This window comes from Papio anubis, chromosome 8 (assembly GCF_008728515.1).
Source record: "Papio anubis isolate 15944 chromosome 8, Panubis1.0, whole genome shotgun sequence".
NCBI lineage: Eukaryota > Metazoa > Chordata > Mammalia > Primates > Cercopithecidae > Papio > Papio anubis.
In genome coordinates, this window is record NC_044983.1 from 90,386,773 (window position 1) to 90,675,130 (window position 288,358).

The window sequence follows — 288,358 nt, forward strand, 5'->3', positions numbered from 1 at the left end:
AAGTGCCCCTTGGTTGACACTCTTCTTCCCTTCAGCCAATCCTAGTCTTTCCCATGTTGTGAATTGTTTGGTGTGTCAATTAATAATTGTCAAATCCAGTGGCCATTTCTCAGTTTCTGTCCTCCTTGAGGTACCTAAGATCTATTCCCAAGATTCTCTCTTCCTTTGGTGTTCACGACACAAACATTCTTTTGGTTCGCTCATAATTCTGTGATCCTTTACCATCTTCTCTGGCTTCTCTTTCTTTTCTTGCCTTAAAAAACAGGCCTAATAATGGGCAATATTTGCTGAATGCCAGTGATGTACAAGAAAAACAGAACCCCAAACCACAAGGAGTTTAAGGTCTTAGGGGTGTGGCGGATTGTTTGCAAAGGCGGTTGAGAGAATTCCTCCTGCCTCTGTAAGTGTATTAGTTTGCTAAGGTTGCTGTGACAAAATACCACAAACTGCATAACTTAAACAACAGAAACCTATTTGCTCACAATCCTGGAGGTTAGAAGTCCAAGATCAAGGTGTTTGAAGGGCTGGTTTCTTCTGGAGCCTCTTTTCTGAGGATTAGAGACGGCCATCCTCTCCTTTGTCTTCACATCGTCTTCCCTCTGTACCTGTCAGCAACCTCATCTCCTCTTCTTATAAGGATACCAGTCATGTTGGATTATGCCCACTCTAACAGGCTCATTTTGAACCTATTTACCTCTTCAAAGACCCTATCTCCAAATACAGTCACATCCGTAGGCACCAAAAGTTAGGACTTCAACATATGTGTTGGGAGGAACAATTCTGCCCATTCCTTAAGCATGCCCTTTACAGTATGATTTTGCTGTCTTTCCCAGTAAGGGGTTTAATCTCTTTCTTCACTTCCTAAGCTAGGTTGGCCTTGTGACTTGATGTGACCAATAGAATGTGGCAGAAGTGATGTTGAACAACTTTCAAGTCTAGACTTGCAGTTTCTACTTATGCTTTCTTGAAACACTGCCCTGAGACCACCATGTAGGGATGGATGTTGCTATAACCTCCTGGGGGATAAGTGGGCATGGAGAAGGAGAGCTAATGCATCCCAGCCATCAATCAGCACTGACTGCCAATCATTTGAGTGAGGTCAGCTTGGACCATCCAGCTGTTCTTGCCATCATCTGACTGCAATTACATGAGTAAGCCCAGGTAAGACAAGCTGAAGAAGTGCCCATCCAGCCCACAAAAATAATGAGAAAGAATACACAGTAGTTGTTTTTAGCCACCAAAACATGATTATTGTTATAAATCACTATTTTTACATACAACAGTCGTTGATATTGGAGGAGATAGAGAAATTATATAAATAACTATCAACACATTAAGTTTCATAAAAGGAAAAATACATGTTGAGGCAAATAGTGGGAGCCAAATTCATGTGGGAAGGGGAGAAGGTCTTCTGGGAAAGGGATGTTTAAGTTGAGATGTTTATGATGAGTAGGAGTAGTGAGGCAAATTTGGGAGAGTAAAGGGTAGGAGGAGAAAGTGTAGGTCAGATTCTATTCAAATACTCACTCTTTCCCCTGCCCTGTGCTCCATGGGAAGAATATGTTTCCCTGCCCCATTTATGTTGGGCTTGGCCGTGTGGTTTTCTTGAGCCAGTGGTTCATGGTTAGAAATGACCAATGTGTGGGTCTACTGGCCTCTGGGAGCTTCCAGTCATTCAGGGCCTTGAAAGCCATGTTAAAAATGATGGCCTGGGCATGGTGGCTCACACCTGTAACCCCAGCACTTTGGGAGGCTGAGGTGAGCGGATCACCTGAAGTCAGGAGTTTGAGACCAACCTGGCCAACACGGTGAAACCCCATCTCTTCTAAAAATACAAAAATTAGCTGGGCATGGTGGCTGGCGCCTGTAATCCCAGCTACTAGGGAGGCTGAGGCAGGAGAATCGCTTCAACCTGGGAGGCAGAAGTTGCAGTGAGCCGAGATTACGTCAAGAGTGCAACTCCATCTTGAAAAAAAAAAAAAAAGATAGACTTCGGTGGCTCATGCCTGTAATTCCAGCACTTTGGAAGCCAAGGTGGAATGATTGCTTGAGGTCAGGAGTTCAAGAGCAGCCTGGACAACACAGTGAGACTCTGTCTCTAGAAAAATTAACAAATTAGCTAGGCATGATGGCATGTACCTGTAGTCCTAGCTACTAGGGAGGCCAAGGCAGGAGGATCACTTGAGCTCAGGAAATTGAAGTTACAGTGGGCTATCATGATGCCACTGCACCCCAGCCTGGGTGGAGACCCTGTCTCAAAAAACCAAACCAAACAAACCAAACAAGACAAGACAAAAAACCACTATGGACCCTTATTCTGTGTAAAATGATGCAGCTGCTATGGAAACCAGCATGAAGCTTCCTCAAAAAAGTTAAAAAGTAGTACAATTCCACTTCTGGGTATATATCCAAAAGGATTCAAAGCAGGATCTCAAAGAGATCCATGTTCATTGCAGCATTATTCATAATAGCCAAGAGGTGGAAACAATCCAATTGTCCATTGACAGGTGAATGGATAAACAAAATGTGAGCTATATATACAGTGGAATATTATGCAGCCTTTAAAAGGAGAACCTGTCACATGCTACAAAACAGATGAACCTCAAGAATATTGTGCTAAGTGATAAAAATTAATAAAAGTACAAATACTGTGGCTCCACTCATATGAGGTATCTAAAGGAGTTAGAATGATAGAAACAGAAAGTAGAAAGGTAGTTGCTAAGGGCTGGGAGGAAGGAGGGGCAATTAGTGTTTAATGGGCAAAGAGTTTTGTTTTGCAAAATGAAAAAATTCTAAAGATCTCTTGCACAATAACATGCATATACTTAACGTTCCTGAATTACACACTTTAAAATGGTTAGTGTTAAGTGTTTGTAACCACAATTAAAAATAAAATTTGAGCCAGGCATGGTGGCTTGCACCTGTAATCCTAGCTACTTGAGAGGCTGAGGCAGGAGGATTGCTTGAGGCCAGAAATTTGAGCCCCCATCTTTAAAAATAAAATAAAACTTGAAAAAAAAAAAATGGCCAACTTTATTCTAAAAGCACTGAGAAACCAATTCAGGGTTTTAAACAGGGCAGTGACTTGCTCAGTATATCCTTGCCTTCAATAACTCATCCACCATTCCAGTTTCAGTTACCAAGTCTACTCTCAAATTTGGCTGGCCCTGACTTCCCTCAGTGTTCCAGGCTACATTGCTTACTCCCTTTTTTTGAAACGGAGTCTCGCTCTGTCGCCCAGGCTGGAGTGCTCACTGCAACCTCCACCTCCTGGGTTCAAGCAATTCTCCTGTCTCAGCCTCCCAAGTAGCTGGGACTACAGGTGCATGCCACCATGCCCAGATAATTTTTGTACTTTTAGTAGAGACAGGGTTTCACCATATTGGTCAGGTTGGTCTCAAACTCCTGACCTCTGGTGATCCATCCACCTCGGCCTCCCAAAGTGCTGGATTACAGGCGTGAGCCACTGCACCCGGCCACTTATTCCCTTTAAGCTGTTTCTTCCTAGATAGTCAAAATAGTGCATGACATTAATGTATCACGTTAAGTTAAACTCACCCTGGGTCAGGCACTGTGGATTCAATATAGCAATCCCAAGCCTCCAGTGTCTCCTGACAGACACAACAACCAGCTTAGTACAATGAATTAAATGCTACTCTATTTTTCCGGAAATGCCCTCTCTCCTTCCGCCCCTTCTATGCCCAGGAACGAGGTCAAGAATCACACATCTTCTCTAAGATACTTTCCTTATACCCTCAAAATTAATCACGCCCTCCGTAACTTATACCTGAGTCTCTTATTGCTGTTGGGTTGTCTATAACGACATTTTCATGTATTTAACTGACACATAAGTATTAAAATGGGACATCTGAATGAGAATTCTTCATTTCTCTTTGTTACCTAGGGGATAATCATTATTGCCTCTTATCTAAATAGAATTAGATAATTGGATAGTTGATCTTGCAGTGATGGAGCCTGGGTTCCACTGACCTGGGCTGGTAAATACAATGTCTGCTCACCGTGCAGAGAAAGTAGAAAGGCTGTTTGGGTTGAATTGTGCCCCCACCACCGCCCCCCAATTCATAAGTAGAAGTCTTAACCACCAGTACCTCATGATGTGGCTGGATTTGGAGATAGGGTCTTCATAGAGGTAAGTAAGCTAAAATGACATCATTAGGGTGGGTCCTCATCTAACATGGCTGCGTCATTCTAAGAAGAGAGTAGGACACCAACAGGTACAGAAGGAAGAACACGTGAAGACGCAGGGAGAAGATGGTTCCCCGAAAGCCAAGGAGAGAGTCCTCAGGAAAAACCAGCACCTTGATCTTGGACCTCCAGCCTCCAGAACTGTGAGAAAATAAATTTCTGTTGTTTAAGCCCCAGTAGCTGGTGTTTTGTTATGGCAGCCTGAGCTGACTACTACAAAGGGTTATGTCACTTGCCACCATAAGTCAAGGAAAGAGGTGATTTTGGAAAAGAACTTATGTTCAGAAAATATGAAATGGAAAGGTCTCATCTCAGGGTCCTCCTGTTTGGAGTTTATCCCTCATTCTGTGGAGAGGAATGTGACAGATGCGGTAGAATGGGGAGAGCAACCTGTGTTTTCCGGCTGGCTTGTGAAGCCACGGTGCAGGCAATGGCCTGGGGCCAACCTCACCCTGCCAGGATTTCAGCAGGCACTTAAGCAAGAATAAAGACACACACACACACACACACACACACACACACACACACACAGAATATAAGAGACAGACTTTGAGTATTTAATGTAAAAAGGAAAAATGATTTTTTCTTCCACTAGCAGATATGCTTAGAACATCACGATGATGTCCCTAAAGTAGCCATGAACATATTTTTGACTCAGTATCATTTCAGTGACTTTAATAGAGGATATTTTACTGGGTTTTAAAAAGTCTGAAGATCTCCACAGCCATTCTTGTTCCAACATGTAGGAATAGCTGGCTCTCAATTAGCTGTCTTGTTAAAAGGAATCACAGGGCTACCTATTATTAGTGTATATTATTTTTCTCAATGCTTTAGATAATTTGGCATTTATTTACTGTTGCCATAGGAACCCAGGTCTGTAATAAGGGTTCTTTCAGTTCTGACAATTAGGCTTATAGAAAAGAATATTTTAATGAGGTGAGGAATTTGGAGAGCCTAGCCAGAGGTCTGGCGGAAGAACGTTGTTCTCTAAACAGTTACAAAATTAGCTTAGATTGTCCTTTGTTACAATTGCCTTCTTTGACAGCTACTGAGTGTTCATTAGTCAGACCTCCCTGAAGATCTGCGGTTTTCCATAAAGATTGAGGTTTTCTTATTCCTTAGAAAATGATATGCTGTTCAATCCCATCTCCCTCTTACACCTGGGCTGCTCTTGAGTTAGAGGGAATGCAGCTTCTCCTTGCTGTCAATCAGAGAAAGACTAGATTTACCTTAAGCTTCACAGAAAATACCCTTTTTAAAAAATTACTTGAGAAAAACAATTATGCCTTTCTATATTAAGGAATATTTGGAAGGCATAAATCTTGTCTTTCTTATATTCTTTGCATATAAAATATTTTGGAGGAATATTTATTAATTAATTTTAATGACAGATGACCCGTGCACAAAGCACAAAAATCAAGAGGCATTCAGTGAAATATTAGTCTCCCTTCTATCCTTGTCCCCAGAGGACAACCATTGTTACCCGTTTCCTTTGTATTCTTCTAAAGTTATTCTCTGCAATCAAATGCACACACACACACACACAATGACAGCATGTTAAGGATACTGTATGGTAACTTTTTTTCCCCACCTACTACTGAGAGTTGGGTGCCATTCTATTTCATTACGTAAAGAGCTGCCTTGTTCTTTATAAGAGCTTTTCCCTGTAATTATTTAGCAATCATGTATTGAGTGCTACAGACATGGTGTGGGGCCCTAGCAACATCAAGGTGAGGACCACAGAGCCCCTGCTCTCAGAAGCCCACATGAGTAGAAGAGGCAGACACCTTTGGAAGCGGCTGCTGCCCAGTGCACAGTGCTATGAGTAAGTCAAGTGGAAGGGGAGGTGGATGCACACAGGAGGGAGTCTGGCTTTGTTCAGATGCTGCTTGAGCAGCATCTTGAAGGGTAAACCAGGGACTTGCAGGTAGAAAAGGAAGGCAAGTTTATTCCTGGTAAAGGAAGCAATAAATGCCAAGTCTTATAGATTATAAAACAGCATGGTGTTTTGGGGAATTGAAGGTTTAGTTGGGTTTGTTATGGTTGGCGAGCAGGGTGTGTGTGTGTGTGTGTGTGTGTGTGTGTGTGTGTATGTGTGAAATTAGATCAGCGGTTTTCAGACTTCTTGACCACAATCCAGTTAAGAAATATATTTTACACCGCCACACAATGTATATGTGTGTTTGTGTGTGTGTAAAACAGACACAAAATGTCATAAAACAATACCCTTATTAAATGTACTCCAGTATTTTTCTACTAAATTCCATTCTACTTTTTTTTTTGGAGACAGAGTCTCACTCTGTCACCAGGCTGGAGTGCAGTGGCACGATCTTGGCTCACTGCAACCTCCACCTCCCTGGTTCAAGCGATTCTCCTGCCTCAGCTTCCCGAGTAGCTGGGACTACAGGTGTGTGCCACCACGCCCAGCTAATTTTTGTATTTTTAGTAGAGATGGGGTTTCATCATGTTGGCCAGGATGGTCTCGATCTCTTGACCTCGTGATCTGCCCACCTTGGCCTCCTAAAGTGTTGGGATTACAGGCATGAGCCACCGCGCCTGGCTTCTTTTTTTTTTTTTTTTTTTTTTTTTTTTGAGATGGAATCTTGCTCTGTTACCCAGGCTGGAGTGCAGTGGTGCCATCTTGGCTCACTGCAACCTCCACCTCCTGGGTTCGAGCAATTCTCCCGCCTCAGCCTCCCAAGTAGCTGGGTTTACAGGTGCATGCCATCATACCCAGCTAATTTTTATATTTTCAGTAGAGACAGGGTTTTGCCATATTGGCCAGGCTGGTCTCGAACTCCTGACTCCTTAGGTGATCCACCTGCCTCGGTCTCCCAAAGTGCTGGGATTACAGGCGTGAGCCACCACACTGGGCCCATTCTACTTATTTTTTAAAATGCTAGTCATAACTTTCTACCTTGATTTTGCAAACTACTAATAGGCACTATCTGTGAGTTGAAAAATTTTGGACTACATTGTGTCTACAGACACTAATATTCTATAACCTAGTCAGCCTCTCGCTGATTTATATGACCATGACCACTTTTTGAATTAGAGGATACTGACAGGAATCAAGAAGCTTATTTGGGGGCCAGATGTGGTGGCTCATACCTGTAATCCCAGCACTTTGACAGGCCGATGGGGGAGGATCACTTGAGGCCAGGCATTGGAGATCAACCTGGACAACATAGTGAGACCTGGCTCTCTCTCTCTCTCTCTCTCTCTATATATATATATATTTGTTTTTTGTTTTTTTTTTTTAAAGAAGCTTAGCTGGGCATGGTAATACTAGAACTTTGAGAGGCTGAGGTAGATGGATCACTTAAGCTCAGGAATTCAAGACCAGCCTGGGCAACATGCCGAAACCCTGTCTCTACAAAAAATACAATAATTAGCTGGGTGTGGTGGTGCATACCTATAGTCCCAGCTACTCTGGAGGCTAAGGCAGGAGAATCACTTGAGTCTGGGAGGCAGAGGTTGCAATGACCCGAGACTGTACCATTGCACTCCAGCCTGGGTGACGGGAATGAAACCCTGTATCACGAGGTCAGGAGATCAAGACCATCCTGGCCAACACGGTGAAACCCCGTCTCTACTAAAAATATAAAAAATTAGCCAGGCATGGTGGCGGGCGCCTGTAGTCCCAGCTACTCGGGAGGCTGAGGCAGGAGAATGGCGTGAATCTGGGAGGCGGAGCTTGCAGTGAGCCGAGATCGCGTCACTGCACCTCCAGCCTGGGCGACAGAGCAAGATCCCATCCCAATAAAAAAAAATAATAAAAATAAAAAATAAAATAAAAAATGAAAGCTTATTTGAACATTCATTCAGAAATACTTATTCAGCAGCTACAATGTCTTAGACACTATGATACATGCTAGAGATACAGTGGGAAGGGAAAACGAAACTTGGCCCCTACCCTCATAGAACCAAAAATTAGTGTCCTGAATGAATTATTTGCAATAATTAAAAATGCATATTCTAATCTTTTTATTAGAATCAGATGAGATATGCAAAAATGCATATTTTAATCTAAAAGTAAAATATGCTTACTGTAAAAAAATTTCAAACTATGTAAAAAAGTGTAACATGGTAAGCAAAAAAAAAAAACCAACAATTCAGGCTGGGTGTGGTGGCTCATACCTGTAATCTCAGCACTTTGAGAGGCTGAGGCAGTCAGATCGCTTGAGGTGAGGAGCTGGAGACCAGCCTGACCAACATGGTGAAACCCTGTCACTACTAAAATTACAAAAATTGTTCAGGGGTGGAGGCACACATCTGTACTCCCAGCTACTTAGGGAGGCTGAGGCACAAGAATGGCTTGAACCCATGAGGCAGAGGTTGCAACAAGCCAAGATTGCGCCACTGCACTCCAGCTTGGGCAACAGAGTGAGGCCCTGTCTCCAAATTGCTTCCCCTTTACTTTTTGTTTTTTTTTTTTTGAGACGGAGTCTTGCTCTGTCTCCCAGGGTGGAGTACAGTGACACAATCATGGCTCACCGTAGTCTTGATTTCCCAGGCCCAAGTGATCTTCCCATCTCAGCCTCCAGAGTAACTAGGACTCCAGGAGCACCACCATGTGTGGCTAATTTTTAAAAACTTTTTAGTAGGGTCGAGGTCTCGCTATGTTGCCCAGGTTGGTCTTGAACTCCTGAACTCAAGTGATCCTCCCCACTTGGCCTCCCATAGTGCTGGGATTACAGGAGTGAGCCACTGTGCCTGGCCCTCCTTATCTTTTTGTGGATAAAGTTCTGTATTTATTTTATTAGAACAGAAGGACTGAATTTCTGTTTGAATTTCTACCCCTGGGAAATCTTTTGGAGGAGTGTGACTCTGCTTCCCAGAGCTTCATCATCCCCACCTCGAGACAGTTAGTTGAATCCAGGAGAGTTGAGCACCAGGCCCTGAACCTTTGGTGCCTCACCTTGACAATGCTATATTTCAATGACATTCTGCTTGGAGGCCAACAAATTGGCCTGTCCATATGTTAATTGCAACAGGAAAGCTTCCAGGTGACTGAGGATATTGAACAATGCCATTACTGCTAAGATGATATCATCACTTTTGGTATTTTTTGCCCAGGTATTTTTTGCCTGAATCCCCCCAAGATTATCCAAAAACTAGACTAAGATTTCTGGATTCTTGCATAAACTTCTGCTTCAATGTGGCTGTCCAGGGCTGGACTCTTAAACCTCTGAAGCAGGCTAAAGAGGAAATAGTGTGGGGAAGTTGGATACAATCATGCATTGGAGGAAAACATTTGGTTTGAGTCATTCACAGATATTCCCAGAGCATCTATAGATTGCAGATTTCTATGTGAGGAGCCTTGGGGTCCTCAAAGTTGAACAAAGTTCTCCACCATATTTAACAGAGAGCTAGAACAGCTAGAACATTGTAAGCTTCATGGAACATTCTTTGGAGAAGCAGAACATTTTACAGCCATTGTGTTCACCCAGGATTAGACACACAGAGGATCAAATTAACCTGCACTTATTTAGTTGGAAAGAAGTTTGAAGACAATGAAAAAAAAGATTTAGTGACTTTTATGGTAGTTGTTAAATTATGTTCAGTGGAATGCTGCCTCTGACTTTATTTATGAGTGGTTTTATATTTCCAGAATATTTGGTTCCTGATCTACTTATAAAATGTTTCTGATCTTGTTCCCCATTCTTTGGACACTTCCTGATAAAAATATCTTTTGCTGTCAATCTAGAGCTTTGTTTCTCCATAAAGAATATATGTTACTTTCTTTCTTCTCTATTATTCATTTTCTATTCAGGCCAAGGCAAGTCACAACATTATTTGTTGAACACATGCTATGAGCCCTCAAGAGCAGAAATGAGTCTCACCTGTCTGTTTTTTTCCTCTGTACAAAAACTAACACATACAAGTCCAATTTAGAACAGTTAACTTTTAGTGAACACCTACTATGCAGACTTAAGCCTTGCATCCAACTTATGTATCATCTGATAGGGAGAGAGGCCCAAGAACACAATTAAAATAAGAAGCAGAATCTATAAAGTGCTACCAGGAATCACAGACATTTGAGTGATCTTGTTTGAGGGTTCAGTAAAACTTTCTTTAGTAAATGAAATTTGAATTGGATCTAGATGACTGTTAAGATTTCAACCGTTACTTAACATTATTGAGTACCTGTTATGCTAGGTGCTGGGATGCAAAGTCTCTGCAACCGTAGAGTACTTAGAGACTAGTAGGGAATACAACACATGTATTTGTCGAGACCCTGCTGCCTTAAGCATAAAAAGCACCTGGTTGGCACATACAATTGACAAGTCCAGGAGGGAAGGTGGTGTCAGGCATAAGTGGATCCGGGAACTCAAATAATGTGATTGTTGCTTAGGTCTCCTCTCTTTTCTCCCTTTACAATTGGACTTCCTCTATGTGGTAGTGGTTTGAAGGCATTGTGTGGAAATTGGCCACAGACAACTTCTGGCTTACATCATCTCAGCTGTTAGAACCAAAGAAAGAGAGATCTTTTCACCTTCCATGTATAGGACCCTGAGAAGAGATGCTTGTAGGCCTGGCTTGGGTCATGTGCCTACAGTTATAGCCAGAGGGCCCTGGAGTCGTATTCAGAAGCCATAGTAGATCCACAGTGAATGAAGGAGGGGCAATTCTCTAACTACAGGGTGCACCTGATACCAAAGGAAGGCGGGGCCGTGGAGGAAGAGATGTTGGGCAGATGAGCAGAAGAGTCCCTCTGAAGGAAAACAAAAAATTACAATAAAATATGACAAAGGCTCTAATAGAGATATGTATTAAGTGCCATCAGAACACTGATAAAGGAGTGACTTATGTCATGGAGAGGGCGTTCCTGGGATAGCAAAATATATAAGTAAGGACACAGAGACAGGAAAGCAGTGGAGCTATTTGTGGTCCAATCTGGCTCAGCACTGAGTAGGTATACTGAGAGGAGCAAAAGGAGACAGAGGAGAATTTAGAGACAAGTCTAAAATGCTATTTCAGGGCCCTACTGGGTAGGACTTGTCATAACAGAAACTCAGCCACATTTTTTCTTCTTTCTCTTACCCTTCACCGCTGTATGTCTGGCTTCACTACCATCTTTCCATTGGCGAGTTCTGGCTAAGGAGTTCTTGTTCACCTTTCTTAACATCCTTAGCTCCTTTCTCCTGCAAAATTCTTTTCCCTGGGCTTCCTCAATGCCACACTTTCTTGCTTCCTTCCAAACTCTCTAGCTACTGAGTTTTTTATTGTGGTAAAATACATAGAACATAAAATTTGTGATTTTAACCATTTTTAGTGTGCAATTCACTGGCATTAATTACATTCATGCTGTCTAAATTGGGATAATTAGTGCTTTATTGGGTTTCTTCCAGTGGTCTCCTCCAAGCTGTAACCTCCAGAAAGGAAAGAAGGAGCTCTGTTCTGCTTGCCACTGTAGCCACTGTGCCTGTCACAGGCTACACGTTCCGTGTGTATTTGTTGAGGAACGAGTAGAGAGAGTGTTGGTTGTTTTCCATCTACGTTGCCTGATCCATTCCCTGACTTCTCTGCCTGAGGAGGCTGACCTCTGCAGACCTGGCTTCCTGGCTGGGGGACTTCTGATTGAGTTTGAGCAGAGGAGGATGCCAGCTGATCAGATGGCAAGAGCAGAGAGAAGCTGAGTTTCTGAGCTGCCTCCCTTCATGACTATAGCTCCTAAGGGCACCAGCTTTTGCACGTCTCCAGCTCGCTATGGGCTCCAGGAGCACTTTGGCCCTTGGCATGGCCATGGTTTCCCACTGCTAGTATTTTCTGGGTGTCTCACTATTACTTTTTTTTTTTTTGAGACAGGGTCTTGCTCTGTCACCCAAGCTGGACTGCAGTGGCCCAATCACAGCTCACTGTAGCCTCAACCTCCTGGGCTCAAGCCTCCCACCTCAGCCTACCAAATAACTGGGACTACAGGTGCATGACACCATGCCCAGCTAATTTTTTATATTTTGTAGAAATGGAGTCTTGCTGTGTTGCCCAGGCTGGTCTTTCACTCCTGGGCTGAAGCAATCCTCCTGGCTTGGCCTCCCAAAGTGCAGGGATTACAGGTGTGAGCCACCACACCCGGCCCACTTTTTTGAATTCTTAACTCTACCCACAAGTCTGTAATTAGTTCTTCTGTGATCCTGACTAATAACAGAGACAAACGAAGGTAGTGAGGGCTTGCACCAGGGAAAAACAGTCAGAAAAGAGAAGTGAGGATAGATGTATAATAAGTGAACCTTACAAGATTTAGCAACTGATTCCCCACATGATCTGTCTCTTCTGTGAGGGCAGGAATTGTATTTCATTCATTCTTTATCCTCAATAGCTAGTTCTTAGTAGGTACTCAATAAATATTGCTGAAATGATTTATTGGAAGGGTCAAAGATAATTCTGAGGTTCAAGTCTGTAGGCTCAAGTAAGAGGGGAGTCAGGTTAATGTGCAAGTAGTGATTAAAGTTGGTAACAATGACACAGAATGACAGTATAGAAATAGCAGGATTTTGGCCGGGCTTGGTGGCTCACGCCTGTAATCCCAGCACTTTGGGAGGCCGAGGCGGGCGGATCACGAGGTAAGGAGATCAAGACCATCCTGGCTAACACAGTGAAACCCGTCTCTACTAAAAATACAAAAAAAAATTAGCGGGGTATGGTGGCGGGCGCCTGTAGTCCCAGCTACTCGGGAGGCTGAGGCAGGAGAATGGCATGAACCCGGGAGGCGGAGCTTGCAGTGAGCCGAGATAGTGCCACTGCACGCCAGCCTGGGCGACAGAGCAAGACTCCATCTCTAAAATAAATAAATAGATAAATAATAAATAAATAAGTAAATAAATAGCAGGATTTTTAGGGTCAGATTGATCTAAAATCCCAACTTTCCCATCCAATCTTGAGTAAATAACTTGACACTTTTCTTTGAAGTCAGTTTCCTTCTTCGTAAATGGGAGAAAAAATCTCCAACTCATAGCGTTGCTGTCAGGAGTAACCGAGATGATATAAGCCGAACATACAGTCACTCTGAGAGAGACCCCCACCAAGCTAGGTATCTTGAGATGTGACACAGAGACCGAAAGGCATCAGGAACTGTTCATAAGGGTTTCTTTGAAGTACATTTCTTTTTTTTTTTTTTTTTTTTTTTTTGAGACGGAGTCTCGCTCTGTCGCCCAGGCTGGAGTGCAGTGGCGCGATCTCGGCTCACTGCAAGCTCCGCCTCCCGGGTTCACGCCATTCTCCTGCCTCAGCCTCCCGAGTAGCTGGGACTACAGGCGCCCACAACCGCGCCCGGCTAATTTTTTGTATTTTTAGTAGAGACGGGGTTTCACCGTGGTCTCGATCTCCTGACCTTGTGATCCGCCCGCCTCGGCCTCCCAAAGTGCTGGGATTACAGGCATGAGCCACCGCGCCCGGCCTGAAGTACATTTCTTATTACCATGACACAAGCCATTGGTTACCTGTGTCTCTTACACCCCTTCCTGGAATACCACAGCAGATTTTTTTATCTTCCTTCAACCCTCCATTTTGTGGAATCCTAGAAATTTACAACTTGTGCCATCATTATTCAACAGATTGGATTTTACTTTAGAACTCTGAGCTCCTCAGGGGAGGACTGGTCTTTTAAAATATATATATATACACACATAATATATTAATATAATATATAACATAAATATATTAAATAAATAATATATTTATTATTTATTATTTTTATTATTAGGAGCCCGCATCCTTTTGTTGTGCCTTTGTTTTAAGCACTTGAATGAGACTGTTAGGAATACATTAACTCTGTAGCAGAGATGCAATTCAGACTTAAGCTCTCTTCCACCTTTGGTGCCCTTTGTGTCTTTTCTCCCCTATCCTTCTCTAAATGCCTTTAATTAGACCAATTCCTTTTGGTCTCAAAGATAGAATGTCTCCACCCCAGCTGGACAGCTGGCTTCATATTTTAGTCTGTTAAGAGGGACCAAAATGGTTTTGCTGAGTAACTATGCATGCTTCCCTAAGAGGCAATGCCATTCCAGGAACCGGGCAGAAGAGAGGAAGAACTTCCCTTTCAAGACATTTTTAATTCAAATGATGACCTCTATTGACCTACACCCAGAATTAATTTTCCCTTCTAACTCGTGAGAGTTGACTTTCCTATTGTTTCTGTTGTCGCTCCTTTCTCTTTAAGATATCTCTGTAAGGCTGGGCAAGGTGGCTCACGCCTGTAATCCCAGCACTTTGGGAGGCCAAGGTGGGCAGATCACTTGAGGTCAGGAGTTCAAGACCAGCCTGGCCAACATGGTGAAACCCCCGTCTCTACTAAAAATGTAAAAATTAGGCTGGGCGCGGTGGCTCAAGCCTGTAATCCCAGCACTTTGGGAGGCCGAGGTGGGCGGATCACGAGGTCAGGAGATCGAGACCATCCTGGCTAACACGGTGAAACCCCGTCTCTACTAAAAAATACAAAAAACTAGCCGGGCGACGTGGCAGGCGCCTGTAGTCCCAGCTACTCGGGAGGCTGAGGCAGGAGAATGGCGTGAACCCGGGAAGTGGAGCTTGCAGTAAGCTGAGATCCGGCCACTGCACTCCAACCTGGGCGGCAGAGTGAGACTCTGTCTCAAAAATAAATAAATAAATAAATAAATAAATAAAAATGTAAAAATTAGCCGGGCGTGATGGTGGGTGCCTGTAATCCCCACTACTCAGGACGCTGAGGCAGTAGAATTGCTTGAACCTGGGAGGTGGAGGTAGCAGTGAGCCGAGATCATGCCACTGCACTCCAGTCTAGGCAACAAGAGCAAGACTCCATCTCAAAAAAAACAAAAAAAAGAAAAGAAAAGAAAAAAGAAAAAAAGACATCTCTGTAAGACTTATCTTTCAAAGAATCTCTGTGTATCAGGTTTTATTTTCAGACTCCAGGACTTGGTGTCCAAGAACACTTGTTCATCATCATGTAGTTTACTCTGGTTGAACATTTACAATGTCACAGAGATGCTATTGTTGTAAATTTACCAAGGCAAGCTAGTAACTTCAGATAAAGAAAGCATGCTTCAGGCCACGCACAGTGGTTCAAACCTGTAACCCCAGCACTTTGGGAGGCTGAGGCAGGTGGATTGCTTGAGCTAACTAGTTCGAGAACAGCCTGGCAACATGGCGAAACTCCGTCTCTACAAAAAATACCAAAACTAGCTGGGTGTGGTGGTGCACGCCTGCATTCCCAGCTACTCAGGAGGCTGAGGTGGGAGGATGGCTTGAGCCCAGGAGGTGGAGGAGGTTGCAGTGAACCGAGATCATGCCACTGCACTCCATCCTGGGTAACAGAACCAGACTTGTCTCAAAAAAAAAAGCATGCTTTAAAGGTGCAATATTGTATATTTTAAGTATGCATTAACATGTTGGGAGAGTAAGACCGAAAGACTTCTTGGAGTCCATACAATCTAATATAAAGGCAACAAAAAGCATACACTGAGTTTTCGTTTCAAACATACAACTTATTCTTAACTTATCATTTCCTTCTTTCCAGGTTTCTTATACTGTAGTTCCTTTGGCTTATACAAAAACGCTCCTGCTACCTCATGGAAATATTTGCACTCTAACCAGTTGATTTCAGAGCTTCTCAGAGGCTGAGAGAGACCCAAGCTGCCTTCTTTTTTATGAGGCTCCTTGTATATTAACATTTTTTTAAATGATAAAATAAGGTTTTAAAAATTGTGATGTTTCAAGTGTTTACATTTTAACAAACTAATGCCTGTAAAACAAACAAACAAAAATTTACAGCACAACATAGTTGTGCCAATAAGAAGATAGTTAAAATATTTACTTTCAAAAACCCATGGGCCAGGCACCATGACTCATGCTCATAATCCCAATACTTTGGGAGACCAAGGCAGGAAGAGCTCTTGAGCTCAGGAGTCAAGACTAGCCTGGGAAACATAGTGACACCCCATTTCTACAAAAAATACAAAAATTAGTGGAGCATAGTGGTGCATGCCTGTAGTCCCAGCTACTTGGGAGGCTGAGGTAGGAGGATCACTTGAGCCTGGGAAGTTGAGGCTATAGTGAGCCATGACCACGCCACTGCACTCCAGCCTGGGCAACAGTGTGAGGCTCTGTTTTTTTGTTGTTGTTTTTTTTTTTTTAAATCTGTGGTATACTAAAGATCATGTAGTTTAGTCATGGATCTCAATTTTATGTATTTATTTATTTAAGTCAGGGTCTCCTCTGTTGCCCAGGCTGGAGTAGTTTGATCTAGGCTCACTGCAAACTCTGCCTCCTAGGCTCGAGCCATTCTCCCACCTCAGCCTCCCAAGTAGCTGGCACTACAGGCACACACCACCACGCACAGCTAATTTTTGAATTTTTAGTAGAGACGGGGTCTCACTATGTTGCCCAGGCTGACTTCGAGCTCCTGAGCTCAAGCAATCCTCCTGCCTTGGCCTCTCAAAATGCTGGGATTACAGGCATAAGCCACTGCACCCAGCCTTGGATCTCAATTTTAAACTTGGAAGGAGAGTGTCTTCTTTCAATTCTACCAAAGTATCTTTGTGTAACTTCCCCTGGAGACAGTGTTAAAAGCCTAAATCCTAAAAGGCCAGGCCAGATGGCTTTCAGCTCTGTGCTCACTTATCCTCCTCCTCTCCCTTACCACAAGCCAAGAATATTTAGTTGATTTGGGGAAAGCACATTATTATTTAATAATATGTAATGAATTAAAGATGATCATCATCAACTCTTACCCATTTCAACTGTATAAAGAAAAACTCTGAATAATCCCAGCTTGGGTAAGTGCAGCAAAGGGCAGAGTCTAAGATCAGTCTCTCCCCGAAATGGTAAAGCCTAGCTTTTCCTTAGCTAATTTTTATTCGTGTCGGTTTGATATGTCTTGTTTAGGTCACAAGCTCCTTACAAAGGAATTCTATCCAGAGCTAGTACTAAAAACAGTAATTAATATTATTAGTTAATACCCATTTAAACTGTTTTTTTGAGATGGAGTTTTTGCTCTTGTTGCCCAAGTTGGAGTGCAGTGGCACAATCTTGACTCACTGCAACCTCCGCCTCCTGGGTTCAAACGATTCTTCTGACTCAGCCTCTCGAGTTGCTAGGATTACAAGTACATCCCACTATGCCCAGGTAATTTCTTTGTATTTTTAGTAGAGACAGAGTTTCACGATGTTGGCCAGGCTGGTCTTGAACTCCTGACCTCAGGTGATCTGCCCGCCTCAGCCTCCCAAAGTGCTGGGATTACAGGCATGAACCACTGTGCCTGGCTAAACTATTTGTTTTAATATTTAAACTGAAAAACAATTTTCACTGACATTTCATTTCATGTACATTTCATTACAATTTTGTAATACATTTACAAATTTGTATTTGTAGATATGGGCTGGGCACAGTGGCTCACGCCTATAGTCATAGCACTTTGGGAGGCTGAAGTGGGAGGATCAGTTGAGACCTGGAGTTTGAGACCAGCCTGAGCAATATAGGGAGATCCCATCTCTACAAAAAAAGAAAAAAAAATTAGCCTGGCTTGGTGGCACATGCCTGTAGTTCCAGCTACTTGGGAGGCTAAGATGGGAGGATCGCTTGTGCTCAGGGGGTTGAGGCTGCAGTGAGCCATGATCACACCACTGCATTCCAGCCTGGGCCACAGAGCAAGACCCTATCTCTAAAAGAATAAAAAACAAAAAAATAAAAAAAATTTATAGATGTGGAAATATCCTGAACTCCACACTTGTGAACACAGACACTGCCACTGTCAGCCAGCACATAATACATATATACATCCATACGTAAGCAAATATCACTCACTCACATAATTGCCTTTGATTTGAAAATACCGTTTCAACTTTAGTCACAGAAGAGATGCTTAGCCATCTGCATATAATTTGTAGCTGAAACTACCCTTTTGTGTAGACAAATTGGCTGTTCCATGGTGTTGATAGAAACCAGATATAGTTGTATTTAGATCCTCAGCTATCTGGGTCAGTGGGTTATGGGAGAGAGGGTGGATGTCACTGAAGAGATTCCCATAACAGCAACAGAGAAAGGTTTAGGGGCCATGGTCTTCCTAAGAGGCTGAGAAATCTCACATAACCTCATCTGCTCCAGGCCAGCCCGGACAGAAAGTAGATTAATGAAGGTTAAGCAGTCTGGATAGAAAGTTGAGCTTCTCCTTTTTGTAAAGGAGAAAAAGCCAAGCAGAGATGTAATTTCAGCAGAGATCTCGAAAGAGGGCAGAGAAAGGAGTATTTAGAGAATAAAGGGAATTTACAAATATATTCCTCTATTGATCACACAAAATACTCGTTTGAATGTCAATTTCCTCCTTCATATGTTTAAAAGTTTATTAAAGAAGTAATGATTATTGTTTCTTTTAACAGTTACACATTTTTAAAGTATCTTTTCTTCTTAACAAAATATAGAATGCCCTCCCCCAAGTACACTGTATCAAATTAATGTGATTGCAAAATTCCCCAGCACAGAGTTTGGGAAGGTCAAGTGCCAAGTGGCCCCATGTGAGGGATGCTGCTTTTCTGAAAACAAACACAAAAAGCTTAGTTGTGCTTTTTTTTTTTTTTTTTTTTTTTTTTGAGATGGAGTTTCACTCTGTCACCTGGGCTGGAGTGCAGTGGCTCCATCTCAGCTCACTGTAACCTCTGCCTCCCGAGTTCAAGCAATTCTCCTGCCTCAGCCTTACCAGTAGCTGGGAGTACAGGAGTGTGCTGCCATGCCTGGCTAATTTTTGTAGTTTTACTAGAGATGGGGTTTTGCCATGTTGGCCAACCTGGTCTCGAACTCCTGACCTCAAGTGGAGGAGGCCTCAGACTCCCAAAGTACTGGGATTACAGGTGTGAGCCACTGCACCTGGCCCAGACCACGATTTTCAAGGGCCCTATGGACATGTGCTGTTAGGCTTTAATCAGAATAAATGTCAAGATCTTTTCTAATTTTAAAATTGGAATCTATTGTTCATAAAAGTTAGAAAGTGCTGTAGCAATATTTATGGGTTTTTTTTCCTTTTCTTTCTCTTTAAGAGCAAAAAAGAAAAGGATTATGTTCCTGAGAGAATTTGTGATTGTTCATTAAGACAAAGTCAGTCATCAACTAAGTTAAATAGTGACTATGCTGCAGAAAACAACTGGCAGCTATTCAGTTTTAATTTCCACACTTGAATATGATAAATAGTTCCTTTCAGACTCTTAAAAAAAAATCCCACTAGTGTTAAACTTCAGCAGTTTCAAATGAGAGGTCTCTAGTGGTGCTAGTTGGGCTCTCTGGGAAGCAGATGCTGAGACAGGGTAGGGGTGGAAAAGATTTCGTGGGGAAGTAAAGTCTGCCAAGACAAAGGGGAAGGAAGCAGGCTTGGGCAGGAGGAGCCAGCGGACCCAATCAGACTTGACGAAGACTGTGGCAAAGCCAGGAGAGCCCTGAGCACAGATAGTACATTAAGAGTCTTCTGTGCGGCGGAAATGTCTATGCCCTTGTCTACTGCCTGCCTCCATCACTGCTACGGGCCACCCATCACCAGCCACGCTGCTTCCAGCTGGGCTCCATGTGTCGTGGGAGTATCAGAGAAGCACCAGGGCCTTCAGTGACACGTGCTAGCCACATTTTTACTACATTTCTGGAGGAGTCGCTACCTTTCATTCTCAAAAATCTTCAAGTCTTATCCATTTCCCTGCCCCTCACCTTCTCCCTTTCCCAAAGAGACAAGTCTAGGTTCCTCTCACTTTGTTATGCAGAGCAATTTAGCACAATCGAAATAATCCTTCTTTCCCAGTGGACAGTCATCTTCAAAGAGTATTTTCCCTGGATATGAACATGTCAGTCCCTTAATCTGATAAAATGGTTGTGGGAAATTCTTTACGTGGCACTTCCCCCTTTTATTTCAGAGGGAAATAACTGGGCATGGTGAGAACAGAGAGTGACATTTGAGAGCTGAAGATGAGAATGTTATTGCCCTAGATGCAGGGGGTGCCCTCCTGGGGTACACTCTTTTGACCTCTCACCTTCTAAGCTCACTTCTGGGGCTTAACGTTTTACACAGATCAGATTTGGGTTTAGGGTGGTATAGAAGGGAGTGGTATAGAAGCTAAAGAGTTACTTCATTCAATATTCATGACTTAACTCCTAAAATAGAATATTAGAGATTCAGACACCACCCCTTGCCTCTAGTTGACATTTCATAAGTGTTGATAGGGATGTTTAATTAATAATTAATTCTGTACAAAGAAGAAATTTTACTCTATAAACTCAGAAGTATAAGAAGTATCTTATATTTCTGAGTATTTGTTTAAAACCAAATGGGCATGCCTGTCTCTTTCCTGTACTGAAATTCTGGAGCCTTATGGATATGCATCATTATGAAGACTGTCTTTTCCATAGGATAGGTTCCTAAACATGGAATTTTCAGGTCAAAGGGTAAGTGTATTTTGAATTTGAATATATAGTTCCACATACTGACTCATCCTCAAAAGTGTGTTTCTGATTACCTACACATCACTGGCCTGAAAGTCATCAATCTTTTCAACTGCAGATAGGTAAAAATTCCATTTTGTTTTTATTTTAATTTGCATTTCCCTGGCTACTGGCAAGATTGAGCACTGTTTTATATGCTTATAGCATGTGTACTTCCTTTGATCCACTGGATCATTTGTCTTCTTACTGCTTTGTAAAACCCTTATGTAAGTAAGGGCTCTTAACTCTTTTCTGTGTGTATATGCTCATTTAATTTACCATTTGTCTTTTGATTATCTGTAGGCTAGCAGGGACACAGTCCCCTGCCCCTCAGCTCATATTCCAGTTAGAGGATCAGAGGAAAGACAGATAACCTGATAAAGTTACACACAGATAATACATCTCAATAAATGTCAGATGGGGCACTTCTAATATTTGAAGGCTAAATTTGTTTTCTCATTAAAAGTACCTTTAGGCTGGTTACAGTGGCTCATGCCTGTAATCCCAGCACTTTGGGAGGCAACAGCAAGACTCTGTCTCTACAATAAATAAATAAATAAATAAATAAGCCAGGTATGGTGGTACATGCCTGTGGTCCCAGCTACTTGGGAGGTGGGAAAATCGCTTGAGCACAAGAGGTAGAGGCTGCAATGAGTTATGATCGCACCACTGCATTCCTGCCTGGGCAACAGAGTAAGACACTGTCTCAAAAAAACAACAAAAAACCCCCTTTTTAATGGGTAATAAAAATAATGTAACTCCATAGAAGGTTACTGGCATACTTTCATTATTAAGTGAGAGAAAAGATCAGTACTTTTAGTTTTGCCAGAGTTTGACCTCTTTTAACCTCATTCAACTTCTATCTCTTCTCGCATGTCCCTTATCAACCTACCACTCCCAAATTCCATTCTTCCTCAGAATGTTTCTTTCTACTCTTCTCTTTTCAAAAGATTGGTACTTGTAAGTTTGTGATAGAGATGTTGTTTCTTTTTCTTCTTCTCCTTTTTTTTTCTAGAGACAGGGTCTTGCTCTCCAACCCAAACTATAGTGTAGTGAGCTACCATCATAGCTCACTGCAGCCTCAAACTCCTGGGCTCAAATGATCCCCCGACTTCAGCCTCCTGAGTAGCTAGGAAGTACAGGTGCACACCACCACACCTGGCTAATGTTTTAAAATTATTTTTTGTGAGACAGGGGGCTGCTATGCTGTCCAGGCTAGTCTTAAACTCGTAGCCTCAAGGGATCCTCCCACCATGGCCTCCCAAAGTTCTGGGATTGCAGGTGTGAGCTACTGCACCCAGATGGAGATTTTGCATTGATCACCACTGTGCCTTCAAACTCTAAATAGATACATAAATGACATCTGAGAAGTCTTACTTTCTTCAAATAGTTGATTATGCAAAAAGAAGTTTCAAATTTTAGTATCTTAAAATCGGAGAGCCTATTTCCCTGTTTCGTATTCACTCACTTAACAGATATTGATTGCATACTTCCATATACTAGGCACTGTTTTAAGTGCTGTGGGTGTAACATGACATCCATGTGTTCATGGAACTTACATCCTAGTCTGGGGGAAGAGTGACATTAAGCTAGTAAAAACATAAGTATATAATATATCAGATGGTGATATATACTGCAAAGAAAAAAATAGGGCAGCATAAGTGGGGGGTTACAAGATGAATTGTGTTCCCCCCACCAAATTCCAACCTCCAGTACTGGGAATGTGATATTATTTGGAAAGAGGTTCTTTGAAGATGATCAGGTCAAAACGAGAGCACTAGGATGGACCCTAATCTCAGATGACTAGTGTCCTTATACAATAGGGAAATCTGGACACAGACATGCACACAGGGAGAATGCCATGTAAAGAAAAAGGCAGAGATCAGGGCAATGCTTCTGCAAGCCAAGGAACACTGAAGACTGTCACCAAACCACCAGAAGCTAGCAGCGAGGCACAGCACAGATTCTTCCTCGTAGCCTGCTGAACAAAACAACTCAGCTGACAACCTGATCTCAGACTTCTCACCACCAGAACTGTGAGACAACAAATTTCTGTTGTTCAAGACACTCAGTTTGTGGTGCTTTATTATTGTAGCCCTAGGGGACTAATACAGAGAGGGAAAGGAAGATTTTAGATGGGGGGTGAGGAAAGTTGACATGTGAACACATACCTGAACTGGGTCAAACAGTTCACTGTGAGTCGCATACATTAGGTAGAGGGAACAGCACATGCGAAGGAAGGCCCTCTGGTGGGAGCATGCTTGGCGTGTGTAAGGAACACTAAGTCAGGATACCTGATGTATAATGAACAAAGTGGGGGGAAAAGGGAGGGGACAGGCTAGACCATGTTGGGACCTGTGGCCATGTGTGGACATCTGGCCTTTTCTCTGGTAAGATGAGAAGGTACTGGAGGGTTGTGAGCAGAGAAGTGACACCCCCATTGTCACAAGTAGAGAATTCAGTTTTCGGTTAAGCAGAAAATAAGTTCCAAGTTCCTGGTTTATGGTTTTGCTTGTGCATCTGAGTTAGCCAGGACTCTTGGGTTGCAAGTGACAAAGATCCAACTCAAACTCTCCCAAGCAAGGGAAAGAATTTACTAGCTCACATAACCAACAACAAGCCTATGAATACTTTAGGCACAGCTAGAATTTGGGGATCAACCCATATTGTCAAGAATCTGTCTCCTTTTATTCTTCTTCAGCTCTGCTTTTTCTCTGTTGACTTCATTTGCAGGCAGGCTCTTACAGTATTGCAGCAAAAGAACCCCCACCAGCTCTAGAGTTTCATGCTTCTCAGTGTAGGAAATATCAGGCAATGTTCTGTCTTCCTCACCATCTATATAATCCCCCTCAAAGTGCTGGTTGACTTCCTCAGGTCATGTGCCAACACCTGCAGTAATCAATGATAATTTCTAGAGATAATACTCCAATTGGCTGGCCTGGATCATGTCTACTACTGTGGAAAGAGAGCAGACCCACAGGTTGGACTGTCTGGGTGGATGAGCATTTACCGAAAGAAAAGAGTTCTGTCAGGGTGGTGTTGCACAGCTCCAGACTCTAATCCATTTTATAGTCCATCTGTTTGGGACCTCCTGGAGTTGTGCAGTGTACAACCTGAGAGACCATACACAGGGGTTCTTGGTTCTATAACTAAATAAGGAGGAAAGGAAGCTGGGCAGCCCAAACAGCAGGCATCCCCTACTGTATCTAATTACAAAGTTAATCATTTGTAACTTTAAGAAAGGACTTTTTAAAGAAAAGACTATTTATGACAAGGTATTGGCTGGACTTCTGGCTTCCTGGAACAAAATATGACATAAAATTCAAATCTACAGTAGATATGTAAATACATTTGTTTTAATTTACCCAGGGAACAATACCTAATAGTTCTAACTGAGGCACACTTTTAAACTTAGGACAAGCAGATAATTCACCTTTGACAGCAATAGTATAAATGGAGTTATAATTCATAAATGCAATGGTTCTTCCTTCTAAGAACTTTAAGCATTCGCTTATTTGATAACCATTAATATTGATAGGTACTGTGTTGGAAATTGCAAATATAGTAGAAGAACCAAACAAACTTGGTTCCCTTCCTCAAGAGTGAGATGGACATTTGGCAATGAACATACAATACATACTTATATTTATTTATTTATTTATTTTATTTTTTTGTTGAGACGGAGTCTCGCTCTGTCGCCCAGGCTGGAGTGCAGTGGCCGGATCTCAGCTCACTGCAAGCTCCACCTCCTGGGTTTACACCATTCTCCTGCCTCAGCCTCCCAAGTAGCTGGGACTACAGGCGCCCGCCACCTCGCCCGGCTAGTTTTATGTATTTTTTTAGTAGAGACGGGGTTTCACTGTGTTAGCCAGGATGGTCTCGATCTCCTGACCTTGTGATCCGCCCATCTCAGCCTCCCAAAGTGCTGGGATTACAGGCTTGAGCCACCGCGCCCGGCCTACAATACATACTTTTATATAGTGGTAAGTATCAAGAAGGAAAAGAACTGGGTTCGATCAGAAAAATTAGTAGGAAGTGGGGAGCTGATTTAGACTGGGATCAGGGACTTACCTCAACTTGTGACATTTAAGAAGAGTGGTGAGGGATAAATAGAAATTAGCCAGATCAAGAGTGAGAAAGAGAGGAAGAATATCCCAGGCAGAGGAACTGACACAGGCAAAGGCTTTAAAGAGCTTAAGATATCACCAGACATTCCTGGCCAGGCCCACTGTTATCCCAGATGCTTACCATTTCCATTGTTTATTGACGTCCATAATATTTCAAGTGAACTAAATCATATACATCCTCTTTTCATCATTACCTGGTAGACTGAATGTTTAGATTCTCCCCTGTGATTGTGCCTTACATATATTAGTGTATTAATATATGAAGATCACAAAGTGATAAAAGTGTTCAAAAGGTAGAATTTATTAAAGGATGATTATATACTTATTTCTTGTTGACAATATGTCTTCAATTGCTTTGCAATCTTTTAACATTTCTGTTTTTATAACTTCATGGTAAGAAAAAGAGGATGAAATGAGTTAGAAAGAGCTGGAGACACCAAGTGTAGACAGGAATTTCACATTTAAAGTTAATTCTTGGAAGTTCCCTTCTGGCATCTGCTAAGTGAAGGATGGAGACCTGGGTCCTAACTACTGGTGAGCAGTTAAAACTTGAACATTTGGCCAGGCGCGATGGCTCATGCCTGTAATCCTAGCACTTTGGGAGGCTGAGGCGAGCATATCACAAGGTCAAGAGATCGAGAGCATCCTGGCCAACATGGTGAAACTCTGTCTCTACTAAAAATACAAAAATCAGCTGGGCATGGTGGTGCATGCCTGTAGTCCCAGCTACTTGGGAGGCTGAGGCAGGAGAATCACTTGAACCCGGGAGGTGGAGGTTGCAGTGAGCTGAGATTGTGCCATTGCACACCAGCCTGGCGACAGAGCCAGACTCCATCTCAAAAACACGAAAAACAAAAAACAAAACTTGAACGTCATGGTCCAAGTCCTTCATCAATCAGAGTCCCGACAGGAGACAGAAGAAAATAATTTGGGGTGCTTTATATACAAAGGGACTATTTTCACAGGTCTATGTATGCAGGCATCTGGTGCTTCCTCCTCCTCCTCCTCTTCCTCTTCCTCTTCTTCTTCTTCTTTTTTTTTTTTTGAGACAAGGTCTTGCTCTGTTGCCCAGGCTGGAGTGCAGCAGCACAATCATGGCTCACTGTGGCCTCAAGCTTCTGGGCTCAAGTAATTCTCTTGCCTCAGCCTCCCGAGTAGGTAGGACCACAGGTGTACACCGCCATGCCCAGCTAATTTTTGTGTTTGTGTGTGTGGACACGGGTTTCACCATGTTTCCAGGCTGGCCTCAAACTCCTCAGCTCAGTTGATCTGCCTGCCGTGGCCTCCCAAAGTGCTGGGACTACAGGTGTGTGCCACCACGCCCCACCCATCTGGTGCTTCTTAATGAGCTGTAGGCACAATGGGATGAGGAGACTGAAGTGAGGGGTCATACAGAGGCATGTGGAGTCATGTAGAGTCATGGAGACAACCTTATAGGAAGGGAACAAGGGGATTAAGCAACCTGACTTTCCTTTCCTTCATCTCTCCCTCCCTGTCTTTGATTCTATATGAACGCAACTAGAAGCCAGAAGTCACGAGCATCTATCCATGTGGTCCATACAGGTCAGCCCTCCAGGTAGAAAGTAGGATAAAGAGGAAGAGTAAATCTGACTTAAAGAGGCAAACTTATTTTGCCATAAATGTCCACAGACCTTCTACCAACCCTTAGGTGTTTAACTAGCCAGTAGCTGGTTGTCTAGTTCGATCCAGTTTTTCCTGATAATATTTCATAGTTCATAGAGGCTGGGTGTGTATTAGAAAATAACAAAAGGGTTTATCTGCTGATTCCTAGGATACCCTACAAATTGGATAGGTAGTGTCAACTCCTGCTTTTCTAGTTTCAGAGTTATTTACTGTGGGTTTTTTTTTGTTGTTATTCTGACATCTAGCTAGTCAACTCCGAAAAATGTACAATCCAACAGACTTCTACAATCATGTGCCTTGGAACAAGTCCCTAATTAAATGATGACATCCTTTCAAGAAAGACATTTTGTCATACTGCTATCACCTCCACTGCTTATCTTGGTTTTTCAGTATTACAGAAGTTTCCAAACATGAAGAATATGGAAAATAAGATAATGTATATTCATATGTCTGCCATCCTGATTTAGACAATTTCAATAATTTGACATGTTTGCTTCAGAATTTTTTTTTTCTGAGACAGAGGGTCACTCTGTCACCCAGGCTGGGTGCAGTGATCATGGCTCATTGCTGTCTTAACCTCCAGGGCTTGAAAGATCCTCCCAACTCGGCCTTTGAGTATCTGGGACCCCAGGTATGCATCACCATGCTTTGCTTTTTTTTTTTGTACAGATGGGGTCTCCCTGTGTTGCCCAGGCTGGTCTTGAACTCCTGGGTTCAAGCAATCCTCCCGCCTTAGCCTCCCCCAGTGCTGTGATTACAGGTGTGAGCTACCACACCTGGCCTGCTTTAGAATTTTTTTTTTTTTTTTTTAGAATTTTTAAATAAATAAAATATCACCAATACAGTGAGGGTTTCTTTTTACCTCCCATTACCTCCTATTCATTCATTCATTCATTCATCCATTAACTTTCATGTCAGAAAAATGTTTGAGCAACTACTCACTAGACTATAAAGTCAGGGGATAAATACAAATAAGCTTAAGTCTTGTTCCCTTTCCTCAAGGTGCTCCCAATCTGTTTTGTGGGGACAGACAGGAAAACATCTGAGAAGACAGGTGGGGATGGGAAGAAAGGGTTTGCAACCCAGACATTGGGATAAAAACACAAGCATAAAGATGCCCATTAAACACAAATTGTATTGAACTGATTGAACTGATCTTGGTACATTAGTGGACAGCAACCCAATGCAGGTGCCAAAAGAGAAATGAGAAAGAGAAGGAACAGGACAAGATGAAGAAAGAAGAAATTACATCATATGCCTTTAGGCTCCTAACCACTTCCCCCTACAATACACACAATGGGTGATGGGGTGATGTTCACAGATATGCTATATTCCCTGGGTACTTGACTTAGGGGCTATGGCATAGACAAGATATTTGTGGTTTCTGGTACATAGCTGTAACTCCACCCTTTTCTCTCCCATGTTGAAAATGACATTATCCCCAGGATAACCTGAAGTCATCTCTAATATATATATATATATATATATATGGTTTTGTTTTGTTTTGTTTTGTTTTGTTTTGTTTTTAGAGACAGAGTCTCGCTCTGAGGCCCTGGCTGGAGTGTGATGGCATGATCTTGGATCATTACAACCTCCACCTCCCAGGTTCAAGTAGTTCTCCTGCCTCAGCCTTCTAAGTAGCTGGGACTATAGGTGTGCACCACCATGCCCAGTTAATTTTTGTATTTTTAGTAGAGACGGGGTTCTGCCGTGTTGGCCAGGCTGGTCTCAAACTCCTGGCCTCAAGTGATCTGCCTGCCTTGGCCTCCCAAAGTGCTGGGATTACAGGCATGAGCCACTGCACCCCTCCTCATCTCTAATATATACACAAAGCAAATGATAGTATTTTCAAACTTTAGTTATTTATTCTAATTAGAAACAACTTGTGCAGAAACAACCCACCATACCCATGTGACAACTATGACAAGTCTTGTCTGTGTCTTATGTAGGGGTCATCAATCTTCCTCTTCCTACCTGTGATTTCGTGTGCATTAAATCTCTGGAACATTTAGCAGGTATGCCCCAGAATGGCTGATGGTCCATTAGGTGTGAACAGAGAAAAAAAACCCTAAAGAAATGACAGCTTTGGTATTGAAAAATTGGCAATATAAGATCATAGTGGAAACCAAAGAGTGAAACGAATAAAACTGCAATTGCATAACATAGTGACCACTTTGCCTCTTCTTGTTTCTGAGAGAATAGTGTGTAGGTATCCTTTTAGCAAATGAAAAATCTGCCACCTAATAGGTATTTGACATTGGCTAATTTTGTTCGTTTCTAGTGCCCCTTCCATACTAAGTGTGTAACTAGTACTAAATGCTCAAAAACCGTTGAATTGATAGATGACTTTCTTTCAAATCCAAAATTGTACAATTCTATATTTTTTTAAAAAATGGTAATTGAGGGCCGGGCAGCATGGAGGCTCATGCCTGTAATCCCAGTACTTTGGGAGGCCGAGGCGGGAGGATCGCCTGAGATCAGGAGTTTGAGACCAGCCTGGCCAACATGGTGAAACCCCATCTCTACTAAAAATACAAAAATTAGCTGGGTGTGGTGGTGGGTGCCTGTAATCCCAGCTACTTGGGAGGCTGAGGCAGGAGAATTGCTTGAACCTGGGAGGCAGAGGTTGCAGTGAGCTGAGATCACGCCATTGCACTCCAGCCTGGGTGACAAGAGTGAAGCTCCATCTCCAAAAAACAAAGGTAATTGAGGATAAGGAAACTACCCAAAAAGCATGATGCATTCAAGTTTCTCTTTTTCATAGCTGACGATAGGTTCCTTAAAATCAGATAACTGTAAGGCTTGACTATTAAACGAATAGTGGAAACCCTTCACAAGGGGGAATATTCCTTTCAATTTTGTATTTTCTTCATATTCTGCCCTTCTTAAACTTGCTGAGTCTGATTTGCTCTTTCAGTCGCTAAGACTGCAAGCCTATATGGTGCCTTGTTGTAAATGAGAAGGTCCCCATCTGGGCTGAGGCAGCCCTGCAGGCACATGCCTCTCTGTGTGAAGAGAAAGGCTGCCCTTCCTCTGAGCAGAGACAATCCCACACCAGCCCACACCAGCCCCTCTTGCTCCCTCAGCCAGGCATGTTTGTGCAGTGCACACACTGCATAACCTGGTATCTTCTTTCCGGTGCCAAAACACTTGGTCTTCAGAACAATACACTAAACACCTCCCAATGCCAGGCACTTGGCCAGGCACTGGAGATAAAAAGAGGAGTAAGAAACATATACCTTTGGCAGTCTGGGAAGAGGGCCATATAAACAGATCACCACAATAAGCCCTGGCAAAGTGATCAAACACGAACACAAATTGTTATAGGATCAAAACTGAGGGAACAACTCTTTTTTTCTTGGATGGGGTTATGGTCAAGGAAAATTCAGAAAGGAAGAGGCATTTAAATAGGTGTTCGTGGGATGAGTAGAAGTTCATGAAATGGGAAAAGGGCATTAGAACTTTTGTGGTGACAATGACAAACTTCGAGCTCTCCTCCTATAACCCCAAATCTCAGGAACGCCTTGAGTTGCAGCTTTGATTTAGGTCTTGAATCACACCATTTTTGTTGGGTTTGTCTTTCTACATGTCTTTCTGCCTTTGAAGTGATCCAGACAAGCTTAGCAGTGGGGTTTGTAAAAACAGTGTAATAAACAGCGCTCATTTGCCAGGACTGTCCTCTGTGTAGCTCTCTTGGGAGTCTGTAGAGGCAGCCATAGGTGGCTGGTTAAAGGCTAGGGATTTGGGATTATCACCAAATGGCCTCCTTGAAGATACAGCACACAAGCACATTCCAGAAAGAGGGAACAGCATAATCCCACAATATTTTGTTTGCCAAATGGAAATATCTTTAGTGACAAATATTTAACTTAGCACCAGGTGTGACCTTCAGTTATGTAATAGAATTGTGGATCAGCTAGGATGAAATTTCTTATTTCCCTAGAATGTTTTGTCCAGAAACACTATCCCAAGGCAACAGACTGTATTTCCAACTCTTGTGAGCCTTTTCCCTTCTTGGCACGTGCTACTGGTTGCTAGATGAATCAAGAGGCAGTATGTGCATAGAACAGCTCCTCACAAGTCACAGCCATTCTCAGAAAAAAATTCAGTATGCGTCCTTTTGGCAGGAAGTCAGAGACATGTTCTCTGGACCATTAAGAGACAGCAGTCATATGCCAGCATCGAACTGATTGCACGGGGCAGGGGTGGGGAATGACTTATTCTTTCCCTAGTGTAGGCACTCTGATCTTGCTTTGATGTTTTGAAATAATGGTGTCCTCTGAACCTGTTTGTGGAGTTCAAGACAGACTAGAAGTTTCATTGGGCACTATTCTACGCAGTAACAACATCATCAACAACAACAAACTCACTATGTTTTTACTGATTAGCTCCAACTGTCCATTTCAGGCCACACACTGATTAGCCTGGTTCTCCTTTGATGAGGTGGTGCTGAGAGGCAGCACCAGCCTTCAGGAACCTGCCCCAGGGCCCTCATTGCAGCAATCCAATAAAGAAGAAATCACGCAGGAGTACCTCCCTGATTATTATGACCCTCCAGTCCTCCTTCTGAATCACACCACAGACTAGGTAATGAAAAACCCAGCCCACATTAGTACCCAGGAAGGAGTCATCAGAGAGAACACGAGACAAACTCAAGAACACTTTGTAAACTCAAAAGAACAGAGCAGGTCAAAGAATAAAGATCAAGAGCAGCAGCAAAGAGTTGAAGAAGTGTCACCCTGTATTTAGGGGACCTGCTAAAAAGAGTCATGTATCAACAAAGAGCATCCAGGAAGGTATCATGCATCAAACTATCCTCATTCACCCTTAAAGCCTTCACATTCCTCAGCTCAGGAAAAGATTCCCCATTCCCCAGTTGCTTATGTCAAAAATTTAGAAACCATCATTTATTTCTCCCTTTTATTTCCTTCCTCCCCCATCAATCAACCAACCAATCAATCAATCAATCAGCAAGCCAACCTCTAAGTTATATACTGATCCATCTACCTCTTTATATCTCCACTGCCATCATCCCAGTCCAAGCCTCAAGAATCTCTTGCCTGGACAACCTGAATAGCCTACCTGCTAGTTTCTCCATATTCACGTTGGCTCCCCAATACCCCTAATTCTGTATGGGAAAGGTCTTTGTAAACATAAACAAACAATAGATATTAACAAAGAAAAAGTTCTATAGATTTGACAACATAAAAAGCTGAAAATTTTGGAAGTCAAGGCCGGGTGCAGTGGCTCACGCCTGTAATCCCAGCACTTTGGGAGGCCGAGGCGGGCAGATCGCGAGGTCAGGAGATCGAGACCATCCTGGCTAACACTGTGAAACCCCATCTTTACTAAAATACAAAAAATTAGCCGGGCGTGGTGGCGGGCGCCTGTAGTCCCAGCTACTCAGGAGGCTGAGGCAGGAGAATGGCGTGAACCTGGGAGGCGGAGGTTGCAGTGAGCTGAGATTGCGCCACTGCACTCCAGCCTGGGCAACAGAGCGAGACACCATCTCAAAAAAAAAAAAAAAGAAAAGAAAAAAAAAAAGTCCAAAACATCACCACATATATTTCTTACCAGTAGGAACAAGGGGCAAGGGAAGAGAGAACTTTTACTTTTTATTATACATGCTTCTGTATTATTTAATTTATTAATCGACTATGTGCATCTTTTAAAATAAAAATACATACAATGAAACATTGTTATAAACAATTAAAAATAAGCGCACTGATTATTTGACACAAATATGACAAGAGACTTAATAGCCTTAATATACAGAAGCTCATACAGATCAAAAGGAAAAGACCATTAAAATAAAAATGGGTAAGAAAAAATTTATACTTTGAAATAAATGACTAAGTTTTTAACTTTAAAAAATGGGTAAAGATGTTAACAAAATGCTCAAAACTGAGTACAAACATGTAATAAATAAAAAATGTCTCATTAATAGTCAAATAAGTACAAATTAAAAGTGATATATCTAGTGACAAGTTTAAACTAGTGAAAGAAAAGAAAGAAGAAAAGTGAGATACCACTTTTTGCCTATTAGAGTAGCAAGGCTATTTTTAAAAATTTAATAAATCTAGTATTTTATCCACAGTTTGTGGGAGTATATAATTTATTTGGTAAGAAATTTGTCAATGCCAGATATCTCAAAGATGCACAGTTTTGATTAGTGATTCTATTTCTAGGAATATATTATAAGGTAATAATCACAGATATGAGCAAAAATTTAACCATAATTGTAACAGTAAGAAATATATATTTGGTCTCTACCCCTGGTTCCTAACCCAGAGCTCCTAAAAGCCTTATAATTTCCTGACTGATAGGGGTGAGAGAAGCATCTTTTGTTATAAATGTGTTATATTTGTTCTTTGACCTTCATCTATATCCTTTATAATAAACCAGTAAATATATATATGTGTTTCCCTGATATCTGGGAGCCATCATAGCAAATTATCAAACCTGAGGAGGAAGGTCCTGCAAATTCCTGATTTGTAGCCAAGTCAAACAAAAGCATGGGTAATCTGAGGACTCACTAATTGCTACTGGTGTCCAAAGTAGGGGGCAGCCTTGTGAGGCTGAGCTCTGAACCTGTGGATTCTGTCCTAACTGTGTAGTCCTGAAAATGCTTGGTGTGGAAGATCTATACATTTAGTGTCAGAAGTGTTGCATAAGTATAGAAAAATTGTTTTTCTTTTTTAATAGTGGTTCATCTAAATTTATTTAACTGTGGAAAATACAAGGATTGAATAAGGGCATAGTTAATGTGTTATATATATCAATAAGATTAACTATAATGCTGTAATAAAAAATGTTGATGAAGTTTCAATATAATAAAAATACCAGTTTTCCTAGGTATAAATTTAACATAGCTGTAATAAAACTACCTTCAGAATTCTTTTAATCGAAAAGCTGATCCTAAAAGTCGAATGGGAAAATAAACAAGAATGGCCAGGAAGACCGGGGAAGAGAAAAAGAGTAATGAAGAAGGACTAGCCCTATTAGATATCTATGAAAACATATTGTAAAGACGCAATAGTTAAAAGAGCTTACTACTAGAACGTTAATAGACAAATGGAACACTATAGACACAAAATATATGCATGAGTTTATTCTGTGAAAAAGGAAGCATCTCAAATCAAAGGAGGAAAAGGTGGAATACTGAATAAATGATAGTAAGACAACTACTAGATATAAAGAAAAAAGTTGGATCCATATCTTCCTAATATTTACCCCTCCAAAAACAAAAAAATGAAAGAAATGTAAAAAAGTGAAATCTACAGGTACTACAAGAGAAACCAGAAGGACTAGAAGAAGGCAAGGGATTCTTTTAACACATTTTAAATGTGGAAGGCCTTTCCAAAGACTGTGCAAAATCCAGAAGCCATAAAAGTAAATATTGTAAATTTGACTACATAAAAATATATTGCAAAATTTCTGCATGGCAAAGATTCCACAAGCAAAGACAAAACTAAACCAAACTGGGGAAAATAATAATGATCTATATTACAGACAAAGGACTAATCTCCCTCATGTGTCACGGCAGCTAGCTTCCCACAGAGTTAGTGATGAGAGAGAGCGAGAGAGAGAACCCAAGATGAAATATGGAAGGTGCAGACCTGTTATAACCTGATCTCAGGAGTGATATTGGGTTTTTCTTTCGAATTTTTCTGATTTGTTTCCCCGTGGTATCATTTATCTTGTTTCTTGTCTTTTTCTTAGAAACTTTAAAATTAGATTTAGAAGCTTAATTAACTTGATGTTAAGCCTTTTTGCCAAGAATATTTCATATGTAGTATATTGAATTTTATGTTTCCTTTTATTAGTGAAGCAACTTTCTCAGAAGCACCACAGTAGACTTGTTCTCAAGTCTGATTGGCCAGATCAGGGAAATATGCACTGTCCTGAACCAATCACTGGTGATGAAAGGACCTGCCACCGGGGTTCTGCTACTACACAGGATGAAGAGAGGTAATCTCAGAGAGTAAAAACCAAAGTTGCATGAATTGGTTAGAGTTCTTAGGTCCAGAGAACAAGGTGCTTTCCCTTGGGTTTAAACAGAAACATTAACTTAGAGTCACAAAGGCAAGTGGCCAGAGTTGCGGCAGAAAGGTAAACTGAGGCCACATCATGGAGGGACTGCATACAACACACAGTAAATGCTGCCAAGTAGGGAAACGCCATGATCAGATGGACATTTTAGAAAGAACCAGTCTGGCCACAGCAAGAAAAGTCTAGGCAAATCTGGAGGCAAGAGGTGTCACTGGGATTCAAGTGTAGGCAACTGCTGGCTGGGATCAGCTAGTTGGTAGCAGCTAGACCCACCTCTAATATTTGAAGGGCCTGAAGGTAAGAGTACCAAAGGAGGCCAACATACCATGCGAACAAATATTCAAAGTTAATCCCACCGCTATGGGAGGCTGAGGTGGGTGGATCACGAGCTCAGGAGATCGAGACCATCCTGGCCAACATGGTGAAACCTCATCTCTACTAAAAATACAAAAATTAGCTGGATGTGGTGGCGTGTGCCTGTAGTCCCAGCTACTCTGGAGGCTAAGGCGGGAGAATCGCATGAACCCGGGAGGTGGAGGTTGCAGTGAGCCAAGATCTCCCCACTGCACTCCAGCCTGGAGAGGGTGAGACTCTGTCTCAAAAAAAAAAAAAAGTTATAAATCAAGCTAGTAAACTGTCAAAAGCTCTGTTTTCCTGCCTTGATAAATACATCTTCCTAAGGACCTGAAAGGTCAGGTTTACGTTGAGAAGTTTGACTCCTTGGAGTTCCATGCTGGACCTTGGAGCCCCAGAAAAACAGGCTCTGGTCTACGGCCTTCCTCACTTCCCTTCCCTGTCCAAATAAGACTGTGGAATAACACAGATATTTGGAATGTTTGGATCTTACCTGACTACTTACTATTTATGTGAACTGAGGCACTTCAGCTTCCACAATTTTTAAGTGACAGCCATTGGGGATAAAGCAGGAAACAAAATAATGGCTCTGCCCACATGGAACCCAGAGGATAGTGGGAGAAAAAAGAGAGCAAACAGGTGAGCTATAGGTAGTGGTTGATAATGGCCTACTGTGTGGCTTCTCTCAGAGATGTGTGTGCTTTTCTCCTGGAGGTGTTAGGTGGCCAGTAGTTCCCAAACAGGGCGACATTTCCAGAGGCCTTTGGGGGCGTGTGGGCGTTTGGTGGTCACCAAGCCTGGGCATTCACGTATGGCAAACTTTCAGCAACGAGCGGGACAGCGCTATTGCGCCCAAAGTGCCAAGGGCGCAGCTGTTGAGAAACGATGCAAGGTGTTCTGTCCTCATGGTGGATTTAGGGTATAGGGGAGGTGGGGCGTGATTCTGACAGCTACTTCTTTCACCAGCAGCACCCATCCCTTCTTGTAGGTGCTCTGAGGTCGCTTGTGGATACACGTCGGGGAAGGAGAAGAGTCCAGGAGGGGTCGGACGGACTTGGGCGGGTCTTTCCTGGAACGAGGGTCAAAGAGTCGCAGCGGCGGCCCAGATGCAGAGGACCACAGCGACACCTGGCTCTTCTTCAAGCGGCGTCCGGAGGCGGCCTTCCAGCGACTCAAAGGAGCTTAAGGGGACCTGCAGGGGCGTGGCGGGGGCGTAGCTGCGCGCCGACTGCGTGAGGTCGAAGGGCACGCAGTGCCGGCGTCATGGCGGCCTCCGTGCAAGGCTCTGCCTGGGGACCGTTGCGGCTTGGCATCCCCGGCCTGTGCTGCCGCCGGCCGCCTCTGGGTCTGTATGCGCGCGTGCGGCGGCTGCCCGGGCCGGAGGTGTCTGGGCGGAGCGTGGCTGCGGCCAGCGGACCGGGCACCTGGGGCACTGACCACTACTGCCTGGAGCTGCTGCGGTGAGCGAACGCGACCTTCCCAGGGAGGGCGGGGGTGGTCGGGAAGCGGGGTCCCGGGGTGGGAGCGGCTGCGCCTCGCGTCCGACCTGACGTTTGAGAGAGCGGACCGGCGCCTTCCTCGTGCCTTTCTGGGTGTGCGTTCTAGTGGGCGCCGCGTGTGGGTGTACGGAGGCAGCGAGCCCACAGGAACATTCACATGGGTAACAAAATTATGGCAAAATTCTTTCGACTGCCCACGCTTGTCGCCTTATCCGAACCTTAATTTTAACCGAATTCAGCGTTTTTGCATGAATAACCTTTTTTATTCACAGAACGTCTATTAATTTTAATGACAACGGTAGCCAACTTTGAGTTCTGTGTGCCTGGCATTATGCAAAGTAGATTACGAGTAATTAGTCTTCGTTACAAGTTGCAACGGACAAATGTAGACCTATCATTTAAGGTTGTGAGTAATAAAGAATTTAGAACAATGCCTGGCATATAGTAAGGGCACAGTGAGTGGAAGTCATTATTACCTCATTTAACATACAAGGAAACGGGGTTTTTATAGTGAGTAGATAATTTGCCAGAGGTTCACAAGAATAGCCTCATAAAGTCAGAACCCTGAAGTGTTTTGTTTGTTGGGCGGCGCGCTAGGAAGGCCTGGCACTTGGGTGTCGTTCCTTAATCATTTGTGGAGGTGGGTTGGATAAATCAGGTCACCTGGTTCATGCGGCAGGGGCCCCTGGGAATCTAGGCCTGACTGCTGACACCAGTGGCTTAAGCCCCGATGCCCTTCTGCATCTCATTTGAAAGAGTGGGGTAAGGTCTCGAAGTACTTGGTCTCAAGGACTTATCAAAAGTACTCGAATAACTGAACTACCTTGAAGTTCATTATGCAAATAAAACCTTTTTTAAAAAAATTCCATTTTAGAGAAAAGTAGCATAACACAACAAAATACATGCATTTCAGTGTTTTGTTTATAATCACTTTTTAAAAATTGTGGGCCAGCCGCAGTGGCTCACGCCTGTAATCTCCGCACTTTAGGAGGCTGAGATAGGCGGATTGCTTGAGCCTAGCTGTCTGAGACCAGGCTGGCCAACATGGTGAACCCCCATCCCTACAAAAAAATACAAAAATTAGCTGGGCCTTGTGTCCCGCGCTTGTGGTCCCAGCTTCTCCAGAGGCTGACCTGGGAGGATCGCTTCAGCCTGGGAGGTGGAGGTTGCAGTGAGCCAAGATCGCTCCACTGCACTCTAGCCTGGAAGACAGTGTCAAAACAAGATTTTCTTGCGAAAATCTCAAGCCTAATTTACATAGGCTTCTCTGACTTTGACTTTGAGGAGGATAAACGCAGAGCCTCAGGCTGTAGTGAGAAGGTGAGGAGGTACTACTGGTGGAGCTGAAGTGCAGTAATGTTCTTTACTGCAGTCTCACCAGAGAATCACTTCCTTTGTGCCTCAGGGGCACAGGTCCATGGTACTAATGCACAACAATCCTAATACCCCATGTGCTTGTTTCTCATACATCTGTCTCTCTTGACTAAATTCAAGTCAGTACCCATCTTCAGTGTCTGGAACAGTGCCTGGCACATAGTAGGCACTGCATAAATGTTAGAATGAATGAGAGGTTATTGGCCCTATTGCCACATAAAGCTCTTATATATACATCCATAATATGGCATTTCTCATTGTCTGGGACAGCTCTCAGGTAACTGGATCTTGGTTAGATGCTTAGGACATCCTTGTATATCCATAGTTCAATAATTCATATTTATAACAATGATCTAAGTGATGAAGAAATGGCTAATCAGTATATCCTGTTTAATGTGTTGAAGGAGGTAATATTGTTTAGAAAAATTTCCATTCAAAATTAAAAAATAAACTTGTTAATAGGGCAAATCCTTAGCTGTGTGGAAGATTTATTTTCCAAATGTTGCTACGGTTCTATTATATCTTCATTTCATTTTTCATTTCCCTCTAAGAAGCTTGAAGTACTTCACATACTGCTTATTTTTAGGAGATAACTTTGATAGGTTAATAAGCTTCATTTAGAAATTGGGAAATAGGAGCCATTGGTGTCATTTCTATTAATAATCAGTTGGTGATGGAAGTTAAGATTGTAGTTTGATTCCCATTCAGTGTTTTTCTCACTGTTTCATGTTAACTTCAAGTGTTTTATTTTATTTTATTTTATTTTTGAGATGGAGTCTCGCTCTGTTGCCCAGGCTGGCGTGCAGTGGCCGGATCTCAGCTCACTGCAAGCTCCGCCTCCCGGGTTTAAGCCATTCTCCTGCCTCAGCCTCCCGAGTAGCTGGGACTACAGGCGCCTGCCACCTCGCCCGGCTAGTTTTTTGTACTTTTTAAGTAGAGACGGGTTTCACCGTGTTAGCCGGGATAGTCTCGATCTCCTGACCTCGTGATCCGCCTGTCTTGGCCTCCCAAAGTGCTGGGATTACAGGCTTGAGCCACCGCGCCCGGCCAACTTCGGCCAACTTCAAGTGTTTTAAACACTTCTGAAGTTCAGAGACTTTTTATGTTAAAATACAATTTTAAAATGTCAATTATAGAGCTGCTTTACCTTCGCTGTCCTTAGAAACTTTTGGGGAACCATTTTGTAGGTGAAACTGCTTAGGGTGAGATCTTTTTAGTAGTACTCTTGAGATAGCAAGGTTACTGTTTGTGACCTCTTCGTTTGGTTTATGTGGCAATTGGGGGAGATTGTCAAGGGAATGACTAGAAGCAGTTTAAGTTCTCTGTTAGGGACCTGACAAAATGTGAACCAGTTGAAAAGTGGAAACAATGTGAATTTTAGTACCTAAACTCTATGGGGTGAGACCCAGGTTAGACTCATATTAAATATTGTTTTGTAAGAAGGTTCCAGTGTGTTAAAGTAGGTAAGTAGTCTGGTAAGTACCTTATATTTAAGTCATCTTTCCTGGAGTGAATATGGTAAGGTCTATATGTTCGTAACATTTTATTTTGAAGTAATTGTAAATTTACATAAAAATTACAGAAATAGTACACAGAGATCCAATATACTCTTTAGCAGATTCCCTCATTTTTAACACTCTGAAACATTTAAGGATAAGATGCAGACATGATACTCCGTTATCTGCCCTTAATACTTTGGTCTATATGTCATAAGTACAAGGATGCTGTCCCGTAGAATCACCGTACAGCCATCAAAATCAGGAAATTAATATTGATCCAATATTACCATTTAATCCACAGGCCCCATTCAAGTTTTGCTGATTATCTTATTAGGTTTTTCATACATCCAAAATCATGTACTCCATTTAGTTATATCTCTCTAGTCTTCTCCAATCTGGAACAATTCTTTAAGTCTTAGCTTTCATGAGCTTGATATTTTTTTTGAAGAGAATAGGCCAGTTCCTTTGTAGAAATCTCCTTTGATTTGGGTTTTTAATATTTTCTCATGACATGCATTTTCGGCAGGAATATCACAGAAGGGACACTCAGCTTTTCTCTCCATATCGTATCAGGAAGCACATGACATTGATTTGTCCTATTACTATGATGTTAACCTGTGGTTGCAAAGGTGACTTCCAGATTTTTTTTTTGTAAACTTAATTAAAAATGTTAATTATAAGCAAGAAATGCACACTTTGTGGAGAGATACTTCAGTACTATGTAAATATTCTGTTTCCATCAAACTTTTACCCCTTTAACATTTTCGGGCATTTATTGATGATTTTTATCTGAATCAGTTAATACCATGATAGTTATCAAATGGTGATTTTTAAAAATTCCATCATGTCTTCTAAATTTAATAGTAGTCATTGTATTGGTTGTCAGGTTTTTCCTTCTCTTCCTATTTATTAATTTTTATTGGTACAGGCTCATAGAGTCCTGTTTCAAATTGTTACTATTATTTATTTATTTATTTATTTATTTTACAGACAGAATCTCCTGTAGACTGGAGTGCAGTGGCATGATCATAGCTCATTGTAACCTTGAACTCCTGGGCTCAAGTAATCCTCCCACCTCAGCTTCCTAAGTAGCTAGGACCACAGGCCCATGCCACCATGCCTAGCTAATTTTTTTATTTTTTAAGTGTTTTGTAAAGACAGCGTCTCACTATGTTGTCCAAGCTGGTCTTGAACTCCTGGCCTCAAGGCATCCTCCCTGCTCTGCCTCCCAGAGTGCCAGATTATGGGCATGAGCCACCATGCCTGGCCCTATCATTATTTTTTGATCCTGAAATTGCTCTGGACTTGGCCAGTGAGAGCTCTGTTAAGCTAGTTTCTGTGTTCTTTTGAGAAGTTTCCTCCATTCTTTAAACATTTCTTTACTTACTGCTCAAGAAGATGTTTCAGACTTACCTTGTATTTTCCCTGCCCTAGGAATGAAGTCAGTCATTCCTTCCAGGCGCCTGTGTTAGTCTGTTTTGCATTACTATAAAGGAATATCTGAGACTTGGTAATTTATAAAGAAAAGAGGTTTCTTTGACTCATGGTTCTGCAGGCTGTACAAGAAGCATGCACAGTGTCTGCTCAGCTTCTGGCGAGGCCTCAGGAAGCTTTTACTTGCGGCAGAAGATGAAGGGGAGCAGGCGTATCACATGGCAAGAGAGGAAGCAAAAGAGAGAAGGGAGGAGGTGCCAGGCTCTTTTAAACAACCAGCTCTAGCATGAACTAATAGAGAACTCACTTATTCCCAAGGAGATGGCACCAAGCCATTCACAAGGGATCCACCCCTGTAACCCAAATACCTCCCACCAGGCCCCACCTCTAACGTTGTGGGGGTCACATTTCAATATGAGATTTGGAGGAGACAAATATCCAAATATCAGAGCCCTAGTTTCTTTCAGTGGAGAATGGTTTCAGAAACCAAGATCTGGGTGCTAGGTGTGTTCACCAATACTGGAAATATGGGGTGGAGGCTGGGGGTATTGTTATTTCTAGGCTCTTTCAGCAGGTGTTGCAAGGAAACGTATGTGTGCACACAGTCCTCCATGAATTTCTATGTCTTATCTCTGCCTTTCTATGTATCTATGTGTCTTAAAAACCATACATTCACCCCAATATTTGCTGGAACTATTTTAACTTGATTTGTACTTTTGAAGCTCATTTGAATTCTTACTAAAACAAAAGTGATTCTGAAACAGTTAAAATTATAAGTACTACATAAGTCAAAGTAAATTAATAGAGATTAGGTGGCATTGGGGTACATTTTTCATAATTTTTAAGGAACAGATATAAAAAATAAGACATGTCAGGCCCTTTCTGAACTGAAGCCTCACATTGTTGTTGTTTTTTTGAGATAGAGTCTTGCTCTGTCACCCAGGCTGGAGTACAGTGGTACAATCTGGGCTCACTGCAACCTCCGCCTCCTGGGCTCAAGCAGTTCTCGGGCCTCAGCCTCTCAAGTAGCTGGGATTAGAGGCACATGCCACCATGCCCAACTAATTTTTGTATTTTCAGTAGAGATGAGGTTTCACCAGGCTAGCCTTGAACTCCTGGCTTCAAGTGATCCGCCCGCCTTGGCCTCCCAAAGTGCTGGGATTGCAGGCACGAACCCCTGCGCCCAACCTGAAGCCTTTTTGTTTTCAGTTAATTTTGGTCAGTATTTTTATGTGCAACTTGGAAAGTGAAGAGTAACTGTCTTTTTTTTCTGTCTGTTACAGGAAACGGGATTATGAAGGTTATTTATGCTCCCTGCTGCTCCCTGCAGAATCCCGAAGCTCTGTTTTTGCACTGAGGGCTTTTAATGTGGAACTGGCTCAGGCTGGTATTAAGATACCTTAAAATATTAATTGGAAAATGGTGATATAATGTGTTTAATGCTGAACAATAAAGAAATATAGTTGTAATTTATATGTTAGATGTGTTTAAGGTCTCTGCTAGTGATTTCTTTTCCCTGCTAACTGTTTAGGCTTAATAATTCAATACCAAAAATAAAACTATCTAATGAACTTAATGGTTCTATAAATGCCATTCTGGAATTTTTTATTTCTCTTCCTGAGGATATTATAAAACTGTGCCATTAACGTTGCACATTTGTCTGTTAATTAAATAGGTTAGTCAGAGAATTACTGCTTATTCTTTCCAACAATTGCATAATTTACATGTATATAGCAGTTTTTCAAAGCACTTTTTAAATTGAGGTTTTAGCTTTAATGTGAGTAGGGAATGAAAGCAATTGTAGCAAACCAGGACCTTAGATCATATTAATTCACTTTTGTCTAAGAATTCCAAAGGAAGGAGAGATCCTTTTTTCTTCTTTAGAATGGAAAGAATATGTACAAATACAAAATAAATTGAAATAGTGGATGGAGATGAGAGAGTGAAAACTGAAACAGCCTTAATCTTCTTAGTCATAAATTGAGAGGTCAGATATTGGGAGTGAGGGAGCAGGAGAGGGTTCAGAGTCTTAAAGAGAGTAGCAAATTTTGACACAGATTCGCAGGGAATATAGTAGGAAGTGAACAAGGAACAAATAAAAGGATGTGAATATGGCACCGAGGCACAACTGAGATTCACAACTATGAGTCTGCAGAAAGTCTAATAGACTGGCTCTTTTTTCCTCTGGTATCTTCCTGGAAGTCATGGGTTATGATTTTTCACCTCATGCTTTTTCAAGTGTAAACTGTACATCAGCATGTTAAATCAGTCACCGTTTAGCCATAAATAGTTCCCACCTTGGTCTTTATTATCCTTTTTAAATGATTAAAATTTAATTTTTTAATTTTTAATTTTACAGACAGGTCACCCAGGCTGGAGTGCAGTGGCATGATCACAGCTTATTGTAACCTTGAACTCCTGAGCTTTAAGCGATCCTCCCACCTCAGCCTACCAAGTAGCTGGAACTGTAGATGTGCCACTATACCTGGCTAATTAAAAACAGTTTTTTTTTTTTTTTTTCTTTTTTTCAGAGACAGAGTCTTGCTATTTTGTCCAGGCTGGTCTCAAATTCTTGGCCTCAAGTGATTCTCCTGCCTCAGCCTCCCAAAGTGCTGGCTGGGATTACAGGCATAAGCCACTGCACCCAGTCAATACAATTTTATTTTTAATAAACCCCCAGAGGTCCTTCTGAATTCTGTCACTTTGTACTTCTTTATACACTTTGTACATCTTGCTACTTCTTTGCACACAGAGTCTTGTTTATTCATTCATTCAACAAGTGTTGACTGAATGCAGGCACTTTATATAGACTGTATTCAATGCTATATGCACATGACATGAAACAGGGTCTGCACTCAATGAACAAATAAATCATTGTGTAACGTGTCAGATGGAGAGAAATAAAGCAGGATAAGGAGGCTGTGAAGGCTGGGTACACCAGGGGTTCCTGTTTTATGTAGGATGGTTAGGAGAAACCTCACAGGCAAGGTGGCATTGGAGCAGAGATTTGAAGGAGGTGAGGGAGTGAGCTGTACAGATATGTGGACAGAGAGTTTTCTAGGCAGAAGGAACAGCAAGTGCAGTCTCTGAGGTGCAAGTGTGCCTGCTCAAAGAACAGAAGAAGGCAGGTGGTCCAGCAGAGCAGGGCAGGGTGCGTGGGAGGAGATTCAGTTAGGGGCACCTGGGTCAGAAAGGTAAGGTCTTGGAGACACCATTAAAATCACTATGACTGAGTGAGATGGGAAGCCACTGGAGGGTTCTGAGCAGAGAGCCATCACCTCTTGGTTATATTTTGAAAGGATTACTCTTGCTGCTGTACTGTATGCCACTGGGATCTGAACACTAAACATTGCTAAGAAACCCACCCACCACCAGAGTATTTGGAAGTAATTTCACATATGGAAAAGTAAGAGTAGTACAAACAATACTCAGACCCTGTTGTGAATATTTTGTCCCATTTGCATTATCATTGTATCCTCATATGTGTATATGTACATTTCTCTTTTTATGAATCATTTTAGAGTAACTTGACTATACCATGACCCTTATCCCTATAAACTTGAGTGTGTATCTCATAAGAATAAGGATAATCCTTACATAACCACAGGACACTTACGAGAAAATAAACTTAACATTGATGCAATACTTTTATTTGATCTACCATCTGGTTTTCAGTTTTGTCAATTGACCCAGTAAGGTCCTTTATGGCATTTTTTTCCCCTTCTCTATGGGATCTAATCTAGGATCACGTATTACATTTAGTTTTCTGTCTCTTTAGCCTCCTTTATTCTGGAACATTTCCATAGCCTTTCTTTGCGTTTTGTGACATTGACATATTTTAAATAATATTGCTTCTTTTAAGAATTAAAATGGTTCTCATTTGGGGTTTATTTTTCATCAGGATCATATTAAACTTACGGATTCCTAGAGTAATGTTACGTAAGTGGTCTGTGTCCTCTTTAGAGTCACAAGGAGGCATGAAATATCTATCTGACTCCCAGCAGTAATGTTAATTTTAGTCACTGAGTCAAGATGTTAATCCTTTTTCCCTTGCTACTAATAAGCAGCCTGTGAGGAGACCTTTTAAGACCATATTCCTCATCCAAACTTACCTCCTAGATTTAGCTTGTGTTGGTGATTCTTGCCTCAACCTAAGAAGGCCATTCTTTTTTTTTTTTTTTTTTTGGACGGAGTTTTGCTCTTGTCGCCAAGGCTGGAGTGCAGTGGTGTGATCTTGGCTCACTGCAACCTCTGCCTCCCGGATTCAAGCGATTCTCCTGCCTCAGCCTCCTGAGTAGTTGGGATTACAGGCACCCACTACCACGCCCAGCTAATTTTTTGTATTTTTAGTAGAGACAGGGTTTCATCATTTTGGCCAGGTTGGTCTTGAACTCCTGACCTCAGGTGATCCACCCACCTCGGCCTCCCAAAGTGTAGGGTTTATAGATGTGAGTCACTGCGTCCGGCCAGAAGGCCATTCTTAGTAGTGAGTGAGGGAGACAATCTAATAATCTTCTTTTTTTAAAAAAAGATTAAAGAATGAATAAATGAATTTATTTGAAAGTACATGCGTAAAATTCTCTCTTCGTTGTCTTCTATAGGTTTTAAAAAATGTAGTCATGTATTTGCCACCATAGTCATAATATAGAACAGTTACATTAACTCAAAAAATTCCCTCAAATATACTGATTTTTTAGAGAGTAGAATGCATTTGCTAAAGTTTTTAAACCCTATTTGTAGGTTAAAGACTCAGTCTCTGAGAAAACAATTGGACTGATGCGAATACAGTTTTGGAAAAAAACTGTGGAAGATATATACTGTGACAAACCACCACATCAGCCTGTGGCCATTGAACTATGGAAGGTAAAAAAAATTACTACTTTTGATTTGTAAGAATATTATTCGAGTCTACTTTTTGATGGATACAATTTGGGTACTGGTGATTATAGTGGAATCTATTCTGAAAATATTCTTAGGCTTATGTATTCAGAGCTGTTATAGTTTTGGCACAGAAATTTAAAATCACCCACTAATAATTTACAAAGGTCTTTTGTGTATTCGTTTATTAAAGGAAAAAGGAAGAATTAGTCTCTATATAATAACTTGTATTTTCCACATTTCCATATTTGCCTGCAGAATTTAAATCCTGCACATTTTGATGCAATAGCAAGTAAAATTTTCTGTTCTCTCTGCCTAACAGCAGCTCCTTATACCAGTGTTTTAATCCAGGTTCTGGGCTGTAGAACACGTGTTAATCTTTTGTGATTGGAGACTTACTCTCAGTGTTGTCCAGATACAAATCTAAAACTTGCCTTGTCTAGTTTGATAGAATTACCTATCCATTGTTGAGTTTTAGGTGTTAGAGAATGGAAACCTATGGGCTAGAGTATTATTTGTATAGCTAAATGTATGTCGTAAATGGTTTTATAATAAAGCAGCTGTATGGATCCCTCACTCATAAGCAGCCACACATGGCTTAGAAATGTTCTAAACTATGAGAGGAGGAAGGGAATTAGGTACCTTTCATCTCCGATCTGTGTCCCTGTTGTAATGCAATGATTGCCAAAAGAGGGTTTCTGTAACAGGAGCCACCCACAGACCTGACAGTGGTACACCTCTTCTCAGGTCTGCGCACCAGCAGAGGCAGGCCCAGTTTCTGGGCCCCAGATTGACTTCACAGAGCCCCAGTAAAGATGGAAAGCCAGACCCCTACAACTAGGGATTGAGAAGAAAAAGTGGATGGGAAGCTGTGAGTATTAGATTAGTTCTTTACCTCTGTTCATCCCACTTCAAGAAGCTCAACCTAGGTGACTCACTAAAAAGTTATCCTAAAATCCAGAAACCCTTTCTATTTATTATTTTACATGTAAACCGGAGTATAGTGGAGGTGGAGGTTTATGTTAAGACTTGCATAAAAGGTTCTAGCCTTTGTCAGGAAATATGTGGAAGATTAGAGAGTCCTTTGATGCAAATTTATCTTTCCTTGGCTTCTCTTAAAAAACCAGAAGATACATCTGAATTACAAAATGTTTACATGTGTGCCAATTTAGGGTTGGTAAATTGTCCAATTTTAATAGGTGCTTGAATTTTGATGGTTAATGTTGGCTGGCTTTCTGATGTGACCAGTGTTGATGCTAAATGTGAATATCTGAAAGATGCAGGTCTTGTTCAGTGCAGTTGTCCTTGTTGCATGTTCTCTCTCCTTCCCCATCCTGCTGGAGCATATGGGGCATATTGGGTATTTGAAGTGTTGGGTTCTTGGGATTAAATAGATGGAACAATGACAATGTGTTATCCAGAGAGCACTTTTCTGTTGCACTGTTTCATTGTTATTTTTAGGGTACAAGATAGTTGAGTATTTATAATTTCTTATCCATTCTGTATGGGTTCCCCATTTCTCTGTGTATGAATTTTAGCTGCAGTTTGAATTTATGTTTGTAACCAAGTTCTTTATTCTATTTGGCTTCAGTTTCCAGAGTTCAAACTTCATTCAGCAGATTTCTAACTTCTTTAAAGTATTTACTTTTTTACCTTGGTCTCTGATTTCCTTCAGAATCAGAGCTGTATTTTATAATCAAGAATCTACAGCCATTATAGCGTCAGCCTTGAGTAAATGGGAGTTGGGCGTTTTCATTTATTAAATATTTATTGAGTACTTTTACATGCTAGGAATGGTGCTTGAAGGTCTACAAAATCAAACATGCCCATCAGCCCAGACAAGTGTAAAATAAAACAAGAGCAGGAATCCGTAATGACTGATTGGCTGATTCCTGGGATTTGGAAGAGGGGCCTATGGGGAGAGTCCTGCCATGTAGTAGTAGTAGTGCCGAGAACACTTAGGAACTAACGCCATGTAACCCTTTTAGCTTCTGTTAGATTCCTGCCAGGCAAAGTGGGCTCTGTTCTCCATACATACACCTTTGTCATGTAATACATATTGATGAGCATGCTGGCCTTTACATTTAGTATCAGTGACATCTGGGAGTCTTAGTTGAAGTGTAGCATGTCCCTAGATTTTATGTTTCACTACTATATTTATTTATTGTGAAAATATGTTATGCTTAATGTTGACATGGCAGAAAAAAAACATTTTAAAAACTTACTTGGAAATTATTCCAAACTTTCAGAAAGTTATGAAATTCAAAGCAGGACAAACACCTCCATATCCTTTACCCAGATTCAGCAGGCTGGAGTGCAGTGGTGCAAACATGGCTCACTGCAGCCTCAACTTCCTGGGCTCAGGCGATCCTCTTGCCTCAGCCTCCTGAATAGCTGGGACCACAGGCATGTGCCTCCACACCTGGCTAATTTAAATAATTTTTTTCTAGAGATGAGGTCTCACTATGTTGCCTCTCCTGGCCTCCTGGGCTCCGGCCATCCTCCCACCTTGGCCTCCCAAAGTGTTGAGATTACAGGTGTGAGCCACTGTGCCTGGCCCACTTATTGTTAATATTTTGTCCCATTTGTTTAATCATTTTTCCTCACTCACATATGCAGTTTCTCGTTCCTCTCCTCCTTCTCCTATTCCCCTATATGTGTATTCACATTCATAATTTTTTTGTGATAAATTTTATTTGATTGTAAGTTATATACATCATAATCCTAACCTAAAAAATTTGGTGAATATTTTCTTTTTTTCCTTTTTTTTTTTTTTTTTTTTTTTTTTTGTGAGACGGAGTCTCGCTCTGTAGCCCAGGCTGGAGTGCAGTGGCCGGATCTCAGCTCACTGCAAGCTCCGCCTCCCGGGTTCACGCCATTCTCCGGCCTCAGCCTCCCGAGTAGCTGGGACTACAGGTGCCCACCACCTCGCCCGGCTAGTTTTTTGTATTTCTTAGTAGAGACGGGGTTTCACCGTGTTAGCCAGGATGGTCTCGATCTCCTGACCTCGTGATCCGCCCATCTCGGACTCCCAAAGTGCTGGGATTACAGGCTTGACTTTTTTTTTTTTTTTTTTTTTGAGACAGGGTCTCACTCTGTCACCCAGGCTGAAATACAGTGGCACAGTCTTGGCTCACTGTAGCTTTGATCTCCCGGGCCTGAGTAGCTGGGGCTACAGACACATGCTACCACACCCAGCTGATGTTTTTTTGAATTTTTAGTACAGATGAGGTCTCACTTTGTTGCCGAGGCTGGTTTTGAACTCCTGAGCTGAAGTGATCCACTCACCTTGGCCTCCCAAAGTGCTGGGATTACAAGCGTGAGCGAACTGTCTGATTCAGTCTTTACCATGCCTGGCCTCGGTAAATAATTTCTTTTTTTCTTGTTTGAGATGGAGCTTTGCTCTGTCACCAGACTGGAATGCAGTGGTGTGATCTCAGCTCACTGCAACCTCTGCTTCCTGGGTTCAAGCAATTCTCCTGCCTCAGCCTCCTGAGTAGCTGGGATTACAGGTGTGTGCCACAACTCCCAGCTAATTTTTGTATTTTTAGTAGAGACGGGGGTTGGCCAGGATGCTCTCAATCCCTTGACTTCATGATCCGCCTGCCTCGGCCTCCCAAAGTGCTGGGATTACAGGTGTAAGCTACGTACCTGTCCTATTTTTTGTGTTTTTTTGAGACAGGGTGTCGCTCTGTTGCCCAGGCTGGAGTGGAATGTCGTGATCTCGGCTCACTGCAACTTTCACCTGCTGGGCTCAAGCCATCCTCCTATCTCAGCCTTCCAAGTAGCTGGGACTACAGGCACCCGCCACCATGCCTGGCTAATTTTTTGTTGTTGTTGTAGAAATGGGGTTTCATGGCCACGTGCAGTGGCTCACACCTGTAATCCCAGCACTTTGGGAGGCCAAGGCGGGTGGATCACGAGGTCAAGAGATTGAGACCATCCAGGCCAACATGGTGAAACCCCGTCTCTACTAAAAATACAAAAAATTAGCCAGGCGCGGTGGTGGGCACCTGTAGTCCCAGCTATTTGGGAGGCTGAGGCAGGAGAATGGCAGGAACCCGGGAGGCGGAGCTTGCAGTGAGCCAAGATCGCGCCACTGCACTCCAGCCAGGGGGACAGAGCGAGACTCCGTCTCAAAAAAAAAAAAAACAGAAATTAGCTGGGCATAGTGGAGTACACCTGTAGTCCCAGCTACTTGGGAGGCTAAGGCAGAAGAATTGCTTGAACTGGGGAGGTGGAGGTTGCAGTGAGCTGAGATCGTGCCATTGCACTCCAGTCTGGCGACAGAGCAAGACTCCATCTCAAAAAATAAATAAATAAAAGGGGTTTCACCGTGTTGCCCAGGCTGGTCTCAAACTCCTGAGCTCAAACTATCCTCCCACCTTGTCCTCCCAAAGTGCTGGTATTACAGGTATTAGCCACTGCGCCTGGCCTAATATTTTCTAAGAATAATGATACATATAATAAGGACAGTTATTTTTTTAATTTCTATTTTTTTTCCTAGAGATAGGATCTCGCTGTGTTGCCCAGGCTGGAGTGCAGTGGGGTGATCATAGCTCACTGCAACCTTGAATTCCTGGGCTTTATCCTCCTCCTTCAACCTCCTGAGTAGCGGGAACTACAAGCACATACCAGCATGCTCAGCGAATTTTTAAATGTTTTGTAGAGATGAGGTTGCTATGTTGCCCAGGCTGGTCTTGAACTCCTGAACTCAAGTGGTCCTCCTGCCTTGGCCTCCCAAAGTGTTGGGATTATAGGCGTGAGTCACTGTGCACGGCCAGAACAGTTACTGGCTTTAGTAAATTTAAATTTGATAGAACAATTTTATTTAATTTTCCATTCATATTCTAATTTTGTCAGATGACCTAATAATGTCCACAATATCATTTTCCCTTCCAGTGGAGGATCTGATCTTGGGTCAAGTACTTAACTGTCATGTCTCTATAGTTTCTTTTAATCTGAAACATTTCCACGGCCTTTTTTTTAGCCTTTTGTGACACTGATATTTTTGAAGAGTATCCCCCCACCTCATCTTTTTAAAATAGAACACTAATTTTTGATTTGTCTGATGTTTTGTCATGATTAGATTGAAGTTATGGATTCTTAGCTGGCAGCATACTTCATAGGTGGTACGTCCTTCTCAGAGTATCACATGTAGGGGCACACTTCATCCACTTGTCCTTTATGGCATTGTTAATTTTTATTACTTAGTCACAATTTTGCCTGGTTTTCCCACTGTAATTCCACTTGCAGTAATCAACAGTTTTTGAGGAGAGACTTTAAGACTGTAAATATCCTCCTTCTCATCAAAATTTCTCCCTAAACTTAGTAGCCATTAATGCTTCTTGTCTGATTCAGTCTTTACTCTTATGGTTGCAAAATGATAACTTCTCAACCTCAGCACTTGGTCCACATTTACCAGTTGGCACTTAGCATTCTGCTATAAGAATGAGCTCTTATTTTCCTTTATTTATTTGTTTATTAATTATTGGTGTCGACACATGATTTCTTGTTTTTTACAGTTTATAATTCACTCATGTACTGATTTGGGTGTTCAGGTTGTTCCAGCTTTGGACAGGGGGAACTCGTTCACAGTGGCTGCTATGTCCTTGTGACACGCTTCCATCATTTTTTGGAGCACTTTCTTATTTTCTGACACAATAAGATATTCTAGGATCCTCTTGAATCTCTCCCTTGCCTCACCTTTGGAATCACCCATTTCTCGAGAGCCCTGATTCCTTTTAGGAGAATTGTAGTAGAGACAAGTGTCTGAGCACTAGGTGAGCTCTTTCCTACTGGAGTGTCTTTACTTGCTAAGGTAACAATTTACCATGTGGATTATTTTTGTTGGAATTTTAGTTACTGTGTTTTTGGAGGAGTGGTTACTTTTGCTAAATAGAATCTTTACCCTGTGGAAAAAAATTTGCGTGTAATGAGTAAGCATAGAAGTCAGGGTGGCTAGGCACAGTGGCTCATGCCTATAATCCCAACACTTTGGAAGGTTGAGGCGGGAGGATAATTTGAACCTGGGAGTTCAAGACCAGCACCATAGTGAGACGCTGTCTCTACAATTTAAAAAAATAAAATGTCGGGGTATATCACATAATAGAGAAGTTCAGTATTTGATGCTTAATTCTTGTTTTGTTTTTGTTTGAAAGTGGAATTGTTAAATTATTAGCAGTATAGGAAAAAAAGACAAGTTAGTAGAAAAATATTAGAAATATAATCTTGTAAATGTTTTGAAATATTTTCTAGGGACGTTTTCTTTTTCCTTGATATTTCTTTAACATAGCTGTCTATCTGGTGATGAGTTATTACAAATGTTTCCTTACTTAGTTTTGTATTTGGTTTGTTTATTTTATTCAGTTCTACAGAAGTCATTTCTAGTACTTTCTGAAAACTTATAATACTCTTTGTCTTTTAGGCTGTTAAAAGACATAATCTGACTAAAAGATGGCTTATGAAAATCATTGATGAAAGAGTAAGTCGAAATTGTTCAAGTTTTAAGCTTTTTCTTCCTGTTTAATTATTTTATTTTATTTTTTTCTTTCTTTCTTTCTTCCTGTTTAATTCTTAAGCTAATTCTTCAGGAAGTAAATATTTTGATTGTGTATTAATATTTTAGAGGATGGAAAATTTTAGAGAACCATGTCATTTTATTCATACTTTACCCTTGCATGCTACTCACATCAACCCCCCATACCCTCACATTGAGACAGGCACCCAGGCAGAGGCATGTGTATGCACAACCACACTCCACAATTTTGTTTTTAAAAGGAAATTTTCATACTTACATAAAAGTAGAGAGAATACTTTGCATGTGTAGAATATCTGGTGACATGTTAAAGAAAATCCCAGACATCTTATCATCTGATTTATAAATGCATATGTATCTTAAAAAGATAAAGACAAAAAATAACCATAATATGATTATCATACCTTAAAAATTACTAATTATTCCTTAATATCATCAGATACTTGACTAGTCATGCACATACCTTTATGTATACCCCAGTACTTGGACCTGTGTCTAAATAGTAGAGGGCATAAAGAAAGTCTGACAGTTCCAGTGAATGGAATCCTGTACTAAATTCTTAGAACTTAGTTCTAGGTCCAGCCAAGTCAGTGAATTGCTGTGTGACATGGCCTAACATGTGTGACCTTTCTGATGCATTGTTAGGTCAGTGTTCCCCTTGGCCTGATATTAATTACATGCTGTTGTCATGGAAATGTAAGTTTACTTAGTTTATTTAGATACAGTTTGCTAGCTATAGGCTGTATCAATAATCAGAAGAAGCCAAAAAGAGATATTAGCTAAGAAGACCTATTTTCAGGTGTCATCTTTTCTGTTTTTACAAGGTAAAGAAAATTAGAGAACCCAAGACAGAGACACCATTTTAGTTTAATGAAAAATAACACTTGGCTTTTGAAGGGGGGATATTTAAAAGTAAAGAACTGTGAGCAAACATTGATCTGTAGATTCAATGCAATTTTTATCAAAATTCCAGCTTTCTTTTTTGCAGAAATTGACAAACTGGTCCTAAAATTCATATGGAAATGCAAGGGACCCAGAATAGCCAGAATAATCTTAGCAAAGAAGAACAAAGTTAGAGGGCTCACATTTCCTGATTTCAGAACTTAACTACAAAGCTACAGTAATCACATTGTGTGTTACTGATATAGGGTAGACATATAGATCAATGGAATAGAAATGAGAGTCCAGATATAAACCCATATATTTATAGTCAGTTGAGTGACAAGGGTGTCAAGACATTTCACTTGGGAAAGAACAGTCTTTGCAACAAATGATGCTGGGACAATTGGATACCTTTTGCAAAATAATAAGTTTTGACCCCTGCCTCACACCATATACAAAAATGAACTCAAACTAGATTAAAAGACCTAGATGTAAGAGCTAAAACTGAAACTCTTAGGGGAAAGCATAGGTGTAAATCTTAGTGATTTGTAGGTTAGGCAGTAGTTTCTTTTTTTTTCTTTTTTTTTTTTTGAGATGGAGTCTCGCTCTGTTGCCAGGCTGGAGTGCAGTGATACCATCTCAGCTCACTGCAATCTCCACCTCCTGGGTTCAAGCAATTCCCCTGCCTCAGCCTTCTGAGTAGCTGGGACTACTACTCAGCTTTGTGTGTGTGTTTTAGTAGAGATAGGGTTTCACCATGTTGGCCAGGATGGTCTTGATCTCCTGACCTTGTGATCTACCCGCCTCAGCCTCCCAAAGTGCTGGGATTACAGGTGTGAGCCACTGCGCCTAGCTAGGCAATGGTTTTTTAGATGTGATACCAAAGGCACAAGCAAGAAAAGAAAAAATAGATAAATTGTACTAAAAGAAAAAAATATTTGCCAGTTATATATCTGATAAGGGACAATGATCTAAAATATGCAAGAAACTTACAACTCAACAATAAAAAAATCTCAATTTAAAAATGGGGAAAGACTTTGAGTAGACATTTCTGCAAATAAGGTATACAAATGACCAATAAGCATCTGAAAAGGTGTTTCACATCTTTTCATTAGAGAAATGCTTATTAAAACAAAGAAACATCACTTCACAGCTGTTGGGATGGCTGTGATAAAAAAAGATGCACGTTAACAAATATTGGTGAAAACAGGGAGATGTTAAAACCTTTCATACATTGCTGGCGGGAATGTGAAATGGTGCAGCTGCTTTGGAAAAATAGTTTGCCTACTTTTTCTTCAAAGAGTTGAACATAGGAGTTACCATAGAGCCAGAAATTCTATCCCTAGATTTATACCCAAGAGAAATGAAAACATACGTCCACCCAGAACTTGTATATGAATGTTCGTGGCAACATTATTCATGATAGCCCAAAAGTAGAAAGAACTCATAGTCTGTTAATTAGTTGTTAAACAAAATATTGTATATCCATACAATAGAATATTATTAATAATTTATTCAACTAAAAAAAATGAAGTACCAGTAGATGAAGAAAACATTATGCTAATTAAAAGAAGCCAGGCACAAAAAGCTACATATTATACAATTCCATTTTTATGAAGTGCCCAGAATAGACAAATCTATGAAGACAAAAAGTAGATTAGTGGTTTGCCAGGGCTGAGGGGAGGGGGAAATGGGAAGTGTCTGCTTAATGGATGCAAGTTTTCTTTTGGGGGTCATTAAAATATTCTGGAATTAGATAATAGTGATAGCCGCACAACTTTGTGTACATACTAAAAACCACTGAATTGTATTATTTGAAGGGATAAATTTTATGGTATGTTAGTTATGTCTGAATTTAACAAACCATAAAGGATGCATTTTTTTTTTTTTTTCTGGAATCATTGCTGGTGTCATTTTCTTTTCTTTTTCCTTTCTTTCTTTCTTTCTTTTTTTTTTTTTTTGGAGATGGAGTCTCACTCTTGTTGCCCAGGCTGGAGTGCAATGGCATGATCTCGGCTCCCTGCAACCTCTGCCTCCCAGGTTCAAGAGATTCTCCTGCCTCAGCTTCCCGAGTAGCTGGGATTACAGGCACCCGCCACAATGCCCAGCTGACTTCTTTTGTATTTTTGGTAGAGACAGGGTTTTACCATGTTGGCCAGGCTGGTCTTGAACTCCTGACCTCAAGTGATCTACCCACCTTGGCCTCCCAAAGTACTGGGATTACAGGCATGAGCCACCCCGCCCGGCCTCTTTTTTTTAAAACCCTGCATGTGGCATTTGATGCTGGTGTTAGTTTCTTCTGATTTTAAAGAGGGTGAAATAGGGTATAATATTTTGCCCTAATAATAATCTTCGTAAATGTATTATTATAAAAGTGGCTAAGTGTTCTTGCTATTAGATTCTCATTTTTCTGTTTCTTGCATATAGTGTATTTAGGGAATCAACCCTGTTATTTTATTGAGCATGGTTTCTTTTTGGGGGATGGGGTAGGCACTGGTTTCTGTTTTCTTTTTCTAGGTACCTTTTCCTCATTGACTGTGTAGATTCACGAGTCACATATGTGGGTTCCTGTCCCCACCATTTATTTATTAACTGTGTGTCCTTGGACATGTTAATGGATCCATGCCTCAGTTTCTTCATTTGTAAAATGGGGAAAGTATGAATTCCTTATCTCTTGGTGGGGGGATTGTTCGGGTTAAGAAGATAATGTCTAAAGTGCTTACATAAGAGCTCAGTAAAGTCAGTTTATTTTGATAACTTGGGCTTCAGATGAAATTAAAAAACAATGCCATGTCCATGGTGATTTGTACATTGATATTATTCCTGATGTCTTATTTTGAGGTGGTGGATTTGAAAGTATTGAATATGTAGAACTTTAATATTGTAATGTTTTATCTTATTGTGTACTAAATAACATATACTAAATATTTTTATTCATTATTATTCAGTTCTTTGGGGCAAAAAAAACAGCACCTTTTCTTTATAAAATACTGACAGTTCAACAGACTTTATTTGCATTTTATTTGATGTAGGAAAAAAATCTAGATGATAAAGCATATCGTAATATCAAGGAACTGGAAAATTATGCTGAAAACACACAGAGCTCTCTTCTTTACTTAACACTAGAAATATTGGGTAAGTTGTTTTTCTGTTTCATACTTCTTTTTTCCAGTAAAATACCTTTGAGATTTCACGTTTTCATAATTTGGCAGTCTGACCAGTTTAGCACTGAAGTCTTCCTTTGTACTATCTGTAAAGGAACAGTTTTTGTGGTGGTGGTTGTTAGCAAGAAGAGGAATTTATATCTCTTTCTTTGTAATGCAGAGTAATCCAAGACTCAGGCTCTCACACAGCTACTTTCCTCATGGGAATGTTGAAATTAATACTCTGGTAATTGCAGGTGGCTTTACTTTTTTACTGTAGCATCTCCTACAGTTTGGAAGGCCTATAACCTGATTCTTCCTTTCCTGTTAATAATACTTATTCATGGAAAAAGAAAAGTAGAAGAAGTAAAACACACTTACTTTATTTTATTTTATTTTGAGACGTAGTCTCGCTCTGTCCCCAGGCTGGAGTGCAGTGGCGTAATCTCGGCTCACTGCAACTTCCGCCTCCCAGATTCAAGTGATTCTCCTGCATCAGCCTCCCGAGTAGCTGGGACTACAGGTGCGTGCCACCACACCCAGCTAAATTTTGTACTTTTAGTATAGACAAGGCCAGAATGGTATCGATCTCTTGACCTCATGATCTGCCTGCCTCAGCCTCCCAAAGTGCTGGGATTACAGGCATGAGCCACTGTGCCCGGCCTAAAACTGCATTTATAAAAGTTTTTGAGATTTTTCTTTCTCTGCTTTTTTAAAAACAAAAGTTTGATGGTAGGATTTCTTCTCTGACTTTGTTGCCAGTTAGTGAGGTCTTACTGAAATGAGGAAATTATTTGGGCCAAGGACAATACCATCTTATTTGAAGAAGGTAATATATATCTTTATACCTCCCTAAAAGAATAATACAAGTCCCCATTGCATCTCCCAGGCCTGTTCTGGCCCACAGCTCTGGTGACATGTTTACCGTCACAATGAAAGGAGGGAGCAAAGAGCAGAATGTTTGTTAAGCATAGTCTTAAAATGAGGTCATATGGAAATTGCACAGAGGAGAAGAAATGGAAGACTTGTAAAGTTTTTCCATGATAGCTGATTAAAATTCTAAATGTGTTCTTAGTGTGCTGTAGTCTGAGGAAAACTCTCGTTTAAAAGTTGAGATTGAGATTTAGATATCTGCTAGTGGTAAATGGTCAACTTGTTTTTGTGCCCAGTTTTTCACTCATAAATCCTGTTTTTTTCAGATAAAACATAGGATATATGTCTATTTTTACATGTTTAGCTGATTTCTCTGTGCTAGTTCTATTGATTTATTATGCACTTAGAATAGAGCAGCCCTGTATAATTTCTGAAATCGTAGGTATAAAGGACGTTCATGCAGATCATGCTGCAAGTCATATTGGAAAAGCGCAAGGCATTGTCACTTGCTTGAGAGCAACACCATATCATGGGAGCAGAAGAAAGGTGTTCCTTCCCATGGATATCTGTATGCTGGTAAGGTTGTAATTTGTACCTTTGAATATTTACCTCAGGAATATGGGGAAGGAAGTTATCTTTTGCTTTTTTGCTTAGTCTATTCAAGTAATTGCTTTGAAAGAAATGCTTATTGCTTACTAAAAATGCTCTTCCTCTTTTTATCCCAGAGTTATCAAGTCAGAATTGTGTCCATCAGGCATTTTAGGTCTCTAGAGGAGCTTTGAGTAGGAATGTCTAGAGAACCTCTTTTGGTATAGCTTCATGATGCCTTCCTCCCTTCCAAGCAACTGCAGTAAATATTCCTAGTGTTCACCTTAGCCTGTTCCTTATTTAATTTTATTGGAGTAAGTAATCCATTTTAAATATCTGTTTATGAGACCTTTGTTTTCTTTCTTTTTTTTTTTTTTTTTTAAACAGGGTCTTGCTCTGTCGCCCAGGCTGGAGTGCAGTGGCGTGATCTCAGCTCACTGCAACCTCCGCCTCCTGGGTTCAAGTGATTCTTCTGCCTCAGCCGCTCAAGTAGCTGGGACTACAGGCACATGCCACCACACCCAGCTAATTTTTTGCATTTTTAGTGGGGATGGGGTTTCACCGTGTTAGCCAGGATGGTCTTGATCTCCTGACCTTGTGATTCGCCCGCCTCGGTCTCCCAAAGTGCTGGGATTACAGGCATGAGCCACTGCACCTGGCGAGAACTTTGTTTTCTATATGAGATTCATTATTATCTGTTCTTTCAAACTTTTTGTATGTTTGTTTTCTTGCTTGTATATTTTCGTTTTACCTACAACTTGTTAATTAACATCTTGTTGTGGCCAGGCGCAGTGACTGATGCCTGTAATCCCAGCACTTTGGGAGACTCGCTTGAGTCCAGGAGGTTGAGACCAGCCTGGGCAATATAGGGAAACCCCATCTCTACCAAAAATACAAAAATTAGCTGGATGTGTTGGTGCACACCTGTAGTCCCAGCTATTCAGGTGGCTAAGGTGGGAGAATCCCTTGAGCCTGGGAGATTGAGGCTATAATGAGCCATGATTGTACCACTGCACTCCAGCCTGGGTGACAGATTAAGACCCTGTCTCAAAAAACAAAAAATCTTGTTGCATGTTCCAAGTATCACTCTCTCATTCTTGTTTTTTTCTCTCTCTCCACACATGCACACACACGCACGCGCACACACACATTTTTAAAGACAAAATAGGCATTAAACTGTACGTACTGTTCTGTCATGTGTTCTCTTGTGCTAAGTTAGTTTTAATTGTCAATTTAATTTTTCTTTCCTAGGTGAACTGTTGGAAGGAAGTGCTTTTAGATTCCTAATATAATGTATATTTCCCCACACAGCATGGTGTTTCACAAGAGGACTTTCTACGGAGGAACCGAGATAAAAACGTGAGAGATGTAATATATGACATTGCCAGTCAGGCACATTTGCACCTAAAGCATGTAAGTCGGCTTTTTTTTTTTTTTTTCTTTTTTTGCCAAATCATTTAGGGAATAATCGTATCTAGATGTGGCTATTCTTAGAACATGGTTGTGGTATTCCTAACTTGGCCGTCTTTATTCCAGTTTTCATTGGTTTCCCAGTAGATTTATCTCAGAGTCTGTTGTAAACTTTTCTCACTTAAAAAAGTCCCTTCCCCCACCTCACAGCATATGAATGCGTTCTCTACTGAGTAAATCAAGCCCGAGCTTTCTCATGTGGGCTCCTCTGTGCTCCATCCACTTCTCTCTTGGAAGACAGGGTGTCTTTCTGCCTCCCAAGGCCGAAGCCTCTCTTCCTGCTTCCAGGGGCTGCACCCTCAGCCACTCCCAGCTGGTGTTTTCAGTTTGCTTCTCTGATAGGTGGCCTCTTTTATCTTCTGGTTTGTTGCTGCTGCCTTCTGAATTTACAGGCAGCCTGTAGATCCTTCTGTTGGTATTTTTCTCTCCTAGGTGAACTGTTGGAAGGAAGTGGTCCGCATTCACTTGGCACTGCCCATCATGCTGTGATTTGGTTCCTATCCTGCCCATTCTAATAAACAATCACAAGTTTGGCAACTCTCCTTATTGCCAAATTCAATGGTCACTTACAATTTGTTTTTGTGAACTCTTCTTCTTTTTTTGACACCATAGACTTCTTTTTCTCTGTGTCACTTTCTGACTTTTCTTCCATTGATTCTCGGACTTGGCTCCTGGACTGGTTCCTGATTTCTCCTGCCTGTCACTTTAGTTGTTCCCTAAGAGTTAGTTCTTCATCTCTCAAACTTTTCCAGGACTTTTGTTTGGAATTTGACACTGTTGACTGTGCTCCTCTTTCTTGAAATTGTCTGTCATTCATCTCCATGGTGTTGTTCCTTTCTGGTTCTCCCTGAAGTGTTTCTTGATTTCAGTGGCTCTTGAAGACTTGGTGGAAACTTTCTATTTCCTTAGCTCCCATAATGCTAATTTTTCCTAGTACTTCTTGTGAACCTTTTTTTTTTTTTTTTTCTTAGGCTTCAGTAGATTCTACAGAGTTGGACACGTACCTGCATACCACAGGGCTTTTGCACTTGCTGTTTTTCCTGCTTCTTCCCCTGTACCCCACCTCCACTCCAGTTAGTGCTCAAATGTCACCCTATCAGAAAAGTCTTCCCTGGCCATCTTACCTAAAATAACATCTTCCTTTTCCATCACCCTCAGTCTCCTTACCTGGCTTAGCGCTTTTCACTACCTGACATTAAAAGTTTGCTTATTGCCTCCCACTTCATTGGAATGTAAGTGACTTTGTTTGATTCTATTGTATATTCTTCAGCATCTAAAGTACCTGGTACATTATGAGCACTCAGTAAATATTTGTGAAATATTAAATATGTAAGTAATCAGATTGTAAGCTCTTTGAGGGCAAAGACTATCTTCAGCTTCTTTTTAATTTCATGATTTCATGAATATCTAAGACAGTTCTCAGCCCTGACAGAGGTATAGATAAAATACATGGAACTTTAGATGAGAAATTACTTAGGACTAACTAGCAGAGTTTTGGGTAAGATCTGAGCACACTGCAGAATCATGAAAGGCAGGAAAGCTTTGTGTGGAACCTGAGCAGTCCCAGTCAATGGACACATAAGGCACCTGAGAAATACCGATTCCCAGGCATCACTCCCTGGAGATTGGGGTAGTAAATCTGGGATGGGGCCAGGAATTAAAATTTCTAAATTTCTAATTAAACAGCCAGGTTTGAACACCACTGGTGTATAGGTTATCTGAAATGTGGTCCTGGAAGATAGGTTTGGAATGGCGGATTGAAGAAAGATTATGGAGTTGTAGAGGCTTTTGAGAGACATTAGAGTATTGTGGATGAGAGTGCAAACTCTGGAACCAGAAGCCTGACTTTAAATCCTAATTCTGCCATTTACTAATCATGTAATCTTAACCTCTTTGTGCTTCAGTTTCCTCATCTGTAGTAGAGGATCATTTTAGCACCCAGCTTAAAGGGTTATTTGGATAAATGAGTTAACATATATGAAGAGTTTATAACGTAGTGCGGCATATTGTACATGAAATATGTTAGTTTTCATCATCATCATCAAATAAAGCAGTGATATTAGTGTTGCGGAGTAGGAAACCCTGCTAGCAGTGTTTGACACAAGAGAATTTAGAAGTTGGGTGATCAGTTAGGAGACTTAGGAGAGAGAGAAAGAGTATGATTTAGAGACAGTAGATGTTTATATATGTGTATGTACATTTATATATATATGTATACATATGTGCCCACACATAACAAGTAGAATCAACTAGGCTTGATAACTAATTGGATTGTGGCAAGATCATATAGAGGGAAAGTTGAAGGTTGCATGAAGAATTCAAGTATGGCACTTTGATGGTGCCATTCAAAAGCTACAATGACAGCAGAAACTAATGCTATGTTTGGTGTGGATCATTAGACTTTGGACTAGCTGCTGGACATAATTGAATTTGAGGGGATTAGAGAGAGATGGGCTATTGAAGAATGCAGGATTGTGACTTTTAAAGGAAGTCAGGACTAAAGATGATATATTTGAGAGTCATCCACATAAAAGGCTTATAATTAAAGCTCCAAGTTTGGATGGTGTTGCTGAAAAAGAATGTATAGAGGACCAGGGACAGAACCCCGAGGCCTACCTCTGTTTACAAGGTGAAGGAGAAAGGCCATTTATTAGGAAGAAGGGGAAGGAAAGAATGTTCAGAGAAATAGAACTGAGAGCCAGTGTCTTGAAAATCAAGGGAGAAGATTTAAGAAAGGGGAATATCAGAGTTTTATATGCTGCAGAGAAATTGAAGAGAAAAGATAGATATGGTGATTAGTAAATCATGGATGATCATCGAGTAATTTTAGAAAATGGTTGGGGGTCAAACTGGAGTGTAATGGGTTAAGAAGTGAGTCAGGAAGTAGAGGGCTCTTCCTGGTGTTAGGGAAAATATAAATGAAGACATGGAGACAAGAGTGGGCTTGGCGAATACAGGATGATGGGCATCAGCCTGAGTGACCAGGTGTTCGTAGCCCAGAGTGATAGGGAGTTAGGTTAGATGGACGAGGTTAGAGTCAAGATGTGGAGGCCTTTGAATTCCTGGATGAATTGTTGAAACGACCTATCAGGGAATTAAAGAAGGTAAAAATGAAATGATGATGTAAGGACATTAATTTGTCTGGCTGCGTGGAACGAATTAAAGGTCAGGGAACACAGGGAGATCACCTAGGAGGATCTTACTCATTTAAACAGGAGAAAAAGTCAGTCTAAGCTAGGGGTGCACAGGACTTGGTAATGCAAGTATTTCTTCATTTCCCACTTACCACAGAGCTGGGGAGTCAAAGTTATTATGAGATATTGTAAGATAGCTGGAAGATGCTAAAGCTAAGAAGGATGCTAGAGCTAAGAAAGGATGGAATTTTTACTACAGTAGTTACTTTTTTCTGAGTCCTTTAGGCTTAGGAAACTAATCTTAATCTACAGGAGATGAGCTGTTTTCTTGCATTTTAGAGAGGCCCTATCAATATTGTTAAACTGCTGGTGTTGCTTTCAGAGCGAGAGTGTTTATTTGCTTAATTTTGACCAGCTTCCTTTCCTCTTCCTTTTTAGGCTAGGTCCTTTCACAAAAGTGTTCCTGTGAAAGCATTTCCTGCTTTTCTTCAGACGGTAAGTAGATTAACAGAGAAGGCTGTATAATTAATGAAGCAGATGTGTATGATCTGTTTTTATATTTTATAAAGTTCCCAATGCACTTCTTTAGTTTGGGGCCTTTGTTTTTATTTCCCTCCCTCATGGTGGCTTTCATTAGTTATTGATGCTTTTGCTGAGGGTCATTTCTGTATTTCTCAGAGGCAGGTGAGCTGAGTTTTTAGCACTGACTTTGCAGCCAGATTGCATTGGCTTGAATCTGTTTTGCCCCTTACTAGCAATGAGACCTTAAGTTCCTTAATAACCACATTCCTCAGTTTACTCTGAGGTGAAATGGGAATAATAGGAGAAACTACCTTGTAGGATTGTTAGGCTGCTTATAGCTATATAAGTATTACTTACTCTTTTGTTCATTTTTTTCTCCATTGTGACCTGACCATATGGTAGCAGTGGTTCCAGAACAGTGGTTCATAGCCCACTGCGGAGCTGGTTGCAGTGGGGTAACCTGGAAAACTTTTTAAAAATATAGATTCCTGGAGTCTTCTTACTAAGTAAGACTTTTGGGATTGAGGAGGAAGCCAGTTCCTAGGAGAATCTGTGATTTTAAGAAGTTCCTTTGTAAGTCTCTAAGGACTTGCTTTATGAATCTGGGTGCTCCTATATTGGGTGCATATATATTTAGGATAGTTAGCTCTTCCTGTTGAATTGATCCCTTTACCATTATGTAATGGCCTTCTTTGTCTCTTTTGATCTTTGATGGTTTAAAGTCTGTTTTATCAGAGACTAGGATTGCAACCCCTGCTTTTTTTTGTTCTCCATTTGCTTGGTAGATCTTCCTCCATCCGTTTATTTTGAGCCTATGTGTGTCTCTGCATGTGAGATGGGTCTCCTGAATACAGCAAACTGATGGGTCTTGACTCTTTATCCAATTTGCCAGTCTTTGTCTTTTAATTGGACCATTTAGTCCATTTACATTTAAGGTAAATATTGTTATGTATGAATTTGATCCTGTCATTGTGATATTAGCTGGTTATTTTGCTCGTTAGTTGATGCAGTTTCTTCCTAGCATCGATGGTCTTTACATTTTGGCATGTTTTTGCAATGGCTGGTACTGGTTGTTCCTTTCCATGGTTTTTTTTTTGTGTTTTTTTGTTTTGTTTTGTTTTGTTTTGTTTTGTTTTGAGACGGAGTCTCGCTCTGTCACCCAGGCTGGAGTGCAGTGGCCGGATCTCAGCTCACTGCAAGCTCCGCCTCCCGGGTTCATGCCATTCTCCTGCCTCAGCCTCCCGAGTAGCTGGGACTACAGGCGCCCGCCACCTCGCCCGGCTAGTTTTTTGTATTTCTTAGTAGAGACGGGGTTTCACCGTGTTAGCCAGGATAGTCTCGATCTCCTGACCTCGTGATCCACCCGTCTCGGCCTCCCAAAGTGCTGGGATTACAGGCTTGAGCCACCGCGCCCGGCCCCTTTCCATGTTTAGTGCTTCCTTCAGGGTCTCAAAATCACAAGCATTCTTATACACCAGTAACAGACAAACAGAGAGCCAAATCATGAATGAACTTCCATTCACAATTGCTTCAAAGAGAATAAAACACCTAGGAATCCAACTTACAAGGGATGTAAAGGACCTCTTCAAGGAGAACTACAAACCACTGCTCAGTGAAATAAAAGAGGACACAAACAAATGGAAGAACATGCCATGCTCATGGATAGCAAGAATCAATATCGTGAAAATGGCCATACTGCCCAAGGTAATTTATAGATTCAGTGCCATCCCCATCAAGCTACCAATGACTTTCTTCACAGAATTGGAAAAAACTGCTTTAAAGTTCATATGGAACCAAAAAAGAGCCTGCATTGCCAAGACAATCCTAAGTCAAAAGAACAAAGCTGGAGGCATCACGCTACCTGACTTTAAACTATACTACAAGGCTACAGTAACCAAAACAGCATGCTACTGGTACCAAAACAGAGATATAGACCAATGGAACAGAACAGAGCCCTCAGAAATAATACCACACATCTACAGCCATCTGATCTTTGACAAACCTGAGAAAAACAAGAAATGGGGAAAGGATTCCATATTTAATAAATGGTGCTGGGATAATTGGCTAGCCATAAGTAGAAAGCTGAAACTGGATCCTTTCCTTACACCTTATACAAAAATTAATTCAAGATGGATTAGAGACTTAAATGTTAGCCCTAATACCATAAAAACCCTAGAAGAAAACCTAGGTAATACCATTCAGGATATAGGCATGGGCAAGGACTTCATGTCTAAAACACCAAAAGCAACGGCAACAAAAGCCAAAATTGACAAATGGGATCTAGTTAAACTAAAGAGCTTCTGCACAGCAAAAGAAACTACCATCAGAGTGAATAGGCAACCTACAGAATGGGAGAAAATTTTTGCAATCTACTCATCTGACAAAGGGCTAATATCCAGAACCTACAAAGAACTCAAACAAATTTACAGGAAAAAAACAAACAACCCCATCGAAAAGTGGGCAAAGGATATGAACAGACATTTCTCAAAAGAAGACATGCATGTAGCCAATAGACACATGAAAAACTGCTTGTCATCACTGGCCATCAGAGAAATGCAAATCAAAACCACAATGAGATACCATCTCACGCCAGTTAGAATGGCAATCATTAAAAAGTCAGGAAACAACAGGTGCTGGAGAGGATGTGGAGAAATAGGAACACTTTTACACTGTTGGTGGGACTGTAAACTAGTTCAACCATTGTGGAAAACAGTATGGCGATTCCTCAAGGATCTAGAACTAGAAATACCGTATGACCCAGCCATCCCATTACGGGGTATATACCCGAAGGATTATAAATCATGCTGTTATAAAGACACATGCATACGTATGTTTATTGCGGCACTATTCACAATAGCAAAGACTTGGAATCAACCCAAATGTCCATCAGTGACAGACTGGATTAAGAAAATGTGGCACATGTACACCATGGAATACTATGCAGCCATAAAAAAGGATGAGTTTGTGTCCTTTGTAGGGACATGGATGCAGCTGGAAACCATCCTTCTCAGCAAACTATCACAAGAACAGAAAACCAAACACCGCGTGTTCTTACTCATAGGTGGGAATTGAACAATGAGATCACTTGGACTCGGGAAGGGGAACATCACACACCGGGGCCTATCATGGGGAGGGGGGAGGGAGGAGGGGTTGCACTGGGAGTTATACCTGATGTAAATGACGAGTTGATGGGTGCTGATGAGTTGATGGGTGCAACACACCAACATGGCACAAGTATACGTATGTAACAAACCTGCACGTTGTGCACATGTACCCTAGAACTTAAAGTATAACAACAACAAAAAAAAGTTCCCTAGGTGATTCTGATGCATAGACAGGTTTGGGAACTGTTGTTCTAAATCTCCATAGAGAAGTGATAATTGCTACCAGTTACTTAGAACCTTTTATGAGACAGGCCCTGGGTTAGGTCATTCCATCATTATTCCTAGTCTTCCTAGCAAAAATATGGTTACTTCATTTTATAGATAGAAACCAGGGTTCAAAGATATGTAATCTTTGAAAATTGTAAACTTACACATTTTCTGTAATACCAAACATATCTACCTTTTCCCTCTAAAATATACTTAGAGATTAATTTTGATCCCTTCACATCCTCTATCTTAGTTTTCAGGTCTGTGTGTTTGAAATCATTTTGTTTCTTAATTGACCTTGCTAATTATAAAAGTAGTACATTAATATTTTAAATTTTCAAAGTGTAAGAGATACAAAAGAAGAAATTAGAGTTCACACAATTCCACTCTATCTGGGGAGAATGTCTGTTCATCTTTCTGAACCTTTCATATACATATAATCATATGTGTATTTTGTGTACGTCAACACATTATTCTGTATCACCCTGTTTAGTGGTTGATGGATATACCATCAGCTGTTTAACATACTAAGTAAGCTTCATAAAGGTTAAGGACTTTGTTTCATTAACTTTTGTAGAAAAAGGTTGTTCTCAACCCTGTATGCCCCTTATAATCACTTGGAGAGCTTTAAAAAGATCTAAACAATGCTTGGCTGCCCCGCCCCAGACCAATTAAATTGGTGGACCCAGGCATTGATACTTTTTAAAAGCTTCCCTTTTTACTTTTCTTTCTTTTTGGAGGCAGATTCTCACTCCATTGCCCAGGCTAGAGTGCACTGGTTATGATCTTGGCTCACTGCAGCCTCTGCCTCCCAGGTTCAAGTGATTCTCAGGCCTCAGTCTCCCGAGTAGCTGGGATTACAGACGTGTACCACCACGCCTGGCTGATTTTTTTGTATTTTTAGTAGAGACAGGTTTCGCCATGTTGGCCAGGCTGGTCTTGATCTCCTGGCCTCAAGTGATCTGCCTGCCTTGGCCTCCCAAAGTGCTGGGATTACAGGTGTGAGCCACCATGCCTGGCCTTTTTTTTTTTTTTTTTGAGACAGAATCTCACTCTGTTGCCCAGGTTGGAGTGCAGTGGTGGAGTCATGGCCCATTACAGTCTCAAACTCTTAGGCTCAAGTGATCCTCCCACCTCAGCCTCCCAAATAATTAGGAGCACAGGCGTGTACCAACACACCCAGCTAATTTTAAAAATTACTTTTGGAAGAGATGAAATCTCACTATGTTGTCCAGGCTGGTCTTGAACTTCTGAACCCAAGCAATCCTCCAGCCTTGGCCTCTCAAAGTATTGGGATTACAGGCATAAAACACTGTGCCCAGCCCCCTTTAGTTTTAATTGTAAGGTATGGCCAGGGGTAAAAACCACTGTCATAGACCAGTGGTTCCCAAAATGTGGTCCCTGGACCAGCAATATCCACCTCACTGGGGAACTTGTTAGAAATGCAGATTTTGGGCTCCACCACTGACCTGCTGAATCAGAAACTCTGGGGGTGGGGCCCAGCTCTCAGCTTCTGTTTTTTTGTTTTTTTGGTTTTTTTTGAGACAGAGTCTTGCTCTGTTGCTCAGGCTGGAGTGCAATGGCATGATCTCTCCTCACTGCAGCTTCTGCCTCTGGGGTTCAAGCAATTCTCCTGCCTCAGCCTCCCGAGCAGCTGGGATTACAGGCATGCGCCACCATGCCCTGCTAATTTTTATATTTTCAGTAGAGGAGGGGTTTCACTGTGTTGGCCAGGCTGGTCTCGAATGCCTGACTTCAGGTGATCCACCCGCCTTGGCCTCCCACAGTGCTGGGATTATAGGCGTGAGCCACCGTAGTCAGCCCCAGCTCTCAGTTTCTATCCTGTGCCAAGAGAGACTAGAGTGGCAACATGGCAATTCCTGAGGAACTGCTTCTGTCATACACCCTCATTCCAGCTTGGACAGGGCCTCTTACTTGTTTTATATGTGGGGCATCTGTTAATTATTTTGTTCAAGGAAAGGATTTGCAGTTTAAAACTCTTTGAACATGACTAATCTAGGTATGGTGTATTCTTCATAGATGAGGTTTCAAGAATTCATATTCAGAAATTTGTAGTGTCTTTGAGAGTTTCACAATCAATTTGTTACTCAGTTTATTTACCATTAGCTAGACTTTCCTTTGAACCAAAGCCTGATGTAAAAATATCCACTTGAGTTCTGTCTGATTTTGAGGTCACATTTCCTCTGTATTCTAATGGAATTTTCTCCTAATCCTAAAAGCAATACATTTCATAGTAAAGATTTGGACAATATAAACAGTATTAGGAGAAAATAGCAATCACCCATGCTTGCTTCAGCAGCACATATACTAACTTTGGAATGATACGGAGAAGATTAGCATGGCCCCTGCGCAAGGATGACACGCAAATTCATGAAGCATTCCATTAAAAAAAAATTACCTATAATTCTAACACCAAAAGAGAACTGCTAGTCATTCTGGGGTTTTTGGAAATTAATTTTTGTGTATAGTTGAAATTATACTTCATATGTTAGTGTACTGTTTGTTGAACATTTTTTGAATCATTTAAAAAATTTATAAATCTAACACTTAATGGCTATATAATATTCTATTGTGTGTGTACCTTAATTTTGTTAACTATTTCTTATAATTAATATAATAACGCTATTAAAATTAACATTCTTACAGATAGCAAGTTGATCACAGTATATTAAGGGATAAAAAAGCAAGTTATAGAACATGAAATAGCATGAGCTTTTTTTTTTTTTAAAAAAAAAAAGCATCTGAAAGGAAGTACACTAAAATATTTTCAAAACCAAGAGAACATGTGAAAGAAAGTGCAGTGAAATATTTTCAAAGTTTTTTCTTTTATTCTCTTTTAAAATTGTTAATATTTGCTATATATTAAAAATGAATATATCTGTCTAGGTGTATATATTGCAATGTATAGCGTAATAAACACCATGAACTTACCACTCAAGCCAGGAACTAGCATGTCACCATTAAATTGCACTCATGTTTTTCCCATTTCATTCCCCTGCCAATGCCTTAATTTTTCTTTTTTTTTTTTTTTTGAGACGGAGTCTTGCTCTGTCGCCCAGGCTGGAGTGCAGTGGCGCGATCTCAGCTCACTGCAAGGTCTGCCTCCTGGATTCACGCCATTCTCCTGCCTCAGCCTCCCGAGTAGCTGGGACTACAGGCGCCCACCACCACTCCTGGCTAATTTTTTGTATTTTTAGTAGAGATGGGGTTTCACCATGTTGGCCAGGATGGTCTCGATCTCCTGACCTCATGATCCTGACCTCGTCCTCCCAAAGTGCTGGGATTACAGGCATGAGCCACCGTGCCCGGCCCACTGCCTTTATTTTTAGGTAGCTCTCCTCAATTTTGTGTGTATTATTTTCTTCCTTTCATTCCAAGAAGACTTTCATCATTTTATATATTCCTGAACAACATACTGCTTAGTTTTGTTTTTGAGCTTTATAAAAAAGGATCATTTTCTATTTATGTCTTCTAGGACATGTGCACACTCTTAATGTTTCTGAGATTTGTGCATATTAGTGCATATTACTGCATCTACCTATAGTACATTCACTTCACTGCAGTATAATATTAATATTTCATTGTACAAATGATTCCTCTTTTTTTAGATCAAAGAATTTCTGGATTGTTTCTCTTTTTTTGAGATGGGGTCTTTGTCACCCAGGCTAGAGTGCAGGCTCACTGCAGCCTTGACCTCCCAGGCTGAAGCCATCCTCCCACCTCAGCCTTCCAAGTAGCTGGGACTACAGGTGTGCACCACCACAGCCAGCTAATTGTTTTTGTATTTTTTGAAAGATGGGGTTTTGCCATGTTGCCCAGACGAGTCTTGAACTCTTGAGCTCAAGCAGTCCACCTGCCTTGGTCTCCCAAAGTGCTGGGATTACAGGTGTGAGCCACCGCACCTGGTCTCTGGATTGTTTCTAAGTTTCTTGCTAATATAAAACAAGGCAACTGGGCACATTGATGCGTATGTCTCCTGTTGTCTATATATGTAAGTTTAGGGTTTTAAAAAGTAGATAATGAATTTGTTTGTATTTCACTCCTATATTTATAAAAGTATGGGAAAAAAGTCTGGAAGAAAATATTTTTTGTTTTCTTTGTTTTTGTCTGCATATTCTACAGAATCTATAGGCATAATCCCTGCATTGATCACCCAGGTTCTGTGCTGCAGAACTCTAGGGGGCGCTGCTTATGTGGCCTGAGGAGGTCTGGTGCCTCTTAGAAAGGTGGAGCACAAAACTAAGTGACCTGCCTGTTTAACAAAAATGTTATTAAAATAAAATAAAAATTTATAAATTAATCAAGACAATTGAAAACCAAAATGCAAAGATACTGCACATCATTGGTGTTTTCTATCCTGCTGTTATCCTTGTGGAAACTTTGTCAGGTTTTTTGTGGTGGGGAAAGGATGGGGTGATAATTTTGCCTGGTTGAAAATCATGTGCTCTAGCAACAACGTGGACACCTGTTCGGCTTCTTCACAAAATAATGTCTTAAAAGACAACTTGAGCTACCCCTCATAGTACACTACATTTGGGGGTTCGAGGTGGGGATGTTTCGTTTTCCCTGATTGAAACAGCCTGTTTGCATTCCACTGAATTTAGTACTAAGTCCAGGGAAACATGATTTTGCTAATCCTTTATGTCTTGACCAAAGCTTTTTCTATTATGAGCAGAAGAGGCTTGGTTTTTCTAGTACTAGATCTGTGATACCCTTTTACTGGTCTAGTAGAAGCTTCTTAGATGCCTTTTTATTTTCTTTCTCTCTTTAAAAATTCTCACTTAAATTCTTATTATATAGAAAACCATCTCAGGGAAACTAACATAGCCTAAACACTTGTGTTTATTCTTTAGTTTTTTTTTTTTAAGTCTTGATCATTTTATGATCTGGTGATTACTATTCTCTTTTTTCCAGGTTTCTCTAGAGGACTTTCTAAAGAAAATTCGGCGAGTGGATTTTGATATATTCCACCCATCTTTACAGCAGAAGAATACATTACTTCCATTATATTTGTATATGCAGTCATGGAGAAAAATATATTAAAATAATTTCATGGCACTGATGTTAATTCTAGTCTATTAGTTTTATAAAAGTTAGGGTTCTTATTTAGGAACAACAGGAAGTGACTGTTAAGGAGAAAATGAATTTATTGCATGGGATGTCAAGTAGCTCACAAAATTGATGAGAAGTTGCCGTGGGACTAGGGTGCCAAGACTGCTGAGATTCTGGCAGAGGCACTGCCATTGGCTGCTGTGCTGTCCCTGGAAGCTGGAGCTCCAACAGGAATATCGGTTTAGCTGTACATAGGCCATAAGCCACACTCGAGCCAGCGGGCAGGGAGAGGGAATGTCATCCTCCCTTCACCACTGGGGAAGGAAAGGGGAAAGGGCTCAGGTTATCATAGGGGCTTACATGCTGAGCAGCTATAACCTAGGTGTTCAGAACAGCTGGAAGATGCATTTATTTAGGAGTCATAAAGAGTGAAATTAATATTTGAGGAGGATCAGTCACGTGTTGTGGGCTTTATATCCCTAACATTTAATTTTTACAATCTTGTGTAAAAATTTATCCATGATAATAATGTGACTTCTTTAAGGTCGGAGTGGCTGGCAAGAGCTAGAGCCTTAATTTGATTTTAGCTCTGGCTGGTCTGGAAGCTTTTACTTTTTTATTAATCCCACTGCCTCACTCTGTCATTCAGCATTATGATCGTGAACAAAACTGTATTGACAAAGTTTGTATAAGTGATATTAACACTATTGTATGGAACATCCATTTAAGGGTTGCTACACTTTATACTGTACATTCTGCACCATACATTGTGCTTCCCAGTGATGAGCACTGTGCTGTATACTTTCATCATTGTTCTCATTTGGTTTTCCTAAAAGCCTATGAAATAAGGCACATTTTTGTTCATCAAACTTTTAAATTGTTTGAGACCAGCCTGGGCAACATCGAAAACCCCATCTCGACCAAAAATACATAAACTAGCCAGGTGTGGTGGTGCACGCCCAGCTACTAGGAAGGCTGAGGTGGGAGGATTACTTGAGCCCAGGAGGGTGAGGCCGCAGTGACACATGAATGTACTCCATCTTGGGTGACAGAGCAAGACCCTGTCTCAAAGAGAAATGAATAATAATTAATAATAATATAAAACTTTTATAAAATACCTACCAATTGGAAAAACCAAAATTTTTTACATTGCTGGTAACTGGTCGATCTGACTCTAAATGAATCTCACTCTCAGGACCAGGATTATGCCACAGTTTCCTTTTTCCTGTATTTTCAGTAGCCTTGTCTCCTGCCCCATTCGGCTCTATCTCAATTTAAGTCTTTGGTATCAGCTATGAATTAGTGCCTACTTAAATTGTGAGTGGCTTAAAATGTTACATTTTTGCAAATTCAAACAGCTTTTGGAACAAAAGAATACACTGTTTCAATCATCTTGACATCACCCCCACCACACACCTACAATGGCTTCTGATTGAGAGCAAGTAGAAATTAATAAACGTATAGTTGAATGAATGTGCAATGTGGTTTTGTATGTTAGTAGACTCTTAGTTGGTACTGATGCTGAAAGTATATCCCCTTCTTCAATTCTATGGCTTTTGAGAGCCATTCAGCTTATCTTCAAATGAAAATACAAGGAAATGGGGCCAGGCGTGGTGGCTCACACCTGTAATCCCAGCCGAGGCAGGTGGATCACCTGAGGTCACGAGTTCGAGACCAGCCTGGCCAACATGGTGAAACCCCATCCCTACTTAAAATAGAACAGTCAGCCTGGTGTTGTGGCGGGTGCCTGTAATCCCAGCTACTCGGGAAGCTGAGGCAGGAGAATCGCGTGAACCCAGGAGGCGGAGGTTGCAGTGAGCTGAGATCACACTACTGTACTCAAACCTGGGTGACAGAGCAAGAGTCCATCTCAAAAAAAATAAAAAAGAAAAGAAAATACAAGGAAATGGGACATGTTTCCTCTTGGGATTCTGAACGATCCAGGGTTGAAAAGTTCATCAGAGAGTTTGTTAGGAAGCATTATCTGCAGGTCTTCCCAGGTTAAATTTGGCAGCAGTCATCTAAGCTTCTTGCTTCCTTTCTAAGGGTCTTAAAAGGAGGGTTTAATTACGTGACTGGATTAGTGGATTCTTTACTGGCTCAGAAGCCGATTTATTATTAAGGAAATAATTTCAAAATACTTTCTAAACCATTTTAAATTTGATGCTTACAGATTTGAAGGAACTAAAGTTACCAATGTAGAGATTCAAGTGGAGTCTTTATCAGTGAAATTTACTGTACTATTGATTTCCTGGTGTAAAAGATACTCCCTTAGATGATGCTGGCATTCTTTTTGATTTTTCAAATCTCAGGGTTTTTATTAGAGTATTTTAAAGGAGTCAGATTTTCAAATGATTTTAGATGTACTTTGATGTTGAATAAGTGGATAGCAGATAACATATCAAGTATAAATTACAGGTTATTCTCAATGTAGGTAAAGTTGCATATCATTATGAAATAAGTTTTGGGTAGTTCTCAATCAATTGGCAGTATTCTTTGCTTGTGGTTGAATCTCTCCTGTTCATGAAGTTGAATTCTTGAGAAATGTAACTGTAGCTAACACTTATTGAACACAAACTTGAACAGGTGGTGTACTTTGCACTTTTGTGCTTTAACCCTCATAGTGAAGTAGGCCTTTATTTTCCAAATGATAAAACGTCTCAGAGATGTTAAGTTCAAGGTCATGGAGGCATTAGTACTAGAGCTGGTTGCCAGATCCACATTAGTTCAATGCCAAAGCCTATTATTATTATTATTATTATTATTTTTACCATTCTTGAGATTATAAAGTAAACTGCCAAGTTTAAAAGCTCAAAGGCACACATTTTTTAGAAATAAGTATTACTGCTTAAATTTCAGATACAAAGTAGGTTAAAAAAGGTAATTACTACATAAATTCCAACTGCAAATTAGGTGAGAGAGAAATAGACAATTGAAATAGGTGTCAGGTGCTGGTCACAGGGTGTATATGGTGGGGGAGTGTGGGGGGATACTTCACCGGCTTGGCAGTCAAAGAAGATTTCCCAGAGGAGAAATAGTGTCAGGAAGATTGGGTAGGACCCAGGGCTTGGGGAGGGAGTGTTGACGTTTTTGTGGGGAGGTCCTGGCTGAAGAAACAGTGTGTACAAAGGCCAGGAAACAGAATGGATGGTCTATGTCAAGACTCTTGATTTTTTTTGCCTTTAACTTACTTATGTAAAAAGAACAGAATGTCCAGAGTTCTTAGGATAGTTTGTGAATAAAGTGACCACATCCCCTGATCTACTGAAACACTGAATTAAGATCAAAGACTTGGGAGTTTATATTTTTTCCATTTCAGCAAATCCCTAAGTGCCCTTGGATTTGTTTTAGCTCATATAAATTGGACTTTTCTGAAGACATTGGCTTAATCAATTGCCTTGTCCAGAAAGATCCTTAGAGTTGTAAACATTATATGGTTCCTTACTGAAAATAAAACAAAACGTCCTACTGTTTGTTCCTGCAAGGAACACAGGTCCAAAATTGGGAAGGGTGTTGGAAATGGGTCAGAAGAAGGGGAGAAGAGTCAGTCAGGGAATGCATTAAAATAATTTTGATACTTCATTTTACCTACTTTTTTCTATAATGAATGTATATTTTTTGGGTAAGTACGAAGTTATTTCTTAAAAGTTAAGACTCTCCAAATGAGAAAGATGCTTGTAGAATGGGAAGGTGATTAAATTTATGGAACAATAAATAGATAGGTAGACATACATTTTTCTATCATATCAGTATATACTAGTTAAGAGTTTGTTCATCAGCAAAAAAGAATATTTGGCACAATAAATTATTAAATATGTAACTCATTCTGTAGTATAAGGTGAAAAATACAGTTATTAGCTACAGGGCAGTAGAGTATTGTACAGTGATGTGAAGTACTTTTAAGAGTGTGGGCTGGACGCAGTGGCTCATGCCTGTAATCCCAGCACTTTAGGAGGCCAAGGCAGGTGAATCTCTTGAGCCCAGGAGTTCAAGACCAGCCTGGGCAACATGGCGAGACCCCATCTCTACAAAAAATATAAAAATTAGCCAGGCATAATGGCGAATGCCTGTAGTCCCAGCTACTCCAATGGCTGAGGTGGGAGGATTGTTTGAGCACAGGAGGTGGAGGTTGCAGTGAGCCAAGCAGGATCGCGCCACTGCGCTGCAGCCTGGGTGACAGAGAGACTCTGACTCAAAAAAAAAAAAAAAAGTGTGTGTGAACTCCAGAGTAGCCTGTCTGTGTGGGTTCAGTCCCAGCTCTGCCACCCTAAGAGTTGTGTAACCTCAGCAAATTACCCCAAGCCTCTTGCTCCATTTGTAAAACAGGCAAAATCATACCAACCTCAGTGGTGGTTGTGAGGAATACATGAATTTCTCCATGTAAAGTGCTTAGAATAGTGACCTACATGTAGTAAACAACACACGTTAATATTATTGTACAAAAGACAGACTGGCAGCCTGAACCAAATGAGGCCTGCAGGCACATTTTGTTTTGCAAGCATGGCATTTGAAAAAGAATGAGAAATTGAATGTTTTAGACAAGATGTGTCCTCTCCAATTGGCCACAGGTCAAGGCATGAGCTATTATCTCAGACTCAGCCTGACTCAAACATTCATGTCACTTGCTTACTCTAAATACTTGTGCTTGTGACCAATGGTTCAGGAGAATCGGTGGATGGTAGATTAATAACAAGGGATCTGAAATTTGAGGCTGACTTCACAAAGCACAGCCGTGCTTTCTCCCAAAATGCCTGCTGTCTTTTAACTGTTTACACATTTCTCTCTCACTTAGCCATATTACTTGAGTGTAGGACAATGTTTTATTTATCTTTGTATACCCAGAACCTAAAGTAGATCCTGTTGCCACTCTGAAAATCTTTGTGGTTCGAATGAACATGCTGTAGTATGATGTGGGCTGGGGGCTCTCAGGAAATGTAAATTGGGGTTCTGTCTGATATGTGAAGGACAAACTGGATATCAGAAAGATGGAACTGGAAGTCTGTGTCAAAGCTGTGGTGTCTGGGCAACACATGGGACGTTCAAGAAACCAGGTTGTTGAGTACAACTGGAAAGCAGAGTGAGGAGGAAGTGAGGCTGGACGGATAAGGAAATCATAGGCCACATTAAGGTGTTGGGATTTTAAGAGTGACATGAGATTTGAAAACAAGTACCTATCCACAGATGGTCCATAACATGTATTTTGTGTATATCCTAATGGAGATTATCTACAATGTTTCTAATGTAATCATATCTTTAGATAAGCAGTGCCCTTTGAATCAGATATGAGATAAAATGTCTTTATTGTTATTTGATAAGTCTGTGGGTTGACATTTTATTCCCCTCCACAAATACTGTTTTCCTGCAGTGGCTCACACTTGTAGTCCCAACACTTTGGAAGCCTGAGGCGGGTGGATCACAAGGTCAGGAGTTCAAGACCAGCCTAGCCAACATGGTGAAACCACGTCTCTACTGAAAATACAAAAATTAGCCAGGTGTGGTGGCAGGCGCCTGTGGTCCCAGCTACTCAGGGGGCTGAGGCAGGAGAATCGCTTGAACCCAGGAGGCAGAGGTTGCAGTGAGCTGAGATTGTGCCACTGTACTCCAGCCTGGGTGACACAGCGAGACTTTGTCTCAAAACCAAACCAAACCAAAAAAAAAGAAAAACAGTCCTGCCATGATGTACTGTGTTTTCCCTTTTATTTTTAATCACGATTAATCTTCCCAGCTGCTTAGTTATATAATAATATCCTGTGTGTTTAAACACAAGCCTACATAATAAATTTCTCAGATAGTAAGTTCAGAAGCTTTTTTTAAAACCACAGGATCTCTTTCATGGGCACCACAAGGATTCTTTAGGAACACAACATTGATTTGAGAAGCTATTTCACTATGTCCTATATTTGTTTCTTGCTGCAGTTTTATATGATGACAGTTTTCTAAACTGATTAAGACATTTCTCAAGTTAATCAACATAAAGACGCTGCCTGCACCCCTTTCTTGTAAGCTATTCTATTTAAGATGTTAGAAATAGATCTGGTTGAATCTTGTTTTGAGGGAATGTGTAATACACTCTTTTGTTGTTGTTGTTGTTGTTTGAGGCGGAGTCTTGCTCTGTCGCCCAGGCTGGAGTGCAATGGTGCGATCTCGGCTCACTGAAAGCTTTGCCTCCTGGGTTCACACCATTCTCCTGCCTCAGCCTCCTGAGTAGCTGGGACTACAGGCGCCCACCACCACACCCGGCTACTATTTTGTATTTTTTTTTAGTAGAGACGGGGTTTCACCGTGTTAGCCAGAATGGTCTTGATCTCCTGACCTCGTGATCCACCCACCTCGGCCTCCCAAAGTGCTGGGATTACAGACATGAGCCACTGCGCCTGGCCAATACACTCTTTCTTAAGAGGTCATTTGAAAAATGAATATGTTTATTTTCTGCTTACACAGCTAACTCCTAAGTGCTCACTGTAAAAATCATGAGGAAAAACATAAACACAAAAGTGTAAAGGGAAAATATTTTAAGTCACCCATAATTTCACCAGGTAAGACATAGCCACTGTGATATTATCATTCATTCATGTGTGTGTGTGTTCATGATTTCCGGCTCATAACTCCCATAACCCTTGTTACAGTCTTTTGCTATAATGTTGGAGTGCTTTAGGCCTCAGAAGCAGGCCTCGGAAAACAATCTCTCTGACCTTCTGCCCTCCCTTCACCTGCTCCTTTTTTTTTTTTTTTAATTTTATTTTAAGTTCTAGGGTACATGTGCACAATGTGCAGGTTTGTTACATATGTATACATATGCCATGTTGGTGTGCTGCACCTGTTAACTCATCATTTACATTAGGTATATCTCCTAATGCTATCCCTCCCTGCTCCTCCCACCCCCAGCAGGCCCTGGTGTGTGATGTTCCCCTTCCTGTGTCCATGTGTTCTCATTCAATTCCCACCTATGAGTGAGAACATGCGGTGTTTGGTTTTCTGTTCTTGCGATAGTTTGCTCAGAATGATGGTTTCCAGCTGCATCCATGTCCCTATAAAGGACACAAACTCATCCTTTTTTTATGACTGCATAGTATTTCATGGTGTATATGTGCCACATTTTTTAATCCAGTCTATCATTGATGGACATTTGAGTTAGTTCCAAGTCTTTGCTATTGTGAATAGTGCCACAATAAACATACATGTGCATGTGTCTTTATAACAGCATGATTCATAATCTTTTGGGTATACGCCCAGTAATGGGATGGCTGGGTCATATGGTACTTCTAGTTCTAGATCCCTGAGGAATCGCCACACTGTCTTCCACAATGGTTGAACTAGTTTACAGTCCCACCAACAGTGTAAAAGTGTTCCTATTTCTCCACATCCTCTCCAGCACCTGTTGTTTCCTGACTTTCTAATGATCGCCATTCTAACTGGTGTGAGATGGTATCTCATTGTCGTTTTGATTTGCATTTCTGTAATGGCCAGAGATGATGAGCATTTGTTCCTGTGTCAGTTGGCTGCATAAATGTCTTCTTTTGAGAAGTGTCTGTTCATATCCTTTGCCCACTTTTTGATGGGGTGGTTTGATTTTTTCTTGTAAATTTGTTTAAGTTCCTTGTAGATTCTGAATATTAGCCCTTTGTCAGATGGGTAGATTGTAAAAATTTTCTCCCATTCTGTAGGTTGCCTATTCACTCTGATGGTAGTTTCTTTTGCTATGCAGAAGTTCTTTAGTTTAATTAGATCCTATTTGTCAATTTTGGCTTTCGTTACCATTGCTTTTGGTGTTTTAGTCGTGAAGTCCTTGCCCATGCCTATGTCCTGAATGGTATTGCCTAGGTTTTCTTCTAGGGTTTTTATGGTTTTAGGTCCAACATTTAAGTCTTTAATCCATCTTGAATTGATTTTTGTATAAGGTGTAAGGAAGGGATCCAGTTTCAGCTTTCTACATATGACTAGCCAGTTTTCCCAGCACCATTTGTTAAATAGGGAATCCTTTCCCCATTTCTTGTTTTTCTCAGGTTTGTCAAAGATCAGATGGTTGTAGATGTGTGGTATTATTTCTGAGGGCTCTATTCTGTTCCATTGGTCTATATCTCTATGTTTTGGTACCAGTAGCATGCTGTTTTGGTTACTGTAGCCTTGTAGTATAGTTTGAAGTCAGGTAGCATGATTCCTCCAGTTTTGTTCTTCTGAATTAGGATTGTCTTGGCAATGCAGGCTCTTTTTTGGTTCCATATGAACTTTAAAGTAGTTTTTTCCAATTCTGTGAAGAAAGTCATTGGTAGCTTGATGGGAATGGCACTGAATCTATAAATTACCTTGGGCAGTATGGCCATTTTCACAATATTGATTCTTCCTATCCATGAGCATGGAATGTTTTTCCATTTGTTTGTGTCCTCTTTTATTTCACTGAGCAGTGGTTTGTAGTTCTTCTTGAAGAGGTCCTTCACATCCCTTGTAAGTTGGATTCCTAGGTATTTTATTCTCTTTGAAGCAATTGTGAGTGGGATTTCACTCATGATTTGACTCTCTGTTATTGGTGTATAGGAATGCTTGTGATTTTTGCACATTGATTTTGTATCCTGAGACTGCTGAAGTTGCTTATCAGCTTAAGGAGATTTTGGGCTGAGACGATGGGGTTTTCTAAATATACAATCACATCATCTGCAAACAGGGACCATTTGACTTCCTTTTTTCCTAATTGAATACCCTTTATTTCTTTCTCTTGCCTGATTACCCTGGCCAGAACTTCTAACACTGTGTTGAATAGGAGTGGTGAGAGAGGGCATCCCTGTCTCGTGCCAGTTTTCAAAGGGAATGCTTCCAATTTTTGCCCATTCAGTATAATATTGGCTGTGGGTTTGTCATAAATAGCTCTTATTATTTTGAGATACGTCCCATCAATACCTAGTTTATTGAGAGTTTTTAGCATGAAGGGCTGTTGAATTTTGTCAAAGGCCTTTTCTGCATCTATTGAGATACTCACGTGGTTTTTGTCTTTGGTTCTGTTTATGTGATGGATTATGTTTATTGAGTTGCATATGTTGAACCAGCCTTGCATCCCAGGGATGAAGCCAACTTGATCGTGGTGGATAAGCTTTTTGACGTGCTGCTGGATTTGGTTTGCCAGTATTTTATTGAGGATTTTTGCATAGATGTTCATCAGGGATATTGGCCTAAAATTCTCTTTTTTGTTGTTGTCGTGTCTCTGCCAGGCTTTGGTATTGGGATGATGTTGGCTTCATAAAATGAATTAGGGAGGATTCCCTCTTTTTCTATTGATTGGAATAGTTTCAGAAGGAATGGAACCAGCTCCTCTTTGTACCTCTGGTAGAATTCAGCTGTGAATCCATCTGGTCCTGGACTTTTTTTGGTTGGTAGGCTATTCATTATTGCCTCAGTTTCAGAACCTGTTATTGGTCTATTCAGGGATTCAGCTTCTTCCTGGTTGAGTCTTGGGAGGGTGAATGTGTCCTAATCTTCCCTCACCTTTCTGATTGTGGGTCATCAGACTCCCATTTCGGAAGGGGTGCTGCCCCAGACCCTGGGGGAAGGAATGCTCCTCAGAGAAGCCAAGAAGAATCTGAACAGATGGGCCTTGCTGGGTTTCCTCACTCAGTCTACGAGCTCAGATCATACCCTTTTTGTTCATTCACGTTTCTACACAGTTGTCCATTATGCCTATCCAATGAAGTCTCCATAAAAGGCCAAGAGAACAGGGTTTGGAGCATCCAGATAGCTGAACATGTGGAGGTTCCTGGAGGGTGGAGCTCCCAGGGAGGGCATGAAAGCTTCATGCCCGTTCCCCGATATGTCACCCCATGCATCTCTTCATCTGTATCCTTTGTAATATCCTTTATAATAAGCCAGTAAACATGTGTTTCCCTGAGTTCTGTGAGCCTAGGCTGTAGCAAAGTAGTTGAACCCAAGGAAGGGGTCATGGACACCCCAATTTATAGCTGTTTGGTCAGAAGCACAGTTAAAACAAACTTGGGCATGCAATTGGTATGGGAAGTAGGGGGCAGTCTCGGGGCCTGAGCCTTCAACTTGGATCTGACACTATCTCTAGGTAGATAGTGCCGGGATTCAATGGGAGGTCCTGTGGCTGGTGTCCGCTGAAGAACTGATGGCTTGCTGGTGGGGAAAAATTTCCACATATTTCTCCTGACAACCACTGTTAACGTTTTGGTCTATGTCCTCCTCTATTTTCTTTCCCCTTGGCATACACACAAGTACATTTTACATATTGTTTTTCAGTCTACATTTTAATTTAGTAATACAATGTAGAAAAGAAGAGATTAGAAAAATATTCTTAATTTTTCTGTAGAAGATGTTTTATTTAGTGGGAGTATGTTCTTTCTCTTATTTTGCAGTTATAATCCAAATGCACTTAAGGCCTCCAGCCTTGGTGCATATAAAGGAAAGGCCTACCTTTCCTTTAATAACCAAATAAAGTTGCTTAAGCCACCATCCCATGGAATATTCTCTGAAAAGAAAGCATAAGCTTTGCTAGTATTGATAAGGATTCTTAGGTTGGGATGGAACATGGGATTTATATATTTCTGTCACTTCTAGGTGTAGTTTCATTTGCCTTTATTATGGGTGAATTTGAGCATCTTTTATATATTTAAAAGCCATTTGTTTATCCTTTGATTTAATTCTTTCTATTTGTCCCCTTGAAGTTTATAAAACCTTTTCTGCCATGATTTCTTTTAGTACTTTCATGTTTTCATTTCTTGCATTTAGATCCACACGGAATGAATTTGAAGCAAGGTGTGAAGTATGCATCCACAGATGGTTGTCCACTTAAGCCAATACCATCAGATTTGAAAAGCCATTCTGAGCATATATCTGTACTCAATTTCTATATGTATCTCAGTCTGAAGGGTACTTATTTTATTTTGAGAAATGAGGTCTCACTCTGTTACCCAGGTTCTAGTGCAGTGGAGTGATCATGGCTCACTATAACCTTGAACTCCTGAGCTCAAATGATCCTCCCACCTCAGCCTCCCAAGTAGCTGGCTCTATAGGCATGTGCCATCATGCCCGGCTTTTTTTCTTTCTTTCTTTCTTTTTTTTTTTTTGAGAGAGAGGGTCTCACTATGTTGCCTGGGCTGGGCTCAGGTAATCTCCCTGCCTTGGCCTCTCAAAGTGCTGGGATTATGGGTATGAGCCACTGTGCCCAGCATGAGGGTATTTTAAATAAATTAAAGGCAATCACTTTTAAAAGAAATGTTCTCCTGAGACCCTTTTATTAAAAATAAAAACTCTTAAGTGGGTAGTCACTCTTCACTTGATCATTTTCATAAATTCAGGTTTTTAAAAATCGTTGTCTAAATGGAATAGTGTAGAGTCTAGAGAAATCAAATTTCAGTCAAGCCCTTCAGTTTTCTCTTTCACTGTGTTTAATGAGAATGAGAAAAATAAGGTATTTTCTCTTTTTTGTTTCCTTTTTTGTTTTCCTCTTCCTCCCTCTTCTAACAGTGAAAAGGCAGCAGAAACAAGGAAGAGGATAAACTCGAGGCTTTGATAAAGCACACTGCAAGTCAGCACACTTCTGAGCAAAAAATGACACATTCCATAGCTCTGAATCACCTTGACTATCCATTTTGTTTTTATTCTCTTGGTTTTGGACAGGTCCAAACTAAAACATTTTTAGTTTGTTGTCCCATCCAGTTTCCTGATGGGTTACCTCAGACGTGAACCATCATAACCAGGAGAAGTGGCATGCTGGGCCCAGGGCCCAGCTGAGGAATGTGAGGCCAACTAATAACTTAGCTCCTTCTAAACTAATATCCATTCAGAGAAGTTTTCAAGTCTCACTGAATGTGGATGGAGCTGGTGCCAGGGAGGACTATTTGTCCTGCTCGGGACACTGTCTTCCTAGACCTATCTTGGTGAAACTGGTTTTAGCTGACTGTTCTAATAGCCACCTAGCAGGGCCGGGGGGAGCAAAGTCCAGCTTCAGCACTTGGCCTCTGTCCATACGGAGGGGAAGGGCTCCTGGTTACTGCTGGGCAGGGTGGCAGTTCTGGATTCCCACTAGGCCTCGTTACTGTTCCTTATGGCCTCCACTGACACCATAGGGAGGTGGTCTCATTGTCACTGGGCAGTGGTGAAAGTCCTGACTCTCCACTTGGCCTCCTCTGACACCACCCCAGCTGGGAGGTGGAGGGACTGCCTTGTTACAGCTATGAGTGGGTGGAAGTTCAGGTCCCCGTGTCGTCTCTGTTGACACCATGGGGGCGGGAGCCTTTTGTCAGATGGGGATGGAAGAACCAGCTCCCTGTGGCTTTTGCTGATACCACACCAGGGGAGGTGAGGCCCCTTGTGATAGCCTGGACTCCCACACCCTGGCTGGTGTGGGTGGGAGTGGACCACAGTTTTTTTCTGTGCTGGAGTAAGTGGTTACTAAGAGTTTCCTGTCGTTAGGCTGCCCCTGTCCTAGTCCTTTGGCTAGAGAAACAGGCTTTTGTTGGGGATTTTTTATTTGCTCCTGTTGGCATTTCTGGGTTGCCGGCTCCTTTAGTCCAAGTCTGGGGTCCAGGAAACTCATCACCAGGTTGTTTCTTGGATCGCAAAGTCGCTGGCCAGTCTGCCTTCTTACTACCTTTCAGCATCTTCTCATGCATGTTTATACATAATGTCCAGGGTTTTAGTTGTACTCAGTGGGAGTATTCGGGAAAAGTATATCTACTCCATCTTCCTGGAAGCCGCACCAGGATGTCACTTAAAAATACTGTTAATAGTTGGCTTCATGTTTTTGGCATTGTACAGAGATCCGTTTACTGCTGGTATGCTGAATCCCCCACTAGAACGGTGTCTGCACATGGTAGGAGCCGAATAATATTCACTAACTGAGTGAATCCCCGTTTCACAGATGAGAAAGCTTAGGGAACCAAGTAATTTTCCCTAAATCACCAGCCAGCAATAGGAAGAACTGGGGTTTGAATGTGGGCAGTCTGATTCCAAAGCTCAAGCTCTCAGAAGCATCACTGGGGCAGTCGTGAAAGTCAAGGCCCCTTTTGTTCTCTTAGGACAATGAAGGAGTGAGAGGGCGCTTCCACTTGAGACAGCAACAACACGACACTTTTCTACTGAATTAAGAATGAATGTCCTTGCTTCTGCCAGAAAATGCCCAACGCTGTCATCTCTCCTTCCATTCATTGCCAAACTTTCTGCCTGGTGTCCCAATTACTCCATAATTTCCGTGCAAATGGGGTTCCACTCCAATTTCTTTTCTGCAGCTGCCTTTTTTCTTCAGCCCCAAAGACCAAATTCAATAGTGTCTTTCCTAATTCTCATCCTTTTAGGTTTTTCTGCAGTATTTCCAAATGTTGTCTACCACTTCCCAATCTCCCTGCTCTTGACTCTGCTTTCTTGGTTTGCCCTCCTTGCCTCTGATTGCTTTCTGTCATCTTTCTCCAGCCATCTTCAAGCTGGTGGAATTCCTCAAGAGTCCTCCTTTCTCTTCACTGTGCATAGTCTCATTCTCAGTCCATCTAAGCTCACTTAGATGACTCAACACTCACTTATTCACTCACTGTTCATTTGTTGAGCACCAGGCACTGTTCTGGATCCATAAACAAGGTAAACCAGGTGGCTCTTCTCATGGAGCTTATATCTAACGGGAGACACAAAGGTAAACAAACAACAACAGTTAGGGAGCACATAGCATATCAACAATATGAATCACACTTGTAAACTTTTGTATGCATAATCCCAATTATCTCTTAGATTTAAAAAGTACAGAGGGTAAGAGTTGCATTATCTACATAATACTACTGCTACCACCTTATATTCACTCGTATGATGGTTTGTTTTAAAGCTCTGCTTTCGCATAGTTGGTCTCTAAAAATTCTATTGAATTAAAAATATAAAATATTGGCTTGGCATGGCGGCTCACGCCTGTAATCCCAGCACTCTGGGAGGCCAAGGTGGGAGGGTTACCCGAGGTCAGGAGTTTGAGACCAGTCTGGTCAACATGGTGAAACCCCATCTCTACTAAAAATACAAAAATTAGCTGGGCATGGTGGCGGGCGCCTGTAATCCCAGCTACTCAGGAGGCTGAGTCACGAGAATTGCTGGAACCTGGGAGGCAGAGGTTGAAGTGAGCCGAGACCATACCATTGCACTCCAGCCTGGGTGACAAGAGACTCCGTGTCAAAAAAAAAAAAAAAAAAAAAAAAAAAAAAAAAAAATATATATATATATATATATATATATATATATATATATAAAATACTATTTTTTTCCAAAGATCTTAATTCACAAATGTCTCAAAGCAGTTTAAAATGTTCTTGATGTTACATAATTAGTTAGAAACCTGTCCAACCACATACCAGATGCATGGGCCGGGGCCGGGACAAGTTACTTGACCAATCTGGACTTCCATTATTCATGACTGCAGGAGCTCCTTCACTCATGAACTGTGTACCTAGACAGAGACACAGCTCAAGGCAGCCATTTTTATTGCCTTTGTGTGCCAAGGAGAGGGCCTCCTTTTTTCAGAGGCATAGCATATGGGACAAGAATGTGGTTCTGCAACTGGGCAACTTGGGTTTATATGCTGGCTCCTCTACTGCCTCCTGATTGACCACTAGCAAGTTATTATACTTACCTCTCCATGCCTAAATTTTCTCATCCATAAAATGGCCTAGGGATAGTGCCTACTTCCTGGAATTATCATGAAGATTAAGTTAGTTAATAACCATAAAGTGCTGAAAATAGTGGCTGCCACTTACTAAGTGTACATATGTGTTTGCCATTTTAATCTATTTACATACATACCGTATCACTTTCAGAGAAAAACAGGTCACTAGATTTTATCTGTTGGAATCTTGCTATCATTAAGCTTTGAAATTTGATATTTTCCATCTTGGATGCTTTAAGATTTCAGGTTATCAAACAAATTTAAGAAAGCAAACATATTTTTACTTCTTCTAACTTCAGAGAATGAGCTTCTAAAAATCAATGTTTTCTTTCCACTTTGGATTTTGAAATTAAAAAGATATACATAAACAAAACAAAACAGAAATCACATAAAAATCAATGAATTCAGGAGCTATATTTGAAATAAACAGGCTAGATGGCAGATAATTAATATATACTAAAACCATTAACGTCACACATAAGGATTATAATATATCAACAGCTTCAAGCTGGGCAGAGAGTTTCTGGTATCACAGTTCACTTCTGTGGGTCATTGCTGTGCCATTCAACTGAAATTAAAAACAGAAAAACTCTCCATTGGTTTTAAAGCTTATCTCCTACAATTTTTTCCTATTCCCCTCCCCTCCCCCAATCATCTGCCCTTTATTACTTGCCTTGGTCAGAGGGAGAATGTAATTTTCGAAAAACACAAAAAGTAAAAAGCAATTTCTATACCAAGGAAATAATAATGGTGATAACCCAGATCACACAGAAATTAAATCTACCCTCCTTAAACAGTAAAACCAGCTAGCTTTGCATGCGTTCATACCATATGGCTATATTAAAGCATAAGGCAGACACTACCAGCACTGCACTCTCATCAGCCAGCCAGCTTTGCAGACTCACCACCCCCACAGGCTGTCCTGGAGGTTCCTGGGCCTGCAGTGGGAGCTAAGAGGTCAGCTGTTTCCCTAGAGCCCACCCCAGTAATCTTTGCAGCTTCCCTGAGGGCTTCAGGGACTTGCACCCTGTTTAGTGGGCACAGAGAAAATGGCTCATGTCCTGGAAATACCCAGCCTGGCTCCATTTGGCTGTAAGTAGTTCCTGGCAAAATTCCTCATTAGGTAAGAATTTGGATGGTGGTGGAGGTACTTTACCCAAGAGGTAGTGGCAGTGTGGCCTGTGGGAATCTTGAGGGCAGTGGGCAAAAGTCATTCCAGTCCCAGGGCTCAGCTCCAGCAGTGCCCAGGGGCATCTCAGAAGCAGCTACATCATCATCTGTAGCACCCCACGCCCCGTGCTTGTTTAGGGCTGAGATCCTATTGGGAGGCACTGGGGAGGAGGTGAGCTGCGCTGGCAGAAGGTTCCGGGCCTGTCACTGGGGATTTTCCTGCCACTCACATCCCCTTCTTTCAAGTTTTCTTTAGCTCTGCACAGATTGGAGTAACAGAGGATGCTGGTTTCCACCTCATCATTTTTTACCTTCTCACCCCCAGAAATTAATCTTTGCACAAACCTCAGGACCAGCACAATGCCTGTCTCAATAAAATGTTAGTTTCCTTTCCTCCTGTATCTCCTGCCTTTCCCTTGCTGGCCACCTACTAAGACACAGGGCCTTTATGTCGGGGTGCCCTACTTCACAGCACCCCCAGACCCGCCCAGGGCTGCTCCCCATGCCAGAACCTTCCCTGTCCCCAGAAGAACCTGACTATCCTTTTTTTCATTCCCTAAAAGTCTTACTTTTCAAGGCTGAGGCTGCAGCATCCTTTATACTGGTATACATTTTGGTGTTTATAAGTGTCATTGGGCATCTACTGGTACTCATCTTAGTTACCTTCGTAACAGAGCCCTTAGATATCTAACCAAAGCAGTGACTGACATTGAGATTTGTGGCTGCCTGGGTAGGTAGAGAAGAGAAAGAGAGCAGAATTGACCCTGTTTCTCAACTCACAAGCTCCTATGATGGTTTGGAAGCCCTGACCAGCATTTTCTTCTGAAGCAACACCCTCATGGTATGTTCAGCCTTTTTCTAGATCTCTCCAAGACAGAGAAATACTTGCTGCTCCTGCAACTTGTTGCTCCTGCATTGAGGTTGGGCAGATGGGCATTACTGGGGTACTAGTGGCCAAGTTGCCCTGATCCACCCACCTGAGACCAGGTATGCATGTGGTGGTGCAAGTCACTGCCTTTTCAGGCTGGTGCTGCTGGATGAGAAAGTCCTAAAGTTCTATCGTTTAAGGACCAGCACAAGAGTGAGGACACACACCTTCACCGGCAGCAAGAAAGTGGTACACAGCCGGGAGGGCAGTGGGCACCTGGGAGAAGAGCAAGGCCGGAGGAGTGAGGGGAAAGCAGGCCAACCTTGAGGATCTTCTCAGCACCTGAACGCCAAGGCTGGGGAGATCCTGGACGTTGGCCTGCTTTCCCTCCTTTTCTTACAACTCCTGGAGAAGTGTGAGCCCTCTGCAGGGAGCTGGCCAGGCTGGCAGGCGAGTGGGCGAGGGTGTCATTGCTATCATAAGTGGCTGCAGGGACCGAAGCTAGGGACAGACGCGCTAAGGGCTAGGAGGGCCCCCACCGGGCAGAGGGACGCCGCATCGCGGATCGCGGATCGCGGATCGATGCCCGGGGCTGTGCGAGTCGGGTGCTCAGCCCCAACGGCGCTTTAGGCGGGTCCCCTAGGCTCTCGCCCTTGAGCGCGCAGCCAGCGCAGTGTTGCTGCGCTTCACGAGGCCAAAGCGTGTCTCCCCGTTTTTTCCTCTGGGGATGCCAAAAGTCACTGGAAAAGACAGGAAGCTGTCGCCCCGTCGCATTCTCAGCAAGATGAGGCCCAGTAGGCAGCGCCACCTCTCCCGCGTGCCCGCGCGCCGCTGCACCAGCCGGGGAGGGACTGGAGGTGAAGTCGCAGGTGCGCTCCCCAGGGTATATCCGGGCTCGCAGCCCACGCGGCACCGCCGCCGCCTCGCCCGGCTGCTCCTCCTCCCCCATTTCCAGGTGTCTCCTTTTCTGCATGCCCCTTAAACGTCCCACTGCCGCAGGGGTCCGACAGACCCTTTTCAGTTTACATTTCCTGCGAACCCCATCCACTGCAGTGGCTCATTCTAACACCTTCACTGGGTGTCTTTTTGCATAACATTTAAAATAACAATGGATCTGAATCTGATCCCGGCTTCCAGCTTACAGGACATGTAGAGGACAGAGGCACAAGTGAAAGTCCACCCAAGGAAGGCAATCAGCAAAGCCAGGGTGTGGGGAGCTCTCTCCAGAGGGTGGGAAAACCAGAGTGTGATGAAGGGCAGAAACCCAAAGAGTAAAAGAGACTTAAAAACCTGCCAACCAATCCCAACCTGTTGTCCTAATTTGAATCCTGATTAAAATCAACTGTTTTTAATGGAAACTTAAAACTTTAGTGGAAATTTGAACTTGACTTGATATTTGATGTAAGAAATCATAGTGTTTTTTTTTTTTAAGGCATGATAATGGCATTGTGCTTATTTTTAAAGGATAGAGTCCTTATTTTTAGAAATTCAGACTGAAATATTTATGTCTGGAATTAGCTTCAAAATAACGCAGGGAGAAGTGGGTAAGGGTTGGGATGGAACAAGGTTGGCTACGATTTGATCATTGTCGAGACTGGGTAATGAAAACATGGGAGCTCATTCTAGAATTCTTTCTACTCTTGTATATTTTTTAAATTCTCTATAATGTTTTAAAAAGAAGGAGAAAAGAAAAAAAATGGATATATTCCAGCTGATTAGTCTCAACGTTTTCAGGGCCATATACAAGTAGGGTCCTGAAAATATGTTAATTATGTGACTTAAGATCACCTGGGAGTCCTTTTTGTTACTGACTTGTGTGACTTGTGTGGCTCGTGTGTTCTCATGCTTAATTGGATTGGTCTTTAATCTGGGGCCAGGGAAGTGTTTGACCTGTGGCTGAGATTTCTACCTCTCTGCACTTCCCTTCCTGAACACTTACCAAAAGTGGCCCTGGATTTCTAACCACCTGAAGATGACTTTCCATCTCCTCCAATGTCCTATGTCTAAAACTGTACAGCCTTATGCACTACCTCCTAACTTCCCCATTTCTATGAATAGCAGAGCATTTCCTCTGCCTCTGTCACAGACTAGAAGACATCTAGCCATCTTTGACTTCCCCCTCCTCTTTTCTCTGCCTCTCCACTTAGTCACCAAGTTCTATGGATTCCTTGTTCACTGTTTCTCGGACTCATCTCTTCCTCTCCACTCTCATTGCTATTGTCTAATCCCAGTTGTGGATTTTCTCCGTTACATTTACTTCCTCGCTGGTTTCCTGTCCTTAGAGTCCTCCTTCCAGCGATCCCACCTGCCGCTGCCCATGGGAGAGCCTTTAGATCAAGGGCCTCATGTTATGATTAGGCTTTGCAAACTTCAAATTCCTTCTCTTACAACCTCAAAAATTTCATTCAAAGAAAGCAGGAATGATTATCAGGCATCCAGCAACCCTACCCCTCAAATAGAGTCTAAAGTGAAAAACATTATTTCTCAATTGTTAAGCAAACACATCCCTCACTGACTGTTGGTAGGTCAACAACAGCCCAGACTTGGACAGTTGACAAGCAGAACCCAGGGTCATAAGGATCCCATTCATGTGGGTCAACAGACAAATGAAAGAGCTCAAATGACAGAACAGTCCAGAGATTCCTGCTGATTTTTCTAGCGTGCTCTAAAATGGAGCGATACACCAGGTTTCTAAACCATGAACACGAGACGTGACAAAGACGTGACAAATGACGTGACTTTCAGATATGTGAATTTATTCATTCAGATGAAGTTTACAAAGGTGTCCAATAATATGTCATTTTTAGTCATACACTTAAAATCATCTTTATTAAGAAAAAAATACATTAAATAAAATTAGGACCATCTAGGAAAATTCAGTCTGTTAGGTCACCAGGGCCAAATACACAGTCTCAAAATGCTTGGAATAAAAACAATATTTCTCTGATGCCCCCAAACAGACATTTATTATTTTGTCAGCCTAGATTAGCACTCCCTTTTTGGAGCTGGGATTTTATCCTCCCCAGGCCAACCATAAGCATCTCTTGGGACAGGGGTGGGTAAATGACCCAAGCAATGTTTCCCTAGAATTTTCTAGTTGGCTTGGTGAGTAAGGGTCCTCCTTCCTCTCTGGAGGAAATTAGGGATGCAGACACTCAGGGCATGTGTCTTGCACAGCCAGCCAGCCTGGGAAAATGAAGCCAACTGGGAGAGAGATTTGAAGAACTGGAGTCTCTGATTCTAGCCATGCCCACTTCTCCAGGTACTTGAGCTTGGAAACCTTCTTGCTTAACTAGCTCTAGGCCAGTCTTGCTTCACTCCAACACTCACACACTTCTGCTTGTGCTATTTTGAATTACCAGAGGAGAATCTTTGACAAACACAGGTCGATGTTAGTGTGAGCCAGACTGGGTAACTACACAAAATCAAAATCAGGAAAGGAGAGGACTCTGGGGCTTTGAAATCTCTAAACAAGAGTGGTGACTCAGCTCTCCTAGAAGTTGCCCTGGTTATATCATAAAAGGGTTCAATTTTTACATGAGGTCTCAATGGTCTTTTTACTTAATGTTACATCGTTAGAAAAATCAACCTTTGACTAGAAAGAGGCAGTTCCCTCCTTCCTCACACAATTCACAATTTTCTGGAATTATTAATAAAAATTGCATATCTCTAAGCAGAAGCTCTCCAATGCCAGATTTTTCACTAAAATTCACATATAATTTCCCTCAAGTTCCTCCTCTGCTCCTGACCTCTCAGAGCAGCCGTGGTACTCACAGGGTAAATTCCAAACACCTCACCCAGGCACTCAGGGCTTCAAGAATTGGGCCTTACCTTAGCCATCAACATCATTTCCCACTCCAGAATGAACACTTTGCCCTGGTCATGCCGGTCTCTGTGTTTCCTTTACACGAGTCCTGCTCACTCCTTTTCCGCATCTTGGTGTAAGCTGCCCTGAACCGTCCCTCCTGCCTGTGTTCTTTCTCTTCGTCTTTCTTTTTCTTCCTTTTAAAAAATTGAGTGCTCACTGTGTGCCAGATACAGCCCTGAGTGCTGAATACAAAATGACTCATAGGCTGGGCACGGTGGCTGACGCCTATAATCCCAGCACTTTGGGAGGCTGAGGCAGGCGGATCACCTGAGGTCTGGAGTTCGAGACCAGCCTGACCAACATGGAGAAACCCCATCTCTACTAAGAATACAAAATTAGCCAGGTGTGGTGGCCCATGCCTCTAATCCCAGCTCCTCGGGAGGCTGAGGCAGGAGAATCGCTTGAACCCAGGAGGCAGAGGTTGCAGTGAGCCAAGATCGTGCACTCCAGCCTGGGCAACAAGAGTGAAACTCCTTCTCAAAAAAAAAAAAAAGAAAAGAAAAGATTCATAGCATCTGGTTTTTGCCTTTGTTGAAGTCTGAACTCTCACTACCTCACAGTGTGACCATATTTGGAGACAGAGCCTTTGAAGAAATGATTGAGGTGAAACCATATGGGTGGGCCCCAATCTACTATGAATGATGTCATAAGAAGAGGAGATGAAGCCACAGACGTGCACACATGTGAAGACACCCGGCGAAGATGGCCATCTACAAGACAAGGAGGGAGGCCTTTGAAAAAATCAACCCTGTGGACACCTTGATCTTGGACTTCTACTTTCCACAACTGTGAGGAATAAATTTCTGTTTAGACCACCCAGCCTGTGGTATTTTGTTATGGCAGCCTTAGTAAATGAATACATGGGGCTTACAGTCTGGGGAGGGAGACAAATAAGAAAAGAAGCAAGAACAGCACAGCCTTGTAAGCACAGTCATTCCCCCTTCTCCATGGGGAATACGTTCCAAGACTCCCAGTGGATGTCTGAAACCTTGGATAGTTCCAAATGCTATATATGCTATGTTTTTCTCTATCCGGTAACTGAGATGACTACTAAGTGAAGAAGGGATGGGAACATCTACAATGTGGAGATACTGAATGAAAGGACGATTCATGTCTCAGGTAGGACAGAGCAGAATGGCAGAAGATTTCAGAAGTCAGAACAGCACTCAATTTAAAACTCACCAAGTCTTTATGTCTGTAATTTTCCATTTAGTACTTTCAGATGCAGTTGACCATGGGTAACTGACACTGCAGAAAGCAAAACCTTGGACAAGAGGGGACTACTCTTCCATGACAGGAGAAGCACAGAACTCTCAATTGTGTGAGATGAGGAGGAGTGTTGGGACATTTCCCAGGGGGATGTTATTTGGGGCTGTAAAGCTCATGAGAAGTGCCTGTCCCTCCAAAGGTGCAAGGGTGACCAGAAGCAAGCCCTTAGATAGGGGTGGGCTTGCTGTGGATCTCACCATCCTGCTTCTACCTGAGCCAAAGGCAAGCCAGTTTCAGGTGCATGGCCGGCCCCCTGAGATGGAGCTCATGGAGAGGGACCAACCAAGCCAATCATATCTGCCTTGGCAGATGGAGCCAGCAGTGGGGGAAGAAGCTGAGAGCCGCAGAAGGAAGGCGGTGAGCAGCAGCCACGGGACCACAGATATAAGGCCACTCATTAAGCAGACCCAGGAGGCAGAGAAGAGGCTGGGATAAGCAGTCAGCATGGGACAGAGGAGCCCATGAAGAGAATCAAAGGTAGAGATGGAGGCCACAGGCATCATGGGGCCACTGGAGTGGAGAGAACTTCAGAGGGTTCTGGCCAGGGTCGGTCCCCTGAGGTGTGGCTCTGCAGCTGATACGTTTGCATGCACTGAGTGTGGAGAACTTGGTGTGGGTTCTTGGTGTGGACAACTTCTATGGTTTTGGCAAATGCGTCATGTCATGTATCCACCACCACAGAATCATGCAGAATAGTTTCACTGCCTTTAAAAAATCCCAGGCTGGGCCCAGTGGCTCATACTTGTGATCCCAGCACTTTGTGAGGCCAGGACAGGAGGATCGCTTGAGCCCAGAAGTTCAAGATCAGCCTGGGCAACACAACGAGACCCTGTCTCTACAAAAAGAAAAAGAAACTTAGCCGGGCATGATAGCACATACCTGTGGTCCCAGCTACTCTGGAGACTCAGTGGAGAGGACTGCTTGAGCCCAGGAGTTTCAGGCTGCAGTGAGCTATGATTGTGCCACCGCATTCCAGCCTGGGAGACACAGTGAGACCCTGTCTCTATTAAAAAAAAAAAAAAAATCACCTGTGCTCCACCTATTCAAGCCTTCCCCTCTTCCCCAGAACCTCTGGCAATCACTGATCTGCTTACTGTTTCTTTAGTTTTGCATTAATTAGAATGTCATATAAATGGAATCATACAGTTTGCAGGCCTCTAAACCTGGCTTCTTTCACTTTGCAGTGTGCAGTTCAGATTTGTCCACGTTTTTGTGTGACTTGATAGCCCATTCTTTTTTATTGATGAATAAAAAACACATGCAGGTATCCACTGTATGGATGCACCACAGTTTGTCTGTTTACTCACCTATTGAAGGACATCTTTTTTTTTTTTTTTTTTTTTGAGAGGGAGTCTCACTCTGTCCACTAGGCTGAACTGCAGTGGTGTGATCTTGGCTCACTGCAACCTCCATCTCCTGGGTTCAAGAAATTCTCCTGCCTCAGCCTCCTGAGCACCTGGAATTACAGGCACGTGCCACCACGGCCGGCTAATTTTTGTATTTTTAGTAGAGACGGATTTCTCCATGTTGGTCAGACTGGTCTCAAACTCCCGACCTCAGGTAATCCGCCCGCCTCAACCTCCCAAAGTGCTGGGAGTCACCGTGAGCCACTGTACCCGGCCCTATTGAAGGACATCTTGATTGCTTCCAGTTTGGGGCAATAAATTCTTTTTAAAATAAAACATTTTGTAAAATTTGCAATACACAAAAAACATTAAGGATATCTTATGGGGCTAAATCTACTTTGTAAATCCCCAAGAATAGCAGGTCTTTATTTTTAAGTAAATCATGGAGATAAGCGAGGTTGCTTTGATCAGAGAGCTCCATGATTTTGCTCTTCAGTTGGTTTCAGTACCCATGACATTCCATTTAACGGTTTGTGGAATCACTAAGTCTCTAAAGATGAAAGTTTGAAAACCATTGAACTAAAGAAGATTCAGTGAGAAAACTGGGTGAGAGAAGGAGGACATTTATTGATAATAATTAAACTATAGGGCCAAACTCTTAATAGAGGAAAATAAAAACTGATTCTTGAAGGAAGAAGAAATAACTTCATTTTAATTTGTTTAGACTTTTCTTTTCTTTTTTTTTTTTTGAGACTGGGTCTCGCTTTGTCGCCCAGGCTGGAGTACAGTGCTGCAATCTCAGCCCATTGCAACCTCCGTCTCCCAGGCTCACGTGGTCCTCCCACCTCAGCCTTCCGAGTAGCTGGGACCACAGGTGCCCATTACCATGCCTGGCTAATTTTTGTATTTTTTGTAGAGATGGGGTTTCATCATGTTGCCCTCTGGTCTCAAACTCCTGGGCTCAAGCAATCCTCCCGCTTTGGCCTCCCAAAGTGCTGAGATTATAGGCACGAGCCACTGTGCCCGGCCAAATGACTTATTTTCTTTTCTTGGAGCAAGCTGTTTGAGCACAGCAACCAGAGCCTTAGCCTTGGGCCAAGCTGTGTTGTCCCAGGATATGATGCTGGACCCTTGGGCCAATATGTCTCAGTTCACCCACTGTGGTCTCACCCCACGTTAGCCCACCTAGCCTCGTACTCAAGGACAGAGTGCTAATCTTCCAGCTTCTTCTTCATGCATCTTTTCCACAAATACTGAGTGTGCATGTTGGTGGCTGCACTGTCTTAGGCTCTGGGAACAAAAGAGTGAACAAAAGTGGGCACAGGTTCTGCCCTCTGGGAGTTTACATGGAGTCCTGAGTCCTGCATCTTTTTTTTTTTTTTTTTTTTTTGAGGTAGAGTCTTTCCCTGTCGCCCAGGCTGGAGTGCAGTGGTACGATCTTAGCTCACTACAACCTCTGCCTCCCGATTTCAAGCGATTCTCCTGCCTCAGCCTCTCAGCCTCTGGAGCCGCTGGGACTACAGTGCACCACCATGTCCAGTTAATTTTTGTAGTTTTAGTAGAGATGAGGTTTTACCATGTTGGCCAGGCTGGTCCCTAACTCCTGACCTCAGGTGATCTGCCCACCTCTGCCTCCCAAAGTACTGGGATTACAGGCCTGAGCCACCGTGCCTGGCTAGTCTTGCATTCCTCATTCCAAAGATCTAGGTCCCAGCCCACCTTCTTTGTCAGCTTACTCGGCTATCCTGATACCCTGATTGGTGGCCTTGGTGAGGAAGGATGATGGTTGAGGAAAACGTTTAATGAGCCACAGACTCTGATAATACTCAACAGCACAAATATAAAGAAATTAATCAACATGAAGAGAAGAGACAAATGAAAATGCTACATTTCAGTTAGAGTCTAGTAAAAAGAAAAGCATAATGTTTTCCCATCCAAGATCACAGAACCCCTGAATTTTATCCATACATCTTAGTTTAAGAACTCCTCTTGCAGATAAAATCTGAAAAAGAGAGAAACAGACCCGAAGCTAGTGGAAATAACTGAATTAAGAGGAATAAGAGGCATGTGGTGGAAACCAGAAAAGAATTAGACTGGGTGCGGTGGCTCACGCCTGTTATCCCAGCACTTTGGGAGGCTGAGGCAGGAGGATAGCGTGAGCCCAGGAGTTTGAGTCCAGCCTGGGTAATATGACAAGACCCTGTTTCAAAAAAAAAAAAAAAGAAAAGAAAAACTAATAGTGTAGTGGTGGTAGGAAATGGGGTGGGTGCTGTGCTGCTGCTGTTGGGATGGGAGGGTTTAAGAAAGTTCTGGAAAAAGAAACCTTTAGATAACGTGATCCAAGATGAGAAAAGTTAGACCTTGATCTAAGTTCAAAAACTTTAACTACTGAAGAGCAATTGTGGGCTGTCTCCTCCTCCTCCCATGCCTCTTCATTCTACACTTTACAAAAGGCTTAAAGAATGAGAAAATCCTGTGTACCATGGTTCAAGAATAGCAGGAGAGCTTGTCAATGTCACCATGGTCATAGAAAACCTCAGCCAGGACACTCATAAAATTAGACATGTGGTGGTTAGGAACAGAACTCTTCTAGATACCTGAAAAGGCCTCTTAAGGCGAAGCATATGCCACTTTGCCAGGCACGTTGGCACTTGCCTGTAGTCCTTGCTACTCGGGAGGCTTGAGACTGTAGTGTGCTGTGCTCATGCCTGTGAATAGCCACTGCACTCCAGCCTGGGCAATACGGTGAGACCTCATTCCTAAAACAAAAAAAAAATTAAGAGATATTTTAAAAACTATACTTTAAAAAAAGAAGACTTTGCTTGCATTTCCACAGACATCTCTAGACTCTTTAACATTTCTAAAAAGATTCAAGACATAAACATGAAAATCAGATTCGATAATTTACATAATACCCCCATATCTGGTTCTGCAGGTGCTGCGGATTAGGGATGGGGCTTTATTAATTAGAGTAAACTTGAGTCTTGGTTTAGAAACGAACTACAAACTCTGATCATGATCTATTCTCCTAGTGTTTTTGTGTTGCAGTGTTTAAATATGTGACCTCCAGAGTCCCAAATGTTAACACAAAGCCATTGTCCTGTCACATGATCCACAGCTTACCCAGCAACAGGAGGAGCGACAAGCTTCCTTGCATCTATAGGCTGTGTTCTCAAAATCTAGAATAACGTCCTGTCTACTCATGGCCAAAACAGGGGACTGAAAGAGAAAAATCTGACCAGGACTGAAAGAATAAAAATCGGCTCAAACTGCGAAAGAAAAAAAGCAGCCCTACCTTTAATCAGGCTGTGAGGATAGTGACAGGTAAAGCCAACTGCAAAATAAACAGAAAACAGCGTTCCCCTCAAGGCTGTAACATGCCACAATCCTATCTTTGAATGATTACTGATTTGTACCAATGGCACCCCAGACGCACTTTGCTATTTTCATTTGTTACTGTGGATCTATTGCTTAGCCCCATGGCAGCACCCAGTCCCTAGTTAATCCCTGCTTTTCCTGATCCTGTTCTTGGAAATAGCAAACCGTCAGAAATGACCTCCTTCCCTTAAACCCTCCCTCCCTTAAACCCTCCTCAGAATCCCTCAGTGGGAAGGCAAACCTGACAAAAGGCACTTCCCTCCTTCCTTTTGTCTCTTGAGTGCCTTCTCTCTGTGTGATCAGGTCAACACATCCTCCAGTCCCTGCAGAGGTGATGGCGCCGTCATCTGAGGGAGGGGCAAGCTGTCCACTGGGTGCACCATTAGCAGTTTGTGGGTTACCTGTGACCAAATACAACTTTTCTTTTTCTTTTTTAAAAAATTCTGCATGGAGCATATTTATTGTTAAAATTTTCAGAAATATAGAAAGCTTATAGTGGTGGATACACACACACAGTGCTCTCGTTCTTAAAGAGTAGCCAACAGATGAAATGTCTGGAAAGATCCACAAATACAACTTTCCATACTTGCATCTTACGTTTTTTCTTTCCTGTAACGGTTTTCCCTCCTCACCCGCTGACCGCTTCTTATACATTTACAGGCATCCCCAAGGATTTTTTTATACCCATATCTGTGATTCTTTGTACTTTTTCCTTTCTTGGAGCAAGAGGCTCTGTTTCGTCATGACTGAAGTTCCCCCTTTTATTTCCCCCAAAGTTTCCTGGGACTTTTTTTCATCTCATCATTTGGCTGTAGCAGTTGTTCTTTTGCATTTTTCTGGCTGCTGGTTCACTTCTCTACCTGTTTCCTGCATCCATGCCTTTCATTTAAACTTCCATACAGCCAACTCTATGTGCAGTATAAAATCTTTCTTTGGTTTCCTCCTTTCCAAAAGAACTTTTACTTTAAAACATTTGACGATATTTCTCACCATTCTGTGCCTCCATGAAAAGAGATCCCAATTTCCTTCCCTTGTCCTTCTACTTTATTTTTCATTTCCTTCTGTTCAAACACGGGGTTGCTAACATGCTGGGTCCAGCTGAACCATCACCCAGCTTTTGAGACCTTCATTTCCACTGTCACCACTGTTACCCAGCAACAGGAGGAGCGACAAGCTTCCTTGCATCTATATGCTGAACAGCAGTGTCTTCCCTGGTACATTTCACAACTTTCAGTCTTTCTTGCTCATGCCCTTCAGGGCCGGGGAGTGGCACACATACAATTACAGCAAAACCCACTGTTTCTCAAGATCCCCTCTTCCTCCAGCTAATTGTGGAAACTTCAACCCCTACCTGCCCCATCAGGCTGTTTCCCGGTAGCAGAGGAGGGGCAGCTCATAAACTCTCCTTGGCAGCACTGAAGACTAGCTGACCCTGCAGATGCCATGCTGGCCCTGGCACCTTGGGCCAGCTAGCTGCTCACCACCCCCATGAGGTGGACCACAGTCAGGTGCCTGCACTGCAGCTGCTGCCACGCTTGAGGCACTGCCTGCAAACATCATGGCTATAAGGACCATAGTGTCCCAGGCGGCCACCTGGGCTCACAGCCTCCCACAGGCTGTCTCTCACCTCTGCCACAGCTACGCCCATCCTGGGCCCCTAGAGTCCTGGTGCGCTGGAAAGTGACAGATATGCCCATTGGATGGGGTCCTAATGTGAGGCTGCCCTTGTCCACTCTGGATTTTTTCCATATTCCCTCTAGAGAAGGTAACTGGAAGGATCAAAGTCATTACCTTCCCCACGATGAGCTAGAGTTGAATATTCTTCCATTGGGGGTTACCTGGCTGGATTCTGCTCTCTTCTACCCTGCCTTTTCTTCTCTACCCAAAACACACCTACCCCATCAATGGTTTCCCACACTTTGTAAAACAACAGGATGGGTCTACAGGAGGGTCTCTTCTCTAGATGCTGCAGCCCATTCCCCTTTTTGACATGTACACTGGAGATTAGACCCTGTATTCTCACATAGTGATCTCAGGCTTTGGCTTCAGAAGTCAATTTTAGGTTAATTTCAGCCAAGTCACTTTTTTGGTTGTGGGTGTGTATGTGTGTGTGTGTGTGTGTGTGTATGTGTGTGTGTTTCTTTTTCTTTATTTTATTTTATTTTATTTTATTTTTTGAGACAGGGTCTCACTCTTACACACAGACTGGAATGCGGTGGCACGATCGCGGCTCACTGCAACCTCTGCCTCCGAGGCTCAAGTGATTCTCCTGCCTCAGCCTCCTGAGTAGCTGGGATTACAGGTGCACCACTACTGCCTGGCTAATTTTTGTATTTTTTTGTAGAGACGGGGTTTCACCATGTTGGCCAGGCTGGTCTTGAACTCCTGACCTCAAATGATTCACCGGTCTTGGCTTCCCAAAGTGCTGGGATTACAGGCGTGAACCACCACGACCAGCCTTTTTTTCTTTTTTTTTTTTTGAGACAAGGTCTGGCTCTATCGCCCAGGCTGTAGTGCAGTGGAGAAATCTCCGCCACTGCAACCTCTGCCTCCAAGGCTCAAGCCATCCTCCTACCTCAGCCTCCTGAGTAGCTGGGACTACAGGCACACACCACCTCGTCCAGCTAATTTTTGTACTTGTGTGGAGATGGGGTTTCACTACGCTGCCCAGGCTGGTCTTGAATTCATGAACTCAAGCAATCCTTCTGCCTCTGCCTCCGCCTCCCATAGTGCTGGGATTACAGACGTCAGCCACTGTACCCAGCCTCCAAATCACATTTCTGAAGATTTGTTTGAAATTCCCATCCAGTATCACTGTACATAGAAGAAATACATTATACACAGTGTAAACTCTGTGTGTGTGTGTGTGTGTGTGTGTGTGTGTGTGTGTGTATATATATATATATATATAGAAGGGAGAGGACAAGATTATCAATATTCTTACTTTTCACATCTCATAAATAGGATTTTCCTTTCCATGACCTCAGAGCTTTACAGAGTGGATGGCAGCAGTAATTATCCAGGAAGTTTCTGGTATGGTGGTATCAGCCACTCACTGCCTTAAACCCAGTGAAACCCTCCATAACACAGACTAGGATATGCCACAATTGGCAATGGGTACCCCTCTTCCAAGTGGACCCAAATTCCTATCTTGGGCGTGAGGTGAGGTCACTGGTTCACTGCCTAGTGGTCATTTGCACTTGCTCAGTTCATTGTGGAGTCAGTGGGCGCAGACTAACTTTCTCTATCTTATGTGCTTTTCGAGAAATCCCAGAGAGGTTGAAAAATACTATTTTTAGTTAGCATCACAACAGTGGGGCCCATGTGTTGTGTTTTCATAGTAGACTCCACTTACCTCACTATTACGGGTTTTACTGTACTTTCCTACTGTTTGGGTAAATATCTGCTGCCCTGCGAGTCCTCTACCCCAGGTTCTTCCAAGCCCCTCCTCCAAATGACTTCCCACATTTTTGGCATCCTGGCAAGAGGTGGGAGGGACAGTTTCCAGGACCCTGCACCTCATCAGGTGTCTCTTCTTAAGAGACACCTTAAGGTGGGTGCTCCTTATCAAATATTTCATATTATGTCTGGTTCTATTCAGTGTGGCCCCTTTCCCAAATCACCCATTGTGGGGAGAACCCCACAGCTGCCTCTGTGCACAGGAAGTGGCTTCTGTATATCAAATCAAGGTTCTCCTCCCTCTAACTCTAGAATTTCACATTCCTAGGCCATTTACCTAGCATGCCCACATCTGCGACTTAAGTATGATAACGTGAGTTGTATGATTGTGCTTACTTCATTCTTTAGTTCATGGTCTGAGCTCCCCTTCTCTTGTTTTTGACTTCTTGGGTTCTGCCTTTATCTCATGTCTTTCCTTGTCTCCAGCTCTATGTTCTGATATTTCTCCTTTCTTGGAGACTTGAGATTCTTTGCCGTGAACTTTCTGCTCTCCCCTCCCTGCTTTTCTCCTCTACAAGCTTCAGATAAAGTTGAGTCATGGTTCTCCCATTTCCTCTGTCTTCTCCCTGCCGTTTCTTACTGTCCCCTCTTGTGGACTGTTTAATACTAGCAGGGTGTGATGGTTAATAGTGAGTGTCAGTCAACTTGATTGGATTGAAGCATGCAAAGTATTGATCCTGCGTCTGTGAGGTGTTGCCAAAAGAGATTAACATTTGAGTCAGTGGACTGGGGAAGGCAGATACACCCTTAATCAATGGTGGGCACAATCTAATCAGCTTCCAGCTAATATAAAGCAGTCAGAAAAACACAAAAAGGAGAGACTGACTGGCCTAGCCTCCCAGCCCACACTTTTCTCCCGAGCTGGATGCTTCCTGTCCTCTAACATTGAAGTCCAAGGTCTTCAGTTTTGAGACTTGGACTGCCTCTCCTTGCTCCTCAAGCTTGCAGACAGCCTATTATGGAACCTTGTGATCGTGTAAGTTAATACTTAACAAACTCCCATATATATATATATATATATATATCCTATTCTGTCCCTCTAGAGAACCTTGACTAATACAGAGGGTGACCTTTCCATTCGCCAAACACCCGCTGTATTAGTCCATTTTCACACTGCTATAAAGAAATACCCGAGACTGGGTAATTTATAAAGGAAAGAAGTTTAATTGACTCACAGTTCCACATGGCTGGGAAGACCTCAGGAAACTTATAATCATGGCAGAAGGTGAAGGGGACCTCCTCATATGGCGGCAGGAGGAAGAAGAGTGAGGAGGGAAGGGAGAAGAGCCCGTTATAAAACTATCGGATCTCATGAGAACTCACTCACTGTCATGAGAACAGCCTGGAGGAAACTGCCTCCATGATACAATCACCTCCCACCAGGTCTCTCCCTAGACACATGGGCATTACGGGGGTTACAATTCAAGGTGAGATTTGGGTGGAGACACAGAGTCTAACCATATCACCCACCATGGCTGAACTCTATTTTATGTTCGTGCTGAAGCTCTTCCAAAAAAACCTTCTCAGTCTCTTATGATACCCTCTCTTTTCTGCAAAAAGCTCTTCCCTGCATTTATTCAAGCAGAAGAAAATAACTCAATTGTTCATCTCTCTCTCTTGCTCTCTCTTTTGAGACAGAGTCCTGCACCCATGCTGGAGTGCAGTGGCACCATCCTGGCTCACTGCAGCCTTGACCTCTTGGGCTCCAGCGATCCCCCCAGCTCAGCCTCCTGAGTAGCTGAGACTACAAGTGTATGCTACTGCCCCTGGCTAATTTTTTTTTTTTTTTTTTTTTGTAGAGACAGGGATCTGCTATGTTGCTCAGGCTGGACTCAAACTCTTGGTCTCAAGCGATCCTTCCACCATGACTGCAACAGGCCTTTTCCTCTTTCTGAATTCCTTTAAGGCAAGCCCAACTGTTTACCTCCATTATATAATATTATGCTCTGGGATAAACTGCCTAAGTGCATGTTAACCGTAAAGGGCAGATGTCATTTACCTGTCATTTTTACTTTACTCCTTTCTCATTTATTTATATCAGGACTAGTGTTCCCAACTTCACACTGCACTCCGAGTTTTGAGTCACACCTGTGTGTCTTCTGCTGTCTCTAAACGAAATTATCTACCATGTGGTTAACTTCAAATTCCCCTTTGACATTATATATATATATATATATATATATTTTTTTTTTTTTTTTTAAATAGAAGTCTCGCTCTGTCACCCAGGCTGGAGTGCAAAGGCACAATCTTGGCTCACTGCAATCTCCGCTTCTCGGGTTCAAGTGATTCTTCCGCCTCAGCCTCCTGAGTAGCTGAGATTACAGACACCTGCCATCATGCCCGGCTAATTTTTGTATTTTCAGTAGAGATGAGGTTTCACCATGTTGATCAGACTGGCCTTGAACTCCTGACCTCAGGTGAGCCACCCGCCTCAGCCTCCCAAAGTGCTGGAATTACAGGTATGAGCCACCGCGCCTGGCCCCCTGTGACATAATTCGATTCCACACTAATTGTCTCCAGGCCAAATCCCAAACTGGTCAGCATTTTTCACTAGAGCTATTTAATATCTCATGAAGCCTTTTTTTTTTTGAGATCGAGTCTTGCTCTGTCGCCCAGGCTGGAGGGCAGTGGCACCATCTCAGCTCACTGCAACCTCCACCTCCCAGGTTCAAGTGATTCTCCTGCCTCAACCTCCTGAGTAGCTGGGACTACAGGTGTGTGCCACCACACTTGGCTAATTTTTTGTATTTTTAGTAGAGATGAGGTTTCACTGTGTTAGCCAGGATGGTCTTGATCTCCTTACCTCATGATCTGCCTGCCTCGGCCTCCCAAAGTGCTGGGATTATAGGCGTGAGCCACCGTGCCCAGCCTCCTGAAGCCTTTTAAGGGCAATACAAAGTCCTATATCCATTCGCATTTGCAGAAACAGTATCCAAAATAAATCCGGTTTCTCTACTGATCGGCAGTTTCATGAGAACAATTGTCCCTAAGAATCTGAATTACAGAAAACATATGTCGAGTTCCCTGAGTCAGTTTCAGCGGAATTCATTATCATGGTGCTCACCATATGCTTCTCACTGGGTAGCTCTTCTAATCCCTTGGGAGTGTAAGGGGTGGGTGGGAGGGGTGGAGATGTAACTTGGGTTCTAGAGTCCGCCTTGGTGGATTTGCATTGTGACCCACCACTAGTTTCAGGACCTTGAATCTATTTTATCTATGTCTTGGGTTCCTCATCAGCAAAATCAGAATGATAATATCTATCTTTGGGATTGTCAGAAAGAAACTTCTTATCTGAGGAATACAGGCTCCTTTCATTATCAGGCCCAAAGAAGCACTGAAACATGACAATGTGTGACAGAAGTCATGTCTCACTCCCCCTTGAGCCAAATAATTACTTCTTGAAGCCACTTGCTTATGTGAGCTCTAGATTATCTGATGCCAAGACACATAAAATTGCATACGCTGGACACCATAACTCTTACCCTATAGTTCAACAATGTATACCCAATCACTGGTCAATGTTACTTCTGTAAACTAATGAGGATTCCAAACTATTTTTTATCAGACCACTCCCTGTTCCCTTTTTGTCTTTAAAACCTGCTTGTAACAAAGTAACAAAGGCCAAAGGCAGCATTCCCCAAGGCAAATTGGAAGTGTCCTGGGCTACAGTCCTCAACCTGGGCCCAAACAAACCATATTAATTTTGCCTCAGTTTCTTTCCTTAGGTCAACAGTTAGAAGGCTTAGATGAGACAATATAGGCAATGTCCTTAAAACAATTATTAACACATATTAAGTGTTCAGTTAATGTTAGGTAGCCGGTGGTATGATTGCCACACATCTTCCCTGCAAAGGGTCCACAGTTGTTCTTCTCTTACTTAATTAGCTACATTCTTTTTTTTTTTTTTTTTTTTTTTTTTTTTTTTCCTCAAGGCCTTCTTTAGACCTGAAATAAATACTTCCTTTTTTTGTTGTTTTTTTTGAGACAGAGTCTCACTCTGTTGCCCAGACTGGAGTGTAGTGGCGTGATCTTGGCTCACTGCAACCTCTGCTTCCTGGGTTCGAGTGATTCTCCTGCCTCAGCCTCCCTAGTAGCTGGGATTACAGGCATGTGCCACCACGCTTGGCTAATTTTTGTATTTTTAGTAGAGACAGGTTTTCGCCATGTTGGCCAGGCTGGTCTTGAACTCCTGACTGCAGGTGATCCGCCCACCTCAGCCTCCCAAAGTGTTGCGATTACAGGCGTGGGTCACTGCGTCTGGCCTCTTTCTTTCTTTTTCTTTTTTTCTTTTTCTTTCTTCTTCTTTCTTCTCCTTTTCCTTCTTCCTCTTCTTCTTCTTCTCCTTCTTTTTAAGAAATAGGGTCTTTGTCTGTTACCCAGGCTGAAGTGCAGTGTCATAATCACAGCTCATGGCAACTTTGAACTCCTTGGCCCAAGACATCCTCCTGCATCAGCTTCCTGAGTAGCTAAGACTACAGGTGCACGCCACCATGCCTGGCTAATTTCTTAATTTTTTGCAGAGTTTGGGGGTGGGGGGGCGTCTCACTGTGTTGCCCAGGCTGGTCTTGAACTACTGGCCTCAAACTCTCCTCCCACAGTGAGGTGGCCACCATGCCTGGCCCACATTTTTCTATTGATCCTCACCTAAGTTTGTTTGTTGGCACTGAACAGATACTAACCATCACGCAGTTAGATAGGAGAAAGATTAAAAAAAGAAAAAGGCATGGACTCCATAGGTTTGAGTTTGACCCATGGTTGTAGAGGATTCTTTCCCTCTCACAGGCAGGCATCTATGATTAATTTGCACAGTGTGTCTCAGGGGGTGAGTGAGGAGAAAATCTGGTGGTTTGACCAACCCAGAGATGAGGGTGAAGCTAGCTGAGAAGATAGTTACCTTAGTACTGCTGGAGAAGGAAGGATGTGAGGGTTGGGTGGGACACAGTCATCTGAATGGGGAAAGGAATCCAGGTCATTAATCCTTGGCCACTCTCTGTGCCCAGTGGCCTCCTCTCAACCAAGGTGCAACCTAAAGGCAATTCACCCTGAACCTCAGGGTGGAGTGCAGGGGCAGCCAGCACACCTGGGAAGGTCTGTCCCCCAAGACCTTCTCATTCTGGCCTGAGGCTGTTAAATCCCCTGGGGCTGATTGCTCCTCAGTCTCTCCTAAATTTTGTGCACTCCATGCTCACCCCACCCCCATTAGCCAATACAAGAGTTTTCTTGTGTCTAAAAAAGGTCATTTAGCTTTTTTTTTCTTTTTGGAGACCAAGTCTCACTCTGTCTCCCAGTCTGGAGTGCAGTGGCATGATCTCAGCTCACTGCAACCTCCGCCCCCTGGGTTCAAGCGATTCTTGTACCTCAGCCTTCCAAGTAGCTGAGATTACAGGCACCTGTCACCATGCTTGGCTAATTTTTGTATTTTTAGTAGAGATGGGATTTTGCAATGTTGGCCAGGCTGGTCTCAAACTCCTGGCCTCAAGCGATCCGCCTGCCTTGGCCTCCCGGAGTACTGAGATTACAGGCGTGAGCCACATGCCCGGCTGATTTAGCGCTTTTTTTGAAGTTTCAAATGAATATTCCATTTATTATCGTAATAACTTCTAAAGCCTAGCTCCTTCAGTTTTTAAGTTTACACATAATTTGTTTAAGTGTAGCAGGTTTTAGCAATCACTGTTAAGGGGCCTTTGATACCTAGCCCAATTTACTAATAGTTTATTTGCTGACAAGGAGTCAAATCAAGATGCAAGGGTTCCCTTTATTTAGAAGGACATGAAAGTTTAGGGACTGGGGGCAGTGGGTATGGAAAATTGGAGTGAGAGAGCACTGGCTGAGCAGAGACAGCGACAGCCAGGAGACTGCTGGGCAAGAGGCACTGGAGACAGGACTTCAACAAAATTATTGGCCTTTTTGGGAGGTCAGGCAGAGAAGTTCTGTTTCTCAGCCCCACTGCAACATCACTCAGTGCCTGGGGCAAGTCACTGGCCAGGACTGCACAAGTCCAGACCTGAAACCACCTTCGGGTTTTATAAACAATCTAAGTGACAAAAATGAATGGGGAGATGAAAAAGAGTCCTTAGTTAATACAGCAAGAAACAATAGCTGATAAAAGACAGAATTAATATTATTGAGCACTCCCTGTGACCTGATGAGGTTAGTATCATTCTTCTCATTTTATGGATGTAAAAATTGCACCTCAAAGCCACACAAGTAGTAAGTAGAGGAGACTGAATTCATTCTGACAATATTTGCAGTATGTATGTCTTATTAAAAACTATGAACATCTTGCAAAAGGATTGGCTCTGATTCAAAGCAGATTATATCGCCATGTTTTCACCTGTATCATATTCTCTCAGCCCTTAGTCAACACTGACTTTTTTCAAAACTGCCATACCAGGTTCATTATCTGAGTTTCTGTGGGGCGAGAACATGCAAGTCTGATTTTGTGAATTTCTCACAAGAAAAACAGCAGGAAGGGGTTGGTTCTGTGTTTACCATTTTCCTTGTAATTGCCAAAGTGGAGGCAGTGATGTTGTACAATTTCAGAGAGGAGACCTCCAGGGGCTAGGCAGGGACCTCTAGCAGCTCATCAGTAGCAATGCTGGTGGGATCCCACCTAACGAGGCCTAACAGGGAATTAAGGAGAGAAGCACACTCTCTGGGCCCCTGGGCCAATGAGCAGAGTCATTTGTACAGTTTTATCTCTGGCTGGAAATGTACATTATGAACTTAGAGAGAACGTCCCATCTTGTCAACTGTCCATGGGAAATTACCAAAATACATGATGCCCCTGGCCTCAAATTTCCAAATGGAGAACGATATAGCCTTCATTCCTTGACAACAAATGAAATGAGACTAAGAATGAATAACAAAAGAATAAATCAAGACATCTCAACTTCACGTAGCAAAAGTACACCCCTTATTGGTAACAGCCTATTTGGTAAAAGCAGATAATTGGAAACAACCTAAATGTTCAACAATAGATGTAGAATAGTATATATTAAAATACTGTTGGCCGGGTGTGGTGGCTTATGCCTGTAATCCCAGGACTTTGGGAGGCTGAGGCGGGTGAATCATCTGAGGTCAGGAGTTTGAGACCAGTCTGGCCAGTGTGGTGAAACCCTGTCTCTACTAAAAATACAGAAAATTAGCCGGGCGTGGTGGCGTATGCCTGTAATCTCAGCTACTCGGGAGGCTGAGTTAGGAGTATTGCTCGAACTGGGAAGGCAGAGGTTGCAGTGAGCCGAGATCACGCCATTGTGCTCCAGCCTGGGCAACAAGAGCAAAATTCCATCTCAAAATAAATAAAATAAAATAAAATACAGTGACAGAATCCATCTTCTGTCTATATTGTTGGCTCTTAAGTTGAAATTAAGCATTTAGAAATTGGTATGCTCCCAAATGAGCTAACTTCTAAAATGCAAAGGCACTGGCCAGCTTAGGATCTGATGACTATCAGATACCTTGCAAATTCCTCATCTGTGGCTAGTGAGGGATCTCTAGGCCTACTGGAGCAGAGGGTAGCATGCAGCCATTTGAGGGAGATTTGTGGTTGGTTCTGGACCCCTTTGTCTGGGGTTGCTACGCAACGGTAAGAGAGGTGAGAGGAGTTTCCTTATTTTCTATAGCTCCTCATTTGCAACTGGTGTCTGTTGAGAGCAGCTCATGTCTTGGTGGTGATGTTTTGATCTGGAGTCCCTTCTGCTTTCCGAAAGTGAATTTTCTTAACAGTGTAAGCAAAATGAATCTCTACCGCTACATCTGGAGCGTTCCTAATGGAAAGATGTTTAAAGCAATGGATACCCCAATCTGGAGTGATCTGTTTTCTTTAAAAACTAGCTTCTGGCCGGGCTGGTGGCTCACGCCTGTAATCCTAGCACTTTGGGAGGCTGAGGCGGGCAGATCATAAGGTCAAGAGCTTAACACCAGCCTGACCAACATGGTGAAACCCCGTCTCTACTAAAAATACAAAACTTAGCCGGGGGAGGTGGGGTGGCACACACCTGTAATCCCTCCCAGCTACTCAGGAAGCTGAGGCAGGAGAATCGCTTTAACCTGGGAGGTGGAGGTTGCAGCGAGTTGAGTTTGCACCACTGCACTCCAGCCTGGGCGACAGAGTGAGACTCTGTCTCAAAAACAAAAATCAAAAAACAAAACACTGGCTTCTAGGCTGGGCGCGGTGGCTCATGCCTGTAATCCCAGCACTTTGGGAGGCCGAGGCGGGCAGATCACCTGAGGTCAGGAGTTTGAGACCAACCTGGTCAATATGGTGAAACCCTATCTCTACTAAAAATACAAAAATTAGCTGGGTGTGGTGGCAGGTGCTGTAGTCCCAGTTAATCTGGAGGCTGAGGTGGGAAAATTGCTTGATCCCAGGATGTCGAGGCTGCAGTGAGCTGTGATTGCCCTACTGTACTCCAGCCTGGGTGACAGAGCAAGACCCCATCTCAAAAAACAAAACAAAACAAAACAAAATGAAACAAAAGCTGGTTTCTCTTTCAGAGTACATTCTTTCTTCTGGGCCACCACCAGAGACCACCAGTTATTTCAGGCTTCCAGCTGGAAAAAAAGAAAAGAAAAGAAAAAAAATCGGCCACTCTCCTCTGTGCCTTCCTCCATATTCTCTGCCTGCACCCACTTCTGTTGCCTGGCCAAAACTGCTAATAGTTCATGCAAGGGGTTGAGTGTAAAGAGTTCTTATGCCAGGTATGGTATAATCCCGGCTACTAAAGAGGCTGAGGCAGGCGGGTCCCTTGAGCCCAGGAGTTTAAGATCAGCCTAGGCAACATAGCAAGAGCCTATCTCAAAAATTAAAAAAAAGAAAGAGAGAAAAAGAATAAACAAAGGATTCCTAGTGTTTACCTTGTCCCTAGCAGAGAGGAGAGCTCCCCTAGCAGTAGTTTCTGGAGACCAGATGCTTCTTGGATGTTCTACTTTTTCTTTCTCCTCACTCCTGGTTTGGAGCTTCAGCCTTCATCTCACCGGGGCTTGGTGGGGGCACAAAGCCATCTTGAAGTTTAGCTCTCCTCATTCCTAACTACCCCACTACTGTTGTCTCATCACTAAATCCTTTCCTATAGTACGGCATCTGCAAGTGCCTATAAAATAATCCTTCATTAGTGGAAGTTTAGCTTCTAAATGTTTTCTCTGGTGCCTTTTCATTGCTCCAGGCTTTGGGAGAACATGCACAGACGTGTCTAGGCTCTTTAGTATTGGTCTGGGCTACAGATAATGATCCTTAAATCATAAGTGAGGCTTGTAGTGAGTTGAACATGGATTAGCCTATCTCATCTAGAAATTGATTTAAACCAAGTGGGGACTCAATCCAGGGCTCTCTCTACCTTTCTCCTCTCAATCAATTCCTGCCTTAGTTCTTGCTGTGTAAGGAATAAACGAGCAATCACAAACGTTCCTGAAATGAGGATACCCGTAAAAATTAGGTTTTAAAAATGATTTCCTCCTCAGGATGCAGTCTGCGTGCAAAAAAATAAATAGAGCAACCATAAATAGAAGACAATGTGAATAACTTGAAAGCAGGCTCTGCTCCACAAAAACTGTGGTGGAGGTATGGCTGGATTGTTTTCTTCTTAAAGAAGAGGAAAAAATTTTTGATAATGAAAAGGAAATGATCTGAAATGTTTGGTCTAGAGGGCTACTCCATGTCAGAGGCAAAGTTGCCTCTGCTTCCTGAATATATTATGCCTTTGAATATACTGATTTACTGTAGGTCTTAGTTTCACTTTCTATGTTTGTTTATGTTAAACCAATTTATCCTGTATGCCAGAGTGAACTTAGTTTTGGATTGGACATCTTTGGAAGTTATATTAATTCAGAAAGGGTGGGAAAGTATTGGCTAAATGACGCAACTTCCAGTATGATTTATACCCAGAAACCTTTGCATGAAGATTCTGACTCAAAATATCTATTGTGTCCATAGACTAATACATTGTTTTCTATTTTTGTAGACATTTCCTGTTTAACTTTCACATACTCTGTAAAGTAGGTGTGCCTATTACTTTGTTTGTTCTTGCAGTTGGACAAACCAAAGCTCAGCAAAATCAAGTTATTTTGCTCTCTTCCCTCCTGACCTGCCTCACCCCAAGGTCACTGTAAAAAGCGGGAATAGAATCAGTGTTGGCTGCCTCCCAGCTTAATGTTCCATTTCTTGGGTTGAGCCAATCTCAGAGCACTTTCATTTACCTACTTGTTTAAGCAATCTGAGTTAGGTAAATATGCTTGAGTCAAATTAAAACCAAGTGTTTAATGTGCTTATTTTCAGAATGATTTTATTTATAGTAATTTCTTTCCGGCAATACACTGTGTTCTTAACAGGGCAAAGAAGGCTTTATTTAAACACCCCTATCTGGTGACTTAGTCCATTTTCTTTACATCTGATGATAACATCTGGCAGCACCCTAAGTTCCCAAGTGATTCACATAATGCACAATGTTGCCCTTGTCTGGTTTTCTCTCAGCTGGGACCATCTAATGGGATTTAGGCTAAGGAATTTCTGCAAGCATAATAGTAGAAACTTAGATTTGGAAGGGACTTTATAGGTTACTTGGTTGCAATTCCCACCCAATGCAATCATCTCTTCCACAACGTACCTGAAGGTGGCGGGCACTCCTTGTCTCCCAACTTCCAGAGACAGGGCACTCACAGCTGGGCAGGGCAGTTCATTCCATTATTGAACGCTGAATTACTGGAAGGCTCTTCCTCATGCTGTCATGATGAACTGTCTCTGTAACTTCCACCCCTTGGCCCTAATTTGGTCATCACATTTATATTATATTTAAATTATATTACAGTCATATAATTCAAGTGCACCCTAACATTGAAATTCTGCTTTCACGTGATGGACACATGCATAGTTTTCATATTGTCCCCTCGGAAGATGAGTCTTCCTGGGTAAACATTTCTTGTTATTTCAATTGTTCGTTCCCCTTTTGTGGCTTCTGTAATCAGGATTCTTCGATTTAACAGAGGCAGAAAACCCAACTCAAAATGACTCAAGTAAAGAAAAAAAAAATTGGCTTCTGTAATTGAAAAAGTCCAGAGGAAGAGGCAGCTTCTGATCCAGCTGGATCCAGATCCAGGTTTAGCCAGTGCCATCAGGGCCTGGTGTCACCAGCCATCTGTGTCATTCACAGTTCCATCAAGAGTGAGCAGCCACGCGATTGTTTGAACATTAGGAAAAGCGTAACCTAAAAAAGTTTTTTGGCCGGGCGCGGTGGCTCAAGCCTGTAATCCCAGCACTTTGGGAGGCCGAGACGGGTGGATCACGAGGTCAGGAGATCAAGACCATCCTGGCGAACACGGTGAAACCCCGTCTCTACTAAAAAATACAAAAAAACTAGCCGGGCGAGATGGCGGGCGCCTGTAGTCCCAGCTACTCGGGAGGCTGAGGCAGGAGAATGGCGTGAACCCGGGAGGCGGAGCTTGCAGTGAGCTGAGATCTGGCCACTGCACTCCAGCCTGGCGGGAGATGACTCTGCTCAAAAAAGCTGTTTTTTTTTTTTTTTTTTGATGGAGTCTCACTCTTGTTGCCCAGGCTGGCATGCAATGGCACGATCTGAGCTCACTGCAACCTCCGCCTCCCGGGTTCACGTGGATTCTCCTGCCTCAGCTTCCCGAGTAGTTGGGATTACAGGTGCCTGCCACCAAACCAGCTAATTTTGTATTTGTACTAGAGTTGGGGTTTCATCATGTTGACCGGGCTGGTCTCGAACTCCTGACTTCAGGTGATCCACCTGCCTTGGCTTCCCAAAGTGCTGAGATTACAGGTAGGAGCCACCACACCCAGCCAATCTAAAGCATTATTAACTATTAACAGGGGACTGGGGTAACAATGGATTGGCTAGTAAGAGATAAAGAGAATTTGAAAGAATGCACAAATAGCAGATTTAAGGAGTACTACTTCTCTTAGGGCTGAGATAGAGCACCTAAGGAAGATCTACCACTCCTGGCCCCCCACTTCTGACCCCCTGGGTTAAGACCCAGAACTTGTCAAAGAGCACATGGCTGTGTCTCATTGATTGACAGAGTTGCTAACAAAGTTGCTGTCATGCAGTGTCAGTGGAACTTGCTAGAAATCTATTCCCTGGAACTTGCTGGAAATTCATCTTCTAGGATGCTCAGGAAAGCAATTCATGGAAAAGTATTTCCCTGAGGGTACCTGAGGGAGGTGCCCTGGTAAACTGCTGGTACTGAAGGAGCCAGGTGGTAGAGGAGCTGTCAGTGTTGCAAGAGCTGGACACTGGAGAAGCAGCCCATGCTCCCAGTGAACACACTGGAACCAGGAAGCAAACCGTTTGTCTTCTGCAGTGTCTCTTCAGCGCCCTCTACTGAAAAAGTTTAATAACATGACAAATAGTAAAAGAGAAATACTTAAGGGCCCAGCTAGATTTTTGCTCAACAAACAATGAAGGGTAAATATGGAGCTGAGAGGCAATAGGCTGAGACCAGCACACCACCTTTGCATTCCTTTTTTTCTCTATAGGCTCTACAGTCATGTATCTTATGATGACAAGATGGTGGGTGGCAACTCCAGGCTTTTAACCCTTCATTTCAGTGACCCCAATGCAAAGAGAGTACTTTTGTCCCCCAGCATTACACCAGATTAAGTTTGACTCTGTTTTGCCAAGCATGTGTCACATGTTTGTTCCTGAGCCAATCACAGTGTTCAGGTGGTTTAGTGGCTCCGATTGGTCAGCCCTTGGGAGTGAGTCAACCTTACCCCTATCAAATGTACAGAGGAAATTCCAAGGAATATCAACCTGTTGGTACCAGAAGAGAGAGAAATGACTGATAGGCAGGCAGAAATCTACTGTATGGGTGGTTATTAGGAACAGAGAGTATAGGGCCAGATACAGCTTGATCAACCAATGACTGTTTTCTCCCCTGTAAAGTGTAAATAATAATAATGCCTGTTTGAGTTGGAACGGATAAATAAATGCCACACCTTTTTCTTAACCAAATTTAGAAACAATTGAGAAACTGACTCAAAAATCAGTAGGATGGCAAATAAAATGTCAGCTTTATTACCGAGAAAAGTTCATATTGAATAACATTCAGGGGCTGACCCTGTGTCATGGTCTCTGGTAGTGTTAAACAGCCCACAGGATCCTGTTCCCCAACCTCCTGCCTCTCTTGCCATGTAGATTGGCTGCTGTAAAACATACGGCATAGACATCCAGCAACTTTCTTTGGAGATAGGCAAAACTCAAAGAGAAGGATAGGAGTGAGCCAGTCCAGGCATGCATGGTTCTTTTGTCTGAACTCCCAATAAAATAAGCTATTCTTTCTTTCTTGGAGAAGAAGTTGGAGTAGGGCAAGAGGACGGGAGTGTGATTCTAACAGAGTACTCTCCACAATCCCTAGCTTTTTGTTCTCTTAATTGAATGAGCTTACCCATTAAGACTGTGATCAACCAGGGCTTTAACTACCCACTTGTGGGGACAGATCAGGTGTCTATCAGAGCCTGCTTCTTCCTTTATAAGGCTGCTGCATCAGTTCCAACCACAGCTTCTTTGGGTTTTCTCCTGGCCACTTACATTATTTTATTTTTATTTATTTATTTTGTTATTATTATTATTATTTTATTATTATTATACTTTAAGTTCTAGGGTACATGTGCATAACGTGCAGGTTTGTTACATATGTATACTTGTGCCATGTTGGTGTGCTGCACCCATCAACTCGTCAGCACCCATCAACTCGTCATTTACATCAGGTATAACTCCCAATGCAATCCCTCCCCCTCCCCCCTCCCCGTGATAGGCCCTGGTGTGTGATGTTCCCCTTCCCGAGTCCAAGTGATCTCATTGTTCAGTTCCCACCTATGAGTGAGAACATGCGGTGTTTGGTTTTCTGTTCTTGCGATAGTTTGCTGAGAATGATGGTTTCCAGCTTATTTTTATTTTTTAATGTGATAAAGGTCTCACTATGTTGCCCAGGCTGGTCTCAAACTCCTGACTTCAAGCAATCCGCCTGCCTCCACCTCCCAAAGTACTGGGATTAAGCTGTAAGCCATTGCACCTGTATTTTAAATTCTAATTCATTACCAACATTTAAAGGCTGGGTGACATAGCACATAAAAATTCATGTTTCCTAGTTCTTTTGGGAAAAAAGAGGTCAAACAACTTGGGACCCTCGTTCTTCCATGGAAATAATCAACTGGAACTGAGTATTGGCTCCCAGTTTCAAATAGAGCATGGCCTCTCCTGTCTAGTGCAATTCCCACTACTCCCAATTCTTATATCTAGTCACCTCGCTCATACATCTACCTGCCTGGCCCCTGGACGCATTTACATTTGTAACTCCCTGTGCTACGTCCCTACGGTTGGTGCCTTCCCTACCATTCAGGATGGCTTGGTTCAACCAGGTGGACATCCTTCTGTACTCTTTTAGGTAGGGCTGGTGGACACTTACCAAGTAGAGCCTAGAAGGGCCCAGGCAAAAGCTGGCCTATTTCTATGACTTAAAAGAATAAAATGCAAGTAGGCATCTTACAGTTGCACTTAAACACAAAGGTACTGACTTCCCTTTTGTTCTGGACTGTCTTTCTCAGCCTCGTCTAAGGATGTTAATGTAGTGAACAGCCTTGGAAGATACAGTGTCCCCTCTGGAGCAAAGAGCATTATAACTGCCCATTCTAAAAGAGTCATGCTTCCTAATCTTCGGCTTCCTCATCCCATTGTAACACACTCCATTGTGTGTGCAGTTGCCATTGGGCTCTCTTCACCCTGTCCTCTGCGTTTCTTTTGTTATGTGATTGCAGCCCCCTCACAGCAAGGTAGATTGTTCCGGGCTGGGCAGCTGGCCCTCGAGCAGCACTATATCAGCTGGTCAGCACTGATCATCTGGCCTGGCTGGGAAAGATGAGCTGTGGCAGCCAGAGTTTCTCTCTGAGAGAATAAAGTTGTTAGTGACAGGATCAGGAAACAAAAAGGATGCCCAGAAAGAGAGGAGATTAGAATTGGGGCCATGGAGGGTAAGAGCAAGTCAAACTTCTGTGTTTAACAGAAGCACACAGAGAAGCAATGATGCTATGAGAAACACACACCAACACACGTGCGCGCACACACACACACACACACACAGAGACAGAGAGAGAGAGAGAGAGAGAGAGAGAGATCATGTAGCCCAAGAGAAAGTAAAAGTAGCCTCAGTTCCAGATGGCTTCCTAGCTTCTGTTCACAAAGATCTTTATCATAAATGGCCTTTTTCTAAGGAATAAATGAGTCTTTGTTTCCATCAACCAAGAGAGCCTGACCAAGACAGCTGGCCATGCCTGTAAGCAGATGTCTAGTTGAGATATAGCACACTGTTGCTCTATCACAAAATACTCCTCTTCTAAAAAGTGACCCTGAATTTAGGGGCTTTTTTTTTTTCTTTTTTTGAGACAGGGTCTCACTCTGTTGCCCAGGCTGGAGTGCAGTGGTGCAATCATGGCTCACTGCCGCCTCAACCTTCTGGACTCCAGCGATCTTCCCATCTCAGCAACCCAAGTAGCTGGGATTACAGGTGCGTGCCACCACACCCAGCTAATTTGTGTCTTGTTTTGTTTTGTTTTTGAGACAGAGTCTCACTCTATTGCCCAGGCTGGAATGCAGTGGCATGATCTTGGCTCACTGCAACCTCTGCCTCCTGGGTTCAAGCAATTCTCCTGCCTCAGCCTTGTGAGTAGCTGGGATTGCAGACATGCGCCACCATGTTTGGCTAATTTTTTGTATTTTTAGTAGAGATGGGGTTTCACCATGTTGGCTAGGCTGGTCTCAAACTCCTGATTACATGATCTGCCTGCCTTGGCTTCCCAAATTGCTGAGATTACAGGTGTGAGCCATCACACCTGGCCAATTTTTGTATTTTTTTGTAGCGATGGAGTTTTGCCATGTTGCCCAGGCTGGTCTCGAACTGCTATGCTCAAGTGATCCTCCTGCCTTGACCTCCTGAAGTGCGGGGATTACAGGCACGAGTCACCTTGCCTGGCCTAAGGGCAACCATCTTAATCATAGGAACTAGAAAGTTGTCTTTAAAAATATGTGTATGGGCCGGGTGCAGTGGCTCATGCCTGTAATCCCAGCACTTTGGAAGGCCAAGGCAGGTGGATCACAAGGTCAGGAGATCAAGACCATCCTGGCTAACGCAGTGAAACCCCGTCTCTACTAAAAATACAAAAAATTAGCCAGGCATGGTGGCAGCACCTGTGGTCCCAGCTACTTGGGAGGCTGAGGCAGGAGAATGGTGTGAACCCGGGAGGTGGAGCTTGCAGTGAGCCGAGATTGCGCCACTGCACTCCAGCCTGGGCAACAGAGCTAGACTGTGTCTCAAAAAAAAAAAAAAAAAAAAAAAAAAAAGGTGTATGGAACAGAACAGGGGCCTCAGAAATAACACTACACATCTACAGCCATCTGATCTTTGACAAACCTGACAAAAACAAGCAATGGGGAAAGGATTCCTATTTAATAAACGGTGTTGGGAAAACTGGCTAGCCATATGTAGAAAACTGAAGCTGGACCCCTTCCTTACACCTTATACAAAAATTAACTCAAGATGGAGTAAAGACTTAAACATAAGACCTAAAACCATAAAAACCCTTGAAGAAAAACCTCGGAAATACCATTCAGGACATAGGCATGGGCAAAGACTTCATGACTAAAACACCAAAAGCAATGGCAACAAAAGCTAAAATTGACAAATGGGATCTAATTAAACTTAAGAGCTTCTGCACAGCAAAAGAAACTATCATCAGAGTGAACAGTCAACCTACAGAATGGAAGAAAATTTTTGCCATCTATCCATCTGAAAAAAGGCTAATATCCAGAATCTACAAGGAACTTAAACAAATTTACAAGAAAAAAACAACCCCATCAAAAACTGGGCAAAGGATATGAACAGACACTTCTCAAAAAAGACACTTATGTGGCCAAAAAACATATGAAAAAAAGTTCATCATCACTGGTCATTAGAGAAATGCAAATCAAAACCAAAATGAGATACCATCTCACCCCAGTTAGGATGGCAATCATTAAAAAGTTGGGAAGCAACAGATGCTGAAGAGGATGTGGAGACATAGGAACGCTTTTACACTGTTGGTGGGAGTATAAATTAGATCAACCATTGTGGAAGACAGTGTGGTGATTCCTCAAGGATCTAGAACCAGAAATACCATTTGACCCAGCAATCCATTACTGGGTATATACCCAAAGGATTATAAATCATTCTGCTATAAAGACACATGCACACATATGTTTATTGAAGCACTGTTCACAATACCAAAGACTTGGAACCAACCCAAATGCCCGTCAATGATAGACTGGATAAAGAAAATGTGGCAATATACATCATGGAATACTATGCAGCCATAAAAAAGGATGAGTTTATGTCCTTTGCAGGGACATGGATGAAGCTGGAAACCATCATTCTCAGCAAACTAACACAAGAAAAGAAAACCAAACATCGCATGTTCTCACTAATAAGTGGGAGTTGAACAATGAGAACACATGGACACAGGGAGGGGAACATCACACACCAGGGCCTGTCAGGGAGTAGGGGGACAGGGAAGGGATAGCATTAGGAGAAATACCTAATGTAGATGACGGGTTGATGGGTGCAGCAAACCACTATGGCACGTGTATACCTATGTAAAAAGCCTGCACATTCTGCACATGTATCCCAGAACTTAAAGTATAATAAAAAAAAAGTGTTACTCTGAAAAGGTGGATTTTATCTTACGATAATTGTATCTGAATAAAGCTATTATTAAAAATAGTTTTTTAAAAAAGTTAACGTAAGTACAGATTATTGAGTTTTTAAAGGTACCAAGGAAGTCATCAAGGACATATGTAAGGGACAGAATGAGTCTGCCTTTCAGGAGCTAGAGGAGCTTGGGAGGGTATAACTGAATGACCTGGAGTCATTTGGATTTGTGACCTAGGAGCTTGGATAGTACCAGAAGTAGATGGAGAAAGATGCGCTCCTGCTATTCAACCGTCTGGGCTGCATGAGTTTGGTTAGGCTGTGTTGGCAAGTCCTCTCATCCAAATGATCTTGGAAACATTGGCTGGCACGTCACACCCATTAGGATGGCTATTATAGAAAAAAAACAACAACAAAAAGCCAGAACATAACCAGTGTTAGTGTGGATATGGGGCAGTTGGAATCCTTGTACTTTGCTGGTGGGATGTAAAATGGTACAACTGCTATGGAAAGCAGTATGGCAGTTACTCAAAAAATTAAATATAGAATTCCAGTTTTATCTAGTAATTCCACTTCTGGGTATGTACACAAAAGAACTGAAAGCAGGGACTCAAATATTTTACACCCATGTTCGTAGCAGCACTATTTGGAATGTTTTGGAAACAACCCAAATATCTATTGATGAATAACTGGCTAAATAAAATGTGGTACGTACATACCACATATTTCCTAGCCTTAAAAAGGAATGGAATTCTGATACATGCCATATTATGGATGAGCCTTGAAGACATTGTACTAAGTAAAATAAGCCAGATACAAAAGGACAAATATGGTATGATTCCACCTATATAAGCTATGAAGAATAGTCAAATACGTAGAGACAAAAAGTAGAACAGTGCTTACCAGGGCCTGGGGGAAGGGAAAAATTGGGAGTTATTGTTTAATGGGTAGAAAGTTTCTGTTTGGGATGGTGAAAAAGTTCTGGAGATGAATAGTGGTGATGGTTGCACACAGTGTGATTGTATTTAAGACCACGAAACTGTACATTTAACAACCAGTGTTGGCATGGATATGGGGAAACTATGAAAAACAGTATGGCAGTTCCTCAAAAAATTAAATGTAGAATTACAGTTTTATCTAGTAATTCCACTTCTGAGTTTGCACACAAAAGAACTGAAAGCAGGGATTCCAATATTGATTAGTTAAATGGTTAAAATTTACCGCAATAAAAATAGATAGATAAATAGAGTGGATGTAGCAACATTTTAATCATTGTACTGAAGTGGAGAATATACAGGTATTCATTGTACTATTCTTTCATATTTCTCAATATGTGAAAAATTTTGTGATGTTTGGGTGGAATTAGATATAGAAACAATTTACAGTTTACCCCATTTGCAGGTTTTTTTCCCAGCTCCAAGATCTTTCAGGATAACAAACGCCTCAGACTAAATCCCGCCAAAGCTTCTCAGCTCACTTGTTAAAAATGTCCTTCCAAAAACTTTAATATTAATTAGTTGGGCAATAAAAATCAAAGTCTATCTGTCCAACATAATGTACAGGCGTGTCCTTTTATAACCTTTTTAGAATTCACAAAGCAAAATAAATGATTAACAAATTTAAAACATTTGATGGATTTGTGCTCAACAGAATAATATCCAGAGACGCCTCTAAGGTCTGTGTGGTCTTACGGCCTGAGTCAAACTTCTTTCTTAGCTTCATCTAACTTCTTCCCATGCAGGCTGCTTATCCATTGGAAGAGCATCTGGAAATCATTGTACTCTTCAGAGAATGCCTTACAATTCCATGATAAGATGTATAAATGGTTGGATTTTTCAGAAAATGTAATCATAGATAGAGATGCAGCGATAGATAGATAGATAGATAGATAGATAGATAGATAGATAGACAGATAGATGCCTTCATGACGAACCCATATGTCCATCATTTGTCTTCTCATGACCCCATATCACTTTGGCCTCTTCTTCTATCGTCGCATCTTCCTTCTCTGACTCTGGACTTCCTACCTCTCTCTTATAAGGACCCTTGTGATTACATTGGGTCACCTAGACCAGCCCCTGCCTGCTTTCCTGATAAGGAAACTGAAATTCAGATTGGTAAAGTGAAAGTGACTTATCCAAGATCATGCAGGTGAGTCTGTTTCTGCCTCTTTTATGGACTATTTTGCTATACTTCCAAAAAATTTGTGAAGTTGCGTACCAGTATGTCCTTATAAGTATCCTTCTCCTCTTTATCATCTTTGAATTACCTTAATTGAATCCCCTGGATTGTGGTGAAAACCATTCTTATTAATTTAGGTGGAATATTCTAATGACTCATTATGTGTTATCTGTGGACCTGTGGCAGTTTCTCCAATAATGGTGCTCTTAGTCCAATAATAGCCAATGATGGTGACTGGCTGTCCTTACGAGCAGTGGCATCTGCCTGAGAGATGGTTGGAGGAGGAAAAACTTTAGTTTGGAGTCATAGAACAGAGTGAATATATTTGATTCTACAGCTGTGATCTCATTAGCATCTCACCTAACCAACAAACTGCACCAGGCAGAACATGCTTCAGCTTCTTACCCAGCAACTGTCAAGATGCCTTTGTGGAGCTCTTTATCTGCAGGCACAGTTTCATTGCTCTGTAAGGTATGGTTCATGGGTGCTACTTACTTAAGAAGCCAGATGGGCTAGCAAAGCCCGTAGCAAATATCAGTGGTGTGGAGTGTTGGACACATTCCAGTAAAAATAAGTTAGCTAACACACATTGAGTGCTTCTATGTTCCAGGCACTATTCTAAGTGCTTTCTATAATCTTCAAAACAACCCGATAAGGCAGATACTATTCTTATCCTGATTGTGGAGGTGTAGCAGCCACAAAGATAAAGAGAAGTTAAGCCACTGATTCAAAAACAACAGCCAGTAAGTAGCAAAGCTGGGATTTGAATCCGGAAAATCTGGGCCCAGAGTCTGTGCTTTTAAATTTTTATGTTCTTCTGCCTCCTCTGTAACTGTTAAATTGATATAATGGATAATTCTACATTAGAACCATGTTGCTATCCAATCTCCTGAAGGAAAATTTGCCTCCCCCCTTTATTTTGCTCCATCAAGGTGTTATTGGATAATGCCCTTTCCGGTCCCCACAATTCAGAGTCAGCTCCAAGATTTCTGTTGCTATGGAAAAGTTCTGGCTGAATGCAGTCTTTCCTATGCTGATTGGTAAATCACTTGTACCTTCTCCAAGCGATGCATTGCTAGAAAGGAATTATTATCCCAACTCTCTGATCCCCTGCTTGGAGGTGAAGCCTAGTGGGCTGGCCTGGCTCGATTGACCCTAAAGGCCTGGGCAGGAAGCCAGAGGTTCTTACCCACACTTATGACAGGGAAGCCGAGACACCCAATGCAGCCAGGGGTAGCCAGCAAGACTTTTATTTTAACAAGTAGCATTGAGGTAGGTAGGGAAAGATGAAGCAGGGAGGGATGAGATTAGAAGACCAGTGAAGACAGCAGGAGCAAAAAGAGGCAAGCCGAAAGGAGTCATTGGAAGGCATTCCAGGCAATTCTGAGCAACTCAATGCAAGATCAGAGACAGGAAGCTGTTGCCAGAAGCACAGACAGGTTGGAATACACTTCACAAACATCACAGAAAATATAAAACTCTATTCAAATCCTTACTGACATATGTATCCTTTAAATACACGCGTCATCTCAGTATGATCGATTCTGTGCACTCTTTTTACTTGGTGTTTATAAAGTGTTTCCAAGAAGCCACGTACTGCACATTCCTGGATTATAGTTTGATGACATTCTTTCCTCTTGCTGTTTAGCCATTTGCTTGTTCTTGAGATGGTTCCAGCATCTTGCTTGTGTAGGTAGTGCCTTGGTAAGGTGTTGTGGAAATGTGCCTGCCAAAGCAGCATGCCTTCAGGCACTCGCACACCTGCCTGCTCATCGTGGGCACCAGTATCTTGACCAAAATAGTCATCTGGGATCCATCATGGCCAGCTGTCCACTTCTAACAATAACCAAAGGGGTCCTGGAACTCAGGACCTTATAAAAACCTCAGAGGATTAATTGAGAAAGACCAAGCCCAGACTATGAAACAATAAAAACATATTATTTACCATTATCATACACATGACCATATATTATGTCAGTTTTAAAATACCGTTTAGCGGGCTCCTGTGTTCACTTTGTATCTTCCAACTACGGATAAGCCTTTTGTCCCTGCTTCCAGTATGATTCTTCTGCTTTTGCATCCTGATTCTGCTGGTTTCACTCTCCTGCTTAAAACTTCCCATTGATTCCTACTGCTCTTAGAAAGAAATCCATGCTTCCAACTACGGCGGACAGAATAATGGCCGCTCAAAGATGTCCACCTCCTAATCCTTGGAACCTGATTATGCTATTTTACATGGCCAAAGGGGCTTTGCTGATGTGCTTAAGTTAAATATTAAGTGTGCAAAGGCCTCTGCTTTTGTATATAATTGTAATGGGTTGAATAGTGGTCCCCAGAAATATATGTTCAAGTCTGAACCCCCAGAACCTGTGATTCGACCTTACTTCAAAAGCCGTTCTTTGCAGATACAATGACATGAAAGGTCTCAAGATAAGATCATCATGGGTTTAGGGTGGGCGCTAATCTAGTGACAGGTGTCCTTATAAGAGAAAGGCAGAGGAGATTGAAGACGCAGAGACACACAGGGGAGACTGGAGCTCCACTGACACAAGCCAGTGAACTCCTAGAGTCACCAGAAGCTAGAAAGGCAAGGAAGGATTCTCTCCTGGAGCCTTCAGAGAGAGCTTGAACCTTCTGGCGTCTAAAACTATGAGAGAGTTGATTTCTGTTGTCTTTAAGCCATTCAGTTTGTGACAATCTGTTCCGGCAGCCAGAGGAAACTAACACAACAGTCTTCCCTGCACTTCTCTGTTACACCATAAGCCATTAAGATCCTGTTTGCCTACCATGTTGCAGACAAAAGACACCTTGCCGTCCTCCTCCCTCCCATCCCTCCATGCTTCTGCCGATTCCTCTCTCTCCTCCCCAATGCTTTGATGACCCATTAGTATATATTTCTCTGTGTGACTTTGCTTTTAGCACACACAGTACAAACATTAAGATTAAAAACAAACAGCACTAAGATTAAAAATGTTTAGCAACCAGGATGTCCCATGGGCTGACCAATCTGAATGGATGCCAGCTGCCACGCTGGAGCAAAGTCCAGATGGCCCACTGCCAGGCCAGGCATTGCCCCCTTAGGTGCTGGATCCTGGCCAGCAGATATTGACAAGACTCCTGGTGTTAATTCTTACTGTATACCAGGGTCTGTGCTGAGTAACGATCTCTTTGAGACCACTACAGTCCTACAGGTGAGGAAACTGAGACTGACTGAAGTTCAGTGATGTGCCGGAGGTCACGCAGGTTGCAAGCAAGTGGCAGAGGAAGGGCTGGAAACCTGGCAGCCTGAGTTTAGTCTGATTTTTTTGTCGGGAGTGTGAGGAAAAGCCTGGAGAGAATAATTTCTCTATGGAATAGGGAATACTTAAAAAAGATGTGTCATCCAGTCTAGGGGCCTTCGGAAATTAAATTATTTACTTCAGACAAATGGTGCCAGAGGGGATAGTAGCTGACTCACCATTCAGTCCCCACTGGAGCTGCAAGTTTAATTGCTGGGAGGGAGGCCTCATGGAGGAATGATCAACTGTGCCCCATCCCCATCCCAGGGAGAGGAGACCTCAGAGCTTATGATACAGTGAGGTGTGGACTACACAAATTCTGCGGGACCTCCCAGGGGTCAGGAATTGTATCCAGGTCCTGGAAGGTGAAAACTTGGTGGGATTTCTTAAGCCCTGAGCCTTCCTGCATTGACTCTTCTTTCCCTGCTTGCCTTCCTGAGGTCATCTGCAGTGAAGGCTTAGTCGGGCAAGGAAATAAGTGCTTTTGTTTGGGAAGAGCAAAGACTGCATTGAACAAGCAATCTGTACCTCCACCCTTGGACTAGCGAAGTGAAGCCAGAGATATGATGAGTGACAGTGGCAAGAATCACATGAACCCAGGAGGCAGAGAGATTGTGGTGAGCTGAGGTGGCAAGACTGCCCTCCAGCCTGGGGGACAGAGAGACTCCGTTTCAAAAACAAACAAAAAATGAATGGTGTTGGCTTTAAAGAGAGAAGGGCCCTAAGTGGCCTGAGCTTGCACAAGAGAAGAAAGGAGAAGGATGGGGAGTGGGTACCTTACCCTTAGCCAGAGGCATGGTCCCGGGAGTTTAATCACGGAACTCCAGCGGTTCCCTGACAGGCAGGTGGAGGCGAATGTGAGGGAGGCCCATAGGACTGCAAAAGCAGCTGGTGCTGTGAGTTTACCAGTAGGTGACTTTCTTGTGATTCCCCCCTTATGCCAAAAGCCATGTTTGCTGAAAGTCAATGGCATTTTCTGGAACTGCCTGTGGAGGTGTACTTCACAGGAACTTTTAAATAACTTTAGTCCCAAGTGATTCATTATTCTATTACATTAGTTAGTTGTTGGCAGATCTGTCACACTGTATACAAAAGCTGAGCTATTTCAGAGACTGTACTTATGAGTCATCGTGCTGACTTTCTGTATATATTTTCTACCACTGTTCTATAATCTCTTTCATTCACCCGGTATATACAGGTGATAATTACGTTCTTTCCTTGTTCTACATTTTTCTTTCTGTGAGATTAAAATAGCAACATCAACAAAAAAGGCAGGTATGGTTTTCTTTAACATATTGCTGAGATTTATAAAATGGACTTTGATACCAGTGCTTCAAATTAGATCTGAAATGAAAAATAAGCTAATATAAATGCTCTCCTGAGATCTGCAGAAAAGAATATGTGAAAGTGTCTCGAAATTAGCCAGGCGTGGTGGCAGGTGCTTGTAATCCCAGTTACTCGGGAGGCTTAGGCAGGTGAATCACTTGAATCTGAGAGGTGGAGGTTGCAGTGAGCTATCATGCCACTACACTCCAGCCTGGGGTAGAGCGAGACTGTTTCAAAAAACAAACAAACAAACAAAACAAAACACACACACACACAAAAGTGTCTATTGAGATAGTCTTGCATTTGAAGGGTCAAGCAAGTCATGTACTCAACTTGGCAAATTGCCAACTCTTCAAAAATTCTTTTTATGTTTAATGAATCTAATTCATTCATTATTTCTACTGGAGTCTACAAAGTTTGTCTTGAACACCTCAATATTTGTCAGCACCAAGAAGGCTGAAGGGTCTTTTTCAGGAAGGAGAGAGGGAAAAATTATAGTGACCCAAGAAAAGATGGATTTGTATGACTGAGATGACTGCAAACCACATGTTCCACTTACTGTGCTATTTCTGGAAGGCATTCCCTTGGCAACTTTTAAATGTTATATTATCATTTCTTGGAGACTTCTCTAGCTGTTCAAATGTGGTGAGAAGATGAGAGAGTTATAACAGGAGAAGGAAGAGTCTTGCTTCTCTGATTGAAAACTGTTTCTCCATTTCCCTTCTTTTTCTTTTTCTTTTTTTTCAATCCTTGAAACTTTCTCCAGTTGACTCGGCCACATGGGTTGGAGTTCTGTTGCACATACTCAGAGGAACACACACTTCTCCATTCAAATGACCGCATCGGGAAGTTACAAGCATAACTTTGACTCAGCGGAGGCTTTTCTATCCACATATTTCACATACATGAGCTGTCAGACCTCGGATGAGGGTCTTTACGCAGCTTCAGGATTTCTTTTCAGCTGCTCCAGACATGACTTCTTGGCAGATAGTTCTAAGGAGGTTGGACCTCAGAGTATGAGAGCTGCCCACTTGTTCAGGCAGATGCCCTATGATGACACATGTCCGTCGCGCGGTGGCTCACGCCTGTAATCCCAGCACTTTGGGAGGCTGAGGCGGGCGGATCCCCTGAGGTCAGAAGTTAGAGACCAGCCTGGCCAACACGGTGAAAACCCGTCTCTACTAAAAACGCACAGATTAGCCGGGTGTGGTGGCACGTGCCTGTAATCCCAGCTACCTGGGACGCTGAGGCGGAAGAATTGCTTGAAACCGGCAGGCGGAGGTTGCAGTGAGCCAAGATCGCACCACTGAACTCCAGCCTGGGTGAAAGAGCGAAACCCCATCTCAAAAAAACAAAAAACAAACAAAAAAAGTGACAGATGTCTACAAGTCAACGCTTAAGGAATGCTCATCAGCTGGAAATCTGGAATATTCTCAGTTTTTAAAGTTTTTTTTTTTTTTCTAGATTCTGCAGAGGGTGATTTATTCTTCAGCCATGATTATCGGGGCCTGGATCATGCTCTTTACAAGTGACTATACTCGCTACTTTTTTGTTTTGTTTTGTTTTGTTTGAGACAGGATCTTGCTCTGTCATCCAGGCTGGAGTTCAGTGGTGCTATGATGGCTCACTATAGCCTCAGCCTCCTGGGCTCAAGCGATCCTCCCTCCTCATCTCCCCAAGTAGCTGGGACTACAGGTGCATGCCAACACAACCAGCGAATTTTTCTTTTTTTAGAGAGGGGGTCTTGCTGTGTTGCTCAGGCTGGTCTTGAATTTCTGCACTCAAGTGATCCTCCTGCCTCTGCCTTCCAAAGTGCTGGAATTACAGGTGTGAGCCACTGTGCCCAGCCTAACCACATTGAAGGATGAGTTTAACCATATTTTGAAGTAAAAAGTACATGTATTTAAGAGAACTGAAAGTGACTGTGTGACTGGATTATTGCATTGGCACTTATTAGTTAGAAGCCTTGGTTGAAATCAACAGAAAACCCAACTTACGCTTGACTTAAACAATGAAAAGAATTCATGGTCTCACCTAAAAAGTCCGGAGGTAGTTCAGGCTCTAAAGGCTTGATTAAGGATCTTGTTTCTTTTCCTGTCTCTGTTCTGGCTTCCACTGTATGAACTGCATCCTAGGGCAGTCTTCCTTCACAGTCCCAAAGCAGATGCCAACAGTCCTGGGATCATATGATTCCTTGCTCATGTCAGCAAGAGAGAGAAACTCTCTGCTCTCAGATGTCAGATAAATTCCTGGGCTTTATGCTAATGGGACTGGTGGCTGTATCCAGGAGCATGGGTTACCCTGCAGAGCATAGATCAGCTCATCACTGGAGTTACGGGGGAATTAATCCCATCCAGATTATGCTTGTCTTGCTAAGAGTGGGGTTGAATGGTTATGCAAAGGAAAATTAGGATGTTGTTTTAGAAAGAGTAAATGGACGCAAGGAGGCAAAAAATACCAACACTATCTATTGAGTGTACTGGTAGAAAAACTGTGAGGTCCCTGGAAAGGTGGGCTGAGGAGTGAGAGTGGATTTTAAAGAGTCTGAACTTGAAATCTTTGAAAGACTTTAGTCAGCAATTATCACTCAACATCCACAGAAAGCTCTCCAGGGATATTTAATATCCAATAATCTTTTTACAAATAAAGCTTTTTGTGTGTGTGGTTGTACAAGTTAGATGTCTGGATAGTGAGTAGATGAATGCCTGTTATTTTAGGCATTGCACTTTTGTTATGTTTGGAATATTTCACAATTAAAAAGTGAAAGCAATGCGCAGCCTTGACAGACGTTACCACTGTTCACCAGTGTATCATTTTTCTCCTTCCTGGGTGCAGGAAGACTGCAGGAAGACTGCATTTCTTAGCTTGCCTTTCAGTTAGGCCGTATGACTTGGCTGTGGACAAAAATGACATATGTCTCTTCCGGGCCAAGGCAGCAAAAATTCCCATGCAAACTTTCAGTTCTCTCTTCTCCTTCAGAGTGATAGTGGAGGCCAGATATTAAGATGGTGGAGGTGTAAGAACAAAGCAGCCTGGATCACTGAGTCACTGCATGAATGTCAGCTGCTTTGGAGAACCAGCAGATGTTCTGGTTATTGATTTCTGTGTGTTCAACCCCCCCAAAATGTAGTAGTTTCAAGCAACAATTTACTATTATCTCTTATGATTCTGTGTCAGCGGACTGGGCTAAGCTGGGCGGTTCTTGCTTGGGTCTTTCATCTGATTGCAGTCAGGTGTTAACTGGAGCTGCAGTCCCCCTAACAACTCATCGGAGCTGGATCTCCAAAATGGCTTACTCATCTGGCTGGAATTAATGCTGGCTATTGACTGGGTATAAGGAAGCTGTCAATTGGAGCACCTATGTGGCTTTAGAGTTTCACTGCATGGGTTCTGGGTTCCTACCAGATGCATCCCAAGAGTGAGTATTCCAAGAGACCTAGATGGGATTCAAAAAGCTTCTTACAAGCTACCCCTGGATGTCCTGGAACATCACTGCTGCCATGTTCTGTTGGTCAAGGCAAGTCACTAAGGCCAGTTCAGGTTCAAAGGGAGGGGAATTAGACTCTTACCATTAGTGCAGTGAGTAGCATATGCCACAGAGCAGGAAAGTATTAATAATGGTTATCTTTTATTATCTACTACACCTGACTTATAGCTGACTTTGGGTGAGAGATAAATTTTATGTGTTAAGCCATTGAGATGTCCAGCAATTTTTGTTGCCTCACCATCAGCCTAGCCTAAGCTGATTAATAAAATGGGAATTGTAGACAATATAGAAAAGACTAAAAAAAAAAAAAAAAAGAAAGAAAAAGACTATGGTTACCCTTTTATGTAATTTCTCCTGTTCTTTTTTTTTTTTTTTTTTTGAGATAGAGTCTCTGTCTGTCGCCTGTTCAGAGTGCAGTAGCACAATCTCGGCTCACTGCAACCTCTGGCTCCCAGACTCAAGTGATTCTTCTGACTCAGCCTTTCAAGGAGCTGTCCTGTTCTTTTTTATACATATTTTTAATATATTGTTATCATGCTATATAGATAGGTTTGTAGTTTTTATCACTTAGCATTATAAATGTATCCCTTTTCTATCAAGAAGTCTTAGTAAAGACTTTGAATTATTGAATAATATTTCATTGTGACAAAGTATTAAACTGCTCTCAAACAGACGTTTAGTGTTTCCCACTTATTAATGGTATTAGAATACTGCAATAAACGTCTTTGAGCATAAAGCACCATTTCTTATAATAGTTTCTTAGTTTGGGCTCCTATAACAAAATACCATGAACTGGGTGGCTTATCAACAACAGAAATATATTTTTACACTTCTGGAAGTTGGAAGTCTCAAATCAGGGTGCCAGCATAGTTGGGTTATGGTGAGAGTTGTACACTACCTGCCTCTTGTATCCTCCCATCGTGGAAAGAGGCTGAGAGAATTCTCTGGGGTCCTTTTATTAAGGGCGCTAGTCCCATTTATGAGGACTCCATTCTCATAACCTCATTAACTCTCAAAGGCTCAAACTCCTAATTCTATCACTTTGGGGGTTAGGATTCTAACATGAATTTGGGGGTGACACAAACATTCAGTTCATAACAGACAGATTATATTCGTTCATCTTTGTATCTTTGATTTTGAAAGATTTTATTCTTAAAATTTTCTTGCAAGCACCCTTAACTCTACTCTCATTCCCCATCTCTTTGTAGACAATGGTCAAATTTGTATTTTCAGTCCTGATCTCTCTCCTTGCTCTAGACTTGATATTGCTATGTGAGATCACTAATAGATGTTTCAAACTAAGTATGTCAAATGATTCTTGATTCCTGTGACATCATGCTGCCTATCATCTTTATTTCCTTTATTGTACTCACCACTGTCTGTGTTTTTTCTCCTTGCTAGAATGTGAGCTCCATGAAGACAGGGACTCTGTCTGTTTCTTCTACCAGGCCATCCCCAACTCTAGGAACAATACTTAGTTCATAGCAGGCAATAGATATTTGTAAATAAATGAAGGAATTGATATATAAATAAACAAGATGAATTCACTCTATATTTTCTTTCCACTCCAACCTTATCCCCCAGTGGAAGATTTCCATGATAATTTTGGTCTTCAAATCCATGACGAACATATTTTTATTTCTCTTTATATCTACAGTACTCCATTTCTGGGAAAGCTGAATGTGTGTCAGGACTCTTCTTGTAGGAAAGCAGATATGCTGGAGATGATACGGGAGAGAAACAACAGGAGAAAAGTTCAGTAAACGGAGAAAGTGTTGCATAGTGGGAAGAGGTCATTCATAACTTTGCATCGCTATCAGAAAGCTATTTAATTTAGTGTTTTCCAGATCAAAATTTCCTTTCTAACACTTAGGAATTTTGGCCCTCATTTTAGAAACAGATCTTTGCACCAAGTCCTGTGGTCTCTGGCTATGAGCCTCTCTGCCTCTTGCCTCTGTTCCCTGTTTTTTGGCTTCCTTGCCCTTAGTTTCATTTCCAAATTTTGGTTTCCTTTCCTAAAAGATGACTTGCCTTATGTATGAGTCATAATGCAATGGCGATTGTATGTGCTGAGGCCCAATTGAGGTAGAACGGGGAAACTGCTCTGCAAGGAGCACAGACCTTCTCTGGGGCACTCTTGGTCCAGCCACCTTCCTCTCTATCCAGCCATGCCTGTCTGTCTTGGTGCCCACCAGGCCTGGTGGCTGAACTTGAGCTAAGGAGTGGAGAAACATGTGGGTGAATCTGGGTAGAAGTCAGGGCTGGAGATGAGTGTAGGAGATAGCTTCATACAGTCAAAGGGAGACCAGGTGAGGAGTGGGACTGGGTGGCTGCAACTGAATGACAGTGTGTTCACATGGTATTTGTCCTGTTTGTGAACAGCCCTTTTGTGTTCTCAATTTCAGGAATATAAAGTCATTGAAGAGGCACAAAGATGGTGGAAAGACCTTTGCAAGAATTGGCCAGGGACCTGTGAATCAGACGTGTCAAGGATTAATATACCACTTCCTGCCTTTCCACATGAGTGGTAAAAATTTATATTTTCTTAGTAATTTCAAGAGCAGCAACATTTGCTACTACAACTATTGCCAACACATCCTCTGTTTATTGAGCACCTATTTGCTAGGTGCTGTGCTGTGTGTTTTACTTAATATTATCACTAATCTTTATAATCCTAGGGGATAGGGATTGTTTTCCTCATTTTATAAATTTTACAAATAAAGATATTGAGGTACAGGCCGGGCATGGTGGCTCACGCCTGTAATCCCAGCACTTTGGGAGGCCGAAAAAAAAAAAAAGAAAGAAAGAAGAAAGAAATTGAGGTGCAGAGCAATTAAGCCACTTACACAGAGTTAGCCAACTAAAAACTTACAGAATCAGAATAATAATTCATTTTGAATTATTATTATTATTTTTGAGATGGAGTCTAGCTCTGTCACCAGGCTGGAGTGCAATGGCGCAATCTCGGCTTACTGCAACCTCCACCTCCTGGGTTCAAGTGATTCTCCTGCCTCAGCCTCCTGAGTAGCTGGGATTACAGGCATGTGCCACCACGCACATGTTTCACCATGTTGGCCAGGATGGTCTTGATCTCCTGACCTCATGATTTGCCCACCCCAGCCTCCCAAAGTGCTGGGATTACAGGCATGAGCTACCGCACCCAGCCCGGCTTGCTTTTTAAATAGATTCACTTGGCAACGTTTGAATTTAAGGTTTCTGTTGAATTTTGTTTAGTCTTGCACCAATTTTTAAAAACCTAATACAGTGTTCTAACTTTGCAGATTTTATGCTTATTTTGAGCTAGTTTCATAGGACATAAGTTGTTAAATAACTGCTTGTTGAGGTTAATGTTTTGCCATTTATAGGATTTAATGTTGAGGAATACAGCATTTGCTGTATATTTTTCCTCTAATGGCAGGGGAGGTAATGTTCCAATAATTTAGAAATTTTCTATGTAAGAAAGCAGCTGGTATGGTGTGGCTGTGTTCCCACCCAAATCTCAACTTGAATTATATCTCCCAGGATTCCCATGTGTTGTGGGAGGGACCCAGGGGGAGGTAACTGAATCACGGGGGCCGGTCTTTCCTGTGGTATTCTCTTGATAGTCAATAAGTCTCATAAGATCTGATGGGTTTATCAGGGGTTTTCACTTTTGCTTCCTTCTCATTTTCTCTTGCCGTTGCCATAGAAGAAGTGCCTTTTGCCTCCCACTGTGATTCTGAGGCCTCCCCAGCCATGTGGAACTGTGAGTCCAATGAAACCTCTTTTTCTTCCCAGTCTCGGGTGTGTCTTTATCAGCAGTATGAAAACGGACTAATACACTAAATTGGTACCAGTAGAGTGGAGCATTGCTGAAAAGACACCGGAAAATGTGCAAGCGACTTTGGAAGTGGGTAACAGACAGAGGGTTGGAACAGTTTGGAGGGCTCAGAAGACAACAGGAAAATGTGGGAAAGTTTGGAACTTCCTAGAAACTTGTTGAATGGCTTTGCCCAAAATGCTGATAATGATACGAACAGTAAGGTCCAGGCTGAGGTGGCCTCAGATGGAGATGACAAACTTGCTGGGAACTGGAGCAAAGGTGACTCTTATGTTTTAGCAAAGAGACTGGTGGCATTTTGCCCCTGCCCTAGAGATTTGTGGAACTTTGAACTTGAGAGGGATGATTTAGCGTGTCTGGTGGAAGAAATTTCTAAGTAGCAAAGCACACAAGGGGTGACTTCGATACTATAAAAGGCATTCAGTTTTATACAGGAAACAGAGCATAAAAGTTCAGAAAATTTGCAGCCTGATGCTGCAGTAGAAAAGAAAAACCGAGTTTTTGAGGAAAAATTCAAGCTGGCTGCAGAAATTTGCATAAGTAGCAAGGAGCCTAATGTTGATCCCCAAGACCATAGGGAAAATATCTCCAGGCCATGTCAGAGACCTTCACAGCAGCCCCTCCCATCACAGGCCCAGAGGCCAAGGAGGAAAATGTGGTTTCATGGGCCAGGCCCAGGGTCCCCATGCTGTGTGCAGCCTAGGGACTTGGTGCCCTGTGTTTCAGCTGCTCCAGCCATGACTGAAAGGGGCCAATGTAGAGCTTGGGCTGTGGCTTCAGAGGGTGGAAGCCCCTAGCTGTGGCAGCTTCCATGTGGTGTTGAGTCTGTGGGTGCACAGAAGTCAAGAATTGAGATTTGGGAACCTCCACCTAGATTTCAGAGGAGTATGGAAATGCTTGGATGCCCAGGCAGAAGTTTGCTGCAGGGGAGGGGCCCTCAAGGAGAACCTCTGCTAGGGCAGTGCAGAAGGGAAATGTGGGATTGGAGCCCCAACACAGAGTCCCCACTGGGGCACTGCCTAGTGGAGCTCTGAGAAGAGGGCCACCATTCTGCAGACCCCAGGATGGTAGATCCACTGGCAGCTTGCACCATGCACCTGGAAAAGCCACAGACACTCAATGCCAGCACCTGAAAGCAGCCAGGAGGGAAGCTTACCCTGCAAAGCCACAGGGGTGGAGCTGCCAAAGACTATGGGAACCCACCTTTTGCATCAGCATGACCTGAATGTGAGACCTGGAGTCAAAGGAGATCATTCTGAAGCTTTAAACTGCCCTGCTGGGTTTCAGACTTGCATGGGCTTTGTAATCCCTTTGTTTTGGCCAATTTCTCCCATTTGGAACAGATTTACCCAACGTTGTACCCCCATTGTATCTAGGAAGTAACTGGCTTGCTTTTGATTTTGCAGGCTCATAGGTGGAAGGCACTTGCCTTGTCTCAGATGAGACTTTGGACTGAGGACTTTTGAGTTAAGGCTGAAATGAGTGAAGACTTTGAGGGACTGTTGGGAAGGCATGATTGGTTTTGAAATGTGAGGACATGAGATTTAGAGGTTCCAGGGGCAGAATGATATGGTTTGGCTTTGTCTCCACCCAAATATCATCTTGAATTGTACTCCCAGAATTCCCATGTATTGTGGGAGAAACCCGGTGGGAGGTAGTTTGAATCCTGGGGGTGGTTCCTCCATACTGTTTTTGTGGTAGTGAGTAAGTCTAATGAGATCTGATGGTTTTATCAGAGGTTTACGCTTTTGCGTTTTCCTCATTTTCTCTTACTGCTGCCATGTAAGAAGTGCCTTTTGCCTCCCTCCATGATTCTGAGGCCTCCCCAGCTATGTGGAACTTTAAGTCCAATTAAACCTCTTTTTCTTCCCAGTCTTGGGTATGTCTTTATCAGCAATGTGAAAATGGACTAATAAAGCAACCATTGTGTATTTTTGTGTATGAGTATTTGAATTGGATCCAAAACGTACCCATGATTGTGCCTTGTGTTTTTCTAAAAAATAGAACAATACATACTTATTACAGAAGATTGGCTAGATACAAAGAAGAAAAAAGGAAAAGAAGCATGCTAGTCAAAGAAAAAACAGTAATAGAGCAGTGTGTTTTATATGGATTTTTTATACTCAAGTTTACATATTTTACATGTAATTTACTAATTTACTTAGAATGTATTTTATTGTAGGGTGTTAAGCCTTGTGTTTCTGATAGAACAGAGGTGATTATAAACCTAGTTCCTTAGTTTCCGATATGACAAGTAAATGATGTCCCTGTTAGATATAAACTTAGTTTGCAGTAAGGCAAATGCTCAATTTATATTGATTGTTGGGAAAATTCACAGGATGCAATGTATACTAGATTTATATGTTAAAATTCCCAAGATCAAGATCAAATTTCTGCCAAGAAAATTTAATTTTTAAAAATATTGATAAGTATCTCAACATCACTTTTTGATTCTAAGGTGAGATAGCTTGACAGATGGTTAAAAGAGCAGTTGCCTAAGGAAAATGATTTACAATAAATCTTTCAAGAGATGAATTTAATTGCCTGCCAAAAAATTTCTCAAATAACTCTCCCAGTTTAAATTTCAACCTCTCCAAGAGACATGCGCATTTTTTTTTGAATGGATTTTATTTTTGGAGCAGTTTTATGTTCACAGTAATATTGAGCAGAAAGTTCAGAATTCCCATTATATCCCCTGACCCCTAACACACACAGCCTCCTCTACTATCAACATCCTGCACCAGAGTGATACAGTTGTTATTCATACAATCTATGAATCTACACTGACAAGTCAATATTACCTAAAGTCCATAGTTTATGTTAGGGTTCACTCTTAGTGGTGTACATTCTATGGGTTTGGACAAATGTCTGATGGTATGTGTTTACCATTACAGTATCATATGGAGTTGTTTTATTAAAAATCCTCTGTGCGGCTGGGCACGGTGGCTCACGCCTGTAATCCCAACACTCTGGGAGGCCGAGGTGGGCTGATCACGTGAGGTCAAGAGTTTGAGATCAGCCTGACCAACATGGAGAAACCCCATTTCTACTAAAAACACAAAATTGGCTGGGCGTGGTGGGGCATGCCTGTAATCCCAGCTACTTGGGAGGCTGAGGCCAGAGAATCGCTTGAACCCAGGAGGTGGAGGTTGCGGTGAGCCGAGCTTATGCCATTGCACTCCAGCCTGGGCAACAAGAGCAGAACTCTGTCTCAAAAAAAAACAAAAACAAAAAAAATCCTCTGTGCTCTGCCTATTCACCTCTCCCTTCCCCCAACACCTGGCAACCACTGATCTTTTCACTGTCTTGCTCTCTCTCTCTCTCTCTCTCTCTCTAGGGATATATATGCTATATATATATGCTTTATATATAGGGGTATATATATGCTATATATATGCTTTATATATGGGGTATATATATGCTATATATAGAGGTGTACATATATGCTATATATGCTATATATAGGGGTGCTATATATTATATATGTATAGCATACATATATCCCTATATATATTTTATATATATAGCAAGACGGTGAAAAGATCAGTGGTTGCGAGGTGTTGGGGGAAGGGAGAGGTGAATAGGTAGAGCACAGAGGATTTTTTTTGCGATTTTATATATCTATATTAGATATGTAATATATATATTTTTAGATATCTGTATCTATGTATCTAAATTGTATATATCTAATAATAATTAGATATATACATCTATACATCTAATTATATATAATTATATATATCTAATAATTATAAATATCTAATAGTATATATATCTAATATAGATATCTAATATAGATATATATATTAGAGACAGGGTCTTGCAATATGTATATATTTTAGAGACAGAATCTCTTACGTTGCTCAGGCTGAACTTGAACTCCCGGGCTCAAGAGATCCTTCACCCCAGCCTTCTGAGTAGCTGGGATCACAGGTACAAGCCACCATGCCTGGCTCCGCAATATATTTAAAGGAAATTTCTATGTCATTTAACTGGGAAACTTTTCTAAATGGTTTTCTAAGAGCTGACTGTAAGGGTCTTTGATAAGATGGCACAGAACTGGCCGGGCACTGTGACTCACACCTGTAATCCCAGCACTTTGGGAGGCCGAGGCAGGCAGATCACTTAAGTCAGGAGTTTGAGACCAGCCTGGCCAACATGGTGAAACCCTGTCTCTACTAAAAATACAAAAAATAAATTAGCTGGGCATTGTGGAGAGCACCTATAATCCCAGCTACTTGGGAGACTTGAACCTGGAAGGTGGAAGTTGCAGTGAGCCAATATCTGCCACTGCACTCCAGCCTAGGCAAAGAGCGAGACTCTGTCTCAAAAAAAAAAAAAGGCACAGAACTGTATTTCCAAGCCCAGGGTCTTCTTGCTTCAAAGCAAAAAGTATGTGATGCTGCAATTTGGGGATGAGGTTATATGTCGAATTATTCTCTTTACATAATGAATTTTAGAAGGAATATAATATCTGATCCCACTTCTTGCAGTCCAGGATTTGCAGCAAATGTGGTTGTGCCAAACTGGTTTGCAGGTCACAGTGGGCAGCAAAGTCACAAATGTCGCATATTGAAATGCTCAGAAAGATGCTGTGAGTACGATGGGTTATTTTCCCATAGCCAGGGAATATCTTGTCTTCTGTAAGAATAGTAAATTCGCTTTCTGTTCTCTGGGGAATTAGAAAAAAGTGTACAACGTATTGCTGTTTAATCATATAGCAGTCAGTTTAGGTCCATTTTGAGACTGAATATTTACGACAACTATCTTAGTTTGTCTTGCATTATTCAGAGTAGTTTATTTAGTGCTTTATATATATTTTAACTTTTCTGGGAAATAGTTTCAAACTTACAGACAGGTTGCAAAAGTAGAGATAGTATAAGGAACATTCATATACCCTTTACCCAGATTTACCCACTAACATTTTACTCCATTTGCTTTATCTTTATGTATGTGAGTTTTCTCCTTTATATGTAATATTTAAATTATGTTATATATAACATTTATACACACATCATTTACCCCTAAATACACTAGTGCATACATCCTAAGAATAGGTATATTCTCTTATATAACCAGAACAGTAAATTTAACTTTGACACAACACTTTTATCTAATTTTCCATTCATGTTTAATTTTGTCAGTTGACCCGATATCATCCTTTATAGCACCCTCCTCTTATAGTACAGGGTCCAGTCTAGGGGCAGGTATTGCTTTTTTTTTTTTTTTTTTTTTTTGAGACAGGGTCTCACACTGTCACCCAGGCTGGAGTACAGCGGCATGATCATGGCTCACTGCAGCCCTGACCTCCTGGGCTCAAGCAATTCTCCCACCTCAGCCTCCCGAGTAGCTGGAAACACAGGTGTGTGCCATCACACCCAGCTAATTTTTGTATTTGTTGTGGACACTGGGTTTTGCCATGTTGCCTAGGCTGGTCTCGAACTCCTGAGCTCAAACAGTCTTCCCACCTTGGCCTCCCAAAATGGTAGGATTATAAGCGTGAGCCAGCATGCCCACCTTTTTGTGTTTTTTTGTATCTAATATTTTTCCAGGAGTTCAGGAAAATAGCCCCTTAGGATTTGAGCTGCATGTTCAATGTATACGAGTATCTTAGTCCATTTGGACTGCTACAACAAAATGTCTTAGACTGGGTAATTTATAAACAATGGAAATGTATTGCTCACAGTTCTGGAGACTGGGAAATCCAAGATTAATGACCCAGAAGAATTGGTGTCTGCTGAGGGCCTGTTCCTTACAGATGGCACATTTCTCACTGTGTTCTCACATGGTGGAAGGGCACACAGGCTTTCTCAGGCCTTTTCTTTAAGGGCACTAATCCCATTCACTAGAGCTCTATCTTTATGAACTAACCACATCCCAAAGGCCCACCTCTTAAAACCAGTCCGTTGGGGATTATATTTCAGCACATGAATTTTAGAGGGACACAAACATTCAGAACATAGCAACTGGAGAATGATGGGTTCTGCTTTTCTTCTGCCTTTCAGTTCTTATATATGTGTCTCCACTGGCACAATTTAACCTGGAAACATTTAGGGTAAGTTCTGTGGAAAATAGAGTGCTAGCCTGTCTCCCTATAGGTGCAGAGGAGAATGTAGAAGGGGGTGGCAATCATGCCAAGTTGATCACTGACAAGCTGGCACACGCTCCTGTTGGGACCTATGGGTAGAAGGGAGAGGACAATGAGGTCCCTGGCCTCATGCAGATTTCAGACTCCAGGGAGACCTATAAGTTTTGGGAGGGAAACAAGCAAAGCGCTGTGACTGAGAGTAACTGAGGCACTCTCTCGGACATAGTGTCCAGGAAAGGCCTCTCAGAGTCCTGAAACATGACAAGGAGCCACAGCTATGTGAAGGGCAGAGACTGTGGGGTTGTGTCTATCCAGGTAGAGAGGTGTCCAGGGCAGTGAACCCCACAGCAGAAAAGAGCTTGATTTATTTTAGGAAATGACGGAAGGTCAATGTGAATGGCAGTTGATGGAGTGTAGCATCATTTTAAGTTGGAGGGGATGGCAGGGGCTGGATTGTGCTGGGCCTTGTAGGACCTGGTGATGAGCTGGCATTTTGTACTAAGTGAAAGAGAAATTCTCTTATTCTATGTGGCATGTTTGGGCAAATTAGATGTCCATCTTGTTGGAAAATTGTTGTAAGATAATTTTGTTAGAATGAATCACTTCACTAAAATCTGCCAGAAAATAATCATAATAAATATTAAATTTCCAGTGCCTCCAATGTGAACGCACTCTTCCATAGGGTTGTTCTACTACAACTGTACAATTCTATATGGCAGCCTTGGTGGGGAGCCATGGAAATGTTTCTTCAGGGAGTGACACAATCCTGTGTGGCTCCTGTGTGGAGGGGCCAGGAGGAGAGGAGAATAGATGAGATGAAGTGTTTTGAAGGTAGATCCTACAATATTTTGGAGATAAAGAGATTGATGACAGGATGGTGACTCATCAGGTTTGTGGATGGCAGTGCCGTTTTACTGAGATGGGCAAAACTGGGAAAAGACCAGCCTTTAAAGGTGGAGGGGACAAAGAAATCAAGGAGTAATTAAAATCCAGGTATTTGCCATCCTATCTCTTCTTGAATGTTCTGTTTTCAATTAAAAGTTAATCAAACTATTCACTTTTACAAAATACACATTAGATTCAAGAACAATAACGTGATCTTTTTTGCCTTTCAGGATTAAAAATCAGGTTAGTCAGTCTTGGTGGTGCATGCCTGTAATCCCAGCTGCTGAAGAGGCTGAGAGGGAGGATCCCTTGAGCCCAGAAGTTTGAATCCAGCGTGGGCAGCAAAGCAAGACCCAATCTTTTATTCTCAAATGTAAAAAATTAAAAAAAGAAATTGGGGAAATATAAACTCAAGTTTTACTAATCTTTTCAAGTTCCTCTATGTTTTAGCAGTATGTCATACACTTTACACATTATCTTATTTCCTCCATTCAGCAGTTTATGAGGAAGTTCCTTTTTTTTTTCTAAGAGAAAGGGTGTCCTTCCATCATTCAGGCTGGAGTGCAGTGACTGGATCATTGTTCACTGCACTGCACTGCAGCCTTGACCTTCTGGGCTCAAGGAATCTTTCCATGTCAGCCTCCTGAGGAGATGGGGCTCCAAGTGCCCAGCTAATTAAAAAATTGTTTTGTAGAGACACAGTCTCACTATGTTGCCCAGGCTGGTCTTGAACTCCTGGCTTCAAGCAATCCTCCTGCCTCAACCTCCCAAAGTGCTGGGATTACAGGCTGGGTGTGGTGGCTTACACCTGTAATCCCAACACTTTGGGAGGCCGAGGCAGGTGGATCACTTGTGGTCAGGAGTTTGAGACCAGCCTAGCCAACATGGTGAAAACTCATCTCTACTAAAAAGAAAACACAAAACATATCCAGGCATGGTGGCACATGCCTGTAATCCCAGCTGCTTGGGAGGCTGAGGCAGGAGAATCACTTGAACCTGGGAGGTGGAGGTTGCAGTGAGCCAAGATCACGCCACTGTATTCCAGTCTGGGCAACAGAGTGAGACTCAAAAAAAAAAAAAAAAAAAAAAAAAAGAAAAAGAAAAAAAACTGGGTGGGTGGGAGGGTGGGGCTGGGCGTGAGCCACGTGCCTGGCCAGTAATTCCTATTTTTATCTTCATTTTACAGTTGAGATGTGAGGCTCAAAGAGCTGTCTTAACACTTGACTTGAACAGGGTACCACAGTTACAGGGTCAAGTAGGAGTGACTCTCACTCCCTTTCAGTGACTTTGAGTTCCCTGCTTTGTTCCAACTTGGTCAGTGCTATCCAATAGAACTTTCTGCAGTGATGGAAATATTTCATATGTGCATTGTCCAATAGTCACGTGGCTATTAAGCACTTGAAATGTGGTCAGTGTGACTGAGAAACTAAATTTTTAACAAATAAATTTACATTTAATTAAGACATGTGGCTAGTGGCTACTGTGTTTGTTAGCGTAGATCTAAATCAATGGTCTCCAAATTGGGGTGCATACAGCCCAGAGAGGGCACAGACTATGAACAGTACAGAAAGAAAACATACATATATATATAATATATATTTAAAATCATTATTTCTGATTTTTTTGTGTGTGTATGTTGTTTTTTAATGTACCTAACATACTAGATACATTATAATAGGTGTATGTGTGTATATAAATACACCCTACATATATTATACATATAATTCTGTGTGTATGTGTGACTGGGTCTTGCTATGCTGCCCAGGCTGGATTCAAACTCCTGGCCTCAAGTGATCCTCCAGCCTCAGCCTCCTGAGTAGCTGGGTATATTACATATGTAACAATTAAAAAAATTTTTTTTTTTTTATTTTTTGAGATGGAGTCTCGCTCTGTCGCCCAGGCTGGAGTGCAGTGGTGTGATCTAGGATCACTGCAAGCTCCGCCTCCCAGGTTTACGTACGCTGTTCTCCTGCCTCAGCCTCCCAATTAGCTGGTACTACAGGTGCCCACCACCACGCCCGGCTAATTTTGTGTATTTTTAGTAGAGATGGGGTTTCACCGTATTTGCCAGGATGGTCTCTATCTCCTGACCTTGTGATCTGCTCGCCTCGGCCTCCCAAAATGCTGGGATTACAGGCGTGAGCCACCGCGTCTGGCCATATGTAAGAATTTTTATTTCACACTTATGTAACACTATATAAGTGTGTATATTATATATGTAATAATTTTATTTCACACTTGTAAAGCACTGTGTGCCAGGTATATGATTTACATATATTAATTCATTTAATCTGCATAATGACTCTGTGATATATACTTTTATTATCTCCATTTTACAAGTGAAAAAAACCAAAGTCATACTTGGATGTGCCAAGGTTGTTAGAGGCAAAGCCAATGTTTGATTACAGTCATTCTGGCTTCTATCTATGCACTTTATTTGAGCTAAATAAGTACATGAGAAGTGAGGAGGGCAAACATTTTTACTAATGAGAGTGAGTGACCAAAAATATTTGATAACTAATGCTCTAGGCTTGACCTTAGACAACCAGACATAGCAATTCCTACTTTCCAAATTTAAAAGGACTCTAGGCATTATTTAGTCCTGCCTTTTCCCCACTGATAGATATTCTGTGCATGTAGAGGTGAATGAGGTAGAGTGATGGTACAGACGAGCGACTGGCCCTGGCGACTTCCGTACTCATCTAGAGACAACTCTAACACACGAAAGATTGTGTGTGTGTGATCATACAACTTTCCCCATTTAAAAAAAGTTCATCTTTGCCAATTTTGTTCTAATTATTAATTAAAGAAAAAAAAGACTTGTTTCAGAGACAAACTCTATTGAAATAGAGGAGGATGGGGGGCAGCAAGCCTGGAGGAGGAGGATCCCAGGTGGAACAGCAGGGCGGAACCCAAGTCTGCTCTCTTCCCTAGGTGCTCATCCACGTGCAGCTTGGCTGGTAGTGACTCTAATTCAACAGCAATCAAACGCAGGTTAAAACAACTTACTGAAATAATAGATGAATAAGAAATATAAAATTTACCAAAACTCAATTTTCTCCTACACACCACACACACTTTGTTTAAAATAAGTATGCTGTTCTCCCCACCTCGCCCCCATCCCTGGTCTACCCTAAGCAACTTCTTTACCTCTCCACGCACCCACCAGAGCAATTAGCTATCAGATTAATTAGGGCACATTTAACCTTATATACTATGCTATAATTACAGTTTCTAGGTATGTGAAGTAGGCTGATGGGGTTTTGTGTCGTCAAAGTTTTGGAAAGACCAGAATTCTAAAGTATGCATTTAAAAGAAAGGGCTGGCTGGAGCACGTGGGGTATGTGTGTGTCGCCGCAGTTCCCTAGGTTTCAAGAGGAGGGATTTCAGGTAAAGCAAAGGGAAAGTGTGACGGCAAGGATTGCTGTGCTAAATGGGAGCAGCAAATGCCAGTACCGACGCCTTTGGGCATCTAAATCCAAAGCCTGCCTTTCTCGTTCTTCAGTTCCCTGGGGAGGCCTGCTGTGGGTGGGGAGGTGTCTTCCTTCTATTCTTCCAGTCTCCCTAAGAACTTGGTAGACAGTTGAGCAATACTTTCTAAGGGCTGGTCGGAGTCAGGAAAGTCAGGTAAGGCGCCCCACGTGCACCTCAACGCGTCGCGGGAGCGCGTCCAGACATCACACATGCACAAGCTCCGCCCGCGGCAGGCCTGGGTAGGTGTGGCCTCCGCCAAAGGCCCCGCCCCTAGAGCGCGTCGCGAGGGGCGCGAGGGGCGGGGCGAGGGAACTGGCAAGAAAGGGCGGGGAGCGAGCGGTGTGGGTGTGCTCGTGACCGCGCGCTCGCACCCGGAGTGTGGGCGGGGGCGCGCCCGTGCGCGCGCAGGGGAGAGGCCAGCCCAGGCAGCCGTTGTCGGGTTCGACTGGAGGGGCGGGGGAGTCACCTGCGAGCGGCTGCGCTGGCGTCCCGCCCGCCCACCGCGTCTGGATCGCGCCGGCTGAGCGGGGCTGCGGACCGTACACACCCTGGGAGGCCCGGGCGGGGAACGGGCAGAGTCCGCGCCCTGCGTCCGCGACCAGGAGTATCGGACCTTCGCCTTCGCTGCCGCCGCCGCCCGCGGCCGTCGGGGTAGGTGAAGCCCGAGTGGGTGGTCCGCCGGCTCCTGGCTGGCCGGGAGAGGAGACGTGAAACTTTCCGGGCGCTTCCTCCCGCGGTCCCGGAGCCGTCGCGGCGCTGGGAGGTGTCGTCGTCGCGGGCGGTGGCGGCCGACGCCATGTTGGGGTCTGTGAGAAACGGGGCGCTCCCAGCCGCTCCCCTCTCGCCGGGGCCGGCCCGCAGGCCAGTCGCCGCCGCCGTCCCGCCAGCCCGGGAGCAACCCGCGCCCGCCCGCAGGACGCCGCCGCCGCCGCCGCGGGAAACGGGGGCCGCCGGGGAGGGTCCGGTCCACCGGTCTGCGGGGCGGGGGCCGGCGGACGCGGGAAGAAGCCCCGAGGCCGGGCGAGAAGTTTTGGCGCCTGGGGACGGGGGTCCCGGACACGGCCGGGGGCGTCTCAGGGTCGCAACAAATTTCTGTCCGAAAAGTTTGCAGGGTCTGCATGTTGGGGACATTGTGACCTGAACTACATATTTGTATGTCAATTGGGAGAAAAAAATGGCCCCGCAGAACTTGCTCTGATAGAAGCGATGGTTTATTTGGAGCCTTTTAAAGTTTTATGATCCTTTGCCGAATTTATTTTTCTTTTTAAAAACGTGATTGAAGGCCGAGAGCGCGCTGCTGGTGTTGCTTGAATAGCCTTGTGTGCTCTCCGTACATTCCAGCAATAACTTGAGTGTGCGGTGGAAGTGGGTATGAAGGTTACAGACACCTAAACCCTCCTCGGTAATTCATAGACTCACAAAACACGTTGTTGATAAATGCCTTCTTTGTCGTGTTGTGTAGTACGTTGCTGAAGAGACTCATTAAAGAAAAATTTAGACACTAACTTTGAGAGTCTTAAAGGCATGTGTTCTTTTAAGAATAAGGAGAAGTGATCCTGACAGTTTGAAGTTTTTTCCCCCTCCCTTTAGTTTCTTAAGGGTGAATGCCTACCGTGTTTTGAGCATTTACCTTTTTTTAATACTCTGGTAGCTCGTGGGGTCTTCACGTTAATTCAGTGTTAACGAAGGCTTCATTATAATCTCTTTGGGTCCCGACCGCACGGGGGGTGAATGGTATTAAGCTATTTATTTGGAAAGCACACGTAATTGGCCTCTAAATAAAAGTAGTGTAGTGACTAAGCATCAAAAGAAAAGATTCAGCTTCAGTAACTGAATCTAAATGATTTTTAAATGAAGACATCTTGCTTTAAAATTCTGTTAAATGAACTGAAAAGCCTCTTAAATACAGTAAGCCCTAAAACCCCAAGTTCTTGGAGAATTTTACTTTTTAGATCTAAAAATACAGCTTCTGCTCATATTTGATTGTCAATTTGTTTTTCCTTTTTTCTTCCTTCCTTTTCCTTTTCCTAGACAGGGTCTCTCTCTCTGTCGCCCAGGCTGGAGTGCAGTGGTGTCATCTCGGCTCACTGCAGCCTCGACCTCCGGGGCTCAGGTGATCCACCTCGGCCTCCTGAGTAGTTAGGAATACAGGCGCGCATCACCACACCTGGCTAATTTTTGTTTGAATTTTGTGGAGACAAGGTTTTGCCGTGTTGCTCAGGCTCTATTGCCAGTTTCTGTTGTTCTTAAGAATTCTTTTAGCTTTGCTTCATTGTCAAGTAAATGCCATTATAATATTTATTTTTTATTTAGAAATGAAATAAACTAATTTCACAAATGTAGCAGCCAAGCTGGTATTTAACTGGGATCTTATGACTCTGAAACCTTTTCATTTTTCCTATAGCATAACTTTGTAGGATACATAACTCAGTTTTCTGGAGCAATCTGTCCATCTCGTTTGCTCTTATCACGGCTCTGACTTGACTTTAGTTCTTCAGTATACTTATTTCCCAGCGAGCTGATTTACAGGTGATCCTTGTGATGAAATTTTTCCTTAAAAATACTTAAGCCTATACTCTTTGAAGCCTTTTCTGCTCTGTTCTCTCATTCCACTCCCTTTCTCTCCCCAGAAATCAATTAATTTCTCCCATGGTATTACTGTAAATATCGCATAGATCTGTCATGACATCTCCGTGACAGCAGGCAACACATCGGGGCTGATTTGCCTCTTCATTCCCTGTATGCCAAGAACATAGCAGATGCTCAGGAAAGGTTTGAATGGATGAGTACACATATGTTTGTTCCTTGTAAATATGCTTCATGAATTTCTTATGAAATTGTAAATTCCATGAGCATCATAGTTAAATCTTCTTTGTAGTCTTTTTCCCAGTACATGCCATCAACTCCATTAAATCCACAAATTGGTTTATTATATATATATATACACACACACACGCACATATATATATATGTTTTGTTGTTGTTTTGTTGATAATTTACCTTAGTAACTGAGTGAATTTTGACCTGGGAGTACAGAATTTGAATATTTATGAAATTTCTAAGTAGATAATGGATTAAAGTATAATTACTGATGTATGAGAGAGAAACCATGGATCATCAAAAGGATTATAATCATAATTTTAAGTGTGATTGAATGTATTAGAACTTGATGGAAATATTGTTAATGCTTGAAAATTTTAAAGGTCATACTTATACATTTAAGCTCTTGGAACAAATCCCATATAGCTCTATCAATTATTGTTTTGCCGGAATTGTCTTAGAAGTTTTAGAATGCCCTGCTTAATAGAAAGCATATGAAATTTTTTTTTTCTGTTGTTTATCTTTGATGAACCAGCTTTGTACATGAGCTGCCTGCTTATATTTAAAAGCAATGTATGGGTTGACTTAACTGAATTAAAAATACTTGATGGATACACTTTCACAGTGCTGTTTTAAGTTGGAAAACCTCTCTAGGTTAAGGTGTTTTGTAATTCTGTAATTTAGACTGTAGAATTCGGGGTTTATTTCCTGCGCCCACCCAAGATAACTTTCTCCCCTGTCAAACTGTAAACCACAAACTAATGTGCTCAATTTAGGGAGGTCCTGGGAAGAGAATAAAAGGCATTCAGATGGTTGCTGTGAGTGCACTGGAAAGAAAGCAAGTTGCATGTAGGATGGACTGGAACAAATAAACCTTGTCCTGGCTCAGCTCCTTGCTAGCTTGTGACTCTTGAAAAAGCCGCTTCACTTCTGTAAGCTTCTCTGGACTCATTTGTGAAATGGGCACAGAAATATTTGCCTCAGTGTTATCGTGAGGATCACCCAAGATTCGATGTTTGTGGAAGGGCCTGGAATACGATAAGGTATTATTTTAACAAATGAACAGAATGACAGTGAATTATATAGAATCATAGAATTTAAAAACTTTTAAAGGGAAGCAGCCTGTAGGAATACCTAGTTCAGTTTTCAGCCTTGGCTGCACGTTAAAATCTCCTGAGGAGGTACTTAGAAATAATATTGCCTGGATCCCACCCCAGGACAAATAAATCTGAATTACTGGGTTTGGAGACAGAACATAGGTAATTTTGCCTCTTTTTAAAAGCACCCCTGACTTTAGTGTTCAGTCAGGTGGAGAACCTTTTATTTAACTCAATTTCCCATCTCCTTTCTTGTGCTCTTCATTTTGTAGTTGAATAAAATGCGGAGGGGTTAGCTGCCAGCCACATTCCTGTCAGTCAGGCTAGAAAGGATGTATTAAATACTTGGAACTGAGGAAAGCGAAGTGCATAGAGGTTAAGTAAGGGTTACATTCATTTCTGGCCAGAATGGCCACATGTGGAACTACACTAATTCCAGTGACCCTCACTGCTACTCTGCAACAGCAGCCTGCATGTTATGACCATGTTACTTGTCATCATTCAGAACCACTCTACCTCAAGTCTTAAACCTTGTGGCCAGATGGCGATGCAAGGGTCTGTTTCTCTTTTTCTGTCCTAACTGGTGAAGCAGCTTTTTGTCCTTATTGTCACCTCTATTCCCTCCTAGGCCATTAGTTGTCTTCCTTCTTTTCAACCTTGAACTCTGTAGTTCATGTTCTAACCATGAACTCACTAGACCACATAGTCCCTCCTCTCCTTGACCTTTGCTGGGTATAACTGGTCAGTTTTCTACTTTTGTCCCTGCCCCACACTCTCCCCCAAAGTCACGCTTTTGGTGATTGTTATGTACTTGTTTTCTACCTGCTATATACTAGTCACTTTCTAATCTTTTTCTTATCCCCAAGTTGACTTATTTTCTCTGTTGCTTTTTCACTCAAGTCAGGTTGCTAACCCCAGTCTTGAAACACTTGACTTTGACCTTGCTTCCTTCTAAAATGATTAAGATTTTATGATGTGAATTTTCTATTTTCTCCTCTGCACCAACTTCATCTTTTTTTCCCCCCCATTTTCAGAAGTGGAACTATTTTTAATTCTTTATACTTGTTTCATTTAAACAATAGTTGGGGAAAAAGATTTTTGTGTTCTTTGCTCATATTTTTATTAATTGTACATATAACTGTATTTTGCTTTTTATACTTATATTTTTCTACACATTCTTCTTTGTATTTTCTTCCCAAACTAGAAGGCTTTTTTTGTCTATGAGAGAATGTGTTCATTATAAGATAATTAGGCACATCAAAATATTATTAGTCTAGTACTTAGAGATAACCACTACTAACTTTTTGGTGCATATCAACCACTTTTAAATAACAAATCGGCTTATACTATATGTGCTGTTTAGAAACTTTTATTTAATAAAATGCTTTATTTAACAATTTTTCACATTGAATGTTTCCAAAAAAACTGCCTAAAAATTAATGGATGTGCCATAATTTATTTAGTCTCCTATTGTTAAATATTTAGATTGTTTCCAGCTTTTCCATATTATAGACAAAGCTACCGTGAACTTCATGTGAACAACTTTGTACACTTTTAATTTTTGTATATATTATTGGAAATAGAACTGTTGTATAAACTTTCTAAAGCATTTATACTGCCAAAATGGCATTTAGAAAAGTTGTTCCAGTGTGTATACAGTATTGTCAAGGATATGAGGGCCCATTTTTACCACATCTTAGAGAGGTGAGTAATATATGAATATCATTTTAATTTTTATTTCTTTGATTGGGATTGAGAGTCATTTTTAAAATTTTCTGGTCATTTTCATTTTTTTAAATTGACATTTGTTTCTTATTTTTCTGTTGGGATATTTTCCTTTTTTCTTGTGTATTTACAGGAGCCTTTTGTATATTAAAAATGTTGGCTGGGTGTGGTGGCTCACACCTGTAATCCCAGCACTTTAGGAGGCCAAGGTGGGCAGATCAGATTGCTCGAGTCCAGGAGTTTGAGACCAGCCTGGGCAACGTGGCAAAATCCCGTCTCTATAAAATATACAAAAATTAGTTGGGCATGGTGGCACGCCTGTAGTCCCAACTACTCAGGAGGCTGAGGTGGGAGGATCACTTGAGACTGGGAGGTAGAGGTTGCAATGAATTGAGATTGTGCCACTGCACTCCAGCCTGGGTGACAAAGCAAGACCCTGTCCCATCAGTCAATCAGTAAATGTTGACCCTTTGCCATATTACTTTAATATTCTTCCCCCAATGATGAAGTTTTAAAAGTTTAGGTAGTAAAATTTTTCTTTTATGATAGCTTTTTGTGATATATTTAACTATTCCTCAGCTAGAAATTTAGGTTTTGTTTTTCACTATTAGAGTTAATAGTGGGAAAACGTTTTATATGCCACACCCCCTCCACCCCCTTCCTCCAGTTTATTTCTCCAGGATAAATTTTTGTGGGTAAAAATTTCAAATATTTTATTGTTATACATTGCCATTAATCCTTGTTTTTTTTTTTTTTTTTCCTGTGTGTCCCACTGCTGATTGTGACCTTTTGGCAGGTTATTTAGTCTCTGAGAGTTGTGAAACGTGTGAGAGCAGGTTGAAAAGGTGCTTTGTGCTCCTTTGTGTCCCATTCTTTTTTCTTTTAATTTTCCTCCTGCTTTCTAAACTAGGGGTTCCCCAAAGTTTAGTCCTCCGCCCTTGTTTTTCTTCCAGCATCAGCCAGCATCTCTAGGTGGGTGACTACCAAATCTCTCTGTCCTGGAGCCCCCCGCCCATCCTGGCATCTTGTGGATGCCCTGGAGGACTTCAAGATAAATATGTCCCAGACTGATTTCTTCTCTCTCCTGAAACAAAGCTAGCATCTGCCCAGTGGCTTACCCTTAAGCCTTTGAAGTCATCTTACAGTCCCTTTTCATCCACGTATTCGGTTATTTCCTAAATCCTGTCTGCTATGCCTCCGTTATCTGCCAATTATTGTGGTTCAGGCTTTTCTTACCTTTCATTTAGAGATTGTTGTAATCCTCATATGACTGGTTTCTTTGTCTTCATTCTTCTCCATATTCTCTTCAGTCCATCCTGTGTACTGCTTTTGTGTCTGATTAATATTTTCCTATTTAAAAACCTTTGTCTTCCCATGGCCTGTGTAATAAAGTGTAAACTCTTTATCTGATGTTTGCTTTCTTTTGCAGTTTTTCTCATCCCTGTTTTACCAGACTTCTTATCACTATGCCTTCTCCTGACCCTGCCTCTTCTGACCTAGGTTCCATTATTTCCTCTCTGGGCGAATAGACTTGTGTACCATTATCCATACCCAAACCCCAGATAGTTTGAGCTACTACTTTTGCTTTAAGGCCCAGCTTGAATTTCTAGTTCTTACAAGACATGTTCCTAGATGTTCTACCTGGTCAAAATTACATCCCACCTCAACTCCTTGGCCCTGGGACCTTCATCACTGTTGGTTTTTTTTTTTTTTTAAAGTTAAAAAAAAAAGTTTTTGGCTTGTTTTTCCTCTGCTGTGTTAGACTTTGCACAGATTTAAGTTAATTGTATACCTCAGTTTATAGCACACTATAGGGATACCAAACCCCTTCCTTGTTTCGGTTTTTTCCTTGTCAGATACTCCCATGATCATCTTTCCTATAGAAATACAACTGAAGTATATATACTTGTCTATATGAACATGAGAATATAGCTGTCTTTCTCTTCCACAAAGATTTTCAGTTTTGATTATCTTCTGTCCTTTAATACTGCTTTGCACAGAGCAAGTGATAATAAATGTTTGGCTACTTGGAATTCATTAAAAGTTAATGGTTTCATTTGCTTTTCTGAATTAATCACTTAGACTAAAACCCTGGAGATTAATTTTAGCTTTACTCTTCTATATCCAGTCTGCAGTTCTGAATCTGACCCATCCTTTCTTTTCCTATTGTAAGCTTCAGACTCTTCATCAACTTTCCCCGCTATTTTTGCAGTTACTTTTCAACCGGATCCTGTTTTCAGTCTCTTCCTTCTCAATTTATCTTTCATCATTTCTACAGTTATCTTAGAAAAATCCGGATCAGATCAGGTCACTCCTTCCAAAAGTTTCAGAAGGAAGTCTCAGATATTAACAAGATTTTGTCTTATTTTTCCCCTCTTTTCCCACTAAATAACTCCCCTACAGCTTCTGCTGCAGCTGTACAGTGTGACTTCTTTTTTTTTTTTTTTTTGAGAGGGAGTCTTGCTCTGTGGCTCAGGCTGGAGTGCAGTGGTATGATCTTGGCTCACTGTAACCTCTGCCTTCTGGTTTCAAGCAATTCTCTTGCCTCAGCCTCTCAAGTAGCTGGGACTACAGGTGCATGCCACCACACCGGACTAATTTTTTTATTTTTTATTTGGTAGAAATGGGGTTTCACTGTTGGCCAGGCTGGTCTCGAACTCCTGACCTCAAGTGATCTACCTGCCTCAGCCTCCTAAGGTGCTGGGGTTACAGGCGTGAGCCACTGCGCCCTGCCCAGTGTGACTTTTTATGTGAGTTTTTACTTGCAAAGCTTTGTGCCTTTATTTAGCCATTTTTTTTTGCCTTCTTAAATTCCGCTCATTCTTCACAACCTGTTTTCAGTGTTCAAATGCTGTATTCTCTGTGCCATGCCCTCACTCTTTGCTTTTTTTGCTTCTTTACTACTTTGCTAATATTTTTATTATAATACTTACCTCCTTGTGTTTTGTATTAAACCTTGTGGCATATATTTTATTTCCTAGTGTCTTCTTTGTTCTTTTTTCCACCAAACATATAAACCTTGAATGCAGTGAACAGGTTGTAACTGTTTTGAATGATACTAAAGAAAATTGGCCAGGGATGTGACAGGATAACTAATTCCTCAGTAGTGTTTTAGTTGAGCTTTACCAGGTTTATTTTTCAGATATTATTTAATTAATTATTTTTTTTGTTGAGACAGGTTCTCGCTCTGTGTTCCAGGCTGCAGTGCAGTGGTGTAGTCATGATTCACTGTAGCCTTGGCCTCCCAGGCTCAAGCTATCCTCCCACCTCAGCCTCCCGAGTAGCTGGGACCACAAGTGCACACTACCATACCTGGCTGATTTATGTAATTTTGGTAGAAATGGGGTTTCACCATGTTGGCCAGGCTGGTCTTGAACTCCTGGGCTCAAGTGATCTACCTGCCACGGCCTGCCAAAGTGCTGGATTACAGGCTTGTGCAATTGTGCCCAAGCTATTTTTTAGATATTATCCAATGCTTTCTTTACAGCTGTCAGCACTGTACAGCTGCCCCTGTACAAATACTTTTAGAAATGATGTGAGTTTTTGAATCTGAGTTTTGTGATGATGAAAATATGCACGTAATCATCATTTTTTATTTACTAACTAAACAGCTGTGCTTTTTGGAGAAAGAAGAAATCATTTATATATATTATCATGAGATTGAAATTTTTTAAAAAACAGGATATGCCTTGCTCAATACTTAGAATTTTTATTTATATACTGTACTGAAATGGGCCACAACATTTGCTTGTAAATTTAAAACCTGTGGGTCTAGTGAAGCAGTTGATGGGTAGGGTGTGGTTCCTGTTTTCAGTGAAAATTAATGTAGACGTTAAAAATGAAGTCTTTGATTTTCATCAAACTCAAGATTGAGAGCTGCTGCCACTTCTAACTGCTGATCATATTCAGTTCAGTGCACATTGATGCCATTTATACAAGCATTTTTTAGGTGCTGTTGCAAGTACAAAGTTGGAGGAAATAATCTTTTTTTAAGGAACCTCCACATCTGTTGGGAATGAGCAAGTACACATATTTTTATGAAACAAATAGACTATAAGTGCTATAAAGTGGTACAAATAAAATGGTATGAGGATATACCTGGCCACAGGATATACCCAGCCACAATATTTGGCTGTGAGGCGATTGAACTGAGTGTCTTGAAGAATTGGTGAGATTTCAGTAAATAGAGAAGAACAAAGGAGGGAGGACATGCCGAGCTTAGAGGTAGGGAAGGAAGCCCTGAGCATATTCTGGTAATAGCTAGTAGTCTAATTTGACTATAACAAAGAAAATGAATAGAAAGAGGTAAAACTGGAAGGATAGATTGCAACAAGTTAGGACTTGACTGTGAAGGGCCTTGAATACCAGGTTAAGGATTTTAGATTTGATTCTGTTGCCCAAGGAATCTGGTTTCTGAATAGACTTACTTGATTATAGCAATGGTTAAAGAATATTAAATCTTGCCTTGTGTAGGATGATTTAAATCAAACTTGTCCAATCTGCAGCCCACGGGGCACAGCTTGGAATGTGCCCAATATAAATTCGTAAACTTTCTTAAAGCATTTTGAGTTTTTTTGTGTGTGTGATTTTTTTTTTTCTTTTTCATTTTTTTCTTTTCTTATTTTCTTTAGCTCATTAGCTATCATTAGTGTTAGTGTATTTTATGTGTGGCCCAAGACAGTTCTTCCAGCGTGGCCCAGGGAAGCCAAAAGATTTAAATAGTAAAAATTTAAAGGGCTTGTTTAGAACTTGAAATCCGTATTCGTTTCCTCTCTCCTACCTCTCTAAAGATGTTTTTAAACCTCCAGTGTGACTGTTCTGATTTTCCAAACTCATTTTCTAAAATCTTCAACTATGACTTACTTGTTCTTACATACTATTTCGCTATCAAATCTTACCTATATGAAACTGCCTTTACTAGTACCCTAAATTAGTCATAGCTTTGCCTTTTACTTCTTTTTAGTATTTGAAGAATCATTTTGAGTGTATCTTATGGTTATTACCGTAGGTATGTAATTTCTTTTCCTCTTATTTTGTCAGTGGCTATTCCAAATACATAATATAGGTGCATATGCAAAAAATGCTTCTGCCATATTTATTTCTGAAGGTGAAGGTATAATGGAAAGAATATGCATTTAAAAAAAAAAAAAAAGGCTGGGCACGGTGGCACAGCCTAATATTAACAAACAAAAAACAAACCCAATACTACTCATACTGTTAACCCAACACCTGCATGCTCTTAAGGAAAGTTTAAAAAAAGTAAAAGGAACTTGGCAAACTTAACACCCCGCCTGTTTACCAAAAACATCACCTCTAGCATTACCAGTATTAGAGGCACTGCCTGCCCAGTGACACTTGTTTAACGGCTGCGGTACCATGACCGTGCAAAGGTAGCATAATCACTTGTTCCTTAAATAGGGACTTGTATGAATGGCACCACAAGGGTTCAACTGTCTCTTACTTTTAACCAGTGAAATTGACCTGCCCATGAAGAAGCGGACATAAAACAATAAGACGAGAAGACCCTATGGAGCTTTAATTTACTAATGCAATCAAAACTATACAAATCTACGGATTTTAAATTACTGCACCTGCATTAAAAATTTTGGTTGGGGTGACCTCGGAGCATAACCCAGCCTCCGAACAACCTATGCTAAGGCCACACCAGCCAAAGCGAATCAATATGCACAACTGACCCAATAACTTGACCAACGAAACAAGTTACCCTAGGGATAATAGTGCAATCCTATTCTAGAGTCCATATCGACAATAGGGTTTACGACCTCGATGTTGGATCAGGACATCCTAATGGTGCAGCAGGTATCAAAGGTTCGTTTGTTCAACGATTAAAGTCCCATGTGATCTGAGTTCAGACCGGAGCAATCCAGGTCGGTTTCTGTCTATTCTATATTTCTCCCTGTATGAAAGGATAAGAGAAATAGGGCCTACTTCACAAAGCGCCCTCCCTCCATAGATGATATAATCTTAATCTAATAGAATATCACACACCCAATCCAAGAACAGGGTTTGTTAAGATGGCAGAGCCTGGTAATTGCATAAAACTTAAAACTTTATAATCAGAGGTTCAACTCCTCTTCTTAACACCATGCCTGTAACAAACCTTCTACTTCTTATTGCACCCGTACTAGCCGCCATAGCATTCCTCACACTTATTGAACAAAAAATACTAGGCTACATGCAACTACACAAAGGATCTAACATTGTAGGCCCCTGTGGGCTATTACAACCCTTCGCCAACGCAGTAAAACTCTTCACTAAAGAACCCTGAAAACCCTCAACATCTACCATTATCCTCTGTATTACTGCCCCAACCTTAGCCTTTTCTATTGCCCTTCTCCTGTGAACCCCCCTTCCTATTCCCAACCCCCTAATTAATTTCAGCCTAGGCCTTTTATTCTAGCTACATCCAGCTTAGCTGTCTACTCCATTTTATGATCAGGGTGAGCATTAAACTCAAACTACGCACCAATTAGCCTGTAATCCCAGCACTGTGGGAGGCGAGGCGGATGGATCACCTGAGGTCAGGAGTTCAAGACCAGCCTGGCCAACTTGGTGAAACCTCGTCTCTACTAAAAATACAAAAATCATTAGGGTATGGTGGTGGCTGCCTGTAATCCCAGCTACTTGGGAGGCTGAGGCAGGAGAATTGCTTGAACTCGGGAGGCAGAGGTTGCAGTGAGCCGAGATTTTGCCATTGCACTCCATCCAGCCTGGGTGATAGAAGTGAAACTCTGTCTCAAGAAAAAGCAAAAAACAAAAAAACCCAGGAAAAAAAACAAAAAACAAAACTGTGAGGCCATTTGATAATTGCTTAGCTAGTTAGTTCATGACTCAGTTTTTTTGTAAAATTAAAGTAATGATCACAACAAAATCGAGATTATTAAATGAAAGAGTATAATGTGGATGTGCTATTATGCACATGTGTAGGTGCCCAGTAAATGTTACTTCCTTTTTTTCTTTCTTGGCTGAGATTGTAGAATAAGTCTACTTTTCTGTAATAGGCATATTTGGTACCTATGAGGGATTTAAAGAAAAAAAAAATGACCTCTGTCTAAATGTGATTCAGAATTTTGAAGTTTCCATTTTTCTTAATCCAGTTTTAATAAATTTAAAATTAACATATGAAAGTTTTGTCTTACCAAAGAAATGAACCTCTTCCTTTTATCACTAGTAATTTCTACAACACATATTGTGTAGTTGGTTGGCCACGGTGGCAGAAATCCTGGTGAAAAGGGACAGAAAAAATCTTGACCTCTCTTTTTGATGGAATAAGTAGAGTTTACTAAAATTCCAAATGCAATTTGCTAAATTTTCAAGTATTTCTTTTTTTGCTTTATCATCTTATTGATTTATTGAGACTCTTACCAAGAATTCCCTGATTATTATTCTGGTTACTAAACTGTAGAACTTTTGAAAGTAAGAACTGTCTTGTCCCTTGCAGATGGTAGGTACTCAGAATATTTGTTCATTTGACTTAGATGTATTAAGAAAGTTTGCTTTGATATTATACATTTGCTCAGGAGGATGTACCTCTGATAGTTTATTGCTGTTTGTTTTTACCTCTGTTCTCCAGTTACTTGTTAGCTTCTTCCTTTCCTTTTACATTTTCTGTAAAGTTTCAGTCCAGCAGTAACACGGATTTTAAAATCTTGATTGAGATTAAAAGAGTCATAAATTTGATTAAAAATTAACTTATAGACAAGTAAGTCTACAGTAAACTAGAAAATATGGCCCATTTACTATCAAAGACTCACTATTTTAAGGACTGAAAGAGCTTTAAAAATTATGTTTTCTTCCTTAAAAAAAAAAAAAGGTAAGTAATTCGTATGAAATCACTTATTTAGTGTCTGAACCAAGATTAGAATCCAGGTCCTTTAGTTCATAGTTCATTGGTTTTCCACTATAATGCATGGTTGAATACTGAAGCTCACTGATAACAGATATCATGGGTATATGTAAGAAATAAAATTAGATTTGTTTTCATTTTAAACTGACCTGTAAGGATGAGATAAGAAGTATTGATTTTCCAGTAGGGAGAACTAGAACATAGTAGTCTATGACAGTTGGTCTTTCTTCTCAATTGTAGGTAGGATTCTTTGTCTTTTTTTTTTTTTTTTTTAAAAAAAGAGTTTTTGCTCTTCTAATTACATTTTTAACAGGTGGTAAACACCCCACTGAAGAACATGCTACTTTAAAAGCAGGTTGTTACCAAAAGACTAGGATGGAGTTTAGACAATGTAAATGCAGTTCTTGTCTGCAGTGTGAAGAAGATAACTTGAAACCTTTGATTATTTTTAAAAATTGGTATATAAAAGCTGGCTTTATAAAAGATATGCTTCTGCTCTAATTTTTACATTTTAACTGTGAATTAACACTGCCAGGCACTGCTGGAAAAGAAGACAATGTAAAAAAAAAAAAAAGAAAAAGAAAAAAAAAAGTCAAGTGGAAAACTGTTGAAATTAATAGAATTCTATGAAGTACCTGAATGTGAAAAGAAACAAGTATCAATAGTTTTCCTATTAACAGTTTTAACTAATTAGAAAACAGGCTGTGAAAAAGAGCTTAGATTCAAAGTGGCAACAAAAAGTATACAAAATCTGGGAGCCTATTTAAGAAGTGTAACTATCTTACAGAAGAAGCATACAAAATTACTATGCCATAAAAGATTTGAAGCCTTGGGAAGAGATACTATCACCCTTAAATGCTCCAAACTGTAAAGATGTTAATTCTAAATTAATGTATGGATATAACATAAGTTTCATCAACATTTCAGTGGGATTTTATTCTTTTATTTATTTATCGTAATTAAAAAATGGTTCTAAAGCTTAGCTTCACGTTACAATTATCTGAGGAGCTTTAAAAATATTCTGGTGCACAGGTCTTACCCTGCATACCCCGGACCAATAAAATTAGACTATCTGGGGAAGAATCTAGGTATTGATGTTTCTTAACCCTTGATATTTATCAGCAGAATTCATTGTTCTTAATTTTAGGTTTTCAGTTTCTTTTCTGAGTAGTTCTAATTATTATATTGATTCATATTCTATAACTCATTTCTTAAAGTCTTCCAAAGAACAAAAACAAAATTTACTTATTTTAAAAAGTAAAATAAAACTCATTCTAGCGTGCAGTTACCATATGGTTTCTTTGGGTATTCATAAATCTAAGATATATTATGGGATCTTAGTGATTTTACTTTTCCTATATCTTGAAGCATTTTGCTATTTCATTATCCTGTGAATTATTTAATCATTATTCATTAATTTCCTCCAATTATGCCAAAAAGAAGAAAATGGAAGAGTGATAGAATTGCCAAGAAGGATGACGCAATGGTGAAATATAGCATCACTACTGTATCATTTCTCAAAAAGATACGAAAACAGTTTTGAGATCATCCTTTTTAGCATTTTTGTTCTAAACTTTCATTTAACATATTTGAGAATTCATATTTTTTCATTTTTTATTTTCTGTCTTTAATAGCAAAAAAAAAAAAAGGCAAAAGAAGACATTTCAAAACTATTAGACAAGTCAGAAGATAAATGCAAAGAAACAACACTTAATAATGATAGTGAATTTAATTGTGTAAGTGAAATCTTAGACTGTGAGTCTTCAAATGATGATTTCCTAGATGAGTTTTTTTCAAACTCAAGAATTAACAATATTTCTAAGGACAAAAAATGGAAATAATACACGTTCGTGCATTCAAAGTTTCTTTCAAAGGATGTTTCCTATTTCGGATATATATACCTTTAAAATCAGAGAAAGATGAAATTAAAAATTCTGTTATGTTTAAGTTTTTATGAAGCTTTCTCTTAGTTTTTTTAAAAAAACTACTCCTTTATTATTTTTGTAAATTAGTCATAAAATTACTTAAAATGTTAAAAATAAAAGGTATTTTGGACCCAGATAGTCAATTGAATTGAACATTTTTTTTCCTGATATGCCAAAGGTTAAATCTGCCTTGTGATTCCAATGTGAAGCTAAGGTTGAGAACCACTATTCTAAGTAGATTTTATCTGGACAGATAAACAAGATTAGTTAAAATGTTTTTAAGAAAGTTGAGTAATGGTCTAGAATAGAGCTACCAGATATATGGTACTGACATAAGAATTATGAAACAGGTTAATGGATTAAAGCAGATAGTCCAGAAGCAGATTTTAGAATAGGTAAAAATTTAATATGAGAGTGACATCAATCAGTAGGTTAGGTTACTAATAGCATTAATGCAAGCTACCACTCGTTGACTACTTGCTGAACATTTTATATGCGTTATCTCATTAATCTTTTCCTTGATGTATCTGCTGTTACTTCCATTTACAAGTAAGGATATCTGAGGTCACACAGTTCTTGGTGTTTCTGGAACAATTAGTTAGCTCTTTTAGAATGCAAATATTTGAAAAGCAAAAAAGTATTTTTACCTATGCCAGAATACATTTTAGGTGGACAAAATGATTAAATGTAGAGTTTGTGTCATAAAGCATAGATAATAAATAGGTGCATCTGATATCTGGAAAGGGAAGCTTAGGAGTGATGGAAGAAAAGTCACCAAAAAAAGATCTGTAAGTTTAACTGCTTAAGAAATACAACTGACTTCGTGTCAAACACCATAAAACTATAGATTAATATATTAGGAAAACAAACAAAGGATTAATAGCTTTTATATGTAACACACTCAGATTAATAACCTCTAAATATATAGTTTAAAAATGCAATTGATTAATAAACACATTAGAAAATCATTGACCTCGTTAGGTAGCTACGGAATAAAACATTCAATTAAAAGTACTTTTCCTTCCTGTCTTAGGACCTTTGTTTATAGTATTTCCTTTGCGTGGCTGACTCCTCATCCCTTAAGACTCAGTTTATCATACTACCTCAGTGAGACCTTTTTGTACTACTCAATCTAAATGAGTTTCCCCCTGTATCTTAACAACCGGCTTATTTCCTTCATTGTACTTCATCTTTTGGAATTACCTATTTATTTATTGTCTTGCTCTTCCACTGGCCTCTAAACTCTAAGAAGAAGAGCGTAATACCCAGCATCTAGAGAGTGCTCAGTGAATAATTGTTGGATGAATAAACACTAAATAAAAGTGAGTCAAATGAATAAAGCAAGATGCTTTTAAAAATCTGTCATGCTTGCTGAAATTTTTAAAGAAAAATACCATATGTAGGACAAGACGGAACGGATACTGTCTTTGTGCTGCTTGGTAAATTGGTGTTACTTCCAGAATGGAAATTTTGTAAAAGGTAGCAAGATTCTTTATTCCTGCCTTTTGACCCAGTAATTTTATTTACTTCTTAGAATTTGTTCTATGAAGCCACTTCTGCGAGGGGATGGGAAAGCTTTCTTTTTAGTTCTTCCTATATTCACTGATATTCTTTCCCAAGAAAAGTAGACATTACTCAAATTGAACCATGTTTATAGTTCTCTTCTGCTTCCTCTTTTGGTGCCCCTCAACGAGTAGGATATGGGAAGGACTCAGTCCTTGGCTAGGCCCCGTAATCTTGTATTCTAGTCCTCTCACAAAAGTATAGCATTCTTTCTGCTTGGGGCACCTGAGTGTGCTGGAATTAAATTTAGATTTGGGCTTTAGGGGAAGGGGGAGGCCTTGCTTAGGCCCTGAGCCAAATGGTAGTGCCCTAATCCAGTTTACCAAAGAACATTATTTGGGGTATCTAGCTGTAACCCAGAGAAAAGTGGCACTTTGATTTCCCTTTTGATAACCTCTCCCCACTCCTTTCTTTCCTTGCTGCTGCTTATTTCCCTACCACTATTCTCTCTTTCTCTCTCGTGTGTGTGTGTGTGTGTGTGTGTGTGCAGGGCAGCATTTGTGTATTCTTGGGTTTTTTAGTTCAGTGCTTACTATCTTTTTTTATGTCTGACACAAACAGAAAATGAAAGAGGATAATAGAAGAGGCTGCTTAAGGCCAAAGGCCTTAGGTTTTGTGTATGCCCTTTTTTTTTCCGATATAGGTGACAACCCATCAATCAATCAAGTGGGCTGCCAGAATCATTAAAATAAATGAAGATAAAGTAATGCATCGATCATTGTTGAAATAATTATACGAGTGTTTGTAACCTTGCAATATAAAATGTGTTTATGTTGGTCATTGTCAAACTTTGAAAGCTATTTGCTTTGCTACAGCCATATACTAATTAATAATGCCCCAAACCTCGCTTAAGTTGCATCATTCTTAAACAGGGAGAAAGATTTATGAACAAAGATTTAGACTTAATATATTGAAAGATTTGGACAACGAAAGATTATCAAGAGACTAGCTGGGTAAATCATGACATATCCATCTTTTCAGGTGATTTGTTCAAGATAGTATTCCCTTATCTTCAGTATTTTTAGGGTTTGCAGTGAAGGTCCAGAGGTTAGTTAATAGCTTCCTTAGAGTTCTTGTAGAGTCAGTGGAGTTCGAAGGAACAATTAGTGTACCATAATATACTGTAACATCACAGAGAAATCAGATTTGAGGCCTGGTCTGCTGTGACAGCCTTGGGCAAGTTATTTAACCCCTCTTTGTCTGTTTACTCATCCATAAAATGGAGCTAATAGTGCATGTATCACAAGGTTGCTGCAAGAGGGAAATACAGTAATAAGTGCAAAGTGCTCAGCACATTGGTTGGACTCCCTATGAGTAGAGTTCATTCCAGGTTAAGTTTTGCTTTTACATTATTAAATATCTTTGTGCCTTAATGTCTTCATCAGCTCACAGTTCAGCTAATATTATTAGATGCTTCTTTGGGGGACAATAAAAACTTCTCTAGTGACTTTATAGACATTTCAAACAGTTCAAATCAGAAAATAATATGAAAAGCACTCTACAAATTTATGATAGTATTAATTTTCATAGTAGCAATAATAGGAAATCTGTGTCGTATATGAGTTAATTAATATGTCGAAATGGGTGGACTCAGTAGTTGATTCAGGTGGAGATAAATAGATCTGTGAGTTTTTTTTGTAAAGTGCCAATATCTTTTCCTGCTTTAGGGCCTTTGCAGTTACTCCTTTTGTCTAGAATATTCTCCCCTATCCTTACCCCTTCTTATGTCTGCCCATCTAGTACAGCTGAAATGACACCACTGTAGAAAGGCCTTTCCTGACCATCTAGTTTGAATAGTGACTCTCAGTTTCTTTTAAAAATTGCTTTAAAAAAATCATAGCATTGATTAGTACTAGATTCTCGATTTTGTTTTCTCTTTCCTCCTCCCCAACTAGAATGTAAACCCTGAAGAGCAGAGACCTTTCCTGTATTATTTATTACTTTTAAAAATTTTTATCTAATGTCACATACTCAAGTATGATCACCTGTGTTGTTTATTTTTACTTTTCCTGCACCTAGATCCTAAGTGCCTGACAAATACTTGTTGAATGCCTGAAAATAATGTAAAATATGAAAAAATGATCCATAGTATCTGGAGATAAACTACCATTGTTGAGAGTATAGTATATATTTTCTAACTTTATGTTCTGTGTGTGCTTACATATACAGATGTCTATGATTATGCTTTTGAAATATGTATTCCATTGAGTCTAAAGAGAAACATTTTTTAGTATATTTTATGTCTTTGAAATTGGCCTGTCTTATAATCAGTGGTATGCTGTGGTTTAATTGGCAACATTTTTCTCTTTATGAGTTGCACATAAATATGTCTTAAAATCTGTAGCATCTTAGATATGATGAAATATGGTATTTATTTGAAATAACAATGAGATCAGGATATGCATCTCTTTTCCCCACCTGAAGATCTTGAGCATTTTCCTTGTCACTAGTTTTAGATCTATCTTATTCTCAAGAGATGTGATTAAGGCCGGGCGCAGTGGCTCAAGCCTGTAATCCCAGCACTTTGGGAGGCCGAGACGGGCGGATCATGAGGTCAGGAGATCGAGACCATCCTGGCTAACACGGTGAAACCCCGTCTCTACTAAAAATACAAAAAACTAGCCGGGCGTGATGGCGGGCGCCTGTAGTCCCAGCTACTCAGGAGGCTGAGGCAGGAGAATGGCGTGAACCCAGGAGGCGGAGCTTGCAGTGAGCTGAGATCTGGCCACTGGCACTCCAGCCTGGGCGACAGAGCGAGACTCCGTCTCAAAAAAAAAAAAAAAAAAAAAAGAGATGTGATTAAAGGTATGTCATAACTTTTTCAACCAATTCCTCTTGATGGATATTTGCAGCTTTTCCAATTGTTTTCCTGTTATAAACAATGCTGTACTGATTATCCTTGTACAAATCTTCATGTATGTGAGTGAAATTTCTTTAGATTGGTGAATGCACATATTCTCTGTAGTGTACAAGGGTACCTATTTCCCTATACCTTTATGAGTACTGCATCTTAGTAAGTTTAAAAATTTCTATTAATCTAAGTGAAAAATATACTAATGTTTAATATCATTTCTTTATGATAGAGATTGAGCCTCTTTTCCTGTTTATTAGCTGTTTTTATTTCCTTTTCTGTGATATACTTGTGCATAGGATAGTAGACTTTTAATTGGCTGGCATATTAGTCCTAATTAGAAAGAGAAACCTTTCCAGTTTGGAACCATGGGTTATCCTATTAATTCTTGGGAACAACTTTTAGGCCTGCCACATCCTACCTTTGTGGAGGACAAAAGGGCTTTATAAAGACCCAAGATTTGGGGGGAGACAGAATTCAGGAATAACCAGAATTCTAGTGTCCTTTATAATGGAGGCCAAGAAGGGTTAGAGTGTCAGTTTTTGAGCTGAATACTGGAACTTGTACTATGCTGTTAGTCTTTAAACTTTAAATTTTCTTCTTCTCAAGGCTTGTTGTTCTTTAATATGACTTGGTTATAGTATAGTAGTATTAGTTTAGTAGGTTTGAAATAGGATACAACTCTGGGACTTGAGTGAAGTTAATATTGGACTTATAGATTAAATGTTTAGATTAATATGGTGTTTTGTACATTGTTAAAATGTTATTAACATTTTTTAGTACCTTTGCTGTGTCAGACCATATCAGTTTCAAACATAGCTATCAGATGATCTCTGCTTTTTAGGTTCTGCAGTGGTCTGTGGAGGAACAGATTTCAGTCCTTTGGTAAAAGTGAAGCTAGAATATACATGGAATATGGATGGCTCACAGGAAGGGTTATAGTCTAGCATGGGAGTTTGAAGGTTTCCTGGAAGAGGTACGATAACCTAAACTAAGTCTTGAAGGATGAGTTTGAGTTAGCTGCAGTAGTAAGTAGTAAAAGGAACAACAGTGAAATGGACTACAAGTAGCAGAGTGTTCTTAGAATGTGACATTTGAGGTGAAGAGTGACTTATGGTGAGGCTGCAGTGACAAGTAAGAACCAAGTAATGAAAGGCCTTGAACACCCTGTATTTAATAGGCTAAGGGATCATTTTGAGCAGTGATGGGGTCAAAATAGCATTTTAGAGATCACTGCCAAAAGATGATTTGGGGGCAAGACTGAAGGCCAGGAGACATATTGGGAAACAGTTCTAGTAATCCAGGTGAGATAATTAAGGCTGTAGCTCAGTGGTAATAGCTTACTGGGAAAATAGTAGTCATTTTTCTTAGTTTATGTAATATTTTGTTCTCTATTGTTCAGAATCCCATTGAGATTACATTTCATTGAACATTATTTTGCAGAGATAAGTTATGTTAATTATTCAATCATCTTTCAGTTATGTCTGTAGGAAGTTTATACTTTTACAAATACCTGCTTAACTAGTGTGGTGCTACATGAAGATGACAAATAAGTGTTTTTGATGATTTTAAAAATTGAGAAATGTTAGCCCTTTTGGTGTGCTTAGTGATTATCTTAGAGGGAAAGAATTTTAGAACATTTTGCCTTTGTGTAGAAGCAATGATTTGTTAGCTTAAATTTATATATAATTATAGGAATTTATAATTTATATGTGCTAATTTCTTTTTCTTTTTTTTTTTAAAGGCTATTAGTGAAAGATGGTGGATCGCTTGGCAAACAGTGAAGCAAATACTAGACGTATAAGCATAGTGGAAAACTGTTTCGGAGCCGCTGGTCAACCTTTAACTATACCTGGACGAGTTCTTATTGGAGAAGGAGTATTGACTAAGTTGTGCAGAAAAAAACCCAAAGCAAGGCAGTTTTTCTTATTTAATGATATTCTTGTATATGGCAATATTGTCATCCAGAAGAAAAAATATAACAAACAACATATTATTCCCCTGGAAAATGTCACTATTGATTCCATCAAAGATGAGGGAGACTTAAGGAATGGATGGCTAATCAAGACACCAACTAAATCTTTTGCAGTTTATGCTGCCACTGCTACGGAGAAATCAGAATGGATGAATCACATAAATAAATGTGTTACTGATTTACTCTCCAAAAGTGGGAAGACACCCAGTAATGAACATGCTGCTGTCTGGGTTCCTGACTCTGAGGCAACTGTATGTATGCGTTGTCAGAAAGCAAAGTTCACACCTGTTAATCGTCGCCACCATTGCCGCAAATGTGGTTTTGTTGTCTGTGGGCCCTGCTCTGAAAAGAGATTTCTTCTTCCCAGCCAGTCCTCTAAGCCTGTGCGGATTTGTGACTTCTGCTATGACCTGCTTTCTGCTGGGGACATGGCCACATGCCAACCTGCTAGATCAGACTCTTATAGTCAGTCATTGAAGTCTTCTTTAAATGATATGTCTGATGATGATGATGATGATGACAGCAGTGACTAAGGACACATTTGGGAGTATTTAATCAGGTGTGGCTATCTGAGAAATCAGCTTTGGGGGAAATGTAAGATTCTGGGCTCTCTGTTTTGTTCTAGCCGTGAATTTGCCTGAGAAACTTATAACCTATGTGCCTCAATATATTCCATAGAAAGTAGGTCCCCTGCCTTCTCCCACTCCTCTCACTCTTCTACAGGGATAGACTTTTGCGAATATATCAGATACATTTTTTATTTCTCATTCTTGTTTATTTTTAGGTTATTTTCTCGGAAGGTTGGGAAAAGATGTTTGTTTAACAGATCATGTACTACTGTGTTGTTTTCATTTCTGTTATAGGTAAAACTAAAAGCACAGAATGGTGGGAAAGGGGTTATAATGTGGTTCATTAATATGTTAGTAGCTTTTTTCTAACCATCGTGTCTAATGGTTAAAACACCAGTAACAAAAACACATGATTTGGAAATACTTTGTTTGGCTTTTTCATATACCTAGTGGTGCCTTATCATAATAGCACTGTTACATGAAATAAGCCCCTACCTTCTTACTTTCTGGTTTTCGAAAAAATACACTGGTGCTCTTTGAAGTGATAAAGTGAGTGTTTATGAATGGGTGTAATTAGGAAATACTTCTCATCCGACAGCTACAAATAACTAAGTTTGGAGGTATTTTCACTCTATATGAATAAATATTTTTCCATAAAATAGTTGTGATTATATATTTGTTTTATATAGGTCCCAAATTATAATTGTCAAATATATATTTTAAATTAATAATAGGTTGTCATTCTTAGGAATTTGGTTTGAAATTTATCAGTTACATAGAATTATACTGCATTAGCTTCCACCTTTAGTAAGACATATTTTTAGATATAAATTCATCTGCTTTAACATTATTTCTGGATTGAAAATCTTATAAAACCCTTGAAAATAAACAATCTCTTTTTTACAAAGCCTGTGTTAGAGCACAGGTTTACCTAGGCTTGAAGATTTGGAAGAAATAATGTGTAAGGATGGTCTCAAGGCAGACCACTTTAAGTCTGGCTAGACTTCATATCGTGGAAGTATTATCTATTTCAGTGTGAAACTATCTTGAATTTGCAAATATAGTGTTATATTTTATAAAGTTTTGTAAAATCCCAAACAATATTTCTATTTTTGTAAAACAATTGTATGTGTAATCTGTATCTGAAATCAGTTTGCAATCTATGGAAATAGAGTAGCAATTGCTATTTCTAAATTGTGAACTGAAAGTCAATCTAGATTTATTTTGAGAAGTAATTGCTCACTCTTTACTTTTGAGGCAGCCATTAGGTTGAAAGTATATATTTATCATATAAAACTTGATGTGTTTTGCACTACTCTCTCCATTTATATGCTGCAAACAGCTACAGTCTTTGAAATATGGAAAATCAGCAGTCTAAAGTTTGTTTTAAATTCTAAATAAAAAAAAATCTTCAAATCTGAATATACTGCAAATGTCATGAGAAGTTTGATTCAGTAATTTGTGATGGAGGATTCTTTGGTATCTTACTGTTTAGTTAGGGCACTAATTTTACTTACCTATTAGATTTTGAAAGCATCTGAGATATACAAATCTCCCTGTAGGAAATGTGAAAGAAAAGCACAACAAAACTAGGGTTTTCTGTTCGTTTGCTTGCTTTTATGGTTTTTTTTTTGGTTTGTTTTAATATCAGGTGGATTTTTGTTTGTAAGCAATATATACATATAATCAACCAACATATCTGAAAAGGATCATGAAACCTGATAAATGCTAATGGAGACTTGCTGGTACATAGGAATCTAGCAAATTCAGGAACCAAGGGGAAATGTTCTGAGATAACATTTACATTGTCAACCTTTATTGACTTTGTTTTTACAATAAAAAAAATTTTACAACTTACTTTCTGTTCTCCGTATATTGTGACTTGAGGATTTCCCCCCTTTGCTAAGATAATAAACATATTATGCATATTTTGCCTAATAATTCAACAGCTGTGAGTTCCTGCTGTGTGCCAGGCATTGTTCTAGGCAGTAGGTTAGAGCAGTGAACAAAACTCCCCTTTGGATTTACTGCATGAAGGCTCAGAAAACAAACATTCTTCCAAATGCTGAAGATATGGCTTAATGTTATGGGGAAGTGCCTTAATATAATTTGGCTTTGCTGTCTAATTACTGTTAGAAGGAATGACTTGACCTCAATTGACATGTCTCAGAAGGAAACAGACACGTGGCTGACAGGTATGTGAAGAAATGTCCAAGATCACTAATCATCAGGGAAATGCAAATTAAAACCACAATGAGATAATAATACCTGACACCTGTTGAATGGCTGTTATCAAAAAGTTGAAAGAAGCGTTGGCAAGGAGATGCAGAAAAGGAGACCCTTGCACACTGTTGGTGGGAATGTAAAGTAGCACAGCCATTACGGAAAACAGTAGAGGTTCCTCAGAAGGTGAAAATAGAACTACCTGTAGCGTCTAGCAATCCCACTGCTAAGTATATATTAATATCTGAAAAAAACGAAATGAATATATTGAAGAGAGAATCTGCACTCCCATGTTCATTGCAGCAGCATTCACAGTAGCCAAGATATGGAATCAACCTAAGTGTCTATCAGCAAATGAATGGATAAAGAAAAGGTGGTCTGTGTACACAGTGGAATATTATTCAGCCATAAAAAATTAAATCCTGTTACTTGTGACAACATGGATGGAACTGATGGACGTTATGTTAAGTGAAATATGCCAGGCACAGAAAGACAAATACTTCGTGATCTTGCTTATATGTGGAATCTAAAAAAGTTGAGCTCATAGAACCAGGAGTAGAATGATGGTTACCAGGGGCTGGTTGAGGGTGTGGGGGTGGGAGATGCTGGCCAAAGGACACAAAATTTCAGTTAGGAGAAATAAATTCAAGAAATCTATTGTACAATATGATTTCTATAGCTAAGAGTGTATCCTTGGAAATCAGAGTAGATTTTGTATTCTCACCACAGAAACTGATGAGTATGTGATGTTAATTCCCTCAATTTGGCCATTCTGCAGTGTATCCATCTTTCAAAACAAATCCACAGTACCATATATATAATGTATAATGATATGTATAATTATATATTACACAGTACCATATTAGATATATATAAATTTTTGTCAGTTTTTTAAAAAAAATAGGCCAGGTGCAGTGGCTCACACCTGTAATCCCAGCACTTGGGAGGCCAAGGTGGAAGGATCACTTGAGCCCAGGAGTTCAAGACCAGCCTAACATGGCAAGACCCCAACACTACAAAAAATAAAAAATTAACTGGTCATGGTGGCATGCATCTGTGGTCCCAGCTACATAGCTACATGGAGACTGAGGTGGGATGATAGCTTGAGCCCAGGAAGTTGAGGCTGCTGTGAGCTGTGCTCATATCACTGCACTCCAGCCTGGGCAACAGAACAAGACCCTGTCTCTCAAAATGAGTACATTTCAAAAGAATGACTCATACTATTTTGACTTAAACCATTACAAAAGTAATAGGGTAAAATCGTAAGTTTAGATTTTTTTTTTTTTTTTTTTTTTTTTTTTAGATGGAGTCTCGCTCTGTCGCCCAGCCTGGAGTGCAGTGGCGCGATCTCGGCTCACTGAAACCTCCGCCTCCCGGGTTCACGCCATTCTCCTGCCTTAGCCTCCTGAGCAGCTGGGACTACAGGCACCCGCCACCACACCCAGCTAGTTTTTTTTATATTTTTAGTAGAGACGGGGTTTCACCGTGTTAGCCAGGATGGTCTCAATCTCCTGACCTTGTGATCTGCCCGCCTCAGCCTCCCAAAGTGCAAGAGCCACCGTGCCTGGCCAAGTTTAGATTTTTGATGTAGATCCTGCCTTCTTACAGAAATATTCTAATGACTCGAAACCAAAATTCCAGAGCTACATAAACCATTTCACTCAATAAATATGTATTGAGTACTTTTTTTTTTTTTTTTCTGAGATGAAGTCTTGCTCTGACACCCAGGCTGGAGTGCAATGGCTGTTCACAGGTGTGATCATAGCATACTGCAGCTTCAGAATCCTGGCATCAAGCGATCCTCCTACCTCAGTCTCCTGAGTAGCTTGGACTACAGGCACAAACCACACAGTACCTGGCCGTATTGAACACTTTTAATATGTCTACTATCATTAGAATAAGAACAGCAATTCATTCTTTCCCTTATTTTCATGACCTTGATATTTTTTAAAGATCATGCACCAGCGATTTTGTAGAATAACCCTTGATTAGGATTTGATGTCTTCTCATTATTAAATTCAGGTTATGCATCTGTGTAGCAGAAATATCACAGAGGTTGTATCATCACATCAGATGGTGCCCAATTTCAATTTGTTTCATGGCTTATGTTCACTTTGATCACTTGATTAAGGTGGTGTATCCCAGAATTCATTGTAGAGTTACTCTCTTTATAGTATTTTTGAGGTGGTACTTTTGAGATTATGTAAATATTATGCTCCTCCTCAAACTTTCAGGTCATTTAGTTTTCAATATGAACTCAGTTTCCTGATTCACTGGTTCTCAAACTTGAGTGTGCATCAGAATCTTTTGGAGGGCTTGTTAAAACAAAGACTGCCAGGTCCCATCTCTAGAGTTCCTGATTCTGTAGGTATGGAGTGAGACCTGAGAATGTGCATTTCAAACAAGTTTCCAAGTGGTACTGTTAGTGCTGCTGGTCCAGGGACCACATTTTGTTACTTGTTATTGTCATTATTTTGATGCTCAGACTGTCTCTAATTTGGTCAGTGGCCAACTGGCTTCTGTGGCCTATTGACAAATCTTCATTATTTGAACGCTTCTTTACTTTTCTGCTACAGCAAGATGTTCCAGGCTCATCTTGTACTTTCCCTGCCCCAACCCTGGAATTGGCCATTTCTTCAAGGATCCCTGGTTTCTTTTAGTGCTAAGTGGTACTTAGAAGCCAAGATCTGAGCACCAGGTGTGCTCATTGCCTTGGGAAAAGTACCACTCCCACGCCTTTTCAGGGATAAATTTAGAGAACGTTAGTATATACATACCTACACGTTCCTATTTAAACTTCTATATCTATTGAAATCCATGACATCATACAGATGCCTCCAATTCTAACAATACTGTAGGGCTTCTTTCTTGACATTGAGGAACTGGGTCTCACCAGCTTTAAGATATTTAAATTATTTGATCAATCTCCCTGTATGTAACCAATCTCTCATCACTACTGCTGCCCCTCTCCCACATGGACATCCTCTTTGCACTCTTAAGTCTCTGACACTTCACACCTGGTTGCTTCTATCATAGATGCCCCCTTTATCCTATTTGAGCTCCAACACCTTCTGCTGGCTTGCCCACACTGCCATGGACATCTTTCTCTCTAGTACTGCATTCTAGGCAGCCCTCACAGATGGATGCTCTCCACACCTCACTTGGGCTCCAGCACTCAACACTGGACCTCCTCTGTGGCGTGGGGATGCTCTCCTCACCCTGCCTGGCTCTGACCCACCACTCTGGGCTACCTACATGTGAGCACATTTTACCCTGCTTGATCTCTGATTACTCTCACTGTGTCAGCCACACATCTGAGTGCCCTCCTCACCCTGCATGAGCCTTGACACCAGGCCCTGAGCCTTTCCTCTGTGTGGATGTCCTCACAGTCCTCTGTGTGGGATCTAGAACTGTGCACCAAGCTGCCCACGTAGAAGGGTGCCCTCCCCATTCCGTCTGCTGAGGCTTGAACCAGCATGTCAGGCTGCTCCCCCATGCAGACACCTGACTCTCTTTGGGCTCTGACTCTACACTGGCTGCACCATCCCAATGCCCCCCCCACCTTATACCTGTCACCATTGCTGTTCTCTTCAGCCAGCTCTGGCTCTGACCCCTCACACCATGCTGCGTCTCCGCATAGGTGCCTGCCTTTCTCTGGCCCACCTAACGGCTTTAGGGCTGAGTTGTTCAGAAGGAGAAGGGAAGGGTTATGGCCATAATATTATATACCTAATAGTCTTAGAAAGAGAGAAGGAAAGAGAAAGAAAAAAGGAGAAAAAATGTCTTCTTAAAACAAACTCACCTGGAAGGAAGGAGAAAAAAAAGTATGTGTGTGTGTATGTGTGTGTGTGTGTGTGTGTGTGTGTGTGTGTGTGTATATATATTTTTTTTTTTTTGAGACGGAGTTTCATTTTTGTTGCCCAGGCTGGAGTGCAGTGGCGCAATCTCAACTCACTACAACCTCCACCTTCTGGGTAGCTGGGATTACAGGCATGCACCACCATGCCAGGCTAATTTTGTATTTTTGGTAGAGATGGGGTTTCTCCATGTTGGTCAGGCTGGTCTCAAACATCCGAACTCAGGTGATCCACCCACCTTGACCTCCCAAAGTGCTAGGATTACGGGCGTGGGCCACCGCGCCCAGCCAGGAGAATATATTTTTCTAACAAACTCACCTGGGGGTGGGGGAGGGAGAGATGATCTTTTTAAAACAAACTCACCTGGCAGCATAAACAAATAAGACAGATAAAACCAGAGCTCTCAAGCTGTTCTGCCTGAAGAAAGGATTGGAGAACCAAGAGAGGAAGGAAGAAAGAAAAAATATGTATATATAGTATATAATTATATATACCTATCATACAATTATATAATTATACATTATATAACATACAAAAATTATATTATACACCCATATACCATATAAATATATAAATATATAATATTAAAATTAAATATATAATTATATATCATATATATAATTATCTCAAAAATATATAAATTATATAATATATAATATATGTCTATATGTATATAATAAAAATATATGTATATATATATATAATAAAATACATATAAATATATGTATAGTATTAAAATATATAATTATTATAATTATATGTCATATATAGATACACATATATATTATATAATAATATATAATATATTACTTATATTATATAATAATATATAATATATTACTATATTATATATATTATACGTTATATATATTATATATTATATATTATAATAATTATATATATATATTTTTTGAGGTGGAGTCTTGCTCTGTTGCCCAGGCTAGAGTGCAGTGGTGCAATCTCAGCTCACTGCAACCTCTGCCTCCCAGGTTCAAGCGATTCTCCTGCCTCAGCCTCCAAGTAGCTGGGATTACAGGTGCCCACCACCAAGCCCGGCTAAGTTTTGTATTTTTAGTAGAGACGGGGTTTCACTATCTTGGCCAGGCTGGTCTTGAACTCCTGACCTCAAGTGATCTGCCCACCTCGGCCTCCCAAAGTGCTGGGATTACAGGTGTGAGTCACCACACCCGGCCAGGAGAATATATTTTTAAAACAAATTCACCTGGGAGGAGGGAGGGAAGGAAGAAGGGAGGAAGGGAAGAGAAGTAAAGGAAAGGAGAGAGGTTGTTTTTTTTTTTTTTTTTTTTTTTGGAGGTGGAGTCTCATTCTGTCTACCAGGCTGGAGTGCAGTGGTGCGATCTCGGCTCACTGCAACCTCCGCCTCCCAGGTTCAAGCTATTCTCGTGCCTCAGCCTCTGCCAAATAGCTGGGATGATAGGTGTCTGCCACCACACCTGGCTAATTTTTGTATTTTTTTAGACATAAAGTAGGCTAGAAGGAGGAGACTTAGGATCTCGAGGTAGATGAGGAATTCATGAATGGAATTTGTTGGATTTTTAAGAGAGTTTTAGTGAAATGAATCAAAAATCAAGTACATAACTCTGCAGAAATTATTTGAAAATTAATTTTTGTGATGTGAAAAAAAGTAGCCACTATTGTATACAATTCTATATTTGTGTTTGGGCCAGCATGGGAAATCATGGCATATTTCAAAAAAATAAAATCTGTAAATAAAAATTTTGTTATCCATATGTTAAAGTACAAAGGGAATATTGCTAGTTAAATTAAAATAATTATACAGGCTGGATGTGGTGGCTCATGCCTGTAATCCCAGCACTTTGGGAGGATGAGGCAGACAGACTGCTTAAGCCCAGGAGTTCGAGACCAGTCTGGGAAACATGGCGAAACACTGTCCCTACAAAAAATACAGAAATTAGCCAGTTGTGGTGGCATGCCTGTAGTCCCAGCTGCTTGGGAGGCTGAGATAGGAGGATTGCTTAAGCCCAGGAGGTTGAGGACGCAGTGAGCCAAGATTGTGCCACTGCATGCCAGCCTGGGCAGCAGATTGAGACCCTGTCTCAAAAACATAGTGATAATAATTACAGAGAATACAGTGTCATTGAAGCATAGAAAAAAACAGCAAACTTAGGGAGAATTAGTTTAAAAGAGATTACATTTGAAAAATTTGTTTTTTTGAAAACCTGTTTACTTTTAACTTGGTATAATAAAGGATATGGTTGTTTTTGAGGTGTAACGACTCCAAATTTCAAAGACTTCTATCTTTTAAAAGCATTTCTGGGGGATAACTTAAGTTTTAAAAATATTTTATTACAAGAAAATATCTCCAAGAATCTGGGGGATATCTTAACATCTAAATCTTTGAGCATAGACGCTGAGGCCTATGCTAATAAAGGTCAAGGTTTTTCTTGTTCCTTTGTGTGAATAGAAGTGTGAAAAGCATGCCTCATGTGTGAACATAAATGACTTAGAAAGTTTTTACTGATTATCTGAAGTCTATGTTTCATAATAGGGAAGTGTCAATGGTAACGTCATAAAGTTTACAGTGATAATTTAATATTTTACATCCAGTGATTTAGAAATAACTTCTGTGATTTGGAATATTTTCGTATTAGGTTTGTGCAAAAGCAATTTCCATTACTTTTAATGGCAAAAATTGCATTTACTTTTGCATCAACCTAATACTAGCTTTTAAGGTCTTCAAAGCAGAAAGAATCAATGGCAAAATGTTAAAAGCAGCTTTCACTTGGCTAAGATGCCAAATTAACTTTAACCAGAGCAAGTTGTAGAGTCTAGGCTAAATGGTAGATTAATATAATTCCTTATTTTCACCAGGAGCTTCTCTTCTATGTAATGTGTACAACTATTATCTATGCTCATGATATATATGTGTGTGTTGTAACTGAATTAAATTCACTTCTATTTGTGAAGTTTTAATTTCGTGCAGAGTAACTGAGGTTTCATTGAGTTACCTCAGTTTAGAAAACATGAGATGCTAGGAATGTGATATTTGGGTTACTTGTAAAGTAGAAAAAGGAAGTTAAAAGCATTTTTTTAATGTGGATTTTTCCTATGGTGGATAAGGGAAAATTTGTATTTTATCAACAAAAAGCTCCATAAAAGTAGTTGTGATTATTGTAATGAATATATTGTCTCTGTTTTCTGGCTATAGACACTTATTTTGGTTATAGTAATCATTGTAAAGATGTTATTTTAAAATTTAATTAACTGTTTATACCTAAGATAGAAAACTTTTTTGAAATGTTTAGAGGTAATATGTGTTTGCAAAAGTGAATGAGGAAAAATGTCTGAAGTTGCTTTTTTTTTCTTTTTTGAGACGGGGTCTCACTCTGTTGCCCAGGCTGGATGCAGTAGCATGATCTTGGCTCACTGTAGCCTCTACCTCCTGGGCTCAAGCGATCCTCCACCTCTGCCTCCCCGGTAGCTGGGACCACAAGCACGCGCCACCATGCCCCGCCTTTTTTATTTCGTATTTGTAGAGACAGGGTTTCACCATGTTGCCAAGACTGAATTGCATCTTTAAACTCATACTTTGGTTTTTGTGATGTTATGCCTGAATCCGATTTTGCACAGTATTTTCCTTCACTGTACACCTAGGTTTCAGGTGAAATGGAATTATTGTTGCCCCTGAATATGCTCTGAAGTGTTCTCACCTCTGTTTCCTGCTCACACTGTTCTTCTCATGGCAGTGCCACTGCTTATGCAACCCTTGTGTATTTACCCCATTTTCTCCCTCCTCAGACACGACCTCCTTGAAGCTGTGCTTGCTCCTTCAGAGCTGAAATAATCCCTCTGACAATGTGTTCTGCCTTACCTTGTAATTTATGCTTAGTTGTAGCTATTTCTTTTTATATTTTTATTTTTTGTATTTTTCATAGAGACAGGGTTTCACCATGTTGGCCAGGCTGGTCTCAAACTCCTGAGTTCAGGTAATCTGCCCTCCTTGGCCTCCCAAAGTCCTGGGGCTACAGGTGTGAGCCGCTGCGCCTGGCCAGTTGTAACTATTTCTTCTTGCTGCCAGCCCTTTAACAAAAGTATGGTGCATTAAAATACCTTATAAGCCAGCAGCTTGCACATAAAAATGGCTTTATAACATTTGGATAAATGAATAAACATTTGTTTTCTTAGGACCAAAAAAAATTATGTATTTTTTTCTCTCTAAAGTATTCATGTGCTTTGATATATAACAAACATTTAGGGTATTCTTAATTAAATGAATATGGCAGTAAGAATATTGAAAGAAAAACAGGGGACCATTCCAATTTATGGGTTGGTGATAGGCCGTGTCAGATCTGCCTAAAACACTTTATAAACAAATAATGGGTCAGGTGTGGTGGCTTGTGCCTGTAATCCAGCACTTTGGGAGACTGAGGCAGGCGGATCACTTGAGGTTAGGAGTTCGATACCAGCCTGGGCAACATGGTGAAACCCCTGTCTCTACTAATAATACAAAAATTAGCTAGGTGTGGTGGCACATACTTATAATCCCAGCTACTTGGGAGGCTGAAGCAGGAGAGTCGCTTGAACCTGGGAGGCGGAGGTTGCAGTGAGCCAAGTTTGTGCCACTGTGCTCCAGCCTGAACAACAGAGCAAGACTCCGTCTCAAAAACCAAAACATTTGTTGTTATTATTATCATTATTACTTATTGAGCCTTATGAAGTTTCTTGCACAGGGCCAAAAGTCCATTCATTGCTCCTTCATTGCTTCTGTGTTGCCGTGCTGTGGATTTAAGAATCATTCAATTTGACTTACCTTTACATTAAAAGCTGTGCTGGTGTTTTAGGGGCAAGATTTACTCGCACTGTTAAAATTGGCCTTCTCTCTGGTTAGGCCCTTATTTGGAGTCCCAGTTGTCCTCACTGCCTATGGTGGAAAGTAGAACTGCCTTTAGATCATAGTTGGTAGTTTTTTATTTTTATTTTTATTTTTATTTTTTTTGGTCTTTGCTTTTTTTAAGACAGGGTCTCGCTCTGTCGCCCAGGCTGCAGTGCAGTAGCACAATCTTGGCTTACTGCAACCTCTGCCTCCTAGGTTTAAGCGATTCTCCCACCTCAGTCTCCTGAGTAGATGGGACTACAGATGTGTGCCACCATGCCTGACAATTTTTATATTTTTTTGTAGAGATGGGGTTTCACATTGTTGCCCAGGCTGGTCTTGAATTCCTGAGCTCAAGTGATCCACCCACCTCGGCCTCCCAAAGTACTGGGATTACAGGCATGAGCCACTGTGCCTGGACTAACACTTAATTTCACTCTGTATGTCAGGCCCTGTTCTAAGTACATTTATTAAGTCAATTGGATTCTTATGTGAACCCTGTGTGGTAGGTATAATATTATTATCCTTCACTTACAGGCATAGAGAGGTAGGTCTCATATTTAATAAGGGGCAGGCCCAGGATGTGAACCCAGGAAGTCTGGCTGCAGAGTTCATGCACCAGTGTGTAAGTTAAAGAGGGTATTCAAAGTCAAGAAAGTCCCTGTGTGTGTTTGAAGGAACTACCAAGATTTTTGAGCAAATGACTAACACCGGCAGATTCCTACTTTTACAGTAAGCACCAGCTCAAAGGGCCTGATCTGTCTTCCCCATTTGGTTGTTGATTTCCTGGGGCTTGCCTAGCACTTAATTTATGTATGTTTTGCATCCACCATGTTGATCCTAATGTGTCCATTTACATGTCTGTCTACCTAGTAAATGGGACTTGACTAATAAATGTGAGACCATGGGCGGGCAGGAATTGAGAATCCATTTTTCTCAACATATCAACCTAAACCATGATCTAACTAGAAACAATGTGCTGGCCTTGCACACCAGCTTTTAGGCAAATGTCTTCCTTCCCATTCTAGACTGGGACCTGTCAACTCCTTTTATATGGAAGGAGTAGATGCTACTAGATTCTGCAACCTTATGTCAGCTACATTCCAGCACAATGCCTGGCTCGTTCACTCACCTGCGTGAAGGAGCAAGTGCTTTCCTTGAACAAGTACTTCCTTCCTTGCCAGGCACTGTTTTAGGTGGTGGGATTATAGCAGGCATCAAAACAGTTTGAAGTTTCTGCCCTCGGGAAGCTTATGTTATAATTTATAATACAATGTCAGGTAGTCTTAGTGCTATGATAGAAAATGAAGAAGGGTGCTGGGGATTGAAAGTGCTAGAGAGAGCTCAGTTTTGACTGCCTACTATGTACATACTGGGTGCCTCAAAAATGCTGAGCCCAGGAGTTCGAGACCAGCCTGGGCAACATGGCAAAACCCTGTCTCCACAAAAAATACAAAAATTAACTGGGCATGGTGGTGTGCGCCTGTAGTCCCAGCTACTTTGGGGGCTGAGGCAGGAGGATGGCTTGAGCCAGGGAGGTGGAGGTTGCAATGAGCCAAGATCACACCACTACACGCCAGCCTGGCTGACTGAGCAAGACCCTGTCTCAAAATAAATAAAATAAAATAAAATAAAATATTTTAAAAAGCTGGAATGAATTAAAGTTCAAGCTCAAGATAGACATCAAGTTTACTGTCCCAAACTAGAATGAACTATAATGTTGTAATTCCATTCTGAAGGATGAATATTTTTTAAAGTAATTCATGCTTAAAAATAAAGTCAGGCTCCAGTCCTAGATAAAGCTCAGCCCTGCTAGGAAATATTTGACTTGAATTCAAGAACTTGCTCACTTACTGAATTAAAACAGAATGATAGTTTTCAGGGTCAAGTTTACACCCATCTTTTAAATAATGAATTTGTTAATATTTTCCTTCAGGGACCTGAAGAAGGATTTAGCTGGCTCTAGGATGACAGGGAAAAAGACTTCTCTGAGTGAATAAATTAGACATGCCAGCAATGGTGATAATTGGGAAGCTAGCCAAAATGTAGCTCAGCCAGGGCTCATTCTCATTTAAAGTCATTCTGTGTCCTAGTCTGTCATCAGAAGAGCTGCTTTGAAGCCTGCTTCTCGGCTGCTTTGTTTGGCGTTGGAGGACAACCACTAATTAGGACGTTATGTATCTAAAGATGTAGCTGTTTCCACGCCTTTGCCAGTTCTTCTTAGAACAATGAACTTTGAAAGATTGGGGTTTGCATCCTGGCACTGGAAGTTTGGAGGACACCCAACTCCAGTGTAACCACTTCTGAGAGCCTTCCGGGCGCTCACCTCTTCACCCCTTGCCTCCTCCACACCCCCTCCCTGCAGAGCCGCATTCATACCCTGGGCGAGCTCTGCTCCTGTTGTATTAGTGCTGCTTTATCTGTGCCCCCTCCTTAAGCTACTTTGGGACCCATTCAGGACTGGGAGTTGCCTTGTCCATCCTGTTATCCCCAGCAGCTCACAGCGCCTGACATATGGTAGGTTCTTAATAATTTCTTGTGGAATTGAGCTTGATCAAAGGGTCCACTTGAGCATACTCTCTTAGGAGAAAGGAAGTGCCTTCGAGTCTGTGGCCTACATTATCTTCTTAAAGCAGACATTGGAAGCAGAAATGAAGCCCTGCTGCTTGTTGATACTCAATTCTCCGAGTGCAAGTGCCAAGGCACGCCTGGCCACCTGCTCCCGCTTAACGGGTGGGCCCTGCGGGTGTGACAGGAGGGGTGGCCCGACCGGCCTTGTGTTCCAAGTGCCAGAAGGACAAGCCCACAGTGGTAGGGATTTCCCTTTGAAAAGACATCTGTGCCACTTCACTGTTCTATGCTCTGCCTTTGCTCAACTGCCCAAGCCACTTGCTTGCAAGGGCCATTTCTTGATTTTCACATATCCTCAAAAAGAAGAGTCAGCAGGGTTTTCCTTGTTAAAGTGAGCTTTGCAAGTGACAGATGGACTGTGTTAGCAAAGGTGAAGAATGTTTCTTCCACTCCTTATCACCTCTTTCCTGCTCTCTTACTTTGGTTACTCGCAATTTTTTCCTAGGCAAGTCTAAGAATACTAAACGTTAGGCCAACTTCAAATTGATTTCCACTGCCTCTCAGAAGGGAAGATGTTTCTACTAAATTTTCTTTGGGAGCAATTTGAATCTGTTTACTTATATCTACTATGTTTCCTATGAAGTGAGAAGCCAAAAGCTTATGGCTGGCTTTTGGGTCAAAGGGGCCAAGACTGTGACCAGTTGGTAATTTCAGAAAATAGAGCACAGAAGTGGAATAATCTCTTTAAGGAATGCCATCCTCAAAGTCAGAGGGCAAATCTCTGGAAGTGAGCCCCTCTGCCAGTGGAGAGAGAGGGATTGAGGTAGGGGGTAACTGATGGATCTTTAAGCCCAAGGAGGCAGGAAAGATGGGAATACTAGAGGAGAAACAGCACTTCCATTGTGCCTGGAGGGAGGAGACCCCCCAGGGTATAGATGTAGACAGGAACAGCTCCCTTCCCATGACTTCTCATTTCTTTTGAAGTTGGGAGTGTGATATTCTTTGGAAGGAACAGAGTGTGGTTCCTTCCATACTCTGGAAAGAAGTGGTGGGACAAGAGATTTGAGGAATTGGAAGAATTTGAACTGGCTCCCATGGAGACTGGCAGGGAGAGCTGATGGGGATACCCAGAGGGATGGCTGGACTGCCCTGGGGACCCTTGCAGTTGGAGACCATGAACTTGTAACTGCCCAACCATGAGATGGAGGGGCATTTGTGCAGATTCCTTTTGAACCAAAGTTTAGAAGTGGGAGTTGGGGATGAGGAAGCTGGAGTTATCCAGGTTTGGGGTTTTGCCAGGTGAGTGCAATGTAAAGATAATGTACGTGGCAGGGGAGTTAAAGAGATTTATACGACAGATGCACTGTGGAGTCTGATAGGGAAGGAAGTAAAAACAGGAAGGGGCTGATAGAAAAGGAGACAGTACAGGAGTCAAGATATTGAAACTCTTGCTGAAATAAAATACAGGTGTGGTAGCAGTCATTGGAATGAAAGGTGGCAGCTTGTGATCTGAGTAGACTGCTGAATTAAAGGCTTCAGAGAGAGAGAAATTGTGGGTGGTGACAAGGTCCAGGGAGTAGTGAAAGAAAGGGTGGTTTAGGTGTCATTGAGAGGACACTCCTTTGAAATCAAATAACTGAAATCTTGAAGCTATAAAGGACCTGGTGTAAAAAGGAAGACTGGACAAGGTGCCAAAGGCTTCGGAATAAGGAGGAGGAACGACTGGAGGTTGGCATCTGACACTGGCAATGTGGACTTTAAAGGGTGATTTAGCATCAGCCTGAATGAATAGAGGAACTGTCACCTGGAACTGACATTATGATTCTCCTCTCAACTCTTAGGTACAGTCTGTGGGGTGAGGGAGAATAAGTGGCATCCCCTTGGGAGGAGAACAGAGGAGACACAATGTCTGTGCAAGGATGAGCAAGGTGGAGAGAAGGATCCATTGGTGACATGACTGTGGATGAGAGATGTTTACCATGGAATGCGGTTCTAGAGGGCTCAGATAAAGGTTATGCAGAGAGGGAGCAATGAGAGGATGGTCAATGGTGAGGAAGATCAGAGCTCTTTGGAGGTTAGAGTGTAGCCAAAGAGACAACCTGAGAAGCTTGCATTTTGGCCATTGACTAAAGAAAATGGGAATTTGGTGTTTGGAGACACTAGCTGGCTACAAGTTTTCTAAAAGAGTGAGTTCCAGACATCTTCTAGTGCGTGGGAGGAGGTAGAGGAGGACTCCAGGTCTTCTGGAAGGAGGCAGCCTTCCTTGGACTGAGGAGGAATGATTTTCCCACAGAACAAAGAGCATGGTCAGAGGCACAGAGGGAGTTTCACACTACCCGGGTCCAGAAACTAAGTAGGTCAGTGCCGCTGGGATGCAGTGTTTGTGGAAGAGTGCCTGCCTGTCAGGTGGGGCCAGATTATGAGAGGCCTTGCAGCACTTACTCAAGACTTTAGACTTTATGCAGAGATGTGACACAATAAGAGTTCCCTGATGCCAGTGAGAAGGGTGGGCTGAGTGCAGACCAGACAGGAGACCAGGAGCATGGACATTCCTGGCATCGGATGGAGGTTTGGTCAGGAGGACATAAAGTAATGAGGGCTACAGAGGAGTCAGAAGTGATACCCAATGACAGAGAGAGAAAGAGAGACAAAGTGGCAGGGGAAGAGAGGAGAGACAGGTAGGAGAGAGGCCAGGTGCGGAGGCTCATGCCTATAGTCCCAGCATTTTGGGAGGCCAAGATGGGCGGATCACTTGAGGTCAGAAATTCGAGACCAGCCTGGCCAACATGATAAAATCCCGTCTCTACTAAAAAATAAAAAAATCAGCCAGCTGTAGTGATGCTCGCCTGTAGTCCTAGCTACTCGGGAGGCTAAGGCAGAAAATCGCTTGAACCCAGGAGGTGGAGGCTGCAGTGAGCTGAGATCGCACCACTGCACTCCAGCCTGGGCAACAGAGTGAGACTCTGTCTCAAAAAAACAAAAAACAAACAAACAAAAAAAAACAAACAAAAAAAAGAAGAAAAGAAAGATAGGAGAGAATGAGAGAGACAGAGAGAGAAATAAGGGGATGGGGTAGAGAGGTGAGAGAGAGAGAGAGACATAAGAGAGAGAGACAGAGAGAGAAGGTGCTGAGAAGAGGGAGAAAACTTCAGAACACTAAGGTCTGCCCAGGCTTATACCATGGGAACATCTGAACAGTAACACAGGTACTAAGGAACAGATCTTTTTTACATTTTGCTTTTTTGCATCTGATGTGAACAGGTAGGTATAGTAGCTGTTTGTTATGCTTCCTTTTAATAAATGATTATCAACTGTCATAAACCTCCTGCAATTTAGATTCAGATCCTGCATCACTTAGAAACCAAATATATGCACATCATTGATGCTGCAGTGACCACATCACCTGAAAATCCTTAAATGAGACATCATTATTCTTGATTTGTAAATTTATTCATGCCATGTCTTCTTTAATTAAAGATTCCAGGGAACAGTAATTCAGAATCACGAGGATAGACTAGAGAAGTAAAAGGTAACTAAAATAAAAGTCTAAGTAGGGACCTAAGGTAAGATTTAGTGCTCTGAAGAACTACAGAGATTAATGAATTCACACGGTGAATATTAGATGCGAAATTCTCAGTTGTTGATCCTTGGGTTGTTTAAACATTCTGAATTTATCTGGATTTCTCCATGATGGAAATTGACAAAACTATTTAATATTAACTCATCACTATTTTATTCCTTTTGTTCTCCTGTGATAATAACAGGAGTCTGGCCGGGCATAGTGGCTCATGCCTATAATCCCAACAGTTTGGGAGGCTGTGGCGAGTGGATCACCTGAGGTCGGGAGTTTGAGACCAGCCTGACCAACATAGAGAAACACTGTCTCTACTAACAATTAGCCGGGCGGGGTGGCACATGCCTGTAATCCCAACTACTCGGGAGGCTGAGGCAGGAGAATCGCTTGTACCCGGGAGATGGAGGTTGCAGTGAGCCGAGATCATGCCATTGCACTCTAGCCTGGGCAACAAGAGTGAAACTATCTCAAAAAAAAAAAAAAAAAAAAAACCAGGAGTCTGTATAGATTGGGAAGTTCAGTCCCATGATGGATAATAGGTAGATTATTTTTGCTGACCTCCTGATCATTAGTTTGTCTTACGACGTTTTCATGACCATTGTCTCCAAGTTGGAGCAAACGTCTTTATTTTACAAGACTTTTCACTAGTGGTCACTCTCCAGTTGAATGAACATTTGCTTGTTCATTGCTTTCATTTTAAAAGTCTTGTTATTCCATCTTACTAGAAGCCACTTGTTTACATTCTAGAGCCCAATACAGTAACAGAGACTGTTTTTCTTATTGTATATCTCTGTGGTCTAAGTTCCTTAACCTGCGTGATGACAAATTGAGTGCAGGCCATCTATATACGTGTGTGTCTGTGTGCTTGCATGCCAGTGTGTGTGTATTTGTACATGTGAATGAACTGGTCCTGGGTCAAATATTCAAAGTCAGAATTTGAAACCTAAGAGTTCTCTGTAATTCCAGCTTCCACCTGCTGTGAGGTGTTATGCAGACATGATAATAAAGTTTGTAGCTGGAGGGGCCTTAGGTCATCTGATCCATGCTATTCTCCTTGCCCGAAGTCATGCAGAGGCAGTGAGACAGAGCAGGACCAGAACCCACATTTCTTGACCTCACAGTTACTCGGTTTGCATCTGTGAATCAGGATAATCGAGACACTGTTGTAATTTTGATAAAGAATGCAGGAATGAAGATTTGTCCTTTAAAATAAATATTTTAAGGAAGAGAATAGACAGCAGAAGAACTGGGCATTGGGTGGAGCTTCTCCTATGGGCTCATCTCACAGGCCTGGATGTTTCTGGTGTTTGGGTGCCATCGGCCCTGGAGGGGAAAGGCACCCTCCCTCATCATGACATCCATACATGGGGGCTACATTCTAGAATAGCACACAAGGCAGAAATGTAGCAAAGTGAAGGCCTCCCGTTGAAAATATTTTAGGAAGAGACCGGCATAGTGTCTCAGGAAGACAACTAGCATTTCCTCCCACATTGGACAGGTGACTGTTTCTTCATGGAAGCACCGGGGGAAGTCACTGGTTTGCATTTAGGGGCCACGGTGTGCCCCAAACACACATCTCTTTTGCCGCTGAGCAATGAGACGCTCACCCTTCCAGAGGCCCGTGGTCCACGGCTAACTGAGGCGATAGTAGGGTCAGTCTCCATCCCAGCTTACTCTGGACTAAGCTCAGAGGGAGCAGGGCAGACAGTGGCATCTATGCTACATGAAAATGAAAAACTCTTTAGAGGTTTTAAATTGTAATCGGATAACTGTATTTAAATAATTTAAAAGCATATTTGCATGGTCAGTGCCACCATAGATTATTATTTTGTTGAAACCAATTAATTCCAATACAAAAGTCGTCTAAATGAGATTGTCCCAGTCTGTCAACAGACTTCTCTGTTCTTTTACGTACTTTCTTCCCACCACTTACTTACTTTTGCCAAACTTAGCTTCTATTTTTTTTAGTGGAATTATTTTAAACACCCGCTAACTCCTTCTAAATGTATATTGTTTAGAAAATGACACTCACTTTCTATGTCCTTCTATTTACTTTTTTGTCTATTCCCTTCTCTAAGCTTGTCGGCTACAGCTTGTTTACTCTTTACAGGTAAGGGTAAGGGCTTTTTTTTTAAATTAAAAAAATTGTTTTACTTGTTTATCTTGGAGGTGTGTTTAGATAAAATATGTTTAATGACTTCCCCTCCTTCAATTTTTCCTCTATTCAATTATGCTAATTTCCCAGCTCAGTCATTTATTGGCAGTGTGATTTGACACTTTGTTTAATTTTTTTTTTTATTTTTCGTTTTGACACTTTTTTTTTTTTTTGAGACAAGGTCTCTGTTGCCCAGGCTGGAGTGCAGTGGCACAGTCATGGCTCACTGCAGCCTCTTCCTCCTAGGTTCAAGCGATCCTCCCACTGAAGCCTCCCAAGTAGCTGGTTGATTTTTGTATCTTTTGGAGAGATGGGGTCTCACTGTGCTTGCCCAGGCTTGTCTTGAATTCCTGGGCTCAAGCTATGCCCCCTGCCTTGGCCTTCCAAAGTGTTGGGATTTCAGGTGTGAGCCACCGCTCCTGGCTGACACAATTTTCTTAACTTATTGAAGCCTGCTTCTCTTTTGTAAAGCAGGGATGATAACAGCACTTTTCTCATAGTTGTTTTTATGAAGTCGATAAAATAATTAAAGCGATCAGAGCAGACTGATCTAGTACAGCAAATGTTTAATTAATGGCAACTACTAAGATGTTAAGTTTTTTTTTTTTTTTTTTGAGACGGAATTTTGCTCTGTTGCCCAGGCTGGAGTGCAATGGCACGATATCGGCTCACTGCAAGCTCCACCTCCCGGGTTCATGCCCTTCTCCTGCCTCAGCCTCCCAAGTAGCTGGGACTACAGGCGCCCGCCGCCTCGCCCGGCTAGGTTTTTGTATTTTTAGTAGAGACGGGGTTTCATCGTGTCAGCCAGGATGGTCTCGATCGCCTGACCTCATGATTCACCCTCCTCGGCCTCCCAAAGTGCTGGGATTACAGGCGTGAACCACAGCGCCCGGCCAGATGTTCAGTTTTTAACATAATACTTGCATTCTAAATTACATGCCAATTGCTGCTGCCTGAAGATAAAGAATATTTTTATTGTTAGTTATCATCTCATTTTATTTCATCCCCACGGAACATTTGGGGTTGGGCTAAACTATTTTGAGTAGGGAGATTTCCTCATATCTTTTTATTTCTTTTAGTCTTTAATGGACTTTGTTTTTCAGAGCAATGTTAGGTTTCCAGCAAAATCGAGCAGAAAATACAAAGATTTCCTATACACTCCCTGTCCCTGCCACCTCCCTCCTCCCCCACTATCAATATCCTGCACAAGAGTGGTCCATTTTTACAATCGATGAACCTACAAATGGCTTTTTATTTTCTCAATCATAATACTCTGAGAATAAGGTAGCAGGTCAAAGGGGCACAGCCGCATCTTAACCTTTCATTATCTCTTCAAGATGCAGGAGCTCCTTGGAATTGGATGGACTGGTTAGAATAGTATAACCAGTGTGTCCTGTCTGACTGTCCCTTTTCTTGTCTCTTCTCCTTTATGAAGTTCTTTAAGGGCCTCAAAATGCAGAAATGCAGCAGGAACCCGACAATGGGGTGGGAGACAAAGCCAGCTTCAGAGATGCCAGTGTTTACGCTGAAGGGACGTGGGCAGAATCTGCCAACAAATAATCACACCAGAGTCCATTGAGCCCGAGCGAGGTCCCAGTGGGAGTGGTGAATGAGTAGCTAGTGTCCCCAGCAGCCCTCTTCATTCTGCATGATAGCACAGAATAAACCATGCTGGGGCTGCAACGATCCCAACCTCCAGTTATTGTTTCCTCAACCCAGCTGCCCCAGGGCCCACTCCTCTGGCCAGCACTCAGGCACAAGCGTGTAGAATCAGGCAGGAAGACGTGGCTAAGCATTAACTTTCAAATTCAGCTCTGCCCAAATTAAAGAGAGGGACGGGGTATAGAGAGTTCTCAGACCCGTGTCTGGATGGTCAGCATATTCCACGATGATTTCTTTTTTGCAAGGTCACCATGCTATTAGTTATAGAAGTGATAATATTATTTCTTCTCTCCAAACAACCAGATGTTTTAAAAGTTAATAGAAGTGGAATTTGAACCTGAGATGTAAAAATGAGCCAAGAACAAGGTCTCAGAAAGCCTCCTGGTAACTTTTGCCTATTGATTTACTAAAAGAGGGAGAAAAACATCATAAAAACAAAAGATGAAGAGGAAATCTTCATTTTTTTAGACTTTTCCATCTTCATGTCTATTGTCAAGTATTTTGTCGAGAAATGCATTATAACCTCATTTTAAAAAATAAACAGAACTTATGAAGCAATTCTCTTGGAGAATAACTGGAGTAGTTTCCAGCGATGTTTCAAAAGACAGACTTACCTGCCTGATGTTTTTGTAGGTCTGGTGATGGTCTGTGTTCAGCTGGGCAGAATAAAACAGCCCCAACAGACAGAAGACACCTCACCCTCTGTCTTTCACTTAGGCAAAGTGGACATCTGATGTACAGGACTGGGAAACAAAACACGCACACAAAACCTATACCTCTTTTGGCTTACCGTATGTTGCTTCATCATCAACTGGCTCATTTAACCATGAATGTGAAAGGTTGAAAAGCTTATTTAAATGTGGGCTACTGAACTTTCCTGGGGCTACAAGAACTGATAATTTGTTCAACCATTACATTCAGTGAAACTCTCTTTTTTAGTGAACCGTGTTTCACATTACACAAACGGGACCAGATTGGCTGGAAAGGGCAGGAGGCTGCCTGTGCAGGCCCACAGTGAAAGGGGGCCAGCGTGATTGCAGACAGGGTCCCCCTCTGCTGGAAAGCTTCCAATTCTCTAACTACCAGCATCTTCCATTTTCCCTATCAGCTTTCTCCTGTGATAATTTTTCCACTTTTACCTTGTAAACCAAAAATAAAATTCAGAGCCCCCGACCATCTGAATTGTCCCCTCCTCTTGGCAAGGGCATTCCAAAGCTAACCTGAAAAACTAGCTCAGGTCATGATGGGAAAGAGGAGCTGGACATGCCTCATTATGCCCTATTCCCTTTTGGAATTACTGATAGAACAGACTCTTTAAGTCTCATGAGAAACTGGCCACGCATGGTGGCTCATGCCTGTAATCCCAGCACTTTGGGATGCTGAGGTGAGCAGATCACCTGAGGTCAGGAGTTCAAGAGCAGCCTGGCCAACATGGTGAAACCCTGCCTCTACTGAAAAATACAAGTTAGCCAGGCTTGGTGGCACACACCTGTAATCCCAGCTACTCAGGAGGCTGAGACAGGAGAATTGCTTGAACCCAGGAGGCGGAGGTTGCAATGAACCAAGATCATGCCACTGCACTCCAGCGTGAGTGACAGAGTGAGGCTCCATCTCAAAAAAAAAAAAAAAAAAAATTATGATCTATTCTCTCTGAAGCCTGCTACCTGGAGGCTTCATCTGCGTTACAAAACCCTGGTCTCTGCAACCCCTTATTGTAACCCAGACTCTCCTTTCTATTGATAACTCTTTCAACCAATTGCCAATAAGAAAATCTTTGAATCTGCCTATGACTTTGAAGGCCCCCCACGCCCCCCAACCCCTTCCAGTTGTCCCACCTTTCTGGACCAAACCAATGTATATCTTACATGTATTGATGCCTAAGTCATCCTAAAATGTATAAAACCAAGTTGTGGCCCTACTACCTTGGGCACATGTTCTCAGGACCTCCTGAGGATGCTGTCACAGGCCATTGGTCACTCATAGTTGCCTCAGAATAAATCTCTTAAAATATGTTACAGATTTTGACCCTTTTCATTGACCATCTGTTTTGGTAAATGGCTGTAAAAACATGAAGACATTAACATCTAAAACTGTACCCCCAATTCAATCCTTTCTACCCCTTCTCTGGTTTATTTTTTTCTTCCTTGCCACTTATCACCATCTAGCATACTATTTATTTTATGTAAACATTTTCTTTATTATTGTCTCTCTCTCCTGCTAGAGAGTAAGCTTCATTAGGCTGAGGGCATTTGTTTGTGTTTCTTCTTCCTTCTTCCTTCCTCCTTCTTCCTTCTTCTCTCTTCCCTCCTCCTCCCCTTCTTCTTCTTCTTCTTCTTCTTCTTCTCCTTCTCCTTCTCCTTCTCCTTCTCCTTCTCCTTCTTCTTCTTCTTCTTCCTTATTCTTCTCCTTCTTCTTCTTCTTCTTCTTATTATTATTATTTTTGAGATGGTGTTTCACTCTGTCACCCAGGCTGGAGTGCAGTGGTGCAATCTTGGCTCACTACAACCTCTGCCTCCCAGTTTCAAGCGATTCTCCTGCCTCAGCATCCCAAGTAGCTGGGACTACGGGCATGTGCTATCATGCCTGGCCAATTTTAGTATTTTTAGTACAGATGGGGTTTCACCATGTTGGCTAGGCTGGTCTTGAACTCCTTCCCTCAAGTGATCCACCCGCCTTGGCCTCCCAAAGTACTGGCATTACAGGTATGAGCTACTGCACCCAGGCTGTGTTGTTTATTATTTTATCTCAATACCTAAATCACTACCTGGCACCTCATAGATGCTCAATAAATACTTGTGGAATGAATGAATAATGGCAGGCCCTATAGCTTAACCCACTTCATACCTCTTAGTCCAGTGTTACTCAGAGGTCCGGTTGCTAAATACGGGTCTAGTTGATTTTATGGCAGGGTTAAGGGTTAGGAGATATAGTTGTCCTCATGGGGGTATGCTGTGCAGTTGCAGAGGGACTCAAAAGGGTCCCATACTTGGCTTAATGCTCTGCTGTTACTGCCAAAAATTCTTAATAATTTTTCCTTTGAACTTCTGCTTTGTCAGTGACATCTAATGGGATAACCAAACACACAGGTGAGAGAGAGACACATGTAATCTGAGTGTCCAACTCTATTCTTTGCCACTCCATTTGCATACAACATTCATGACACCCCAGGAACACAAAAATCTGGTGAACTCACAATCTGTGGGAGTTTAGTGAGGCTCAAAGCAGGTACAATGTGTTAAATTAAATTTGACCTACAGCTGCATCTATACGTAGCAAACTGCAATGTAACTTAATAAGTAAACACATTGTAACCTAACTTAAGGAGTATATTTTTATAACAAATAACTGAGTCTTAGCCAATCACAGCAGCTGAGCTTCAACCACTCACAGGCTGCCAGCTGATCAGAACATGTCCATATAACGTGATGCAGAGCTGTAACCAATCGATCTACTGTTTCTGTACATCACTTTCTTTCTGTGTCTGTAGATACTGCCTGCCTGCATTGCTGAGTGGAGCTCTCTGAACCCCTCCTGGTTCAGACTGCTGCTCAATTCATGAATTGTTCTTTGCTCAGATAAACACTGCCACATTTAATTTGTCTACGTTTTTTGTTTTAAGGGTGTTGTGTCTATGCCTGAGTCGGCAGGGGCTGTCACAGCCGAAGAGCCCATGCTTTTTGTCTGAATCAGGATTTGCTTTGAACATAGAAATAAAGCGAGAAACACAAATGATCAAGGAACACCATCATCTGCTCTTACTCCTGTTCCTTTTCTGGGTTAGCCAACCACTAACACTGAAAATGATGACATAGAAGGAGAGGGAAAGATACAGCAACCAATAATACCTTTTCCTTTAGCCCTTCCTTACTTGTCAGTAAGCTGAAAGTAGAATGTTAGTTCTCTGATTTCTATTAGGAACTGAGCTGAAATTAGTTGAGTTAGTTTGGTGCACCATTTCCACTGTTCTATTAAGAATGAACAGGCTGGGCATGGTGGCTCACTCCTGTAATCCCAGCACTTTGAGAGGCCAAGGCGGGCAGATCACGACATCAGGAGATTGAGACCATCGTGGCCAACGTGGTGAAACTCCCTCTCTACTAAAAATATAAAAAAATTAGCTGGGTGTGGTGGCGGGCACCTGTAGTCCCAGCTACTCAGGAGGCTGAGGCAGGAGAACGGCGTGAAGCTGGGAGGCGGAACTTACAGTGAGCTGAGATTTCAACACTGCACTCCAGCCTGGGTGACAGAGTGAGACTTAAAAAAAAACGAAAAACAAAAATGAACTGCAGACTGGGTTCAGTGGTTCACACCTACAATCTCAGCACTTTGGGAGGCTGAAGTGGGACAATCACTTGAAGCCAGGAGTTCGAGACCAGCCTGGGCAATGAAGCAAGACCCCAATTCTACAAAAAAAAAAAAAAAAAAAAAAAAATTGGCCCAGTGCAGTGGTGGGTGCCTGTAGTTCCAGCTGCTTAGGCTGAGGCAGGAGAATCATTTGAACCCAGGAGTCTGAGGCTGCAGTGAGATAAAATTGTGCCACTGCACTACAGTCTGAGCAACAGAGTGAGACCTTATCTCTTAAAAAAGAGAATTAACTACATATGCATGTACCAACTCTGAAATAGGAAGTGTATAAGATGCTCTTATCCTTGCATTTAAACCTGGCATAGCACAATATAAAAATGAACAGAACAGTTCATTCTAATCATTTAAAAATTTACTTTTTCTTTACTGAGAACAACAATAAATAGCATTTTTTTGATCATATTATTTTTAAAAAAATATTTGAGACAGGATCCTGCTATGTTCCCAGGCTGGTCTTGAACTCCTGAGCTGAAGCGATCCTCCTGCCATGGCCTCCCAAAGTGTTGGGATTACAGGCATTAGCCACCATGCCCAGTCTAAATAGCAAATAAAAAACACCATGATAAATCAACAGAGAAACTGTTGAGGAAAGAAAAAAGCTTTATATTTTAGTACCTTTAACTGCATTTTCCCCCTGCTTTTTGAACAAGGAGCCCCACCATTGGGCCCCACGAATTATGTAGCTGGTTCTGGATCTCATAGCTATGGCTGAATAATTCAATCCAGCCTGTCAAATTCTGGGGCCATGTTTCAAAAATAATTTCTTAAGTATAAGAAGCCTCAACTTACTAACAGATTGTGTTCCAACTTGTTTTATAAGTCAGCAGCTTGGATCTTGGCACGTGTGTTCTCATAGGAACACTGTTTTGAATAGTGGTCAGGTTTCCAAGCTAGCCCACAAAAGCATACTGAAGCTATAATACAGCTGGTGGTCTACAGTCTATTTGCTGTTATAATAATGTAGCTGAAGACCATTTGTGTGGTTTGCCAAATACCGCACTGTGGGGTTGCACTAAACAGTTGAGTGGGGTCAGGGGAATTCTGTTGGTTCTGGTCAAAGAGCTGGGAGTGGTGGTGTGTGCCACTCTGGGCCAGGGCCAGGGCATTCAGTGAGTGTTGCAAGACCCTCCAGGGTGCTCTGTTCCCCTGCTGCAGTCACTGGTAATCTTCGGGGGATGACACAGAGCAGAATCCTGGTGGACTGTGATGGGCATGTTGCATGAGCAGGAAATCTGCTGTTGTGTTTTCAGCCACTGAAATTTGGAGTTGTTACCAGTGCAAAAGATACACAGTCCAATTTTAGAAATAGTTCAGTGTGAAAAGCAATAATGTCTTTGGATGGAACTGATAAGGGAATGGGAAGTATCTACCCTCTCCTCTGATGTGTAGACAGAAGGGATGCAGAGAGATGGGACAGTAGCTAGAGAGGGATAAAGGTCAAAGAGGAGTTTATTTGCTGATGCCTTTCTTATATTTTTTAGATAGGAGATGCGTAAGTGTGTTTATATGAGAGTCAAGAGAGACAGAGCTAGAGAAAGAGAGGTTAGGTACAATCAGTTTACATCTGCGGGAACTGAAGACTTAAGGGGGTTAAGTCACTTGTGGAAATCCTTATGTCCTCACTTTACAGATGAAGAAGGTCAAGTAACTCATGCAAGTTTACATGGTTTATAACTGGTTGAACTACGTCTTAAACCCATATTGGTCTGACCCCAAAGCCCACATTCATGACTGCTAGACTGCCTCACCTCCTAGTTTTCGGGTGAGTTAACACAGGAGCAGAGAGCCCGTGGCCCCACAGTCAGGGGCCTTGCTATTCCTGGTGAAAGCTTTGTCTACACAAGGCACTGCTTCCTCATTAAAACCTATACTGCCAATTCTAAGACTTTTATGTAGAGTTTTCAGCCTTTTTCCTGTGGAAATTTTCCCTTAGGAAATCAGATGATATCGAACATCCTTCCACCACTGAAACTGGGTGATTCTAAGGAAATGCGGAATCTCAGGAAAGATTCTAAGGAAATAGAAACTCAGAATTTTAACACTAATGATATCCCTGCCATGGAATAAAAGAAAAACAAAGACAGTGAGACTCGATGACTTGCTTGGGGTTCAAGAGTGTATTTAAGAACATTTCCAAGAGGTCAAACAAGCAAAAGGGAAACGCCAGCGACACTGGGAGGTACCCAAGTGTAGCTGCTGGGATAACATGGGCTATTGTTGTGGCCAGGGGGCCTCTGGAGTGTGACATCAAAATAAAGCTGCAGCCGGGAAGTTGTATCCTGGCTTCTCTCCAAAAGGATGGTGGTTTGCATCTCATCCCCGCCAACTGGCTGATAGCAGGTGATAGCCGAGTCACATGGAGGGGGCCCAGCTGTCCGGGGGTTACCGCTTCCTCCTCGCCCACAACAGAGGCCCTCTGCCAAGTGGATGTGTCTATAAATGCCTCCACCTTCAGCTTTCGGGGAACCGTGGACTATGCCTTCTGATATGACTTGTCAAAGCTGGAGGGAGCATTTCTTCCTCAGCACTCTGGCAGACAATGGGGAGGACAGGACAGTGGCACTCACATGAAAGCACGAAATTGGGATGAAAGAGATGAAGCAATTCAACAGTGGCAGATCTCGTGATAGTGGCAGCTCGGAAATAAAACAAGCCCCCAGTCACATGGTGTCTCGCACCACCAGTTTCATGGTGTGACTGCTTTGCAAAGGGAAGTTGGCTCAGGCCACTGACAAAGAACATCTAACCCCAGCAAGGCACTGCAACTGGGAGCCAGAGATGCAGCTTGATGGCTTGTTTGTGGCTTGGGGATCTACACTGGCAGTATTTTGATGCGTCCTTTTTCCTGTCCAGGCAGGAACCAGGGAATAAGTGTGTTTTAATAAAGCTTGGCCTCTGTACACCCGTGACCTTGGCCTGGCTTGGGTTATCTGCTTATCCCATGTGCACCTCACTGAGTTATTTGTTTAGATAGCATTTTGAATGACTGATTTTTTTTTTTTTTTTTGGACAGGATCTTACTTTGTCATCCGGGCTGGAGTGCAGTGGCACGATCTCACCTTACTGCAGCCATGACTTACCAGACTCAAGTGATCCTCCTGCTTCTGCCTCCCAAGTAGCTGGGACTACAGACTACAGGCACACACCGCCATGCCTGGCTAATTTTTGTCTTTTTTTAGAGATGGGGTTTCGCCATGTTGCCCAGGCTGGTCTCAAACTCCTGAACTCAAGCAACCCACCTGCCTCAGCCTTCCAAATTGCCGAGATTACAGGTGTGAGCCAACTCGCCTGGCCCAAATGATATTTTAACTTAAATTTAGAATCTTAATTATTACCTCATATCTTCAAAAAGGTCACACAATGGTGTAGCATTGAAATGAAATTTCAGAAGATGGCTTGCACACACCAGGCAGTGGAATTGATGGCAGTAGAGATGGCCAAATCTCTCAGAATAGATCCTGGAATTTCCAAAATTCAGAAAGTTAGAGTAATGGACAGTTTGTCAAAAACTTCTGGTTGACTTTCAGGAGAAGTCATGTAATTTCCATAATGTGAAATACCACTAAGGAAAGAAGAAACTTCAAGGGAAACTAGAAAATGCAGGCAAACTTGGGATTCTTGAGCAGGCCTTGAATTCACATTTTGAAAGTATTTTAGAGGTCAAGGGCACAAGTCCTGGTTATGGAAAGCAGTATGCCACTGAGGATGTTTTGCAAAGCTACTGATGATCCAGTATTATTCCCAAAGGTCTCCAGACGCAGAATACAAAGCAGGCTTAGACTTAAATGTTGATTATGATACTAAAGAAGAAAGTGATGTGTTAGTGTTTTGATAAACGTATGCTATTGACAGTTGAGTACAGAGGATTTTTAGAGCCATAAAACTACTTTGTATGATACAATAATGGTGGATGATACATGTCATTATAAATTTGCCCAAACCCATAGAAGGTACACCAATAAGAGTGAACCCTAATGTAAACTAGGTAATTATGATGTGTCAATGTAGGTTCATCAATTGTAACAACTGTAACACTCTGGGGTAGGGTGGGGAGTGTTGATAATGGGAAGGCTATGTGTGTTTGGGGACAGGGAATAGATGGGAAATCTCTGTATCTTCCTCTTAATTTTGCTGTGAACCTAAAATGCTTTAAAACATAAAGTCTTTAAAAATGCATAAGTTAAACAAGGACAGGACTCAGGAGAGGTGAACGAGATACCTGGGGTGCAAAAGGAAGGAGATGCGCATTCTTGGGGTTGTGCCGGTACAAGGCTAAAGGGTTGAGAAGTCCACGATATGGTTTATAATCCACAGCATCTTAGAATTGAGGAAATACAGTGGGCGCAGTTCCCCCAAGGGCTGGGGTTCTGAGCTCTGTATTGGGCCTTCCTGGCCTCGCCATCTCCAAGTGCTGTTTTCAGCATGAACACCAGCTCCTCTGGGGAGGGGCTCTGGAGAAGCTGGGGAGGGGCCCGTCCTCTGCACTCTCATCATGCCCTCCCTGTACAAGTCTTTCTATGAGTCATCATCTCAGTGGAATTGCTTTTAAAAATCTGTCTCTTCCCCAGACTGTGAAGTCCTTGGGAAGAAAAATTGTTGTGTTGCACCTTTTGTAATTGGCCCAACAACAATGCATTGACAAGCTCTGATGTCCTATAGAGATGGGAAAAAACATAGGGTCCTCTGCGGCGTGAGCGATTAATTTTTCTCCTGTAATCATCAGTGCAGCTCTCTGGAGGGCTGATGAAATGTTTTCAGGAGCCGGAGGGCACTCCTAGTCCAACCAAGCCTTACCCTTGTCTTTGGTTGAGGAACAACTTTATCATTTGGTTAAAGTGGAATATGCCAAAGAAAGAAAAAGTTTTGCCTTTTATGACTCATGTCAACATTTTTTTAAACATCTCAAGGAAGTTAGTCAAAGTGCTTAGGGAACTTTGGAAAAAAGATGCCAGTATCTATGTACTAGTGCACTGCGTGAAGGCCCAGGTGCATTGTGTAAGGTCTCAGGTGCACTGTGTGAGGACACAGCTACATCGTGCGAGGCTGCAGGTGTGTGGCATGAAGCTGCAGGTGCATCAGTGTGGCTGTAGGCTGTTTAAAATCCTTCTTGTTCCACACAACCTAAAATGCTAACTTTCTATAGAAGCGATACCTCCTAGTTTTGCTTAGATCCCTAGACAAATAATCTGCTTTCACAGGAGCAAACGCATGGCTTATACTTGACTCTAGTTTCCAAAATGCAACGCTTAGAGTTAACAGCCTTTTCCATCTTGCTAGGACTCTGTAGCCACAGAATTTCCTGTTCATGGTATCTAGTTTGGATCTGTTTGTACTGGCTTATTATAATTTAAGAAGACTCGAGTTTGTAGCATTTAAAAAAGGAATTATATTTTATGTAACATGTACTTTCATTTTGGGTTCAGCAGGGCAGGAGATGGGCAGGAAGGTGGAAGTGCTGATAGCTGAAGAGATCTACAAGAGGATGAAGAAGGTCCAGATCATGCCTCATTTCGCCTTCCTAGTGATAACTGCTAATATATTTCTATCAAGCCTCTTTTAATGGTAGGTATTTCAAACATTTTGTTATAAACATAATACTCAGTTATTATAGAATTGAAGGAAAAACACTTTTAATGCCACCACTCAGATAACCAGTGTTGCTATTATGATGCCATTTGTTTTTTTGCCTTGCATATAAAGTCAAATATTAAATTTACATTACGGTGTAAGCATTTTCCTGAACAAAAAAACATGGCACACACTTTAATTGCACAAGACAGAAACAGTAGCACACAGAGCACACACATAAGTCCTATATCTCAATCTTGCTTATAGACCTTGATGAAAAATATCAAACAAAATATTGACAATAGAATCCAGTAATATGGTTTAAGAAATGTATCATGACCAGGTGAAATTCATTTCAGGAATGTAGAGATTAGAACTTGTTTGGAAATCTGTTAATGTAACTAACCTTATATAAAAACCCTGTATGATCATCCTGATACTGAAAAGTTATATGAAGATTCATGTGATTAAAAAAAATCTCAAACAAATAGTCAGCATTATGTTTAATTAAACATAGTCACATTAAAGTCTAAAAAGACGAGTGTCATCATTATTTTCTTGTTCTAAAAATCCTAGTCAACACAACGAGCCAGATAATTAAACAAGATGTCTAAACATTGACAAGAAAGAGGCCAAATTATCTTCACTTGAAGATAATATGATTGCTTTCAAAGGGAATCCTAAGAAATATTAGAAATAACATAGTTGAATAGACTGTACAAAATAAATACATAAAATAAATATTGGAAAAATATGTAAAACAAATATTTAAAATCATATATTTAATATATATTTAAAATCACATGTAAAAATTTAGAGTTTCTTATATATCAGCAATAACCACTTAAAAGTAAAATGAAAAATATATTCCGTTCATTAATCAGCAGCAATAAAATAAAACACCTAAGAATACATGTAACCAAAGTCAAAAGCAAAACAAAGTCAAATCAAATCTTTATGCACCCGTTCTCAGAGAAATAAGACTAGAATGAACTGACAGACAAGTCTTGTTACTGGATGGGAAGCCCCAGTGTCAGAAAGAGGCACAGTCTCCAACAGATCTCTAAATCCTATGTAGTCTCAAGAGGAATCCCTAAGGGATTCCAAGTGAATTCTGAAACTCAGCATGAGAATAGCCAGGACCATTATGGAAAAGACAAGTAAAATGGGGGTACTACTCGCAGTAAATGTTATTATTATTGTCATTATTATTACTCTTTGTTCTAAGCCTGCCATTGTAGTGAATGACTACCACATATTAAAACAAAGCTATAGTAACTAAGTGTGTATGATACTAATACAGGAAAAGACAGGTCAACGGAACAAATTAGTTCAGAAAGATCCGAGTGAGTGAGTGTGTGAGCATGCATGTATATGTGTGGGTACGTTTGCATATAAATATAAATATAAATATATATATATATATATAAAAGAATTTAGTATCTGATAGAGGGGGCATCTCAAATGTTTGGAGTAACTGTCTTTTTTGGTTTTGTTTTTGAAACGGGGTCTCTCTCTGTGCTGGAGTGCAGTGGTATAAGCTTGGCTCATTGTAGCCTCGACCTCCTGGGCTCAAGTGATCCTCCCACCTCTGCCTCCCAAGTATCTGGGACAACAGGCACACGCTAATTTTTGTCTTTTTAGTAAATACGAGGTTTTGCCATGTTGCCCAGGCTGGTCTCAAACTCCTGAGCTCAAGCCATCCTTCTGCCTTGGCCTCCCAAAGTGCTGGGATTACAAGTGTGAGCCACCACTCCCAGCCAGAGCAACTGTTTATTAATAGGAAAACCATAAAGCTGGATCCTTATCTCATTTTTTATGCCAAAATAAATGGAAAATAATAAAAAATTCAAATATGAAAAATGAAACCATAAAATGCTAAAATATAGGTGACTATTTTTAGCCTTAAAGTGCGTAAGTCATGATACCAAATGGAGAGCAACTATAAAATAGTATTTTATGGATTCACATAAGCAACATTTTCTAAAAGTCCTTTTGCATATTAAGAGTAATGAACAGGCCAGGCGTGGTGGCTCACGCCTGTAATCCCAGCACTTTGGGAGGCCGAAGCAGGCAGATCATGAGGTCAGGAGATCGAGACCATCCTGGCTAACACAGTGAAACCCCGTCTCTACTAAAAATACAAAAAAATTAGCTGGGCGTGGTGGCGGGCACCTGTAGTCCCAGCTGCTCGGGAGGCTGAGGTAGGAGAATGGCGTAAACCCAGAAGGCAGAGCTTGCAGTGGGCTGAGATTGCACCACTGTGCTCCAGCCTGGGCGGCAGAGCGAGACTCCATCTCAAAAAAAAAAAAAAAAAAAAAAAGAAAAGGGAATGAACAAAGTTGAAATATAAACGATGAACTAAAAAAAGTTTAAAAGTTAACCATACATGTGACACTGGGTTAATATCTCTATAATACAAAAGAAATTTACAAATTAATTTGACAAAGACAAGTTATTTAATTAAAAAGTGATCAAAAGACATAAAGAGACAGTTCATAAAAGAAAAAAACAAATGAGAAATAAGTGTATGAAAATATATTCATTCTCACTCATAATTAAGGGAATACAGATTAAAACAATGTAGTCCATGATTTGCTGCCAGGTTGGTGGTGATGGTAGATTCACAGTTATCAGGTATGGTCGGTGTGAGAGCAGTGGGTTCAAAGAAACTGTTGCTGGGGGTGTAACTGGCTCAGACTTTCTGGAGGGCAGCTTGCCAGCATGTGTTACCATGGAAATAGGTGTATTCATTGACCTAGAGGGTCCTGTCATCTGACTGCATCCTGAGGAGATAATTGGCCAAGCACACAAATTCTGAGTTACTGTTACGGTTTTGCCATGTATGAATTTTAAGTTGGTGGTGGTTAAATTAATTGATCATTTTCTTTGTGGTTTCTTTTATGCTTATGTAGTTCTTCCCTTTTTTTATTTTTTTACATTTTGACAATTACCTGGAAGGGTTTTGATTGTGAAGTGACACGGTATTTTAAATTAGTATTTTTCCAAGTTTTCATTTCCTCGCAACCTTTTGTTAAATAATTCATCACTTCACTGTTGATCTGAAGTGTACCCTTTATCATATGTCAAGTTCTTTGTATAAGATACAATTCTAGATTCTTAATTCTACTCTTTTAATGTGTCTGCCTATGACTTGCTTATACTTGCAGTTTTAATTTAATACATATTAAAAGGAAGAAGCACCAGTCACTAATCAATACTATTTTCTCCCTACATTTCTTGTTTATTCTTCCAAATTTGTGAGATTTCACTAAAAATATCCCATTTGAATTTTAGATGAAATTAATGAAGCCATAAATTAATTTGGGAAGATTGACACATTGGTTTCTAATTCGCAGGAAACCTATGGGTTCTTGGTCATATCATTTTGCTCATTAATCCAACCAGGCCATAGGGCATGGAGCTGGAAATTGACCTCAAAGGGAAGGTGGCCATGAGACCCATGACAGGCCCTCACTAGCCTGGCTTATGTAAGGAGGGGGCCAGCAATCATGGGAGAGGCAGGGGCACTCCCTGTGAGAATTTACAAACTAGTGGCATTATGGGCCACAGACTTATTTTGAAGTTTTACTCCGGAATGGATTTGCCCATGGGGAAGCGAGGTGTGTTTTGACACAGATCCCTTGGTCTGGGTGAAGGGGCGTGGAAGAGCAGGCTGGAACTGTCATTGCCTTATTCCATCTCCCTGCCCTCGATAGGGACAAACTGCCTTGGTAAGAGCTCCACGGGCCTCTTTGAAATCCCATCAGGGTTTGGTGGAGAAGCAGAAGGCAATAGGCCTCTGAATGAGGCAGACCTAGGTTTGATTTGTGATGGCTGTGTGATCTTGGGCACATTTCTTAACTTCTTTGATCTTCGTCTGAGACATGGATAATGGTACTTCCCTGATAAGATTGTTGTTTGTGTTAAGTGAGATAATAACACAAAATATCAGTGTAGGTCTGGCACATGGTCATACTTAACAAATGGTAGCTATTAGCAATACTATTAAGATTAACGTTTTTTGGTGGTGGTGGGGATTGAACAGGTAATGGATACAAAGAGTTATGTGCCTGGCACATATGACCTATTGTTATTGTTGTCACTGTATTGTTATTATTATTGAGGTTGTTATTATTAGTGTAGCATCCAGGCATTCCACACAGGACCCTAAACCACTTGGGTACAAAGGCACTCATTGTGAACTGTGGTGGCAGGGGTCTCAGACCTGTGCCCCACTGCCTGTGCAGGAATGCTGGTGGACTTGGCTCAGGTACCTGCGCTCCTGTCCATAGTGATGTGGGATCCCCTACAACTCAGTGCCAACCACAGCCTCTTCTTGGTTTACAAGCCCCCTTCCCACCAAAAAGAAGGGTTGGGGAAGGAGCCCTCGACAGGGAGATCAGAGGCTCAAGGTTCCAGTGCCCACCCAGCCTTTCTGAACTGTGGGACCTTAAGCAAATCAGGTTACCTCTCAATGTATCCTTTTGCTCATCCGTATAGTCGGGTCAACATAACTAACTTTCGCTCCCTCCCAGGGCTGTATAAGGACAGAAGGAGAGATGTGCAGACAGCATCTGATGCACAGTAGACCCCCCAAGTGAGGTCACCAGATAAATGCAGGACACCCAGTTACATCTGAATTTTAGATAAACAACAGGCCTTTTTAGTATAAATATACCCCAAATATTCACAGAACATTCTTATACTAAAAAAATTATTTGTTTCAGTAGAAGAGCACAGTAAATCTAACATTAAAAAAACAAAAAAATTATTTGCTGTTTTCCTGAAATTCAAATTTACTGGAAATCTTGTCGTTTTCTTTGCTAAATCTGATACTCTTGCCTCCAACAAATATCATTCCTTCCCTGCTTATCATGTGTACACATGAATTTGTAACCCTGACCATCTTCCGGTTCATTGTGAGGGTCTCATTAATTTCCATGAACTCATTCAATCAACACATGCTTGTTGGGCTGGTACAGAAGATGCACAAAGGCCGAGGACGTAGATTCACCAAGTTTTCTGGCTTGAGCTTGTGTTATGAAACACCCTGGCAAGGGTCGACGGCTGTTCAACTGTGAGCTGTTGGTATTATGGTGACCATTCAGGTTCAGGGCCTCCTTTTAGCCTGGAAACTCCAGGACAGCGTTTGATCTATTTCAGGAGCTTAATATAGAGCTTAATCCGTCACCTTCCTCTGGGTCTCTGGGAGGGCCAAGTGGTGCACAGGGGATTAGCACCTCCATGCTTGCAAAGCTGCATCCCCAACCTGCGCCCCTCTCGAGCTCTCTTCACACCTGACTATGAGTCAGCACTTTATTCTGCCTCCCCTGAAGGCGTGAGCCCCTCCTGTCTGCCTCTTGTGGAGATGCCTTTTTGGGGCCTTCCGAATTATAAAGGGAGAGGGCAGATGGCAGCCCAAGCCCACACCTTCAGATATCCCCTGGGTGCTGTGTCTGCTGTTTCTCCTGAACAGGGAGAGGGACTGCAGATACCTGCACTGTCCACCCGCTACCTCCTGGATCATGCTGGCCTGTTGACGCAAAAGGAGGTCTCACTCTGTGGCTGGGAGACTACCCACCAGCTAGGTGAGTGATGACCCACCTGCCCGAGTGGATGACAGTGGGATATCAGCAGATGGGTGCAAGTGAACTCTCCTTCTGCCTTTTTGAAGTGCTTGAGCTGGAGGGAAAGACACCTTGCAAAGCTCTCAGTCACCTTTAGGAGGGGAGAAGTTACCGATGTACTTCAAGCTTTTTACAAACTTGTATCAGGGTGACATGTAGGTGGATAGTTGAGTGGCTCTCCCAAGGGGAGAACAGAGGCCCCGGGGTATAGACCTGGATCCAGCTCCGGTGCAGGCACTGTGACCTCAGATCAGCACTTCTTTATGCCCCAGTTTTCTGTCTGCAAATCTGTATAATAAAATGCCCAATTCATGGGGTTGCTGGAAGATACAGTGAAAAGATGCAACAGAACCGCCTAGTCTAGAAACAAATATTAATAAGAGAAGGCAAAGGCTGATCTGAAGTCAGGTGGAAATGGCTTCTCTTAAGTAAGCTGAAAAGATTTCCATGAAGCCATGCTTTGTGTAGATGTCCTGGGGGATGAGGGGTGGGCTCCAGTTCCTGCTCCCCTCCCCCTGGCCTCCAGGAAGCGTGTATGATTGTGTGTGTGTGTGTGTGTGTGTAGTATGGTCAGGGTGATATTATCTCACAGCAAAACCACCACCTGACTTTTAGAAGCTGAAAACCTGTCTCTGCAGAATTCCAACTAGCAGGCACACCCAAAAAACAATGCCAGAGGAATTTTGTCACACCTGGGAAGGGCTAGTGATTAATGTAATGATGCCTCTGTCCTCAGTTACAGATGGGTTAGCATCTGTGTGATGTAGAGTTTAAATGGTAAGTACTCCTCCTTGTTTCTATGACCACCAATATATAGCCACCAAGAAAAGGTGCCCCAAAACGCTGACATGTGGGCATCCTAGATGTAGAAAGAAGGGAAATGACATTTCTTGGGTGCAACTAGGCCCCAGGTGCTCTGTAAACATCACTTTGTTCAAACTTCATTAGAACCCTGTATCATAGACAGGTTTTATCAGTTTATAGAAATGGGTGCCCAGAGGTTAAGCAACTCCCCCAGTGTCATGCAATTGTAACTGAGGGAGCCAGGATTCATACCCAAGACTGACTCTGTGGCCACAGAGGGCCTCAAGCCACTGCTCTGCCCCGCATGCCATGGCAGATGCTGTACACTGATTGTGGCACTCTTTCTTGCTGCATCAGGAGGCAGCCTTAGTACTCTTCCAAATATAGCCGGCCACCACCAACCTGCAGGGTGGGGGCTGTGATCTGAACACTTGTTTCCCCCCAAAATTCATATGCTGAAATCCTAACTCCCAAGGTGGCATTAGGAGGTGGGGGCTTTGGGAGGTGATTAGATCATCGGAGTGGAGCCCTCCTGAATGGGATTAGTGCCCTTATCCAAGGAGCCCCAGAGAGACCCCTAGTCCCTTCTACCATGTTGGGGCACAGCAAGAAGCACCATCTATGAACCAGAAAATGGGCCCTCACCAGACACCCAATCTACCGGTGCTTTGATCTTGGATCTCCCAGCCTCCAGAACTGTGAGAAATATTTTTCTGCTGTCTTTAAGTCAGCGTGTTATGGTATTTGGTTGCAGCAGCTTGCATGGACTAAGAGTGGGCATGCAAACCAAGCCTGTGGGCCATCCCAGCACCATTCATACTGCCTTCCACCTGCCGTTGTTGGGCTCTTTGTGTCAGCTCACGTGGGTTTTAGGGCCCAGCTCCTCTGCAGAATTCTGATGCCTGGTTCAGGTAGGCAGGGCCAGGTATAGGCATGCAGGGAAAGAGTCACCATTTCCTGTGAGGATTTATTGTTGATGTGGGGAGTTTTTTCATTAGCAATCCATATATGTGAGTCAATCATTGCCCTCTCCTTTTCTGAGACATAAGTACCTCTGGGATAGGTAACACCTGTACTTTACTGCAAATTTATCTTTTGGATTTTTTTTCTTTAATTTTTTTGTACAGAGGGATACGCTAGAGTTTTCCAGTTGTCTGGGGGTACTGGCTGAAACCCAAAGCTTAGGCAATCTCCCTTGCCACGCCCCTCTTTTCCTGCAACACACACATTTTAAAGACAGGTGCTAGACCATCCAGGCAGAACTTGCTAAGAAGTATTCCAACTGGTCCTGCAAGTCCTGGTCTTGGCACTTCATCCACCTCCAGTCTAGATTTAATCAAAGGCTAAAGATTGTTCAAAGCAGACTTCTTTAATGAGAAAGAGTGTCGACTCCCTGCTGTAGCTCCCCGCTGTGGCTCCCTCCCGAATCTGAGCATTAAACGCTTGGGAGTGGCATGCACGTCCACGATTTGTTGGGGCCAGGGCTGGAATGTTTCTTTGGGGTCCGAGGTGACATGATCCCTTGGGTGGTATCCAGGCCCCAGGGACTTGAAAGCACTCCACTCAAGATTTCTGTCTGCCAAGGAGAGGAGACCCCAGCAGAAGGAGCCCCGGTGGGGGGTACCTACAAGCAGGAGCTGAGGAATTGTAGGCAGTCAGCTGGAGAGGGTATGGCCCATGCTGCTTAGATCAGAGAATGGGGCACGCTGGGGATCCCCAGCAAGCAGGTCTCCAAAAATCCACAAAAATCCTCTCCTTGAGGGATAGGGAAAGAGCCTGCCCAGACAGTTATGGAACAACAGCCCCCCAAATATATTCAAATTTTAATCCCAGAACCTCTGAATATACTGTTTTACCTGACCAGAGGGACTTTGCTGATGTGTTTAAGTTAAAGATCTGGAGGTGAGAAAATTATCCTGAATGATCTGGGTGGTCCCAGTGCAGTCACAGAGTTGCTATAAGAGAGAAGAGTTGTGATAAGAGTCACAGGTTGCTATAAGATACAAGGATGGAGGCAGAAGTCAGAGAGGAGAGAAGATGCTAAGCTGCTGGCTTTAAAGATAGAGAAGGGATTACAAGCCAAGGAATGCAGGTGGCTTCTAGAAGCTGAAAAAAGCAAGGCAAGGGATTACCCCCTGGAGCCTCTGGAAGGAATGCAGCCCTGCTTACCTGTGTCAGACTTCTGACCTCCAGAACTACAAGAAAACAAATGTGTGTTATTTTATGCATCTGAGTTTGAGACAATTCAGCAGCCATGAGAAACGAATCCACCTGCCCTGCTCTGGAGATAGCCAGCAGCTGTGGAGTGCTGCCAGAGAAAACGCAGGACGCCCAAGTAGTGCATGCGACATTCTTATACTAAAAGAGTATTTGTTGTTTATCTGACATTCCAATTTAACTTGACATCCTTTAATTTTTTTTTTTTTTTGGCAAAATCTGGTAACTCGAAGCCAGAAGACAGAAGAAAACCAACCAACTTATTTAAAGAACACTTTTATCCTTTGTTTTCCATCTCTCCTCCCTGCCCTGAACCTGGAGAGCCTGAAGTGGGTGGTAAACATGTGAGGAGGAGTAGAAATGTGGGGAGAGACAAAGAAGAGACTGTGACCCTCCCCATGGCAGGTTTTTGCTCTCTGGGTCAGACATGGAGGTAGAAAACGGGGGAAGATGAAGGAGAGGGAATAAAACTTGCATGGGCCAAGCGATTCAAGTTTTCATTTAGATTGGCCTGGAAATTTTAATATCTAAAAATAAACATCATTGGTTAATATCTGAAAGTGACCAAAATGTTTCAGAATCTTATCAAGATATCATCCCAGCTGGGGAGGAGAAAACCGAGAGGGAAGGTCTGAAAGGCAGAGAGGAAAGGTAAAGGCAATACCCAGTTATACAACCAGGAGCCCAGAATGGTCAATAAGCCAGTTACCAGTTCTTACCCATCCCTGCTGTGTCCTCTATTGAAGTGGATGCATCATTTCTGGGAAGAGTGACACCCACATCTTACTATGCCATCATTTTACTGTATTGCTTTTTTTCTGTGCCAGGGAGAATGGTTGGGCACCACAGTGAGGGTGGAGGGCACGTCAAGAATAAGGACCCCTATGAACCTGGTGACCTCTGGGGGCCTGGGCATCTCTTGAGACTGGACCTGAGCAGCTTGGTGAACCAATCCCAAATTCTACCATCAAAAAGAAAAATATGGGGTGCTTTCAAAGTTCTGTGCCTGGAGCCCTCTGGACAGCTTCCGGGAAAACTTCCCAAAGCAAGGGGTTCACCAGAATTGCACATGACCATGATCACGTTGGCCACAGAGAACTGCTGAGAATGTTTCTCTCCACCTGGTTTTCTTGACCTCAGCAGATGTGAATGGCTTCTGTCTGTCTGACTCACCCTAAGCCTGACCTATTTGTGAAATGCTTTCTCTACAAAAAAGCTAGAGATAAGTGCAGAGAATTATACATTTATAATCCCAGTAGAGACAGGGTTGCCTAACCCTCTTATTTCAGCTGCTCCCTGCCTTGCCAGTGCTAGGTGCAAGCTGACCAAATGTTGGTGAGTGTCTAATGGCCTAACTTATTTGCTCCAGTGGTAATTACCAGGATGGGAGGAGGTGGAGGGAGTGAGGGAAGAGGGAGGCAAAGGGCCAGGCAGCCAATTAGGGAAGGGTGAGGGGATCCCAGAGATCCATGTCTAATTCTGCGTCTGCTTCTTATACACCCAGGAACTTCTACAGGATGAATGAACCACCTGTGAGGTATCAGCACAGCGGGGAGTTGGCTTGGTGCAGTGGGTCCGATCTGGGTTAGGATTTTTTTTCTGCTATCTTTCTTGCTGTGTGCTGGTGGCTTTTCCACTCTGTCTTCCTCATAGAGATCTGCCCTCATGCTCTCAGACTTCATATAAGAATAAATAAAATACTACATACAAAAGGAATAATATTATATACTGCAAAGCACTCTACAAAATGTATTGAAAGTGCTTGGAGAGCTTTAAATAGGGTTTCTGAAAATTTGCCTTTTGCATGGGTGGTAGGAAGAGAGGAAGTCGAGTTAATTCCAAATGGCGGCTGATGCTGACTTGGTTTTGATGGACTGAGCCAGCCAGATCCTCCAACCCGCCCGTACTCTGCTTCTACTTCACTCCCTGTCAGGATTTGGGTGTGGGAGCCTAGTGGGCCCCATGCCAATCTGGGTCATAACTAGAACCGCCAGTACTAATCATGCAGAGCTGCTGGTCTAGTTCTTATTTCTACCCCTACACCCATAGAAGAGGCTGTGCTCTTGGTCTGAGCGGAAACGGAGGCAAAGTGGACAGTACCTCACCCGCTCTGCCACGGCCACCTGCTGGCTGCCTTGGCCAGCAGTCACTGAGCTTGGAGCCTTAAGGGGGATTGGAAGTGACCTTGGGGCCATCTCAAAGGACACACCTGTTTCTGCTGCCAAGAGCAGCTACCTACAAGGGCATGTATGGGTTTTTTTCTGTTGCTGAGACGGGTTGTATCCCTCTCCTAAAGCTCCCCTCAGTTCTGTCTATAAAAGATGTAATATGGTGGCCGAGTTAAGTGCTTGGATTCTGGCACTGAACTTGTTTTCTTGGAGGTTTGACTTGTTGCCATCAGCACGATGGGCAGGGGTGGAGCTGGCTTTCTCTGCCTCTGTTCTCCTCTACACCTGATGTTAACAGAATACCTGGATTCTGGGGACTTCCAGGTCTAGCTGGGCCATTTTAGACTGTGCCAGGGATCTGTAAATAGGCAAGCAGTTGGGTCGGGAAAATACACAGGCACTGGAGGACCTGACAAGGTGAGGAGGGAGAGCAGGGAGGCCCTGCCTCAGCCAGGAGTCTTCAATGTAGATGCTGTGTGCTGGGCTCTGGTATGGCCAGCTCTGGGCATACAGATGAGCTGCATTGGGGAAGTAAAAAGTGAAGAGATTGGCCACATTGAGAAGCAGGACCAGAGCAAAGTGCATTGACTGACAAAAGCATCTCTCTGAAAACTTTAGAGAACAGTCTTTTAGAATGTTATATGTCACTTCTGCTTATATCAAGATGCAAAACTATAAATCCATTTCATCTTTGTCTTTTGCAATGATCAATAGCTAAAAACACCCCCAGCACATGGACAGGATGAGTACAGCATAGTGGCTAATTAAATATGCAAGTTTTAGACCCAGACCACCTGGATTCAAAACCTAACTTTACTCCCTTCTCACTAGGTGACATGGAACAACTCATTTGGAACAACCGATTCGTGCCTCAGGTTTCTCTTATGGAAAATGGGGCTAATAATAGTATTCACATCATAAGATTGTTGTAGTGAGAAGAAAATGTGAGTAATACATGTAAAGTGCTTAGAACAGGAATTGGCATGAATAAATGCTCAATAAGTGTTAGCTACTCTTGTTTTATGTCATTGTTTCAAGAGTATAACTTTTCTCCTTTCCTTTTGGTATCATGGATCCGATGAAAAATAGGTTGCAACCTGTAGGTCAAGTTCAACCAGTTGGTTGTAGCTACCTAGAGAGCTGTGTTGAGAAGGATTCTGAGGCCGCATCGAGCTCATTTAAGGGGAAATTATATAGTGTCCTATGAGTGTTACTATGAGTAGCATCTCTGCTACTGCATGTGGTAATGGGGAGTGGTGGCATTGGTGCCACATCATTTCCATTCCTGTATTGTATTTTGTCTTGTTGTAAGGTTTGTTTTTCCCTGCCTCTATCTCAGCCCTCCCTTCCCCATCTGCCTTTGCCTTTGTAGGGCATCCTGGTCCTTGAATGGGCTTGGATGCCAATCGCTGCTCTGTAGAATCTGCGGTCCATTCCAAGTAAGAACCTTCTGAGATGATGATGATGATGATAATGATGATTTTGGAGAGAGCAAAGACCACATGGCCTGATACTGAGGATGCTGCTAGGCTGTGAAGCACCCACAGGATCCTTTGTGTGCCAATCAAGGGTACCATTAGAGAAACCAGGAAGATCTTCACTGAGCAGGTGAATCTTTGTGACCCCTATGGTTCTGGAATTGGAACACTAATGATTAGCACAGAAACTTCCCCACAGTCTCAGTAATCATTGACTTATTAATCCATGCAGTTCAGGACCTTGTGCTGAGTTATCTCTATTTCCATTCAGTGGTCAGTCTTTTCTGTCTGGACACAGGACCACTGTGGTCAGGTCATCCAGTGGCACTGCCATGGCCATCCTGGTTTGCCGAGTGCCATTCTGCTAACTTTTGTGAGCTGTGCTCTGTCTTGAGTCAGACACCTGATTTGAATTTTTTGCTCCACCAATTACTAGCCTTATCATTTGGGTAAGCTGCTTAAACTCTCAAAGCCTCACTTTCCTTGTCTATAAAATGGGAGGAATGACAGTTCCACCTCATCAGGTTGCTGTGAGGCCTAATGAAAGCATGCATTGTAAGTGCTTGGTATGTGCCTCACCCATATTAAGCATGCTGAAATCGATAGCTTTTGTTTTCCTAACTCAATCAGAAAGCTCGTTAAGTGATATGACATAAAAATAATGGTTCATATGTGTATGGCACTTTCACATTCATTATGCTGGGCATAGAGCAAATGCTCAATGAGGATTAGCTACAATTATTATCTTTAAAAACAGCATTGACAACGACAGCTCAACTTAAGCTGCTAGGAAGGGTGAGATAATCATCCAAGTCCTAGATTAGGCTTCTTAATCTGGTGCTCCTGGACCCGTTGGTGGTCTAGGGATAGAATTTATGGGGTTTGTGACTGTGGATGAGAAAAAAACATTAGACCTTTATTTCCACTGACCTCTAACTGAAATTTAGAATTAATTTCAATTATGAATATAGGAAACAAAATACATCACCTGTGATGCTGACACTAATATACGTCTACATCTTTTTTTTTTTTTTTGAGACAGAGTCTCACTCTGTCACCCAGGCTGGAGTGGTGCGGTGGTGCCATCTCGGCTCACTGTAACTTCTGCCTCCTGGGTTCAAGCGATTCTCCTGCCTCACCCTCCCGAATAGTTGAAATTACAGGTACCCATGACCATGCCTGACTAATTTTTGTGTTTTTAGTAGAGACTGGGTTCTGCCATGTTGGCCAGGCTGGTCTCAAACTCCTGACCTCAAGTGATCTGCCTGCCTTGGCCTCCCAAAGTGCCGGTATTACAGGCGTGAGCCACCATGCCTGGTTTAAATCTGCATCTCTTTATAGTTGTTGCAGATATCTCGAAATATTGGCTGTTCGTTGCTACTTCAAAATTATGGTAGATAGTAAATCTCTACTATAACTTATTATTTAATATCTTAATGAAGAAGCACATATTTTGATACATTTCAACATAACTGGTTTTTTTGAATACTATATATCTTATTTTGTGCATTTAATAATCATCTTCAGAAAAGTTCACAGCTTCACCAGACTGCCAGAGGCGTCCGTGGTACAAAAAGAGTTAAGAAGTTACAGAGTGCAAGGCTGTCCCCAGGATCACCTCACTTCTGACACCAATTGTCTGTTGAGGGGTGGTGAGAGTGGGAGGGGAGCAGGTCTGATCACACTCAGATCTGATAAATCAGCAGGAGGACTTCCCAACTGAAAGCTGTTACACTTATTTTTTATTTCAGTGGAAGGAATGGGCCAAAGGAAGAAGCGCATGGAGCAGAAAGTCCCAAAAGGGAAGCTTCCAGCTGTCCTCTCCCAGTAGACTCATGGGCAGCGCCAACTTTTCCTGGCCAGGATATGTGACAGTACACGTGGAATACTGCCCCCCAGGGAGCTCACCTGAGCCTTTGTGTACAGAGCTTTTACTGGGTCTCAGGCAGGTAGACATGGTGGACTCCCTATGTGACTGACCGTTCATCTCCAGCCCTTCTGCAGGTCAAGCTGATGCTTTGTGGCTGAAAACCCCCAGCATAAATCACGCTGTTAGGCTGTCCAATATGGTTCAAGACTCCCCAAGCAAACAAAGATACTCTTATCAGGCAGGACATCCCCAGGGCTTAGAGGTACCTCCCAGGAACCTCGGGCAATGGCTGGACATCTCTGGATAAGGTCAATTCTTTACTACACAGTACCCGAGTCTTGAAACTGCCACAGAGCTGCACACCTGGAGCAGTTGGAGGTAGGTGAGAGGGTGGAAGAATTAGCTAACACATAGTTGTGGCCACTAAAACACAATTTAGTGGAAGATTTCTTTTTGTACCTGCAAAGACAGCATAGAGTTCATTGCTTTCAGAGGCAACTGAGTAGTTCCAGGTTAAAAGCATCACTCGGCCTGGGTTTAGCACCTAACACTTTTCAGTGTATTTTCATCTGTTGTCTCATTTAATCCTCAAAAGAGATGGAAAGAAGGGGTGTTGTTAAGCCTGGCCTGGAGGTTGGAGCTCACCAGGGTCATGGGATGAGGGAGCAGAAGCAGCATGAGGAGGGTCCTGGCCACTTCCCTCACCCTGCCCCACCCCGACTCCTCCTCCCAGGTTGTTCAGACAGAGTGAGTCCTGTGGCCAAGAAGATCAGCAGATATTTTGCAGCATCAGGTATCTGGTAATGCCCGGGTTGTACGGGGAGCTTAACCAGCTTTGGGATGGTTGTTGTGGAGTACACCACACTGGGCGATTACATGAGGTCACTGCCCGCCTGATGTGACCAACTTACTTGTGGGAAAGCAAGCTGTTTGCTGGAGTCTCTGAGGTCCAACATGTGTTGACTCGTCTGAAGCAAGCCTTCGCCCAGGGTCATGACCTCACCCTGAAGTTTGGTGTAAATTCCATGCAATCTCTGTGTAAACATTGGAAAGCCGCTCTTTCAGGGCGCTTTCCTTTAGGGGCCCTCCCTGGGGGGTTAGGCCATTTCTCTGGGGCTGCAGCTGCAATGGTGATGACTGTACCTGACTCCTCTGCAGGAGGCTGAACCCCCTGAAGGGGAAGAAAGGCAGTGTGTCTGGTACTCTGCCCGTTCCCTCTGACCTGTACTGTTCCCTCAGGCTTTCTGGGGGTGCAGCTGGGATCTAGATAGTCTTGTGTTTTCTCTGAAGGTGACATCTGTCTTAACAAATGCATTTGTATGTAATTTGCACAGGAATTGGCACTATTTTATGGAGGTCTGTGTGGTTTTTTTGAGCTACCAGTTTTGCTTCCTGCTTACCTGTGATGCTCGTCCATAATTATTGGAAGCACCACTCTTTCAGGAAGTAATCTGACCGGGTTGCAGCTCCACGGGGCATGCCCTGCCCTGTCCTGTTCACAGCTGCATCTTGGCACCTATGACAGTGCCTGCCATGTATGGCACTTGCTAAATGTTTGTTGAATCCTATGAGGCCACTCACTGACTTAGTTTCCTGTGGCTCCTGTAACATATACTGCAAACCTGGTGGCTTATAACAATATGCATTTTTTCTCTTACAGTTCTGAAGGCCGGAAGTCCACAATCAGTATTGCTGGCTGAAATCAAGGTGCTGGCAGGCTGTGCTCCCTCTGGAGGCTCTAGGGGAGCCAGCCTCTGATGGCTGCGGCAGCTGCAGCGTTTCTTGGCTGTGGTCACAGTCTCTGCCCCCACGGCCACATCGCCTTCTCCTCTCCTGTGTGTGCCTCCGCCTTATTAGGGCCACCTGGATAATCCGGGATCAACTCCTCATTTCAGAATCCTGGATGCAGTAGCAAAGTGCCCCTCCCTTTTTTCGGTATTGGTGGCAGCTACAGGTAGTGGGGATCAGGAGGTGGCTATCTGCCACACTCACCAAGGGGATGGAAACCTGAAGGGAGCTGGTTGGTGGTGGCAGTGTCACTCCTGCTGCCCATGAGGCCGGATGCCTGCTGGGGAGTCTGGCATGAACATGAGTTGGGGAAAGGGAGTTCCATCCCAACCCCTTCCCTGAGGATAAGCTTGCCTGGGCAGAGAGCCTCCCAGTTTACACGTGTAAGGTATATGGATGTGCTTTGGTTAAGAATAGGCTGAGGTGGATAACCAGGCCTGCATGACTCAGTGAGTTTAGAGTGCAGGCATATAGCTCTGCTTGTTATCACAGCCATGTAGCCATAACATGCGAAGGCCATGCCTTGGCCCTATGCCACTATTGTCTGTAAAAGCTTAATTGGCCTGCTGACTCCGTACAGGCGCACTTGCACCCAGAGAGAGAGCGAGCCAGAGCTGTCCGACTTTGCAGATGGACAGGGGGAACCAGGACACAGCTCAGCCTACTCATACCCAGAGAGAGAAGGAGTTCAGCTGCTGACCCTGAAGGTAAGGGAGAGCTGGCCACGCAGGTGTGTGTGGGAGCTGGCTGCTGAGAGGAACCGCTGAGCCGGAGCAGGCAGCCAAAATAAAGGTGAACAGTGTAAAAGAGCTAGTGTAAGCTGCTGACGAGAGAGCTCCTGAATAAAATTACATTTCACCTGCCTTCAGCCCCCTGAATGTTCTTTCAGCTATCTGCTCATCCACCCACTCCTTTCGGACCTCAGCTGGGGCTGGACCCCAACCCTGAGCGTAACAACAAGCGATACTTTTGTTAGATCCATTTTCACTTCTTTCATCAGAAATGTCCTGAGCTCTCCCTAGGCATTGTCCTGCGGCTGGTAAGAGGCAGAGGTGAGTCAGATGTGAAGCCCACCCTCTAGGGCTTCCTCCTGGTAGGGCGGGTGGGCAGGTGAACCCGTTACGAGGAGCCCAACAAGTTAGGTGTGTACAAGGTTCAGACTTGTCATCTTGATATTTCCCAGATGTACCATGTTCCTTCCCACCTCAAGGCCTCGCCACTTGCTGTTCCCTCTGCCTGAACCCCTTTCTCCCCTTCCTGTGATAAGCTCCTAGTTGTACTTCAGGTGCCCCTGAAAGTCTTCCCCGAGGCCCTTCCCTTCATTATGCCAATTGCTCTTGTTCGACAATCTTATAAACCTGTGATTCCTTTTCCTCTCCCTCCTGCAGGGCAGGAACTGTGTCAGTCTTGTTCCTTGTTGTAACCCAGTGCCTGGCACATGGTAAGTACCCAGGAAATGTTTATTGAATGAATGAAAAAAGCTGTTGCACAGAGGAGGCACTGGTTCACTTAAAAGGGGGGAATCTGGGAAGGTTTTCTGGAGGAGGTGTTGACTAAGCCAGGTTTTAATGGAAGAATAGAAGTTTGCAGGGCATACCAGGCAGTGGAAACAGCATGCACAAAGGCTCAGAGAGGCGACGTCTTATGGAAGCTCACTGTTGTTGGAATGCAGAGTGAGGGGGGCAAGGGGTGAGGCGAAGGTGTGGCCAAAACGTGACCTGCTCATGGAAGGTCCAGTGGGTGTTTTCAGAAGCCGGGGGATGTGGGTAAGGAGGGGCTTAATGTGACCTGTGGTTTGGAAATATTGTTCTGGTGGCTGTGTAGAGTGGCCAGTGAGAAGCTGTTGTGATGCACCAGGAGAGACGTGATGAGGCTCCAACCTATGCACAGTATGAGGATAAGGAGGATGGATGAGTTCGAGATTTCAGGCGTGAGTCCCAGGGCTTGATGACTAATTTGATGTAGTAGAAGGAGTAGTCAAGAGTGGAAGGTGATTCCACTAACACAAACCACAGACACAAGACAGAAAAAGAACAACTTTGAGAAAATTGGGAAGGGAAAGGCAGTTCTGTTTTAGACTCATGGAGTTTGAGGATCTCTTGGGGCTTTATGTCAGAAGCATATAGTTTTATATTTGGCACCAAAGCTCAAAAGAGAAGTAAGAGCAGGAGATATAGATTTGGACTTTGGGACATATACAGTTATGTGCCACATAACAACATTTTGCTCAATGACAGACTGCATATGGTCCTATAGGATGATGCTACCATATTTTTGCTGCGCCATTTCTATGTTTATCTCCATTTAGATACACAAAAACTTACCACTGTATTAAAGTTGCCTACAGTATTCAGCTCAGTAACATGTTGTACAGGTTTGTAGCCTAGGAACACTAGGCTACACCACAAAGCCTAGTGTGTAGTAAACTATAACATCTAGGTCTGTGTAAATTCACTCTATGATGTTCACACAGCAGTGAAATCACCTAACAACTCATCTCTCAGAATGTATCCCCATTGCTGTCATTCAGGAACACTTGATTATACATGGAAATTAAAGTGATAGGGGTGAATGAGACTGCCAGGGAGAGCGTGTGGAGTAAGACCAGAAAACGTCTGGGCATAAAACACTCAGGGAAATAAAAATTCAGACCTTCAGAGAAAGACGACACCAAGAAACAACAATCAGAGTAGCAGAGGAAGCAGGAAGAGAAGCTGTCACAGAGACTGTTGAAGGGTCCCTGGGTGGCCTGCCCAACACATGTCCCTCTTTCCTCCTTCCCAACAGGTATCTGTTCTCCTTGACATAAGTGTATGGATGTTCCCACTCTACAGTGCGAATCCTCATAATGGAAGCCAAAGGCCAGGGACTGGCTGAGGAATAGACATGTGACCCATTAGGGCCAAGGAAGCACGAAAGGGGCATTCTTCTAGAGGGCTTCTGAGAAAGGTTTCCTTATTCTTAAGGCAGAGGCGAGGATGAGATGATTCTATTTCATCTTTGGCCTTCATTGAGACTGGATGTAATATTTGGCACAGTGGCAGCTATCTTGTGACCATAAGGAAAATTAGTTTCAGGGTCAAGTCAACACACCAAAGATGGCAGAGAGGAGACAGGGAAAGAACTGGGGTCTTTTATGACATTGCTGATCCATGGGCCCTAAATGCAATCACATGTATTTTTATAAGAGGGAACAGAGAGAGATTTGATGCACATAGAAGAAATGAAGTCAATGTGACCATGGAGGCCGAGATTGGAGTAATGTGGCCACAAGCCAAGGTGTGCCAGCAGCCACCAGCAATTGGAAGAGGCGAGGAATAGATTCTCCCCTGGAGCCTCCGGAAGGAGGGCAGCCCACTGACACCTTGACTTCTGCACAGCATTTCCTCTGCCTTTCTGATCCAGGAGGTCAAGGAGGGTCCTCAGTGCTCCTGTGCCTGTGGCAGAAATGGTAGGAAAAGGCTGAGCTGCACTGCAGTTACACAAAAAGAGTACTTTAAAAAAATGGGCTATAGAATTCCAGGAGTCAGAAATTGAGTCATCCATCCAGGAATCTTTATTATGCACGTGCTGTGTGTCACACCTGTTGGGAATACAGTTATAATAAGACTCAGAATTAGCTGTGGGCCTCAAAGAACAGGGGTGGAAAAGGCCTTCTCCAGAGGGAGCTGGCAGCTCTGAAAGAACCTTATTGACGAGGGGGGTGGATTCATGTTGTCCAGGTACTGAGCTGGGGATGCAGCTGTTGGGGTGCAGGAATTCTCCAGCTCAGCCTGCTGGCCCTGCTAAGAGGCAGGCCTGGGCAGGAGGAGACTGGAATCTCCAAAGCAGATGTGAGGAGGGAGCTAACCCAAGGTCAGGTGTTGGCTCAAGTTTCTCCTGTACTCAACACAAGGGCAGTGGAGGAACCTGGCCTGGAGTCCAGCCGGACCCGGAAGGAAGTTCATGGGGTGAAGTGTGAAGCTGCCAAGCTCCAGGGGCCTCAGAGACCTGCAGCTGAGGGTGTGGGGTGAGGACTGGAAATAGCAGGCCAGAGAGCTGCCAGCCCTTTCCAGGGATGGCACTCTTTCAGGCTAGAGGGGAGCCATGATTGCAGTCACTGCTGTGTCTGCTGGGTCCTGGAAGATGGTGGAGTCCCTGAGGGACAGAGGAGCTTCCAGGCCTCTCCACCCCTGGTGGGCATGCGGTGTGGTCTGGATCTTGGTTTTTATGTGACTCTCACCTGGGGATGGGAATGGTATGTGACCTCTCCCCAAGGCCCTCCATGGCACACTGGAGCCGAGAACTCCTGCTTGACACACTGAGTAAGCAGACAGGGGACCACGACGGCATTTTTCTTCAACCTCATGGAAGAAACAGAGCTCAGGGAAGAAGAAGGGGGTCTTGTCAGGAAGAGGAAGGAAAGTGGGGAGTGGAGTCCTTAGCCAGGACCTAAGGCTGAGGATACCCATCAGCACCCAGCGATCAGAACATTCCAGCACATTCCTCAGGAAGAGAAACCGCTGTTCTCTTTTTGTATGTTTATGGGGGCAAAGGGGATGGCACTTTGAAAGTCAGACATGGCGAAGGCAGCCACAGCTTTGGGGGTGCTGGGTGGCTCTCTGTCTCTCTTTTCTCCTCTGTTTCTCTCTTTCGTCTCGTCCCCTCTCTTCCCCTTCCCTTCTTTCTCTCTTCTCCCTCCATCCTTCCTTTTCTCACTGTATGTCTCCTTGACATCAAGACTCTCTGTCTACTGCTCACATCTGTGTCTCTTCTTCTCTCTGTCTCTTGCTGTCTCTCACACAGAGCCTGGCTTTATTCCTATTACCTCAGCTGAAGGGCCAGGACACCTCAGGAAGCACCTGTGCTCCGGCCCTGCCCAAGCACACTTTGTCCGTGTTCTCCTTTACACTTCCTCACACATCCCATCCTTTAACACTTGCTCACAATGTCATCCGTGCCTTTCAGGTCCCCTCACATATTTTCATCCGTTTTTATCAGCAAACATCCAGGCATCTTCCTGGTGCCCCATCCCATCCTCTTGGTCCAGACCCAGGCTGACAGAGGTTTCAGCTCCTTGGGGCCTGCTGGGGATGGGCGACAGGTAGGTGGTGCCCGCAGAGGTCGGGCTCCTCACCCTCGACTCCTGAGAAACCACTGAAACAGGAGGGGGCATTACAGCACCCTCAGCTCTCAGCCTCCTGGGGCTGCTCCCTTCTGAGGCCAGGACCCAGGATGAGAGCACCCAGGTAAAGGCTGCAGAGCTCCCCATTAGCACATGGTTTAGAGGGAGAGCCTGGAGCCTGTTCTCTGACCGAGACCTCTGGCAAATCATGTAATCTTTTTGAGCCTCGAGTTCTTTTTTTAAAACCTGGAAAATTGGTATTTTGTTTGCTGTATTGTACAAAGGGTTACCCAAAATACCCATTTTGAGTATTTTGTACTCAAAATACCCATTTTGGGAACAAAGGGTGCCTTAATGTATAAACTCAATCCTGCAACAACCTCGCGACTAGGCAGTATTATCATTTCTATGAGGACATGGAGGTTTAGAGAGGTGAAGTCACTCATCCTAGGTTGCTCAGCTGGTAAGAGGCAGAGCTGGGGTTCAAACCCGACAGTCTGGCCCCAAGCCCCACACCCTTATGGTTGAGTGTTTTACTGATGGTCTGTGAAATGCTCTCTTCTTCCACTTTTCTGGGATGGCCTGGGAGAATACAGTTGGTGCCCCTCTCCGGGTACCTCCGAGAAACTCTATTTCCAGATCTGGCTCTATGGACAAGTGCCCACAGCGTGGTTGTCCAGTCTGCAGAAGTGATAACCCAGGTGCTGAGAGCATGTGGCCACCTCCATCTGGGTCTTCTGAGGGACACAGGGCCACTGAGTGGAAGGAAGGCTCCGATCCAGGGCTGCAGTAACCATCTGTGTTTTTCCCTAAGTCTCCTCAGGCTTTGTTGCCACAATACATTTATTTTTGGAGAATTACCATCCCCAGTTCAGCACACCAGGCCTCTTATTTGCCAGCTGCTTTCTCTCTGGTTTCTGTTTAACTATGGTGTGTATTGACTTTGCTGCTGCTATCTTTGTTTCACCACTAAAAAGAGTATTCGAGTGGCAAGTACTGTTTATTCTCTCATTTCTTCAACAAATGTGACTTCCATGCACAGGACACTGTGCTAACTACTCTGGGGGATATGAAAAATGAAACTGGTGTGGCCTTTGCCCTCAGGAATCTTATAGTCCATTAGGGACATACCAACATGCACGGAGGTCACTGTGATGCCACGTGGAGTGTGGTGAAAGCATTAGCACCAAACAGGCATATTGGGACTTCAGACAGAACTCTTAGGGAAGCTTCCCAGAGGAAATTATGTATAATTAACTAAGTTAAAGTGCAGAGACCCCCAAAACACAGTGATTTATATAAGATCAATCTTAAGATATTATTGTATTTCTCTCTCCTGTGATCGTGCAGATGTAGGTGGCAGTTGAGGCTGCTGGGATAGCTCAGCTCCACAAGGTCATTCGGGGGCTCAGTTCTGCTCTATCTTGTTACTTTGCTCCAGTGTTCCACAGGGTGTTGGCCTCATCTGTATGGCTAAAACTTGGTCATTGCCACATTAGTGTTCCAGCTTCTGGGCTAGGTGGAGAGGATGGAGGAATATACAATAGGTGTTTTAAGGCCTGGACCCAGAAATGGCTCACATATCCTGTTGGCCAGAAGTTGGTCATTTAGCACATCTAGTTACAAAGGAGATGGGGAAATGTAGTCGATAGCCAGGTGGCCAAGTGCCCAGCCAAAAGTTTAATGTGGAAGAAACAGATAACAGGTATTATTATCTCCATTACTCTATCACAATGAGTTGGACCTTGGCATATAAATAGAGCCTTGCTAAGTAAAAATTAGAATGAGAGGGCATTCAGCTGCCTTCCAGAAAATGTCAGAGGTAAGGAAAGGTGCAAGATGTATTTAGAGAAAGTGAATATCCAGCATAACTGAAGTGTAGGGTTTCTGTAAAGGAGGTTGTGACCTACCTACAGGTGGAGATAGGGCAGGCCTCATCTCTTTAACAGGCTGCTCAGCCTTCCAAATAGAATGTATCCATGCCACCTGTACACTTGTTATCCAAAACACTTGATTCTTCTCTAACCGACCACACAGGATGTGTGTTCTCTGAGCCCTACTCAGGAAATTTAACCTTGAGCTGATAGTGATCTAGATCCTATCAAAATCTCGGCTTCCTAAGGGTATGCTATTTGACTACTTTTTTTAGCAATGATTCTTGTATGTATTGATGCTGATCCCAGAAAGTTCTATGAAGGACTACATTAGCCCAGTCTCCTAGCAGAAGACCTTCACTATGTTGAGTTTCATGTTAAGCTCTTGGAAGAGATGGCCACAAGAAGAACACTTTGGTATGTTCCAATAAAACATTATTGAGGATGTTGCTCACATTTTGTTCATGGTATAACATGGTATTTTTAAATAAAAATCAACCACAGGCTCTATATCTTGCCACATCCTGTTGCTCTGTCCTTGGCATTCAGGACTTCAACAAACATTTATTAAGGCACTGACTATTGACAGATACTGGGCCAGATGCTTGGTGGAAATATAGAGAGAAGAGACACAGTCTCTAACTTCCAAGAGCTCACATTCTGGGGCAGGGGATAGGGATGTGTGGCTTGTGAGGCAGATAAGTAATAGGCATTTCTGACATAATTTGGTAAATGTTGTGTGAAGCACAGAACGAGATGCTATAGGAGCCTGGAGAGAGAAGGCGAGGAAGGCCTTCTGAAGGAGCTGAGTGTTAGAGGTTGAATAAGGGTCAATAACATTAATCATGAGGAATGGATAAAACAATGTTCTAGGCAAAGGCAACAGCTTAGCAAAGTCATGCAGAAATGAGGGAGGGTGGGGCTCAGTGTGGCTGTGGTTTAGGGGGAGGAGGGGAGATTCAGCTGGAGGGGTAGGCTGGGCTAGTCACAAGGGCCTAGCAGCCCTGCTGATGAATTTGGGCTTTTGCCCACAGGCTCTATACCATCCTGGCAGATGATCAGATCCGTATCTTAGAAATGTCAGTCTTGTCAACATAAGTTAGGGAAGGGACTAAGAAGGGAAGCTGTTGCAATATGTCAGGTGAGAAATGATGTGGCCTTAAACATGTGAAGACAAGGTGGACATAAGGAGGTGGAAAGAGGTTGGAGGAATATTAAGGAAAAAGAATCAATAGCACTTGGTGACTGATTTGGGGGTGAAGGAGAAGGTGATGGGACAGTGAGGTGTTTGGACGGGCAGTGTTACTCCTTTAGAACCAGCTGATAGGGGAAGGAGCAGGTGAGGGGTGGGGGATAAGGCGTTTGACTATGGAGGTGGGCCAGGCAGTCAGATACGCAGGAGGCAGATAAAGATTTTGGAGTTACCAGTGTGCAGGTGCAGGTTAAAGATAAGGAGTGTGTCCAAAGCCAGTGAATACCGAATGACACACCTGCGGTGTTGTCAAATGCTTTTTATTCCATATGACAAGTTGATGCAATGCCTACTGTGGGCCTGGAGCTTTCACACTCACTCATTTACCCTGCTCCATGAACCTTGGAGGAAGAATGCATTTACTTATTGATGCTTGGCTGCAGAAAGGATTTAAGCCTATAGGTATTACTACCAGGCTGATTTTACAGTGAGGTTCAGAGAAGTGAAATGAGTGGTAGCAGGCCGGATTGCACAAAAGGTGGTGGAGGGGGATTGAAGGGCAGGCCTTTGCAGCCTGGTGTATACCACAACTGCCTTTTGTGATGTGGGTGACCTTTGAGCAGGAGAGGCTTAGCTTCTGGTGGCACATGCTGCTCACAGGGGACTACATGAGTCCATGGGGCAAGGGCACCTGACCATGGCCTTGGCCCCCGTGCATGCACTGGCTTCCGACTCTGGCGCAAACTTGGGCACACTCAACAGAGTGAGCTGGTTTGGTGCTCATTGTATCATCCTTTTGGAGCAGGAGGATTTCTGGCCCTCTTGGCCCTCCACATCCCCTGCTGTCCTCATGGCTGGAGAGGAGGCCTGTGATGAGGCAAAACTGACACCAAGGCAGGCCCATCCATGGTAAAAGCAGAGGTGTGCTGGCATTAGGTGTTGAAAGGTTTGCGTGGGGAAGGGATGGGGGGAGGAAGTACTTAACCACTGACATTTATTTAGTGCAAGGCTGGCCCAGTGGGTTGAATTGTGTCCCCCCCCACCACCAAATATGTCCCAGTAACTGTGAATATGAGCTTATCTGGAAAAGAAAAAGGGTCTCTGCAGATATAGTTAAGAATCTCGAGATGAAATCATCTTGGATTTAGGGTGGTTCTAAATCTAGTGTCTCTTTTTTTTGGTTTGTTTGTTTGTTTGAGACATGGTCACTCTGTTGCCCAGGCTGGAGTGCAGTGGCACCATCTCAGCTCACCACAGCCTCCACCTCCTGAGCTCAAGAGATCCTCCCGCCTTAGCCTCCTGAGCAGCTGGGACTACAGGTGTGCACCACCAGGCCTGGCTAATTTTTGTATTTTGTGTAGAGTTGGGGTTTCACCATGTTGCCCAGGCTGGTCTCTAATTCCTGTGCCCATCTCAGCCTCCCAAAGTATTGGGATTACAGACATGAGCCACCGCACCCAGCCTGAATCTACTGTCTTTATAAGAGAAAGAAGAGGGAACTGTGACACATGGGGAAGATGGCCATGGGAAAACGGGGACAGAGATTGGGGTGATGCAGCCACCAATCCAGGAATGCCTAGGGTTCCCAGGAGCTGGAAAAGGCAAGGAAGCTTCTCCCCTAGAGGCTTTGGAGGGAGTGTGGCCCTGCTAACACCTTGATTTTGGCTCAGTGATGCTAATTTTGGACTTCTGGCTTCCAGAACCGTGACAGAATAAATTTCTGTGGTTAGGAACCACCAAGTTTGTGGTAATTTGTTGCCGCAGCCCCAGGGAATGAACACAGCTGGCAAACATGTAGCAGGCAAGTGCCTCCTACACCCAAGGAGAATGCCAATAATCACCCTCGGTATCCCTTCTGGGGTACCCGGCGCCACCCCTGATCCTGCCCACAGAGTCCTCCGGCAGCTGCTGCCACATGACTGGAGCTGCCACACTCCATGCTGTGATTTAGTGCTCACCACGTCCCTAACACTGGACTAGGCTCAGGCAGTTCAGAAAAGGGTCTGGCAGGGCCACTGTTCTCGAGGGGCCTGGAGTCTTGGCCTGTGTGGGTGTGGGGCGTGGGCACATCACTTCTGGAGCATGAACAGTGCCTGCCAGTCTCTGGACATCTGCTCAGGCCACCCAGCCTCAGCTCAGCAGCTGGGCTTTCTCCAGCTTTCGGGCCATCCAGCTGCAGCTCAGCAGACAGCAGCCTAGGACTTGTAATTTATTCACCTTAGGGTGAATCACCCACAGAGATTTAGGCAGAGAAAACTACCGTTTGAGCCAACTGGATAAAGAAAATGCACCAGTCCTTCTCCATGGCTCCAGAAAGAAGGAGTGGCAGGCACTGTTCATGCTCCAGAGGTGATATGCCCACGCCCCACACCCACACAGGCTGACTCCAGGCCCCTTGAGAATAGTGGCCCTGCCAGACCGTTTTCTGAACTGCCTGAGCCTAGTCCAGTGTTAGGGATGTGGTGAGCACTAAATCACAGCATGGAGTATGGCAGGTCCAGTCATGTGGCAGCAGCTGCCGGAGGACTCTGTGGGCAGGATCGGGGTGGCGCCGGGTTCCCCAGAAGGGATACTGAGGGTGATTATTGGTATCCTCCTTGGGTGTAGGAGGCACTTGCCTGGATTTTGCCTTTAAGTCCAGGGACAGCCTGGATTTAAAGGTCTATGAAATTCCTGAGGTGAATTCTTTCCGGAGCCGTGGAGAAGGACGGCACAGAGCAAGAGTGACATGGGAGGCGGGTCTTAAAGGAGAAGCAAAACTCTCCACATATGGGAGAAAGGACAAAATATCACACAGGATGCAGCCTCTGCCGCCCTCAAAGAGGGGTGCTTATCCTGATGGCGGGGGAGGTTTCCTCACTCAGGGCTTTCTCTTTCCTTTCTTCTCTTCAGCACAGTCCCCTCCAATTGCTTCCTCAGAATCACTGGCTATACTTACACAAAAGCGGATTCCTGAACTGCCTCCCAGACAGACTGAGTTCGAATCTCTGTGGCTAGGACCTAGATATCTACATTTTTAATAAGATCCCAGATGATGCTGATGCATCATCAACTAAGAATTACTGGCCTAAAGGTACTTCCAACACAGCCCACCATGCCAGTACAAAGCAGGTGTGCACACTTTTGGAAGGATCCCCATTTTCTCCTGGGGAAGTGGCCTTGGGATATGACCAATAGCGCCCCATAGCTCTCAGAACATCCCTGTCCCCATGGGCCCTTGCGGGCAGGCTGAGCACAGCAGTGTGGCGCTCAGCGGCTGGCCTGGGATTCAATGGAAATAGGTTTGCTGCTTCTCAGCCAAGTGGCCTGAAGCAAACGATTTAAGCTGTCTCGATTTCCTCATCTGGATAATGGGGACACAAATAGAACCAATAAAAAGTGTTGAGAAGACTGAATGCCGGCATGTGCATGAAATGCCTCATCGGTGCATAGCACAGCGTTTGATAACTCAGAACTTTTTCAAAAAGGTATGATGATGAAAACCTTATTCTGAAGAAAGAAAACTTCACAGAAATCATCATTACAAAGCCCAGCTGAAGCTCTCCTGCACATCAGACCCTCCTGGGGAGTGTTTGGAAAACATCAGTCCAGTGGCCCCTCCCCAGTCTTACGCCTTCCCCATCCTTCCCTCCCACCCGTGAAACCAGAGGAATCTCTAGTAGGGGGTGTCTGAATTTTTTGAAAAAGAGGAAGCTCTCCTATGGCAAGAATCACCCGGGGCACTTGAAGACATGGCCTGGCCTCTCCGGAAAATTCTGCTTTGGGTGTTGGAGATGGGTTCTTGGAACTTGCATTTTTAATCAGGTGCTTCTTAACTTTTCAGCAATTAAGGAAGCGCTGGTTTAAAGTGGGTTTAACCCACTGTGATTGAGAGAGGTTTTGGTGCCACCCTGACCAGCCGAGGCCGTCTCCCCTGTTACCCACAATTCCTTGTGACGACGCCACCTCTATCCAGGAGGGAAGTGTCACTCATGGTGTGGAGCCTGCTAGTCGTGTTTGGAGATTGCAAAGCACAGTCTTTGTCGGTCTGTGTATGTGTGCATGTAAGCGTGCACACAGACTCACACTTCTGAAAACCACCTCGATGATGGCAGGAAAAAAGAACTGACTAAAACTGTAGAAGTTGAGGGCCAACACAGTGCTCAGAGGAACTTTATCTCTAACACTAAATAGAAACAAACGATGAGGAGGGGTCCCATGGACAGATGGGGAGAACGGGCGACTCAGTTCAGAGTTGAGGCCCCTGACTGAAAGCCAGCAGTCCCCACGTGGAGCTCTCGCCTTTTAGATGGTTCAGCCTCGCAGGCTGCTTCCATCTGAGAATCCTGGGAGGCTCGCCCTTCCCCATGTGCTTCAAGCCTAAAGAAGTGTTGGGAGCTGTCCTGCCACTCGTAGGGCAAGGGGAGGACTGCTTAGCCAACCCTGGTGAGATGTCAGCTAGGGAGAGGCTGCTGTTCTTGCCCCTGCCCTCCCATGTCTTTCTAAGGATGATTCTGTAAACCTTCTTTGTGTCTCCGCCGTGGAGCTGGCTGCCAAGGGGCAGCTTTGCTTACCCAGCCCGGTGCTGCTGGTGGTGTCTTAGTCTTCTGATGTGATCTCTGTAACAGGGACTTGAAAATAACACTCAGAGCTGCGCCCTGCTCAAATGGTCACAGGTCACATCCTGAAGAACCATCTATTCTGGGCATGTTGAAGTTTGGAGCAGATCAGTGCTGGATAAACAGTGTTTTTCTAGGACTACACCAGGAACACCAAATATAGTAGAAATGTAACAAGCCCTCAGAAGACGATTTATGAAAACAAAACAACAAAATGTGTAATTCTGTGAATATACTAAAAACCATTGAATTATACACTTTAAATGAGTGAATTGTATGGTATGTGAATTATATCTCAACAAAACTTTTACAAAAAAAAAATTAAATACTGAAAAGTAGATGATTTCCTGGAAAGGTAGTTTCTCATTTTAAGATGTAATTATCAGCCTGTGTGGGACCTGCTTTTCTCTCTGAGCCTGTCCTGTTTAGAAATATCAGCATGCGTTTCCCATCAGCACCACAGAACCTGACTGCTCCCCACCCCACAAATCACTCAACTTCGGAAAAGGGTGAGATTTGACAAATCCCAAAAGAGCTAAACAGGAGAGCCATCACTATTCAGGTTTGCGTTTGCAAACTGAATCCTTACTACCACAAATAACGGCAGCTTGCACTTGCTGAAGAGCTCTTCTGAGCCAGGGCCTGCTTAAGCACATTCAGTGCTCACATGAGCCTGTTGCCCAGGCTGGAGTGCAATGGCGGGATCTCGGCTCACTACAACCTCTGCCTCCTGGGTTCAAGTGATTCTCCTGCCTCAGGCTCCTGAGTAGCTGGGATTACAGGTGCGCACCACCACACCAGGCTAATTTTTGTAAGTTTTGTATTTTTAGTAGAGATGAGGTGTCACCACGTTGGTCAGGCTGGTCTCAAACTCCTGACTTTGTGATCCGCTCGCCTCAGCCTCCCAAAGTGCTGGTATTACAGGCATAAGCCACCGCGCCCAGCCTACCTGGAGAGCTTTAAAAGCCACTGCTGCCTTGTTCCCATCCCTGGAGAGTCTGATTTTATTGCTTTGGGGTGCAGCCAGAGCACAAGCTTTGGGTTTTGTTTTTTTTTCATAGCACACAGGGGATTCTAATAAGAACCCTGGCTCTAGAGTCCATGTTTACATTAAAGAGGCTATTTACTTCTTGCCTGGTACCATCCCTGTGACTTGGGTAGCTGTCCCTGGCTAAATTCCTCCATCTGGGGTTAACAGAGAGAAGGGGAATGAGTTTCAGGACAATGGCTGTGGCTGCAGGCTCCTGCACAATCTATCTGGCCCTGTCTGATCTTCGGCCTCTGCTGGCCTTTTCTTCCCCACAGCTGGAAACCTGACCTCAGTCCCAGTCCAGTTCCACCCCACCTCGCCCATTCTGCCCCAAGCCCACAGCCCAATTCTCACCCTGGGTGGGGGGAATCAAGGCAGCCGTAGCTCAAGAGTGTGTGCCAACAGCAAGAATTCCTGATTATTAATCCACCCACGCCAATATTGGGATCCTATAAGCAGGTTGTGGTCTGCACTGTGAAGCTGGTTAAGGTAACTGCAGGCCTGTCCAGCTCCTCCGGGCTTAGGATCTCATCAGGAACCTGGCTCCCTTCTCACATGTGGCCCCTGCATTTCACTTAGTGAAGGGGAATCTTGTCTTCCTGTTAGCCTTTGATCCCCGGAGCTGCCCCTTTCTATTTTAGTCTTTAATTCCTTTCCCACCACCGTGCCTGACTAGGCAGGTCTTCCTCAGACCAGTTTTGCACCGCAGTCCCCCTGGCAGGCTGCCTCCTATAAAATATCCCTCTTTGGTGGGGTGTAGTGGCTCATGCCTGTAATCCCAGGACTTTGGGAAGCCGAGGCGGGCGGATCACCTGAGATCAGGAGTTCGAGACCAGCCTGGCCAACATGTTGAAACCCCCATCTCTACTAAAAGTACAAAATTACCTGTACATGGTGGCATGTGCCTGTAATCCCAGCTACTCTAGAGGCTGAGGTGGGAGAGTCGCTTGAACCTGGGAGGTGGAGGTTGCAGTGAGCTGAGATTGTGCCACTGCACTCCAGCCTGGGTGACAGAGTGAGACTCTGTCTCAAAGAAAACAAAAACAAAAAGAAGTCCCTCTTCAAGGCCCACACACTTGTCCAGAATCTACATTTCCAATGTTAAATAGGATTTGCCCATCAAAATAGAAACATACAGTAGGCTCCTCTGAAGTTAACATGGAAATTCGATTAGAAAAACAAGACTAAAATACTTGAGGAAAGAAAATGGGAAACCTGAGACTAAGATCATGACCCCTGGAAAGGATATGGCCATCCCAGCCTCAAGAGCTCTCAGCTCTGGGCTGCTCCCCTGCCTGCTCCCAGGCATGCTGGCCCCCACTGCAGGAGGGGACGTCCTCTCTCCCTGCCTTCCAGCCCAGGCCAGCTCCCTCTCCTGCCCTCAGGAGTCAGCTGCAGGAAGGAACCGGAGTCAGCTTCAGTCTGACAATCACAGCAGGAAATGGCTAAACTCTCTTGGGAAATTTTGGGTCTCGGAGATCCTGGGCCTCATTTTTGACCTTTATCTCCAATACGGACCCTTCTTATACTCAGCCATACAGTATTCTGACTCCACAGCTCCCAACTCTTCCTACTACAGCACTCCCTGGCTCTCAAGGCTTTTGGCTTTGCCTTCTGGAAAGCTTGTTCCATTGACGGGAGTTCCCCATGGCTAGGGGCCTCTCCTCCTTCTCACTGGAGTTGAGGACACAATGGGTGACAGCTCTTGCGAGTGGAGGCTGCTCATTCTCCTGCCCCCCGTTTACCTAAGGCCTGGAACCCACTGTTGGCATCTTGAAGCTTCTTACTGCTGTTTACAGGCAAATATGTGTTCACCCTCCTCTAGAAAACGCTTCTCTGCTGAGATCTGTGCCATCCTCCTCCACCATCTGTCATGTTTAGAATTAGTTCATTTGCTGACAGAAAACCCAAAATAACAGTATCTCAAACACTCGAGATTTTATTTTTTAAGTTAAAGAAGTCTCTGAGGCAGAACGTCCCGAGCAGGTAATTTGGCTTCATGAAGTCTTCGGGGACCCACGCTTTTTCCCACTCATGGTTCTCCCATTCTTAAGGTGGAAGCCTCATCTTATGGCCCAAGATGCGGCCCACACCTCAGCCACCACGTCAGAGCTCCAGGTCGGCCACAGAGAGAAGGGAGCAGGAAGGGCTTCCAGAGCACCCTAGAGCAGGGACACAGCCACTCCCAGCGACCGGCTAGGATGAGCCATGTGATCTTAAAAAGTCTGAGTGGCAATGGCTCTGGCTAAAAATCTAACCTCTTCTTGCTAAGGAAGAAGGGGCTGATGGATATGGGAGGGAAGTCTCAGTCTCTCCCACATCACCCTCATTACTGGCCTCCACATATCTTAGGTCTCCCCTCACAAGGTCTGAGGACTTCACTGCTCGTTTCCCTCAAACTGTGCCAACATCTTGGGAGTCCTCAGCACTGCATCAGCCATCTCTTGATACCTCCATCCAAGCTCTCCCTCCATCCAGCCTCCTATCGTCAAGGCCACAGCAGGGAGCTTGTCATCCCAACTCCGAAGTATCCAGCTCACTGAACTCTTATCCTTCCTGCTTGCCCCTCTCTCCCACGAAACCTCTTCTAGGATCTCATGGGGATCTTGAGTTCCTGGCCTCCTCCCCACTTACCAAGTAAAAGAGCCCATCATCAATGCACTGCTGTTTCTGCCCCTCTGCCTGCCGGCCTGGCGTCCTCATGGTCTCCCGTCCTTGTGCACACACTCCCTGCTCCTGCTTCTGGCTGAGCCAGCCCTTGCCCTCACCGGCTGAGCCCCCTCCTCTGCTGCGCAGATCACACAGCCTCAGTCAGCAGCTGCATCCCAAAGAGAAGTTACATATTTTGTTGCTGTTGCTTCATTTTGGGAGACGCTGCTCCCAAAGTCTCTCACGTGGACTCTGTCAGCTCCTTCTCCCATTTCCCTTCACAGCCCTTTCAGACCCTAGTGCTTTCTGCAAGCCTCCCTGCCTCCCAGCCACGACTGCTTCCTGTTTTTTGGAAGAGATGTCCTCAGTGTGGCTGCCACCACTTCCTGCCCTGTCACCAGCGAACTTCTCTGCTCGTGTTCTCCTCTCTGTCCCCTTCTCCGAGGACGGGTGGTCCCTCTGCTGAGCTAAGACTGAACCGTCCACAGGTGGTAAGCCTCTCCTCCTCCTGCCTTCTCTGGATTATTACTCCTTTGAGTATCCTTCCATCACCTGTGCCTTCAACCTCTTCTTCATCAGCTTCTTCCTCCCTGAAAAGAATATGAAGATCTCTTTCAAATTACAAAAGTCCTCTGTGTATCCCGCTCTCTTGGCCTATATAGATTGTTTTGCAGCAAAGTTTGTTGAGAAAGTTGTCTTTGCTCCCTTTATCCACTTCTCCAACCATTCGGGCTCCCACTCTTTCCTCTCTGGCTTCTCCTCTCACAATTTCCTGGAAACTGGGCGAAGGCTTCTACTTAGATGGGCTTTCCGGGGCTCTACTTACAGACTTCCCTGGGGCAGGAGACACCATCAGCCATACCCCACCCCTCTACTCCCCTAGTTTTCCTGGCACGACTCTTTCTCTGTTGTCTCCCAGGCCAGCCCCTTTCATCTGGGTGTCTTGGGAATGCTGTCCTCCCAGCGTTCCCGCAGTCCATGGCTCTTCTCTTCGCAGGGCCCATCTTCCTCCCCGCAGTGATCTTTCACACCCAGGATGTCAGCTGCTGCTTACCCCCAGCAGCACTTTCTGGTTTGAGTGGAGCTGAGCTCGCCAGGCCTCAGGCAGGTCTGGGCATGTCTGGGGACCTGGTGAACGGACGCGCCCAGGTCTATTTGTAAGGGAACTAGCAGTGTCCCAGGAAAGAACCAGCCTGTTGTTTTGCCTCCTCGGTGACAACCGATCAACATATTTAACTCAACACACATTAATAAACACTCTTCTAGAACTGGGGGTACAGCAGGGAACAAAACAGGTACAATTCTGGTCTTCATGGAGGCAGACAGACACAAGATAAGTAAGATCACATTGCAAGAAATGCCGAGGAGAAAAAGCAGGGTGAAGGGATAGGATGTGTGTGTGTGTGTGTGTGTGTGTGTGTGTGTGTGTGCATGTTGACATTTACAATAGGGCACTCACTGAGATGGTGACATTTGAGCAGAGACTGAAGGGTTGGTGTGTGATCATGTGCATGGAGAGTATTCCAGGTTGGGGGACAGCAGGTGTAATGAAGCTTATAGGAGGCCATTGCTTTGGGCTGAGCTCTTGCACTAGGTCCAACAGACCAGACCAAGCCAGAATGGAGCCACTTGTGCTAGCTTGCTATATAATTAAACTTAACTCTAAAATGGGCCCATTTTCTAAAAAATAGGAAAATAATCAGAAGGGCACCAGCTTACCTGAGCAGGCATGATAAGGAAAACCCCTCTGTTTTAACACTATCAGGAAAGTCACTTTGAAACGAGCATCCCTCTTTGTGCTCCATTTCTGCTTCTTCAGCCCTCTTCTGCCTATAAGCCCCGCCCCCCACCTCAGTGCATCAGAGTACCTGTTCTAAATCTGTAGATGGGATGCTGCCCGATTCATGAATTGCTAATAAAAGCCAAGTAGATCTTTCAACTAATTTTTTTAAAAAAGATTTTTTATAATAGTCCTGAGAGAACAGCAAAAATTCTTTGCTTGAGAACTGAAGGAAGCAGAGTGAATTAGACTAACCCCCAAAATAAGTCAGACCAATAGTGGTGGAGGGGTGTGTGTGTGTGTGTGTGTGTAGGGTGGGGGTATTAGGGCTGATAATTTAGGGTTTTGTAAAAACTTGCGTTTTACTCTGAGGTAGGAAGACTAGGGAGGGTTCTGAGCAGAGGAGTGATGTGTTCTGATTGATGTTTTAAAAGGCTCACTGTGTTGAGAATACGCCAAAGGGCAGAAACAGACCTATGACAATAATCCAGGCAAGAGAAAATGGTGGCTGGGTCTGGGCTGAGAGCAATAGAGGTAGTAAGAAGAGACTAGAATCTGCTACCTTTTTAAGAGTAGCACTGGCCGGGCATGGTGGCTCATGCCTGTAATCCCAGCACTTTGGGAGGCTGAGGTGGGCGGACCACGAGGTCAGGAGATCGAGACCATCCTGGCTAACACGGTGAAACCCTGTGTCTACTAAAAATACAAAAAATTAGCCAGGCGTGATGGCAGGTGCCTGTAGTCCCAGCTACTCGGAGGCTGAGGCAGGAGAATGGCATGAACCTGGGAGGTGGAGCTTGCAGTGAGCCGAGATCACGCCACTGCACTCCAGCCTGGGTGACAGAGTGAGACTCCGTCTCAAAAAAAAAAAAAGAGTAGCACCAACAGAATTTGCTCATGGTGGACCCACAGATGATGCTATTTAAGACAGAGTAATCCAGTCTCTGGGTGTTATTGTCTACTTGGGCTATGCCTTCAGATTGCACAGTGTGGGATTAGGGTCTTTTTTCCTTGTAGCAAATGGATGTTCCCAATGTCAGTCATTGTGGAAAGATGTTAATCCTGAGGTAGGAGGAGAGGCATGCTTGGATAGGGGCCAGGGTATCAGTGGGGACTGGGGCAGAGATGCTGGGGACCTTCCTGGTGATGGTGGTGTTGGTGTTGTTGGTGATGGTGGGGGTGGATGCTGAACGAATTAGTCCTGATCTAGAGGCAGACCAGGACCTAGAAAAGGCTTGGCTGGTGAGAGACTAGGGTTGGGCTGGGTTCTGCTGGTTTTCAAAGAAGCTACTTCTAATTGTGGTCATACGTCACATGCTTTTTGTGCATTTGTTCCTTTTCAATGCAGACAGCAATGCCCTCGACAGTGGGTACATTGGTCCCAGTGAGACAGGGCAATTGTGGTGGCTCCTGGAATGAGCATCTGGACCTAGGCATGGCTCTGAGTCTTGGGTGGTCCAGGACACCACCACAGTGAGCAGGAGCAGGGAAGGGGGAACCATGGATAGCAGGTGGCACAGAGGTCTAGTTCAAGAAGTAAGTTTATGTAACCTCCTGTTCCCCCTCCCCCACCCCCCACATATACCAGGGTTTGCCAGGATTCCCTGGAATATGTTGAGAGGGGCTGGAGTTCCCTAAGAGTGGGAGGAGGCAGAAGCAGAGAAAGGCTGTCCTGGGTGACTCATTGTCATACTATTTTTGACTACAGGCTCCTGTTGCCTGGGAAATGTGCCTTCTTATAGTCAGCTGACTCCCAATCTCTCTCTCCAGACTGGCTTTCTTTCCTGATATCCACACCTCTTGGGCGTGTTGCCTTAGATATCCCAGACCTCAAACCCAAAGTGAGCTCTTCTCTTCTGCAAACTTCTCTCTCTCTTGTTCTCAGCCTCCAGAATGACACCACAAGCCAGCCAGCTGCCCAGGCTGGAACCCTGGGTCAAGTTTGAAGCCTTCTTTCCTTTTGTCTGTCACATGTAGTTAATCATAAGGCCCTATGTATCACCTCCTAAACATCTCTTGACTCCCTCTTTTTTTTCCATCCTTTCTGCCCTGGCCAGAGTTTTGGGGTGATTCCTTACAGGCACTTTTGCCTCATTGTGCCCTCCTCTCTGCTCCTAACCCCCCATGGCTCAGAGTGACCTTCCCAGTGTCACCTCCTGCTCAACGTTCTTCAGTAGCTCCCATCACCTTTGGGAGATGACATACAGCAGATAAGGCCATGTTGGTATGGCCCAGGCTACCCGCCAGCCTCTGGCCACTCCCTGCAGCACTTCATGGGCAGTGATTCTGGACAGCTAATAGTTCCTGAACCCTGCTGGGGTTGGGTTGGGGTGGGGGACACTTATTCCCAGCATCTGTCTTTCTGCAGACTGGAGGGAATTTCAGATTACTGGAGGGAACTGTAAAGAGGAGATACTTAGAGCTTCTCACAGACCCCTTCTCTGTTCTCCTGGGGCTGGGGTGGGCTCTGTGTGACCTGGGAAAAGAAACAGAGCGCACTCACCTGGGCATCGACCCTTTCTTGTCTTGAAGTAAAATGCATTCGGGTCTGTTTTCCAGTGTTCATGGATTGGGGTAGGCTCTGCTTTGGGTAGGAATGACCCTAGTTTTGGGTGGAAGGAGTTCAATTTATGGGGCACTCATTAGGAAACCCACTCCCTCCACAGTGCTATTTATTATTCCCTTAAAGTTCTAGGAAAACCAGGCTCTCTCACACCTCTGTGTTGTAGCCTCCGCTCTTCCCTGGAAATGTCCTGTCCTGCTCGCCCACATGGCAGAGTTCTCTGTCGTGGTGTCTTGCTCAGGCTCTGCATCTGCTGTGGCGGCCGCTTCCCCCACCTGCCCTTTCCTGCGTGCAGACTCCAGTGCTCCTTCCTGAGGCTTCCAGCACACTCTGGGCATCTTCCATTGTTACAAGAACCTCAATAAATAGCAATGTCCTTATGTCTTATGCAGGGGTGTTTTTTTCTGGCGGGGTAGGGGGCGTGTGATGGTGGTGGGGGTCATCTTTTCATCTTTATGGTAGTTGTGCCTTGCAAATGGTCCAGCACACAGTCTTTTGGTAACTGTTTGCTGAATAATTCAGTTCAACCTAGTCTATTCAGCATAGATTCTATTGTAAGCACTGTATTTTGCATTGGGAAACACAAATGAATAAGATATGATGGGGACCCCAGAAAGCGGTGCAGCTTGGTGGTGAAGACACACTTGCGTAATGTAAGTCCTATACTAAATCTATGAAAAATGTTGCACTTGTGTGGTTAAGAAGTATTGGATTTGGAACTGGGACTCCAAGTTTAAATTCTAGCTTCAAAACCCAGTAGCCTAAATTTTCATAGCTGTGAAATGGGAATAGTAGTACCCATCTCATAGCTCAAGGATTAAATAAGATAAAGTATGTAATCACATCCTGCATGGTTACTGGGCAATAATATACGCTCAAGTAATGTGTGCAGAAATGAATATGCCTCATTTGATGGGAGCACAGAGCCTAGAGCCTTTGGATTTGCTTGGGGCAGCTGAGCAGACTTCACAGAGGAGACATTAGCACTGGATTCAGAGAAAGTAGCTGGAAATGGCACTTCTGGAGAGAGGTCTTGGAGATAAACTTCCTGGGGCTTGGCCTGGGGGCTGCAGCTAGGTGAAGCTGCAGGCCAGGCAGTTTCCAGAGCAGCGGCCACAGCAATGGGATCTGTGGCAAGATCCCCTGCCCCAGAAGCTGCTGAGTCACACTGAGGCCCAGAGGACTCTGTTTTGTTCCGAGTGAGCTTTCGGCTGAAGGACAAGCCTGGACAGGGCCTCTGTTGCTGGGACTTTGTGCCCAGCTCTGTTTTATAGGAGCAGCTTGGAGCCCTGCCTGACCCCTTCTATCCCTCCCATCCCTGCAGGGAGGCCCCAAGGAGCCTCAGCCCGGATTCCTAAAGTGAGTTCCAGCTCTGGTTTAGAGAGGGGTGTGTTTTGCTTAGAGCTTTATTTTAAGCCTTGCAGCACCCAAAGCAAAAAAGCCATAATTCTTGCATCATAGCAGTAGGTGTAGAGGTCAAGCAGCCCTCAGGATGAAATCCTAGCTCCTTCAGTTCTTGACCTGGTGTAAGTTATTTGACCTCTTCAAGCCTCTTTCCTTCATCTGTCAAATGGGAGTAATAAGGCACACTCCCCAGGTGTGTTACCAGAATTAAATAAGAAAACATGCATTTTCTTAGTTAACACAGTGAAGAGCTTTGCGCCTGGCATTTATTATTCACAGTTGCTGTGTGGGAAGGTTCAAAGAAAGGACCTGGAGACTCTCTCCCTTGATCTAATGAATCATGGAGTCCTGCAGACTCAGTGTTTCTCAAACTTTATGTCCACATCACCCAGCGATCTGGAGGATGCACAACCTGATCCAGGAGGCCTGGGGGGGACCTGAGGGTCTACATGATTGATGAGCTTCCGGGTGATGCCCTGGCTGCTCTGCAGGACCATACGGTGAGCACAGGGCTCCAGACACTTTTCTCCCCCTACCCCACTCCACCCCAGGGCTCCTCTCCCCTCCGTCAGGGCCCAGGTAATGATCTTCTCACGAGTTTGGCTTTGTCCAGCCTTCTTCACCTCTATGCCTGCAGCTCACTGTTGCATCATGATTCCTCTTGAAGTGTAGGAGAAACTGCTGATATACAGTCACATATGATCGGAGGAGCTGCTGCTTCTGCTGGGGGTGAGGGCAGGGGATGACATGACTCTCTCAGGAGGAGATGGCTTTTTATCTAGCAAAACACCTTGGAGACTGCTTGGTGTGAGGGAGATGAGGCACCCAGGGCTTGCTTTTAAGGAGACCTTAAGTGGTCTGAGGCTTAGCAAGATAGCTATTGCAGACATGCTCTCCATGTGTGGATGGTGCTTGTTAGGCTATTTGCTGTGACTCAGTTTCTCTGTTGAAAAAGGGCTTAGAGAGGGCCAGGCCTGTTGAAATAGGGCTTAGTGGGGGCTAGGTACGGTGGCTTATGCCTGTAATCCTAGCACTTTGGGAGGATCACTTGAAGTCATGACTTTGAAAAAGGGCTTAGCAGGTACCTGGGATTGTCAGTGAGGGGAACTTGCTCTGGGCAGGCGGCTGGATGCAGGGCCCAGACCCACCTTCTCCTACCGTATCACTCCATCCCTGCTTGGCTCCAGTGGAAGGTGGGAAGTGGGGAAGAAAGGGTTCAGTTCAGCCTTCAAGAAACAATGGTCACACAGATGTTTAGACAGATTAAGTCTTGCTTTACAGAGCTTGTGGCCATCTCCATTAGGTGGTCAGAGATACTCTGGAGAAAAGAGGAAAACATGCAGATGGATGCTGAGGAGTAAGGCTGATGTCCCGGTCGAGTGGCTGCCTGCACTGCTGGGGTCTAGATCCCACACAGGCCTTACCTTCAATTGCGATGCCTTCCCACAGTTTTCTGTTAGCCATTGGCTTCGGCAGGTAAGAAGCACTGTGCTGGCTTCACATAACTCTAATGTCAAGAAATACAAAATTGAGATTTACTGAATTGTGCAGAAATGAAGGAGGAGCTGTGTACCAAGAAAGAGTCCTGAGCTGCAGTCAGAGATTCTGCTACCAGGGGTTGGAGTGGTTGATCTCTAAGGTCAGATTCTAAGAGAAGATCTGGAGGAACATAATTTTCTAGCTGACGAATGAAGGAATGCAGATGGTAATTACTGCACATAAAACACATTCAGGAGGACATTGGGACCTCTGTGAGGCTTTATCTACTTTTTTGGTCTTCTTGTACAAAAGAGATGATTGGCGTGAGCCTGGCTGGTTTGTTAGCTAAACACAGATGTGCACTTGCAGCTGTAGTTACACTTGTTGGGCTGTTAGGAGGAAATTGTATATTGTGCATTCATGAGAAACTGATTAAACGGAGGAAGCTGAAGGTTCACTGGTGATGGCTGTGATCCACTTTGATGGACTACATATAAAGGAAATGCTTTAAAACATTTGAGGACCTGGAGTTGATCCATAACACATTATTTTACACCTATGGTACCTCTGTGGAATTAAAAAACACCACTTTCATCATCTTATTTATTTATTTATTTACTTATGTATCTGCTTCAAGAAAGTAATGGAAGCAACTTTAATTAATTAAAAACACATATGTAGGCCAGGTGTGCTGGCTCATGCCTATAATCCCAGCTTTGGGAGGCCGAGGTGGGAGGATCACTTGAGGTCAGGGGTTCGTGACCAGCCTGGCCAACATGGTGAAATCCCGTCTCTACTAAAAAAATACAAAAATTAGCTGGGCGTGGTGGTGAGTGCCTGTAATCCCAGCTACTTGGGAGGCTGAGGCAGAAGAATTGCTTGACCCTGGGAGGTAGAGGTTGCAGTAAGTCAAGATCGCGCCACTGCACTCCAGCCTGGGCGACAGACCGAGACCCCATCTCAAAAAATGAAACAAGACAAAAAAACCCACATATGTAAACTAGGTAGCTTAAAAATAAGTCAGAAAGAGATCAGAAACCATAGAGAGGGAGTGGGAGAAAGTTCTGCCCAGAACCTAAGGTGAGATACTAGGTATTAAATGTAATTCTGAGCCTCTCGTCTTGGTTTTTTCACCTTCTTATATATGTGACTCTGCTGGAGTTGCATTTCTCATGGATCCTTCCAAAGAAGTCAATAAAAATTTCCCCAGGAGTCCCAAGCTTGAGTCTAGATCAGCATTTGGCAGATTTCTGAGCCTAGAGACAGAGCACAGGCTTCTCTGGCCCATGATCTCTGCCCTGTGAAAGCCCTTGCCCTGATCTCAGCTCCCATGATGGGCATCCAGTGGCAAGGGGGCCTCTGTGAGTACATTGAGATGAGCCAGGAGGCCTGATGCTGTGCCTGAGACCCAGTCCTAAGAATAGACCCACAGCTGGTGTCCATGCCTGGCCCATGTCCCCTGGCCAGCCTTCTTCCACCTGCTCTGTTAAGAAGAAACATGCACCCTGTGGCTACAGTCCAGCTCTCCTCAGCCCTCTTTCTTCCCCTGAGGCTTATTTAGATCACCTGCCTATTTCTGAACCAATCCCTGAAACCAAGGGGCATGGATTGTCACAGTGTTCTTGTGATGCATGGCCCTCTTGGCTCCTAGGAGTCAGGTCAACTTTACCCAAAGGACCCAGGATGATGGTGGAGGAGGAGTGGTACCTCAAAATAAACCCAGGGTACCATAGCCACACACCAAATAAAGAAGCTGCCAGGCCACAAAAATAGGTGTTATTCCCCACACCCATGTAATTACAAGTGAAGTGCATGTTTCATATGGGAACTGCAAGGTGCTGGGAGGCCTGACCTGGGATGAGGCATTGGGAGTGTTCCCTGAGGAAGGAGCAGCTATCACCAAGTGAAGGTTGTTGGTTTATTCTAGGGCAAGGTGACTCCAGCTGTCATGGGAAGGCCCAGAGGCAGGAGGAAATGGAGTCCTTCCAAGGAACTTAGAGCTTCACTGTGACTGGAGCTCGGAGAGCAGGGATTGGGGGTGGTGAGTAATAGAGAGGAAGGCTGGCACAGGTGGGAAGCCCGGATGCCCAGCACCTTTCATCCCTACCACCTTTAACCCCAGCCAGGTTCAACTGCCAAGCTCCATACACTGCTTTCTGGGAGTTCCCGTGGAGCTCGTGTTCAGAGCCTGTCTTCAGGCACCTTGGCACAGAAGGAGCCAAGTGAAGATCAAATCAGACCAGGCCATGTCTCTGCTTAAAACATGAACAAAGTTCTAGGTTCTCAGCATGCCCGTCAAGGCCCTGCCCACACTCCAGCCTTCTATCTCCCTGCCTTGTCTTCTCCCTGCTCCGCAGGCCCAAAGGCCTCCTAGTGCTGCTCATCACTAAAGCCACAATTACTAAGGACATCCTCATGTTTTAAGCAGAGACATGGCCTGGTCTGATTTGATCTTCACTTGGCTCCCAGCTACAGTGCCTGAAGACAGGCCTGAACACGCAGCCAACGGGGAACCTGTTATGTATGGAGCTTGGCAGTTGAACCTGGCTGGGGTTAAAGGTGGTAGGGATGAAAGGTGCTGGGCATCCGGGCTTCCCACCTCGCCTGTGTCACTTCCTCTCCTCTCTATTACTCCATCACTCCCCAATCCCTGCTCTCCGAGCTCCAGTCACAGTGAAGCTCTAAGTTCCTTGGAAGGACTCCATTTCCTCCAGCCTCTGGGCCTTCCCATGACAGCTGGAGTCACCTTGCCCTAGAATAAACCAACAACCTTCACTTGGTGATAGCTGCTCCTTCCTCAGGGAACACTCCCAATGCCTCATCCCAGGTCAGGCCTCCCAGCACCTTGCAGTTCCCATATGAAACATGCACTTCACTTGTAATTACATGGGTGTGGGGAATAACACCTATTTTTGTGGCCTGGCAGCTTCTTTATTTAGTTATTGGCTATGGTACCCTGGGTTTATTTTGAGTTACCACTCCTCCTCCACCATCATCCTGGGTGCTTTGGGTAAAGTTGACCCCACTCCTAGGAGCCAAGAGTGGGCAATGTGACCAAGGCTAGGCCAATCAGGACAATCCATGCCCCTTGGTTTCAGGGATTGGTTCAGAAATAGGCAGGTGATCTAAATAAGCCAATCAGGGCTAAGGACACTTGGTCCCTGGATTTTGGTTTGAGTTCTTGAGATCCTGACTTACTTCCATGGTCCACAGTGGTGACCTAAGCCTGAAGTTGCCTAGGCCACCATGAGTAGCCTGAGAATTGAACTAGCCCAGAGGGTGCAGAGCCAAGAGATGACTCCTAGTGACATCATTTAAGCTCTAACTCAAGCTGTCCCTAAAGTCAAATCTAGCCTTGCACATTTCAGCTACAGGACTCAATTCTCTTTTTAAACACAGACCTGCCTGGGTTGGATCTGGTGAGTCACAAGTGGACAATCTCCTCAGCCTATGTTGTCTTCCTTCTGCTATGAACACAGGGGCTGTATTTGTGTCCCCAGGACCTGGCTCAATGCCTGGTGCCTAGGAATGTTCAACAAAGGAATGAATAATAAAGAGAGGGGTCCTGGCTTCTCCAACATCACCCCTTCACCCTTTCATACCTGGAAATGAGACGCAGATTGTGGTTCTCTCTGGGTGATGATCTTATTACAAAGCCCTGTTGGAACCAATTTTCTTCAGAGCAAGGAACTCCAACTACAAGAAAGTAGCCACTTATATGGTGTGACAAAAGGGGCCCTGGGAAAGCCTTGTTGCTCAATAAAATTTACAAAGTGCCTTAAGTTCTATTGTTAGCAAGATTCCTTTGGCTTATGGTTCTGAGAACACTTGAGAATTCTCTGTAAATATGTCTGTATTTGCTTATATGAGTATAAAGAAACTCTGAAATGATACACAAGAAACTAATAAAAAACAGTTACTGAGAGTTGGGATGGGAACTGTCCCAATGGAATGAGGCAGGCACAGGAATGAGAATTGTTATAGTGTTTGAATTTTGAGCTGTATACATGTTTTGGCTTTTCAAAAATTAAATTAAAAAAAGAACACCCTTGAGAGTGCAGAACCACTAGAAGCCATTAGCAGCTCTTCCCAGCTGTAGGGGAGGACATTTATTTACAAGCTTGTTTTTCAACTGGAGTAACTGGTTTCAGAAGGGAGGCCCTGATAGACTGGACAGGAGTGGTTTGTCTTGGTTGAGGAAAAAGGAGGTGAAAGAGGGATGCAGAAGCCAGGGGACCATCTGGAGAGGTCTGGACTGGGCAAATCGCTGAGAGAGAAGAATTAGGCAGGTTAAACAGAGGGGTAGGACATCAAAGATACTTTCTCAAGGGCCTAGCTACCCCTGGCTGGACTTGATAACTTCCAAGACTCTTTTTTTTCCTTTAAAAAGTTCCTTATACCAATGCTCTGTGTCTTCAGGCATGTCCCTTGAGGGCTCTGAGCCCATGGACTCATCTGTAAAATGAAGGGGTTTGATGAATTACCTAATCTACTGTCCCTTCCACCTGTGCCGCTTTCATTTGAAGTTGCTGTCTTCTTGCCAACTCTCCGTGTCCTAAAGCCCCACTCCTGTTCAGAAAAGATACGAGTTATTACCAGGGAACACAACCTGTACCTTCATAACACGATAAGCTTAAACACTGAAGAGAGCTTCAGTGTCAAAGCATTTACTGGGGGCATTCACAGTTCCTTCCTGTGTTTAAATATGGCTCACAGAGGTTAAGCAGAGGAGCAGGTAATGAATTAGCTGAGCATGCAGCTGCCCAACGTACTTCCTGCCCTGCTCACCTGCACCCTCTGGGGCTCCCTCACAGGTCCTCTGATGCCCTTGTGACACAGAATGCTCCCTCACTGCCCAAGGGACTTCAGCAGAGCTGAAAAATCTGTGCTGGTGGCCATGACCCTAGAAAGGCTGTTGCACTCACTCCCCTCAGACTGTCACAGGCAAGGAAGGCCCTCCCTTACCTTAGGAACAAAGTGGTGGCAGCTTCTGTGGTTGTCAGGTAGTGATCAGGGGGCAGCAAAGGGAGCATGGCAGCATTTGAGGATGGCTGGAAGGACACAGACCTGGTGCGGGTGATGGTGGAACAGGCAGGCTGGTTTGTGGGGCTGGAGGGTGGGCATGGGCCATAGGCACAGGGGCTGCTGAGTAGTGGAAAGGCAGGAGTTCACCAAGGCCTTGAGAGGTGACAACATGCTAGCAGCCCTAACTCTCGGCACCTCCTCAGCCTTGGTGTCCACTCTGGCAGCGCTTGAGGAGCCCTTCAGCCTGCCGCTGCACTGTGGGAGCCCCTCTCTGGGCTGGCCGAGGCTGGAGCCAGCTCCCTCTGCTTACCGGGAAGTGGGGAGGCAGAGGCACGGTCAGGAACCGGGGCTGTGCGCGCCACTTGCGGGCCAGCGCGAGTTCCAGGTGGGCGTGGGCTTGGCGGTCCCGCACTCGGAGCGGCTGGCTGGTGCTGCCGGCCGTGGGCAGTAGGGGGCTTAGCACCTGGGCCAGCAGCTGCGGAAGGTGCGCCGGGTCCCCCAGCAGTGCTGGCCAGCTGTCGCTGAACTCAAATTCTCGCCGGGCCTCAGTTGCCTCCCTGCAGGGCAGGGCTCAGGACCTGTAGCCCACCATGCCCGAGGCTCGCCACCCCCCTCCCACTCCTCCTCCTTTGAGTGTGGCTCATGGCTGTCCAGGTAACCAATGGGGAACTGGAATGGCACTGGAGGGGACTCAGCTGTGTTCTCGAACCTTGAGCACAGGGCTTTGGCATGCGTCTTTCTACCTCTACCACCTGCCCCTGCCCTTCAGCTACCCTGGGTGAAGAAAGTGCCTTTGGATGTCAGGTGCCTCCCCATGCCAGGGTCCTGTGTGCTGGGAGCTCTATGTACCTATCACCTGGTGGCTGGCATTAGATGGCCTGAACTCTCTTTGCCCAGAGTGTCATAATTCACACACCTATTTCTTTTAGAAATATGACCTCGATTGACTCCTCTTACTTTGTATTTCTTAAATATTTTTCATTTCCCTAATTTTCCCTGACCTTCTCCCATTCTCAATCCCTGCCAACAGGAATCTCATTGATAAATCCACTTTCTCCCTCCCTGCCCATGTCCTGCCCCTTCTTCCAAGAAGCCCTTGGCAAAAGGCTTCACTGATTGCAAGGTGATAGTTCACAAACTTGTCTACAGCCCTAGGGGGTGGCAAGGCAAAGGGAGTGGGCTGAGATACTTTAGCTATGGGAGGGAGAGATGAAGAGACAGCCAGAGGCTAGGCCAGGTGTTGTTCTTTTTCTTTTTAGTTCTGTGATCTTCAGAAGCTACTTAGGCAACATGACCCAAAATCTTAAGACATCTGTTAAATACTGTATATCTACAATATGAGTTATATAAGAAGGGAAGTTGGTAAACAAAATGAGTTTGGGCTTTGCAGTCAAATACATTTGGATTGAAATCTCAGTTTAACTATTTAGCTGAAGTGTGATGTGGACAATTCTTTGAAGAATAATTACTTTTTTTTTTTGAGACAGGGTCTTGCTCTGCCACCTAGGTTAGACACAGTAGCCTGATCGTAGCTCACTGTAATCTTGAATTCCTGGGTTCAAGCGATCTGCCTGCCTTGGCCTCCTGCATAGCTAGGACTATGCCAGACTAATTTTAAAACATTTTTTGTAGAAATGGGTCTCGGTATGTTACCTAGGATCTTCAACTCCTGGCCTCAAGCCATCTTCCTGTTTCGGCCTCTCAAAGTGCTGGGATTATGGGCATGAACCACTGTGTCAGCCAGAATTATCGTTAAATTTGGCTCAAGAAACAACAAAAATGTTTGAACTATTATTTTATCCTATTCCCTGTGGTTTCCTGTATGTTTGAAATATTTCATGATAAAATATATTTTAAACAGTCAATAATGCTCAACAAACACTGACTCTTTCCATGCCTTTAGGAAAAAATTAGTCGCTCTTATCCCTAGTTGTACTAATAGAAATTGACACAATTTTGTGAAAAGGTAATTTGGCGATATCATCTGAATTAAAAACATGTAAATTCTATGACCAAGCAATCCCAGTGTTTTTGGGGTAGGGCTTTAACAGAACTACCATTTTATTCTATATCTCACAATTCTATGAACCTTGAAACCAGACAGGCCTGGCCCGGCAATGCTTCTGCTCCACATCAGCTGAAGTCACTTGCTGGTGTTTACATGGCAGACTGGCAGGTCTGGAGGGTCCAAGATGGCTTCACTGAAGTTGGCAAGAGTGGGCTCCACTGGCACTATCCACCAGAATGCCCACATGTGGCCTCTACAGCTTGCTGATCTGATTAGTTGAATTTGTTACAGGGCAGACTACATCCATGGCCTTGCTGCTCAAAATATGGTCCATAGAACAGCAAACAGGCATCACCTTGAAGCTTGTTATAAATGCATAATCTCTGCCTAGCAGTACCACTTTTCATAATCTGTTTCTAAGGAAATACTAGCAAGCATGTGTACCAATATATGTACAAAGATATTCCCTGAAGCATTTTTCATAACAGGAGAATACTGAAACCAAGATCTCCATAAACAGAAGAATGGTTAGAGAACTCATGGAACACCCACACCATGAATACCACGAAGCCATTCTAAGAAATATGTGTATATTGGCCAGGGAAGACGGCCATGATATGCTGTTTAGTAAAACAAAAGCAAATGGCAGGATAATATGTAGGACAGGACCCATTTTTATTAAGAAAAATATTTCAGTAAATATCTCTATCATCTATCCATCCATTCATCCCAAAATCTGGAAGGACAGACATTAAATGAGCAGTGTTTCTCTCTTGGGATAATGGAGGGATTTCTGCTTTTTATGTACTATATTTCAATGCACAAAAAAGTGAGAATATGAAATAATTTTTCATTTTGTTTTTCATCAAAAAAAGCAACAACAACTCTTAAAAACAAAACCAAATTACTGTACTCTGGAAATACTTGTGCTGAACAATCATGCTCAAAGGTCATGAAGATTTGGTTTCCTGGCCTCAAAGAGCCCATCAGCATTAACCTACATGCCCTTGTGATTTCCTCCCTCAGCTCACCAAGTTCCTTACCTTGATTTTCAACCTTTCATTGTAGGTGAGGAATCATTTCATTGTTTGTCTTTAACTTTAGATTCACTTAGATTCCTTTAAGTGCCACAGAATTGATTTTTTAAGTGAATCAGTTAGAAGGTTCCAATTTTTCTTTCCCAGAAAGCAAGCTCAAGCCCACAAGCTTAAGCTCAAGCTCAAGCTCACAAGCTCAAGATGACAAGTGCTTCTGTGTTGAAAGGGCTGGTAAACTTCCCTGGAAAGATCCTAATATTTGGTGCCTATCCTTTTCTCCTAAAAGCAAAGACAGGGGGTTTACACTAGGGAGGATTTCTATTTTCAGCCAGAGAAAAACATTTAGCTCCACCACTATGGGATATTGTTCATAGCAGGCAGATTTGGATGAAGCGTTCTGGGTGCTTTTCCTGAGAGACCAAAGCCCAACAAAGAAAGGAGATCCGGTCCTCAGTGTCAGTCTGCCTGCTATGGGTTAGATTCTCAACTTACTTGTTTCACTGTTTAGAGCGCTTGGGATGGTGGGTCTTTTACAACCCTGAGTCCCTGGAGACAAATTTGTCTCTTTCTTCTTCGCTGTAAGTCACTAACTCTACCCCTGGAAAGGCTGCTTCAGGACCTCCCTCCTTTGCTGGGTCCCTCAGGTCTCAGAAACAGCCGGAGTTGGGTTCAGAATGTGACTTGAGGACTCAGCAACCGACCTGAAGTTGCAGTAAGAATTACAGACCCGTAAAAGGGACGTTTAACTGAATTGCTTTTTCCCCCCTATCTGGAAGCAGTATGTTTCCAGCACAAGCATTGACACATAGGTTAGCAGTTTCCATTTTGGTCACATTATAATCAATGATGAGCAACAGGGGGATGGCCAGTGTTGAATTTCACTCGGTTGTGAAGTAGCCTAAACGTACTGACTGTGCCTGGTAGTAGGTGATGTGTGGTACTGACCAGAGTCAAAGATACCTGATGTAAAAGACCAATGATTACAGTTCCTTAGGAAATGACCCATGTTTTGCCAACCTTCGCTCCTGTCTGGTGTCTGGCACTTCTGGGTCTACTGCCGCGCCTGGCACGGTGCAGGTGGGCATTTAAGTGAAATGGCCCTCTGCTTTGAAGGCTCTAAAATGTGTCACTTTGGGCCTCCTGTTATAAGATGAAACTTGGTGGGACAAACATTTTAAGGTAAAAAAAGAAGAATGTTGAGGGAAAAAACCTATCTAGAATCATGGCAGAGAGCCATGTTTAAGGTATGCATTTTTACATTGTACAGAGATCTCAGCAAATAATTCACACTTATTAAGTAATTACTATGTGCCAGGAGCCTCGTTAAATACTTTCCATGGATTATCCCATCCACTTCCTCCCAGCATCACTCTCTGTTAGGTGAGCATTCTTATCCCTGTTGCACAGGCTGGGGAGAAGAGGCTCAGGGAGGATACATGCCCTGTAGAACATCACATGCCCCATAAGGCCAGTATTCAAATCCAGGCAGTCTAACCCTAGACCTGTGCTCATAACCTCACACAATGCAGCAGCCTGTGTAGTGTGAGACTCTGCTTTTTTTTTTTTTTTTTGAGACAGAGTCTTGCTCTGTCGACCAGGCCGGATCTCAGCTCACTGCAAGCTCCGCCTCCTGGGTTTACAACATTCTCCTGCCTCAGCCTCCCGAGTAGCTGGGACTACAGGTGCCACGCCACCTCGCCCGGCTAGTTTTGTATTTTTTAGTAGAGAGGCGAGGGGTTTCACGGGTTAGCCAGGATGATCACCGATCTCCTGACCTGCGTGATCCGCCGTCTCGGCCTCTAAAGTGCTGGGATTATAGGCTTGAGCCACCGGCCCGGCTGAGACTCTGCTTATTAACAGGGGCAAAGCCAAGAAGTGGCCTGGAGCTCCTTTGCTGAGGACGTGGTGCTGAGCATCATGAGTGAACACATTATCTGTGCCTTCAAACTCTTATCTAATCCCCCATCCCTCAAAAAATTATGTAGGGATTAAGCATTATATTCTTTGAGAGCAGATCTTTTACAATTTTCCCTACTTACCTGTGAATGTCACTTTTACTTGACTCTAAGAACTTAAAATGGCTTCTACATTACGTAGTTTCTCTATTGTTTTCCATCCACTTTCTAGAGTCCTGCTTTCTACCTAACATTGCTAATAAGTGCTGCTCTTTGCAATGGAAGATGGTGCCAATGACTCACTTTCTAGAGGGTCACACGCTCTAAGATACTTCTCCTAATGGGAAGAATTTGTATTGTCAACCTTTGGAGGCTGTTATTCTTTTCTACGTAAAGTGAATTGGTCATTAGGGAACTCAAACCTTGAAGTTGGCACTGACTGTTTCTAGGGGACTAAGAGAAACACTGATCACAATACACACTCAACCCTAAATGAAATAATTATTTCTGAATGATTACATTATGAAAAGAGATTCATGGAACTTTAATTCTGGGAGGGACATTAAAAATCACTTAGTATAACCTAATATTTTTATACAGGCAGTAAGATCTTTTAGATAATTGTTTTGTAATAGGTGAGGATACTAAAGCCCAGAGAGGAAAATGATATGCCCAAGGTCTTATTGCTGTTAGTGGATTGTAACCCTGGCTGTACTACGCTAGAATAAGTGGGAGAGTTGTTGAAAAGTACCAATGCTTGGGTCTTGCTGCAGAAAAATGAATCAGATTTTCTGGACCTAAGGCCTGGGTTACTGACACTTTTTAGAGCTCTCCAGCTGACCCTATCTGAGGCCAGGGTGAAGCACTGAGCTAGACAAGAACCCAGCCCCCAATCCCAAGACTGCCAGGGTTAGCAAACCCATGGCAGTCTCTCATGTCACAGCCCATGGCAGACTTGACTCACGGGTCACCGAACTGTTTCCTGCTGCGCCTAACCTGGCCTTCTCATACTGTTCATGGAAGCTGCCGCCTGTCCATGAGCACTGGGAAGACAACCTGAGACATAGCTACAGTCAGGCACTGTATCTTGGCTCCTCTAAATAAAATCATACAAAGTATCTGAAAGTATTATTCTGGTAACACTGGGATTGTATATTCTCACAGTCCAGTGTATTCATCTATTGGTCTGTCAAGGCTCAATGGGGGAATACCAGGGTGAAAGCCCTGTGTTACTCAACTGAGCTAGGTCTGAACACTACTCTGCCATTTACAACCTGTGTGATTTTGGGCAAGTTTTTGTGCCTCAATTTCCTCCATGTCTCTTCTCTGGTATTAATCTCCAGCAAAACTGAAGCCTGGACCCTCAGTCTTTCCCGCTTTTTAAATCCATCTGAACCCCAATCCACTTAATCCCCGATACTAACTTGTTCTTATGAACAAAGGCTTGGTAAGAGTTAGCACTTAGGCCTCATTCCCAAGTACTCAGAGTGCCTGGAAACGGCCTTCCGAAGATACAATACTTCAGCACTGTTTTTTCTTGGGTATTGTGTACTTCTCTAGCCAGAAATGAACTTCACAGTCTCCTAACAAATTGGATTCTATTTAAATCAATTCTACTCAAAGGTGAGAGCAAAGGATGTAGGCTGCTGAACTGGGTGCAAACCACCTGACAATCCCTCTCCCCGACCTCCCTCCCCACCCTGCAGCCTGGGTTACCACCCAGGGCCAGAGCCTGAGCTTACATCACACATGGAAACTGCCTTGTCCTAGCAGAGACCAGATGCAGTTAGATCAAGGCCGCTCAATCCCCCCAGGGCTCTGATCCCTATTGTTTTTTTGGTTGAAATATGAGTTCCTTCCAGGCTCTCACCCTAATACTGCTCGTTCTTCCCCATCTCTTGCCACCCCCTGCCTTCCCTACCACCCCCAACTGTTGTCTCCTGGCCAACTTCATTCACCATGCCTTCTGGAATGCCCACGTCATGGTAAGTGAGCTCCTCATGCCCTCACCCTGCCTTAACTGAACATGGCTTTCTTGGGACTGTCTTCCTGAGGTCCTTTCATCTCAAAGAGTGGGATGTCATTCTTCTCCTCCTGAGTTCGGCAGGTGAGGGTATACAATCCTTCTGGGAGAGGAGACAGAATAACTGTGAACAATAGTACCACACTTGGAAACAGTGCTTGTCATCTTTCTCTCTCAACTACTTCTTATAATTAGTTCAATTTGTATCTCATGGGACTGTATGGGACAGACTGAATTCTTAACTCAATCCTAACTATGTCTCTAGTGCAGCCTCAGAGAAGACAGATGATATCTTTTGGAACCCATGTCTCTCTGACCCCAGAATCTGGGATCTTCCCCACCACGCACACCACATCTCCCAATGTGTGGACAGCACAACACTAGGTGCACCAAGGTACTTTTAGAGGAACAGTACTCATACCATCTGCAAGTAAGAAGAAAACTTAATAGGCCGGGTGTGGTGGCTCATGTCTATAATCCCAGCACTTTGCGGGGCCAAGGCAGGCAGATCATCTGAGGTCAGGAGTTCAAGACCAGCCTGGCTAACATGGTGAAACCCTGTCTGTATTAAAAATACAAAAATAAGCTGGGTGTGGTGGCGGGCACCTGTAATACCAGCTACTCAGGAGGCTGAGGCAGGAGAATTGCTTGAACCTGGGAGGTAGAGGTTGCAGTGAGCCTAGATCATGCCATTGTACTCTGGCTTGGGCAACAAGAGTGAAACTCCATCTCAAAACAAACAAACAAACAAAAACAAACAAACAAGAAAACAATAATCCAATCCTCATTTCACAGATGAGGCCAAAGACACTCTGGCTTACTTAGAGTGATCCCAGGAAGTTAGTGACAAAACTCTCCCAGTTTCCCCTGTACCACTCAGAGACTTTAAAGAGCTTGAAATCGAATCTCCAAGATGAATACAATAAGCACACAAATAATTACAATTCAAGGTATTATATGAGAAATAAAGTCCGAAAGCAGATGGGAGAGGGAGAAATTACATCTTTAGGCTGGGGTAGGGTGGGCTAGGAAGGGTAATCAGGATTGTGTACAACAGTTCTCAACCTTTTTCGTCTCATAACTTTTTTACACTGAAAAATTAAAAAAAAATATTTGTGGGTACACAGTAGGTGTATATATTTACGGGGGCACATGAGATATTTTGATACAGGTATGCAATGTGAAATATGCACATCACAGAGAATGGGATATCCATCCCCTCGAGGATTTATTCTTTGGGTTACAAACAACCCAATTATACTCTAAGTTATTTAAAAATGTACAATTAATTATTCATTATGTATTGACTGTAGTCACTCTGTGGTGCTATCAAATAGTAGGTCTTATTCATTCTTCCTACTTTTTTTGTACCCATTAACCATCTTACCTACCCTGCCAGGTCCCCACTACCCTTCCCACCCTCTGGTAACCATCCTACTCTCTATGTCCATGAGTTCCTTGTTTTGATTTTTAGATCCTACAGATAAGTGAGAACATGTGATATTTGTGTCTGACTTATTTCACTTAACATAATCATCTCCAGCTTCATCCATGTTGTTGCAAATGACTGGGTCTCATTCATTTTTATGGCTGAATAGTATTCTGTTGTGTATATGTACCACATTTTCTTTATCCATTCATCTGTTGACAAACACTTAGGTTGCTTCTATTGTAATCAGAGCTGCAACAAACAAAGGAATGCAGATACCTCTTCAATATATTGACTTCCTTTCTTTTGTGTATATACCCAGCAGTGGGATTGCTGGATCACATGGTAGCTCAATTTTTAGTTTTAGTTTTCTGTTCTCCATGGTGGTTGTACTAATTTACATTCCTACCAACAGTGTACAAGGGTTCCCTTTTCTCCAGATCCTTGCCAGCATTTGTTATTGCCTGTCTTTTGGATACAAGCCATTTTTAACTGGTATGAAATGGTATTTCACTGTAGTTTTGATTTGCATTTCTCTGATGATCAATGATGTTGAGCACTTTTTCATATGCCTACTGGTCATTTGTATGTCTTCTTTTAAGAAATGTCCATTCAAATCTTTTGCCCAGTTTTGATTGGATTAGTAGTTTTTTCCTATGGAGTTGTTTGGGCTCCTTATATATTCTGGTTATTAATCCTTTGTAAGATGGAAAGTTTGCAAATATTTTCTCCCATCCTGTGGGTTGTCTCTTCATTTTGTTGGTTGTCTCCTTTGCTGTGCAGAAACTTTTTAATTTGATATGATCCCATTTGTCTATGTTTGCTTTGGTTGTCTATGGTTGTGGGGTATTGCTCAAGAAATACTTGCCCAGACCAATGTCCTGGAGAGTTTCCCAATGTTTTCTTTTAGTAGTTTCATAGTTTGAAGTCTTACATTTAAATCTTTAATCCATTTTGGTTTGATTTTTGTATATGGCAAGAGATGGGGTCTAGTTTCATTCTTCTGCAGAGGGATATCCAGTTTTCCCAGCATCACTTACTGTCTTTTCCTTAGTGTATGTTTTTGGCCCTTTTACATTCTTAACCCCAAAAGCTTGGTTATATCTATTGATTTTTATTGTATTAGAAATTAAAACTAAGAACATTAAAAATATACATTAAGACCATATATACTTAAAAATAATAAACCCATTATATATTATCACATTTTTATGAAAATAACTGCATTTTCCAAAACAAATGCAGTGACAAGCATGACATTTGTTTTCTATTTCTGCTGCTCTGTTTAATCTCTGGCTTAACAGAAGACAGCTGGATTCTCATATTTACTGCTGCATTCACTCTCTTGCGATAGGTTGTTTTGGCTGAGACCTTAGAAGAAAACTCAGCCTCATGCAGACATACAGCTGGAAAAGAGGATAATATTTTAATAGTCTTTTCAGGTAACTGTGCCTATTTATCAATACTACATCAAAACTTTACAAGGAGTAGTTTCTTAAAAGTTAGCTGCAATGTAGAAACTGAAATCATATCAAATGAACTTTCAGCACGCAGTTATGTTAAAATCTATTGGTCTATCTTGCATTTTAAATGTATACTTTTGTTATATCATGTATTGGTTCCTTTGGCAATACTGGTTTGCTGAATTATACAGATCTTCCAGATATTGTCACATTTCATTATATAGTATAAAAAATTGCTTGTTAATATCACTGGTCTGATCTGGAAAGAATTTAAATAATGGGGACATGCTCACAGTGGATATAAATATTTTGAAATTCTAATTTTTACTTAACATTCTGTCAGTTATTTTCTTGGAGGAGACTCACATTATTACTTTTCTGAATGCTCATAGTTTCTATCTGTCAGCTGTTGTTTTAGGCAAAAATGCGTTCCACGAAAAAAGCAGTTCATTCAGCTCACAACTCAGACAATTGCTCAGTGCTTTAGTTGTACTTCCCATTTAGTCACTCAGAATATTAAAAAGACATGTTTTTGAAGGCTAAGGCACTAATTTTTACCGCCTTTATCAAGGACATTCTTAAGTGAAACTGGCTTTTTTGATGGGAGGTGCACAGCATCACTGCTTTGACTGGTGCTAAGTAAGGAGCCAGCAGCGCTATCTACCATTTCCACCATCTGCACAAACGTCAACACAGTGAAGAAGGAAACTGACATCTTCTGACTGACAATAGATTTGATCTCGTAGACCACCTGAAAGACCCCTAAGAGTGAAACTCACTTTGAGAACTGCTGTTGTACAAGACACTGGCTTTGAAAAATGAGTTGGATTTCGAAAGGATAAGATGAGGGAGTGTATCTGAGGAACAGCAGGTAGGCAGTTTGGTTGGAGGTGGAGGAAAGCAGAGACAGATGAAACCGAAAAGATACCGTGAAAGGCCTGAATGCCTTCATAATGACTGACTTAGGTTTAAGCCACACAGAAAGAGGCAGGCTAGGGGGAGCATCTTTTTTTTTTTTTTTTTTTTTTTTTTAAATAGGAAAGTTGTAGCTTCAACTTATATAAAATAAAGGTCGCCATGTGTACAGTCACTAGTTATAAAAATAATGATAGCATTGCTGCTTTCCTCATAGGGAATAAATAAAACAAACATCTTTACAAATGACTTGTAAGAATCATGCTGCCCTATTACTTCAATTTAGACAATATTCATTTTAGAAGGAAAAAGAATGAGAACAAACCATTGTGGAATACAGTATGGTGATTCCTCAAGGATCTAGAACCAGAAATACCATTTGACCCAGCAATCCCATTATTGGGTATGTACCCAAAGGATTACAAATCATTCTGCTATAAAGACACATGCACACGTATGTTTACTGCAGTACTATTCACAATAGCAAAGACTTGGAATCAACCCAAATGCCTATCAATGATAGACTGGATAAAGAAAATGTGGCACATATACACCATGGAATACTATGCAGCCATAAAAAAGGATGGGTTCATGTCCTTTGCGGGGGCATGGATGAAGGTGGAAACCATCTTCTCAGCAAACTAACACAGGAACAGAAAACCAAATACTGCATGTTCTCACTCATAAGTGGGAGGTGAACAATGAGAACACATGGACACGGGGAGGAGAACATTACACACCGGAGGCCGGTTGGGGGGTTGGGGGGTAAGGGAGGGATAGCATTAGGAGAAATACGTAATGTAGATGATGGGTTGATAGGTGCAGCAAACCACCATGGCACGTATATAATTATGTAACAAACCTGCACGTTCCACACATGTATTCCAGAACTTAAAGTATAATAATAATAACAAAAGAATGAGAACATTTATTAAGCAGCTATTCTGAACCAAACACTATGCTAGTAACTTTTCATGTGTTATATGATTTAATCCTTACAACAAACTTACAAAGGTGGTATTACAATTCATATAGATAAGGTGAATGAAGCATAAAAAAGTCATATAACTTTCTAAGGGACATGACTCTGAACTCTGATTTTGTTACACTTCATTTTGTCATCCCTTATCTCAAGGCATTTGGGGAAAGTCAAATTTAATTATCATGTACTTGTATATATACATAACTAATGAAATCTTTTTTCTTTTTTAGTTTTTCTAGTGTAATCTTAAAATAGGGGACAAAATGATGTCACAAACCCAATGAAATACAATAAGATGCAAAATCTCTAAAGAGATTGCCTATTTTAAATTTTTTCTTTGCTGCAGGAACTATTTTATACAAGAGATATTGCTGATTACTGGGAGCAGTAGGTTGGCTGATAAGAGATTTTGTTAAAACAGCAGTTGAGAAATATCAGCATTTGAAGTTTATGGCTAAGCTTCATCATAATGCTTTTGGATACAAAGACCTTTTTCTTTCATATTCTTAAATATCAGTAAGAAAAAGAGAGAAAGCAATTCAGACTCAGAGTCTGATGACACATACTCTGGCCCAAGAAAAAGTACTAAGTTTACTGACATCAACAAACAGGTTCTAGGTATATACTGCCAAGTCAACATGGTCTGTTCTTCCTAAACTTGGACCTGTTCCTGTGAATACCCATGTTATTTTACACATGCATGTACACACACATTCTCTTTATGCATGCATGTATACACACACACATACATCAGAGTTATGGCATACTTCTCCTCCCCAATGTAAACAAATTATCTGTTTAACTGGATGCTTGGAAACTTTTCTGTTGACACTAAAACAATTTTTTTTGACTGGGCATAGTGGTTCACACCTGTAATCCCAGCACTCTGGGAGGCTGAGGTGGGAGGATCACTTTAGCTCAGGAGTTCAAGGCTGCAGTGAGCTATGATTGCACCACTGCACTCTAGTCTGGGCAACAGAGAGACTCTGTCTCAAAAAAAAAAATCATCAAAATGATTTCAAATTAACACCCATCCAAATGAATATTTTACTATAAAATAAAAGAAGTAAATAATACAGAGTAATTATTTATTACTCATTTCTAGGCAGGATGAGGGTCTGAGAGTAAAATACAGTTCAAATACAGAAGTTACCTGGCTTAACAATAGTTACTTGCTAAAGACAGAAAATTATTATAAATATTAAAAAATAGGCAAAACATCTTGAAAGTTTTATAGGCTTTGCATTTTAAAATTATAGATGATTAGAAACTATACTTTTCTTCTACTAAAATAGTTTCATTTTCAGCTTAAATTACAACAGTTAATAATTTATCTGATTGTATATAAACATAATATTCTTTCTACATTTTAGTTTTAAATAGTACAATATTAAAAAGCTTATAAATTGCCAATAAAAATGGGAACTCACACATATATTTCTGACATTGGGCAATTATTATAATTATTATGTTATGGAATGGCAAACATAGGCAATGTATGTACGTTTTAGGATAGTTATAATGAAATAATAAAAGAAAAAAAAAACAGGACAACTTTGTCCCTTCAACGTAGAGGCAATATAGGTCACTTTGGGAGGCCGAGGTGGGCGGATCACGAGGTCAGGAGATGGAGACCATCCTGGCCAACATGGTGAAACCCTGTCTCTACTAAAAATACAAAAATTAGCTGGGCTTGGTGGCGTGCGCCTGTAGTCCCAGCTACTCGGGAGGCTGAGGCAGGAGAATCACTTGAACCTGGGAGGCAGAGGTTGCAGTGAGCCGAGATCGCACCACTGCACTCCAAACTGGCAACAGAGTGAAACTCTGTCTCAAAAAAAATTTCTTTTTTCAAATTAGTGATTTAGTAAATTTGCTTACTGGAATAAAAAAGGATTGCACCATTATGAATAGTGTGTCAAATTCTATGAGGTTTTGAATGCGTGCATCTTGTTGCTCTGCTATTTTTTTCCAGCAGTTGACTTCAATCAACATCCCCTTAGGTTTCTGACTCAATTACATGTAGATAAAACTTTTGGGATACAATACATTTTTATTAAAAGATAAAATCTGTCATAATATCCTTTTTTTTTTTTTTTTTTTTTGGACAGAGTCTCACTCTGTTGTCCAGGCTGGAGCGCAGTGGTGCAACCTTGGCTCACCACAACCTCCACCTTCCAGGTTCAAGAAATTTTCCTGCCTCAGCCTCCCGAGTAGTTGGGATTACAGGCATGCACCACTACGCCCAGCTAATTTTTGTATTTTTAGTAGAGATGGTGTTTTATCATGTTAGCCAGGCTGGTCTTGAACTCCTGACCTCAGCTGATCTGCCCTCCTCAGCCTCCCAAAGTGCTGGGATTACAGGCGTTAGCCACCATGCTTAGTCTGTCATGGTATCCTTAATACAGAAGTATTAGGATTGGCCATTATAAGATCTATTCTGTTGCAATGCTAGACTTACTACAGTAAATTTTACAAGTATGTAAATATGTCATGGCTAGGAAAAGGATTCTAATGATCAGATCTTCCTCCCTTCAGTAGGGTGGCTGGAATAAATTTAGCATAAGACTAAGAAGATTATAACTTTGTTTCAATTACTCCCTTTCAGTGTGCTCTGTATCACACATTTAAACTATATAGTACATATGTAGCAGAGGGTTTGTGGCAGATTAGAAAGCTCCCAAAATCTCTCAATGGGGTTGGGAACTAGAAATTTTGAGGGATCTGATTTCCTGAATGTGCTGCTATTGTAGGGCTCCTCAGATCTCAGTGATGTCAGGAAGAAGCCCAATAGGTTACCTGCTGGTTCAGTTATGCTTTGTCTTTTCACTTACTCACCTAATAAACGATATGTTAACCTGATCCTACCAGAAAAGTCCACAGGCTGCCTGAAAAATTATATTACTTGTTGTTTACTTCACTTGATGGAGTTTTAGGCATTAAAGGATAGAAAGTACTTGGTAAATCCAACAATAACCTGTATGTATTAGGATTTTTATGATTTTGGATGCATCAAACTCTTTTTATATATTATTGGTTATTCAAAAGAGAAAATAACTTTTAATAGTTAAATGAACAAAAGAGGGAAAAGCTAAAACTAGTAACATATATTTAATATTGTGCATAACATTGCTTTGAGTTCATGAGGTAAGATCAGCCATGAGGCAGTGTTTTTGCAAAATACCTGTAACTACTCCTGAGTACCCTTCCGTTAGCCACTGATTACCTGGTTTCTGCCATGTCTAAATTATGATCTTTGGTAACAAGAGATCTGACTGGAGTGTTGTAGACACTCCTAAATGACCTCTTTGCCCTGGCTGGCTTTATCCACTTTAACTGCTACAAGTGGGGGAATGTTTTGCTAAACGTATTAGCAATCAACATTGCAGCTGCTAATGAAAAACTAGATATTTGTATGGAACTCCATAATCAAACCTCTATTAAACAGAAGACAGATTAATAAAGAATGTAGATGCCTGTCACATTAGTAAAGAATGTAGAAAGTGAAACATCCATATATCAGGAATAATTCCAGAGTGTTATAATACATTATCTTCCTTAGACCATTTGGTCTTCAAAAATGTATGTAGTTGTATCAATAAAATTCACTGCCTTTTCCCACAGGGAATGGTATTGTTAGGGACTATTGTCTAAATATGATGATGATTCATGGAGACCGCTCTCATGGATGCATCTGTCCGAATGTGCAGTCTGCATTCTTAATGTTTACCACAAACCCAGCGAAGCTGATGATCTGTCTGAAGGTCAGTCACTTCTTCAATAGTTCTCCAGCTACACTGGCAGGCATATGCCCGTGTTCCTTTCTTCTTTACCAACTTAGCTTTTAATTTGTGGAATTCTGGCATGTTGTTCCTATCAGTAAAACAGGAAAGTTTTAGCATAGTGCCTTTGTTCACTGCTTAATGATTAAAAAAAAATTTTTTTTTTAAAAAGGTCATTGCTTTCTTTTCTTTTTTTTTTTTTTTTAGGAGTCTCACTGTTACTCAGGCTGGAGTGCAGTGACACGATCATGGCTCACTGCAGCCTTGACCTCCCAGGCTTCTACCTCAGTCTTCCAAGTAGCTGGGACCACAGTCATGTGCCACTATGCCCGGCTTAAAAATTTTTTTTTTGTAGAGACGAGGTCTCAGTATGTTGTCCATGTTGATCTCAAACTCCTGGGCTCAAGTGATCCACCCACCTCAGCCTCCCAAAGCGCTGAGATTGCAGGCGTGAATCATGGTGCCCAGCCTATTTTCTTATTTTCCCAGTATCTGAACACTAAACAACCAAGATCCCCTCACACTAACATTAGATGATATGCTTCGGTGTTCTCTTTCTGATGGTATTTCTTTGATAATCTGTACTTTTTATGGCAATTCTCTAGGCCAGTTTATTGACTGTTGTGGAATACAGTAACCTAAAGGGCTGAAGAATTACGAACATCCTATCAGAGATTAAATAATATGAAAATAGGATGGAAAGGATGGTGGTTCATCTCCTACCGCAGATACTCACCTATGCTGTATTTTAAAAGCCTGCAATATGGCAAGTTGAGAGAACATCAGAGGCATAAAGATCATAGGTTTCTGATGAATTAACTATAGAAAATTTTCATTAGTTTCAATGATCTATTTACTCATACTATCAGCAACAAAAAGTCTATCCTGAAATAAATATTAATAATGTTGAAATAATTAAATCAACAAGTAGGGCCATCGTAAAAATGATAACCACTGGATTTGATACTACTATAAAAAAAGACTACAGAAGTTTAATTAATAAAAAAATCAATTATGATTTCATGATAATCCATGTAATGAGTTCATATAAACATTCCATGGCAAAGAAAAATGGAAAAAATTTAAAAAATTATGAAAAAATACAAAGTGAAAGGATGAAATACAGTATGAATACTGGAAAAAGAGATACAGTACCTAACCACTACTTGCGGATATCACTACAACAGAAGGCAGGCTACAAAGTGCCCTCTGCTGGTCAATGGGCACCACATTCAGTATTACACTACAAAATTCAGGCACAATTTAGAAGGTTAGAATCTCACAAAACCTGAGAGATTTTCCAAGCCAACTGTCTGACTTCAGGAAACAGACTGACCAGCTAAACGACTTAGCTAAGGGAAGAAATGAATAATCTAAATTTTAACAGAAAGAATAAAACCCTGCCAAAACTAGCTTGTTGAGGAAAAATGTCCTTTATTTGATCTGCAAAATATTTTGAAAACTTAACATTTGATACTTGACTGAATCCTTAGAGATTTTAGGATTAGAAATCATGAATAGGCAGGGATCTAATTATGACATTTAAAATGCTTTTTAAAATGCACATATCTTAAAAGCTTAGGGAAAAATCATTCCATTCCTTAAAGAAAACACATGATTTAATAGAAAAATAAAAGCATTTTCTTCAGCTGTTGTGGCAAGGTGGTAAGTATAGCTTACACTTCTTTTAGAATGTTCTAAAACTTGTCCGGCTGTGGGGGGTCATGCCTGTAATCCCTGCACTTTGGGGGGCCAAGGTGGGTGGACCACTTGAGCTCAGGAGTTTGAGACCAGCATGGGCAACATGGTGAGACCTCATCTCTACAAAATTAGCTGGATGTGGTAGCGCACACCTGTATTCCTAGCTACTCAAGAGGCTGAGGCCGGAGGATCCTTTGAATCCAGGAAGTGGAGGTTGCAGTGAGCTGAAATTGCAGCACGCACTCTAGCCTGGGCAACCCGGCTTGCGAGACTGGCTCAAAAAAAAAAAAAAGGCCGGGTGCAGTGGCTCGCACCTGTAATCCCAGCACTTTGGGAGGCTGAGGCGGGCGGATCACAAGGTCAGGAGATCGAGACCATCCTGGCTAACACAGTGAAACCCCGTCTCTACTAAAAATACAAAAAATTAGCCGGGCGTAGTGAGTGGCGGGCACCTGTAGTCCCAGCTACTCGGGAGGCTGAGGCAGGAGAATGGCGTGAACCCGGGAGGTGGAGCTTGCAGTGAGCTGTGAGCTGAGTTTGCACCACTGCACTCCAGCCTGGGCAACAGAGCGAGACTCCATCTCAAAAAAAAAAAAAAGCTCTAAAATTTCTCAAAGTTAGGATACATTTACTTCTCTCATCTGTAAAATAGGACAATAAAACAACTGAACAGCATTCCACTGTGTAATATGTAAATTGTCTTTGGTCATTGTCCACTTCTCGTTTCCTCAGTGATTATTCCACATCCTCCTCCACTCTCTTATTTTCAGCAGATCACATCTTCATTCTCAAAACCAGGTCGCTAGGTATGAAAGCCTTCAATTTCCTGGTAAGCTCTCCCTGAACACATCAGTACCTTGCTGGCTTCCTCTCAGTCATAGAGGTCTTCCTTTTCCTATCCAAGGCTCACCTCCCATCAGTGCTCTTGGCCTTATTGTCTCTATTAACTTGCTGCTCACATGCTTGTCCCCGCCCATGTCTCCCTTCCCCTGGGTTCCTCTCATCTTATGAGCCCAGTATCTAAGAGTGTCATAGACTAGGTGCTGAATAATGTCTACTGGTAAACACCAATATACTGTACAAAATAAATATCATATCAATGATTTATATCTTGATGGTGGAGACAGCCTTATTCTTTAGCTGTTCCATTCTCTTATCTCCCAGAGATATTCCTAAGTGTCTTGAAAACTGAGACAGTATTTTCTACTGATTTAAATAATGACTACTTGTTTATTTTTAATAGTATAATAAATCCTCTAGCTGTCACTGTTTTTTCTAAAAATACATATATTTTAAAACCAGGCTGCCACAGATCTAGGGTAAACCAACTGGTATTCTTGATGACTCTGAGATGCTGCAAGTTCCTCAAGTACCAACTAAGTTATCCATAGTTTACTTTATGCCTGTGTTCACCACTGTCTTGATGTTACATGCATTTTATTATCCTATGATGGTTTTATAAAAATTCATGCTTCATCTTGGAGACATATGGAGATTATTAGCCACTTATTAGATTAACTAGTAGATAGTAAATAGCAGAGGGTTTAGAAAAGTCAGAAAAGGAAAAGTCAACCTGTAATTAAAAGCCAACTTTTCCACTTGTAGGGTAAAAAGTGGGCTAAGCCTAAAAGTATGGGTTCCTGACCTCAGATTTTGGGAATACATTAGGCTTTATTTGGATTGGAAACTGTAAAATTTTTAAAGTTATAATTTTTCCATGTATTTTTATATTTGAATTGTGTGTATATGTATGAGGAGGATTCAAAGTTTTCATAAGATTTTCAAAGTGGTTCTTGATGTGAGAAAGTTTAACAACTATTAAATTAGGGTATACTCATAGATTTACCCAAGAATGGCTGCCAAAAGAGGTGTAGGGGAAAGTCTCTTACCCTTTTCTTTATGCTATTGAAAAGTGCTGCAATAATACACTGTATTAATTTTTAGCTTTAAATTTTTAATTGAAAATGTCAATGTAAAGTTCAAATATATTTTTATAACTTGTAACACCTTAAAGATATTAGGTATTCTGTAAGTGTATAAGAATGTGCAAATTATATAAATATGAGCAAGACATTATCTCAGCCACAAGGAGAAAGGTAGTCATACACCAACCTAAAAGCTTCAGTTTTATATTACAGTATATAATAGGTTCAAAGCACCGTGAATACACAGGAAGGGAAGAGTTTTCTTCCAGTTGAGAGAGTGGTGAAAGAATCATGGAAGACATGTGATGAACTTTACTCTGAAGGACAGGTAGGGTTTAGGTAGATAAAATGGTGGGAAGGCATCCTAGGAGGTAAAGAGGTTGTACCAAGTCAGAGGCAATGGGAGCCTTGAGTACTCTCATGTAAATAAAATCTTTCAAAGGTGAAATATACATTGTGGGAAGACAAAGCTGGATGATGGATGGATGGGAGCTGGATTATGGAGGGTCGTGAACGCCATGCTAAGGAATTTGGACATTATTCTGTAGGTGGAAGGGTGTTGAGCAGTAGGACAGTATACTCTGAGCTATGCTTTAATTCTGAACAAGGGAAGGATGGTCTGAAAGAAGAGACTGTAGGCAGAAAAACCAGTGAGGAGGTTACTTCTGTATTCTTGTCCAGAAGTAACATGTCCTTATCTAGGCTGACAGCAGGCAGATGGAGAGAAGGAGATGGATGACAGAAACACAGTCATGCATTGCTTATGCTTTGTTAGGCAATTCCATCATTGTGGGAATATCACAGATTGAGCTTATACAAACCTAGACGGTACAGCCTACCACACACCTAGGCTACATGGTATAGGCTACAAACCTCTACAGCATGTTACTGTTTATACCAGCATCACTGCAAACATGTGCAATGCATTGCAGTACAATATTACAATGGCGATGATGTCACTAGGTGATAGGAATTTTTCAACTCCATTATAATCTTATGGAACCACCATGTATATATGTACGCAGTCCACTGCTGACTGAAGCATCATAATGTAGCACATGACTATATTGAAGAGGTGAAGCCCACATGATCTGGCCGAATCCACCTGGACAGAATATATCAAAATAAGAAATATAAAGTACTTGGTACTTTTTTCAGAGTGAAGTTCTTTAGTAACATACCTGAAAAACAGATAATCACATGATTTGTCCCACATATAGTCATCATAGCTGACTACCAAGAAATCACAGGCTATACAACGCAGATGGTCACATGCTCTGTTCAGAAAAAAAAAATTGTATATGAAAGATTATTGGTATCTTTAAATGTGAAGACACGGTGATTTATTTATGGGATATACCACATATTACAGACTACTGAATAAACAACAGAAAAGTACAGATTAATCTGATTATAAATCTTTATACTAAAGCATTATTTGCAGTCTAAACCTTAAGGTTAAATTTTTGCACAAACCTATTTTACTACGATCTTGTACATTGAACATACACATATATTATATAGATACAAAAGAAAATAGATTTGTAGATCTTTTAATTCCATGGTTTTCAAATTAGGTCTGAGGGAGATCTTCACATAAGCTAACTTCTTTAAATGCTTCCCTTCCTACTGAAATTTTCAGGAATATCTCTACCAAAGAATATGTCACATGACATTGAAATGAATCTGTTTCTCAGATAAGCTGATTAAGCGCTGGGAAAAGATTGTATTTGTTTGCTGCCTCACAACTTGGCATAATGCATTCATTCACTCACTTAAAAAATATTTATTGAGAGTCTGGTATGTGCTAGTGAGATTCTGTATTCATAGAGCTTCGATTGTAGTGAGAGAAGAAATAAACAATGCTCATGATAACTAGGTTATATACTAACCTGGAGGGATATCTGAACCAAGGTGCACACTAACACGTATAGCATGATCCTACTTTTGTAAAAACGACCCCCCCAATAAATTCCTATATAGGTGGCTAGAAGTTTATAAGAACATGGAGCAAAATGTAGAAAGTTACATACTACACAGTAACACTGGTTGCATCAGGAGTGGTTGAATAAAGGGAAGGAAGGGAGATTATTATCTTTTTCTTTATACATGTTTCAATTTTGTTTTTATTCTTCCAGTAAGCACATAATACTTCTGTAATGAAAAAATAAAACAAACTCATCATTAGATTTTTTTCATTTATTTCCCTTCAAAGTTTAGATACGCTAATTTCAAAACTGTAAATACCTTTGGCCTGAAAGTTTCTTTGAGAATAAATGCTTTGTATTTCTAAAAATACTATTAACTATAATAATAATGAAACATTTAAAACCTATACAAGTTTCATAGGCAAGTCCATATTTTCTTTCAAACTGTTAGCAATTTATGAAGTTGCATTTCTACATTTGGAAATTCAACAACTACATTTGTACACATTTGAACTCAGACTTTGAATGTACAAGTCAGGAAATGCAAAATGATAGTTCCCAAAGTTACTATGACCTGCTTTCTTATGCATACATAGTTTATTACATGATTGCACAGAGTGTTAACTTTAATGCCTTAATACACATGTGCAATTTGGCTGAATTATTGCTGTTGTGGGAACTATAATTTAGAATTTCCTGACATTTTGTATGTGTAAAATTTCAACCATAATGTTAAATACAGCTTTTTAATTTAATTTAAAATTTAGTAGTTTATTCAAATCTATTCACACCACCACATTTTCCTACAAACACTGTCCTTTGAGAAACATAAAACTAACTTGCAGCTAAGAAATCATTCCACTGCTACGATTTACTCTATTAGATCATAATTAGTACCAGTCTATGGAATAATCCAGTCTTGCAAGTAGTTTAAAAAATAATTGAGAGTAAAATTCGATTGGTTTGAAAATGCCTTCATTTTATCTGTAGTACTTATTACTGCCACCATGCTTCCTACTACTATTCTCTCCCCTTTCCATCAACAAATGAAAGACAAATCTTTTTCTAAAATCTAAAGTCATTCAGCATTACCTCAAACCAGAGCTGTAACTAGAAATCAAACAAACACCACAAATAGGCAGGATAGATTCAATTTCCTTTATGCCCTGGCCATGTAAATCAGTACTTCTTTTCAGGGCTGAAATGTATTTCTCTTTCATAACTATGTAAATAAAAGCATATCTAATATAAAGTCATGACTCCAGTGAAAGACAAACTGTCAGGTCTTTCCCTCTAAAATGTAGAGGAAATCACACATGTCACCAAGAGCTTTGTTCTTTTGTCCAGCTAATAAGTAGAATTCACTATTTTAAAGATGTTTATGACAAGAATGCCCCAAATCTAACCCAATATAATCTTCTGCCCAGACACTGTGGTTCTCTGTTAAATCCTATCAGATCTACACAATGGGACTAGAGAAACTTGATATTTAGACAGTTTGAAGATAACAGCAGTTCCAACAGCAACATCAGCTAAGATTCTTCCCATACATTACATGGCTTTCTGCTACGTGGTATAATAGAAACCATAATGGATTAGGTATCAAGTAACCAACTTGAATCATTGCTTTGTAATAATAGATATGACCTTGAGCAAGGCACATTATTTGGGAGTCATTCTTAACAACTTTCTCTCTTACCTTTCTTAGTCAATCACTGAATTCTGTCAATTCTATATTCTAAATACTTCAAATTTGAGCTTTTCCCTAAGTCATTGCTACCACGCAGGTCACAACTCCCATCTTCTCTTTCCTGTCTTGCCCCTCCAACTCCCAAGCCATTTTCTGCACAGCAGCTGACATGACTTTTTTAAGAAACACAAATCTGGCCCACTGCACACAGGACATACTTTTCCCAAAATCCTCTAAAGGATTACAGGACCCTAAGTCAAATGTCCCTCCACTCTCTCTCTCCAGTCCCCTCAGCGGCCATTCTTTCCCTACCCATTATGCTCCAGCACGGCCAGATGCTCTCTGTTCCTCCCACCAGAGGAACACCCCCAGCTCCTCCCCTTCTCAGGGATCTTCTAAACATGTGTGTGCTCTGGCTCCAATAGTCACCTCTCTTTGCCTAACTCCTACTTATTTTTCATATTGTGGTTTATCTTCTCAGGGAATTATTCCTTGATCCTTCATATTAGTTAGAGTGCCCATTATTTATGCTTATAGTATGCCACACTTTCCCTTTATGTCACATATCAAATGGAAATTAAATACTTATTTGTGGGATATCTATTTAAAGCCTATCTCCTTATCTAGACTGAAAGCTTATGGAGGACAGGAAGTGTCCATTTATTTGTTCACCATAATTTGTTCATTTAATCCTTAGGACCTACCAGGTGATTAATATATGTTTGACGAATTTAACACAAGTACCTCCATCTCTTCATTTATAAAATGGAGGTAAAAATTCTTGATCGGCATCTTGGGTTTTTCTCCTGTGGAGTAGGTAAGTCAATATGCATATATAAAAAGTGCTCTGGACAGTATAAAGTACTTCACACATAAAATGTTGCATATGCAGACGAACATGTGTTTATCTTTCTATGGGTGCAAATTGTGTGTCATGAAAGGGGCAACTAATAAAAAGTCTGCAAATACAAATATTTACCTGCACATATATATGCAACTGGTATCTCTTCTTACAGCTGTGCAGGAGGCAGAAATGGGGTATAATTGATTTTGGCATCCCACTTGGACTAACAGTATGTGATAGGAGCCTTGAGCTATGAAAACAGGCTGTTCTTTGGTTTACTGAAATTCCATCTAGCATAGATTTTGTCTGTGCTAGAACTAAATCAAAGTACACACAAAATATTTCATACATAAGAAAATCTTAACGAAATGTTTACTTTTTAGAAGTAAACCAGAATGTATTTTTTAAAAGATCATTCATGAAAACAGAAGGCACCTATAAGTATATGTATTTCCTGAGATTAAATGGAAAACTAGTAGTAGAATAAATATTCTAGTCCCTGAGATATAACAAGAAAGCAGGACTAATGGATGAGAAAGACACTTTAATTAGAACCCAGTGTGCCTGCAGTACCTAGCTGTCTTTTCCACCATAAGCATAGTTTTCATGTATTATTTCATTTAATCCTCAGAGTATCTCCATGAAATATGTTTAGTTTTTAAGAGTGAGGAAATAGGTTTTAGAAGATAACATCCCTTCTTAAGGCTTCAGAGCTTGTAAGTGGCAGAGTGAGGCTTTGAACTCAGGCATTCTGTCATCAGAGCCCTTCCGTTTCATGCCACAGGAGTAATCATGTGCTGCTTTGTTCCTCACTGGCCAATGTTTTGCCTTTCATTGATAACCTAACACAGAGTTTACGACATGGGCATTCAATGGATTTAAAAAATGGAAAAAATTCAAATGGAAAAATCAATCTACAGTATGTGAATTAAACAGATAAGGCAGCAGGAGACATGCATTAGAAGGGAGTGTTGTTTCGGACAGGGAATAAATGTAAATATACTGAGACGCAGAAAAACACAAGTGGAAAGTACAGAATGACAAGCGTCCCAGTGGAAGTGGAATACATGACCCAGGCTTTAATTGGAGCTGAAGGAACTAAAGAGAGAAGAGGAACAACAAGGATAACAATTTGGTAAAGCAAATAGTAAGTTTAGAGTTAATGTGAGACAAATGGCAACTCTCACTTCCCTTCTGAATAGAGGAGAGGCACTCAAAATAATATTTTAGGGATATTATCTTGAATGCTATATGTGGGTGATACTAGAAAAGATGGAAGTGGATGCTAACTGGGAAACTGCTGCTGTGGTTCATGGGTGACTTGATAGATCCCTGGAATAGAGGCGGCATGGCTTGAAAATGACGGAGACAAGTCCCAACTGAGTTGAGACAGGTAATTGAGGATTGATAGCAACAACACTAAATTCACCTCTACAGGCAGTTTGTAGCTCTAATTTTTTTGTACAGAGAGTCCTCGATACATGATGATTCAATTACTATTAATTATTCTTTATAGCTCTAACAGCAGGTAACATTCCAGTGGATTTATATTAGCCTTTGGCTGCCTGGTGTTCCCATATAAGGCTTCTCCAGACTCCTAATTTCACCTTTGTCCTATAGCCCTACCTTCTGGACATTGTCCTTGGATGTAGGCTGGCACCACCACAACCCTCCAACAATGTTTTTTTAACTCCCACTTCTATTATTCAATACAGTTAATTTGCCACAGTGATGTTTTGGTCAATGATGGACCATATATACAACAGTGGTCCTACAGAATTATAACAGAGCTGAAAAATTCCTATTCCTAGTTACATCATAGCTGTCCTATATAGCACAATGCTTACTCATGTGTTTGCCGTGATACTGATGTAAACAAACCTACTGAGCTGCCAGTTGTATAAAAGTAGTGCATACAATTATGTATAGTACATAACACTTGATAATGATAATAAACTATGTTACTAGTTCATGATTTTACTATACTATACTTTGTATCATTATTTGAGAATGTACTCTTTCTACTTATTAAAAAAACTTAACTGTAAAACAGCCTCAGGCAGGTCCTTCAGGAGGTATTTCAGAAGAAGGCACTGTTTTTATGAGATGACAGCCCCATGCATGTTGTAGCCCCCTCAATGAAGACCTTCCAGCGGGGCAAGATGTGGAGGTGCAGGACAGTGACATGGATGATCCAGACCCTGCATAGGCCTAGGCTAATGTGTGTGTTGTGTCTTCATTTTTAACAAAAAAGTTGAAAAAGTAAAAAACAATGAAACAATTGAAAAAAGCTTATGAATAAGGATACAAAGAAAGAAAATATTTTAGTATAGCTGTACAGTGTTTGTGTTTTAAATTACTATTAAAAAAGAATCAAAAGTTAAAAGTTTATAAAAGTTTCAGTAAGCTTAGGTTAGTATTATTAAAGACTTTTTAAAGTAAACTTAGTGTAGCCTAAGTTACAGTGTTTATAAAGTCTACACTAGCGTAATGTCCTAGGCTTTCACAGTCACTCACCACTCACTCACTCACTCACCCAGAGCAACTTCCAGTCCTGTAAGCTCGGTTCATGCTAAGTGCCCTATACAGCTGTACCATTTGAAAAATCTTTTAGAATGTATTTTTGCTGTACCTTTTTAATATTTAGATACACAAATATGTACCATTGTGTTACCACTGCCTACAGTATTCAGTGTAGTTACATGCTACACAGGTTTGTAGCCTAGTAGTGTGTAGTAGGCTAGAACACCACCTAGCCTAGGTGTGTAGTAGGCTATATCATCTAGGTTTGTGTAAGTACACTCTATGATGTTTGTACATGAGGAAGTCACCTAATGACATATTTCTCAGAATGTATCCTTGCTGGTGACGCTTGACTATATAACAGTTATCCCTCCAGAAATGTGGTCAACATGCAATCATATAACTTAGGCCGTTCTTTCTTAAAAAATTAACAGAAAGTAAGTGTTTTAGAAATAACTAGATAAAAATATTTTAATAAAGTAAGCTAGGTAAGTAGGCCTCTGCCAAAAATAGAACCAAAAGCAGCAGGAGAGTAGCGTTTGCTTAAAGCCAAACTGTTTGCCCATATTATGAAAGTGCCAATGGAATGTGCTAGGACTATGGGGCTAACATGGGGTTGGGGTAGGTGGCATCATGACTATAAGACTGCCCAGAAAGAGGTACTGAGTGAGAAAACAGAGGTAGGAAGGGCAGGGAAGAGACAAAGAATGTAGGGTTTCTGCTTTTGAAATATGTATACGTGAAATCAAGCAACTATGCTTGAGAATGTTTTGGGTAATGCAGACCTGTAGCTTTGCATGCTAACTGGCCAAGGCCGTGTGGGTAAGGCATCATGTATCTGCATGGCCACTTTGCTTCCACTGCCTGGAAAGAAGTTCACTCTCCTGTGTCCTGTGGAAACAAAGCTGGGACTGGAGTGATCCAGGCATTTCAAGTGGGGCTTAGAAAAGAGCATAAAATGAATAACACGTACGTAATATCACAGCTTTCAATAGCTATCTCCCAAGAATAAAAAACAAAGAATTCTTAGATTAGCTAATAAAAATACCTCTCCTTATAAAACAGATTGATGCGAAGATGTTAAGAACTACATTTTAACAACGGGGCATCCATTTGGAAAAAACCTAGTAAGAAAGTATAATACATTTCTGACAACCTACCTCCATGAAATATTTGTTCCAATCCCACATGGAATAGAGCTTCCACCAAGGTACACCGGACTGCAACTAGATGTGTTCAACAGATGCAAAAATATGAAGTTATAACAAAAAATAGGAGAAGTTAATTGGCCATGTTAAAACATTTTTGGTTTTATTGACTTTATGTTCTTGTAATCAAATTGTCTATTTTCCCTAGCAAGCCAACCATTTCAAAGAAGAGCTATTTATTGTAGGATCACTGCTTTATTGGATATAACCTGTACATTCAGGAACACTCAAGGAGTTAAAATGAGTAAAAGAAAAATGTGTTTGCCAAATAATGTAAGGGACAAAGTAAATACTGAAGAATATAACAGAACATTAATTTTGAGAAACTGTTCACACATTTTTTAAATGGCAGAAAATTATTTACAATAGCAATAATCCCCCATTTAATTTCCTTTACATGAAGGGGGTCATAGACCATAAGAACACTGAAGATATTGCTATTGGTCTTTCTCCTGAAGGCCAACCAATGCTTTGTTGTTCAATGTCACTGCTGTTTAAATGGTAACAAAATCTACTAGATTATGCTCATAGTGTTTGCTCAATAGTGTGTATAAGTCACCAAAGCAATCTCAACTTACCTTTTACCAAGGCCTTGAATGGAAGCTCTGACAGATGTGTTACCTGAAGATTTAGATTTTAATTTCTGTTAAAAAAGCAAAACAATAAAAGGCCACGAGTAACTTAGAAAACTGTAACATGAAAACTAATATTCCTTATAACAAGAATATTTTCTAAATGACTTAAATACACATTTTGATGGCATCATTTTTAAGTTTCTGAAATAAAAACAATGATCAAAACCTTTTAAAGGCAAAAGGGAAGCAGAACTCCCTAAGGAATGTGCAAATTACTCTACTAACTTTTAGGCTAGGAAATTGATATATTGCCATTATTAGCATGCTAAGATTTAGAGTCACTTTATAACTCTTCAGTTAATATTACAGTTCAATGATTTAATATGAAGGACCTGCTATTTAAAACTTCATTCTAGAAAAATTCAATTGAGGAGGAAAAAAACCTCAGACTCATTTTTAAAGGCTGTGAATGTGCGTCATATGAACTAAAATTAAACTAACCAAGCTCCTGTGTAACTTCAGGAATATTAATTTTGATCAAATGGAATGGTATCAACCAATAAATGTTCTACAATAAAAATGTAGAGCTACCTAGTCACAACCATACAGTAGTTCCTATATGGTTACATAATATCATCATCATTAGCAAGCATTTATTAAGTGTTAACTGGTATATGGTACCAAACAACATAAACTAACCACACACTAGGACCACCGCCAAGGAGAGGAAGTGAGATGGAGAAAAGGCAATTTAAACTATGCAGAGTCGTGCCTTCATTTTACATAGTGGATGAGGAAATTTAATAGAGGCGAAAATATTGTTTTACTATGTCGCTCAACTCTTATTTGATGTTAAGCAGAAATGGAAAAAATTTTGGTACATGTCTGAAAAATAACAATATGCACGAATCTTTCTGTTTGGGGAGCATGTTTGATGTGCCATCCAGACTCATGCTTATGACTCTAAGCTGGCACACTCTGAGGTTCGTTGTTGGTTCCTGGGCTTTCTTGTGTGGGTCTGGGAACAGTTCAGAAATGCGACAGAATGGGAGAGCTGGGGGTGCGGTGGGGCAGTAGTATTTTTAGGGCATAATATAGCCTCTAATGACAACACTGGCATAGACCATCTGTTTATCAATGTTTCTTTTCTTAAATGTTTTTTTTCCCAATGAATGTTTTACTTAGACCTGCTGTCTCCTTTGAAGGCTGGAAAACTGGACATAATACATAACTAAGAAAGGAAAAGATCATGCTTAAAAATTTATTTCTGCATGACTGTAAGAGCTACTTTTATTTCAAATTAGTGTATCTTAAAGCCAAGCCAGAGAAGTACTTATCTTCTTCTGAAACACCTTAACTGAAAAGATAGCGCCTCATAAACAGATATGCACCCTATAGTACTTAATAAATAATGAATTGTTCAGACGATTAATGAAGAGCAACAAAATGATGTAATTTTTTTCTACCATTAATTAGTACTACAAATTGACATTACTATTCAGTGCTTACACACTTACTTGGTACTTAGGAAGTATTCTGTTTGCAGGGTACAGGTGACCCTTGAACAACATGGGTTTCAACTGCACAAGTCCACTTATATGTGGAATTTTCCCAACCAAACAAGGATCAAAAATACAGTATCTGTGGCATGCAAAGCTCCATATACAGAGGGCTAACTTTTCATATAGGTGGGTTCTGTAAGGCTGACTGTGGAACTTGAGTATGTATGGATTTTGGTATATATGGGGGGTTCCTGGAACCAATCCCTTGAGTATACCAAGGAATGACTATATTTAATATTGCTATTGTGTTTACATATTATTCAACTTGGCATCAGTGTATTAATTTACTTCAGGTGAATTGAAAAGTTTAATTTTGAAAAATTCAGATCTTAAAATCTATACTAGTCATTTGATTTTTAGTCTGGGTGACAAAAATATAAGTGGTCTCTATCCATATCCTTACCACAACCATTACCTAGATGTTTTCAGTCCACTGTTTTGCTTTTATCTTCCCTATCCTTTAAAAAACAAAACCCTGGTACTATAGTTATTTCTTAATTTTTTTTGTGATCTTTGTAAATTAGACTTCTATTTTTGTATCTTTCTTTTAAATCTAACAGATATGCTTGACACACACCATACTGATAAAAATTAAAATACATAAATTCTGATATACTGCCCAGTATGAAAAACGTTAAGTGATAAAGTCACTTTGGAAAACAATTTGGCAATGGATAGAGTTGAAGATAAGCACACCTTATGACCTAGGAATTCCTCTTCTAGCTTTATACATCCTAGAGAAACTTCTGTATATGGGTAACAGAAGCCATGTAAAGATATCTAATGAAGGAGTAATCACTGGTTTTCCCTGTGTACATGTTAAAATTTGTATGCCTTTTCTCCAATTAAAAAAAAAATATCTGATGAAGCATTATTTGTAATAGCAAACAACTGAGCACAATGTAAATGTCCATCATCAGGGAAGTGGATAAACTGTGGCAGTTATATAATGGACTGCTGTACACAGTTACAATTGTTTATGGTTATATACATATGTAATAAAAGTATAAATGTATGGATGGAAAGGATAAATGGTTATCTTTGGGAAGGAAGGCAATAGAGTAGGATTTAGAGAGGTCTTAAATTATATCTTTTATTTGCACTTCTTTTTTTAAAAAAAGGTCCAGTGAAGCAAATATGGCAAAACATTAATATATGTTTAATATGGGTGGCTGTCATGGTATGTTCAGTGTATAGGTTGCTGTTATATTATTTTGTGAACTTTTTGTGCAGCTAAAATAGACACATAAACATTTAAAAAATTGAAATATTAACAATTTAGTCATTGCTTCATGGGATAAGAGCAATGGCATTGCATGTGAGGTGCTAAGCACATTCCTATAATGAAAGCTGTTTGTTTTTGGCCTTTTAGAAAAGTGTTCTTAGAAACTACAAATAAATACAAGTGACCAGCTTGATGTGTGAGTTGACTTCTATGCTAACAGCTTTTCTAATATGTTATTCTTACTGAGAAATGCACAGGGAAACACATACTGAGAGTTTCTAATATTTTACTGCTTCTACAGCTCTTTAAGTGTAATAATTTCTTTAAGTAATTGTATTTCTCGGAATTCAAAAGATAATGGGTAGCTACTTGCGTCTTCTTTAAGACTATTCTAAACATGTCTTGAAATAATGACAGAATTACTACATATTTATAACACTTGACTTACAGAGGGCTTTTTGTCCAAGTTGGGCTCTTCAAATATTTCATTAATAAGACTGTCAAGATCATCTTCTTTTTCAAATGTTTCTGTTGATCTGAAAAGAAAATATATGCAGAGAAAACTTGCCTGAGGTTTATGAGCAGATAAAGTTAGTATCGGAAGAGTTTTGCTTAAAGTCCATTATTAGAGTTGATGGTAGAAAGATAAAAGTGATTTTAATTTTTTTCACTGTGGATATAGTCTAAGTTCGTTGAGACAAAGATATATTTTATCAGGTACAAATTCACATATGTTCTATACTATTACATACTTGATATTACATACTTGAGACATTTAAAACTATATACATTATATTCGAGAGGAAGCTGGGTATGTACTTATCTAAATTACATAAAGCATGCATTTTATGCAAAATATGTACAATGATAAGCAGAACCTGATATTATAAACAAAGATAATTTTAAGAGTCTTCCTGACTTTTCCCCAAAGGTTGCATTGTAAGTCAACCATATCTCTTTATGAGAGGAGCCAAAGGTCATGTAATCAAATGACCACCCTCCCCCCACCCCCAAAAAAAGGTGCTATTTGTTAGAATATCTCAACTACTCAACTACCTCTACCTTCTGCAGGCAAAGTCATCACTGGATTATTAATACAAACCACTACTGCACAGAACTTCTATTTAATAGCTGATGCTAAATAGCTAATAGCTAAATAGTATTTACTGAATACTTACTATAACCCAGGCATTGTCCTTAGTCTTTACATGAGTGTATCTTTATTTAACCCCATTTTATAGATGAAGAAAAGGCACTGAGAGATTCAGATATCTGTTCAAGGTCATATAAATAGTGGGAGAAAAGGCTTGGAATTGAATCTAGGGCAGTCCCTGCACTTCATACTATGCAACATTAACTTTCTTTAGCGTTTATATGAAGTAGATGCTGTACACCAACTTTATAACTTCATTAAATTATTTGTTTTAGAAGACAAGTTTTTTAGTCAAACTCTCTAATTTCAGAAATGTATTTATTCTGACAATTTTTAACATAGGTCTTCTTCGTTACATCTTGGAGTAAAAAAATTTAACCTGAAATAAGAAAAGCAAGAGACTGCTGCCTACTACCTCATGGTTGATTCTATCTGTCTCCAGGCTTAGCCTCTTCAGTTGTACTGTAACTTTTACCCTTAATGTCTTTCACTGTATACTGGTTTCTTCCTTTGACTTAGAAGTATGCTCAAGGCTTTCTTCTTCAAAGAGACACTTCGAAAAACCCCTCTCTTAAAGCTGCCACCCTTTCTTACTCACTACTGAAGAATAGTCTATATCCATGATTTCTACTTCCTTACAAGTAGACTAGATTTAGAATCAGCTGAGTGTTAATCCTAGACAGGGGTTTCTCAACCTTGGAACGACAGACATTTTGGGTCAGATAATTCTCTGGGGTGTGTATGTGGGGGCAGGAGACTGTTGTATATTGCAGGACGTTTTACAGCATCTACCCACTAGATGCTATTAAATAATAGCACACCCTTCCCCAGGTGTGACAATAAAAAAAAGTCTCCAGACATTGCCAAATGCCCCTTGGGTGGCAAAATCATCACCAGTCTAGAGGTACTGACCTAGTTTAAATTATTTAATCTCTCTGAAACTCAAATATTTTATCTATAAAAATGATATATAGATGACTAAAATTTCTTTCAGGTATAATATTCTACTTCTGGCCTCTAATCCCTCAACTACATTGAAACTCTTCTCTCAAAGGTTTCCACTGCCCAAATCACTACAATATAATGGTGGTTCTCAGTTCCAATCCTCTTTAATCTTTCAGAAGCATCTGACACTGTTGGGTACCAATTCCTTATATTTCTTTTTTGATAAGAGGTTGCTAAGATGGCCTCTTAAAATTCTCTCCTTTGGCTTTCAGGACATACTCACTGGGGTATCCTCCCTCATGCAATTTCACAATTTCAAGAATCAGATGCATCCAAACTCCACCAACCTAATCAGTACTGTTACAGATCCAAATTACCAGCTTACATAAGATTCTGGTCTGTTCTTAGATCACGCAATTTCACAATGCCTACACTTGCCTATGCTTTGCTATAGTAATAACAATAAAGTCAACATTTCATTGAGAACTCATAATTTTAAAGGACTGTATAAGACATTTTTTGGTCTTCTGATGTGATAATAATCTCAATCAAACGTTAATAAGCTTTTACTGGTTCCCTCTCTGACTCTGTTTCTGACATTCTAATCTTTTAAAGATATAGTTTCTGCTGAAAATAAAAGGTATATTCAAAATAAAATATAAACACTTAAACCTATAATTAAATGTGAGAGGTATATATACAAACCTTAAATCTAGATGTACTATGTCCTTGTGATTTAGCAATATGACTGTAGGCAAGTAACTAAGCATTGATTTGGTCAGTGAAATGGGGTAACAGTATTCACCTCATGGGGTTGTGAAGATTAAATGAAATAACATATATAAAGCACTCAGCATACAGAAAGAGCTCAATAAATGTTGGCTGTTATAGCTATCATCTAGAAAGCTATATTATCTTTAAATATTCCCATCTGTATCATCCTGAACCACTTTATTCCTATTGCAGTTCTTCTCAACCCACATCAGTCTTTTCTTTTTTTTACTAATCACATATTTCTTTTTATCATTTTGAACACTTCAACAAATTGCATGTTTTGACCCCTTACATTAGCAGTTGTTCCTGGTATCCAGATGTAGCATGGTCATTTATAGTATTATTTGCAAAGCTATCATTTTAGGAGGTAATATCAGTATTTTAACTCTTATGAGAGATATAGGTTACACTGCTATACAATTAGTAGGTAATCTCCTGTTAATAAATTCAAACATAAATTGCTTCCTAGCTTTTAAGTATCAATTTTGGCTCAAGGAAAAATTTTAATATATAACATTATAAACCAGGTTGGGACTATATTTGGTATAAGGTTTAGGCCTTTTGTTGCTGTTTTTTGTACAATTTACAACTACATTGCCAGATGAAAAGTTTTAATATAAATGACAACAGTACTGGTTCACTACGGCTTTTATGTTATTTAGCACTAAAAAATCTAATGTATTAAGGTGGGCTGAGGTACTAGAAACATTATGGATGAATTTTAGTAGAGCAAGCATGACACAACCCATGGTTGGAGAAGATCCACATAAATAGTCCCTTCCATTTTGAGCAGCTTGCTTCAATACATCCTGCCCCACCGCATGCTAGTTCTCCTAAGATGAACAGCTCTGAAAAGCTCCTTGATAGATTGGCTCTATCCCCTAGCAGGACAAATGAAAAGTACTAAAGCAACAACTGTTGTGGGATACGGATGGTAGATGTACTAATAGGCACATAAAGAATTCCAATATACAAGATAATAAAACTTAATGAGAGTGATATTTACAACATCCAGCCAAATGAGTGTTAGCCCATTCATAGTAATTATAGTTGTCTCTAATTTTTGTTTTAAAATGTTGCTCAGAACTCGACTAACTTTTAGAAATTTTGTTTATGTGCTCCTTTAGAATTTTTTCGATGCTTTTATCTTCGCAGAGTGAATTTTTATAAATAAATGTCACTGGAGATAAGCCAGGTGAACTGGTTAGTAACAGAGCTGGATAATACTTTGGGAAATCACACATACACACACCAAAAAAACAAAACCAAATCAAAGATGCAGCCAAAAAATTAACGGAGATGACGTTCTTAGATTGATCCAAGGTTGCCTCCATGTAATTTCACAAGCGTTTCCAAAATATTCTAGGCAAGAGGCAATTTCCAAAAGATTCTAGCAAGAGTTGCTGAAGGACAATACTCTGATGCAAACATTGTTTTTTTCAGGGATTGTGGGGTAAATGGGGAAGTGAAGGAAGTCCTATTAATAATTATATGGAGGAAAAACGACTGGTAAATTTGAAAGGTAGTTTTTTTAGATCAAAAACCAAAATACTTAAGAAATGTCCCTAAATTTCCATATGTATGCCTGGGACCCTTAACTAGGGGGCCATGGAGAGAAGGAAGGTAGACGATTTAATGTTCACAATAATTAACCCTTTTGTCATGAATCTAATCTCATCTTAACTCCCTGAGTTAAAAACAAACAAACTGAGGTGCGATGGCTCACAACTGTAATCCTAGCACTTAGGGGAGGCAGAGGCGGGAGTACAGCTTGAGCTCAGGAGTTCAAGACCAGCCTGGCCAACACAGCGAGACTCTGTCTCTACGAAAAATACAAATTAGCCGGGCGTGGTAGCTCGTGCCTGCAATCCCAGCTAGGGTAGGCCGAGGTGGGAGGATCGTTTGAACCGGGGAGTTGGAGGCTGCAGTGAGCTACGATCGTGCCACTGCACTCCAGCCTGGGCAACAGGACACAGCGAGACTCCATCTCAAAAAACAAAACAAAACTGAGCTAAAGACAGAATTAGGATTGGCCTGGGGAGCGGGGTCTGAGTCTATGGGATGAAGTTGTCTAACAGGCCCCTCACAGGGAGATGAGAACCGCTTGGCCACACAGAGGCAAAATCTGGCCGAGGTCAGCACAGCTTTCTCGGCGTTAAGAACGGGGCGCCTGAGGGGCATCCCGGTCCCCGACTAGAATCTCCTAGGCTCTGGCAGGCAGAAATAGGGTGAAGAAGACAGGCACAGGCCGCGGGCTCTGTGGGAGGGCGGGACCAGCTCTCTGCGGCCGGCCGAGGGGCGGAGTCTGCGCTGAGTGAAGAAATGCCAGAATCCGCATAGAGGGTCGAGGGGTGCGCTGCCGCTGAGGATAGGGCGCTGAGGGGCTGAACTGTGATGTAAGGAGGGGCTGGAGTTCGCGGACACGTTTCTTTTGGGTTGGGCGGCGGAGGGGCAGCTTTACGGCCTGGAGCAGGGCTTTACCAGCATGTCCACCCCTCCCGCCCCGTTAACCTGAGATTCTCTTTCGCCTCGGCTTGGTTCCGGTCGCTACTGTGTGTGCCGCCGTCGCAGCCTTTGGGCTGGTCGACCACGCCCCGTCTTAGAAGGTCAGGTGTGCAAAACTTGGACTCGACTTCATCCAACAGCTCGTCCAGGTCCTCCGCCATCTTGAATCGCCTGGCGTTTTCCCCTCGAATCGCCAGGCTCCGGTGGTTTCCAGGGGTAACGCGGGGACCCGGCTGGCTCACCCGTCCCTGCGCATGCGCACCGCTTCCCGTGGCAACCCGGCGCCCACGAGGGCTCCCGGCAGAGAATGCGGTGGGTTTGTGAGGGGCTGGTGCATGCGGGGACGGAGTTCGGAGCTGTCTCTGCCCTGTGTCTGTGTGACTCGCGATGCTTTGCGTTTCTTCCTTTCAGCTCGTCTGGCGTGGTTTGTCCCGTCTGCCTCTCCCGGGCCCACGTTGTAACCACAACCACACTTTCTCGCCCTTTCATTCTCTCCTGTCCCGTTTGGGTCCCTGTTGTGTTTCAACGGTTAGAAAATTCCTGAAATCTGTGGAAGTTCGAGCAGAACGCTCTAAAACACAAAAAGTGTTTGATGGCAAGAAAAAAAAGCAGATGTTCCCGTAGTCGGCAGGATTCGAACCTGCGCGGGGAGACCCCAATGGATTTCTAGTCCATCGCCTTAACCACTCGGCCACGACTACTGGCGGTATAAGTGTTTGTGGTGAGAATGCATGTAGAGTCTGCACAAGCGTCTGCTGCAATAACAGGCACGTTTTGATTTGGAGGAAACCATTACTGAGCTGTTAGGAGCATATTTGAATGTTATGGCGCTTATCATTTTACTGTTTGTAAAACTCTTAGAAGGTATCCGGTCCAACTCTTTGTTGGAAAAAAGGGAAATTCTAATTAAATCTGAGAGAGGGAGAGATGTGTGCTCAAAACTATTGTACACCTACCTGCTTGCACAATGTTGGAGCCATTTCCAGGAGAGAACCAGGAACCGGGTGGGGGCCAACCAGTCTCCCAGCTTCCTTGATGGGACTGTCAGTTCCACTCCTTCGCCTTTCTCTTTGACAAACGGCTCCCAGGACTTTCTTTTCACCCATTATACATTAAGAAGCTATTTACCCAGCGATTTAAATTCACTCCGCAGGGTCAGACAGTCCCACGGTGCCATAAAAGTACTACTTTGAAAAGTGTAAAGCGTGATACAAGGGTAAGGTGTTGTTAATGGCATTCTTAACAAATACCGTCCACAGTTGAACCTGTGTTTTGGGTATTTCTAAAGTGGGATAGCAAAGAGTTTGGCATCCTTGGGACTCTGGAGATAGCTTGATCCAGATGATTTGTTCAAAGTATCTTTTAACGTCCCTGAAGAGCAACATGTAGTGGTGTGCTGGAGCGAATGGGACCTGCTCACTCCTACCCACCGATAAATTTTCAAGGATTTTGGGAGCTAATTGTTAAATGCAACTATTATTAAATATTAAATTATGCAAACTTGCAATTACATTATATTAAAAGCAAATGCGATACTCAAAATTCACATTCTAGTGATTCCACTACATTTTACTATTATTTATAAATATAATTGAGATTATTTACATCTGAAAGACTTTCTCTCTTTAACTTTCCATTCAGTGATGTCACTTGGGAAGCTTGAAATGAGCCATGGCGGGTGTTATTTACATGAGGGAAATTGCAAATGTGCCAAAGCAGGGCTTTTTATCCCTAGGAGATGGTTGTCACTTAGTGGCACACTGCATGTTACCATCAGACCAACTTTGAATATTCCCAGCAAGGCAACACTCCCCTTTTCTGCACGGCCGCTCTAGTTATTGTCTCTGAATCTTTGTTTTAGCTATTAGAATCCTGGCATATACCCCCCCCCCATATATGCATATAAACATATATATATATATTTACACACACAGGAAATCAGCATTTTATGCAAAATACTTAACAACATTGAGCACTGACCACTCAGATCAGACACTGCCAGGATGCTTAAGTAGTATCCTAGAGGCCCCCAGACATAGTGTTGGTTACCCTTGTAGTCAGAGTAGAGAACTCCAGAGGGTGGGGAGACAATATTGGGGCAAGGAGGGGACTTGGACACTAGTTATTTGTCTAGAGTCCTGACTTATTCTATGATTTCCCACTCATTAATTTTTTAAAGTTTTTTTCCAAGTTGCCTTGCTGGGCTATTTTACCGAGAACCAACCTCCAGCAGAAAGACAAGGAAAAGCTGCTTGAAAAAGCGGTTCTTGCAACATGGTTCCAGGGGAAGTCATGCATAGTTGCCATCCAGTTTAACAGGCTTACATTAATGATTTGCTTTTGCTCTTGAGAAGATGAAATCTGAGGGGATCTGTAGCAATGTTGAAAGTATCTATAAGCGTATAGAAGATTTGCAATGACAGATGGTGAAAAAATAAAAGAGAAAATGTTTCTGGATTTCTGTTTTGTTTTTGTAACTATTAGACAAAAATCAGTGTGTTCCCTCCTTCCCTCACTTCTACTCCCATTTTTCTGGTCTTTTGATTGGATGATTTATTCCGTTTATATTTTAAAATTTCATTTTATTGATTTTATTTACTTTCAGTAGCTTTTGGGGTACAAGCAGTTTTTGGTTACATGGATGAATTGTATAGCGGTGAAGTCTGAAATTTTAGTGCACCTGTCACCCAAGTAGTGTACATTGTACCCAATAGGTAGTGTTCTTTTTTTTTTTTTTTTTCGAGATGGAGTTTCACTCTTGTTGCCCAGGCTGGAGTGTGCAATGGTGCGATTTCTGCTTACCACAGCCTGTGCTTCCTGGGTTCAAGTGATACTCCTGCCTCAGCCTGCCGAGTAGCTGGGATTACAGGCATGTGCCACCATGCCAGGCTAATTTTGTATTTTTAGTAGAGACGGGGTTTCTCCATGTTGTTCAGGCTGGTTTTGAACTCCTGACCTTAAGTGATCCGCCTGCCTCGGCCTCCCAAAGTGCTGGGATTACAGGCGTGAGCCATCATGCCCAGCCTCCAATAGGTAGTGTTCTTATCCTTTACCCCCCACCCGTCCTCCTCTCTTCTGAGTCTCCAGTGTCCATTATACCACTCTATATGCCTTTGCGTACCCACAAATTAACTCCTACTTACAAGTGAGAACATATGATAATTTGGTTTTCCAGTCCTGCCCACTCCCGTTTTAATAAAATGGATGTATGGATCATCTAGAGTTTGGTATTTTGAGAATTTCATTTATGACTCATTCAACTCTGGTGGGTCTCCTGACTTGAGTCATGTTCTCTTTCTGGTTTGCCCCTGAGAGTAAAACGTCGAGTTCAGAGTCTACAAGGAGAAATGCCACATGCCACATAAGAGTAACATATGTGTGTGGCTGTGTGATAAAGTATAAAATTACAGTGCACTAGTAAAATCTCCAGATGTGAGTAAGAAAGTTACACAGTTATAAAATTCAGTGGGCTCTAAACAATGGATGTGGATGTATAAGATGAAGGTAGTGTGGCTTTAGAAGATTCTACATTCATGGAAATTCTATTAGATCATTTTTTTTTTAAAACCCTGCTATAAATTCGTTTGGTATAACTTTCTGTTTTCTGAACAATCTTCTTTCTTTCTCTGTAATTGTTAATGTGTGTAGACAATGTCGTGAATCCTTGTCCCCTGTCTTTCCTAGTCATGGAAAGCATGCTGAGTGTCAGGTATTTCATAAAGAATAGGCAAGTGCCTCCAGGTGATACAATTATTAACATGGTAAAGGGGACTGGGTGCGGTGGCTCATGCCTGTAATCCCAGTACTTTGGGAGGCCAAGGTGGGCGAATCACTTGAGCCCAGCGGATCACTTGAGCCCAGGAGTTTGAGACTAGCCCAGGTGACATGGCAAAACCCTGTCTCTAACAAAAAAATTACAAAAATTGGCCAGGCATGGCGGCGCTGCACCTGTGGTCCCAGGTACGTGGTAGACTGAGGTGGGAGGATGGCTTGAGCTCAGGAGGTGGAGGCTGCAGTGAGCTGAGATAGTGCCACTGAACTTTAGCCTGGGCAAGAGAATGAGACTCTGTCTTAAAAACAAAACAAAAAACATGGTAAAGGGGCATGCCATGTATTATTACATTGATTTAGTATTCAAGGAAGTATTTTAGGTAAAAGGTGTCCAAATTAGGAAATCAAAGCACTGTTGTCTTTCCCAAGTATCTGAAGAACTCTCTGAGCCTGGTTTCTTGCTAGTACCATTGTAAATAAGTTAGAAGTGGCGAGGCAGCTGGTTCTGCTGTCCCACACAGTCCCAGGCCAACTGCTTCAGTTACAAGGTGTCCTGTAATCTCCCTGGCTACTCACATAATGAATTGCAAGGCTTCTTCCAATTCCCAGGTACTTAGGTTTAATTTTCCCTTCCCTGCATCTCTCCCCTGCATACTACAGGTCTTTTAGACAAATACCCACTGCTGGGCGGTGACATTGGCATGAGGGAAGGCATCCTCCTGGGCCAGTTGCAAGCCTCCTAGCAGCTGATGTCATGGAAGAATGGAGTCACACCGAAGCAGCTCCAGTTCTTTTAAGTGGTCCCTGAATTAGGCCTCGATGTCATGTAGGTAAATTCAGCCCAGAACATGCAGAATCTTTATTGGAATTTGTACATTCATCTCTCACAGCTGTGGAGAGTTTAGACTAATCACAACTCTCACTGGGATACTATTATCTTGGTAATTTGAAAAAGGATCAGGAGCCTGCAGGCTTGGAACATCTTGAGAAAACTCTGGCTCTGAAATACATCATCACATGTGGGGGACACCACTTGCGGCATCATCGCAGAGAGCTGAAGAATGCTGAAATCAAGTATTTCTCTGGCGTGATTTCAAATGGCTTGAGAAACCTGAGAAGTTTTTTTTTTTTTTTTTTTAACTGCAAAACAGATTCTTTCCTCTTCCATCAACCCCATTGCTGTCAATATGTCCAGTGTTAGGTGCCAGAAATGAGCATAGCCTCTTAATGATAACAATGCCAAGGTTAACACAGCCGCCAGGGGCTCTCTCAAGAATCTGTTAGGGTGTATTTTGATCTACAGACACGTTCTGAAGGCGTGCACCTCCTTAGCTTTTCTAGTCTCAGTACATTTCTCTTCAGCAGCCTGGATAAAACCTGTCACTTTTTGCCAGAACTTCTCATGCTTTGCGGCCCCTCAGACACCATTTTTCATTGACCCCATGAGTCCATATGGTAGGGCGAGGTTCAAAGTTGGTATTTGGGAATCAGCTTCTGACAGCACAGAGGCCTGGTATACTGCGGTCATTTGTTCAAAACGCCAGGATTTGCAGATGTGCTGTAAGAGTGTAATATAATTTTTGACTCCATCCAAATGGATATTTTATCACCATCCACATAGCAACCAACAAACAGATCAGTCTGAGGAGGCAGGTGCTAATGTATGTGGCTCAAACCAGTCGACCCTCTGAGGAGTCAGTAGTTCAGCCTCTTTTTGAGGCTTTAACATCACAATGTTCCTTTCAATTCTACAGTTATGTGAGTACAGCTCCTTCCTTCCCCTCTTTTTCATACTGTTTTTTGCTTTATAATTTTTAAGCTTTAGAAAGTTAAGCCTGATTCAAAAAAAATTGGGGAAAAAGGGGAGGGGAATAGGAATTTCAGTCAGGCATTAAAATGAAGGCAAAGTGAAACCAAATTGATGGAGGTGATGGGACATGTCCAACAGGCCTGGGCTTAGGTTTGGTGTCCATCAGTCTTCCATTTCCCCTGATTGTCCATATGGACTCTTGGGAAGCAACCCAAGATTTTATGCAGGCCAGTTTGCTCTATTTCCTCAGTTACGGATTCACAAGTCAACCAGTCTTTATGGCCTTACAAAAGGTACCTGTTGGTATCAACCTTGCCATGAACTGCCCACGGAATATTTGGGGGCTGGAAAGGACTTTAGTGATAATGTATGAAACTCTTTCAGCTGAGGTTGCAGTGAGCCGAGATCACGCCACCGTACTCCACTCTAGCCTGGGCAACATAGTGTGTCTCAAAAAACAAAAAAACAAAAAGCAAAAAAAAACCACCTCTTTCATTTTATAGATAAAGCAATCAAAATCAAGGCCAGAGAGGTACAATAATTTAGAAATTCTTTGATTATTCAGAGATTTCCTTATAACCATTCATTGCATTTTTTTTTTCTTTTTATTATACTTTAAGTTCTAGGGTACATGTACACAACATGCAGGTTTGTTACATATGTATACATGTGCCATGTTGGTGTGCTGCACCCATTAACTCCTCATTTACATTAGGTATGTCTCCTAATGCTATTCCTCCCGCCTCCCCCCACTCCACAACAGGTCCCAGTGTGTGACATTCCCCTTCCTGTGTCCAAGTGTTCTCATTGTTCAATTCCCACCTGTGAGTGAGAACATGCAGTGTTTGATTTTCTGTTTTGTGCTAGTTTGCTGAGAATGATGGTTTCCAACTGCATCCATGTCCCTGCAAAGGACACGAACTCATCCTTTTTTATGGCTGCATAGTATTCCATGGTGTATATGTGCCACATTTTCTTAATCCAGTCTGTCATTGATGGACATTTGGGTTGGTTCCAAGTCTTTGCTATTGTGAATAGTGCCGCAATAAACATATGTGTGCATGTGTCTTTATAGCAGCATGATTTATAATCCTTTGGGTATATCCCCAGTAATGGGATGGCTGGGTCAAATTTCTAGTTCTAGATCCTTGAGGAATTGCCACACTGTCTTCCACAATGGTTGAACTAGTTTACAGTACCACCAACAGTGTAAAAGTGTTTCTATTTCTCCACATCCTCTCCAGCATCTGTTGTTCCCTGACTTTTTAATGATCACCATTCTAACTGGTGTGAGATGGTATCTCATTGTGGTTTTGATTTGCATTTCTCTGATGGCTAGTGATGATGAGCATTTTTTCATGTGTCGGCTGCATAAATGTCTTCTTTTGAGTAGTATCTGTTCATATCCTTTGCCCACTTTTTGATAGGGTTCTTTTTTTCTGGTAAATTTGTTTGAGTTCTTTGTAGCTTCTGGATATTAGCCCTTTGTCAGATGAGTAGATTGCACAAATTTTCTCCCATTCTGTAGGTTGCCTGTTCACTCTGATGGTAGTTTCTTTTGCTGTGTAGCAGCTCTTTAGTTTAATTAGACCCCATTTGTCAATTTTGGCTTTTGTTGCCATTGCTTTTGGTGTTTTAGACATGAAGTCCTTGCCCATGCCTATGTCCTGAATGGTATTGCCTCGGTTTTCTTCTAGGGTTTTTATAGTTTTAGGTCTATCATTTAAGTCTCTAATCCATCTTGAATTAATTTTTATATAAGGTGCAAGGAAGAGATCCAGTTTCAGCTTTCTACTTACGCCTAGCCAGTTTTCCCAGCACCATTTATTAAATAGGGAATCCTTTCCCCATTTCTTGTTTTTCTCAGGTTTGTCAAAGATCAGATGGTTGTAGATGTGTGGTATTATTTCTGAGGGCTCTGTTCTGTTCCATTGGTCTATATCTCTGTTTTGGTACCAGTACCATGCTGTTTTGGTTACTGTAGCCTTGTAGTATAGTTTGAAGTCAGGTAGTGTGATGCCTCTGGCTTTGTTCTTTTGGCTTAGGACTGTCTTGGCAATGCGGGCTCTTTTTTGGTTACATGTGAACTTTAAAGTAGTTTTTTCCAATTCTGTGAAGAAAGTCATTGGTAGTTTCATGAGGATGGCATTGAATCTGTAAATTACCTTGAGCAGTATGGCCATTTTCACGATATTGATTCTTCCTATCCATGAGCATGGAATGTTCTTCCATTCGTTTGTGTCCTCTTTCATTTCATTCAGCAGTGGTTTGTAGTTCTCCTTGAAGAGGTCCTTCCGTCCCTTGTAAGTTGGATTCCTAGGTATTTTTTCTCTTTGTAGCAATTGTGAATGGGAGTTCACTCATGATTTGACTCTCTGTTTGTCTGTTATTGGTGTATAAGAATGTTAGTGACTTTTGCACATTGATTTTGTATCCTGAGACTTTGCTGAAGTTGCTTATCAGCTTAAGGAGATTTTGGGCTGAGACAATGGGGTTTTCTAAATATACAATCATGTCATCTGCAAACAGGGACCATTTGACTTCCTCTTTTCCTAATTGAATACCCTTTATGTCTTTCTCTTGCCTGATTGCCCTGGCCAGAACTTCTAACACTATGTTGAATAGGAGTGGTGAGAGAGGGCATCCCTGTCTTGTGCCAGTTTTCAAGGGGAATGCTTCCAGTTTTTTGCCCATTCAGTATGATATTGGCTGTGGGTTTGTCATAAATAACTCTTTATTATTTTGAGATATGTTCCATCAATACCGAATTTATTGAGAGTTTTTATCATGAAGGGCTGTTGAAGTTTGTCAAAGGCCTTTTCTGCATCTATTGAGATAATCATGTGGTTTTTGTCTTTGGTTCTATTTATATTCTGGATTATGTTTATTGATTTGCATATGTTGAACCAGCCTTGCATCCCAGGGATGAAGCCCACTTGATCATGGTGGATAAGCTTTTTAATGTGCTGCTGGATTCAGTTTGCCAGTATTTTATTGAGGATTTTTGCATCGATGTTCATCAGGGATATTGGCCTAAAATTCTCTTTTTTTTGTGTGTGTCTCTGCCAGGCTTTGATATCAGGATGATGTTGGCCTCATAAAATGAGTTAGGGAGGATTCCCTCTTTTTCTATTGATTGGAATAGTTTCAGAAGGAATGGTACCAGCTCCTCCTTGTATCTCTGGTAGAATTCGACTGTGAATCCATCTGGTCCTGGACTTTTTTTGGTTGGTAGGCTATTAATTATTACCTCAATTTCAGAGCCTGTTATTGGTCTATGCAGGGATTCAACTTCTTCCTGGTTTAGTCTTGGGAGAGTGTATGTGTCCAGGAATTTATCCATTTCTTCTAGATTTTCTAGTTTTTTTGCATAGAGGTGTTTATAGTATTCTCTCATGGTAGTTTGTATTTCTGTGGGGTCGGTGGTGATATCCCCTTTATTATTTTTTATTGCGTCTATTTGATTCTTCTCTCTTTTCTTCTTTATTAGTCTTGCTAGCGGTCCATCAATTTTGTTGATCTTTTCGAAAAACTCAGCTCCTGGATTCATTGATTTTTTGAAGGGTTTTTTGTGTCTGTGTTTCCTTCAGTTCTGCTCCGATGTTAGTTATTTCTTGCCTTCTGCTAGCTTTTGAATGTGTTTGCTCTTGCTTCTCTAGTTCTTTTAATTGTGATGTTAGGGTGTCAATTTTAGATGTTTCCTGCTTTCTCTTGTGGGCATTTAGTGCTATAAATTTCCCTCTACACACTGCTTTAAATATGTCCCGGAGATTCTGGTACGTTGTGTCTTTGTTCTCATTGGTTTCAAAGAACATCTTTATTTCTGCCTTCATTTCGTTATGTACCCAGTAGTCATTCAGGAGCCGGTTGTTCAGTTTCCATGTAGTTGAGTGGTTTTCAGTGAGTTTCTTAATCCTGAGTTCTAGTTTGATTGCACTGTGGTCTGAGAGAGAGTTTGTTATAATTTCTGTTCTTTTACATTTGCTGAGGAGTGCTTTACTTCCAGCTATGTGGTCAATTTTGGAATAAGTGCTATGTGGTGCTGAGAAGAATGTATATTCTGTTGATTTGGGGTGGAGAGTTCTGTAGATGTCTATTAGGTCCACTTGGTGCAGAGTTGAGTACAATTCCTGGATATCCCTGTTGACTTTCTGTCTCGTTGATCTGTCTAATGTTGACAGTGGGGTGTTAAAGTCTCCCATTATTCTTGTGTGGGAGTCTAAGTCTCTTTGTAAGTCTCTAAGGACTTGTTTTATGAATCTGGGTGCTCCTGTATTGGGTGCATATGTATTTAGGATAGTTAGCTCTTCTTGTTGAATTGATCCCTTTACCATTATGTAATGGCCTTCTTTATCTCTTTTGATCTTTGTTGGTTTAAAGTCTGTTTTATTAGAGACTAGGATGGCAACCCCTGCCTTTTTTCATTTTCCATTTGCTTGGTAGATCTTCCTCCGTCCCTTTATTTTGAGCCTATGTGTGTCTCTGCACGTGAGATGGGTCTCCTGGATACAGCAAATTGATGGGTCTTGACTCTTTTTCCAGTTTGCCAGTCTGTGCCTTTTAATTGGAGCATTTAGTCCATTTACTTTTAAGGTTAATACTGTTATGTGTGAACTTGATCCTGTTATTATGATGTTAACTGGTTATTTTGCTCATTAGTTGATGCAGTTTCTTCGTAGCATTGATGGTCTTTATATTTTGGCGTGTTTTTGCAGTGGCTGGTAGCGGTTGTTCCTTTCCATGTTTAGTGCTTCCTTCAGGAGCTCTTGTAGGGCAAGCCTGGTGGTGACAGAATCTCTCAGCATTTGCTTGTCATTTGCTTGTAAAGGATTTTATTTCTCCTTCACTTATGAAACTTAGTTTGGCTGGATATGAAATTCTGGGTTGAAAATTCTTTTCTTTGAGAATGTTGAATATTGGCCCCCACTCTCTTCTGGCTTGTAGAGTTTTCTCCCAAGAGATCCGCTGTTAGTCTTGTGGGCTTCCGTTTGTGAGTAACCCGACCTTTCTCCCTGGCTGCCTTTCATTTTTTCCTTCATTTCAACTTTGGTGAATCTGACAATTATGTGTCTTGGAGTTGCTCTTCTTGAGGAGTATCTTTGTGGCGTTCTCTGTATTTCCTGAATTTGAATGTTGGCCTGCCTTGCTACGTTGGGGAAATTCTCCTGGATGATATCCTGCAGAGTGTTTTCCAACTTGGTACCATTCTCCTCGTCACTTTCAGTACACCAATCAGACATAGATTTGGTCTTTTCACATAGTCCCATATTTCTTGGAGGCTTTGCTCATTTCTTTTTACTCTTTTTTCTCTAAACTTCTCTTCTCGCTTCATTTCATTCATTTGATCTTCAATCACTGATACCCTTTCTTCCAGTTGATCGAGTCGGTTACTGAAGCTTGTGCATTTGTCATGTAGTTCTTGTGTCATGGTTTTCATCTCTATCAGGTCGTAAGGACCTCTCTGCATTGGTTATTCTAGCTAGTCGTTC

The 288,358-nt window shown here is 42.2% G+C and overlaps 3 protein-coding genes, 3 long non-coding RNA genes and 2 other non-coding genes across 23 annotated transcripts; 4 read left to right on the forward strand and 4 right to left on the reverse strand.

Annotated features, from left to right (window-relative positions):
• The first annotated feature begins 32,516 nt into the window (after positions 1–32,516).
• NDUFAF6 (NADH:ubiquinone oxidoreductase complex assembly factor 6) lies at positions 32,517–140,196 on the forward strand. Of its 7 annotated transcripts, XR_002523896.2 has the most exons (13): positions 32,517–34,379; positions 35,803–36,274; positions 41,904–42,003; positions 45,361–45,483; positions 51,926–51,982; positions 55,951–56,053; positions 56,537–56,584; positions 57,377–57,510; positions 58,834–58,935; positions 62,565–62,621; positions 131,463–131,584; positions 132,749–132,802; positions 140,081–140,196. XR_002523896.2 is itself a non-coding variant. In XM_021942515.2 (12 exons), coding segments are annotated over exons 2-12 (1,044 nt in total). In that variant the 5' UTR covers positions 32,518–34,379; positions 35,803–36,077; the 3' UTR covers positions 132,747–132,802. The 7 variants fall into 7 exon arrangements, 6 of the variants coding, with proteins under 6 accessions (XP_021798207.1, XP_021798208.1, XP_021798206.1 ...); XM_021942515.2 differs by lacking the exon at positions 140,081–140,196 and having other exon boundaries at positions 32,518–34,379; positions 132,746–132,802; XM_021942516.2 differs by lacking the exons at positions 131,463–131,584; positions 132,749–132,802; positions 140,081–140,196 and adding an exon at positions 80,746–82,045 and having other exon boundaries at positions 32,527–34,379.
• LOC116276387 lies at positions 46,790–52,587 on the reverse strand. Of its 2 annotated transcripts, none has more exons than XR_004185884.1 (3): positions 52,500–52,587; positions 52,296–52,394; positions 46,790–46,877 (listed from the first exon to the last, which is right to left on the reverse strand). It is a non-coding gene; the product is annotated as an uncharacterized LOC116276387 (long non-coding RNA). The 2 variants fall into 2 exon arrangements; XR_004185883.1 differs by lacking the exon at positions 46,790–46,877 and adding an exon at positions 51,332–51,410.
• On the forward strand, positions 68,328–68,430 carry LOC116268683. The gene has a single exon (XR_004175856.1). It is a non-coding gene; the product is annotated as a U6 spliceosomal RNA (small nuclear RNA).
• A 3,480-nt stretch (positions 140,197–143,676) lies between the features above and the next one.
• PLEKHF2 (pleckstrin homology and FYVE domain containing 2) lies at positions 143,677–167,573 on the forward strand. Its single transcript, XM_003902990.2, has 2 exons — positions 143,677–143,975; positions 164,917–167,573. Exon 2 carries the CDS (start codon positions 164,931–164,933, stop codon positions 165,678–165,680), a length of 750 nt encoding a protein of 249 aa, XP_003903039.1. The 5' UTR covers positions 143,677–143,975; positions 164,917–164,930; the 3' UTR covers positions 165,681–167,573.
• A 31,350-nt stretch (positions 167,574–198,923) lies between these two features.
• Positions 198,924–220,406, forward strand: LOC108587302. Of its 2 annotated transcripts, XR_004185885.1 has the most exons (7): positions 198,924–208,973; positions 210,595–211,091; positions 211,447–211,506; positions 212,374–213,208; positions 213,391–213,553; positions 213,890–213,942; positions 215,289–220,406. It is a non-coding gene; the product is annotated as an uncharacterized LOC108587302 (long non-coding RNA). The 2 variants fall into 2 exon arrangements; XR_002523897.2 differs by having other exon boundaries at positions 212,374–213,553.
• Positions 220,407–234,930: 14,524 nt separating this feature from the next.
• On the reverse strand, positions 234,931–242,719 carry LOC103886983. Of its 5 annotated transcripts, none has more exons than XR_001905739.3 (4): positions 241,140–242,719; positions 239,777–240,743; positions 236,120–236,202; positions 234,931–236,013 (listed from the first exon to the last, which is right to left on the reverse strand). It is a non-coding gene; the product is annotated as an uncharacterized LOC103886983 (long non-coding RNA). The 5 variants fall into 5 exon arrangements; XR_001905737.3 differs by having other exon boundaries at positions 239,777–239,870; positions 240,659–242,719; XR_001905736.3 differs by having other exon boundaries at positions 234,931–235,415; positions 235,844–236,013; positions 239,777–242,719.
• A 10,215-nt stretch (positions 242,720–252,934) lies between these two features.
• Positions 252,935–277,627, reverse strand: C8H8orf37 (chromosome 8 C8orf37 homolog). Of its 4 annotated transcripts, none has more exons than XM_003902991.5 (6): positions 277,295–277,597; positions 272,360–272,447; positions 269,128–269,192; positions 268,502–268,567; positions 261,538–261,633; positions 252,935–256,821 (listed from the first exon to the last, which is right to left on the reverse strand). In XM_003902991.5, the coding sequence occupies exons 1-6, from the start codon at positions 277,447–277,449 to the stop codon at positions 256,668–256,670; spliced, it is 624 nt and encodes a 207-aa protein (XP_003903040.1). In that variant the 5' UTR covers positions 277,450–277,597; the 3' UTR covers positions 252,935–256,667. The 4 variants fall into 4 exon arrangements, with proteins under 4 accessions (XP_003903040.1, XP_009211637.1, XP_009211638.1 ...); XM_009213374.4 differs by lacking the exon at positions 252,935–256,821 and adding an exon at positions 260,365–261,461 and having other exon boundaries at positions 277,295–277,602; XM_017962177.3 differs by lacking the exons at positions 252,935–256,821; positions 261,538–261,633 and adding exons at positions 262,517–264,780; positions 268,127–268,232 and having other exon boundaries at positions 269,128–269,170; positions 277,295–277,627.
• Positions 277,628–277,907: 280 nt separating this feature from the next.
• On the reverse strand, positions 277,908–277,989 carry TRNAS-AGA. Its single transcript has one exon. It is a non-coding gene; the product is annotated as a tRNA-Ser (tRNA).
• Between the last annotated feature and the right edge of the window lie 10,369 nt (positions 277,990–288,358).

Bases quoted from the DNA above. Each gene is read 5' to 3' on its own strand.
- NDUFAF6 (XM_021942514.2), top strand. From the start codon at position 36,078: ATGGCGGCCTCCGTGCAAGGCTCTGCCTGGGGACCGTTGCGGCTTGGC. The intron at 51,983-55,950 runs GTAAGTCGAAAT...TATTTGATGTAG, and splicing joins TGAAAATCATTGATGAAAGA to GAAAAAAATCTAGATGATAA. The intron at 56,585-57,376 runs GTGCGTGCCACC...CTGAAATCGTAG, and splicing joins CCGAGTAGCTGGGACTACAG to GTATAAAGGACGTTCATGCA.
- PLEKHF2 (XM_003902990.2), top strand. From the start codon at position 164,931: ATGGTGGATCGCTTGGCAAACAGTGAAGCAAATACTAGACGTATAAGC.
- C8H8orf37 (XM_003902991.5), bottom strand. From the start codon at position 277,449: ATGGCGGAGGACCTGGACGAGCTGTTGGATGAAGTCGAGTCCAAGTTT. The intron at 272,448-277,294 runs GTTAACGGGGCG...TTTTCTTTTCAG, and splicing joins GAGGCGAAAGAGAATCTCAG to ATCAACAGAAACATTTGAAA. The intron at 261,634-268,501 runs GTAGGTTGTCAG...TTTTCTGAACAG, and splicing joins GGAACAAATATTTCATGGAG to AGCATGTGACCATCTGCGTT.